The 272,267-nt window shown below is 39.9% G+C and overlaps 11 protein-coding genes across 16 annotated transcripts; 6 read left to right on the top strand and 5 right to left on the bottom strand.

Moving 5' to 3' along the window:
* Nucleotides 1-5,000: 5,000 nt before the first annotated feature.
* Nucleotides 5,001-25,330, bottom strand: dkk2 (dickkopf WNT signaling pathway inhibitor 2). Of its 2 annotated transcripts, XM_079811484.1 has the most exons (5): nt 25,252-25,328; nt 24,826-25,158; nt 12,536-12,686; nt 12,317-12,439; nt 5,005-6,521 (listed from the first exon to the last, which is right to left on the bottom strand). In XM_079811484.1, the coding sequence occupies exons 2-5, from the start codon at nt 25,021-25,023 to the stop codon at nt 6,271-6,273; spliced, it is 723 nt and encodes a 240-aa protein (XP_079667610.1). In that variant the 5' UTR covers nt 25,024-25,158; nt 25,252-25,328; the 3' UTR covers nt 5,005-6,270. The 2 variants fall into 2 exon arrangements, with proteins under 2 accessions (XP_079667609.1, XP_079667610.1); XM_079811483.1 differs by having other exon boundaries at nt 5,001-6,521; nt 24,826-25,330.
* A 46,857-nt stretch (nt 25,331-72,187) lies between these two features.
* On the bottom strand, nt 72,188-104,043 carry papss1 (3'-phosphoadenosine 5'-phosphosulfate synthase 1). The gene is made up of 12 exons (XM_079813587.1): nt 103,803-104,043; nt 96,732-96,846; nt 96,408-96,643; nt 95,541-95,679; nt 92,873-92,991; nt 91,671-91,784; nt 91,394-91,505; nt 89,630-89,835; nt 82,571-82,706; nt 82,027-82,295; nt 79,592-79,821; nt 72,188-73,844 (listed from the first exon to the last, which is right to left on the bottom strand). Exons 1-12 carry the CDS (start codon nt 103,860-103,862, stop codon nt 73,706-73,708), a joined length of 1,875 nt encoding a protein of 624 aa, XP_079669713.1. The 5' UTR covers nt 103,863-104,043; the 3' UTR covers nt 72,188-73,705.
* A 7,630-nt stretch (nt 104,044-111,673) lies between these two features.
* Nucleotides 111,674-130,338, top strand: pkd2 (polycystic kidney disease 2). 3 transcript variants are annotated; one of them, XR_013816202.1, is made up of 15 exons: nt 111,674-112,583; nt 113,101-113,214; nt 116,103-116,236; nt 116,317-116,567; nt 116,658-116,882; nt 118,458-118,686; nt 118,794-118,964; nt 119,048-119,229; nt 122,445-122,565; nt 123,739-123,959; nt 124,058-124,175; nt 126,390-126,553; nt 126,651-126,798; nt 127,767-128,645; nt 129,459-130,337. XR_013816202.1 is itself a non-coding variant. In XM_079812423.1 (14 exons), exons 1-14 carry the CDS (start codon nt 112,169-112,171, stop codon nt 127,992-127,994), a joined length of 2,721 nt encoding a protein of 906 aa, XP_079668549.1. In that variant the 5' UTR covers nt 111,674-112,168; the 3' UTR covers nt 127,995-130,338. The 3 variants fall into 3 exon arrangements, 2 of the variants coding, with proteins under 2 accessions (XP_079668549.1, XP_079668550.1); XM_079812423.1 differs by having other exon boundaries at nt 127,767-130,338; XM_079812424.1 differs by having other exon boundaries at nt 111,736-112,583; nt 126,393-126,553; nt 127,767-130,337.
* Nucleotides 130,339-132,655: 2,317 nt separating this feature from the next.
* abcg2d (ATP binding cassette subfamily G member 2 (JR blood group)) lies at nt 132,656-151,793 on the bottom strand. The gene is made up of 16 exons (XM_079812422.1): nt 151,720-151,793; nt 150,621-150,851; nt 148,232-148,291; nt 147,931-148,045; nt 147,633-147,785; nt 145,008-145,165; nt 144,209-144,360; nt 142,918-143,019; nt 142,427-142,677; nt 139,792-139,874; nt 137,991-138,080; nt 136,552-136,676; nt 135,555-135,709; nt 135,387-135,476; nt 135,211-135,296; nt 132,656-134,946 (listed from the first exon to the last, which is right to left on the bottom strand). Exons 2-16 carry the CDS (start codon nt 150,830-150,832, stop codon nt 134,799-134,801), a joined length of 1,980 nt encoding a protein of 659 aa, XP_079668548.1. The 5' UTR covers nt 150,833-150,851; nt 151,720-151,793; the 3' UTR covers nt 132,656-134,798.
* A 2,830-nt stretch (nt 151,794-154,623) lies between these two features.
* ppm1kb (protein phosphatase, Mg2+/Mn2+ dependent 1Kb) lies at nt 154,624-166,466 on the bottom strand. 2 transcript variants are annotated; one of them, XM_079813396.1, is made up of 7 exons: nt 166,317-166,466; nt 164,983-165,548; nt 164,682-164,782; nt 160,645-160,810; nt 160,412-160,556; nt 160,163-160,297; nt 154,624-156,272 (listed from the first exon to the last, which is right to left on the bottom strand). In XM_079813396.1, the coding sequence occupies exons 2-7, from the start codon at nt 165,420-165,422 to the stop codon at nt 156,141-156,143; spliced, it is 1,119 nt and encodes a 372-aa protein (XP_079669522.1). In that variant the 5' UTR covers nt 165,423-165,548; nt 166,317-166,466; the 3' UTR covers nt 154,624-156,140. The 2 variants fall into 2 exon arrangements, with proteins under 2 accessions (XP_079669522.1, XP_079669523.1); XM_079813397.1 differs by having other exon boundaries at nt 164,983-165,532; nt 166,317-166,463.
* Nucleotides 166,467-168,364: 1,898 nt separating this feature from the next.
* LOC307123274 (putative E3 ubiquitin-protein ligase HERC4) lies at nt 168,365-183,514 on the top strand. 2 transcript variants are annotated; one of them, XM_079811761.1, is made up of 24 exons: nt 168,365-168,600; nt 168,761-168,878; nt 168,961-169,037; nt 169,159-169,380; nt 169,508-169,599; nt 169,686-169,816; nt 169,945-170,072; nt 170,158-170,228; nt 170,316-170,422; nt 172,173-172,232; nt 172,325-172,430; nt 172,511-172,697; nt 172,778-172,941; nt 173,022-173,096; nt 173,194-173,289; nt 173,414-173,482; nt 177,546-177,680; nt 177,769-177,909; nt 177,992-178,158; nt 178,267-178,330; nt 178,422-178,480; nt 182,074-182,257; nt 182,339-182,438; nt 182,570-183,514. In XM_079811761.1, the coding sequence occupies exons 1-24, from the start codon at nt 168,393-168,395 to the stop codon at nt 182,782-182,784; spliced, it is 2,976 nt and encodes a 991-aa protein (XP_079667887.1). In that variant the 5' UTR covers nt 168,365-168,392; the 3' UTR covers nt 182,785-183,514. The 2 variants fall into 2 exon arrangements, with proteins under 2 accessions (XP_079667887.1, XP_079667888.1); XM_079811762.1 differs by having other exon boundaries at nt 168,398-168,600; nt 168,945-169,037.
* A 10,767-nt stretch (nt 183,515-194,281) lies between these two features.
* Nucleotides 194,282-211,792, top strand: LOC307123890 (putative E3 ubiquitin-protein ligase HERC4). Its single transcript, XM_079812687.1, has 24 exons — nt 194,282-194,903; nt 195,095-195,212; nt 195,295-195,371; nt 195,491-195,712; nt 195,845-195,936; nt 196,022-196,152; nt 196,281-196,408; nt 196,512-196,582; nt 196,670-196,776; nt 200,802-200,861; nt 200,954-201,059; nt 201,140-201,326; nt 201,407-201,570; nt 201,642-201,716; nt 201,797-201,892; nt 202,017-202,085; nt 202,472-202,606; nt 202,695-202,835; nt 202,918-203,084; nt 203,193-203,256; nt 203,342-203,400; nt 209,873-210,056; nt 210,138-210,237; nt 210,369-211,792. Exons 1-24 carry the CDS (start codon nt 194,696-194,698, stop codon nt 210,581-210,583), a joined length of 2,976 nt encoding a protein of 991 aa, XP_079668813.1. The 5' UTR covers nt 194,282-194,695; the 3' UTR covers nt 210,584-211,792.
* A 7,466-nt stretch (nt 211,793-219,258) lies between these two features.
* On the top strand, nt 219,259-245,152 carry LOC307123888 (putative E3 ubiquitin-protein ligase HERC3). Its single transcript, XM_079812685.1, has 39 exons — nt 219,259-219,290; nt 219,628-219,866; nt 220,047-220,167; nt 220,252-220,328; nt 220,451-220,672; nt 220,800-220,891; nt 220,988-221,118; nt 221,246-221,373; nt 221,480-221,550; nt 221,641-221,747; nt 224,449-224,508; nt 224,600-224,705; nt 224,786-224,972; nt 225,059-225,222; nt 225,303-225,377; nt 228,599-228,818; nt 228,994-229,120; nt 229,205-229,281; nt 229,404-229,625; nt 229,758-229,849; nt 229,948-230,078; nt 232,756-232,883; nt 232,978-233,048; nt 233,141-233,247; nt 234,934-234,993; nt 235,085-235,190; nt 235,270-235,456; nt 235,537-235,700; nt 235,781-235,855; nt 235,952-236,047; nt 236,163-236,231; nt 242,443-242,577; nt 242,666-242,806; nt 242,889-243,055; nt 243,166-243,229; nt 243,315-243,373; nt 243,607-243,790; nt 243,872-243,971; nt 244,100-245,152. The coding sequence occupies exons 2-39, from the start codon at nt 219,659-219,661 to the stop codon at nt 244,312-244,314; spliced, it is 4,746 nt and encodes a 1,581-aa protein (XP_079668811.1). The 5' UTR covers nt 219,259-219,290; nt 219,628-219,658; the 3' UTR covers nt 244,315-245,152.
* A 4,215-nt stretch (nt 245,153-249,367) lies between these two features.
* zp3c (zona pellucida glycoprotein 3c) lies at nt 249,368-253,066 on the top strand. The gene is made up of 9 exons (XM_079812043.1): nt 249,368-249,987; nt 250,063-250,172; nt 250,261-250,361; nt 250,957-251,131; nt 252,050-252,176; nt 252,262-252,350; nt 252,492-252,568; nt 252,654-252,746; nt 252,833-253,066. Exons 1-9 carry the CDS (start codon nt 249,481-249,483, stop codon nt 252,964-252,966), a joined length of 1,413 nt encoding a protein of 470 aa, XP_079668169.1. The 5' UTR covers nt 249,368-249,480; the 3' UTR covers nt 252,967-253,066.
* On the bottom strand, nt 251,542-255,543 carry LOC307123494 (inositol 1,4,5-trisphosphate receptor-interacting protein). The gene is made up of 2 exons (XM_079812042.1): nt 255,383-255,543; nt 251,542-255,135 (listed from the first exon to the last, which is right to left on the bottom strand). The coding sequence occupies exon 2, from the start codon at nt 255,132-255,134 to the stop codon at nt 253,176-253,178; it is 1,959 nt and encodes a 652-aa protein (XP_079668168.1). The 5' UTR covers nt 255,135; nt 255,383-255,543; the 3' UTR covers nt 251,542-253,175.
* Nucleotides 255,544-258,822: 3,279 nt separating this feature from the next.
* calhm1b (calcium homeostasis modulator 1b) lies at nt 258,823-264,052 on the top strand. Its single transcript, XM_079812519.1, has 3 exons — nt 258,823-258,915; nt 259,897-260,482; nt 262,517-264,052. Exons 2-3 carry the CDS (start codon nt 259,931-259,933, stop codon nt 263,189-263,191), a joined length of 1,227 nt encoding a protein of 408 aa, XP_079668645.1. The 5' UTR covers nt 258,823-258,915; nt 259,897-259,930; the 3' UTR covers nt 263,192-264,052.
* Nucleotides 264,053-272,267: the final 8,215 nt, after the last annotated feature.

Here is a 272,267-nt window from a genome sequence, read left to right as displayed (position 1 = left end):
GCCGACTGTTACAAACTTCTCGTTCTCTATTCTCTTCAGCTTTGGCCTTCAAAAAAAAGCTTTGGTCAGCATTATATTTCAACTAGGATTTGAGGTTCAATGACCATCAAGGGACTTTTCAGAGAATTTCTACCTTTTTATGAATCTGAACTAATAGATAGCTGCGGCAAAGAACAATGCTTACCTAAGAAACAAGTAATTATTTAGAATTCAAAACATATGTGAAACATATTACCAATGCCTGGACTGCATGACTTGGTTGACCATGAGCTGAAAAGCTAGTATTTCATAATTATTACAGGTTGTGCCTCTAGAATGTCCCAAAAAAAAAAAAATGGAGAAAATGATTTATTATGGGCTGCAACATCAGACGCTAGGTCCTTTAATGATCTGTAAAAATGAACCGCTCAGAATGATTTTCACTAGCCCTAGATCGCTATGACCAATTGTTTTTTATGACAACATTTGATCTGTTTAAAATAGAAAATGTAAATAAATAAAAAAATACGCATAAAAAATGTCGTTTTTTATGTGCTGCACTCTCAAGGTGTTTTAAGGAACGAATGTGGAAAGTCCCAGTTATTTCAACACTTCTAATGAAAGCAATCAAATCGCTCGGCTGGTGAAAGAAGTACAGCGTAATGTTTGTAGAGCTGCCACATGCAACTCTATTAGAGGTCTAGAGGCTGGCATTTCTTCCAGTTTTGCTTTTTATCATATCCTTTTTGCTCACAAAAATGAATTTTAGCAATGACCATGGATTTGTAGGCAAATTAAAGCTGCAAGCAGCGATGAAAGGGCCCTCGCACTCGGGGCCTCAGGAAAACAGCGAATAGTGGGCGGCATGCATTAAAGCGGATAAATATAGAAGAAAACATTTACATTTACATTTATGCATTTGGCAGACGCTTTTATCCAAAGCGAATTACATTGCATTCAAGGTACACATTTAACATTTGGTCAGTTCTTGTTTTCCCTGGGAATCGAACCCATGACCTTGGCGTTCCTGGCGCCACGCTCTAGTGTTTGAGCTACAGGAAAGAAAAATGGCAAAGTCACTTCAATGTGCCACACTTCCTGCTGCCAGCAGGTGGCGCTTTGACTATAACTGAATATTGTCATATTGATGTCTTCAGGCCAGGACTATTATCAGACATGTGAAGTTTGGGGCAGATCGGAAATTGTATGTCCCGAGTTACAACAACTTCCTGTTTCATGGCGAAACATCGAACTTTGTGAGGCCGCCACGGACACGCCCTTCAGGGAAAACTCAAGATCTTCGCAATGTAACATGGCAAAGGCCTTTAGATTAGACTGTCCAAATATGATTTAGATCTGATTAAATCTCTAGGCGTAGTTGATTAAAGTACAACGTCTGGAAATGATAAAATTTGCAACAATTTTGCAAAGAAAATTCTAAATATCTCACTTCCTGTTGGTTTTCAGATTATGTCTCTGTAGTCTTTTTTGTAGGTATTGGGCTGTTACATGTGTGTACCGAATTTCATACCTGTACGTGAAACGTAGCGGGAGGGGCACTTCATTAAAATTTTGTAGGTGGCGCTATCGAGCCATTTTGTCAAGTCAAAGTCTGAATCCCATAACAGATGTAAATTGTCACCACTTCTGACGCATGTGCAAAGTTCCCTGAGTTTTTGAGCGTGTTTAGGCCCTCAAAAATGTGTTTAATTTGGGAGAAGAAGAATAATAGGCTGAGAAATTCCAATAGGGTCCTCACACCATCGGTGCTCAAGCCCTAATAAAGGTGCTGCTGATTTTGAGGAGGAAAGACTGGAGAAAAAAAAAAAGAGTAAGATTTCTGGCTAAGATATATGACTGCATGAACAACAAACTCTCATTTAACCTTTATGTGAAATGAACCTTCATACATACAATAGCGTGATTCATGCCATAAGGTTTACTTTATGAAGCCTGTGATTTACAGTTCTGATGAAGTGCTAATAATTAACAAACCAAACAAACATGCATTTTTAGTTCATTTTGCTTTGCCCCCGAAGGACATTTTTATATTAAAGTCGGAGATGAACAACATCAAGTCATACAAGTCGAGCATTATATGGGCCGCTCCAGCTTTGCTAGTGGTTTGTCATGTTAACGGCCTTAGACATTTTATATTCTTTCGTCTCCTCGTAACCTGTCTGCCAGAAACACAAGACCCAGTCTTCACGTTTTATTGACATGTTAGACTTATGGCCGTTAAGCTAATCGTGAAACGGCCATTGGGAAGAAAGGGAACATGCATGTAAGGTGCTTATTTTCAACATAAAGAGCCTTAAGTGTATTAGCTAATAAATGTCATCACAGGTACCGTCACCGATATACAAAACGTAAAACCACTGAGACGTATTAATCACAGAACGCTGACAGCTTCGTAAATGGCTTATGAGAAGGTAACATACGGTTATTTGAAGACGTAGCTGTAAGCAATCTGACATTTACCTCATGATACTTAAAGGGTTAGTTCACCCAAAAATTTTCAGAACACAAATGAAGATCTTTTTGATGAACTTTGACACCTTTCTGTTCTTCCATAGACAGCTACGCAACTACCATTTTGATGGTTTAAAAAGCTCTTACAGAGATTGTAAAACAAATCCATATGAATTGAGCGGTTTAGTCCAAATTTTATGAAGAGTCTCGATCGCTTGATATGATGAACAGAATTTAAGCTTTTATTCATACACAGAAATAGGGGGTCAAAATTGTACCTTCAGGGGTACAACAGCTTGTCGCTGGGGCAGTACCCTTAAAGGGATAGTTCACCCAACAATGAAAATTAGCCCATGATTTATTCACCCTCAAGTCATCCTAGGTGTATATGACATTCTTCTTTCAGACGAATACAATCTGAGTTATATTACAAAAGTCCAGGCTAATCCAAGCATTAGAATTGGATTCATAGTTGCTCTGTTTTTGAAAACCATAAAAAGTGCATCTGTCCGTCAAACAACTGCTCCACGCGGCTCTGGGGTGTTAATAAAGGCCTTCTGAAGCGAATCGATGCGTTTGTGTAAGAAAAATTTCCATATTTAAAACTTTATCAAGTAAACTTTCGACCGACCGCCTTCCCTGTTCAATTTATGGAAAAATTGTTGAAAGTTCCTCTGCCGATCGAAAGACTAACGCGACCAGGTCCGCTCGTCATGACGTCACGTACGCATCTTGAGTTTCACTGTCAACATTCAACACTTTTCCACGGAAGGCGGTCGGCTGAAAGTTTACTTCATAAAGTTTTAAATACGGATGAGCCGCGTGGAGCACGTTCTTTGACGGACAGATGCACTTTTTATGGACTTCAAAAACAGAGCAACTATGAATCAAATTCTAAAGCTTGGATTAGCCTGGACTTTTGTAATATAACTCCGATTTTATTCGTCCGAAAGAAGAATGTCATATACACCTAGGATGACTTGAAGGTGAGTAAATAATGGGCTAATTTTAATTTTTGGGTGAACTATCCCTTTGTACCTTTTTTTACCACAAAAAGGTTCGTAGTAGTACCTTAAGGTACGTATTTGTACTCTGAAGGCCTTTGCACACTGAGTCCGAAATTTTCGCATGTGATTTTTGAAATTTGTCACGCACAGAGAGCTTGCACACGGAGTCCGATGCGTATTAATGAATTTGTTACGAAAAAAACCTGCAAAACAATACAAAATGGCATCTTCAAGTAGTGAGGATGATTTTGTTGTCCTCTCTCTTCTTAAAAAAAGAAAGAGGAAATATTGGGTCCATCCACTCCTGCGATCGCGTAGAGAGGAAGGAGAGTTCCACCTCCTTATTAAGGAGTTGCAGGATTATCCAGAACGATTCAAAGTTTACTTTAGAATGTCAGTGGCTATGTTTGATGCCTTGCTAGCGATACTGGAGCCACATATTAAAAAGAAGACCACCAATTTCCGTGAATCAATTGATCCTGAACAGAGACTGGCAGTATGTCTAAGGTATGGATCCGCACACACACACACACGGTTTACAGGGACTTGGTGTGCTATAATCCTAGCTGTGATATAATAATAATTGTAGTATTTTTGATACAATAATATTTGTATATATAGTTGTAGGTATTTGAGCACTGGCGATTCATTCACCACCATTGCCAGCAGTTTTAGGTTGGGCATCAGCACTGTAGATGGGAAAAACGGATGCGAAAAATGCAGAAAATCGAATCTGCTCTGAATTTTTTTTTGACGGACAAAAGTTTCGGAGGCTGCGTGATTGACATAATTGCGAAAATTTTGCATGCGAATTTCGGACTCGGTATGCAAAGGCCTTAAGGTACTAATATGCACCTTTTAGGAGTAAAAAAGGTACAAAGATGTCTTTTAAGGGTACTGCCCCAGTGACAAGCTGTTGTACCCCTGAAGGTACAATTTTGACACCCTTTTTGTTAACATTCATCAACTCACATTAGGAAACTCAAGCATGTTACCTTGACGTACAAGAACCAAGGAGGTTCATTCTTGTGTTACGCAGCACGTTTGGGCTTCAACTTCATTTTCGTGTATTACGCAATATGTTTTAGGTTCCGCTAGAAACAATGAGGTTCAAATCATTCTCAAGCACACTTTTGCTTTGACATGAGGGTGAGTAAATGACAGAATTTAAATTTCTGGGTGAACTATCCCTTAACAAAGTCTTTGCGAACACAATAATATAACATCAATTACCACAGTGTCAAGCAATGTCCCTCATTTGAGTCATTTCACTTGGCGGCCATCTTTGAAACGCCTCTTGTGCAGCTATCTCTTTGAATGGGGAAACATCAAATTGTCCATCTCCATTCTCTCTCAGTATACATAATATATATATGGGCCTAAAATGTTTGCAAGTCATACGTCTTTGCTGGTTCATAACAGTCTTATAAATTCAATTGTTTTTCTCACGTTTATCACCTCAGGCTGTACTAGAGAAAAGTCAGATATCATTCACATCAGAAGCCGTTCGATTCAGAGCTGAAAATATGAGAGCAGTCAAATGCTTGTAATACAAAATACATTCTTTAATCTGTTTAAATCACTGTAAATACACAATGAGACATAACAGCACTGTTACAACAGGAACAAAGTTAAGGACTAACCCAGGAAATCAGACATGAAACAAATACACAACATGAGCTCTGTGAAGAAACGTGTTTTGAAAATAATTTAATAGAAATAGTTCTGCGTGGGGATTTACATATCTGCGGTGTAAAAACAGAGCTTGAGGAAATGGTCTCACACCATGCTATGACAAACAGTAAGTTGAAAGTGTTTAATGTCTCTTTATGCTACTTTATTTCCCCATCTGTTCCTTTCTACCAATATATACATGATATACAACTGCTTCTTAAATACATTTTTGACAATTTTGCATTTTATTTACAATATAAGAGCTTATTATGTTTGTATTATTATTTGTTTTATTCTAGCTAAAAGGTGATGTGGGGTTTGACAGAACAAAAGTACGGACTATGATTCATGATGGATGCCATAATAATAAACTCATCTGCACATTCACTGAACAGCACTCAAACTGTAAACAACTTCCCTTGATAATCAGAACCAATTTAGTATTTCTGATAGAATAAAAAGGCTATCTATTGAGTAAATCTGAACTAATGATCATATTTCCCAGGCTAATGCATTACTAGTGTGTGGCTACCTTGAGAGCATGCTATTGTTCTTCTGTTTGGGTGTTATGTACACATTTCAGATCATTTTTTACACAGGCAAACTCAAAGTGCACATTCAGAAGGGCAGATGTCTGAAATTTAGAAAGAGTCAACTAAAAATGAAAATTGCTCTCCACACAGTTATTAGCAAACAAGAAACAAAGTCTGTGATAATGTAACCAAGTTAATATTTTAGTGGTTATGCTGTGGAAAAACTATCATATGTGCATGGAGTATTTAGTGACAAAACAAAATGAACCAAATCAGAGCATTGAAAATGATCCTAAATCGACAGCACAGTCATACGGAAATAATGCCAGCTCTTGCATCAAACGCATCAGTGATAAATATGGCTTGTAGATCAATAAACCTCCAGCAAATAATCTTGAAAAGAGGCACGGAGTGCTTCCTCCACGGCCGAGCGTCCACCGTATCGGCTCGTTCCCATCCCAGACCCGCCCTGTTCTGGCACACATTCATCTGTATCTCGCCCTTTCTCTCTTTATCACAGCTGAGTAAGTCTTGGGGAAAGGAGTCCTCCCCCAGAGGGACGCAGGGGCCCCAAGGTGCGGCTTGTTTTGCGGGGGCCTCCCGTCTCAGATCCTCTGGCACACGTGCAGCCTGGACCTGGAGAAGGAGGTGGCGTCTTTCCATACCTTGCAGGCAAGTCCTTTGGCGCAGTCACAGCGCTGGAAGATCTCCAGGCTGTGGGAGCCTTTCTTGCGCTGCTTGGTGCACACTTCGCCTTGCCGCAGCACAGGCTTGCAGATTTTCGTCCAGAAATGGCGAGCGCAGCAGTAGCCCTCCGAGCAGTCGGACGAGCGCAGGCAGGGGTCGCCCTCGTGACCTGCGGGTGAAGGGAGAAGTCAATTTCTGTAGCTTAAACAGAAGTGCAGAATGCTAAGTGTGATAACAGTGTCCGAAATCGAATACTTCCAGTACGCAAACAGAGTAGAATCTCTGAATACATAGTAACCGAAAAGTACCCGGATGACCTACTACTGCATTCGATGGACATTTTACTATCCCATGAGGCCCCGGGAGAGAATTTATGAATGGCAGTGAAGCGACTCAACTGACGCTGGTAGGTCACGTGACAGTAACAACATGGCGGGTGTAGTACGTCCAGATTACATTCACACTACCCATATTCTTACTATATAGAACACCCCTAGAATGATCCCTAAGGAATGCATGCAATGTAAATGGCTTTGGATAAATGTAACGCAATAAAATACAACCATAACTTAAGCCCGAATTATAGTTCGGCCGTCCGAAGCACATGGAAAATGAAGTGTACCCAAGCCTTTAGATGGAATCTATAGAACTTAAGGCTAGTTACTTAGTAAACCAATATTTCCTGGTTAAATGTTCCCTGTATTCAATGAAAAGTTGCTCTGGGAATACGTTTTTTTTCCCCTATTATTTTTTATATTTTTTTAATTACTGTTTATGGAGATGACTTTGCACGGGGAACAAATATTTATTTTGCATTTTAGAAATAATTTCATCATCATTTTCTCATTTACATGAAATTTTATTTGCATTTTTCTTTTTTAAGAGCCCCAACAATATGGAAATCTCATTATTGATTCACTCTCATGGTGTTCGTATGCTCTCTTTTTTTTTTTTACCCATGGAACAAAAAAATTATAATTTTTGAAGAATTATGCAGATGAGTTGCTTGAAAATTACTTTTAATTATTGGGTGAACTATTTCCCAAACTGACATGAGTTGATTAAAAGCTAATAATTAATTAAATCATACAATTAAAAAGTTATCAAAATAAAATAAAATATTTGAAAATGTTTACCTGCATGTGATGTGATCATTAGCTGATATCAGAGAACCATGATTATGTGAATGTTTAATTCAATTATTGAAATATTAACAAAAAAAACTCTAGGCGTATTTCAAGTAAATATTTTACAGTATGTCAAAGGGGTTCAGCCGACCGAAAAAAGAAAGGAACTTTTTTAATAGTTTCTATCAAACAAGTAAATAATGACAAAAATTGTATTTATGAGTTACTCCCAGAGCAACTGTGTATATGGAATATAATATTAGCCAGGACATGTTCGCTTTCAAAGTATCTAGTCCCTAACCAATCTCTAAAAATGCTATAATTTATTACATTATTACTGTTCTCCATTCATACTGTATTTTTTTTATTTTATTTACCTCGCAATTAGGGTTGGGTACTGTTCACATTTTTACCGGTACCTGAAATTCGGTACTGGTACCCAACGGTACCTTTTTTCGGTACTTTAGGGATGCATCAATAACTGTAAAGAAACTGACTTTCTATAAAAGTAATTTATAGAAGTGTTATTGACAGAGCTGCCTTGGTCTGCCATTGTCTGTGATGTTTGTTCACTGTAATATTTACCAGTAAATAGTACTAGCTACTTAATTAATTGAATTCATAAAAACGACCATATTATTTTTTTTTTCTTTTTAATTCAATTTCTATAAAAAGATTTCCCACAAATTCTGTGTTGTGTATTTTCTGGTAATCAAATAAATACATACACTCTAAAAAAAAAAAGGTTCTATATTGCACCAAAAATGGTTCTTGGCTCGTAATCATAGGGGAACCTTTTTTAGTGCTATATAGCACCAATTTTGGTGCTTCAGTGGTTCTTCAGCGGTTCTTCAGAGGTTCTTCAGTGGTTCTTCAGAGGTTCTTCAGCGGTTCTTTGACTAAGGTGCTATATAGCACCTCTGAAGAACCGCTGAAGAACCACTGAAGCACCAAAATTGGTGCTATATAGCACTAAAAAAGGTTCCCCTATGATTACGAGCCTTTTTTTTTAGAGTGTAAAACATTAATTTATCTTAATTGAATTCAACTTTTTTGACAAACAAAGCTGCACAACTGAGCTTTATACTGTTAAAATTAAAATATGAAAGAAAATTTTTGATTTATTACTTAAAATTTTTTTTTGATTGATTTATTATTTTTACATTAGTGTTAGTAGCCTATTATTATCTAAATTCTACTGTACAACTGATATATTTTGTCGTTAAACCAAACTTTTATTTTGACGGGTTGCCATGATTACCTTTGAGTTTCTGTGTATTTATGACATGACGGTAGTTTTTCTCAAATTAAACGGTAAAATGCTCATAAAGTAACTCTCAGTGGCTCTGGAGATGACGGACATGCGTTCATGTCACACGCGACCGACACACACGTGTGTGTGTGTGAGGTAAATAAACTGCGGGTCAGCGCCATTCGTTTCCACAGACACGCAGGACGTGCAGGATTCGTATTTAAATAGTCTTTTCGCTGTTTAATATTCACAGACAAGTCTATATCACCAGATGCGTTCTCAGGTACCGAAATTTGGTACCGATTGATTTAATGTGAATCGGTACTCGGTAGTACCGACGTAATTTGGTCGGTGCCCTTAAAAGTACTGAGTTCGGTACCCAACCCTACTCGCAATGTTTAATAAAAATGTCTACGTAAACCCCCCTCTTTCTTACAATCCTGCAAGCTTGCATTCAGAACTGCCTCCATCCAATGAACAACCTTTTTTTTATTTTTCTCGATAAACCTTTCACACATTACAGAAGAAAAGATCCGTTACATCGCAACTATAAGTACTATCCAAGCGGCAACCTCCCTCAGTTTCTCTTGAAGCCAATACGGAAGTGACTTAAACTGCAATTCATCGACTGGCCACTAGAGGCTCCAGAAGGGAGCAGAATCTCATTGAGCTCCATGTTAAAATGGCCAGATTTACAGCAGATTAAAACATGTTTACAGTCTGGTACAAATTGTGCTTTTGGTCTATATGGATAGTTTTGCCCTTCATGACAACTGTGAGGGGGGTGAATTTTTTTATAACTTTTTTATAAAACTTTAAAGTCCTGCATAATTAAGGGCGTGGCCACTTTGAGTGACAGGTGGATAGCCATTTATCTGCTGTCTGTTAGTCATCGCGTCACCTCAGCTCCTCTTTGCCCATTTTCTGTTATCCGGGAGTGACGCGCAATGACGCGTTGACAAGATGGCAACGGCCAGCTCGACCCTACTTTGCGCTTCAAACCGGCTCTTCAGAATCCTACACTCTAAAAAAAAAAAGGTTCTATATTGCACCAAAAATGGTTCTTGGCTCGTAATCACAGGGGAACCTTTTTTAGTGCTATATAGCACCAATTTTGGTGCTTCAGTGGTTCTTCAGCGGTTCTTCAGAGGTTCTTCAGCGGTTCTTCAGAGGTTCTTCACCGGTTCTTTGACTAAGGTGCTATATAGCACCTCTGAAGAACCGCTGAAGAACCACTGAAGCACCAAAATTGGTGCTATATAGCACTAAAAAAGGTTCCCCTATGATTACGAGCCTTTTTTTTTAGAGTGTATGGGTGACGTCACGGACACTACGTCCATATTTTTTTACAGTCTAAGATATTAACCCTCTCTCCGTCAATGGCAGAGCCAGTCCTTTCTATCGCCAATGCAAATATTCTCCACAACGTTCAAGTGAAATTTGAAAACAAGATAAAGTGCAACCAAATACGTCACTACTACTGATATAGATCTACTTACAAACAAATGCAAAGCAATTTTCCAATGGTTGTTCACTTGTCCAAAATTAGAAACAGAGCAGGTTAAAGTCGGCATGAAATGGAAGTTGCCATCGTCTTTATATTGTGACGTATATCCGAGTGAAATGGATTCTCAAACAAGAGAACTGTACTCCATTATACCAATTGCATTACGAGGCCTGTGTGTAGAAACATGTTGGGGACCCTTGAGCAAATCATTTCCTGATATATTAAGCAACTTGGCCCATTTGAAGAGAACTTGATATGCTTGTCTAATTGTCTGCTTTATTATATTTATTATACATGAATAAAATGAAGAGTCCATCAATTATCCTAAATGGCAGTTGCTACAATGTTTAGGGTGCCTCAAACGGCTCAGTCTAAATCTGGTGAGGTTTAATTTCTGTTTGAGAGCGTGACTGAGTCTGAGGCGAGAATACAGAGGTGTGGAAACAGCGTCGTGATCTTTTCGACACAGGCTTCCCGCTGTGGTTAAATCTTCAAGATATACGATCTGCGTGTGTAGTTGTGGGCCGCCGTCCCCCTCAACACATGCACGTAACCACATCCAGTGAATCAACTCATTGCAGACATTGTTCATAAGTGAGTATGAATATGAAACACTCTCAGTCTCAGATGGCCACAGACCGCCCACAGTCTGATGCATACTGCACACAAAACCAGACAGAAAAGCACATGCTCTCATCACATTGCTTGAAATGATGTCACTTCCTGAACGCAGGCTACACAAGTGAGTGGTTGTGAGGAAAAATGGATCACTGGGATGTTTTTCAGGTTAGGATATTCAGCGTTTACTCCAATAAATCGAAACACATTTCGGTAACGCTTTTCAGGTTCCATTTGCGAATATGAGTTAGCATGAGCTGACAATGAAAAATTATTCGAAAGCATTTATTGATCGTACTTAATGTTAATTTCATCATTTACTAATGAACCCTTTTCACATTTCCAAGGCCCTCAGGTATGGAAGTTGTCATAGTTGGGTAAACTTCTATAGTGGAATTTAGAAGTTTATATCATTTTTAAACGTCAAATATATATATTTTTTGAGTTCCCATTTGCTCCAATAGCAACCCAAAAAATGTTTTCTGTAATTTAATGGCAAGGTAATAAAACACAAAGTATAGTGTTTTAAATGTACATCATTTTAAAATAAAATAAAAAATGCTAGATTTATGTTATAATAAATAAATTAATAATAATGTGTTACATTTATATAGCGCTTTTCTAAGCATTCAAAGCGCTTTACATAGAAGGGGGAATATCCTCATCCCCCACCAATGGGCAGCATCCACTTGGATGATGTGACGGCAGCCATATTGCGCCAGAACGCCCACCACACACCAGCTGATTGGTGGAGAGGAGACAAAGTGATGAAGCCAATCGTATATATTATATATATATATATAATATATACGATTGGCTTCATCACTTTGTCTCCTCTCCACCAATCAGCTGGTGTGTGGTGGGCGTTCTGGCGCAATATGGCTGCCGTCACATCATCCAGGTGGATGCTATATATATATATGATTAGGAGGCCATGATGGACAGGGGCCAATATGCAAATTTGGCCAAGATGCCGGGGTTACACCCCTACTCTTTATCGAAGGACATCCTGGGATTTTTAATGACCACAGAGAGTCAGGACCTCGGTTTAACGTCTTATCCGAAGGTTTTTTATGGTTAAAAACTGTTGAAACGCACCATTATAGTCTATGAAAAATGGTCCATACTTTACAAAAATTAAAAGTTGTATCTATTAACATTATTCAATGAACTGAACTGACATGAACAGGTGTATTTAAAGATGAATAAATATTGTAACAAATGAATTGCTCATTGTTATAAAATTTTAGTTAATGCATTTACTAATGTTAACTAATGGGACCTTATTGTAAAGTGTTATCCATCCACATTTCTCAACAGCGTTTTGAGGGCTGACATTTTGTACATTTATTTTCTAGTTCATTATTGGTGGACGGCTGCAAACTGACTTTATCATATGCTGACTTTATCAGATCTTGGAAAAACATGCTTCTCCATTTGTGATATTGTCAATTCCTCACCTTTGAGAGAGATCTTGGCCTGAGGTTTGCCATTCTTCCTCCAGCCTTTGTCTTTGATTGAGAGCTTGTTGTGCTCCTCCATAGGTGATTTGTGCAAGCTCTCTGAGATGGGGATGCAGATATCTAAGGAATGACAGAAGAAATCCATTGTAAATTTCCCCAAGTTAGTATGAAGACACCGGGAAACAGTGCAGACTTTGTCTCAACACAGGAACGTACAGTTGCTGCAGCGGTTTCCAGGGCAGCACATGCCGTCTCTATGGCAGCGCTTCTTTCTCCTGCGGCAGGTGAGGCAGCGGGACGGGGCGTGTTGCGGGCTGTGGCAGTAAGTTCCCACCATGCACTCTTTATCGCTGCTGCATGGATACCCCTGAGAATGAGAAAGACAGATCAGGTCAGGTTCTCCACCAAACCCTGTTTTCAACACTCATTGGTATTAAAAAAAAACTTTTAAAGTATACCAGAATGAGCCATTATACAGTCCTTAGTAGGAATTAAGAATGACTGTTGTGTGTACAATCTGTCAATATGATGCTTCACTAACAGGTCACGAACAGGGCTTGACATGAACACCTGCCAAATGCGTGTGTATTTCAGCAGTGGTGTGTAACACAGTCACTCCTCCTAGCCACTTTGGCGGGTTGAATTTTATACATAATACATTTTTCAATTGTAGTCTTTTAAAGAGGCATGTGAAATAATAAAGTGCAATGTAGTTTGTCAAAAATATAGATTTTTCAATACATATCGATACTAAAATATCTGAAACACTTCCAAAACTAATTTTCCGCTTAATAGACACAGTTCCAGCTGTGCTTTCTTTCTCTCTCATCTCTCAGAGAAAGAGTTACACACAAACCCGCCTCCACTCACTCACTCCTTTCATTTGCTCCGGATGAATATCGTTGATGTTACAGGGCTTGAATTTTGGTGTGGGATTGCACGTATTGCGCATAATTTTACTCATTCCCGCAGATTTTGCGCTCACACTCACATAAAGCCGTCTCTCAGTACTAAATTGAGTTCTTTTTTACTGTTTATTGCGCTAAACAGTCAAATACACACAAACTGCCGGTCTTGGCGAGTATTCACATTATTTATGTATTCATACACATAAATAATACTCACTTGGCGAGTATTCACATAAACACAGTCAGTCAGTTATGTTTTAAGTGAACGTAAACAGTTGAGAAAGAAAATGCATGTGTAACAGACCAGTATAATAGATCCGTGCGTCGGATCTTAAAGTGACAGCAGCCTAATATACCTGCTGCCAAATTATGAGATCATATAAAAAATATCTATCTGGCAGTTTTTTCCCATGATACTATGTCAAATTGGGGCCAGTGAAAATGCTGAGTGGCTAGAAACTTTGGAAAACCACTAGCCACAGTACTCGGATACTTCCGCTGCAACTGACACTGGTAGGTCACATGACAGTGACAACATAGCATAGCATTGATGTAGAACATCCAAATTTCTTTCATACTAACCACACTGGCTGCATCCGAAATCGCATACTTCCCTACTATACAGTAGGCGAGATTCTGAAGTGTAATCACTTTACTATCCCATGAGGCCACGGGAGAGGATTTGTGAACGGCAGTGAAGCGACTCAACTGACGCTGGTAGGTCACATGATAATGACAATATGGCGAATGTAGTACAGATTACATTCATACTACCCACATTAATTTCATACTATATAGAACATACTTTTTTTTGCGGTCGGTTAGTAATCACTTATTCAAAATATGTAGTATGTAGGATTAGGAAACATCACGCCAATGGATCCTGTGATTGACCAATCAGAATCAAGTATTCCAGAGAACCGCATTATAAAAATACATTTAGTGGGTTTCATGAAGAAACTTTGTGCCTACAGCGATGATCCCTCAACATCAGCAGGTGGAATGAGTTTCCACAAACCTGAATTCATTTAGAAATATCTAACTTTTATATGCAGAATATGTAATGAACGCTCACAATAAAACAAACAACCAGAAAGCAGCACATAAACCATAACAGTACACTTACAAATTGTCTAAAATATGTTTTATATTAGCATACCTTTTAGTTATAATCAAGTTAGGCCAGGCTAAACTGGTTTAAAGTGCTCTAGCTGGTGCCCCAAACCCCTCCAAATTCAGTGAACCAGACCTCCTTAATATAAGGTTAAATTTCATTAATATAAGATAAAACGGATGAGACTGAGACCTTGACATATACAAATCACAAACTCCAGAAAGGAAACCAGCCAGTGAAGATTTGCTAAGGGAAACGCTTTACATCACCCGTAACAATCTTCAGTTTAGCGTCAAATGCGAAACATGTGGTCTGAGAAGGGGGGGGGGGGGGGGATATCTCAATATCTAATAACAAAAGAAATGATTCTGTTTTGTAGATTGACGGACCTCAGGGCAACCTTCCTTTCTTATGCAAGTAATAGAATTGGTAACATTGAAAACACATGAAGAAACCCGGCCGAACCGCCAACGATACATTCACGAGAGGAATAAGCAACGAATGAAGCCCATAAAATGTTTAAATACTAAAAAGTCACTGACCTCAAAATTCAGTATTCATTCACTGCATCATTAGAAAGTTATTGAGTAGGTTACATTAGCGCATGAATGGACTGTGTAAAACACCCCCTTATTCAGTTCAGTCAATGTGCTTAGATGTAAAACATTCTCAGTTTTCCGGCGAAATCATGTCACCTTGAAAATACAAAGTGGATGAGACAAGTTTTGCTTCCAAAGCTGCAAGACTCACCCGCATCTCATACCCTTTCCTCCACAGCATTGCATAAACCACCAGAGCCAATAGAGACACATAATCGTGTCTGCACATAATCTGGCAACGTCATCACATCAGGATTTTAATGACCCGGCCAACGCTTGGATACGACTCGTTGATCCTCATCCCTCATTGATTCCACAGTCTGTTTTTATTCCTCCCATACGTACATGTGTGAGATAAGTGGCGAGATGATAAGCCCAGAGACAGACGGCGATGAGGGATGCCCACTGGCCCCCGTGTCACCGCTCGCATGCTAGCAAAAAAGGCGGACTTTGAAGACTAAACGTGCCATGCCTTTGAAAATCATCTCCCTATCTGTATTCTCCCTCATGCTTGCAAAAGGGCATTTAAGGATTTATATCAGGTAATACCCAAACTATGTCACGTCTTATCTTGTAACCGATAAGCATGTAGTACTTTAGCAGGCAGATTTGTAAACTGGCTGAAAAATATTGGAATCTATTTTTTATTTTAAAAAACAGTATTTGTACAAGTGTTGTCAAATGGATTAATCAAAAAAAGGAAAAAAATGTTTGTATGTAAATATATATATATATATATATATATATATATATTACACACACACATATATAGACTGGAAAAAATATATGATCAAAAAACTGTATGATCAACAACTTTCAACTTTTTTATAAATTATACAAGATTCAACTCATTTTTTAAAGTCAGTTTAATGTAATTTAAGTTGAAGTGACTTAAACATCCATGTTGATTGTACTTAAAAATGTGATATATATACACACATTTTTTTGATATATATATAAATTGGATTTGATGTCATGTACATACATTTCATTCTAATTCTAAAAATTATCTTACATTTTATTTTCTTATATATATATATATATATATATATATATATATATATATATATATATATATATATATTAAATATATTCTATATATATATATATATATATATATATATATATATATATATATATCATATATATAATCATATATATAAATAAAATGTTCTACATTTTATTTTATATATACAGTATATACATACATACATACATACATACATATATACTGTAATATTAGCAGTTTACACTTAATAAATCCGAAAATAAAATATAAAAAATCATAAAAATGTTATACATTTGATTAACATAGTTTGTATAATTTTATATAACCTATAAATACACACATTTCATTTTAATTATATAAATTATTATACATTTTATTTTCTTACATTTACTTTAAAAAACAATATAAAATCCAAAATGCATTAAAAATGCAAAATGCCAGATATATTTCATTTTCATTTTACTGCAACAAATACAAATCTTGTCTCAGCTAGCGTTGAGCCTGAAGTAGATATTGTACACAACAGCTTACAAAAGAATCATCTTCAGTCTACAACTATAGGATATCAAGACTTCCTTTGAACCCGCATCTGAGTTCATATACACAACAGACTATGAGATCGTGAATAGGGTTTCCACACATAAAACCCATGTCTCACACATATGTTCCTCTAGGGCCCTGGGGCCCAGCTTAACTTGACCTTGCAAAAGCAAAGCTGACATCTGACACCATGAATGGTGTTAGTGAATTGAAAGGGTTTTCAAGAGTAAAATAAACTATGTCACTGAACAAACAAACCTTATCCACCCTCAAAGGGCATGGCCCTATGTGTATCAGATTGCACAGGAAAGCTGCGCTCTCCCACTGTTTGAAGCGCAAGTTGACGGCTAATCTCACCAGCACTCAAAACATATCTGTAGCAAACCCTTAAAGGCACTATTGACAAACACGGAGGCTATGGGAATATGAGTTAATAAACAGTCTAGACAAAAAAAAAAAGGTTACTTAATTATGTGATGGCTCATTTTTGTCAGACTTCACTTCCCCAACAAAGACTAGTGCAGGCGCAACAAAAAAGACTAACAAAAGTGTGTAATGTATCTATGTATCTTATCTTTGTTGTGCTGCCAGGGAATATAATGAGAATTGTAGTGTTGCTGGAAGAATGTCACTTCATAAACCAGCTAAATCTCTAAGAAAACTCACTTAAACTATCCTAAAGGCCTGTTCACACGGGACGATTTTCGTGCGCGATTATTGCCGACGTTTAACGCCTTATGACTAAACAAAGGGCACCAATGTGAGTGTGCACACCGACGCGCAAAACGGCAGGCGCAAAAGCGTCATTTAAAAAAAACGCCTTGGGTTCGTTCTTTGTTTTGACGCGGCGCGTTAAAAACTGTCCGACCAATGAGATCGGTGCTTTTGTTCACGTGCCTGGAGCTGCTGAAGTGACAGTAAAACACGACTTGGTGGCGCTCAAGCACAAAACAGTCTTGCCGAGCACATATTGATACGATGAAGAGGAAGTACGTAAAAGAAGATGAGCTGCTAATGCTGCTTGCCAGTTAGCAAAAAGTGTGTGAATGGTTTTGGCAAGCACGTAAATACTGTCTCTCTTCTTCTTCTGTGTGACAAGCGAGTGTCAAAAGTGGCGCAGCACCACCTTGTGTACTGGGAGCGCCATCGACTGAATTTGCACGTTCACTCTGCGCATCGCCAGTGAAAATCGCTTGGGTGTGAACACTCAAGACGCGCCGAACAACTTATCGAAAAATGCTGGCGATAAGCGGATGCAATATTCGTCCCGGTGTGTACAGGCCTTAAGACTGGTTTAAGTGTGTCTCCAAGCCTGGCCAAGCTGGTTTTTAGTTGGTCTAAGCTGGACTCAGGGGGCAGTGAGACTCGTTTATATTTCACGTCCATGAGGCTGCTTTTTAATGAGCATAGCTAACTGGATGCTAGCCGTTACATCCATGGAATTCTGGGAATGCTACAGAAATGCGACATCATGCCTTGGCAAATGAAACTGCGGTTCGGAAACCCATGGTCATTATACCTTCTAGGCTGTCTCGTTCCTCAAATGAAGTGAATTCCAGATGATTAGCCTGGTTAGCGCTAAACGGCCGCCACACCTTTGCCTGTTTTATTTCACCCTCTCAGCTCGTTAGCATCACTAAACAGTCACTTAACCTCAGAGGGAGCAGGAGAGGGCAACCCACCTCGCCTCTTTACAAGCCAGACCCAAACAATCCCCCACCCCGTCCTACTCGTTAACGGAACCTCAGCGTCAAATTAAATAAGAGGAAAAGTTAAAAGTCCCAAAGCTGCGGCACTGATGTGAAACAGCTCTTGTGTTCATGCGGAATCCTAGCCTCTTCCCCTCCAGTCGAGAGGTTAATGTGGTGAACAAGTTCAGCCAATCCCAATATCCCTCTTTTTGGGTTGCCCACAACTGGAAACCACCATTAACCCCCCTTGAACATTCACTCTAATCGTCTAAAGAGAGCGACTTTGGTTTGTGTACTGGTGATTTGTGGACAACATCAAGCTGACATGAGTTCATCAGACACATTTTAATTAAGTTGTTACAACTAATAAAACTCTGACATCATGGCTAGGGGCCAGCTTTACTTATAGCACTAAACGGCGAACCGAATTCTGCTCGTCTCCGTTAGGACGGATGTATGAAACTGGGTGGCCGTTTCTCTTGCCTGCCTAATTTGCAGCACTTGGGAGTACGCCAGTGTGGGAGATTTATTGGGAGCTTGTGTTATAATCTTCACCATATCCTCGAGCGTTAGAGAGTTAGAGGACTTGAGAGGAAACATTTCAGCAGCTGTGTAATGACATATAAAAATGTAAAGCATTCTTTAGACAGCTCGCCCAGATGGGAGACAAAAATGTAGGAAAAGTGACTACAAGGACATCATGGCAAATTCAATTCAGGCGCACTTCTGAGTGCCATCACCTTTAAAATCTTTAAAGATATTCAGTCACTAATATATTTGTGTCATTTGCATTATCGCTTTTAACTTAAGGGACCCCTGTGGTGAAAATCTAGTTTTAAGGTTGTTTATGTGTCCATGTGGTGTGTTTAATATGCTTTAAGACAAACCATGTGCAAATTCATGAGTCAACACCATTGCTGAGTATTTTCTCCTTAAAACTGCAGTGAACCAAAGAAAATCTCAAAAAACACGGTTTGAAACCGCTGGTGTTTCTGACGTCACAAACTGGGCTACCTTTTAACCAATCACGACAATGTGTGGATCTCTGAGCTGGTGTGAGTGAGTGGAGGCGGGGATAATTTGCATATTTATAGAACCGCCTACTGGTGTATAAAAACTAGTACTGGGGAAAAAGGAATCGTGATTAATCGCATTCAAAATAAAAGTTTGTGTTTACATAATATATGTGTGTGTTGTGTATTATTATGCATATATAAATACACACACATGCATGGATATATTTATGAAATATTTGCATGTATATACTGTATATATAATTTATATTATATATAAATATAATTGGTTTTATAAAAATATAATTTTTTTCTTAAATATATACATGCATGTGCGTGTATTTATATATACATAATAATTAGGCTTGCTGTGATAGTCGGTGTTGCCGGTGTTAAGGCGAAACACCGGTTACATCACTTGCCCACCGCAGCACTGCCGTCACAATCGTTTTGATTTATACACTAATACAAATCTTTTAGCTCCGTTAGAGCAGGGGTTTTCAAACTGGGGTCCGGGGACCCCCAGGGGTCCTCCAGAAGGTTCTATGGGGTCCCCAGAAAATTAATAATTTTCTAATGAACCCACAATTATAACAACCCGCCCCCGAATTGGCGCTATTTCTTAAACGAAAGTAAAATGAGCATGGCCGCACAGGCATTCATTTACGGCCGCACAGTGCACACGCATTTACGGCAGCACTGTCATTAAATCTCGGCCGCACAGTCATTCACTGTGTGTGTCCAGTCTGGCGCATTTTCAGTTCATGCCTAGCCTGACAAGCCAGACCCACATCAAGATGTTGGGTCTGGAAACTCACCATTGACAGGGCTCAATCCGAGGGGCGGGATAAACGGTTGTCTTTCAAATTCCCTCTGCGCGCAATTGGATAGCGCCATCCACCATGAGCACCACAACCAATCAGAGCGAAGAAAAAGGTGAAGCCGAGCTAACGTTAGTTGATAGACTTTCGCCGTATCCGGTAGGCAAAACTTCGAACATATCTTCTTTTCTTAAGAATTACTTCAGTGCCGTTCTTTGTTCTTTTCTCAAAGAAAAGCTTAACTCCAAGTCTTCCAGAGTCGCGGCCAAAACCGATTCAAAAGACAGCTGTTCGTCAGCTTTGTTTATGAGTAGCACGCAGAACCTCCGCAACTCTGCCGTGACGTGCCGTCATTATGTTAAGCCCGCCCACCGACTCTACACATGCTGTGATTTTTCATCTTCTACACTAAATGTGTCTCGGTATCAAAAAGCTTATCTCCCACACACTACTTTGGCAAATGTACGGAGCCCGTAAATGGACATGGTTAAGGAAAAAAATATGAGATGAAGGAAAAAATATTTGTCAATGCTTTTGCGTTCCCCCGAGAAACTTTGCGTTTCCCCTCGCAAAAACGCTTGCATTGCGCTGAGAAACATTGGGGAGAGAACGCAAAAATTATTATTATTTACTTTGTTATTTTTCCTCCCATCTCACCACCATGTCCCTTTAGGGGCTCCGTACAAATGCACACACATCAGGTCTCACTCTAGATGGCGCTATAATAAGCTAATTTATATTTTGTGAGGAAAATTCTGTTTTTTTTTTCTTTTGACACTGTGCAGAATGTACTGATCACATTCACATTTTCACGCCATTTAGAATTCTCTGGAAAAATTGTATCGTAACGAACTATGTAACTCTTCCCAGACTGTCAAGTCACATGTATCGTCTAGAAGCAAACAGCTGGCAAAATAGTTTTCATTTGTCTGGGCATTTTCCAAACAAAATTCACTCAAATGTTTGGGTGTGGCAGAGCCCAATGTCCAAAGTTCATGAAACTTTGACAACAGCTTGTTGAAGATGCAGGCCTAGTTGCTCAATTATTCCAAATGGAGAATTATAAAACACTACCAATTGATTGAGGAACTTGCAATTAGCATGCATCTTTGGTGCAATGTATCATAACATGCACCATATGCTAATATATTAATGCAACAATAAGAAAAATCAACAAAAATGGCCACCAATAACCAATGACATTGGCTGATCATCATGAAATGTTGTAACCGGACAAAAACAGGATGTCTATGCAAGGCTATTTAGAAGAAAGAAATCAAGAAAGTTGCAGCTGCATCCACATGACCTGTTTGTTCAAATCTGGTATTAATTTTAATACACTGTGACTCTAAAACGTTATATGCAAATGATAGGCCTACTCTGTGGTGTGACAAGCTTCCAGTATAACTGATGTAACCCTATGTTTACATCATTTACACAACAACAAGTTTCATCAACACGCAGAAAACAAATCTAAATCGGTTTTGTATACACCCAAATTCTTTGCTGGGGAAGCTGGTTTGGTTGGTTTTAGGGGAGATTTGTCAGTTGGTCTGGTACCTTAAACCACCTAAGACTATAGCAAAACAAGTCAGGCTGGCTTAAACAGTTTTATCTTTCATTAATTTAATCTCCTAAGCAGTTCTTTTAGCTTGATAGAGTCGCCCCTGGTATAGAACGTTGGGATCTGTCTTGCAACATCTGCAACTGGAAACGTCCAAATGAGACAACAGTCGCTCTGTTTGCAATCTACAAAGTTGTTAGCAATCTACATTTGGATAGGAAGTTAAATGTAGCATGACATTTAACTAATATTGGACTGTAGTGGTTTCCACATGTATGCTGGTCTGATCATCCAGACCACCTGCGTTTAAGGAGATGGTAATGTTGAGAGCAATTGGTCTGGCAGGAAACTTGCATACTGGAGATCTTCCCACTCCAAAGAGGATATGAGAGGGAGAAAAATCCCATCACCTCCTCTTTTACTTCCAATAAATTGTATCTGCTCTCAATTAAAACTACATCTGCATATTTACGGCTGGTCTGAGAGACATAACCAAAACCAAAACCCAATAGCAAAGAGGGGTTTCATCTGCAGTAATAGTGTGTGACTTACCCATGCTGAGAATTTATTTACATACAACAAGTCTTAAATAAATCTTGAGCTTGGTATGAATCCAGGATTTACTAGAAATATGAGTAAAGCTTTCAAAAGGGTACTGACCATTCAACTGAGCTATGATAAACCCTTTCTGATAACTGTAACTGTAAAATACGCACGCGATACTGTACACTTCTCTAAAAAACAAATTCAGTGAAATTTATGGTAAAAATAAAAAGGCAGTTGTTGCCAGAAATTTACCGTAAAAAATACGGTAGCAAAATTTTAGGTTATTTCAACTAAAATACAACAAATGTGAAGTGTCACGCTGGGAATTCTCTGAATGTCAATGTACGGTTTTACACTGTAAATTATACAATGGTTTGTTTTTTTCACTTCCAAAAACTGTAAATTTAACAGTATTTTACTGGTAAGATCTATTACAGTTATGTACCCTATATAGAAACTTGAATTAACAGGAATTTACAGTCACATTTTACTGTTAACACAAATGTTTGAGCCTTGAAACATTTATTAGCCTTTATGTGTAAAAATTGTACCTTCAGGGGTACAACAGCTTGTAGCTGGGACATCTTTGTACCTAATGTACTGTATTAATTTAACTGAATTTTCCGTATTTATTTTTTACAGGTGTTTTATCTGTATTTAGAAGTTTGAACTTCATTGCATTCTATGTTAGGGTTAATGGTTATGTCCTTAAAATTACTGGACAATGTCCAGGTAATGAGCTGCCAGTACTTTTTTTTTTTTTTTACAGTGTATATTACTAGTCCTACTATGAACATTTTACAGTAAAAATTTACAAAGACGTCCTTTTAAGGGTATACAGCCCCAGTGACAAGCTGTTGTACCCCTGAAGCAGTGGCGTAGGCAGAAAGTGGATGATGGGTGGGCCTCTAATAGTGTGGTGTAGGCTGCAAAAATTCACATTAGCCCTTAATTTGGAAGACAAATACAAAAATCTGATTGAAACATAGCAACACAGCTAAAAGTATTCCTCATATGTTGGACCTTTTATTGTCTATAGTCTTTTAATATAGTCAATGGTGACGTCATGATTGACATGTTTGACAGCTTCTCTGAGTGAAGTTGTCACTGAGACACCAACAGACCTTTTTCAGGACTTTCGGGAGGAGATTGGAGCTTAGCTTTAATTTCTACATTTCCATAACTGTTCATTTCACACCAACATAAGGAATTGCTCTGCATCAGCGAGAGTGTGGGCGGCCTTTTGATATCGCGGCTCTACTTCTTGCTCTCTACTATGCAGACTCCGGTCCCGAGGTCTACAGCGCAGACTCTGTCCCAAATCTGCAAGATGTCAGCGCCATATTCAGAGCCCGGAGGCTTCACTTTTCTTCAGCGGAAGAAAAAAGAAGTTGCGTCGTCCATATTTTTTTTACGGTTTATGGTGTTGCAGAAACTAAATACTTCACCTGTAAGCACTAAACTCTGTGCGATCAAGAGTGAGTGGCTGAAAAAGCGGCTGAAAAAAAAACTGAAAACAAAAACAAGGAGGAGAGAGATCCAACCCCAGTCCTGATATCACAATGTCTGAGTCCTGTATCGACGACCTGCCACTGCTAATACAGTACATGTGGCTTATGTACATTTCAGAAAACCACTTGCTCACAAATATTACAAGCAAATATTGCATAGCCATGCCACGGCGGGCCAGACTAAAACCCTACCCATAGCTTACCTTGTATGGCTGGCATCTATTCTAAACAAGTTGAATTGAAGATGTTGATAATATCATCATCTGTTAGTTACTTTCAAACGACAAAAGTGTTAAAGCATCATCTTTGTCAAGATGCGTTTCTTTCTTAAAAGTGTCATAAATGGCAGTTTATCCAGTTTTTATAACAAAAAGGGCGCTGCTAGTTGGAATCGAATCCGGATAATGGCGCAAAGAAGAAACATAACATTTACTGGTGACCTAACTGAAGAGATGAATTAGCATTCGTTTTATTAATATTAGAATAGAGTTATAATGCATGACAAAATATATCACATTTAAAATAATTATTGAAGAATTGTTAAACGTCAGAAAATAGTAGGCCTATTTAAAAATATATATATTTTGTAATGTAGGCTATTTCCCAGGATCTGACAGGATGGGCAAGCGGGCAAGCTGTCAATCTGGGTAGCTACGCTAGTAAGGTACAATTTATGCAGATTTTTTCTGTCGGTGCATAATATAGGCTATCGTGCCATTCTCTTGGCTCTTGATGGAAAGCAAAAGTTATTTAGGCTACAATTTGTCAAATTATTCAATTAAGAACGTAAAAAATAAAAGGTCAGGAAAGAAATTCTACAGTGCAGTGTGTAGCCTAAACAACACAAAAAATTTCACCAACCTCACAAATATACATTACAGATGTCGCTGTGGAGATATTCCGATTTCTGTGACTAATGAAAACGTTTTCACATATTTAGTAGACTAGACTGTTTTTCATATCACAAGATAATTACAAAAACTTGTTTGATATAATTAGGACAATCTGTTTGCGACTTCAGGAATTTGAGACAAAAGGTCTGTCCCTCAGAACTGACTGACAGAAATTCCTTTACAAATATCATCGAACAATTCGCACACAACTGACTTGTGAGAATGATTTCCGAAAGCAGTAATAATGCCTGAAGGGTTTTAGCTTGTCTAATGATCTACTGGGGGTGTCGGGTTTACCTGAGCGGGGATGTTGCTCTTCTTCGGGCTGCCGCTGTGTAAAGCGCCGGAGCGGTTAGTGGCGGAGATCTGGGGCTCCAGTGATTTGATGGAGTTCACCTGGGCTTCGCTCTCGGTCCCTTGAGTTTCTCCCATCCGAACTAGCGCGATGACCAGCGTCAACATCCAACAGCTCCGACTCCGCGTGACGTTCAGCATCCTTCCAGTCTTTCTTAACTCTGAATGAGAATGTGTTGGTTTCTTGAAGATGTTTCCTACAGCACTAGGGGCTTTGACCACCACACTTTGGCTTAAAAAAGCATAAACTCCATTCTACAGTGTCCATCAAACAATCTGTGAGTGGGGAAAAAAACGTTATAAAGATACTTAGGCTATAATGTGAAAGAACAAAGATGTGGAGAAACGTAAAGCATCAGGATGCTGTACCAAAAAAAAAATCAAAGTAAGTGGAAGCAGAGAGGCTAGGATTCCTGCTCGTGTGAGTGTTTGTGAAGCAGCCTGGCGTTTCATGATGTGGGATACCTTCTTTTTATAGGATGTGTTTCCTCCGCCCCCATTCTGTGTATTGACAAAAGATGAAACTGATCTGCGGTGCGCGCCCCTGTTCACACACACCACTGACTGAGACATCAGTCAGTTTTTGAAAACATATATTTTGTTCATATGTTATGCCATCTGTAGTGGACACCAGGACTTAAATAGCCTTGTAAAATAAAAATACATGAAATGACATAGGCAAAATCATTCACACACACTGACTGAGACATCAGGAAACCATCGGAGCACGTTTGCGTTGACTTATGGATGTTTAAAGACTATTTCATGGGATTTTCAAACAGCCAGTCTGCCGGTTATATTTGATGCATTATTTGCATTAGGTTATAAATAGTCTATCTATCTATGTTTAGAGCATAAGGAACAAATGGGGGGGATTTTTTTGTGAAAAAAAAAAAAGATTCATATGTTATGCTATGTCCTCTGTAGTGGACACCAGGACACCAGTTGCTTAAAAAAAAAAAAAAAAAAAAGACATGAAATGACACATAGGCAAAAACAATGGGATTTTTTTTCATGCTCCAATCAATTTTTAAGGTTCAGTATTTTTTTTAACCAAACTTTGTATAAAGATGATTCTCAACTATGTTATGAATAATATAACAGAATGAATTGATATACAATTTTTCATGCAATACACTGTAAAAAATGATAGAATCAATAAGTTATGTCAACATATGTTTTTAAGTTAATTTAACTCATTAAAATTAGCTAAGCAATTTCAACGTTTTAATTTACGTTATACAAGATTCAACTCAAAATTGTAAGTTAGTTTAATGTAATCTAAATTGAAATGATGTAGTTTTAAATTGCTTTAAAGGGATAGTTCACCCAAAAATGAAAATTCTGTCCTCATTTACTCACCCTCAAGTTGTTCCAAACCTGTATGAGTTTCTTTGTTCTGCTGAACACATAAGAAGATATGTTGAAGAATGTTTCATTTTTGGGTGAACCATCCCTTTAACTTAAAAATGTAACGCAGTAGCTGAACTAAAGTTTTAAAGTTTTTTCTTTTTTACAGTGTATGTGGGTAAAATGGTTGGGTCCCATTCAATACAATGTATCTAATTGGCATTTTAATGCATTCTTGTGGCGACATATAATGGAAAAAGAAGTGTAATGTGAATATCTATTTCTATTGATCGCTACTCACTTGTTGTGTTTCCAAAAATGCCTGATAAACATGATTTAAGACCTGGTGTTCTCTACATGTATGAAATCAATGCCCTGTTTTGTAACAGAAAGTCATATTTTAATTAGAAAACCCCATTACATTTTCCTGAGATGTTGATTTATGACAATTTGAAAATTAGTCGGATTTAATTACAAAATGTCATATTTCCATAAGAGTGCTAAATTTGAGCACTAAATTAAATGTCAGTCATTTTAAAAGACCAATGAGAAGTTGTTGTCACAGAAAAACCTCGAAACATTAAGTCTCTCTTCAAAGGACTTAAAACTGTCATGTATGGTGTCAGAGAAATTCACTCAATATAATGTCAACTACAGAGGACGAAAGTCTATTCCTGGGTCCCAGGAGGTATAACTAGTTCATTAATATATTTTGGGAACACTATGCAAAGACCGGTTAAGTCTGAATTACCCTGACTACACAATGGCTGCGTCCAAAACCTGGAAAATGCTGCCTTTGGAGGACACATTTCAAGGCAGGAAGGCATCAAAGCACGTCCGAATCTAATGTTAGCTTCACTTCCTGTCTCCTGAGATACATTCATCTGATGGATTTTCGAAGGCAGCATTTATGTATCCTTCGCTGCCTTTGATATCCCACAATCCTGTGCTTCCCATTCTATGACAGTCGAGCTGGGGAAAAAAGATGGCGTCCGAAAGTTGCTTTTGCTAGTCAGTTTGTGTGTGAATGTGTTTTTTTTACCAACATTTTCCACTTCTGATGTCATTTCTAGCGAGAAATGACTAATATAGTAATTAAATATTTGTTTAGTTCTCCCCACAGCTCTCTCTATTTTGCTGTAGATCATTAAACGGTTACACTGCCTTAGAAGTCTGTCCGAAATTAGTTTCGTGAGGTGCCTTCACGCACAAACGCTGCCTTACAAGCCATTGTCTGATAAGGCAGCGAGGCAACGAGTCAGCTGCCTAGGTTTTCGGACGCAGCCAAAATCTACCATCTGGCAATCCTTTGATAATAAACTGATGGGTGTTACGTGTAAGCAGGGATGAAGCAGAGTGAGAATCCAACTGCAGCATGAACAATTTAATAACAAACAACATAAACAGAAAATCCAAGAACACGAGTATCCACAACAACAGGAACACACATACAGGAGCAACGACCGTAACCCAACAACTGAAGCCCAGGGGTTTAAATACACAGAGGGCAAACAAACTTAACAAATTAACAAGACACACCTGGGGAGACTAATCAATATCAAATCAAAACACAGGGCACAGGACAGGACATAAAAAAAGTCCTCACAAGACAGGGACCAGTATAATTTGTGTCAACGAGAATAAGTGCATTTTAGCAATTTTTTTAAAATATATGAGAAAAGTCCACTGATTATTCCGTGACAGAGATATGTAATTCTGATATAACTGCAAATGAACTAAGTTAACAAAATGCAGAAAGCACTTTGCAGTCAATGTCAAGCATACAACTCTAAAATTCCGTATTTAAATATATCCATATTCTATAATATTTTTTGACTCCGCCCTGAAATTGCCTCACCGACGCGGCATCCTCAGTAAACCCGTCTCCGGCGTGATGATCTTTCGAATATTCCAATCTAATATGACCGAGCTCTGACCTGTAAAGGTCATGTAAAGGTATGCTGTTTGTTAATTGGCCAGAGGAGAACTGGCACACCGACTGAGCCTGGTTTCTCCAAAGGTTTATTTTTCTCCATTATGCCCTGATGGAATTTTGGTTCCTTGCCACTGTCGCCTTTGGCTTGGCTTGCTCAGTTGGGGACACTCAATTTTCAACTAAAATATCCAAATAAATCTAATTACTAAACCACATTAACTATATCAACTAAATTACTGATCTGCCCACATTGTCACTGTATGATAATTGAACTGAGCTGATGACATCGCCGTTTTCTCCAGAGCGGGTGTACAGCCGAATCAAATTCTGTTGTATTATTTTCCTGTTTAACACTGAAAAGCTGCTTTGAAACGATCTGCATTGTAAAAAGCGCTATATAAATAAAGTTGACTTGTCTTGACATTTCTATAGTTTTAATACAAAACAAAATGAAGTTTCGCATTTTTGCAAACTGCAAACACAATTATGTAACGTCAGTGCGAGTCATTGAATTCATTGCCAGTGACCAGATGGAATCTGTGAGTTTCTCAGCTGTTTAAAGCCAGGATTTTTAAGAACACATGTCTGCAAAGGACAAGAAACATATTTCTTAAAGTTTTGGATTACAAAAAAAAAATTCAGGGTGTTGATTTTAAACAGCTGATATGCAAATTGCACTTTAGATATTTACGCTTGAACCTTTAACCATGAGTCAGCTGATCTTGGAGGTATAAATTATATGAGACGGACGGAATAATAAATCAAATATGAAGGAGGAGCATGGAAGTAAGTGAACTGTAATATATGGTGTAATGCAGCCATGCTTTATGAAGATGAAATCATAGGGATGGTGTTTTTGGCAGTTAACATATATAGTGCAGAGAACAAAACCTCACTGGTTAAAATGTAGCCTGAGTGGAAAATATGGGACATGAAAGGAGGAACAGGTTAAGCAGTGGAAAAATAAATAAATGTCCCAATGAGGTTAACAGAGAGCTCTGGGTGGCGTTCTGAAATTCTGTCATCGCCACAGTGTTAATACGCCAACTGAGCTTTGATCGCATCGATGTAATGTTCTGTGAGCACGGACGACATCACAGTCCAAAGGCTTTATCGACTCAAGTCATCCTGTGTAGAACAAACAGAGACAAATTCACAGCAGAGACTGTTTTCATTCAATTTTATTCAAATTTGGTGGCTCAGAAGTTCAAATGTCAGGCACTAAATAGGCCTACAGGTGCTAACTTCTTCAGCTTGGTCATATCCCACATCGACTGGATTGATTCCAGTAGAAATAATGCCGCGAGAGGTATATTAGAGAAACATTAATCATCTGTTCTGTCAACGAAGTGCATCTTATCTCATCACTCTAATCACATGTCGAAATCTACTATGTCCTCTGCGTCAAAACTGCAGTCACGTCTGCTTATTTTATTCCTTATTTTGCTTAATATAAACACACTGTAGGTCAACATTTGCATAGCCCTAAGAAACTTAACAGACTTAAACAAAGACTCCATTGAAATTCTCAATTTGTTGATGTCCTTTGCAGTGTCCAAAACAGGCACAAATACACCTATATACGGAATAACACTCTACCTTTACTATTTCTGCAGTGTGTACTGTGAACAGTGAGTAAACACATAATGAGGTAATTTGACAACAATGATTTGACAACAAACAGTTGCATAAGCTTTGTAGTATTTTGCAGTATCCCTGATGGCACACATACATTGACGTCTATTGCGTGCTTTCATCTAGTAGATGTATTTTTAGAGCGCTTGCTCATCATGTTCTTAAAACTGTCATTGCAGCGTCATTGCCATAAGATTTTGCCAGCATGGTCTGAATATGATACAATTTGAATTTGGTAAAAATCACACAAACGGTCTAGGAGGAGTTTGAAAAAGTAGGTTATTAAAGAAAATCAAAATGATGGACAGGAAGTTTGGCAGACTATGGCAAAATTGGTATATGTTCTCGGCAAGACCCAAGGAATCTACAAAGACCAGTTTCATTACAATAGGCTACACTCTAAAAAAAAAAAGGTTCTATATTGCACCAAAAATGGTTCTTGGCTCGTAATCATAGGGGAACCTTTTTTAGTGCTATATAGCACCAATTTTGGTGCTTCAGTGGTTCTTCAGCGGTTCTTCAGAGGTTCTTCAGCGGTTCTTCAGAGGTTCTTCACCGGTTCTTTGACTAAGGTGCTATATAGCACCTCTGAAGAACCGCTGAAGAACCACTGAAGCACCAAAATTGGTGCTATATAGCACTAAAAAAGGTTCCCCTATGATTACGAGCCTTTTTTTTTTAGAGTGTAATATAGTCAAAAGTTATTAGCATTTTTGGAAATTTCATTATAACTTTTGACCACAAGGTGAGACTTTTTGAGTACCTTCGGGGCATGGTGCCGAAGACACATACCAAGTTTTGTAACGACTTACCAATGCGTTTGTTAAATATAGCATTTTATGACACAATTAAAAATGGCCGACGGCCAAAATGGCTGATATGGGAAAATTGGGTATCGTTCGACTCGACATGCTGCACCGAATCCAGAGAGACCAGTTTGTGTGATTTTTGGACAAACCGCTTAGAAGTTATAAGGAAATAAGTAAATGTTCCATATCTCCTGACAGCTAGGTGGCACTGTGCCAAAACTGTGCAGGTAGCCTCAGGCCATGGTTGTTATCCACAAGTTTCCTACGCCCCATGAAGCCTTGCGTCAAAAGTGGGAGCGTCTTCCGGTTCGAAGTAAACAAGCGAGACTTTATTCATTTCCATCGTAGTTTATGCGCACGTTTTCGTATCGGATAGAAAATGTATCCGACTCAAACGAGCAAATAGGTTTTGTATGCGCATTTATAGAATTCATACGCATTTTGGCGTTTCCATTCAGCATTTTGACTCATGCGCCCAAAATGCGCATAAAAATAGGTGGATGGAAAAATAGCTTATTGACATTCAACAGTTGACAGTCAAGCTATCCAGATTTGCTAACGATGTGGGAACACAACCTCCACAAACTTTCAAAAGGGTGAAACAACAGTACCTTTACCCTCCGCGGTAGTTGGTTGGGAGGATGACGTGAAGAAGTGGCCTCGGATCATGTACGGTATAATTTTTAGCTATTTTATAGATTCAGTAGCCTGTGATGGTAAGGCGATGAGCAATTTGAAAAGCTCAGAGGCGTATCAGTATCTGTCGGAAACGATGTAAAAGCGGACATTGAGCCGAGCCGAGCCTGAGCCTACACGTATCCCATCACAAGGCATGGGTGCAAGCATCGCTTTTATAGTCATGCAGCAGCTTTTGTGGAAGGCCATTAAAGTAAGGACAGTTAAGGACACGAAAATTGTATTGTGATATTATTAACTAACTAATAAATGTACTAAACTGAAATGTTTAGTGTGTGTCTTTCATGTTGCAAATGTTGCTTCACAGTTAACCCTTGTGGCACGATCTGATAAAAAAAAAAGAAGTAAAAATTATAATTTTGAAACCTTGCCAATGATCCGAAAAACACTTAGCCTCTTCACTAACTAGCACACAAAATACCATTGGTATACTACTTGTTGTACCCCACGTTCTTTTTTACAGTAGTGCCCCCCCCCCCCCCCATTTGTCAAAGGGTTTGACAAATCAACTTGAATTCCATTCATTTTTGAAGAAGATCTGGTTACATTTTTGTGAAAATCGGAGCAATTACCTAGGAGGTGTTAAAAAAAGTAGGTTTTTCAGAAAATTCGAAATTTTTATGACATAAAATGACATCATAGCGTGCAATCAAATGGTCTTGAGCCAAGGAATCAGAAGAAAAACTCAGAAATCAGAAGAATCAGAAAAAAAATCTGAAGAATTTTGTTTCTAGCCCTTACGGTTTTGGCAAAACTTTGGACAATTGGTGGCGCTAGAGGGATTGAGTTAGAGACTCCAAAGTTGCTGTGGTTAATGTTCAGACTGTCCTCTATTTGTGTGCCAAATTTCATAACTTTCCACAAGCGGTTCTATGGGCTGCCATAGACTCAAGTGCCTAAGAATAATAATAAGACTACTAACGATTACAATAGGTGCTTGGCCCCCAACTACAAATTTTATATATATTATATATATAAATATATATTATATATATATAAAAAACCCTGCTGATGCTGACAGTCTCCCTGATATAACTTAGGGTTAAGTGTCTTATTTAGGGTTTGTGAACGACCCCTTCTAGGGTTTGAACTTGCAGCATTTGGGTAACCCAGATCTTAAACCACTAAGCCAAACCACCCAAAATAAAACAGATATCCCATGCGGTCCTTCTCAGTGAGCGTATTCATGTACATTTTGAGCACAACCTCACAAGATGACAAATGAAACCTGAAATTCAGACCCACCGCAGTGCTGCCAGTATGTCTATACATAAAATGTGCGGCTTGTTTAAATGGAATTAAAATTGGAACAACAAAACAATTTGCTATGGCATACCCACTTCAACTGAAAATTGTTTCTAGGATTTTGAACCCTTTGTCCCAAACCATGTTGTTTCCCGAATTTATTTGTCGACAAATGATGAAAAACAGGTGTGCGGTTTCTTGTTTTATTTCTGTAAATTAATTACCCATAAAATTCTGATAGAAGTCATGGCTTTCTAGATAAGTGAATTGGCAAAAGATAAAACACTTCTTTTTCTTAGAGTAAAACAACAAGGAAAACTGAGGCCATGATTTGCATTCCATAAACAAACGACAAGCAGCAATGTATAATTCACATCTCAAACAGTCAAAGTTTCTCCTATTTTCCTAACAATTTTGAGATAATTATTTTGGGCCGAGATTTACAGTTGAGAAAATAACTCCGTTATATAGAGTTTTAGAGATGAGAACCAAAAATCAAATGGAAATAATAAAAACAAAGAGAAACACAGATCAAATCAGAGACAAACCTCTCAAACCTTCATCAGAAGACCTGGTCCAGAGAGCTTGTTCCTCAAGATCTGTAAATTCCAGGAAGTTTTGGTGGTGGAATGTAGTTTTTCTCATTGGAATGGAGGGTGTTGCCTCATCAGATAACCACTCCTACAGAGTCCCCTTTTTTCCGGAAGATGGATAGGGCCATTTCCCTAGATGTCACAGAACGGTCGGAGCATGAATGCAGCTTCTTGACTTCTTAATGACTCAAGATTTTTTTAATTGATAACAGTGAGCGCTCTTTAGTGAAGCGTTAACCACATGAAGGGAAGCTGCTGTTAAATTACAGCCTTAGAGGCATAGTCTCTGACTCAAACCCAAGCAGCCTGATCCGGGTTAATACGACTATGCCTCAGGCTTTGAAGATTCAGTAAGACGTAAGTCACCTTTAAGTGCCAGATATTGAGAAATATTCTATGAGTTATCCTAAAAGATCTTGAATCCATAAAGTGGGGTTTTCCTAGAGTTGCACACAGTTTGATTTCAGCGCTGCATATTTTAAGTGTTCTCAGGCATCAATGTGTCCTACATTTATATCTCATCCATATGGTCTTAGACTTTGAAAACAGCCCCTGAAGAAGCTATGATTTTTTTCCCCCCCATGTATGCTGTCATTCAAAGGTTTGGGGTTCGGTAAGATTTTTTATGTTTTTGAAAGAAGTCTTAAAATATTTCTTCTTATCAATGTTGAAAACAGTCAGGGTGTTTAGTATTTTTGGAAGCTGTGATACATTTCTTATTCAGGACTGTTTGATGAATAGAAAGTTCAAAAGAACAGCATTTATTTGAAATAGAAACCTTATAAAAGGCACTTTTGATCAATTGAATGCATCCTTGCTGAATAAAAGTATTAAAGCGTCGCTTTCCGATGAAAACCACGTATGTCCATTTTGCCGATTTTGAGATTTTTCGACGGATTGAATGTCCAGGTTCATTTCCGTATACAGTATGCGTCACATATCTAAATGGCCAATGAAAAGTTGTGAAATCATGTCATCTGATTTTCACGTATATCCATTTGGTGTCAAAGCTGTAAATCACCCCGCGTATCTCCCACCCTGTGGAAGCATATCGCCGGTCTCGTGAAGTTGTTTCATCAAAGCTCAGCACTGGATAGCCGAAAGTACGACATTGAAGCTCTCCACAGTTTAGTTCTAATCTAGTTCTTCACAGATTAGTTTGCTTGCTAGTATGTAAATAAACTCGGTCTCAATGATAAGATTCAGCCTTTTTTTTCTTAGTCAAACTGATCAAATTATAGCCTGTAATGCTACTGTCATGACTGTCACTAGAACATGCCTCACTCATACTGCTATCACCGCTTGCCAGAGGCTGAGAATGTCCAGCACGTATTCCTCTGTCAATATGAAATGCGACTTGGCCATTCTAATTAATGATCGGAAGAAAGCGCATCGACCACCGTTACTGTAAAATATGCACGTATGTCCATTTAAACTCAATTTTGGTCAAATGTGGATTATATCATTACACTGGCAAGAATATGGTTACATGTAAAGATGCCGTACCAAGTATGACAACGCTACATTCAACTGCTTTTGAAATACAGTGTTTTTTCACTTCCTGAAAAGTAAGCGTTTTGGACATACGTGAGTTTCATCGGGCAGCGACGAAAGGCACAATATATAAGATTTTTGGATTAAAATATCCATAAATCACTAGAACAATGTTATAAACTCACCTAAAGGATTATTAGGAACACTTGATCAATTTCTCATTAATGCAATTATCTAATCAACCAATCACATGGCAGTTGCTTCAATGCATTTAGGGGTGTGGTCCTGGTCAAGACAATCTCCTGAACTCCAAACTGAATGTCAGAATGGTAAAGAAAGGTGATTTAAGCAATTTTGAGCGTGGCATGGTTGTTGGTGCCAGACGGGCCGGTCTGAGTATTTCACAATCTGCTCAGTTACTGGGATTTTCACGCACAACCATTTCTAGGGTTTACAAAGAATGGTGTGAAAAGGGAAAAACATCCAGTATGCGGCAGTCCTGTGCGAAAATGCCTTGTTGATGCTAGAGGTCAGAGGAGAATGGGCCGACTGATTCAAGCTGATAGAAGAGCAACTTTGACTGAAATAACCACTCGTTACAACCGAGGTATGCAGCAAAGCATTTGTGAAGCCACAACCTTGAGGCGGATGGGCTACAACAGCAGAAGACCCCACCGGGTACCACTCATCTCCACTACAAATAGGAAAAAGAGGCTACAATTTGCACAAGCTCACCAAAATTGGACAGTTGAAGACTGGAAAAATGTTGCCTGGTCTGATGAGTCTCAATTTCTGTTGAGTCATTCAGATGGTAGGGTCAGAATTTGGCGTAAACAGAATGAGAACATGGATCCATCATGCCTTGTGACCACTGTGCAGGCTGGTGGTGGTGGTGTAATGGTGTGGGGGATGTTTTCTTGGCACACTTTAGGCCCCTTAGTGCCAATTGGGCATCGTTTAAATGCCACGGCCTACCTGAGCATTGTTTCTGACCATGTCCATCCCTTTATGACCCCCATGTACCCATCCTCTGATGGCTACTTCCAGCAGGATAATGCACCATGTCACAAAGCTGGAATCATTTCAAATTGGTTTCTTGAACATGACAATGAGTTCACTATACTAAAATGGCCCCCACAGTCACCAGATCTCAAACCAATAGAGCATTTTTGGGATGTGGTGGAACGGGAGCTTTGTGCCCTGGATGTGCATCCCACAAATCTCCATCAACTCAAGATGCTATCCTATCAATATGGGCCAACATTTCTAAAGAATGCTTTCAGCACCTTGTTGAATCAATGCCACGTAGAATTAAGGCAGTTCAGAAGGCGAAAGGGTACAGTATTAGTATGGTGTTCCTAATAATCCTTTAGGTGAGTGTATATTTTGTTGACTTGTGTAATTTATCACAAATGTTTAAATCCAGGGAAATAAGCTATTTTAACCAGGAGACAAGCAATTTTTTATAGTGTATTTAATTCAACTAGATAGAGCTAGAAATGTATCTTCATATTTACAGGTAAAGCTATTATATTATACTATCATATTACGGGTAGACAATTTTCTTTGTGTAACTGTCGTAAGTCGTTAGAACACCAGCCTCCCACACCGGAGACCACGGTTCGAATCCCGCTCGGAGCGGGTCAGCAGGACTGGTTGCATTTGGTGCCGTGACCCGGATGGGAGTGAGGTTTAGGGGGGTGAGTGTAACTGTCTTAGGCTGGTAAGAGCTGTGTGTGTTAAACATCACTCCCCATCACACTAGAGGCTGTGGTCTTTAGCCTCCTTGTTAGAGTGCCCGCCTCCCACGCTGGACACCACGGTTCGAATCCCGCTCGAAGCGGGTCAGTAGGACCGATTACATTTGAACCCCCCAACATCTTGTTTTGAGGTCCTTCAGAGTAGATGAAGCCTATAGGGGGGTCAGACTCCTCCAAAACCCCCCATAATTCACACCCTGTTTCAAATGATAAGCCCAACGATCTGTCCATCATGGACTGCGTGACTTCGTCACAAGGTTTTATTTTATTTTATTTTTTTCTATGACTAACCGACTAATACATTTTGGTCGACCAAGCCTCTTCTAGCCGAATAACGTTTGGTAGCCCTAGTTAGTAGTACCACATCTTGTATTATCTTTATGGCTGTATATCTAAAACATTCTACACAGGAAGTTGCAGCTTGGAGCCAGTTCATCTGCTTATATTTACGATGCACCATGACTAAATACTGTAGGCTCCAAACCGCTCTCATGATAAAATGTGATTTTACAAATATTCCACTAAATCAATCCAGTCAACCATAAAACAGCATAATGCTATCGTGTCGGTATGTTAATAGCACGCTGAAATGCAAGAGAACACTTGAGTGCAATTACTGTTGTATAATTATAGCAGTTTACACTCCTGATTGGGTTTGTCAGGAACAGGGTTTTGATTATAGGCAGACCGATTTTTAAATGTAGATCAGACACAAAGTCACTGTTGTGTGTGTTTTGTTATGCTAGTAAAGCTTTTCCACACTGTTTTTTTTTTGTTGTTGTTGGGGGGTGGGGGGGGGTCATTGAAAATCTGAGGAATGCATTTAAATATTAAAAAAAAAAAAAAAAAATCATTTTCATTCATGAAAATGAAAATGGCGAGTAACACCAAACCGGCATGACTTTTTTTTCTTCTGCAGAACATAAAATAAGATATTCTATTTAACTGTTTTTGTTCATACAATGAATGTACACTGTAAAATCGAATTAGTTAGACTTACTTAAAAGAGCTTGCAAACCGATTGCCTTAAAAATACAAGTAAAGTGAAATAGGAATAGTATGTTGTACTGACAAATGCTTGCTTAGTATCTTAGTGCACTTACACAAGAGTTCTGTTAACTAAAAAAATAACAGAGTAATTGATAATTTACTTTAGATAAAACCATTGTTGTGTTTGATGCTGAGTGTTGAAGTCTGTGTGTGACTCAAGCATGGTCAATTGCAAGATATTGTCACAAATATAAAGGAATTATATCAAAGTTTCCCAAGATGATTATTTAAGGTGATCCTTATTTGACATGAAACATAGTTGTTACATATCATTCATTACAATACTTTCCTTCCTTTGAAATGAAATAACTAATTTCTTGTTGCATCACTGAATCAATAAGAAGAGAATTACAATGATATAAATGAAGCTCCAAGTGCCCAACTAAAGGGAACACTAATCACCATAATGGCGAGTTCAGACAAAAACATTTTAGGAAAATCAACATCAATTTATGGAGTCAGCTAATGTTATGTCCTCTTAAATTTTTCAGTTGTATTGACAATTTAATATTTAAGATGACTTTGGGAAATCAGTGAATGCAAACAGAGAAAGATAACTGGAGAAGTGGAGGAAATGAGTGAAAAGACTTAAGAACTGGCCCGCCTCAAAAACTTTTTTGATAACAAACCAATCAATTAATTTTAACTTGGGTTTTCTGAGTAAAAAAGGCATAGTATATGAATAGTACAGATTACTAGATTTATACAATTAAGTTAAGACATTAAGTAAAGTTAACTTAAACGTGTTAGTTAGAATCACCGTTGGATTTTACAAGACAGATTTACTAACAGCTTGCTCCAGCGCAAACCCTCTTTTGCTGTTAAAAAACTGCTGTCAGGAAAGAGACACAGTGAAAAACAAGTGCTGAGAAGACGTGGATATGGTTATTTTTGCAGCTGCCCTTATTGCATATAGCCTAGAAATCTAGACGCACCCTAGCGGCAGCAAATGTAATTTGCAGCCAGGGTCGTCTAGCAACTCTACGTTGGCGTGCGAGCTGGAAAAACCAAACTCTGGTCAGGCCAATCACATCGTGTATAGAGTCGGAGGGCGGGCTTAACATAATGACGGCAGAGTTGCTGCAGTTCCGCATGCTATTCTTAAACAAAGAAGCTGGCGAACAGCGGTCTTTCGAATCGGCTTTGGCCGCGACTCTGGAAGACTTGGAGTTAAGCTTTTCTTTGAGAAAAGAACAAAGAACGGCACTGAAGTCATTCTTAAGAAAGGAAGATTTGTTCTGAGTTTTGCAGACCGGATACGGCGAAAGTTTAATCTATCAACTAGCTCCGCTTCACCTTCTTCGTTGCTCTGGTTGGTTGTAGCGCTATCCTATTGCATGCTGCGGAAATTTGAAAGACAACCGTTTATCCGCCCCTCGGATTGAGCCAATGAGTTCCCAGGTGAGTTCCCATATTCAATATCTTGATGTGGGTCTGGCTTGAAGTGAAGTGACGTGTGGCCAAGTATAGTGACCCATACTTGGAATTTGTGCTCTGCATTTAACCCATCCAAGTGCACACACACACACCATGAACACAAACCCAGAGCAGTGGGCAGCCATATTGCTGCGGCGCCCGGGGAGCAGTTCAAGGTTCAAGGCTCAAGGGTCTCACCTCAGTCGTGTTATTGAGGGTGGAGGAGAGCGCTGGTTATTCACTTCCCCCACCGACAATTCCTATCGGACCTGAGACTCGAACCCGCAACCTTCGGGTTACAAATCCGACTCTCAAACCATTAGGCCACGACTGCACCTTGTCAGGCTATATTGCATATGCATTTGAAGGAGTTTCCCTTTCAGACGCAAAATTTATGGGAGGAGAGTATTTTGCAAGGTGATTTAAGGTTTGCGCTCGTCAATTAACTGGTATTTGCGTCTAATTTGCTCATTTGCGCTAGTCTTGATAGATTGCGTTGGTCATTATGGAAATGATCCGTCGGTGTTCTTTAATTTGCGCGTCATCAGTAGATCACGCGCAGAACTTTCCCATCTGCGCTTTTTTGGAATTGCGCGCTCACGCTAATTTTCCCTGTTTAGTAAATCTGACCCTTGGTGAAATACAATTTTTTGGTGAACACTTATTTGTAACTGAAAGCATAGTCAAATATTCAATAAATGAACAAGCAAGAGGCATGTGATTTGTAGAACTTCAGAAAATCAGGCATTCCGAGTTCTGCGGGAGCACATTCCATGTGAGCTTGGTTATCGCATGTTAATTATCAAAAAAAGTTCAGTACAGTATTTAAAGAAAAACTACTGACATTACAAACCAGCGGTCCACTTTTCTTTTTTAAGGGACAGAATTGCTTTATTCTGTAAAATCATTGCGCCTGTGACTTTTGTTACAGACTTCCTCTGAATTCATCAGTGTTCCTTCACATTAATCTGGCCACAGATCAGTATCTAGGTGCTCCTTTGTACTTGGCTTCCAAGCATTTGCAGTGACATCATTTTATGTGATCACTCACTGTCAAAGCTCGCAAGCTGCAGGGGATTGAATAACTGCCACACAATGGCTCATTGTCCCTAAACATGAGATGTAGAAATTGCAGAAGCAGCAGGCACCCTGTGTACTGACTTCCAGTGTCCATTTCTGCCAATGCTTATTTCGTGCTCAGCTGGCACGATAAGATGGCATGAAGCACTGCATGATTAAGTTATTTTAAAGATAACCTGTGAGATTTCTTGAGAATTTGAGCTGTGTTTGAAAATATAGCGAGCAATCATAGCACGCTCCCGAAGTCAAGACTGTTTCAAAGGGTAGGCATAAATAGATACCTTAAAAGATAACTAGTTCTGGCCCGATTCTGAGACAGCATTACAGGTATCCATCACTAAGGTCCGTTGCAATTAAAGAAATCCCAACATGCACTACAATCATCATCCAAGATGGCGAATGGCCTTAACCGTTAGACAGAAATGTTAACTGTAAATATATTAGTAAATATACTACCGTTCAAAATGTTCAAAAGATTTTTTTTATAAAGAACCCACCAAGGCTGCAAAATACAGTAAAATCAGTAATATTGTGAGATATTATTACAACAGACTTAACAGTCGGGTTCTAGAAGTTTATTTTCTTGATTTTTTTATGGAAGATTTATTTGTTGCGATTTTTGCCTTTATTATGACAGGATAGTATAGAGTGGACAGGAAGCGAGGTGGGAGAGAGAGGAGTAGGACGGGATCGGGAAAGGGCCACGAGCCGGGACTCAAACTTGGGTACAACGGCGCTATATGTCGCTGCCCACGAGGCTATCGGCGCTGACATTTTCACGATTTTTAATGATAACTCATAAACTTTCATAGACAGACCTAACGTGAGCTACGAAATTGTTAATCAACGGTATTTGCTTCTGTTGAAGCGGTCAGCCCGCATTATTTAATAACTTATTTTTTTAAATAATTGTGGAAAAACTACATTACCCATGATGCTGTACATCCAATTCCACCAATCAAAGAGTTGCAACAAGTAAAACTTTCCAAGGAGCTCTTTAGCTCCGCCCACTCCCATGAAGCACTGCAATTGACCGTTGACAAAGACCCGCCCCCTTTAGTTACTGTTGCTATGTCCGACAAGCGATCTCACAACACACACGTTCTCACGTAGAGAAAATACATCGTGGAGCAAAGAGGACACTGACAACACGCAGACAAACCGGACAGAGAAAGTTACTTTTGATATGAAACAGTCTCAACTTTGAAATAGGCATTTTTTAGAGAAATTTAAACAATAAATACCGTTTTGTGTCTCTTTAATGTGTCGTGATCACTGTAGCGCCTCAGTTTAAGCTGCTCGTGAATCAATCATCTCTTCCTTCTAGTTAATTGATAGCCATGAAATAAACATGAATGAACACTAAAAGAAATGTCGTTTCAACCGAGGAAAGACGTCAGTACACACCGTTTTTCAAGTTCAAGTCCACCGACGTTAATCTACTAACTCTCCTGACTACTTTGTCGAACAAAATGCATTTTAAAATATAATAACATAGAAAACAATTACTTTTGCATTTTAAAACTAAAGTTGAATTTTCAGCAGCCACCAGTCTTCAGGTTTCATTCATTGTTTTTGTTTTTTTTGTCGATGTTGAAAACAGTTGTGCCACTTATTTTTTTTATTTAAACTGTGATACTTTTTTTCAGGATTCTTTGATGAATAGAAAGTTCAAAAGTACAGCATTTATTTCAAATAGATTCTTCATGACTTTGTTTCAGAATCTGGCAAAGGAAATCATCAGGGAAGAATAAATCAGATTACATTCAAAAATCCATTTACATATAATGTTGGTTCAAGAGTGTTGCCCTTAAAGGACAGCTGCCTATCTAGGGAGGCTCGCATGTTGTGAAACAGAGTTACTATGTTGGCTGCGATTTTGCCTAGGGTGACATTTTCTACTGAATACTAACTGCTGCAGGAAAGCGCTAGTTTTGGTCAGATGACAACTTTCAGAGGTGTTGACACACTGCTGAGGCGACAATTGATTCCAGAAGAGCTTCTGGGTGTAAAAGGAAGAATTGTGGGTAACATTTAAAAGAAAAATGTGCATACTTTGCCGTACCGCAAGCATCTAAAATGAAGGATAGCTCAACTGCCATGACAGCTACTTCTGTTCTGACCCGCTTTTCACCACTGGCCATCGACGAATGTTTGCAGCGAATAGTTTGGGTTTAAACAAGCATGGAGATGTTCCAAGCGGAATTAAGAATGTATTATCAAAATCCATCATTCTTGTTCTTGGACACTAACTATACCAGTTCTGGACAGCAAGAGTGATGAGCAAGCGTACCATTACTAAAATACTCAAACCACCATTTAATAAACACTGGAACATAAATACACACTGTCTAATGAAGTTTGGCTTCTCAACAGGGAAGACTGCAGTCTGACCCCCAGGCTGGGTTTGAGTACGAGCTAAAAAGTTAATTTGCACATTCACATTAGCCACACACTAAATTGGAACACATATTCATACATTCAGATTCAGAATGACAAATGATAAAACCATAAACTGAGATATTTTAAACTGCATGTGATGGCGCATAGCATATTGTAACCATATGCTGGACTAAATGTTGCAATAGCTTTTAACACTCTGGGAGAAACAGTGGAGATAAGAGGAATTGATGTTTTTGTAAATTTCCTTTCTTTTAAACATTCTGGTTGCGATTAGGCTAGATTAGTCTCCTTTTTCTTCAAAAGAATAAGGGGGCAATTTCTAAGAACTGTAAGCAGTTCCAACAATCAACTTACAATCAAAGTACAATCAACTTGTCTTTTTAAGTCATTTCAACTTAAATTACATTAAACGGACTAAAAATTGTTTAACTGAAAAGGCATAACTTATTTTGATGAGTTAAAGCAATGTAAAAACATAAGCTGTCATAACTTATTGATCACATCATTTTGACAGTGTACCCGGAGGCTGTTTTATCTTCCAAAAAAGGGGCAAAAAAAACACAATATAAGCCAGTGATTCTCAACCAGGCGCCCCCAAGAAGTCTAAATTTAGTTATATTAACAATCTTAATTAACATCAAAAATACATGTGTACAATATCAAACTTAAAGGTCCTGTTCTTCGTGATCCCATTTTTCAAACTTTAGTTAGTGTGTAATGTTGCTGTTAGAGCATTTATAATACCTGTAAAATTATAAAGCTCAAAGTTCAATGCCAAGCGAGATATTTTATTTAACAGAAGTTCCCTTTCAAAGCCTACAGCGAACGGCTGGTTAGGACTACATCCTGGTATTTCCTGCTTTAATTACGTCAGTAGAACAGTATGTTGACTAACCTCCGCCCACAAGAACACGCAAAAAAGGGGGCGTGGTCTTGTTGCTCCCGCGTGGAGAAGAGGAAGTGTTGCGTTCGGTTGCGTTCGTATAGTTTGTTTGTTGGCATGTCGTCGAGACGCTGTTATTTTCATCCCGGAGTCAAGTCACCTTTGTTTGGCTTTCCCAGGGACGCTGTACTTAGAGATCATTGAGTGCATGCATCCCTGTTATGGTGAGAGGCGTGACCTTTCCGGCAACGTTCGCTAAGCTGCTGTCGAATCACAACTCGGGAACCGCTGGCACAATCAGAACTCGTTACGTATTTCTGAAGGAGGGACTTCATAGAACAGGGAAATCTTTCAAGCCGTTTTGAGGACAGTGAAAACAGCAGTATACAGATAAGTAAATTGTGTGAAAAATACTGTTTTTTTACACGCGAAACATGAACACATGTTATATTGCACACTGTAAACACAATCAAAGCTTCAAAAAAACACGAAAAACGGGACCTTTAAATTTTTTTTGTTCAATTATTTATATTACAATAGAACTACATATAGGCTATCTATTGAAGCTTTTCCACCATGGAATAAAAAAATAATAATGCTAATTGCAACTTTGTGTCTCGCAATTCTGAGAGTTGAAGTCAGAATTCCCAGCCAGACGTAGTCATACTCAGATTCTAGTCAGAATATGAGTCTGATACTGCTCCATTGGGCTGTGATTATGGGGGCTTGTTTCAACGAACCAGAAAAGAAAATGCCTCTGCCCTCAATTGGATAGACGTACAACCAATCAGAGCAACGGAGCGACGCATAGTTGTCAATGGAGCTCAACTGCACACACGCTGGAAGAAGTAGAAGAAGAAGATGAGTGTAAACAATCTTTGACGGTGTTGAAAAAAACGAATTTAAGGATACGCGGAGTACTAACCAACACAACCATAATTTGTTTTGAGAGAAATAGTAAAGGTGAATGCATATGCGAACAAGTTCTCCGTTTAGGATTAGAACGAGTTCAACCCAAGCGTTCTTTGGTGCTGTTACTGTTGATCATCGTATAAAGCCCGCCCTGACAATTTGATTGGTCCGAACAGCTCTGGTTCGAGCATAGTTGCTCCACAACGGATCAAGTCCAGACCGAACTTCCCAAACTCAAATGTTGTGGGCGGGGCTAAGTTCAGCTGGCATCCAGGCTACAGAATTCCAAGATGTAAACTCGCAATTTGGACTTTTTTCTTGGAATTGTACGTTTATATTATAACTCACAATTCATAACTCAAGATAAAAAGTTGCATTAACCCTTTTATTTTTATTCTATGGTGGAAACCAGCTTCCATATGACCTTATAGGAGTGCCTTTGAGTATTGTCTTGGACAAGGGCGAACCATCGTTCTAAACACTGCAATATATTCCAAACAGACCAAAATCTTAATGGTTATTCACTGAAAATCATGCTATCCTATAGTTGGTGTGCATTGCAATCATTCACCAGACATGGTATCCATGCCATTACAACTAGCGCAACATGAATAGTGATGTCAATATTTTCAGTGATTGCTTTTTTTTCTTTCTTCTTTTGACAGAATTTGAATTTGCTAAACAGTCACAAGGGTTGCAACATGAGGTCAAGTACCGTAAATGACAAAATATCTATTTTTGGATGAACTCCCTTTAAAACAGTCTATTCAGTCCTCATATATGTTAAGAAAGTGAGAGTCAAACCCACCAGCTGGGCCTTTGTGTGTATATTAGCTCTAGATGTTTTAGGCCTTTCAGCTCAACCAAGAAAGTCACTTTGGCCTTCTCTCACTTAACAGGCAACTTAAAAGGGATTTGAAAAGAAAGGAAACAGACAAGATCAAATGTAATTTGTCTGAATAGTGAGGAAACACTTCTTTATTTTCCGTTCAAAAGGCGTCATAGAACTCTGTAATACCTTAAGCAAACCCAAAGTACATTGAAAGTCTATTCAACAGCCACTTCCTCAAGGCATTGAAAGAAAACCTATACTGGCACGAGTCCAGAGCCCATTCTATTATGAGTTTTAGATGGAGTAAAATGATATTTCACTGACTAATCGCACGTTTATCCAAATGTAGATTTGAGTCAAAACCTTTTTATAAACTTACCTGTGACTGTGAATTATCTTAAAGCTTCCGCTAGGAAAAAAAAGAGTTAATTACAGTGTATAAAACAATTTGCCGACAGCACTTTATTTCACAGTCCTGTTCCCCATGTACACACTATGTACTTATTATAGTTATTACAATAATTGGCTAATAACTAGGTACTAAACCTGAACCTACCCCTAAGCCTAACCTTAACCCATGTAGTTACTTTATATTACCCAGTACTAAGTACACATAAGTGCTGTTTAATAAAGTGCACGCTACAAATCGATTACATAAGATGGTGTCAGTTGCGTTTGCATGAAAGAGCGTGCGTCCGCGATCTCACAAGAGAGACATAAAAATAAAGCTATTTCAGTTATTCAAATGAGCGAACTGATTGACAGAGAATTATCTCACGGCTAGATGCAGCGATTGACTAATCAGAAACATCGGTTTTTAGACCACATGTACTATAATAGTGATTACTCCATAGTACAAAACTCTTTACAATACGGGTGCACTAATATGCAGTAATTCATGCTTAACTAGTGCACAGATAATCATTAATGTATTAATGTTCATGTATGACTCATGAAGAACTAAACCATTCATTATTGATTAATGCATTAGCAACTAATAAAGAGTTTGATTAATAGATTAAGTCATATATGAAATGCTGTTAATTAAATGTGTCATGTATTAAATCCTTATCAACATATAGTATTAACTAATAGTGTAAATTAATGTGTTAACCCTTAAATGCATGAATGTTTCACCAATCATTAGGCTATTACATATTCTGGTCTTTAGTGACCCGTATATATTTATAACACGGATGGATCTCTACCTGTTGAGATAATATAAAACTCTCCTGATATTAGAGTAACAATTACAGAAGAAAAAAATAAAGCATATTTTGTTGCCTTTTTGGAGCTTGTAAGGGTTCAGTTTGAGCAGATGTTTTATACCATCATCACTGTCCTCGTCTGAGCTCATTTCCCAGTACATTCAGCATCTGGCTCATATTAGCAATCTCAAACATCTTCTCAAAACTATCATTTTCAACATCTTCAAAATCAATATTTTGATCGGTGACAGCATCTTCACCAGATCCACCATCAAGTGACAGTGACAGTGATATTTGACTGCGTTCAGTTCTTGCTCTGCAGTAAATCTCGGAGCCATTTCAGGTTTTGCTGATGATTCTTCCTATTCTTTTGTTTTCTGCCTGCAGTAACTATGAGTGAAACGTCACTTCATCATTGTGTAACAGACATTGACACCTTGTGGAATAAAGGTGATTTGCACTTATTCAGCCATCAAAGATTCAATTATTGTTGTGCAGAAAAAAATATACTTACACTGTTACACTCCTCGGGTCATTAGCAACCCTATACAATTTTTACACCAAAAAAAAAGTCAATGGGAAAACAGGCATTCTTTTATAGTTTTATTTTTTTTATTCTTGTTATATTGTTTATAATTTATTGAATGAAATGAACGAGGAGGAGGGTAGTGAATGGATCCCGGGTCACTAAAGACCCAGGGTATGTGTTTAAGGGTTAACCACCACAATGAGTCGGAACCATGCATTTCAACTTCCAGTTGTCTGCTTTAATGAATCATTAGCAAATGATTATTTCAAGAATAATTTGTGCAATAGTATATTGCTTATTTGAAAGAATTAAAAGAGTAGTTTCATGTCTATACTTTTCTTTAACTGGTTGAGCTAGAAAGTAATTAGAAAAAGTAATCTAATACTTTTTAGAGCGAGTAATTAGTACAGTAATCTAATTACACTGTTTAAGATGTAAATAGTAGCTAGTACTTAATTACTTTTTTAGAGTAACTTACCCAAACTATATGTCATTATGGTTATGGGTATTGACTGAAGTTTGAGGTCTGTGGGAGAGTTGAACGATGAATGTAATGTCAGAGAAAGTGTTTGTAGGATGGGGAATTTCGGAACTACTGACAGCTGTTACACCGTGTGTACACCGGACATGATCGTTATCACATTGTGCCGCAATAGCTGTCTACACTGGTTGCGAAAGACCATTGCAAATCCATTTGTCCTTCATGTCAGAAGTAGCGCAAGCACTTGGAGTACGCCTCGAAATAGAATGGGGCATCAGTTAACTGTCGGAGATTTGATGCATTGTGTAACGTTGCACCACATCCAGTGTGGACTGTCACTGATTATAACGGGATCTACTGTCTTTAGTCCTGTTGCATGATGCTCACGGTGTTACAAAACAGCAGTTCTCAGTGCCTTTGAATCCTAGACCCCAAGCTTCAACCAGACATATATGCCTGTGCCATCAACGAGTCCTGGTTGTGTCAAAACCAAAATGACATATTACTTAACAATGAGTTAAAAGTCATTACATAATGCGTTTTGGTTGATCAGATCACAAGTAGATGAGGGAGACACATACCCGTTTACACATGGTCTTTTAATCCATCTTTTTTTCAACCACTTCTGTCCTGATTTCTTCGAAGGGAAGGGTCTATGGGCGGATAAATGTATCTTTTGATCTAATGGACAAAATAAGCTTGAGCAATTTACATATGAAGTGCCCGGAGACGATGGAAAAACACACAGAGTGCAAGCTGCTCTCGTTTATGCTCTGAGCTGCAAAAGACTATTGTGAGTGTGTGTTAGAAATCAGGACTGGTGAGTGAACATTCTGCTTGGTACAAACTTGGGTCTTCAGGCGACAACGTTTAAATTCTGGCTAGCCGGCTTCTCATAATGTTCATGCATAAGGTCATTGGGCGGAGAGTGGGCGTTCTTTTCTAACACATCTGACCACATGAGCGTTTACACTACGAAAGCAAAACTGGTCGAATGCGTTTTCGACTACTAAGCTCGTCTTAGTGCACATATAGACCCTGTTTACACCTGTATTTAGTGTCTTCCACTGTGACCCGATCGGGTGAAATACCGGGTGAAAACAGGGCCAATGATATCTTTGCAAATCATTAGCTAATGATTAATTAAAGCAGACAACTGGAAGTTGAAATGCATGGCTTTGACCCGTTGTGGTAATTAACACATTCATTTACACTTAATCTATTAATCAGATAGTCGAGTTATTAGTTGCTGATGATGAATTAAAGAATGGATTATTTCTTCACGACTTACACATTAACGCAAGATTATCTGTGCACTAGTTAAAGCGAGAATGTTACTAAATACAGAGTGCTCAAATTTTCATCAAAATAAGTATTTATGAGTGCAATACTATGATATACACCTTATATAGGTCAACCGTGTTTCACATCATTGCTACATCGTGTATCGTATCCTTTTTCACATACCTTGACTACCTGAAGATTTGTTGGGATGGTCCTTGAAAGTGTATCAGGAAAAACTAGATCCCACTTGATTACCCCTAATTCACTGGCATGACAACAAAATGGAAGTTTTAAAGGAGTCAAAAAAATCATGTAGAAATCTGTTGTCTCTAAGCTTCGCAAATTAAATCCATGTGCATGGAGAATGCCCACTGTCATTCTGACAAGCATTAGCAATACGTGTGCGTTTATACAGTATATATACTTTTAATATGTTCCATCTGCTCTTCCATCTTGCCTGATTTTCACACCAAAGAATGATTAGGTGTAAATGAGCAGAGGTGGAATCCAGACTCCCCCAAATACACACAAGGGGATAGTGTCAGTAATACCACAGCAATTTCTCACATAAATAACCCACTCCAACAGTAACGGAGTGCTTACAAAAGGCAGGACGCCAATGTCCCCTTATAATAAGTGTGATTCAGTGGGACAGAGTGTTTACATCACAGATGTTACACTTCATGGAGGTCCGAAAGACCATTTAATTGTGTTGTCCCACTTTCCCAAAATCATGACGCAAATAAAACGTTGATTTGGATGCATTTGGCAGAGAACCATATAGTCGTGATACACAACCACATTTGTTACCTTGATTCGGGATGTAGATGCTTTGAAAACGTCTCTGGGGAGCCATTGAGGGCTGATGCATCACGCATGCTGGATGTGTTTCTGTTCATATTCATACTGCCGAGAGGTCTTGGCCACTTAGCTGGAATTTTGTCTTCAGAAAGTAAATAAATGGACATTCCGATCTACAGGCATAGAAAAAACATCTGTCATTTAGTTGAACACACTTCCCAGTAAAATTCCCTTCCTCTGTGTCTTCAGGCATGTCTCGGAGGGCCAAATGAAACTCGCGTGAAACTTCAAATGCAACATTTGATCTAAATGTATGTTGATAAACCGTCACCCTACGGTGAATGCACTTGTGTGTTATTCTTTATTACATTGAATAAAAACGCTCATGCTGCAACACTTCACAATCAATTAAGCACAAACCCGACCACAGTAAAGCATTACGCAAATGTGTCTTAAACTTCTGTTTATGAACAGATCACCAAGCAGAACAGCCATGGGTCTCTGTAAAGGTTTGTGTTGGAGCTATCTAAAGTCACGTAGTTGTACAAAATAATATAATATGACAACTTAATTCAACGGAAAACCAGTTGCAGAATTTCGCCATGTTTCATGGCAGACTCCATGCAGAAGCTAGTTGATGCATACAACTATGAATTAAGAATATTATTAAGTTTATAAAAACATTGGACCAAATATATTAGACTTATGTATAACTGAACAGGCTCAAAATATATACAAACATAGAGCGTTTTCTCCTATTTCATACCAATCCAAGATCCAAGTTATACCATTTTTATTTCTCGTAAAGAATTTAAGAAACATCTGAGATATAAGTGATACTTTAAGGGGATAAATTCTGTCATCATTTGCCCACCTTCATGTTGTTTGAAACCTGTATGGCTTTCTTTCTTCTGTGGAACACAAAAGATGATATTTTGAATAAAAACAGTCGATGATGGGGTCCAAAATAACATTGTATGGATTTAAAAAAACATTTTTCTTTTGAGAGAGTCATACAAATTTCCTTGAGCAAAGCAAAAATGCTTTTATTACTTAGTATTTTTGTCTTGTTTCCATTCTAAATATCAAAAAAAATATTTTCTGGGGGAGGGGGGTTGGGGAACACTTTATAAAGTGTTTTTGTTTAAAACAAGCAAAAGTATCTGCCAATGGGGTAAAAGAATAAGAAAAATAATCTGGTTTCTGTTTGGGACAGAAACAAGAAACCAGATTATTTTTCTTAGCCCCTTGGGATATAATTTAGCTTGTTTTAAGCAAAAACTCACTTCATTTTGATTTGATTTTCCAGCAAATAAGAAAAAATATCTTATGTCATTTTACTTATCTAGTATATGCATCTTGATTTAAGAATATTTAGATATTCAGACAGGAAACAAGACAAAAATACTAAACAAGAAAAGCATTTTTTTTGTAGTAAGTATGAAACTTTCTTCTTCAAAAAGCTGGAAAGACAAGAGTTGAGTTTATAATAACACTCACTGTAAAAAATTTCAGGTCTCCAATTTAAAAATGTCTAGTGACTGATCACATCTAATTTTTTTAGTTGGCTAAATTGAATTTCTGTGAATTAAATTGTAAAAATTTAGATCTAACCAGTCACTAGAAAATTTTTAATTGGAGAGGCCTGACATTTTTTACAGTGCTGTAAACTTAAAAAAGTAAGTGTTTGTGCTGCCTTAAATTTTTAAGTTTAGTCAACTTAAAAAGTGAAGTTGTACTAAGTGACAACTTGGATATTTGAGTTGACTAAACTTACATTTTAAGGCAGCACACATTTTATTTTATTTTTTAAATAATAAAATTACACGCTTAAAAACCTGCTGAGACAACTAATGTTATACTGTATATATTTATCCAAACGCATAAGCATTTTTGTATGCTATATCAAATAATATGCACAATAAACTCGAGCCATCCAGGCCATATTATTGAGGACTGAAGTCTGAATACATCTCTTCCCTCGGCCAGTCAGGATGTGGCCGAGAGAAATTAAAATGTCAGGGGGCGACACAAGGAAGGGGAAAGAAATGGTTTTTGACTGTCCTCCAAGAGCGTGATTATCACGAAGTGAGATTCCAAAGCTAAATATGTCTTTGTCTTTTCCGCAGTCATTGCTAATTAAATCTGTCCGATGTAAAGCGAGTTTGCATTCCACTAAACTCTGAAAACTGGCTCAGGATTAAACTACTAGGGCAGCAACAAAACTGCTTGGGGATCCATTGTGCCTGATTTATAGAGATGTGTGTTTTGTTGGAATTTCTGGACAATGGAAATGGAAACATGCAATACTACTTATAACTCATAAAAGGCTATAAAAAAACTAGTTAAAAAAAAAAGCCCAAATTTGGCTTTGGCTCTGAGGATAGAGGAATTGCAGTGAACTATAAAAATCAGGATATCAGGAGTGGAGCTATAGGCCAGTCTAGCTCCTGCTGGAGCTCCCTGGGGAACTCATGGATTACCTGAACTTCAGGGTGGGCTGCTGTCTACCAAACACAGATCAAATGGAGTCTCTGGTAATTCCTGAAGGACTAAAAAGACAAGAAATCAATTGCAAGGCTAAAAAAAAACACATACAAACGCTACTGCGCCATTGTTAGGGTGCACAGTACAGTTCAAAAAATCTGAGACCACCAGTGAAAGTCTATCAGTTTTGCTTTTAGTATTAATTTAATACAAAATGTTTCATTAGAGATTTTCATAATCAGCATATTTTAGGCTTTTTTCCCCCAAAGCGGTCTCAAACTCTGTATAGGGAGTACATATTATAGCGTTATTGAGAATATAAACCGGTAATTAGCCATAGAGAAAATATTAAAATAGCAGGAAAAGGACTGAAAATGGAAATTGCGTACATTTTTTTAATTAAAACATTATGGCCTGGTTTCACATACAGGGCTCAGATTAAACCAGGATTAGGCCTTAGATCAATTAAGACATTTAAGTAGCTTTTATAAACATGCCTTAAAAAAAAACATAACCTTTTGTCTTGAGACAAAACAATGGCACTGGCATATTTTAAGATATTCCAGTGCACGTTGTGTTCAGTTAAAACAGCTTAAACATGCATAGTCTGGGACTAGTTTAAGCCTTGTCTGTGAAACCGGGGGAAAAGACAAAATATGGAAGTAGTCAAATAAATAGCCAGAATTAACATAATAATAATCTATATAAAATATATATTTATATATAAATTATATTTTCAGTGCTGGATATTAACTTGTTACACGTTATCTGGATTGCATAATCAGATTCTAAAAATGAAGTACTTGTAATTAGATTATATTACATTGTAAAATAGCCGTAATTAGACTACGGTTCCCGTTCACCTGTTGTCTTAATGAACTCATTAGCTCTTTTGTTTGCTCTGAGCATTTAAGCCCTCAGGTTGAGTTAGTTCCCTGTCCGGTATCGTTTGTAGAAGTGTAGTTAATGTTCTCATTTCTGATTAATAGACTCTTTATCTCTCACTTATGCGTGTGTGAATATGAATTCTTATTTTTCATGTTTTAATTTTTCTTTCTAAAAAGAGCACATCACTAATATACATTCAGAAAGTCTTCTAGTTTTGTAAATTGCACACACAGACCAGCCACAGGTGGTTATACATGAAAAGTTTGGATTTGCAAAAATAATATCACTTTTAAGGAGTGTTTTCTCAACATTGCATATCGAATTAACTCAATATATTAAATATTATTTGATTTATCCCTCAGTGAGTCTTTTAACCATGTATTGCTATGTCAATGGAAGGTTTTCTTTCAAACACATGTTTATTATAGTCTTATGATGATTTAATAATTAACTTTTCATTAAACTCACAAAACCCCTGCAGTTTCATCACGAACCCCAGTCTGTGAACAGATGTAATGTAATATTTAATGCACTTCATGTTGTCAATAAAGAAGGGAATATATTTTCTTTGTATGGGATATGTTTCTTTGTTTTATAATCAAATATAATCCTATTCAATTCAATATGATAAACAAGTTAGGTTAAAAGTAATCTAAAATTAGTCAGATATTATTACCCAAAATGTGTAATGTAATGAATTATGTATAACTACAATTTTTGTAATATCGGTCAAAAATGTTTTGAAAAATGAAAAATGTCTATTTATAATGTTTTTAGAAAGAAGTCTCTTATGCTCATCAAGCCTGCATTTATTTGATCAGAAATACAGACAAAAACTGTAATATTGTGAAATATTATTAGAATTTAAAATAATGTTTTTCTATTTTAATATACTTTAAATTATAATTTATTTTTGAGATGCAAAGCTGGATTTTCAGCATCATTACTCCAGTCGTCAGTGTCAAATAATCCTTCAGAAATCATTCTAATATGATGATTTGATCCTCAGTTATTATCAATGTTGGAAATATGGATGAATAAAAAGTTAAAAAGAACAGCATTTACTCAAAATAGACATTTTTTCTAACAATATAAATGTTTACTATCACTTTTTATCAATTTAACACATCCTTGCTCAATAAAAGTATGTCTTTCAAAAAAAAAAAGAAAGAAAAAAAAAACGTTATGGACCCGAAACTTTTAAACAGTAGTGTATATTGTTACAAAATACTATATATATATATATATATATATATATATATATATATATATATATTTATCAAGAGAATGTGCATGTGCATAGTATTAAGTATGAAAGTTTTGTCTTAAATATTTTTGTCAACAAAGAACAAAGTTTTAACCTGTATATTTATTTAAAATGCCCATTGAAAAAAAAAATTGGGTACAAAAAGCTCCATTGTTTGCTCCTTACAATACTTGAGCTGTAGGGAGGGGTCAAATGTGCGGTTTTTGGAGTTTAATGAAATCACCCTTGTTTTCCGTCCCGATCGCTCCTGTTTTTCCGGAATCCATAAATGAACAATTCCCTCTCATTCACCTCTCAGGTTTAATTCATGTGTTTATTTTTGTTTCGGGACCTGAGGATGAAAGCCTGACTGCGGGAGGGCGGGCCTGCTTCAATTTCCACTGATTCATTTACGTATCCGCCTTCATTCACAGACTTAAAGAGTGTTGCACAATACCAGCCAACTGTATTGTTGATGAAAACCATAAAGGAGGCATTTAATTGGGCTATTTATCCTCTACTTAAGTCCTGCACTGTACCCAGTCTGTTTGGGATTGTGTTCACACATACACACTCACACACACGGCCTTCTCCTGTTGCACCGGCTGTCTCCTGCGGAAAGTGCGGGGCCAAATAATTACAGCTGCTCATGATCAAAGCTAGAACAATGTCCAAGACAAATACAATCGCGGCATCGAATAGCACCACAGCAGATGATATATGGGAAATCAAGATTGCCAACCAGGTGCTCAGCCAACAAGCCCTGCCTGAAACAGAGCCACTATGTATTACTAATAAAAACACATGGCTAAATGCCAAGCAGATGTAACTACACACTCATGTTTCCTTATTTATCAGTTATTAATTATGCGAACAAATCTCAAGTAATGCCCTAAATGTGAGAGTTTGTTCATGCAGGGCTTTGGGAAACCATATAAACAAACACAGCGTGTTGTCAAGATGAGCACATTGCTAACGGATATGTTTATGACATCATAAAGCTCCCGCTCTATTTGCATGCTGTCAGGATAGTATCTTCAATTTGAATACAAATGCCAGTTTGGTCATATATCATCAGATTGTGTTTATTTATGGCCCAATACCGTGAGAGAGCACATAAACCAAAACAAAAGGCTAAACCTCACAGGGCATGAAACTGACAACACATAGCAGCACTGTATTATAAAGTAGCATGCATATTTAGATATTTGTTCACATTAGTAGACAGTAAGCCATGTAGCTGATATATGCTTTCTTATAAACAATTTTTTATTATATAGAGAGTATATGTTTTTTCTTATTTAGGTCAAAATACCTAGTGCAGTTGAAGAGACAACTACAAGTCAGTCATTCAAAGATTGATTTCTCTAAAAAGAAGACATTGTTTCTCTGTGACGCTATCAAAACATTGCTCTGTTTGTTGAACATCTCAACAAGCACGACTCACAAACACTGGTTCAACTGATGGCATACATTTGGGGCAAGACTACGACGTTTGTTTCTCCAAGCAATGGCAAAGCGAGACCTGTCTGAAAACAGTGAGTCTCATTCCCTAAAAACACTCACATTGTAAGTGTACAGTATAAAGATTACAAATATGATATGCGTTAAATACATTTGACAAAGTTAATCACCAGATCCTCCTGCCAACCCTCAGGGCATCTCAGGAACCACATTTAGACAACTCACCCCTCCACAACACACTGAAGGACCTACCTGAGAGGTAAGACTGGAACCATTGTCAAGTCTTACCTCTCAGGTAGGTCCTTCAGGGTCTAGGACGCAACATCTAGCTACTGGGGTGCCTCAGGGCTCAGTGCTTGGACCACTTCTCTTCTATGTGTCGTCACTAGGATCTGTCATTCAGAAACATGCATTTTCCCATTACTGCTATGATGATGACACACAACTCTACCTCTCATTCCAGCCTGATGATAGATACTCGCATCTAGGCCTGCCTATCAGACATTTCTTGCTGGATGAAGAACCACCACCTTCAACTCAACCTTGCGAAGACAGAACTGCTTGTGGTCTCAGCCAACCCAACACTCCATCACACTAGGTTCGTCAACCATAACTCCATCCAGGACAGCCAAACACATTGGAGTTGTGATTTATGATTGGTTCAACTTCACAGACCACATAGCTAGAATTGCTCAGTCCTGCAGATTTGCCTTATACAACATTAGAAGGACCAGGCCCTTCCTTTCGGAGTATGCTACACAACTCCTTGCTCTTTTTCTACCCAGACTGGACTATTGTAATGGTCTCTTGGCAGACCTTCCCGCATGCAATGTCAAACCTCTGCAGCAAGAGTGGTCTTTAACATGCTGAAAAGAGCACACGTCACACCTCTCCTTACAAAATTGCACTGGTTGCATTGCCGCTTGCATCCAATTCAAGGCACCGATGTTCGCCTACAGAACAACCACAGGCTCTGCACCAATTTACCTAAACTCACTAGACCTATGTGCCCTCCAGAAGCTTGCGTTCTGCAAGTGAACGGCGCCGTGTGGTGCCAACCCAAAGAGACACAAAATCACTTTCACTGACCTTTACCTTGACTGTTCCAAGCTGGTGAAATTACCTGCCTAACTAAACCAGAGCTTCTGAGTCTTTAGCCATTTTCAAGAAACGGCTGAAGATGTATCTTTTTCGCCAACACTTGACCCATTGATTCATCAATACTAACACTTACTATTCTAACAATTACTGAAAAAAAAAAAAAAAAAAACTTGCTATGTGTACTGTGCTAGACTAACTGGGACTATTCACAGCACATTCATATTGTTGCCCTATTGTTGGTTTGATTGCTTCTATTGCTCTCCTCATTTGTAAGTCGCTTTGGATAAAAGCATCTGCTAATTGATTTTTGGATTAAAATATAACAACGTTATATATATTTGTTGACTTACGTACATACAATATCCTGTTTCCAAGAATGTTTAAATCCAGAGAAATAAGCAATTTTAACCAGGACATGGACCGTGTCCGTGCGTCACCTATCAATGCCATCAAACCCGCGTTACCCTCAATTTCCGGGTTTTATTTTGTAGAAACCATGGAAACACCAAAGCGGCTTTAATATATGAGCAACTGTTTGGATACATTCATTAACAGAAAACGAATCATTGTTAAATAGCTCAACACAGTTAGTCTTATTGTTTAACTCTTGTTTTCTTGATTTACCATGTGTACCATGTTTTTACCATGCCCAATATCGATCTCGCTTGCAGAGTGCAACAAGTGTCTTATAGTAGCCTAGGGTGGCCATACGTCCGGAATTTAAGCCCCCTGTCCGGCGCAGCCTCAAGCCAGACACTCATTTGTCCTCCTTTTTGGAGTTGCACTGAATTGGCCTGAAAAAGCCCAGCTCTAGAATCTTTATTGGGACGCAGCAGCATAGCGTCTAATGCCGTAAGATCTCTGGTCAAACAAATGATTGGCTGAAAGCGGTGTCAAATAAATATCTGATATATCATTGGTTAAAAGCGCAAACAAGCCTGTTCTGGCTATGTCATATCATAACGTTAACATGCCGAAACGTTAGACCTCATTCAATCCGGAATGGACAAAAGAGCACAAATTTATATCAAAAAGCAGTAGAGACACTGTGACGCTGTGAAATGTTATGTTTTCTGGCACTGTGCCAGATTATTTGTTTATTTATGCATTTCTTTTATTTCCAGAAGTCCAGAAATGTTATGTTTTCAGGCACTGTGCACTTTGCAAGACAGGTTCCTCTCAGTGGTCAGTTTTTGAATCACAATATATTGAATAAATACAAATACTGTGAACAAACACTTTTTGGCCTCTTCGGTTACACATAGCAGGTCTACAACAAGATATTTCGTAGATCAAATTTGTCTGGCAATGAATAGAGTAGGCTATTTCAGAATCACTGTGTTATGATACCATCAATATGATAGACAAAATTGTATTGTAGTTGCGAGTACACCAGAGTCCTATGCAATAATTCTTGCCTCACTAAATGCCGCAAAGTGTCCTCCTTTTTGGTGTTATGGAAATGGCCACCCTATAGTAGCCACCGAGCGAACACACAGAGTAGCATTACAACATAACTTTCAACACACTCAGATGTATCTAATATGATAAAACAGCGCTGCGTTACCCCACATACGCATTTGCAGAAGAGATCGTCTGAGGCATAATCACTGATCTACACTCACCTAAAGGATTATTAGGAACACCTGTTCAATTTCTCATTAATGCAATTATCTAATCAACCAATCACATGGCAGTTGCTTCAATGCATTTAGGGGTGTGGTCCTGGTCAAGAAAATCTCCTGAACTCAAAACTGAATGTCAGAATGGAAAAGAAAGGTTATTTAAGCAATTTTGAGCGTGGCATGGTTGTTGGTGCCAGACGGGCCGGTCTGAGTATTTCACAATCTGCTCAGTTACTGGGATTTTCACGCACAACCATTTCTAGGGTTTACAAAGAATGGTGTGAAAAGGGAAAAACATCCAGTATGCGGCAGTCCTGTGGGCGAAAATGCCTTGTTGATGCTAGAGGTCAGAGGAGAATGGGCCGACTGATTCAAGCTGATAGAAGAGCAACTTTGACTGAAATAACCACTCGTTACAACCGAGGTATGCAGCAAAGCATTTGTGAAGCCACAACACGCACAACCTTGAGGCGGATGGGCTACAACAGCAGAAGACCCCACCGGGTACCACTCATCTCCACTACAAATAGGAAAAAGAGGCTACAATTTGCACGAGCTCACCAAAATTGGACAGCTGAAGACTGGAAAAATGTTGCCTGGTCTGATGAGTCTCGATTTCTGTTGAGACATTCAGATGGTAGAGTCAGAATTTGGCGTAAACAGAATGAGAACATGGATCCATCATGCCTTGTTACCACTGTGCAGGCTGCTGGTGGTGGTGTAATGGTGTGGGGGATGTTTTCTTGGCACACTTTAGGCCCCTTAGTGCCAATTGGGCATCGTTTAAATGCCACGGCCTACCTGAGCATTGTTTCTGACCATGTCCATCCACATGGCCCCCACAGTCACCAGGTCTCAACCCAATAGAGCATCTTTGGGATGTGGTGGAACGGGAGCTTCGTGCCCTGGATGTGCATCCCACAAATCTCCATCAACTGCAAGATGCTATCCTATCAATATGGGCCAACATTTCTAAAGAATGCTTTCAGCACCTTGTTGAATCAATGCCACGTAGAATTAAGGCAGTTCTGAAGGCGAAAGGGGGTCAAACACAGTATTAGTATGGTGTTCCTAATAATCCTTTAGGTGAGTGTATATAGAGAACTGGATTGCTCATGACGTCATAAAAAGTGAAGCCGCCGCACCGCCATATCAGTATTCCCTAGTAAGCTCACGCGTTTTATTGAATCAAAAGGAAATTATAAGATTTTACTGAGAAAACATTGCCTAAGGAGACACCGTTTTTATATCTGAAGTCTCCTTGTACATTCCTACAACACAAACATCCAAAGCATGTAAATGGTTATTCGCTTAAAGTCAGGAATTTCCCCTGCGGATTAAAAAGTTACAGACACTTCAGCTTATGTATTACAAATGTCAAAGCGTGCATTTTTAAATCGGAATAAAGATGTATGCCTTGTAACCCAAAAACTGCATTGTACTGTTGTGTTTATGTATTTATGTTGTGCTGTTGTACATTCATACAGTAGGCTAACTGCAAATGTTTCAACAATGATTTGTTAACAGCATGCATTTTGAAGCAGTTAATATTTCCCACTCATAATTACGACTTTGTGGTGTGGTTCTTGTCGGTTCAAATCTTTAATATGATCTTGATTTGACATGACTTGAAAGCATTAAAAAAAGCATATGCTTGAAATGAGCAAAATGGCCAATGAGCTAAATTCGTATTTCATTAACATTTTGAATAATAGTATATAAAATAGTATAACATTCCTCAATATAAACGACCCAAGCTACCAAATGGCCCTTTATCTATGATTAAATACATTAATGAAGGCAACACTTGCTAAATATTAAGTGTGACTTGAATGTACTCAATTTATACCACTAAATCGTTAAACTGTTGCCAAATTAGCTAGCAACCATCACTAGAAACTAGCCTGCATTTTTGACACTATATGCGTTTACTTTGAAAGGCACCCCCTCAAGGGTGGTCTGAAACTAGTGACGAACAAATAAACCGAAGGATTAGCACTTGTTTCTCATCTCGCAGATAATATCTCAGTCTCCTGATTGAGGAAGAACAGATAAAAGGAGCACAATGTAGCATCAGGACTCATTCAGATGGCACTGACGCAAGAGGCAGCTCCATAGAAGCCATTACATTTGAATACAGTAGCGTATCAGTGAACGCCAATGACTTATTAATGCACCTTTATGAGCTGTAAAACATACAGCGGATGATAGCATCAACATTACCTTCGTCATCAACTTATTGTGGACAAAAGACATTAAGAAGTGCTGACAGCTTTCAATCAGCCGGACAGATTCACTGCAACTTCCCTGTCGCAAATAACGTGACCGGGTGAAGTGAATTACCTGAGAAAGACACAGGCAGGCAGGCAGGCAGGCAGGCAGGCAGGCAGGCAGGCAGGCAGGCAGGCAGGCAGGCAGGCAGGCAGGCAGGCAGGCAGGCAGGCAGGCAGGCAGGCAGGCAGGCAGGCAGGCAGGCAGGCAGGCAGGCAGGCAGGCAGGCAGGCAGGCAGGCAGGCAGGCAGGCAGGCAGGCAGGCAGGCAGGCAGGCAGGCAGGCAGGCAGGCAGGCAGGCAGGCAGGCAGGCAGGCAGGCAGGCAGGCAGGCAGGCAGGCAGGCAGGCAGGCAGGCAGGCAGGCAGGCAGGCAGGCAGGCAGGCAGGCAGGCAGGCAGGCAGGCAGGCAGGCAGGCAGGCAGGCAGGCAGGCAGGCAGGCAGGCAGGCAGGCAGGCAGGCAGGCAGGCAGGCAGGCAGGCAGGCAGGCAGGCAGGCAGGCAGGCAGGCAGGCAGGCAGGCAGGCAGGCAGGCAGGCAGGCAGGCAGGCAGGCAGGCAGGCAGGCAGGCAGGCAGGCAGGCAGGCAGGCAGGCAGGCAGGCAGGCAGGCAGGCAGGCAGGCAGGCAGGCAGGCAGGCAGGCAGGCAGGCAGGCAGGCAGGCAGGCAGGCAGGCAGGCAGGCAGGCAGGCAGGCAGGCAGGCAGGCAGGCAGGCAGGCAGGCAGGCAGGCAGGCAGGCAGGCAGGCAGGCAGGCAGGCAGGCAGGCAGGCAGGCAGGCAGGCAGGCAGGCAGGCAGGCAGGCAGGCAGGCAGGCAGGCAGGCAGGCAGGCAGGCAGGCAGGCAGGCAGGCAGGCAGGCAGGCAGGCAGGCAGGCAGGCAGGCAGGCAGGCAGGCAGGCAGGCAGGCAGGCAGGCAGGCAGGCAGGCAGGCAGGCAGGCAGGCAGGCAGGCAGGCAGGCAGGCAGGCAGGCAGGCAGGCAGGCAGGCAGGCAGGCAGGCAGGCAGGCAGGCAGGCAGGCAGGCAGGCAGGCAGGCAGGCAGGCAGGCAGGCAGGCAGGCAGGCAGGCAGGCAGGCAGGCAGGCAGGCAGGCAGGCAGGCAGGCAGGCAGGCAGGCAGGCAGGCAGGCAGGCAGGCAGGCAGGCAGGCAGGCAGGCAGGCAGGCAGGCAGGCAGGCAGGCAGGCAGGCAGGCAGGCAGGCAGGCAGGCAGGCAGGCAGGCAGGCAGGCAGGCAGGCAGGCAGGCAGGCAGGCAGGCAGGCAGGCAGGCAGGCAGGCAGGCAGGCAGGCAGGCAGGCAGGCAGGCAGGCAGGCAGGCAGGCAGGCAGGCAGGCAGGCAGGCAGGCAGGCAGGCAGGCAGGCAGGCAGGCAGGCAGGCAGGCAGGCAGGCAGGCAGGCAGGCAGGCAGGCAGGCAGGCAGGCAGGCAGGCAGGCAGGCAGGCAGGCAGGCAGGCAGGCAGGCAGGCAGGCAGGCAGGCAGGCAGGCAGGCAGGCAGGCAGGCAGGCAGGCAGGCAGGCAGGCAGGCAGGCAGGCAGGCAGGCAGGCAGGCAGGCAGGCAGGCAGGCAGGCAGGCAGGCAGGCAGGCAGGCAGGCAGGCAGGCAGGCAGGCAGGCAGGCAGGCAGGCAGGCAGGCAGGCAGGCAGGCAGGCAGGCAGGCAGGCAGGCAGGCAGGCAGGCAGGCAGGCAGGCAGGCAGGCAGGCAGGCAGGCAGGCAGGCAGGCAGGCAGGCAGGCAGGCAGGCAGGCAGGCAGGCAGGCAGGCAGGCAGGCAGGCAGGCAGGCAGGCAGGCAGGCAGGCAGGCAGGCAGGCAGGCAGGCAGGCAGGCAGGCAGGCAGGCAGGCAGGCAGGCAGGCAGGCAGGCAGGCAGGCAGGCAGGCAGGCAGGCAGGCAGGCAGGCAGGCAGGCAGGCAGGCAGGCAGGCAGGCAGGCAGGCAGGCAGGCAGGCAGGCAGGCAGGCAGGCAGGCAGGCAGGCAGGCAGGCAGGCAGGCAGGCAGGCAGGCAGGCAGGCAGGCAGGCAGGCAGGCAGGCAGGCAGGCAGGCAGGCAGGCAGGCAGGCAGGCAGGCAGGCAGGCAGGCAGGCAGGCAGGCAGGCAGGCAGGCAGGCAGGCAGGCAGGCAGGCAGGCAGGCAGGCAGGCAGGCAGGCAGGCAGGCAGGCAGGCAGGCAGGCAGGCAGGCAGGCAGGCAGGCAGGCAGGCAGGCAGGCAGGCAGGCAGGCAGGCAGGCAGGCAGGCAGGCAGGCAGGCAGGCAGGCAGGCAGGCAGGCAGGCAGGCAGGCAGGCAGGCAGGCAGGCAGGCAGGCAGGCAGGCAGGCAGGCAGGCAGGCAGGCAGGCAGGCAGGCAGGCAGGCAGGCAGGCAGGCAGGCAGGCAGGCAGGCAGGCAGGCAGGCAGGCAGGCAGGCAGGCAGGCAGGCAGGCAGGCAGGCAGGCAGGCAGGCAGGCAGGCAGGCAGGCAGGCAGGCAGGCAGGCAGGCAGGCAGGCAGGCAGGCAGGCAGGCAGGCAGGCAGGCAGGCAGGCAGGCAGGCAGGCAGGCAGGCAGGCAGGCAGGCAGGCAGGCAGGCAGGCAGGCAGGCAGGCAGGCAGGCAGGCAGGCAGGCAGGCAGGCAGGCAGGCAGGCAGGCAGGCAGGCAGGCAGGCAGGCAGGCAGGCAGGCAGGCAGGCAGGCAGGCAGGCAGGCAGGCAGGCAGGCAGGCAGGCAGGCAGGCAGGCAGGCAGGCAGGCAGGCAGGCAGGCAGGCAGGCAGGCAGGCAGGCAGGCAGGCAGGCAGGCAGGCAGGCAGGCAGGCAGGCAGGCAGGCAGGCAGGCAGGCAGGCAGGCAGGCAGGCAGGCAGGCAGGCAGGCAGGCAGGCAGGCAGGCAGGCAGGCAGGCAGGCAGGCAGGCAGGCAGGCAGGCAGGCAGGCAGGCAGGCAGGCAGGCAGGCAGGCAGGCAGGCACGCACGCACGCACGCACGCACGCACGCACGCACGCACGCACGCACGCACGCACGCACGCACGCACGCACGCACGCACGCACGCACGCACGCACGCACGCACGCACGCACGCACGCACGCACGCACGCACGCACGCACGCACGCACGCACGCACGCACGCAATTTGAAGTGATGTGTCACAGTTTATGCAAATAAGTAGGTAACTTACAGAGTTGGATACTGTTGCATTTGGGGGGCCTAATAGTGACCAATATTATGAGACAATGAGAAGCAAATTATCTCATTGGCAAAATAGGCTACAAAACTGAAAATAAACTGAAGGAAATTAACACTTTTATTCAGCATGGACATATTAAATTGATCAGAATTAACAGTAAAGACATTTGAAATGTTACAAAAGATTTATATTTCATATAAGATTTATATAAATACTGTTCTTTTGAATTTTTTATTCATTCACAATTAGTATTGTGTGTAATGCATTACTATAAATTACTTTTCCTTTTAAAAGTAAAGTAAGGGATTATTCATTATTAATTAATTTAATTACAGTTACTTCTGATGTAATTGCATTTAATACTGTGTAGAACAATTCTATATAAAACAATAAAAATAAAAATGTAACATCTAATGATAAAATGTATGTTTTTAAATGTAACCTTCTCCCTTTCATCACATCTTATAAAATCTGACAAAACATAAATATTAGGACAGACGAAAATGATAAACCATTCTAAATCTTTGTGATTTTGCTCAAAAGTGAAGTTGCTCTTAAATCTTTTTGAACAAACCCAATGTGTTTCTGTGGAAATGTATAGTTTAAAGTAAACAAAGGGGGTACCTCAAGGATCTGTTTTAGCTCCTCTTTTATTTTCGATCTTTATCAATGATTTAGGTCATGGAATAAATGTAGCTAAAATACATTTGTGTGCTGATGACGCTATTTATACAGCGGCATATTCTTTAAAAATCAAGCCTTACAGCATCTACAGAGTGCATATCAAGTAGCCCAGCATTCATTGTTACAGTTGAAATTGGTTTTAAATTAAACAAAGGGACAACATTTTTTTTTAAATCATGCTTGTCCCAAGATAACGGATGTGGGAATTTTGACTTTAGAAAAAATTCATTAAAAATGTATAGGTATATGGTTTGACAAAAGATTCGCTTTTAACGTACACATTGATTGTTGAAGAAGCTTAGCCCAAAAGTGGGGTTCTTTAATCGCTTTAAAAAAATTCCCTTATGGGGCTAGAAAGAAAATAGTAGAGAGTACCTTTTTATCTATAATTGATTATGTTGATCTTTTTTATATGCATTCAGCTGCATCTCTACTTAGGAAATTATACTCAGTCATCACAAAGCATAAAGCTGCATGATAAACAGAGTCACGTACAGCACGCATCACTGCATTTGGTCATCTCTGCATCATAGGAAAAAAATTGCATATGCATATATTTGTCGCAAAGGCACTTTTAGGTAAATATATTCCTAATCTTTTAACCTTTTACACAAATAGTTATTGCACTAGATCTATATCTCAAATTCACCCAAATCCCAAACTCGGAATTTGGTAAACTTGCTTTTTCTTTTCATTCTTTTAAAACAGCAGTGATTGCGCATCGGTGGCCGCCATGTTGAATGTAAACAAACCCCGCCAATTGTGCGCCAGGTGGATAAGCCAGTTTGTGATTGGTCCCCGCAGATTTGTAACGGAAGCAGAATTGTATATGAGGTACTGTTATCTTGTGATTGTCTTTAGCCCTATTCGGACGGTAATTGTTTCTCATGTGGACATTCGTAAAAATACATTTGCATGCCACCTCAGTGATAAAACTTGTGCATTCGGATGCCGATTTATTCACAGTGGAGGAGCGAGTTGTGTGATCATACGAACCTGGGAACATGCTGCTCACGTGGTCAATAACATAATTGTATGCTGAAAATAAAATGTCATAAACTTGGTATAATAAGAATAAATGCATATTTAATTTAATATAGGAAAATAATATCCTAATTACTATTTACTTATTTAAATCTGTTTAAAAATAGGAAGATATATAGATGCGCATTATAGTTAAAGTAGTTTTCTGTCTTGTATTGTATCTCAAAATGAGCCAAAATAAGTTAATACAGCCTCTTATTTACATGAGGTAAACCTAATGCTGCTCGGTTATTTTAACATGCTATACAAGTAATAACAGCCCATTTCAAATGTTTACGTGCTTTTCTTCTTTTTATTTTTTGAGCGGTGATGAAATATATTGCTCTTGTAAATACTTGCCAGCATTTCAGTAATAAAGGCTAGATCTTTAAAATGCATGTCAATGATGAAAATACCTTACGACCCCACGAGAAACAATTACCATCCGAATAGGGCTTATGTGAGACTTTCTGTGCTGCCGTCTCGACCAGGGCTCTCTCTGGAAGAAGACATTGTAATATCTCAATGGGATTTTCCTGGTTAAGTAAAGGATGAATAAAAATGTATAATTTGTGTGATGGATCATGACACTGAAAATATCAGTACAAATACTTAAAAAGAATACACAACTCACCAGAGTCTGTGTGGCCGTGTTGAATTTGTGGCAGGTGAAGTATGAAAGATTTCACTAATATATGACAGTATTGAGGTAGCGACACAGCTGTGAAACCTTAAAAAAAAAAAAGAGAGAAATATTTTTTTTAAATGAACCTCTTCTTTATGTCAGGACATGGCTGTAACGTTTATTTAACAGATTAAAAAAAACCTTCAGTTATATATTCATATGTCCTTTAAACATACATTATGCATCACATGGTGTGTGAACCGCCTTTAGGCGTGCCGTCTGATACTGAGACGGCCGAGTTAGAATCTTTTGGTAATGACTAAGATCACTTTCGCTTACCCAGGTAGGTGGCATGAGGCTGGAGCGTTGCCATAGTTTGAAGACACTCAAGACGGTGAACGAGGACAAGATGAAGAGCGCGAGAGGGTTGACTGTCATGTCCTCCTCCTCATGCCTCACGGGACTTGAATCACCATCATGTCATGAAACAGATGCGTCTCTTTGATGTGAACATGCCAGGCTGTAGTATTTGATGTATGATACCCCTCTATCATGTGATCTCTTTATAGCAGAACCCTTACATCTGAGGTAATGCCCTAAATGTCAGATTTTAATATCTGTAGATATTCCAAACCGGATGAAAGCAGATTAAAAGGAAAAGGACGCAGTCACTGAAAATCATGAATGTTTGTGACTGACGGCTCAAGTATCAGACGTCGCCGGAAAAGACATGTGGAAGGAAGCAAATATTTATACAAGCCTTGAAAAATCACATGGGAACGTCAGCGTTCTCATTTCATCACAATTGTAAAATACAGGTGAAGACTTTTAACGAACAGCTGTTGTTCTAGAACCTGCAATACGTGTCTGGTAAAGCTCAGAGAACCGTGTTTGGGTCCCTCACCACTTCATTGTTCTTCTTTAGGAGGCCGATTTTGTCATGGACGGCTTTGAATGGAAGTAAAAGCAGATGCGGGGGAAATGGAAGGGAAAATGTGGCTGGGCTTCATGTAACAGTTTAATCTACCGGTACAGCCGATGATGTCACATGATGGAGTGGTGACACTAATTAGTCATGGAGGATGTGCAGTAATGCATGCGAGTTATCGGGCACTTTCCACAAATGGGTACAAAACAGGACTTGGAAGTCTTCAAGTTTCAGGCTAAATTTCGGTTAGTTTAAAACAAAGATTCAGGCAAAAGGGGCGCATAATCTTCAAAAAGATGTTCGACCACATCGGGAGGTCAAAGTAGATGTTGAGTTTTGTGAGCGGTCACTCTGGCATTCATTTTATACGAGACCAAACATTTAAATCTTGTTTCCAAAATCTTTTACATACACTACTGTGCAAAAGTCTTAGGCACGGTAGTATTTTCAACCCCAAATTCCAAAAAATACAATTAATATTTAATGCTTTTGTCCAATTACATTGAAGGTATAATTATTTTTAATCAGTGAAAATAAAAAAATAATACAATAAAAACTAAATTAATATTTAACGCTTTTGTCCAGTTACATTGAAGGTATCATTTTTCCCTCAGTGCATTCCTTAGGAATTGAACCCATTACCATGGCATTGCTAGCAACAAACTATACTATATATTGTATCAAATAAATACAATTAAATAAAATAAAAAAAATTACAGTGTTGAATGCGCCTGACAACTGCAGAGAAAACGGAATGATTGTCTTCTTGCCATGTAGAAAGAGTCCAAATGATGTTACTTCCTGGGTGTCACAATTTTATAAAATGTTCAATTTCTTAAGGGGGAAAATTTTATGCTGCAATTTTAATTTATTTATAATAATTAGTCATAATTAGCCAATTTTATTTTTATTTTTGTTCTCTGTAACACTATTTTGCAGTGTCCTTCACTGAAGAATAAAAAAGTGTGTTGGATTTACATGATTTAATTGTGTACATCGGTCCCACATGAATCAATTAAGTTAAACAAACATTATTTGTTCATGTAAGTTCAACATCATGGGATGAATACATTAAGTGACCCAATTAAGTAGTCTCAAAGTGAGTTTTTTATTGCTCCCTGACATGATGCAGACATTCAATTTCATATATTTAAATTTTACACAACTGAATGATAATACTGCACTAGCTAGTTGACAAACTTTTAGCTAGCAATAGCGCACATTAGCAACTTAAATGCTAAGCATGAAAAGCTCCTTCAGCGAAACCGGTATGACATTAGTTGTATTAGTCCACAGCCTAAGCAAAAGTCCACTCATCTCAACAATGGTAACCCACTGTAATTTAAATTGTTCTAATAATTACAACATAATTGATTATTAAACACAATCAAGCCTCTCTCATCTTGCTCAAAAATACATAAAATAACACTTTTACATATAAAATAACAACATTTACTCACTCTTGATTCAGCCATATGCAAAGCATGCTGGGATCTAACCAGTTTCAGTTAATGCAACACAAATCATTCATGTAATCTCAACACAAACGGACTTAGTAAACTTCAATTTGACTTATATTTAAGTGGATTGAACTCAATCAAATTAAGTTAGGACAAAATGTATAGCAATTGTGTTGCTTTAGCTCATTTTAATTAAGCAATTTGGACACGCAGTAAAAATCTTTTTTTTTTTCAGTGTTTGTTTCATATATGTTGCATGTACTTAATGCATGTATTAACAGCAAATTATGCATAATTATATGCAACTAAAGGCCTTTGCACACTGAGTCCGAAATTTTCGCATGCGTTTTTTCGTATTCGTGATCCGAAAAATTCGTCACCTTGCACACTGAGTCCGATGCGTATTAATGAATGCGTTATGAAAAAAAACGCAAAACAACAAAAAATGCCGTCTTCCACCTTCTTATCAAGGAGCTGCGGGATTACCCAGACCGATTCAAAGTTGAATGTCAGTGGCTCCGTTTGATGCTTTGCTAGCGATACTGGAGCCACATATTAAAAAGAAGACCACCAATTTCCAACCCTGAACAGAGACTGGCAGTATGTCTAGGATCCGCGCAGACACAGACACAGACACAGACACAGACACAGACACAGACACAGACACAGACACAGACACAGACACAGACACAGACACAGACACACAGACACAGACACACAGACACACACACACACACACACACACACACACACACACACACACACACACACACACACACACACACACACACACACACACACACACACACACACACACACACACACACACACACACACACACACACACACACACACACACACACACACACACACACACACACACACACACACACACACACACACACACACACACACACACACACACACGGTTTACAGGGAGTTGGTGTGCTATAATTATAGCTGTGATATTGTAGTATTTTTGATACAATAATATTTGTATTTATAATTGTACGTTTCTGAGCACTGGCGATTCATTCACCAGCATTGCCAGCAGTTTAAGGTTGGGCATCAGCTGTAGATGGAAAAACGGATGCGAAAAACGCGGAAAATCGAACCTGTTCCGATTTTTTTTTGACGGACGAAAGTTTCGGAGGCAGTGTGCAAGCGTAATTGACATAACGTGAGGTCGAATTTATTTTTTGACGTGCGAAAATTTCGCATGCGAATTTCGGACTCAGTGTGCAAAGGCCTTAACCTCAAACAAACACTAATTCTACCATAACTCTATAGTAAGTACATGTAGTTCATTAATATTACTCAGTACTCAAATTACACTGTAACTATGACATCTTAAAATGAAGCGTAATATCAAATTTATGACGTTTTATTATTTAAATTGTCTGATAGTCACGAAGGTCAAAACATACGAGCTGGAAAAAGTCAAAAATCAACATTTTACAGTAAAGTACCCTATTTGTGGAAAGGTATCAGGTATGTGAGCTAGTCATACCCATTCAAAGACATGAACTGTCTCAGCAACACGGTCCAAGAGTCTGGAGTCTGTATACTTGGAAATAAACTATAATGTATATTTATTTGTCAGAAGTACACATGGATGTCCTGACAAAGACATCTGTCAAAAACAACAACAACAAACAATTGTACCACAATAATTCTTTCCCTGTCACCTTTCAAAACAACTTCACTAACTCATCTTCATGTGTTAAGGGTATTGTAATGATTTCCACATGACTTGATGCGTTTACCTTTACGGTGGTTTGCATTTTCAGCACTGGAGGGGAGGTCAAAAGGGCCGGGGCTTTTACTGCAGAGCGGCAAAGACAAGAACCAGGTGCTACTGAGAGCTGCTTCCCTGTCTGTCAGTATTAATAAAGCCTGTGTTAAAAGACACTGCTGAAGGAGAAAAAACATTTACAAACATCATTTATGTTACGAGATTGATTGAACGGTATAGAACAGAGATAAATCGGGGACCCTTGTAGTGAATTAGTTCTGGCACATTTATTCAAGAAGATATAAGGCTCATCTTGTAACTCGCCTGAAATAATTCAAATCAAGAATATCGGTAAACCGACGAAGAGGGGAAAAGTAACTTTATACCCGAGGACACGTTCATGATCATATTGAAGTGCTATTCAGTCATGTTGAAAGCCCCACTCCATGCAGTTCAGAGATTGAACAAGATCTGGCCGACGACATGCAGAGAAAAACATGACGGCTGGCACATTTGGACATTTCATCTCTGAGCTGGAATCAAAGGAGAGGGCAGGATATTCCTGAAAGAGTCTGGATTAACCCTAGGTGTCCCACTTTCACAGGGGCACGACTGCATCTGGAGGCCAGCTGGGCTTTTTTTTGTATTTTCTGATACATTTCAACTGCGGGAACTGGGGGAAAAGTACATTATGATCAGGAATCTTTTCATGTCTTTGTCTATGTCTACACTAATCCGGATAGATTTGAAATTGCATCTTTTTCTCTTCCATTCACACTGAGATGGCGTTTTTGTCCTGTGAAAACGGAGCTTTTGAAGATGCTCTACAAAATGGAAAAAATTGAAATTTGCGTTGTAATGTTGACTTTGAAAACGGAGGTATTCGAAAACGATAGACGCATGTTTAGTCATGTGACACACACTGTACCAATAGATATCCATATTTATACTAGTATGTGCCTGCTATTCACTTTCAATGCCTCGACAAGCTTCAAGCGATGAACAAACTGGTGTGATGTAATTTCAAACAAAATCAGGCCAAAACAATATTTATTTGGAGTTTATTTCAAGAGTTTCAGCGAACTTTCCGGAAAAGTTCTGTGCTGGTAAACACATTTGTACTATCATTGGTCCTTAATAGGTAGGTGTGGCTCTGGGGCTCCGCCTTTTTGACGTGGAAATCGTCTTTCAATATAATTTCTTGGTTTCTTTGTTAATTTCTTCAGTTTAGTCTGGCGAGGTCATCATTAACAGACTGGAGAGCCACTTTCTTGTAGGAAAATGAAGTGTAATTATAATCGAAAGCGACACGGTAACTGTATTTTGAAGTTTAAAGAGCCCCTTATGCTATTTTAAAATGTAGTCCTAATTGAGTTTTGGAGGTCTCCAACAACAGGTTTACATGCATCAAAGGTCAAAAAACAGTTTAATGGTCTCATAATATACATTGCACATCACCACAATGTTCAATGATTCTCAAACGACTCGACGGATGAATCAATCTCTCTAAATCCCTCCTTTCTAGGAGCTACTCTGCTCTGATTGGTCAGATGGCCCAGTCTGTTGTGATTGGTCTACCGCGTACAGCGTGTATTTCGGAAACAAACGCCCATTACAATACCTGAACTCCAGCTCCGTCCGGAGGCTTCCTAATGCTCAGCGATTAATGTACACACACTGTAATAACTGTAAGGAAAATCAGTTACACCTCAGGTGTGCATTATTTTTCAATAATTCAACAGCCCGGAGTCAATTATACTACGTTTACCACACCTCAAAACCTTGTTCAGATTATGTTATGTATTTCAATCCATTTTCGGCTGTAGGACATTTGAAATAACTAAAATCATTTGGCGAAGTGATATGGAACTGTAATATTTCCCTGAAAATAACTGCACACCTTAAAATGTCCGTCAACCAATCAGATTCAAGCAATCAACAGCCTCGTAGTATAATATTATTATAACTTTAATGCGTCTGGTCTCTGTATCATCTCAGTGAGCTTTTATTATTTATTACTCATGCGCAGTAAAGATTTATTCAAGCGTCTTACGAAATTTCAGCGTGGATGAGAAACGTTTGGAAAACGCTTGAAGCGCTAGTGTGGATAGAGAGCATTTTGAAACAAAAACAACATTGTAAAATGTATTTGGATTAATGTAGCGTTTGATGTGCATTTTGTGTGAGAGTGCATACTTTTAATTAATAAGACTTAAATCGCAATTAAGTTGATGTTTGTGGGTTTTTTTGGTGGAATGCTTTATTAAGAACACTGAGTAAAGAAGGACAATGCTGTTAACAAATAAACAGGACAACTATGAATTGTAAAGTAAAGAATATGATCATTTCTATTCTAATACAATAAACAGACCAAAAAAAAAAATCTAAATAAATACTACAAAAAAAAATGCACTAAAAACAAAGCTAAATCATTTTGTTTAACAAAACACTACATTCAAACATAGAATTATCAAAACACCATGGTTAGAAATGATACAGACTAAACAAATTCTATTCAAGTTATGCCAGTAACTTCAAAAGGACAAACCTCACAGACTTAAATGTGAATTTTATGTTTGGCTGATTTGCAAGAGAGAATTTTTTTTTAACAGATTTCAGAACAAAATGCTGCCATGAAAACTATACTGTTAAAACCACAAATATTTTCAGACCATTGAATAAATAACAGTTTTTTTTCCAACTGATATCATCTAAAAACAACGCCTGAAAGAGGGACAGGGCACAACCAACCGTATACGTCACATCCAGGCACACATTTTGGCTTAAAGGATCGTTCATTGCTCAATACTTTTAGCTCATTTGACAGCATATGTAGCATAATGTTGATTAGCACAAAATATTTTCATTTTGTTTTACATTAGTTTGCATTAGCATACTTGTACTGTGAATTGCCACATTTCTAGTTAGATAAAAATCCGATATATTTCCTTTGTTTTGATATTTCTCTATGCAAAAAGTATTTTTTTACACTAGAACATATCCTGCAAAACGTATTCGCTTTGCAACCTCTATTTCCTTCTATTATGCTGTTTAACAAAACATGAGGAAACGATTTTCAGCTGTACTTGATAGTATGCCATAAATGCTGTTGATAGAGCTTAATGTGCATTAAAGCCAGAACAATGCTGTAAATGTAACTGTTTCAATAAAAGCTTATGATCTTTAAGGCAAGTAGGGCAATTTTCAAATTGCACGTCTTTCATCCAATTGTAACACCGATTATGAATTCTAGGGAGTACAAGAATATAGATGGCATAATTTACTAATAAAACAGTTTCTATGTTTACAGAATTGTATATTTAAAATGTACCTTTCACAAGCCAACTCGCATCCTTTTTTTGGTAGCACTTTATTTTACAGTCCCCATGTACATACCATGATGTACTTATTATAGTAATTACAATAACTATGTACTAACCCTAAACTTAACCCACGTAGTTACCTTTATTACGTTCTTAGGTAAGTACATTGTAAGTACATGCACTGTAAAATAAAGTGCAACCCTTTTTGTTATAAACTGAACATATAAAAATGCTGCCATAAGACTCAGAACCATGAAACCGACAGTGACTTAATGAGGAACAAAATCCAAAAGAGTTCAAGAAGTCCTTTGGGTGGTCCCAATGTTTGTGTTTTGTGTTTTTACAAACCATGATCACCTCCTCTCCCTCCTTTTCCCTCTTTCACTGTAACAGAATTGCTTCCGCCTCTCTCGGCGCAGCTCAGGCCTTCTCCAAAGACTGGTAGTATTCCTTGAGAACATTCCAGGCTTTGGGTGCCATGAAGCCTTCCGGAGGGTTCTGGCCCTCGCGAGCCATCCTCCTCATGCGGGTTCCTGAGATGAAGTCATAGTCCTGGTGTCTGGGTAAAACGAGACGGCGGAGGGAATTTTAAGATGTGCACAGGAAAAGGGACAGTGTGGTACCCAATGTGATAAGAAAATGAAAAAGAAACATAATCTCGGGGTTTACGTCAGAGATAATAACTAGGTGTTGTACACTGCTCCTTTGTTCGGGACATTTCGCTCTGGAGGGAACGATGCATTATACTCTGAAAAGAGCTCTATGATAAAATATGTTCTCTCAAGTGGCTCTACAAGCCACATAATTCCTTTCAACGGTGCAAAGACGACGAGGTAAACAGGCTGACTTTACTTCTAGACGAAAATAAATTAGCAAGAAGCAGAAATCTAAACTTCAGACCAATGTCATTAAATCCAAACTCTCGGCTACACGCTTTCATTTAAACAAATGCTTCGAAAATAAACAGTGTGCAAAATGTCTGATAAATAGAGCTAATTAGACTCCAACAGCACGGATAAAACTCCAACGCTAGTCTAAATACAATCCTCAACGGCTCCTACGGATAGGGTTTATTTGTTACGGATTAGTTGTTCTTCAATTAAGACGCAGATCTTATGAAAACAAATTCACACAGCGCAATGAATTTATAAACATACACTGTTGCACTGCGCTTTCCCTGTCGTAATCCCGTTCATTAAACGAACGCTGTCATTCAGAGCGGCTTTTCGGTCTAGACAAGCAAAGCATTTTATATGGGCTTTTAATATGGAACGCTGAATAGTGGATTTGAACAAACCCCTGACCTGAAAACCCCTGAAAAAAGTATCACAGTTTCCACAAAAATATTAAAAGCAGCACAACCGTTTTAATCATAAAAGCAATTTAATCATAAGATTACTATTGTTTTCCATTAATAAGTGCAGTTACTAATAATATTACTTGTTTATTTCTTGGAAATGCACATTTGACAGTCAAGCAATTGAGTTGAGATGCAGATAAAATTCTTTTAACATCATCCTAATTTTTATAGGGAAAAATTGTTATATTCTACTCTTATTAAATGTACCATTAATCTTCTATAGTATCATACTGAACTGACCGACAGATTCAGTGATTATAAATGGAAAGCTCTTTACTTGCTTTCTGTGTAATTCTTTTCTTTACAATTCTGTGGAAGTTTTTGTTTTTCATGAAACTTCTCGCCTTTTACTTCATACTTTAGTACAAAAAGTGGCAGATTTTTTGGCGCCATTCCACTGCATGGTGCAGTTCGGTGCGGCTCACTTTTTGGTGCTTTTCCACTGCATGGTAGAGTTCGGTACGGCTCACTTTTTGGTGCTTTTCCACTGCATGGTACAGTTTGGTGCGGCTCGGTACGGTTCGCTTAAATAGTACCACCTCGGTTGAGGTTCCAAGCCTGCCGTAAACACTGCAGATCACGGATTGTTCAGAGACGCTTTCGATTAGACTAGGTAAACCCAGCCCGATCTGCCAGCGATTTTATTTCGCCCTGCAGCTCAGGCTGGAAACGTGAACATTTTTCTATCCTGCTTCCGTTACAAATCTGCGGGGACCAATCACAAACCGGCTTATCCACCTGGCGAGCTAATGGAGGGTTTAACACGATGACGGATAGAGAAGCGACGGATCGTTGGTCTGATCGGTTGATGGACCATCCAATTGACCTATCGGTAAGCCCCGCCCCGCCCCTCAAATGCAGATGAGCCAATGACAGTTGAGTATCAGTTGCGCTGGGACCGGATCTCGGACATCTTTAGGTTTCAGCGCCATAGAGATGCATTGGAAAATCCGAAGCTCTCAGCGGTTTGATGGTGTTTATGCTACAAAAATGGCAAAACGATGTGCCTGGGGTACTGCAACACTGATTCCAGGTCTCCTGAGAGGATTTTCTGGTGGTCACACTCTCATTAAGTTACGATTAAATTAGTGATTCCCTGCTAACAAACAAACCGAAATAACTAACTGTTCTCACATCATGTAATGTTAACAGTGTAGGTCAAAAACACATAAACGAAGGTCTGCATTTCAGTACCTCTCCATATTAAACTGGTTAAATGTACATTAATTTAATCTTACCCTGATGTACATGAACAGTGTTGATGTCCAGTGTAGCGATCGTGATGACCGTAACATGAGGCTTCTCCCGTTTGCATTGTGATCTGTAAATCCTAGCTTCCAAATTAATCTCCCACATTTATTTTAAAATCTTTTATATATTGAAGTCCCACTTGGATGCTCCTTGACGAGAGGTGGTCCTTCTGTGCCACAGAATTTTTGTATACATTTTTTATATTTCTGTGAGTTTAGATATGTTTAAGGTCTACATTATCTGTCTTACTAAGGAGGACTCCTATTTTGATGAGTATTATAGTCTACGGGTAGTGAAAGGGAGAACTCCCACTTGCAGTTTCTCTGAGTTGTTTTCGGATACAAAGTTTACAGTTTATTAGCACCCCTGAAAAAGGCATACGATACGGTCTGTAAGTTATATGTTTGTTTACTGTCAGTAGTTTTATGAGTGTTTTTGTATAATTTGCTGTGTATGTTAATGATAATGCAACGGAGAGAGAGAGTTTGTGAATGAGACGTTAATGCACACTTCTGCTTAGTTTGTTCAACTCTTACGGTGATTTTTTTTGTTGAGTGAAAAACGACGTAATAAACTTCATAAACCATCAGTAAAGTTTGGCCATCATTCAGACGGGGTCCGCTACATTCTGTGTCCAAAAACAACTTGGGATAAGGTTTTCACACTGACAGCTGTCATTGTAAGACTGTTAGCAACTCCGTTTGTTTGTCCGAATTAGCAACAGTAACTAAGGGGGGAGGGGCTTACCGATAGGTCAATTGCGTACAGAGTCATTTGAACTATGCCCGTTGATCACGCCTCTTGTGCAGTAGAAAATACAGAGCAGACTCCCCAGACTAATGTTCAATCTAAAAAGACTGAGCTTGGTCTGGTGATAGCCAGACAAACCGTCACTACCATTACATGCTTTTGTGACAGTGATATTGCGATTGAGACCCTAAACACATTGCAAAATACAAGATTAGTTTACCCTTGTGCGCCGTCGGGCAAATCAAGTGATGTCGTTATCTGCGCTTTGTTGTACGAGTGCCTAATCTCTTGTTTTTAGCAGTATTTTGTTTTGCTGCTATCAGCCTCCTTTGAAACAATCTTATTCATCTTGTAGAGGCGGCACAATTACAACTATCATTCTATAATCCCACCCACTTTAAAGCGGTGCTAACTGCAGTGGAAAACCAAACCGAGCCGTGCCGAACCGCGTCGTACCAAGAGCCACTATGCAGCGGAGAAGCGCTATTTGACTAAAATTGTTTTCTTGATTTTAATAAATCTTGATCTAAATAAAACGTGTGAAAAAAATAAAAGCGTTTGTTTGCCATGTCTTGGTTTTCTTACATCTTCAAACTTTTCGTTTTACAAATGGGGACAAACAAATAAATGTCTTTGGTCATCACAGTAAAAATAACATTTAAACTGGATATTTAGAGCTTTGACGGGCTGAAAAAAAAGTGTAAAGCACATGAAAGTCCTTGAAATTTCACTCTCAAACAGTTTGTACAAATCCTAAAATGAATAATGTAAAAACATTCGACTATTTCTGCCACAATACCATGGTTACAGTAAGCGTTACTACATTAAAGCCATGGTGAATGTTGGTGATTTGAGGACTAACTTTTTTTTAATGTTTCTCCTGGTTTCCACATCAGCGCTGTTTGATCTGATATAAACGCTTTCTCAGGATCTCCCAGTGCTGTGTAGTTGGGGTGTCGCGTGATCGAGATCCTGTTCTGAGCTTGCGTTGTGCTGTTGGTCCCAGCTGATAAGCGCTCCATGCTCAGTTCAAACGAGAGGCACGGTTTCGTTCCACTTTCGCTTTGTTTGCCGTTTGATGCTTCTCATATGCAACAGAAATGCCAGCTCTAATCAGTTTGGCAATGTAATAGTTGTACGAGTGCAACCTTTAAAGAAATGTAGTCGCACTGGCGGGAAAAAAGGTCACAAAATGTGACCATTTGGTCGCAGTCTGGAGTGAAGGAGCATGAAGAATTTACACCTCTGAGTCCATTGAAACTATTTAGGATGTGCTTGAGGAAACTTCACAGAGTGCTTGACTCTTGCATTGTCAATACAAGATCTTGAGCAAAAATTGATGCATGTCGTGATGGAAATATCATCACAACATTCATCACACAATCGATTCTTCGTGCTGCCTCCCAACCATTCTTTCACACCTGAAGCACCCTAGTGACCAATTAGCAACACCCTAGGAACCACTAAAACTCCATAGCAACTGCCTAGCAATGCCCAAGCAAGCATCCAGAACACCTTAGCAATCACCCAATGGTAAGATGCAAATATAATGCATCCTACAACTAGATGGACCCACAACTGATGGTTTATGGAATATTATCACCATTCCACCTGGTAGTCACTTCAATGGGGTTAAGGGGTGGAACACATAAACCCTGACTCCATAGAGAACCGTTAATATGCATTTAAATGAGAAACAGCTTGGACTGATTTGAGCCATTTTAGAGGAGGACTTTAAGGGGGATGGCTGGCAATTAGGCTCAGCATCCATATTCGTCTCGAATTTGGCCAGGCCCAACACCCTGCTCAAGGAGCAGACGGAACGCCATAAATTTACTAAGGCGCCAAGCGGGGCTCTTTGAAACTCAGACGGAGTGCGAGTCTGCCACCCCAACCCCCTCCAAAACGATTGCTGGGGTTGCTGGGATGGAGGAGGGAAGTGATGCCAGTAACCTCCAGCCCCACTGTCACCATGACACTTGACTTAACACATCAAGGTAAGCAACGATCTCAATACTTACTCATAATGAGGATAGTTATAAATGAACATGACTTTTCCTTGCGTGAATCACAAAAGATCATGTTTAACAGAATATCCCAACTGCACTTTTTTTCCATACACTGAATAATGAATATTACAAATGTTAATATTCTTTTATTATCTAGTATTCCAGTTGGATATTCAGTAACATTTGTATGGAATATTTTCATAGTTTATGGAGTTTGACAGATGAAAGGTCTATTTAAAGATCTATCTTTTTTTGTTGCTATTGTTCTTATGTTGAAAAAAAAGCCACATATGGTTTTGGAATGACCTGAGGGTTAGTAATTGATACGTTTTTTTTTTTTTTGGTAAGCTATCCCTTTAAACTCTGTGTGGGATGCGCATTTGCATAAAGATCATTCAACATTTAAAGTCCCCAGTTCTTCCAGTCAGTTTTACTGCATGTTGACATGCATGGTCTTCATCAGGGACGACTGAAATGCCTGTTAACTCGATAGCGGTGGGCGCTATTAATTGCAAGACGAGACGCCGCGAAAATGCATGATTTTCGTTAGTCATCTTCTGCAACATTTGCACAGCGCCAGAGGAATAATGGCAGATATCCACTTCTAAATGACTTCAAAGAATGGAGCAAAGCCATAGAATTTGGTAAAAGCACACAACAACAAAACATTTCCTGTTATTCTTGGCAACACCGTTAGGAATCGAGGAAGCCTGACATGGAGGGAAGTTTAACTCAAGATATGCAGTAATAGACTGTTTGAACATGTACATGAAGAAAACTTGTGTTTTCAGTTTAACGCCACTGTCAGTATGCCCAAGTCTCGAATTTGATCAAATTTGACCCTTAAAGACATTTGTCTTGCTCATTTTGTGTAGTTACTTTGCATTTACAAAAAAGGAAGACAAATTAAAAGGGGGAAAAAAGATATAAACTTACTTTTTGGGATCATAAAAATCCATGGCCTTCTTGACTTTATTGTAGGCTGCCACTTTGAAAGGCACAATTTCCAGCGATATGAGTCCAGGGGCCATGGTGAGAACTTTGGCTCCGTGGGAGGGCTCATAGAGGTCTTTACCTGTGTCTGGATGAGGCATTCCTGCGGGGTCACGACCCACTATGTAAAAGTTGGCCCCGGCCACCATTCGGGCCCTGCAGTGCCACTGGACCTGTTGGAAAAAGTTCACATTTATTCTATTTTCACTTTGAAACTAATCAATTAAGAGTGTTAGTTCAACCAAATCACATTCTTCCTACTGTGGAACACAAAATAAGTGGGAATGTTTGGAAAAAAACAGTGTGAACAATGAAAGTGAATGAGGACTGGGGTTGCAGATATCCAAAAAGACAAAACAAACACCATAAAATATAATGAAAGTACTCCATACAACTTGTACACCATTTTCTAAGTCTTCTGAAACCATACAGTATATTTGTTTGAGATTAAATTTAAACTAGAAAATCTTAAAATCTCCCCCTCTGTCGTTCACATATGTGAACATTTGAATATGGCAAATCAGGTTGGATGTCAATTGTTTCTTGCATGTCTTCTACCCAAATGCATGCGAATGAGATTTGAGAGCGCCCACAACAGGAAGATTTTCAGCGTCTAGTTTCAATTTTGGTCTTTTACTCAGACAAAACTGCTGTATGTTTTTAGAAAACTTGGAATATAATGCACAAGTCAAGTCAAACAGCTACACAAAAAAAGACTTTGTTAATGAAAGAAAAAAAGATTTGGAACAACACGAGTAAACAATGACAGATTTCATTTTTTGATGAGTAATCATCTGCTTAAATTTTGGAGTACAATAATAATGTAACCCAAATGGAAATGTTGTTCTATGGCACAGCGATAGGGACAATTGAATAATCTGTCAAAACATAATTTTGAGATAAATGAAAACATCTCTTAGTACGGACACATGATTAGAATTGGCCTACACCACCTAAGCTAATTCTTTTCTATGGAGTCAGCATGTCCCCTACTTCCTCCTCATAACTCAACGAGGCGAACGACTGCTTCCTGTGGGCTGCTTTAGTCTTACAGACTCTGTCTGCTCCCAATAAAATTTTTAATGTCCCCGGCCACATGATTAAAGAACAACAGACTTCAAAATAGCCATGGAACACTACACCAGCAACCATTTTTGTCAGAAGAAAGCTCCCAGTTTGTCTTTGTTATGTGTGTGTGTGTGTGTGTGTGTGTGTGTGTGTGTGTGTGTGTGTGTGTGTGTGTGTGTGTGTGTGTGTGTGTGTGTGTGTGTGTGTGTGTGTGTGTGTGTGTGTGTGTGTGTGTGTGTGTGTGTACGTATAGATCACAGAGGGACTGTCCTCTAAACACTTTGGTTCTTTTTAGAGCCACTTCAGAACATCAATTCAAATAAATTCCTACTGGAAAGTCCAGAGACGCCTGATGCCGACAAGATGAGACTGTCCCTGTTGTCTTCAGCCTCCAGCCCAGGTTAGGTGGAACGGATCAGCAATCCAGTGTACGCCTGGCGATTTAACAAGGAATGTGCCCTGCGCAAGTTTCCTCACCACTAACTTTCCATACAACAGTTCATTGGCCTCATTTTAATTATCGTTCTTAGCACAAAGAACATTTGATAGAGCTTCTTTCTCTAAAACACTGCATATGTCAAGCAATTCCGAAAATGTTTCCGAGTATGGGATCTCCATCACCATCTGCCAGAGGAAAGACCATCAGGAACATCACCAATGAACTTCCAACCTCATCTGCACAATGTTGTTGGACAAACTGCCACAATTGCACTCTCTTTCTTTCTTTGTGAGGCTTTAGGAACATAAAAATACCTCCAGATTCTGAAAGCGTGCAAGAACATATCATCTTAAAATCTCAGCATGGTGCTTTGGGGTAAGAAAGTGGTCTAATATAGCTAAACCCAACTAACGTTTAAACTCTGGTCCAAATTGTAGTATATTCTGGCCACAAAATGCCCCCTAACACTAAACAGTTTGAAATTGGCAACCACAGTTGGTTGGTTCTGAAACTCTTGTGTTCATTTCCAAGATTTGATGTCATGAAAATGTATCCGAGTATGGGATACATACATACATACATACATACATACATACATATTGAGCAAGATCTCAAAGGCTAAAAAAGCTAAATTAAATCTTAAAATGAGTAGCTACCAACTGCAGGAAAAATGGTATTGGGGGATTACAGTATGTAGTAATATATATATATACACTGAGCATAAAATCTTTGATAGATGACTAGATGATCAAGAGTCTCCATTTAAAGCAAGAAAACTGAAAACATTATAATGACCAGCTGACCGTACATTGTTGTTTTAAATGGTAAGCCTCAGGGGTCTGTTCTAGGTCCTTTTTCATTCCACACTAACCTCTGTGGGGCCGGCGTACATCATCGGTGAGGGGAAAATAGCCACTATGGTGGATTTGGGATCAAGCAGCCCCTCCTCCAGCACAGCTGCATGCTGTTTCATGCGCCAGGACAGTGGTACGTCATCATCTTTGGTCCAGCCTCCCAGCGGGTGTAGCAGAAGCACGGGTCGACGGTAGCCACGTTCAATTAGACGCCGCTGTGTGTCCTGCATGAGCAGCGCGTGGCCATTATGCACCGGGTTCCGCAGTTGGAAGGCAAAGACAGCATCTAAAAATGAGAGAAGAGTTTTTAAGAGTCAAGTCTCTTAATATTGCAGCAAAGTTAATAGACATGGCAATGCAAGACTATGACAATACAATTAAACTCCATAAAGACCATAAAAGTTTATTCATAATAATGTTTGCATTAAAACTAATTTAATAGTTAAAAAAAAAGAATGTGTTTGATTGCCTGCTACAGTTTAAGGGCAAGGCAACTCTCAACACCCAACTGTCTAGTCAAAATTAGCTCAAAAGAAGCAATTCCTGAGTGTTGTTTCATACCTGCGTTCATCTCTTTAAACTTCTGCTTGAGTTCGGTTGGTGTGAGCCTGTAACTATCAAGCCCGTCGTTCCAGTAGATCCGATCCAGTACCTGGAGATCACCTCCGACCAGCCAATCTCCACTCTCCATCACCATCTGCCAGAGGAAAGACCATCAGGAACAGCACCAATGAACTTCCAACCTCATCTGCACAATGTTGCTGCCACAATTGCACTCTCTTTCTTTCTTTGTTAGGCTTGAGGAACATAAAAATACCTCAAGATTCTGAAAGCATGCAAGAACACATCATCTTAAAATCTCAGCATGGTGCTTTGGGGTAAGAAAATGGTCTAATATAGCGAAACCCAACTAACGTTTAAACTCTGGTCCAAATTGTAGCATATTCTGGCCACAAAATGCCCACTAACACTAAACGGTTTGAAATTGGCAACCACAGTTGGTTGGTTGGTTCTGAAACTCTTGTATTCATTTCAAAGATTTGATGTCATGAACCTTGCAACTGTTGTGAAACCCAGCAGCCATATCACCCTGTAGCCCAAGACTGGTTTCCCACTGAAGCTAAGCAGGGCTGAGCCTGGTCAGTACCTGGATGGGAGACCAATTGGTAAAACTAGGTAGCTGCTGGTAGAGGTGTTAGTGAGGCCTGCAAGGGGTGCTCCCCCTGTGGTTTGTGTGGGTCCTAACGCCCCAGTATAGTGATGGGGACACTATACTGTCAGAGAGCACGTCCTTCGGATGAGACGTTAAACCAAGGTCCTGACTCTCTGTGGGTATTAAAAATCCCAGGATGTCCTTTGATAAAGAGTAGGGGTGTAACCCCGGCATCATGGCCAAATTTGCCCATTGGCCCCTGTCCATCATATGGCAGCCTCCTACTCATCGCCATACATATATACGATTGGCTTCATCACTCTGTCTCCTCTCCACCAATCAGCTGGTGTGTGGTGGGCGTTCTGGCGCAATATGGCTGCCGTCACATCATCCATTGGTGGTGGTTGAGGAGATTCCCCCATTCCATGTAAAGCGCTTTGAGTGCCTAGAAAAGCGCTATATAAATGTACCTAACTAGGTCTTCTTTAAAAATGCTAATTGTCACAACCTGGAAACTTAAGTAGTAAATATACGACTTTGTTTCCATGCACAAGTTTGACAATCTTAGTTAGAAAGCTCTAAAAGCAAGAGATCATTCCCAAATTTGGGACTCAACAGCCCCTGGTTGATTAGCTTGAATTTTCTAAGCATTAATATCTAAAAATAGGACTACCATACAAAATCAGAAAAGAACTCTTGGCTGCTTTTACTAATATTTTACCTTCAGGAGGTCTTCGCTGGCATTGGTTGAGCCCCTATCTTGGCCAGAGTTAAAAAGCTGTAAAGTATGCTGAGGATATCACAGCTTGCAGCAGATTCGGGCCGCTAGGATGGAGAATACCATTTCACAACCACACACACTTTCATCTATTGATTTGACTTGACAGCAGCACTGGTGGCTCGATAACTTTATGTGCAAGTATGTGATCGTATTAAGCAAACTTGGAGAGGCCTGAAAGCGGTGAATGTTAATAAAATGCTTCATAAGCTGCATTGCGTTTGCATTTGAAGACTGAATGCATGTGCGGCTGTCATTTTCTGGCCGCAGTATAGCAACAGTAGCAGCCGTTTATTTAATTTATGCTGTAGAGGCTGGCGATGGAAAAACTCAGTGAGCGATCTGTTGGCACTGCATCACATCTATACAGTAAATCAACTCTATTAGCCGTCGTGGAAAATAATTGAGCACTGGTTGAGCACTGCACTCCTTTCAATGAGGGGAAAAAACATAGATAATGCAATTAAGTTAATGCTCTCAAGTCTGGTTAACATCCCCCCCATACCAAATCTCCCAATATGGACTCAGCTGTCAGACTGACAGCCGAAATAAACAGGAAAAGAGTATTTACCACACATAATGGAGGCCGGTTTTACAGCCCCGCTGATTGACGTGCTTCAGCAGACGGAGTTTAACATACAAACCAGACATAGTGAAGTAATGAGATGAACTATTCTGTGAAATTACGATAACATATTCCACATTCATGAGACCAAATTTTCCCATTTTGGGCACTTTGGTACAATTAATACATTAATCAAACAGAAGTTCAGACGCATTTGTTTGAGGGTTTTTGTTTCTTTAGCTTAAGTGATATTAATGATCATGTAAAATGAAAACAGGCATGATGGTAGTTGTAGCTCGAACTTCTGAAAGGAACTGAAATTCGCAAGCCATTTTCTAGGGAAGCAATAATATTCAAATTGATATGATAATGATATATTTAAATTATATGCTATAAAAAAGTAAAATAAAGCATGCTAGAAATAAAATGCTATGCATTACAACATCAAAGTATCAAAAATTAGAAATTCATTTTGAGATTTGCTGAAGATTTAACAGTGTTATTAAATGATTATCTTTTAAAAAAATTATTAAATATTAAAATGTAAAAATAAAGCATGCATAATATCAGTCAATATTACAATCATTTTATCACAAATTTTAAAGTTAAAAAACTGTAAAGGTAATTTTAAAAACAGCATATTTCAAGAATTTTTCTATTTTAATATACTTTAAAATATAATTTATGCCTGTGATCAAAGCTGAAATTTCATCAGCCATAATTCCAATCTTCAGTGTCCCATGATCCTCAAGAAATCATTCTGATATGATTATTTATTATCAATTTTGGAAACAGATATGCTGCTTAATATATTTGTTTGATAACCTATTATACTTTTTCAGGATTTATTGATGAATAAAAAGTTAAAAATAACTGCATTTATTTAAAATATAAATCTTTTGTAACAACATACACCATCGTTCAAAAATTAATACTTTTATTCAGCATGGATGCGTTAAATTGATAGTAAATATTTATATTGTTACAAAAGATTTCCATTTTAAATAAATGCTGTACTTTTTAACGTTTTATTCATCAATGAATCCTAAAAAAAGTATTATGCAGCACAACTGTTTCCAAAATTGATAAATCAGCATATTGGAATGATTCCTGAAGGATCATGTGACACTAAAGAAGTAATGATGGTGAAAATGCAGCTTTGCATCACAGAAATAAATTACATTTGAGTATATTTTAAGCATTTTAAAATAGAAAACCATTATTTCAAATTGTAAATATTTCACAATATGACAGTTTTTTCTGTATTTTCGATCAAATAAATGATTTTAAAAACAGTAATGTTTCTAAACTTTTGACCGGTACAGAATTTATTTTGTTTGATTGTTTATTGACTGTGACAAGTCTAAACTTCATTAAGAGAATGCCATTGAGCGAAGAATACTGTAAATAAAAAGAAAGTGGATTGCTACAAACTTCACTGTGTGCAATTTCTTTCTTTGGTCTGGGGATGGGTTTATTTGTGACCGTAGGCAAGCAGACAGATGGGGCCATTCCAGAGTCCGAAAAGCTCTCTGTTGGCGCCCATTAGTGCGAGCTGGAGCAGAGCGGAGCCATTAAAGTCCACCTAAGCCCACAATCCCTACTTACAGATGGAAACAATTGTTCAGTATTTACTCTGCGAGATTTGTAAGAGGAAGGTGAGGGGAAAGGAGGGGAGGAGAGCGCCACTTGCCTAAACACTGTTGGGATAGAACGCAGGGTGAGAAATCCAACTAAAACACATGTGTGAAATTAAGGAGGTCAAGGAATAAAGAGATTAATAAAGCAAGGACTGAACAAAGATGAGAGAGAGAGAGTGAGACCCTGTCTCCACAGACCTAGTGAGAGGGCATCACGGCTCTGTCTTCAGTCAGAGTGCCGTCCAAGGAAAGCCTGGCAATGCGACCGCACAGGGGCCTATAAAAGCACCAGGTCAGCTTTTTCTCGCTAGATATAAAATGACTTTACCTTCAAAAACGGGACTTCAGTAGAAAATCTTTATTTGAAAGAAAATGCTCCTGGAAAACTCACTGCCATCAGGCTACAGCGGTCCCTAAATATTGAGTCCCTTCTTAAAATGTCCTTTTTTCACTCATTTTAGTCACTACTTTGGTCCCGAGCTATAATTTCTCTAGAGCAACAGTTTGAGGTGAGTTTCTGATCAAATTTAGGTTCTGAACCCAATTATATTTGCTCTTGAACATGAACAAAGAGCAATGAAGCAACAGACAGCCTTGCACAATTCTGCGCTTGTACCATCGGACAATGTGTTCCCATAAAGGGTCCCAGTGCCAGACAGGTGAAAAGTGATGCGCTAATGGATCATGCTGCTGAATCACTGTGATTCTGTTTTCATATTAACATGTATGTAGTCTAAACAGTGCTCTCATTCACGGCAGGCTTATAATCGGGACTTTCCAGGTGGTTCGTGAGTCAGAAAAGAAAGAAGGGGAGGGAGCTGACAACAAAAATTAGATACAGGGCAATGTTAATCATTTCCAACTGCTTACATAAGATGATAGAAATATTTTAAAATCAACAACTTTATCCTAAACCAGCATCAAGTCTGTGGTTAAGTTTACATTTGTGTGGTGGCACACAGAAAAGCCCCGCCCAGTGAAATCTCATTGGTCCAAAATCCAGCACCAGATAGTTTGAATTAACCCGAAATCGCGCTTAAACCGATTTGGCTTTGTGCGATTATGAAATCATAAAGGCTGCGATTTTTTTTACGCGCATCTTGTCAGTGAAGCGTGGCTCTGTGATCAGTAGTAAATGCTGCTCCATCTGAAAGCACAGAGTTTGAGTCACACCAATCAGGCATAACATTATGACTAGGTGAAGTGAATAACACTGATTATCTCCTCATCACGGCACCGTTAGTGGGTGGGATATGTTAGGCAGCAAGTGAACATTTTGTCCTCAGAGTTGATGTGTTAGAAGCAGGAAAAATGGGCAAGAGTAAGGATTTGAGTGAGTTTAACAAGGGCCAAATTGTAATGGTTAGAGCATCTCCAAAACTGCAGCTCTTGTGGGGTGTTCCTGGTCTGCAGTGGTCAGTCTCTATCAAAAGTGCTCCAAGGAAGGAACAGTGGTGAACCAGCGACAGGGTCATGGGCGGCCAAGGCTCATTGATGCCCGTGGGGAGCGAAGGCTGGCCCGTGTGGTCCAATCAAACAGACGAGCTACTGTAGCTCAAATTGCACAAGAAGTTAATGCTGGTTCTGATAGAAAGGTGTCAGAATACACAGAGCATCGCAGTTTGTTGCGTATGGGGCTGCATAGCCGCAGATCAGTCAGGGTGCCCATGCTGACCCCTGTCCACCGTCGAAAGCACCAACAGTGCCACTTGATCATCAGAACTGGACTACGGAGCAATGGAAGAAGTTGCTCGGCTGATGAATCACGTTTTCTTTTACATCACGTGGATGGCCGGGTGCGTGTGCGTCGCTTCCCTGGGGAACACATGACACCAGGATGCACTATGGGAAGAAGGCAAGCCGGCGGAGGCAGTGATGCTTTGGGAAATGTTCTGCTGGGAAACCTTGGGTCCTGCCATGTGGATGTTACTTTGACACGTACCACCTACCTAAGCATTGTTGCAGACCATGTACACCCTTTCATGGAAACAGTATTCCCTGGTGGCTGTGGCTCTTTCAGCAGATAATGTGCCGCCAAAAAGCAAAAATGGTTCAGGAATGGTTTGAGGAGCACAACAACGAGTTTGAGGTGTTGACTTGACCTCCAAATTCCCCAGATCTCAATCCAATCGAGCATCTGTGGGATGTGCTGAACAAACAAATCTGATCCATGGAGGCCCCACCTCGCAACTTACAGGACTTAAAGGATCTGCTGCTAACATCTTGGTGCCAGATACCACAGCACACCTTCAGGGGTCTAGTGGAGTCCATGCCTCGACAGGTCAGGGCTGTTTTAGCAGCAAAAGGGGGACCAACATAATATTATCATAATTAAATGCCTGATCGGTGTATAACAAGTATTTGAAAAAGCAACAGGCGTTGAACATCTTTCCAAACATGAAAAGCATTAATGAACCTCTTGTATAACAAAAGACAACATTTAATAACATGTTTTTACTCCAAACTAAGTTCATAACGACAGCTGAGCAGCCTTCTGTGAGATGGTGTGGCTTCTTACACAGAATAAGGCACACAACATATTTCATAGTATCCTACACCGTAAAAAAGGCTGTCGATTAGCATTGAAGTATAAATATACTTTATCATCATGAAAATACCTGAGAAGGCTTGAAGAACTCCGATAAACCATATATTGGCGTAGTCGTGTGTTTATTAGTCATGTTTAATCAAAGCGTTACAATCTTTTGTTTATTCAGCAAAAGCGATAGTATACCCATAAACAAAAGATTGAAACGCTTTGATTAAACATGACTAATAAACACACGACTACGCCAATATCACAGAGCTGTGCTTCACTGACAAGCTGCGCATTAAAAATTGCAGCCTTTGCCAAATCGTATGCGGTTCCATTTTGATGAATTGTGCAGTTTGTATAAATGCATTCACACCACGTCGGAATTAGCATTATGTGACCCCTAATGCACTCACATCCTTGTAGAACTTAAAATAACTTGTAACTACTCGCATAACTACTTTTGTAATTTGTAACCTTACTTGTAAACTTCTGTAAACTGTAAAGTGTTAATAATTCCTATAACTGCCTATTGTTAATGTATTAATAATAAAATATCAAGTTGAAAACATAAAATGCAGTTTAAAGTTGCTAGCAGAGTTAGAATAACCATCTAATGTCCCGCTAAATAAACTATGAATGTATTAATAAGGCAGTTGCAAAATGTGTTATACTGTGGTTGTCTGTTGATTACCCAAAGTTACACAGATTCATTTTGCCTGTTGCCATAGAAATCCATAATTCAGAGGATGTGAACAGCTCTGATTTAGTAATTACAGTAGTTACGACAGTGTGAACAAAGAATAAATTAAAATCCATCAAATATGCTCTAATTGGCTGTTACTGTGTTACTAACAATCATCTGCGTTCTTGTTGCCAGCCACACGCTGTCTATTTAGGACACTGTGTTCATGATCTACTCAACATGCAGGTTCATATTTGACCCCTGACCTTGATGTACGGATGATCCTTGCAGGTGGTGCCCCACTGCCGGGCACAACGCTCTTCCTTGCGGTGCTCGTAGAACTCTGGGTTCCGCAGGATCGCGACTCTCCGGCCACCGTAGGCCAGCGCGAATGCGGTGCTGCAGTCCAGACGCTCCTTGTCGGAGCTTGAGACGGGGAGGACCACCGGCACAGACAGGTTAATAACTCCACCTACGAACAGAGGTCAGATGCACAGCACATACATCAAACAACCTGAGACTTTGAGAAATTGACAGCTTTGAAAGGGCTAAAGGGGAATAGTTAAGGATCTATGGGGCGAGATAAGAGAAAGAACCCTGAATGTCAAAGTGGTCAGTTTTCTAAGAAAGTAAGAGGTCCTACACCTTGATTAAAGCAATATGAGCGGGAAGCTTTTAAAATCCATTTTCAGAATAAAACACACACACACACACACACACACACACATCATAGCAGAAACAGCTGTTTTCCATAAGCCCTGCGAGTGTCCCATTTCAGCTCAATCCAAATTAAACTAGTATCAGGCAGCAAGATGCACAAATCTGTCCGTTATATTCATAAAGACGCCAGTCTGGTCCAGAAAGAGTCCAATTGGGCATATTATAAGGATCAAAACAATAACACAAGGTGTGATGTACAGTAATCAAGTCTAATGAGGCTGATGATGTAATGCATGAACAACTTACGACTTTCTCTTGCCGTATTTCTGTCACATCCAAAGTCAAACGTCTACTAGGCCCACTTTTTATCTTAATAGGCGTGTGTGAGTGTGAATGCATACCATGAAGACAAATTTGAATCCTAGGCAAGACAACACACGGTGGAGCATTACTAGGCCGTAAAACTAAATTGACACTTTTTGGAAAGTCAAGCTCGATGTGGGAAATTGCTGTAATTACCCAGTTCTATAAATGTGAGGACCACATTATGGCTTAAAAAGCCATTCACACATTTGTCATTCTCGTAATCAAAAAGATGCCGACTTTTTTATTTCGGAAGATCGTGTTTCTAAAAAGCCCAAACATCCTTGAAAGCATATGGTCAGCATAACCCAAGCCTCCATTAAAATTATAGTAACTCTTTTATTTCGACCACTAATTGTCACTTAAAATCCACTTGCAGAGCCTTCAGATTCCCTCACTTTTGTGATAGGTCACCCATTCCAGTAGCCTGCCTTGAATCAGAAACACTGAATTTGTTATTATTTGCCATTATTAGATTATCAGTAGTTTCTTGTTCACCTGATGAAACACAAAAATGAAAATTCTGTCATTTACTCACTTTCATGCTGTACCAAATCCATACGTTTCCTGAGAAGTTTCTGTCTCTTCACAGAAAGTCCAGGTAACGAAAACGTAAAACATCCATTGTATGCATTGTAAAAGTATATTGTAAAGATTAACCAACGTCTTAAGGGTTGGGAATGCCATGAGAGTGAGTAAATTACATTTCTGGGTGAACTTTAAGGGCCTGAACAGGTACCCAAGAGTTTTGTTTTTCATAAATGTGCAAAAATGTGTTTCCATTCTGTCATCATGAGTTTATTACAAAAAAAAAAAGTGGGGGGAAAAAAAATGAAGGAGATGATTTCTAAAATCACTTCTGAACATAACAGTGACCAGTAGAAAAACGTAGTGGTAGTCTAATGTCGCCATCTGGTGTTGCGTTCAGAAAACACAGCATGTGAAAGAAATCCAAGCCTGAAAGTATGCCATGAGAAGACGGTGCTGGTGTTAAATTATGCGTTTACCATCGAGCAGACAGTTGAAGTGAAGACACTGTAGGAACTCTCTCTCCCTCATGAAGCCGTTCAGAGGAGTGGCCCAGCCCTCGGCCAGCACCTGAACCCACTGCATGTCCACCTAACAGACAACAGACTTTAGGTTTTACACTGGACTATTTGTTTTTCGATTGTTTAACACCGATATAGATCAGACAATGTTTCAAGTTCATACGGTCTGCTAGCAGCCAATAGTCAAAATGGATTTGCAGACCATCTGAAGAAGACATTCGAGGGATGAAGATACCTTGGTGATCTCCACTGCTGGAAGAGTCTCTGCATCAGCCTTGGCCAAGTCCAGCTTGTTCTCAGGCACGTAGAGCTCTTTGACCTCATAGGACGCGTCCACAGGCACTATGTCCTACAGAAGGTGAAGACATTATCAAAGAGACATCACTGTCATTTATATCCAAGTATGACGAAAGCATCTGGATAAGATGTTAAGCCAAGTCGCTACATTTTCCGTGTTAAAAAGCAACCGTGGCCTTAAATCATGAAATACGGAAATACGTTTATTGGGCAATCATCTAATGTGATATAGACTCTATTGTGACGTCAAACTCTATTTCAGTTTGTAGCCGTTTTCGGGAATATGATGTTTAAATGTGTACAGGCATCAGGATAATCCTGTTTACATGATTGTTGTGCATTTATACGATGATCTACACATGCATGTTTTCTATTCCCACTGTTTTTTCCTGGGAGATTCAAGGTGCTGCCATTGGTTATACACCATGTCGGGCAATAATTTATAATAATATGATACTGTTTTTGTTTTTTTTAATAATCGGTCTAATTGTCATTCCAGAAATTAGTACATTTATTCAGCAAGGACACATTACATTGATCAAAACTGACAGTAAAGCAAAAGTTTCTATTCATTAAAGAATCCTGGTTTCCACAAAATATTTTTGTATATACACAACTTTTTTCAACACTGATAATAATAATAAATGTTTCTTGAGCAGCAAATCATCATATTAGAGTGATTTCTGAAGGATCATGTGACACTGAAGACTGGAGAAATGATGCTGAAAGCAGCTTTGCCATCATATGAATAAATTACTTTTTTATTTTTAAAACTAAGAAAAAATTAGAACTTAAAATGAAGAAATATCTTAATATCATAATTAATATCTTCTTTCAGTGGATTTTGTGAATAAGGCGTTTACATGCAACAGACTTCCAAATAAAACAGGCATATTCCAGGGTAGCAAAAACTGAAATTAGGCAATCGGACTGTGGCAGATACATGACTTTATGCTAATCCTAATAATGCCATATTCCGATTGATATCAGAAAATAGATGTGCATGTAAATGCACTCATTGATGTGAGACAAACTTCTGCTTGCAATAATCAGTCTGTAAACAAGACATTTAGATTACAAATTCTCAAATAGAGCTTCAAATAGATTTCACTTTAACGTGAATGAATGGAGTGAACTTACCCTCTCCTGCAGGAGGTCCAGGAGCTGCTGGATGCACTCGTTCACACTGCAAGAATCGGTCTTTAGTACCAGTTCAGGGGCCTCTGGCTTCTCATACTCAGAGTCTATTCCTGTGAACCCTGAGGACAACAGGAGTAACCCATTATATTAAAACCCAATCCATTCATCAGCAGAAACAGACATGCTTGGGATGCACTTCGTTCATGCAGTTATTCATTTAATGGGACTGAAAACAGTGAAGTCCTTAGTAACGTTTGGAATGATTTAGCATTTTTCCTCCACCGTATAAAGCAGCTCAAATGTGCTGTGCATGTATCAGTTAATATGCACAAGAATAAGACACTTCCTGTGATAAACATCAATCACTCATCAAGAGATGTTAGCAACTTTAGCACAGTTAGAGTCACAGTGTTACAGTCAAGTGTCTCTTGTTCATTTTCTTCCAAAAACCTGTTTTCTAGCCTGGGTGTGAGCGTGATATATGTGTGTGATATGTTGGTGTGTGTGGAAACCAAGAGGGTTGTGATGAATCACCACTGGTTTGCTCAAAATGTTTTGTGCAACCTCTCAAAACCCTTCAAATCACTATCAAAGGCACACAGTGCTGATTTCACATTGTGTCTCCAAAGATGAAGTGTTACACACACCAAAAAAAGCCACAAATGACTTTGTCATTCTAGAAAAGAAAAAAAACCCTGCAAAAACGCTTTTCATGTGGTTTTCTTCTAAGACAAAACATTTGGTCCTCCTTCAGTGCCTCAGAACATCCCAGGGCCTTGTCTTGTCTAACTCAATCATTTCACATGCAGTATTTCTGCACAAACAGGTTGCAAAATCTTTGCAAAATTGGATGATTTGAGTTTGTTGACGTTTAGGTTTAAAACTTTTGGACTGATTGCCCTACTGACTTCTGACCACTGTGATTACATATGAGCCATAACTTGCAATGAATCTACACTCCAGTGCACAAAAATGGCTAAACACTAAGTTTTTAATTGTCTTAGCCACAACTTATTGATTAGGACATTAGCAAAATGTAAGCAAATGCACTACTTAAAGGGATAGTTCACCCAAAAATGAAAATTAGCCCATAATTTACTCACCCCCAAGTCATCCGAGGTGTATATGACATTCTTCTTTCAGATGAATAAAATCTGAGTTATATAACAGAAGTCCAGGCTAATCCAAGCATTAGAATTGGATTCATAGTTGCTCTGTTTTTGAAGTCTATAAAAAGGGCATCTGTCCGTCAAACAACTGCTCCACGCGGCTCTGGGGTGTTAATAAAGGCCTTCTGAAGCGAATCGATGCGTTTGTGTAAGAAAAATATCCATATTTAAAACTTGATGCACTTTTTATGGACTTCAAAAACAGAGCAACTATTAATCCAATTCTAATGCTTGGATTAGCCTGGACTTGTGTAATATAACTCAGATTGTGTTCGAAGAATATCATATACACCTAGGATGACTTGGGGGTGAGTAAATTATGGGCTAATTTTCAGTTTTGGGTGAACTATCCCTTTAAAAAGCCATTGCGGTCTCAGAAAAACATTGAAGACAGTAGGGATGTCACAAGTACCGGTACTTCGGTACCAAGTCGGTTCTGAAATTATAAAAATGTGACGATACCAGCATTTCTGTAGTACCGACTCCCGAGCATATTCGGTACTCGCAGCTGCGTTCAGTCGCTTCCGTGTCTATCTAAGCGCAGGACTTCAGAATGTAGCCGAATATATATACTAGTGTCAGTGAATATTAAACTGCAAAATACTATTTAAATATTACTCCTGCATGTTCTGCGTCTGTGTGAAGTGACGGTCTGTCGGGCGCACACACACACACACACACGTGTGTGACACTCCCTCGCTGTCTTTGTAGTTTCTGCTGTGTGTCACTACATGAGGACACGAATGCATAAACCGTCACTTCATGACAATTTCTCCTTTCATTTGAGAAAACGGTCATATCATGAACACAGACAAAGGTGTTCATCCCGACAACCCGTCAAAATAAAAGTTTGGTTTAAAAAAAAAAAATGTAATTGGCAATTATTAGGCTACTAGTGTAGCCTACAGTAGATTTAGCTACATCTCTGTGTAATAATAATTCATCTCTACTAATAATAATAATTATGCCTAGATGGTTGATTATTTTTCACCTGATCTTTTTTTATAAACAATGTTTACTTTTAAACAGCATACAGCCTTTAAATGTTTATGTATTATTTACTTATAATGATTATCATCATAAATAATAAACTTAATACATTTCATTTTTTAATAGTTAAATAAAAAAATTCTAAAACATTTAGCTGTGGTACCGAAATTGGTACAGAGTACCGTAAAATTTGTATGGTATTGGTAAGGACTACTGGAAATTTGTATCACGAGTCCATAGAGTCAGCTAACATTGGCCAATGAATGTGCATCTGTCTGTCTGTCTGTCTGTCTGTCTGTCTATCGGAATTTTGGTACCATGACATCCCTAAAAGACAGAATAAGTTTCGGGCTGAATATGGGAAATTGTGTGTGGATGAAACAGAATGTGAAGTTTGAATCTGAATAGTAGGCTAACCATTGGATTTCATGTGATTTCCTGCAGACTACAAAACAACTCAAATGCTTTGAGTTGGATATACCAACAAAAAAAAAAATAGTGTGTCTTACCTCTGATTTCTCCAGCTCTAGCCCTCTTATAGAGCCCCTTCACATCTCTCTGCTCACACACATCCAGAGGAGCGTCTACAAACACCTCAAAGAACGGAAGGCCAGCAGCTTCATGGATCTTCCTTGCATTCAGGCGGTCCTGAGGCCCAAAAGAATTAATCACATTTTTTTAACCCTAACATTTCTCATTTCTAAGGCCTCTAAATGACCAAAATGATCAAAACATTAAGTATAAATCTAAAAACATCTCATTCAGGTCATAATACATGTGACTTTTTGCTGTGAATTCTTTAATGATTTTATAGAGTAAACGTAAGAATAACTTTTATATCAAGAAGAACTTCACTGGACTAAAGCAACTTAGGTTTACTTGATCGTTCATACATAATTTTTTTGAAAAATTGTGTAAAATTACAATTTTGTAAAATAGGATTTTGAGGATTTGCACATCTCTCAATAATTTTTGTATTGCATTGCATTATACATTTCACCACCTACAATTAAAACTAAGAATGTAAATATCACGTTACTGATATACACTGGAAGATATCGAGTGACAACAGATATTTATATGCATTTTATGTTTTCTGCTATAAAAATCTAATTGATTTACATTACAAGCTATGTAAACAACATTTGGACCAAATTGTATAATTTTAGGCTTCTGAATAAAATGTGTCTTTTTTCCTACTCAAGTGTAAGCTCCATATATCCCTATATCAAATTATGTGGGTCATAAAAGCCTGATGTATCAAATATGACAAAAACATAAAAATAAAAAATAAACGGATTTTTCTATGATTTCATATGTCATGCTTTACAGGGTCAGGAAGTCTTATACACACACAGCTCCACATGTTTCCTCACCCTGCCGTATGGGGAAATGAAGCTGGCGATACACACGAGCCCCGCGTCAGCAAACAGTTTTGCCACTTCCGCGATACGGCGAATGTTCTCCTCGCGGTCTTCAGGGCTGAAGCCCAGATTCTTATTGAGGCCCTGCCTGATGTTATCTCCATCCATAGTGTAGCAGGGGATGCCATGACACACCAGATACTCCTCCAGAGCCATGCTGACCGTCGTTTTACCTGCACCAGACAAACCTGAGGATGCAGAACAGAGAGGTCTTCATATTTACTGAACATTTACTGGCATAACCATGAAGATATATTCACATCATCCATGTTTTACCTGTAAGCCACACCGTGCATCCTCGAAATCCTCCTCTAGTGCCGACTACTTGTCCGCGCTTGTTTCTGCTCACATGATGGGCTTGATACGTTACATTGGTGGCTCTTTGCATTCCCTGTACAAATTGCAGATTCAGATTCACATTATCTGTCTCATATTTAACAAAGGCCTCCCGTTTTATTGACTTAAGTGAAACACTTGAAGAAAGACATTGGCTGTATCAGATGCTAATTTCATGGTATGTTGATTTATACCATAGTACTGGACCACTTAACATTAGTTGTACTGTATTCTTTATTCATTGTGTCATTATTTATTTCTGCAGTGTTGTTCATTGTATATTATGAATTAACTTGTCTCTTGCTGTTATGTTAATATATAATATAATATATAATACAATGAATATAATATAATATAGTGTTGGGTAAGTTATCTTCAATAGTGTATTTAGATTACTGTACTAATTTTCTCTTTCTAACAAGTTTTGAATTACTTATTACTTACTATAAATAATTCCATATTAACCTCGACCAGTTGAACAACACAAGGATAGACATGAAACTGCTCTTTTAATTTTTTCAAATAAATAATATAAAATTGCATAAATTATTCTTGAACTGACCAAAGTATTTAAAGGGAGATGGTTACATTAAAAACATACATTTTAACATTAGACGTCGAATTTTGATGTTAAATCCACTATTGTTTTATATAGAACAACTATGTTCTAATCTATACAGTATTTAATCCATCAGAAGTAACTGTAATTTAATTGCAGAAAAATTTAAATATACTGTACATTTATTATATAAACTCATTCTATAAACACAAACTTTTATGTTAGATGATCAATTTTACAGCACACACACAGACAGACACATATATAAGTGCTGGTCAATCGTTTAATCAGGATTAATCGCATCCAAAATAAAAGTTTGTGTTTAAATAATGTGTGTGTACTGTATGATTATTATGTATATATAAATAAATACACATTCCGTCATGTATATATTTAAGAAATATTTGCATGTATATACTGTATACGTACGTACGTATGTATATATATATAATATAATATATATATATATATATATATATATATATATATATATATATATATATATATATATATATATATATATATATATATATATATATATATATATATATATATATATATATATATATATATATATATATATATATATATATATATATATATATATATATATATATATATATATATATATATATATATATATATATATATATATATATATATATATATATATATGTATAGGGAGTGCAGAATTATTAGGCACGTTGATTTTCTGATCATATTTTTTTTCCAGGCACATTTGACCAATTCCAAACCACAGTAATCCTAATAACTACTATTGATTTAGTATTTAATAATGTATAAGTGATATATAATTGTTCATGAAGGCTGGAAATGAAAATCACCTTATATTCAGGTGTGCAGAATTTTCTTTTACAGATAAACTGAGCCAAAAAAGAGATTTAACTCAGACTGAAAAGTCAAAAAGTATTAAATGCCCATGAGAAGGATGCAATACTAATGCTATACTAGACATTGCAGTTAAGGCATGACCATTGGACAGTGAAATGCTCGTTGGGTCAGCAGGATCTGACAAAAACAGGTGGTGAAGAAAAGACACCTGTTAACTGCAAAAGAATTAAGGTGAAGAATTAAGGGTGAAACCATCAGGAACCCTTTAGTCTCCAGCGCCACCATTCTCCAGAGCTGCAACCTACCTGGAGTCTCCAGAAGTGCAAGGTGTCAGGATCTCAGAGACTTCAGTTAGGTAAAGAATCCTAAAAAATGACCCTCACTAGATAAGAATAACAAGCTGAAGTGTTGTAAAATACATGAAGAAGGTTTTTTTATAGGCTTTATGGACAGATAGGTTGAGAGTGACTCTTGAAGGACCAGCACCACATCCTCTAGTACCACTGTTTGAAGAATTCATCTTCCAGAATCTGGCAGTACGTTTTGGGAGTTCATTTTTAGTCCATCTCTGGTGCTGGTCCTTCAAGAGTCACTCTCAACCTATCTGTCCATAAAGCCTATAAAAAAACATTCTTCATGTATTTTACAACACTTCAGCTTGTGATTCTTATCTAGTGGGGGTCATTTTTTAGGATTCTTTACCTAACTGAAGTCTCTGAGATCCTGACACCTTGCACTTCTGGAGACTCCAGGTAGGTTGCAGCTCTGGAAAATGGTGGCGCTGGAGACTAAAGGGTTCCTGATGGTTTCACCCTTAATTCTTCACCTTAATTCTTAATTCTTTTGCAGTTAACAGGTGTCTTTTCTTCACCACATGTTTTTGTCTGACCCTGCTGACCCAACGAGCATTTCACTGTCCAATGGTCATGCCTTAACTGCAATGTCTAGTATTGCATTAGTATTGCATCCTTCTCATGGGCATTTAATACTTTTTGACTTTTCAGTCTGAGTTAAATCTCTTTTTTGGCTCAATTTATCTGTAAAAGAAAACATGCCTAATAATTCTGCACACCTGAATATAAGGTGTTTTTCATTTCCAGCCTTCATGAACAATTATATATCACTTATACATTATTAAATACTAAATCAATAGTAGTTATTAGGATTACTGTGGTTTGGAATTGGTCAAATGTGCCTGGAAAAAAAATATGATCAGAAAATCAACGTGCCTAATAATTCTGCACTCCCTGTATGTATGTATGTATGTATGTATGTATGTATGTATGTATGTATGTATGTGTATATATAATATATATATATATATATATATACACAATTTTTCTTAAATATATACATGCATGTGTATGTATTTATATATACAAAATAATTATACACAGTACATATATTATGTTAACACAAACTTATATTTTGGATGCGATTTATCGCGATTAATTGATTGCCTGTTTCAATAAGGAGGTTCAACCAACTCTGAGTTTAAACTTGAACTCTGAGTTGACTTACCCTGAGATTGGAAACTCTGAGTTTTGGGTTTCAGAACAGCAGTAGGGATGCACGATATATCGGCAACATATCGTTATCGGCCAATAAATGATTATTTTCGATTATATCGATTAACGGCTTTCAAATATAAAGAATTATCGGTTCTATATTATAACCAAAATGTTCATATCGGTACATGGAGTTAGTTCAATCGACTCTGAGTCAAGTGCGTGCACCACGACTATGAAAAGCCCTGATCAATGGAGCTCGGAAATTAAGTTTCAGCATGGCAACAACACTCGACAAAAGACGTCTGCATACTTCCGGGTCAATACACAAGTTTAATTCTTAATTAGTTTCATTTTCATGGTATCCCACAGGCAAAAAAAGAACGCGGCAGCAGCTAAAACATGAAAGTATAAAAACATAATTCAATCAGGTAAAGCTTCAAGCATAAAATGTTCATGGGTGTAGGTTTCAGGACTTTACAAACATTTGACATATTAAATAAATATCAGTCAAATATTCAGTGTCTATTTCAATGTGCAGCAGCTTTTCCCACATAGTCTAATGCTCTTTTTCACATAATTAAATGTTCTCTAATCCACCATTACATTTCTGAATTAGGGTAATGAAATGAACATTTGATGTCTTAGGCCAGCCAACAGCAAGAAGGCAGAGGCTCGCAAAACACCAGCACCACTGACAGACGAAGAGGAGATGGAGGAAGAATATTAACATCATACAGGAAAAAAATACCTTTTTTTTTTTTTTACAGCTGTGGTGGTGGTTTATATATATATATACTACCCTTCCCTCTGGCATCCTTCCATACAGTAATCTGTTTTCGGAAAGTGTGATGATGGGAATGTACGTGTCATCAATGCGTCCAACCACTGGAAATCCTATAGGAATCTCTAATTATTAGGTTACTTCTAGAGGTTTATCAAGTAAGATCCTGTATGAAAAGGACATGCCATTTGACACTTTGACCGTGTCCTCATGATGAATTATGAGCGATGAATGAAAGTACCTGCACTGCAAAGAATGCTTTTCTTACGTAGTACTTTTGTCAAGTGGCAGATCATTTTACTTACTTTAAATAAAATGTGCTTACTTTAGATTTGTACTTGAAATAAGACACAAACACTCAGTAAGAAAAGAATTTGCGCAGCGTGAATGAACGAATAAAGTATTATAACACCACTGACGCTTTAAAAGGGGGAGGAGACCGAAAGAAACCCTGGGTTTACCAAAGAAAACCTGCTCCGGACCAGGGGCCCGTTCTTCGTACGTTGCTTATTACATCTGAGATGATTTGACAGATCCCAGATCTTTTAATCGTGATAACTGATCTCTGGCTAATTTGGTTCTTCAAACGAATTTGCGGATTGGATTAAAATATCTGGATTAAATGATCTAAGATCACTGCGCGTTCTTGTGTTCCCTGAAGAGGGCAGATGCATCGATACTCGAAACCATGATCAGCAATGCAGCGATTGGCTGGCGTCAAGACAGCAACGTAATGACATCATATAATTAAAAAAGCCACCTGGCAAAAAATTTGACAAATTATACAATAAAAACCCCACGAATTTCTGGACCTTTATAAGGAAACAGCCAAACCACCAAATCAACATAAAAGTTATTATAGATAAATGATAAATGTTTTTTGTTTTTTTAACATGATTACCAATTATTTATATTCACGATTTTATACAGTATTTGTACACCCTTTACATTTTTATTTCAATGTTGTAATTTAATTTTTAATTCAATTTGGAGCAGATTTGTAACATGACAGTATTAAAGTTTCTTAAGGGTCAAGATCAAATTATCTGCATCTCTTGCGCTGCATCAAGCCACTCCTATAATATCCGTGATCACTTAATGCACGGCTCAGATTAACTGTACAACATGTGTGTAAACCTCCAATAAAATTATAAAGTAATTATTCCATCACAAATAAAATCGCTCAATCAAGTGGCTGTGTCTATATTATTATATACAACATTATAATATTATATACACATTCTCATACAATATAACATTTTTATATTATTATTATTATTATTAAAAATTATTATTATTGCCCCTGGTTCAGTAATGAACTCTTGTAATAAAGTAGCAGTGGCCGGGACAGATTTTAAGTATCACCTCAGATGCAATCTAATCCTGTTTACATGAAATAAGCCTGCTCATGAGCTATGACAGCAAGTCCAGGGGCCTGTTCTTCGTACCTCGCTTAATACATCTAAGATGATTTGACAGATCCCAGATCTTTTAATCGTGATAACTGATCTCGGGCTAATTTGGTTCTTCAAACGAATTTGCGGATTGGATTAAAATATCTGGATTAAATGATCTAAGATCACTGCGCGTTCTTTTTTTCCCTGAAGAGGGCAGATGCATCGATACTCGAAACCACGATCAGCAATGCAGCGATTGGCTGGCGTCAAGACAGCAACGTAATGACATCATATAATTAAAAAAGCCACCTGGCAAAAATTTGACAAATTACACACAAAAAAACCACGAATTTCTGAACCTTTTATAAGGAAACAGCCAAACCACCAAACCAACATAAAAGTTATAATAGATAAATGATAAATGTTTTTTTTTTAACACGATTACCAATTATTTATATTCACGATTTTATACAGTATTTGTATACCCTTTACATTTTTATTTCAATGTTGTAATTACATTTTTAATTCAATTTGAAGCAGATTTGTAATGTGACAGTATTTAAGTTTCTTATGGGTCAAGATCAAATTATCCTCTCTTGCGCTGCATCAAGCCACTCCCATAATTTCCGTGATCACTTAATGCATGGCTCAGATTAACTGTACAACATGTGTGTAAACCAATAAAAACAAAATTATATAAAGTAATTATTCCATCACAAATAAATCGCTCAATCAAGTGGCTGTCAATAGTATTATACACAACATTATACATTCTCATATACATATACAATATAACATTTTAATATTATTATTTAAAATTATTATTATTGCCCCTGGTTCAGTAATGCACTCTTGTAATAAAGTAGCAGTGGCTGGGACAGATTTTAAGTATCACCTCAAGATGCAATCTAATCCTGTTTACATGAAATAAGCCTGCTCATGAGCAGGTTTAAGCTTATGGACCTGTTACTATGACAGCAAGTCCAGGATGAGCTTCGAAGAACCAAACAATCCGAGATCATGTCAAATCGTCAACAATCAAATCCAGCTAACTGAGTTAGCGACCTACGAAGAACGGGCCCCAGGATGAGCTTCGAAGAACCAAACAATCCGAGATCATGCCAAATCGTCAACAATCAAATCCAGCTAACTGAGTTAGCGACGTACGAAGAACGGGCCCCAGGTTAGGTTTACAGAGTAAGTTATCCTGGTAACTGACTCGGAGTATAAGTTACCTCTCTTTCAGAAACGGGCTTGACTTTAACCTGCTTTCTCGGGTTTGACATACCTCCCATTCTGAAACAAACCCAGAGCAAACCCCAGCATTTATACACACACAGTATAAATACACACACACACTAAATCATGTATAGTGTTATGGTACCATGCATTTAAGGCTTGTTTTAACTAATGATCGATGGTATTTATTAATATTCCACAATATTGCACATGCCTATGATGCAAAAAATGCACAAAAATAAAAAAAACACTATAAATATATAACGTGGCACTGAATGATTCCCATATCTATGTAACATGGTATTTATTTACATGATACTCCAAAGACTACCATGGTAACATGTCCAAGAAGCCATGTTAGTATTATAATACATGCACAAAAAGTGATGATAACCGTGCGTTTGATGCCAGAAATGCTGTAGAAGCTCACAAGGTTACGACAGACAATATACACAAATAAAATGATCATATGCATCCTTTTTATGCACTTATCACAGCCGAGGAGCTCCATTACGAGCACGATTCATGTGGATTTTGTTTATATTGTGAATTAAAACAGTGTGGATCGGGTTCATCATAATCAAAACACCATATTCATAGCATGAGATGTGGTACAGTAACTGTAGTATAGTAGCAATGCAAGATATTCCTCAGTTCACAGCCGCTACTCACCCAGCTCTCAGGGGCGTTACTCAGTTTCTGCTTCTTACTCGAGTTCCCGGATGTCTCCATTCTGAGCTGCTGAATTCACACTTGATAAACAAATAAATAGTGTGATATATATTTATTCGCAGAAGTTGCGTTAGTGAAATGCCGGGTCCACTGTGCGTATTGAACTCCAATAGGAAGCGTAGAGGTTTACAGGCTGCGGCACAGGAAGTGATCGAGCTCCGACAAGTCCCGCCTCTAACACGTCAAGACTCCACCCATTAACCAATCTGATTGGTCGGAATGGCATCAAAGCCGATTGTGATTAGACAGTTAAGAAGTCGTTCATATAGCCGTGGCAACGAAAGCAAACAAGTATCAAGTCAAGGGCGGGACTTGCAGGAGAAAAATATTACGCGGCCAATCATGTTCTGTTTTATATTTTGCTAGTGAAAGTCTCTTTAGGCTACATAATAGGTGTGGGCCCCATTGACCCAATTTCATATATGAATGAACAAATATCTTGTTATGCTAATACTATATAAAAATATATGAATTCAAAACAAGTAACGTTTTAGGTTAAATGGATAGTTCACCCAAAAAAAATATTTCTGTCATCATTTACTCACCCTCAAGTTGTTCCAAACCTGTTTTAATTTCTTTCTTCTGCTGAACACAAAAGAAGATATTTTGAAGAATATGGGAAACCAAACAGTTGATGTGCCCTTTTACTTCCATAGTATAGGGTAAAAAATACTATGGAAGTCAACTGTTATTTTTTCTTTTGTGTTCAGAAGAAAGAAATTCATACAGGTTTGGAACAACTTTTTAGGTGAACAACCCTTTTAATATCTGAAAACTATCCCTTGAAAGTTTATCTGAACATGAGGACAATTTTAGATGTCATATTTTCACAATTTAATCAAACCTTTTTTATTAGAGACATGCTGCAAGTTGGTACAATACAACTATATATACCAAAATAAAGATTAGACAACAAAATGATAATTTGTGTACACTCACTGCACAATCACCACCACATCGATGCCATAGCACAGAATTTACCAGATGAATTAAATGAAGCCCATGTTGAGCATGCTGTAAAGAGGCTGTTGCCTATAGACAGTGGTGGAGGAAGTACAGAATCTCAGTATAAGTAAAAGTACAAAGACCCAGAGATATATTTACTTTAGTAAAAGTAGAAGTACCACAATGACGACCCTACTTAAGTAAAACGTACCTGATTTTAAATGTGTACTTTAAGTATTAAAAGTAAAAGTACTTGCATAAAAAATTATTCTCTTAAATGTCTATATTCTAATAAAAATAGAATAAAAAAAAGCAGTATGGGCTGTGGCATTTTAACTAAGTTAGTTTTGGGTTAATGTAATTGTGCTTACCATCTGTGGCCCAGTTTACATTCTGACTTACAATTCTGGTTATCAGGGTGATCTGCAGAGTTAAATATCATTATTCTGAAGCAATATTCTCACTATAGTGTTCAGTGAACAGCTTTGATATATTTAAATCTGCATATTTATTATATTTTTACCTTTTATATTTGGCATTTTTCCCCTAATCTTATTAAATATAGGAAATGCTTCAGCTTTCCTTTTATATTCTTAAATTTTATCAATACATTCAATTAGAATAAGACAATATAGGGCTGTTAACAATCAAATTAAATAATTTACACTGAATAATTCAATTTAATTAAATTATGTTATGAGATTGTTTTAAATATTTTTTTGAATACAAATAAGAAATGTTGGAAAGAATGTTTTAACATTAATCTAAACTGCCAGTAGGTGGCGGCAGGTAGCCTATTAATTATTGAATCATTGAGTCGATTCGTTCAAACGGCTGATTCGTTCAAGAATGAGGCATGCTGCGTCCCAATTCGCCTACTTATACTACGTCCTAAAAGTATGTACTCTTTTTGTGAAGAAAAAGTACATACTTTTGAGTGTGTAGCAGAAGAGTATGCAAGCTTTGGGACATACTACTTCGTCATCTTTAACGGACTCTGTTACGTGCGTCCCGTCACCGTTTAAAATGTCAATCATCGTCACAGTTCAAATCCCCCACTTTAAATTTAATTTCCTACCGTATCGGAGAGAAATGTAGTCGCTCGTTGATCTGCCTTTCGTGGGTCTTTAGACTCCTCTCATGTGTTTGCAAAGTTAATGGCCAAACGTATCATTACAAAAGTTCTCAATGCTGCTGCAGGTGAAATATAATGTGGATAATATTGAATAAATATCTTTTCGTCCGGTTAAATACTGATAATTGCTCACTCAAACCACTTTATCTAATCCTCTCCACTTAACCGTCAGACTCGCGTAACCGTCATGTTTGTAGTTTTTTAAACACTTTTTATCCGCGTTTGTAGTTCTAATCGAATCCTCGTCCATCTCGCAATGGGTTGTGGGCAATATCAGCCGTTAGAGTGCGCATCGATCTGCACTTCGGATTCTGACCGGAAATAGTAAACCATCCGGGAATCTTTGGAATACTTTTTTCAACATACTAAGATTTGGGACATACTAATTCTTTTTTCGAATACTATTTAGTACGGATAGTATGCGAATTGGGACGCAGCAGCAGTCGTTTATGAACAGGTCATTGAATCTTTGATTCAACCGATTCATTCAAAACACTGAATCATTCAGTAACGCTCTGTTGCTGCTTTGTTTGGAACTATTTTCGCTGCTGAAATAGAACAAAAACAGTCAATATATTGCATCTTAAATGTAAGTGACTTTTTATTAATTAATTGTTTATGGAACTGTCAGTGTCATATGAAATCAGTATTCAGGAAAACAGCACTCTTGGTCGTTTGATGTTTTTAACTGTATTATATGTTTTAAATATAAAAACTCCACATCAGTTACTGCAGTGTGTACGAGTTTCTCTGTGAGCGGCGCTGATTTGTTTCCATTTTTCCTCATGAGGCTGCGTGAGCATCAACAGCACAACCTTACAACCGTCAGTTTATTACAAGAGGACAAGCGTTAATGTCGAGCCCTGAAACTGATCAGAAAATGTAACGAAACGTTGTAGAAATGTAGTAGAGTAGAAAGTATAATAATTGCTGTAAAATGTCACGAAGTATAAGTAAAAAGTATGCACTATTGATTCTACTTAAGTAAAGTACAGATAGGCCTATACGTGAAAATTGTACTTAAGTAAAGTAACGAAGTATTTGTACTTTGTTACATTCCACTACTGCCTATAGACATAAAAATGTAATTGATTGGAGAAGAACATCAATCTAGTTCTCTGCCCTGCACCCTAAACACAGTGAGAAGAAACTGAACTTCCCCTTGGCTTCTGAACGGCTGACACTCTCAGAGAAGATCTGAGTAAGTTGTACAAAGAGGAGCTTCCACTGCCAGTCACCTGAATGGCCATCGCAGGCCTGACCACTATTGGCTTAACTGATCCTGATCCTTCAATATCTTGTTTTCCGCCATTAATGTAATCATGAAGTACTTTGGGGAAACTTCTCAAAGGCCATTGCAGTTTCCCACACACTACCCTAGGTTGAGCATTAACAGAACCGTTCATTCCTCCTCTATACGGTCCGGAGACCTGCCTATTCCCTTGAGGATTGGGAAGTATGGGGAGATTCCTCATGGGTAGATACAGCTTCACAGGCCTAACATAAACCCAGCACAACTGGTTTTTGGATGGTTTTTTGGGGGTTGGGACTGGTGTATCCACGTATGGCACTTTATTCGTTGTGGTTGCAGCAGGGGCGGGAAAAGGAGAGGCTGCCTCATATTCCACACAGTCACTGTCCCGCTCCTCATCCTTCGGTGTAACTTCATAACCTTCTAGAAGAACAACATCCCCACCTGAACGCTTCTGAAGCTCTGATCAATAGAGGACACACAGGACGTTCACAGTCAAACCAGTGGAGATAATATAGGACACTTTTTGCATATTATAAAAACAGAATTTAGTATAATATTCGGAGTGGGATTAACCCGGCTAACAGGGAACGTTCTCAGAACGTTTTGCCAACGTTCTCTCAAAGATATATGAACAAACCTTCTTTCGTTAACGTTTACAGAAAGTTCCGTCAAAGTTATCTTGTCTTTAATTATGTTCTCAAAATGTTAGCCCAAAAAACATTATTTATACAGGATCGTTCATGGAACGGTTTATGGTTTAGTTGGATGTTCATCATTTTTAAAATGTTATTACTTATTTCAGAATGTTTAGAGAATGTTCAAAATAATGTTAAAATGGATAAAAACGTATGCAGAAGTCATAACCAAGAAAAACTGGATGTTTTGACCGTTCAGAGAACATTCAGAAATGACGCTTTCATGTAAAACATTGATCATGTTTGTTAATATACTTACTGCGCAGATCTTTGCTGCAAATGGTATTTCCACCTATAAAAAGGCACACATGAATTTTAGTCCTTCAGAACAGAACATTAAATAATTTTGTCATTTAGGTTCAGCTTCAGAATAAAGACTAAAGGTGGTAATTCATCAAAATTAAGCATATTAAATGCTTGAATGTGGAAATCATAAAACAATAGTTTTCAGAAACATACCTTCTGTATTATATGGCTGAGAGGTGAGAACCAGTGCAGCAAGACTGAGAGCAATGTTAATATCCATGGCTGCAAATGAAGAACAGATCCTGTCAACATGACTTTTATTTATTGGAAACCAGCCCTTGTGGATCCCCACAAATTGTGAAATCACCTGAGGCAATGACTAAATGACTTCATTAGAGCAAGCTTGTCTGAACATCTTCTGAGGCTTCATTTGTATGTGGCTGGAGTGTTCGCTGTTCTAACAGGTGTTGGGAGTCGATTCAACCACTGAGGAACAAAGATCAATAAGTTGGTGATCTGGAGAAGCAAGGATGCTTTTATGTGAAGACACTTGAGGGGAACCAAATGTTTCTACACAAACACCCAGGGTGGGCTTGAAATCTAACAGCAACTGAAAGACAATGGAGATACTAAGGTGTGAAAATGACACAATGTTGATCCAGATGAAAAACATTTGCTTCCAACCCTCTCTGATCATTATCAGTGAGATGCATTTGGACTTGTCTGAGGCTGCAGATGACTCACTGAATATCCCTTATGGCAGAATGACATAGACTTGTTGTGGTACATCAAATACCACACAAACAATATAGACTTAATTGCATAGTGAACGAATGAATAGCAGATCATTTGATTATTTATTAAATATAAAGGTATTTAATGGATAGTTCACCCGAAAATTACAATTAGCTCATGATTTATTCACCCTCAAGTCACCCTAGTCATAATGGCAGAGAACGGTTATTTCTGTTTTGAAGTCCATAAAAGGGCATCTATCCATTAAAATAACTGCTCCACACGGCTCGGGAGTTTAACAAAGACCTTCTGAAGTTGTAAAACTTTACAAACTGTAATCTATAACTTCCGCTAACTGTACGTACGTTCACTAGAGACTGGTGTTCCAGCATATGATATGACGTAGGACACTCCGGTGAGCTATGCTAAGAGAAATAAGTTTTGTTTTGCTCTATCCTCTGCACTTCCGTGTTCGTCCGTCATACGCTGGAGCACCAGCCAGTCTCTCATGAACAGTTAGCGGAACTTAGACATTACAGTTTGTAAAGTTTTAAATATGGATATTTTTCTTACGCAAACGCATGGCTTCGCTTCAGAAGGCCTTTATTAACCCCCCGGAGCCGTGTGGAGCACTTTTATAATGGATAGATGCACTTTTATGGACTTCAAAAAAGAAACAGGCATTCACTGCCATTATAAAACTTAGAAGAGCCTGGACATTTTTAATATAACTCTTATTTTATTCGTCTGAAAGAAGAATGCTATATGTTATATATGACTTGAGGGAGAGTAAAATCATGGGCTAATTTTCATTTTTGGGTGACTTATCCCAACAATAGCTATGTTTCCATCCAAAACTTAAATTGAAATACTGCATAAAACATTTGCGAATAAAGCAGAGTGTTCATCCGGTGAGATGAAGAGAACAAAATCATCACTTCCTGATAAACTGGAGCTAAATATCCGAAATATAAAAGAAAAATTGAAGCTGCTGCAGAAGGAGCAGCCACTTTATACAATAAATGACTTGCGCCTCAGAGCACGCAGACGAAATGGAATAAACGTGGTCAGGTTAACTTGCTCTCTGAGGTGGATTCCTGTTGTTTGGGAACGCAGTCGTGTAGGACAGTTCTGGGAGGTAATAATACCAAAACCACTTTGACGACAGACTTTGCTCAAGCATTTCAGAAACCCCAAAACAACATTTCATATGCTGTGTAGAAAGATCAGCCCGCTGGTTTGGTCCAGTTACAAATTTGAAAAAATGAGTACAAATTTGTACCTTTTAAGGTACAAGATGTAGCTCTAAGTCAGGGGCAAGTTCGGTCCTAGAGAGCTGCTGTCCTGCAAAGATTAGCTCCAACCCTACTAAGCCACCACAGTTTAAAACTCATGGCTCCCAGCATGCATTGCAGCATTAAGTGTGTCACCATTGTTGAGATTCATCTGCTGATTCTTGATATCTGTGTGCGTCTAAACTTTTCCCCCCTAGAATGAATGTAAAAATCGGAATTCAGAATGTCTGATCTGTGGCAAGAAAGTATTGTTGGTGAATGCTATTTATTAATATTTTTAGTCAGTGATGAGTTAATTGACAATTTTACGTTAACACTGTAAAAAAAAACACCAACTCACATTAAAAGCCAAGAGTCAAACTGCCCAACTAAATGAAACACTGATCACCATAATGGTGACCAAACATGTTCAATAAAACATCAACATCTAAACCTCTGTTAATAGTCAATAAGAGCTTCTATAGATGTCTTTCGGGGTTGGAGACAGCGACTCGCTAGGACTGAACTTGCCTACCCCTGCTCTAAGTAGAGGAAAACAATGGTGTAATTGTACCCTTAGGACCAATTGTGTACCTTTAAGGGTACAGTTATCCGTTTTGTTCCCCAAGGAACAAAACTATACCTCCACTTTACCTTTTTTTCCTGAGTGTATGCCGTCCCATCGCAAAGTCACATTACTTTTTTGATGCGCATCAAGAAAAATGGATCCGACTCAGCTGAGTGCATACTTTAAAAAAAAATGTATGCACATCTTGCCGTTTCCATCCAACGTTTTTTAATGTGATATGCCAAAATGCGCATAAAAATATGTGGATGGAAACATACCTTATATGACTTCCGCTTCAGATAAACCCGGAAATGTGAATAGGTCGGTCAATGATGGCAGAATTTTCATTTTTGGGTGAACTGTCCCTTTAAAGGTCCTTTATAGGTCAGTATTGAATAGTGTGTATGGCTACATGATATAGCTAGAAGCAGGGTTTCCCCTTATTCTCATTAGTGTATGCTTTACAGTGAAAATGCTAGGGCACTGCTTTGGTAGTCATTTAAAACTGAATTATTGTGGTAATTTACTAATATATATATATATAGGCCTATACAGTAGGCAGTAGCCCATTTCATACATGTAGGGGTCGTAAAGTGTTTTGATTTAATCTTTTGATTGGTTCTTCAAACTGTAACTCTCCCTTCCACATCCAATCCTGGAGGGGGGCGGCATCTTGTTGCCTGGCAACTTAATCCCTTTATACGCAAACAACAACAACCAAGTGTGAAAATCAGACTGTGTAAATTCGAGGAGTTTTAAACCAATTTAAACACAAGCAGTTACTTTTTTAGACTGAATGATATATAGACCTTTTTTTTATTTAGCCACTTTACAAATTCATTGCAGCTTATTTGTAATTGTAAACCAATTCCATTTTTTTAATAAAATAAATGTATTAAACGAACGTTGATTTTGTGAGAGTCAGTGAACGTGAGGGGGGCAGAAAGGGAGGAGCTGCACTAAATAAGGGAAATGTTGAAGTTTCCAGAGGTTGATGTCAGTGTGTAACTGGATTCCTCTAGTCTGGGAACAACTGGGAACAAAGATGGCTGAGTGTGGACTGGAAAACTGCTTTTCCCCACAATCACAAAAGCAGGACTGAAGCCACTCACAATGTTTTCAGGGTGAAACACATGCAAGTATAAACTTTAGTAAACTATTTTTGTTTAACGCGTCTGTTCTTTCAGACAAAAAGCGTTTTTTGTTGTTGTTTTAAGTTTTTCAGCCGAATTTTCTTACGTATTTCTGTTGCATAATAGTGAATTTAGAGCTTTTAAAAAGCATAAACATTAACTCTTCGATAACTTTGACTTGGTGGAAATTAAATCCGGGAATTTCTGAATCCGCGTTTTCAGTTCACTTTGCGCTTTTCATAAGCAGCTTCGCAATCATCCAGAGCGAATGAAATGAAGACGTTTGTTTATATTCGGTAAACGTTACTGTAAATGGCACAATGAGCTCCAGTCGCGTCCGTCCTCAAGCACCGCAGACCCAGGCGGCATCTGCTGCGGCTGCTCCCGCAACGTCTCCGCGTCATGAAGGGATCGAGATGGAAAAAATGCATCATGAAGAAGTGGGCCTCGGAGTGCCCGATGAGACCCCCTCTCCACCCACCTCCAGCTCCAGACAGGCATGGAGCCGGGATAACCCAGGCTTCGAGCCGGAGGAGGGGATGATGGAAGCGGACTGGCCTCCGGCGAGCCCGGGTCGGAGGTCTGTGTCCACGGCGTCCAGCAGCAGCAGCGGTAGCAGTGTCGGACCCGGGAGCTTCTCTGGCATCAGTGCGCGGATCAACAGAGGACTGTACCCAACTCCACCAGCGCAAGAGCACCGCAGCTGTGGGAAGAGGATACTGGAGAAAATGAGAGGTGAAACTTTTGCTTATAGGCTTATAAGTTATGTATGTCTCACTATACTGAAAATATAATACAACTTCTAGCTTTACAAGTTCATAACTAGGCCAAGATAAAGTCTTAAGACAGTCAAATCTAAATATAACAACACTGAAGACTGGAGTAATGATGCTGAAAATTCAGCTTTGCATCACAGGAATAAATTACATTTTAAAATATATTTAAATAGAAAACAGTTATTTTAAATTGTTATTATTTCACAATATTACTGTTCTTACTGTATTGTTGATGGAGCATTGGTGAGCAGAAGAGACTGAAAAAAAAGAATAGAAAAGAAAAAACATTCAAATATCTTACACTTTTAGAAATACTACAATTCAAAAAGTACCTCATTATAAGTCGAGGGTAAAACTCATTAAAAAAGAAATAGCTAAAAACTGAAAATAATTGAGAGGGAAATTAAGTGAGAAATCCCTATTTAGCGTGGTAAATGTGTTTTTATGCTGTGAAGGATAATTGTTCTCTATTTCAGTGCTGTGGGATACTCGTCTTTTGGGTGAGAGCAACAGTAACAGAGAGATGTACCTGAAAACCGTCCTACGAGAAATGATCACCTACATCCTCTTTCTGGTCACCCTCTGCATATGTAGGTTGAATACTGGAAAGTTTCATGCTTAAATATGTTAATACATACCATGTTACATTAATGTTTTTAATGCTTTTACATTCCTTCCATGCTAGAGTAACAGGCCTTGGGAATATTTCTCAGATGAAGAGTGAGTTCAATCGAGTATAAAATTGAATGATACTTAAAAAGTATATTGACTTATTTATTTTGAACGGTACAAAATTAATGGCCATTCAGCATAGAGATTCTGATGTCATAATGGAAAAAATCTCAAATTGTCTGTTTCCCTGGTCCGCTCCAGCTCTGGCAGTCTTTCTTTCTGGAATAACAGGCACTTTAATTCCTCAAAACGACCACAGCAGCAATTCCCTTTTAGCCTTTTGACTATTTACGGTCAGCTCAAATGCATTTACATTAATGCATTTTATCCAAATGACTTATTGCATGTACGGTATAGTTCATTTATTCCTTGGGAATTGAACCCATGACCTTGACTAGGTCCATAGTTTACAGTTTGAGCTACAGGAAGTGCATCCATAGCAAACGTGCACTACATATTATAAAGTGAACAAACTGAAATTTAGGTGTTAAAGGTAAAGTATGTAGTTTCTACGACACTAGTGGTGCCTACTAGCCTGGCGTGGCCATACTCAATTCTAGTCAGAATTTGAGTCTGGTACCGCTCCATTGAGCTTTGATTATGGGGCGTGTTTCAACCGAGCCAGGAAAGACCTCAATTGGATAGACCCACAACCAATCAGAGCAACGGAGCGACGCGTAACGTTAGTTGTCAAATGTCAACAGAACTCAACTGCACTGTGTTACCAAGTCCGTGTTTTTCTCCATGTCCGCGGGTTGAAGCGACCCCAATTATGTGATTATATAAACCCAGGAATGCGAATTTTAGCAGGCAACCTTGCCAAAATAACATATTTTGCCAACCAAACGCCATTTTTTTCCGGAGAACCCCCCGGAAAGTTATTGTTTTGGGCTATAGTTTTGAGTAGCAATTGTGCGCGACATTGCAAAAACACTTGGAAACCCTGTCTGCACGCACGCTGGATTAAGTAACGTTACAAGAAAAAGATGTGTAAACGATCTTTGCCAGTAATAAAATAATTTAAGGATACACAGAGTACTTACCAACACGATCATCGTTTCTGAGAGAACTAGTGAAGGTGAACGCATATACGAACAAGTTCTCCGTTTAGGATAAGAGCAAATTCAACCCAAGAGCCTTCGATGACGTAGATGATTACGTTACTGTTGATCATCTGTCCACATCGTCTAAAGCCCGTCCTGATGATTTCATTGGTCCGAACAGTTTCTGTTCGGGCATAATTACTCCTCTATGGAGCGAGCCCAGACCAAATTGCCCAAGCAAAAAAATTTGTGGGCGGGGCTAAATTCGGCTGGCATCCAGGCTAGGTGCCTACCGGAATTGCAAAAATAAAGCATATTTTCAAATAACCTTGCAAACTCTCTTTTGACGCATGCACCTCCGCCAACTCAAACATCACAAATACAGCTCATACGGGCGCTTGTGAAGACATGCCTCAACTGGTAAATAGCCTTTCAATAAAAGGCCCAACATATTAGAAATACTTTTAGCTGTGTTGCTGTTTTTCAAGAGTAATCAATTGAGTAGGCCAAAACTCTGTCTAGAGCAAATTACAATGAATTCATTTCAAGTGTTCGTTTTTTAAATAAGTTTAGTTTTAGTTAGTTATTTGATGCTATAAAAACGGGGGTGTGACGTAATGATTGACAGCTGAGATTGAAGGCTTCTCTGAGTGAAGAATTACATTCTAATAAGGGCTTTTTAAACTGCACTTAACCCCGGGTTATTATCGTTCTAAACACCGCTTTTAACCCCGGGTAAAGGAATGTTTTACACTTATAATTTAGAAGCAGGGTTAATTTTTTACCTGGAGTTATGAAACCTGATCCAGAGCAGGGTTAGTACCATTTTTTAAGTGTTAACCCCGCATTGCGGTGCGAAACTTGTACAGTGTGAAACAATGCGGTGTTAGAATGTTACAGCTAGACGCTTAGCAACAGACAACCAATCGCATACTCATATTTGCGTGCATTGGACAGTCAAGTAAACACTTTGCATTGGATATAGCGTTTGAAAGGAAAAATGGCAAATGCTGACAGAAAACGCACAAATTTGAGTGCAGAAGAGACCATTTCATTCTTACCTTTATAGTCCGAAATGTCGATTCAGTATAAACTTGGCAATCCGAAGATGCGCAATGCTAAAGCTTGTATGTAAACTGGTTGTGTGCTGCACTCATCCAATCGATGACAATGACGCTGCAAATATGCAAATAAGAACGTTAACCCAGGGTTTAGGAATGTACAATGTGAAACGTCAGTTTATGAATACCCAGGATTAATTGTTAACCCCGGGTTAATTATGAGCAGTGTGAAACGTGAAGCAAGATAACCCAGGATTCAGTTTACCCAGGGTTTAGAATGACCCAGGGTTAACTATTTCAAGTGTGAAAAGCCCTATAGTAGTCAATGAACAATAGACTGGGTTAAGAGAACGTATTTTAACATAAAAAATCGTACATACTTCACCTTTAAACTTAATCTTTAAAACTGAAGGAACATCGTGAAGAAAAAAAATTAGATGGAAGGAAACATTATTTGTCAATGCCCCCGAGAAACTTTGCTTTTTCTCACAAAGAACACAAAAGTTTCACGAGCAAACGCAAAGTTTCTTACGAGAACGCAAACGTTTTTGCCAGGGAACGCAAAGTTTCTCTGGGGAACGCAAAACATTTGCGAGAGAACGCGAAAGCATTTTTCCTCCCATCTCATATTTTTTTCCACTACCATGTCCCTTTACAGGCTCCGTATTAAACACATTATCGATGTCTTCAAATTTATTTTAGTAACCTACGGAATGGTGAGCACCAACATGTACTTCTACACCAAAGTCATGTCCCAACTTTTCGTGGATACACCGGTGACAAGTGGAGAACCAACGAACTTCAAGACTCTTTCTACCATGGAAGACTTCTGGAAAGTAATTATTCCACTGACTTTAATGCTCTTGCAGATTAGTTCCAACTGCATCACAGACCTTAATGAAAACATTACCTGTAGTTCACAGAAGGCCCTTTTCTTAATGGCATGTACTGGGAGCTCTGGTACAACAACAAGAGCCTCCCAGAAAACCAGAGTCTGATCTACTACGAGAACCTCATCTTGGGCGTCCCACGTCTCCGGCAACTCAAAGTGCGCAATGAGTCCTGTTCTGTCCACGAAGACCTGCGGGATGAGGTTTACGACTGCTACAATGTCTATTCTCCTGCCAATGAGGACAAGGCTCCATTCGGACCGAAGAATGGCACAGCGTATGTAGAAATACACGGATAGCTTATTTTGGATATGTTTTTTGAAAATAATGGTTGACCAGCAGGTTTATCATGCTGTTTATCTGTCAGGTGGAAGTACTCGGAGGAGAACAGTCTGGGTGAGAGCAGCTACTGGGGACAGGTGTCGACTTATGGCGGTGGAGGTTACTACCAGGACCTTTCACGCACTCGAGAGAAGTCGGCCAATCAGCTCCAAGAGTTAAAAAACAACCTCTGGTTGAACCGTGGCACTAGAGCAGTGTTCCTGGACTTCTCCATCTACAATGGCAACGTTAACCTGTTTTGTATTGTCAGGTAAATTTTTTTGTTAACTTTTTATACTTGTACATTTTTAAAGGAACACATTTGGGACCTTATCTTATTCACCGTATCCCGCAGAGTTAGATAAGTCCATACATACCATTCTCATCTCCGTGCGTGCCATAACTCTGTCTGACGCACCCACCGCTAGCCTAGCTTAGCACAAAGACTGGAGGTAAATGGCTCCAGCTAGCCTATTGCTCAATAAGTGACAAAATAACGCCAGCATATTACTGACATTACACAGAGTCTGAAAATAGGCTAACTTCCATCAACATAACCAACGAGACAATCTGCTTGCACAGAGAGCGCTGGGGACTATTTTCGATGTGTAATATCATTGCGCCGCTGCACCCATTGGACGGCATCAAAGTTAGTTGTGATAATCACAACTTTTCATATTCCGTCGGTCTTAGTACACGATGTAACTATACACATCACAACATGTAAATAGTAAAATGTTGGCGTTATTTTGTCTCTTATTGAGCAGTAGGCTAGCTGGAGCTATTTACCTCCAGTCTTTGTGCTAGGCTAGGCTAGCGGTGGGTGCGTCAGACAGAGTTATGGCACGCACGGAAATGAGAATGGTATGTATGGACTTATCTAACTCTGGGGGATGCGGTGAATAAGATAAAGTCCCAAAAAGTCGGAGTGTTTGCTTTAAAAGAAATTTAAGAAAGTTTGAAAATCATCTACTGACTTATTTGCATACCAAATTGTGCATACCTGATTGGTCTTCTTGCTTGCGTTTACTTAACTTAAATATATCAAATTTAAATTACATTTAAATAAAAAAAAAACTCAATATAAAATAGTTGCATATATATTAACTAAATATAGCAAATATATTTTATTTAATAAAATGTAGCATAGCTTTAGCATTCTTGCTCTACGTTTAACATGCAGACTCCACTTAAACTCTCAAGCTTTTATTTTAAACTTTTTTGTTATTTTTTAGAAAGAAATTTAAGATAAAAGTTTGCAAATCATCCATTGACTTATTTCAGATTAAAAGTTCAGTGTTCATAATGGTGTAATTTGCATGCCGAATTGTGATTGGTCTTCTTGCTTGCATTTACTTAACTTTAATATATACAATATAAATGACTTTAAATAAAAGAAAACTCAATTTAAATAGAAATTTAAAATTAAAGTTTTAAAATCAATCCTCGAGTTTTTTAAGATTAAAAGTTCAGCGTTCGTGATGGTGTAATTTGCATTCTGAACTGTGATTGGTCTTCTGTCTTGGTTTTTTTGTAAACATATATAATTTAAATGACTTGAATAATGAATTCATACAACTTCCCTCGTTTTTGTGAAATTGTGGCCAAGTTGAACTACTTTGTTCTCTCGTTTTAATTTAGTTAAATCCTAACCAACAAATTAATAAATCGCCGCAACGAATTAGAACAACCTGGGAGCAAATTCTAAATTCGTGGCCACTATTTCTAATTTTTTCACATGTCATGTGATGCATATTAAAGCATAGCTTTGGCATCCTTGCTCTACTTTTTTGACTCAATATACCACCTTGTCTCAAAGATCTGTTTATTTGCTGCTTTACTATAGGTTGCTAGTAGAGTTTCCAGCCACAGGGGGCGCCGTATCCTCCTGGCAGTTCCAGACTGTGCGTCTTCTCCGGTACGTGTCCAGCTGGGACTACTTTGTGGGCATGTGTGAAGTGGCCTTCTGCCTCTTTGTGCTGTATTACCTGGTGGAAGAAGTTCTAGAGATCCGCCTGCATCGCTTGCGCTACTTCAAGAGCCTGTGGAACTGCTTGGATGTTCTCATCGTTACAGTAGGCCACATATTTTAGACGCTGCATATGTATAGTTTACTCTAGCCCGTGTATTTTTATGCTTTTGAGTATGACACTTTGGTTCATCTTCTCCATCACCATCGCAGCTCAGTGTTCCAGCCATCATTATGAACATCTGCAGAACATCAGCGGTCAGTCACAGACTTCACTTCCTGCTGGAGAACCACAGCACATACCCCAACTTTGAGCCGCTCGCTCGCCTTCAGGTTCACTTTAACAACCTGGCTGCCATCATTGTCTTCCTCTCATGGGTGAAGGTGAGGTGTCATCTCAACATTTGTCATGCCACTGTGATATTTTGTTGTTTCCTCAAAATACAACCATCTTGATTCTCCCACAGCTTTTTAAGTTTATTAATTTCAACAAGACCATGAATCAGCTGTCCACCACCATGTCACGCTGCGCCAAGGACCTGATGGGCTTTGCTATCATGTTTTTCATCGTGTTCCTGGCCTACGCGCAGCTGGCATATTTAGTTTTTGGAACTCAAGTCAACGACTTCAGCACCTTTCAGGCCTGCATGTGAGTTTTGGATGCATCTAAATAACCAAGAATATACAATAATATATTATTATATCAACAATATGCAATAATTCACAAAAACATGTCGGCTTTTTAGAAAGATTTCATACTCATTTACAACCCCAAATCAGAAAAAGTTGGGACAGTATGGAAAACGCAAAAAAAAGAAAAAAAGAAGTGATTTCTAAATTTACTTTGACTTGTATTTCATTGCAGACAATATGAACACAAAATATTTCATGTTTTGTCTGGTCAACTTCATGTCATTTGTAAATATGCATCCTGTCATTCAGACCTGCAACACATTTCAAAAAAAGTTGGGACAGTAAAGCATTTACCACTTTGTAATGTTGCCATTCCTTTTCACAACACTTAAAAGACGTTTAGGGACTGAAGACACCAAGTGATGAAGGGTTTCAGGTGTAATTTTGTCCCATTCTTCCTGCAAACAAGTCTTAAGGTGGGCAACAGTACGGGGTCTTCGTTGTCACATTTTGCGCTTCAAAATGCGCCACACATTCTCTATTGGAGACAGGTCGGGACTGCAGGCAGGCCAGTCAAGTACCCGTACCCTCTTCCTCCGCAGCCAGGACTTTGTAATGTGTGCAGAATGTGGTTTTGCATTGTCTTGTTGAAATATGCATAGAAGTCCCTGGAAAAGATGTCTTCTTGAAGGCAGCATATTATGCTCCAAAATCTCTATGTACTTTTCAGCATTAATGGTGCCTTCACAGAAGTGCAAGTTACCTTTGCCAAGGGCACTGACACAACCCCATACCATGACAGACCCTGGCTTTTGGACTTGTTGCTGGTAACAGTCTGGATGATCCTTTTCTTCTTTGGTCCGGAGCACACGGCGTCCATTCCTCCCAAAAAATACCTCAAATACTGATTCATCTGACCACAGTACACGTTTCCACTGTGTAATGGTCCATCCCAGATGCCTCTGAGCCCAGAGAAGTCGACGGCGCTTCTGGACACTGTTAACATAGGGCTTCCTTTTGGCACAGTACAGTTTTAACTGGGATTTGTGGATGTAACGACGTATTGTGGTACTTGACAAAGGTTTGCCAAAGTAGTCCTGAGCCCATGTGGTGATATCGCTTATAGATGAATGACGATTCTTGATGCAGTGCCGCCTGAGGGATCGGAGATCACGGTTGTTCAGCTTATGCTTGCGCCCTTGTCCTTTACGCACTGAAATTCCTCCAGATTCCTTGAATCTTCTAATAATGTTATGCACTGTTGAATGTGAAATATGTTTTTAAAGAGCACCTATCATGGAATTTTGAAATGTACCTTTCATATAGTGTGTAACATAGATCTAAGTGAACAAAAACATCCTGCAAAGTTTGAAATATGACAGTGCACCGTATATATAGTTATTTTCTTTCAAAAGTAAGAGTCGACTCTGAGTCATTTTTAAGAATCGTTAGAAGACCGAAGCTTTTTCTCTGACTAGATGACGTCAACTTGTTAAGTTATTTGAATATGATACGCCCACTTATTGCGCTCCAAGACGCCAGTGAAAACTAGAAAACATCATGGCGACGAGACGCTGTGTTCTGAAGTGCGACTCAAAAGCAAACTTTTTTCATCTGCCCAAGGATGAGCATTTGAAGACTAAGTGGCTTGAAGACAAACCATACATCGTCGCGATTGTGTGTTTATTAGTCTTCAAATGTCTCTATTTGCATGTTTCGCGATCTCAGGAAGCTTTTATTATGGACTTTTATTATGGCACATGGTATCTTCTTCGTCTGTCTGTACATGGACTACATGTGCACAGAGCGCCCTCCGGCTGCCAGTATGAATTGAAAACAACACATAAGAGACATCTGCGCATTTTGAGGAAGTATTGAATAAAAAATACTCCTCTGTTTAGAAATTTGACACAGACATATGCGAATCTATCAATATGTCTCCTCATCTGCACACTTTTGAACTAAAAGCCCTGAGGGATGATGATTTGTCGCGAGTCCCCGTGAGGAGAATAGAGGAGTTTTTTTATGAATGAGATCAGCTGAGGCTCATATTACAATCAAACGGTACCGACACGGTTTTCATATTCATAACTCCTGACACATAGTAACAAATTACTGTCACTATAAGACTTTGATGGGCGTTCCGTTTCCGAAAATATCTGCACAGACTATACCAATCACAACTGACTGGGTCATCGGACCAATCACCGCAGATTAGCGTCACGTAAAGGCGGGGTTTTGAAAAGTGAATCACTAAAGGAATCATTTGAGAATCGCTGTCAAAACAGGTAAAAATAAATGCATATTATAAGAAAACTAAAGTCTTTTTTGTCATTGCATGCATGCAAAACTGTTGTTGGGGACTTCTAAAACAATATTTGGAACATTTTAAAACCATAATAGGTGCTCTTTAAACATTTCAATAATTTTCTCACGTATTTGTTGGCAAACTGGCGATCCTCGGCTCATCTTTGCTCCTAAAGGATTAGACCTTTCTTGGATTCTGCTTTTGTACCAAATCATAATTACAATCACCTGTTGACATCACCTGTTTCAAATCACATCATTATTTAACCATTTTACCTCATTACTAGCCCTAAATTGCTCCTGTCCCAACTTTTTTTGAAATGTGTTGCAGGTCGGAATCACAGGAAAGGATGCATATTTACAAATGACATGAAGTTGACCAGACAAAACATGAAATATTTTGTGTTCATATTGTCTGCAATGAAATACAAGTCAAAGTAAATTTAGAAATCACTTTTTTTTTTGTTTTTTTTTTTTTTGTTTTCCATACTGTCCCAACTTTTTCTGATTTGGGGTTGTAGCTAAAGTCGGCATGAAATGAAAAGCTCACGTTCATATGCCTTCATTGTTGAGTGCCACACCAACATCTTAACATCCAATCAACAAGTGATGCATAGAACCAAGTCTCCACCCCACATTTTTTCTTTTTCGATAATCCATTACAAACAGATGCATATCACAATACAGAAGAAAAGTTGTTTTATTATGACCATAAATATTCATGACATAACGTTTTTTTTTCATGTAACAAATTAGGTACTTTTCTGTATTTGTTTATATATATATATATATATATATATATATATATATAAACTAATATTAATTTAATAATACATCTATTTATTTAGTTTTAATACCCTTTTCTATATATATATATTGTGATACATGAATATTGTTAATGTTGGTGGTTTCTGTTGCTCACAGTTTCACGCAGTTCCGGATCATTCTGGGTGATTTTGACTTCTCAGAAATCGAGGAGGCCGACAGAGTGTTGGGACCCATTTACTTCACCACCTTCGTGTTCTTCATCTTCATGATTTTGCTGGTAAACATAGCAAGAGGAACATGACATTAAATATACCTTAAATTAAAAATCCAAATCATCTCGTCTTGAGGTCCTTTCCCAGTCCAATTTCCCTCTCTCGGCTGATAAACACCTTTGTACTACCATTGGTCCGTGGCGATTAGCTAATAGATGGAATGAGACACTGACACAGTTTTACATGTTTAATATGATAAAGCTGCTTGATTTTAAGCAATTTATTGTATAAAGCGCTATATAAATAAATGTGACGTGCTGAATTGCAGAGCTCATGCAAACATATATATTATATATATTAATATATTAATGCTGTTTTCTCAATTTTGTTGTGTGTTTATTTTGTTATTGAGAGGAAAGCGTGCAGCACATATTAACATATTCATCGTTGGGTGTTCACTTACAGTATATCGCTGGACACATATTTCAAACTTCATTTACGCCTAAGCGAAGAACCGAAAAAAACTTTTTCCGCAAGTATGGGGGATCCCGACGCCGCCCACACCAGCTGAGAGCAACATTTAGATATGTAAATATGTGCTAGGTGCTTTCTTCTCAATAAAAAAAACACAACAAAAATGACCACAGTGAGAAAACAGAAGTTAAGAAAGCATCTGATTATAGTTCTGCAATTCAAAAAGTAAAGTCACGTATATAGCACTTTATACAATAGATTGCTTTAAACCGAACCGCTTTACAGTATTAAACAAGAAAATACAGTGTCAGTGTTGCTTTCAATTAGAATTACACTTCAATTTCTTCAATAAGCAGCTCTCCAGGGTGTTCATGTTTTCATTTGTGGATTTCCATGTCAAAGAAGACAGAGCCCACCTATTACGTAATCGCCACGGACCAATGGTTGTTCGAAGGTGTTCACCAGCCAGAGCAAACTTTTCCGTAAACTTTGCTTTGGCAAGCTGTTTCGAACTCCTGAAACGAACTCCAAACAAACTTGGCCTGATTTTGTGGGAAATTTCATCACGCCAGTTCGTTCTTCGATTTCGTATAACGAGGCCATTTTATTTGCTCTTGCTTTCCCTGGAATCCAATCCCATGACCTTTAAGTTGCAAGCGTCATCCTCTACTGTTTGACCTAAAAAAAATAGCTTGAGCTTGAAAAGTCAATAAATCAAACAAAAATAAATGCTTATGTTTGACTGGGCATCTTGCTTTGTGTAGAATATGTTCTTAGCCATCATCAATGACACCTACTCGGAGGTGAAAGCTGACATGGCCCATCAGAGGTCAGAGATGGAGATCACAGACCTTATCAAGAAGGGCTACAACAGGGCAATGGTAAAACTCAAGCTGAAGAAGACTTCCATCAATGACGTCCCAGACAGCTTACACCAGGCTGGCGGCAAACTCAGCTTTGACGAGCTCCGGCAAGACCTCAGAGGGTGAGAAACGTTTATCTCCACTCTATTATACAAATGAAACCCCTCGCAAGGTAGACACAACTGTCAATGTGAATTGTTCTATGTGTGTCTGTACTCAGAAAGGGCCATTCAGATGCTGAGATTGAAGCCATTTTTGCCAAGTATGACCTTGACGGAGATCAGGAACTGACCGAACACGAGCACCAGCAGATGAGAGATGACCTGGAGAAAGAAAGAGTGAGTGAAAAGAGTTTTGTAACATGTCACTTCATTTAAGGGTGTGTTCACTCTTTGTTTGGTGGGATTAAAACGAACCCTGCGTTTGCTCTGTTAGTGCGGTTCATTTGAACAAGTGAACGCTACCATCCGAACCCTACAATATTTTTAGCGTTCTCGGTCCGCTTCCAATCGAACTCTGGTGCAGTTCGAATGATGTTCGAATATGAACACAACACAGACCAAAGACCAAAAACGGGACATGATGTCACAAGATGTGACAAGCATACCTGTTTGTTCTCGTCATAGTCGTGATGTTGCCCATCACAGTTCGGTAAAGGCGTCAGAACGCGTCTCCTCGCAGCAGATCTTCGTTTGTGTGTGTGACGGAGGGATTCCTGCCGCTGTTTTGACTCCTTTACACATTTTATAAGCGCTTCACGAGTTCTCAGCTGGTCAGAATACCATCATATGTAGCTACGCACTTACAGCGAGCGCATTTATCCCAGCACACAGCATTGTTTTGGATGTTCGTAAGTTCTGTCGCGAAATAAAATCAGGAAAATCAGGTGGTGAACATATCCCTATGACTTCAGGTTCGGTAGCTTTAGGTTCAGAGTTAAAATGCCAATGTGAACGCTAAGCGGACCATGACTAAAGGCCTGTACACACCGGGAAAAATATTGTGCACGCTTATCGCCATGTGTTTTCCGTGACGTTTTTCGGCGCGTCTTGAGTGTTCACACCCCAAGCGATTTTCACTGGCGATGCGCCGAGTGAACGTGCAAATTCAGTAGATATTGCTCCCGGTATTGCGCCACTTTACACTTCTGACACTCGCTTGTCACACAGAAGAAGAAGAGAGACAGTATTTACGTGCTTGCCAAAACCATAGACATTATGTCTATGGCCAAAACCATTCACACACTTTTTGCTAACTGGCAAGCAGCATTAGCAGCTCATCTTCTTTTACTTACTACTTCTTCGTCGTATCAATGTGTGCTCGGCAAGACCGTTTTGCGCTTGAGCGCCACCAAGTCGTGTTTTACTGTCACTTCAGCAGCTCCAGGCACGTGAACAAAAGCGCCGATCTCATTGGTCGGCCAGTTTTTAACTCGCCGCGTCAAAATAAAACAAACGAACCCGAGGCGTTTTTTTTTTTAAATGACGCTTTTGCGCCTGCCGTTTTGTGCGTTGGTGTGCACACTCACATTGGTGCCCTTTGTTTAGTCACGAGGCGTTAAATGCCGGCGATAAACGCGAGCAAAAATCGTCCCGGTGTGAACAGGCCTTATGGGTGCTTTCACACTAGCAGTTTGGGTGCGCACCCGGGTTCGATTGACGTCAGAGTTCGGTTCGTTTGGATGATGTGAACGCGGTCTTCCGACCTCGGGTGCGCACCTGCAAACCGCCCCGAGTCTGTTTAAAAAGGTGGTCTGGGGTTCGGTTCATGTGACCTCCGGTACGGTTCGCTGCTGATGTGAACGCAATCGTACTAAATCGCGGAAGTGAACCGTTTTTAATGACGTATGATTTGATAAAAATGTGTGTTTGTGTGCATTTCACTCATTTTCCTGGCGAGCGTGACTGACGTACTGTAAGCAGAGAGCTGTAGATCTTATTTCTGCTCACCTTCAGCGTTCTTTAGAGCGTTTGCGGTACAGTCGCGGCAGATAGACGCAAGTGCCATTTCGTACTGAATTTTTAGAAACAAAACCAACGGTTCAAAAACAAAAATATAAAAGAGAGGTGAGCAAAGCTATGCATTTCACCGCCTTCACGCTCGCTGTTGTTACTAAGCAACCGGGTAAACAGCTGCTGCTTTGATGACGCAAACGCACCCCGGTTCCCAAATAATATGAACACAGTCCAGCGGGGGCAGGGGGAGCTAGGGAGCAATCAAACTCGGGTTCAGTCCAGGCAATCAAACCAAGTGTGAAAGCACCCTAAACGTTTTTTTTGGGGGGGGGGGGGGGTCTGTACCAAATGAACCGACCTACAATTGTGAACACCCTAAATCGACTAAAGAAACAATTACATTTATGCATTTGGTAGTTGCATTCATCTTATTAGTTCATGCATTCCCTGGGAATCAAACACATGACCTTGGCGATGCTAGTGCAATGCTCTATTGTTTGAGAGTTTTTGAGAGCACTATTAAAACATTTCAAATAAAGAACTAAATCATTAAATGACACTGGAGCAGATGTTTAGTATCTCTTGAACACTCGCCAGGAGGACTTGGATCTGGAACACAGTTCGCTGCCCAGGCCAGTGAGTGGGCGGAGCTTCTCTCGTAGCCAAGACGACTCCGAGGAGGACGACGACGAGGACAGCGGACACAGCTCTCGTCGCCGTGGCAGCAGCTCAGGAGGCGTGTCATACGAGGAGTTCCAAGTGTAAACAGCACCTGTCACCGGTATTACGTTTTCACAATTTATCCAATGTTTGACCTCTAATTTAAAGAAGTATTTTGTGCTTGATGTGGCCCATCAGGCTTGTGCGTCGAGTGGACCGCATGGAGCACTCGATCGGCAGCATTGTGTCAAAGATTGACGCCGTTATCGTGAAGTTAGAGGCCATGGAGAGAGCCAAGATGAAGAGGAGAGATGTGCTTGGACGGATCCTGGATGGAGTCATGGAGGTGATGATACAATGTTTTAAAACCTTTCAAAAAAGTTTGCACATTAGCATTATGAGAACATCAACATTGCTATAGCATGGTGATAAAATGTTCCAATGATTTTGCTGTCTGAATAATGCATATATTTAATGAGTTAATAAACTTACATTTTTTAATTTAATATTTATTAATAATATATAGATTTATACAAGTTTGGATTCATTATGATATTGGAATGTGTTTGAAAGAAGTAAAACAATGAGAACAGTGTGAAATATTACAATTTATGAAACCTGTTCAGGGTCACATGATCCTTCAGAAATAATTCTAAAATGCTGATATGCCTCTCAAATATTATTGTTGCTCAGTTATTAATAATGCTTCTTATTATTTTCAATGTTGAAAGCAGATTTTGCTGCTTATTTTTTGTGGAAATCGTGATAATTTTTTTTCAGGATTATTTCATTTTTTGAAATATAAATCTTTTTGAAATATAAGTCTTTACCGTCACTTTTGATCCATTTAATGCTAATTATAAGAATTAATTTCTTGGAATTGAGAAAATTCAGCTCTACCATCACAGGAATAAATTACATTTTAAAATATATTAAAACAGAAAACGGGTAACTATAGTTCACAATATTACAGTTTTTACTGTGCTTTTGATCAAATAAATGCATGAAAAAAAATCTAATAATTAAAAAAAAATGTATTACAAATATTTAGAACTATTTCCTATGCATTTAAACATCATTTAGTACTAAATACTCAAAACATTATATAAAATATGTATGTGTGAACGGGACTTTCGCTTTTAGACAAATTATTTGTTGCTGGAAACTTGTCAGGACATGGAGACAACTTTTGCATCAGGGAGTGTGCTTACTTTTTAGGACAGTAGGATTCGAGTGCCAGCCTTTGTCATTTTTAATGTTTAACTATGCAAATTATTTTAGTGTACATTCAGACATATAAACTTGTGCTCTCAGGACGAAAGAATGGGCCGAGACCCAGAGCAGCACCGAGAGCAAATGGACCGGCTGGTGAGGGATGAACTGGAGCGCTGGGAGTCTGATGACACAATGTCACAGGTGAGCCACCATCATGGCACTCCCATCCTCCCATCTGCTCAGCTCCGCCCACGCAGTTCCCGCTCACCCTCCTCGCTGTCCAATGAGGGCCCGGATGGTGCGGCCGGTGCTGCCGCCCACGTTTGAAGGGTTTTGGTTGTAAAAACGTTACTACAGATCACGAATTCCGTTGTTCCACAATTTGGTGCAGTGCACTGGGCAAAATCTACTTAAAAGTATTAAAGCCACAGCTGTTAAATAGTCCTGCACAAAGCTATTTATTTGTGTTTCTTTATATTAAAGTTAATTGGGGCTTTACAGTGCTTTATAATGCAAAAAAATTATACATTTGAAGTTCTAAAACATACATTTTTGTGGATATTCTAATAAAGCAAATTAGATTTTAAGGTCAGTCAGTGGCAGCTTAGCTTTAGTTTACTCGTATTAACGTGTATTAATCAGGTATTTGGAATTTGAAGTGCATTTTGCTTTCCCGTATTTTCAAACAGGCAATCCAAGCTATAATTATTCTGTTTCTACTGATGCAATCATTTCATCAAGCTCCGAATTTACAGTAAAACGTTTAAAAAAAAAAAAAACATTTTCATAACATTAGAAACGAAGAAAAGAAAAGAAGAAAGTAGCAAGTATCAAACAATCATAATACAATAGGCACACTATTCAAAATGAATATTACTGGATCACGTTCAAGACACCCGTGTTAACTTCATACAGTCACTAAAAACACCTGGAGTCATTGAAGAAATGGCTCAGAAAAGTATAGCATAAGAATATTTGGTCACACTTTAAATTAGGGTCCAATTCTCACTGTTAACTATGACTTTTGCCTCAATAAACTCCTAATTACTGCTTATTAATAGTTAGTAACGTAGTTAAGTTAAGGTATTGGGTAGGAGTAAGGGATGTAGAAATGTCATGCAGAATTGGGCATTGATATGTGCTTTATAAATACTAATAAACAGACAATATCTTCATAGTTAAAGGGTTAGTTCACCCAAAAAGGAAAATTGTGTCATTAATTCCTCACCCTCATGTCGTTCCAAACCCGTAAGACCTTCGTTCATCTTCAGAACACAACTGAAGATATTTTTGATGAAATCTGAGAGCTCTCTGACCCCTCCATTGACTTCAACTTTCAAGGCCCAGAAAGGTAGTAAAGACATCATTAAAATAGTCCATGTGACTACAGTGGTTCAACCTTAATGTTATGAAGCGACAAGAATACTTTTTGTGCGCAAAAAAACAAACAAAAACACAGCACACAAACTATATGTATATAGCCGATTTCTTTTTTCTCAGTTACAAAACCGAACGAGACCCGAACCTGTACATTAAACATTAGACCGAACCCGACCCGAAACCCACACATTTTTCGGGACCCGTCTGGCTCTGGTGGGGTAGGAGACCTTTATTGTAAATACAATACAGCGCTTTCAAAGGCCAATGGTAACGTGGAAGTCTATGGAGAGAGCCCTCTCGGATTTCATCAAAAATACCTTCATTTGTGTTCCGAGGATGAGTTCGGAATGACATGAAGGTGAGGAATTACTGACTGAATGTTCATTTTTGGGTGAACCCTTTAACAGTGAGAATTGGACCCTAAAGGCAAGTGTTCTTGTATATTGTATATCACATTTTTTTGTACTGTATCCTGCTATGATTGAATGTGCTGCTTACAAAGAAATACAGTATTTACGCTTTCACTAACCTACAGTATTTAAGTCCAGTTTCAACAGTAGTGAAGAAGCCAGTTGGAAAGCTTACAGTGATGAATGGAATGAAGGAAATAATGTTCGGCAAGGACCAATATCACTCTATATATAATCCAGCAGGAGAAATGTGTGAAAATAGCTATTCATAAACATAATATGCCTTATAAAGCATCTCTGACATGAAAAGTAAACGTTCACATTTTCCAAACAATGAAGGTGGTCACACATTGCTTTATATATATCAACTTTGGTGCAATTTCACTCAAGTTTATGGTTTGCTTTACATATTTTATCATTCTCGTGTTGATTTAATACAAATGTGGCATGTTTTGTTAATCATTTATTTTGAATAATTACGATTCTTAAATCATTTTGATACTTTTTGTAATTTGAAACAAACTTCAATTTGGAGTGCATCTGATTTCATGGGAAACCCATGTGTGTTTGTCTTAAGGTAGGATTTACAAAGCTTATCACAAAGGCAAAGTATATAGTTTCTGCGCAACTAGCTGTTTTCAAACAGGTTGTATACAGCCAAATGTGTTATGTTAGGCCAAGGGCCGCTCAAACTATTCACTGTTTGGTGTCGCTAGAGAAGCAGAAATTACACACTTCTCCTTTAAGCCTAATAAAAATGTCAAAACAATTTTTTCAATTTGTGCAATGACATCTGTAACTATGGTACTCTCAGATATGTACATACGCATTATTTACAGTTTAATACAACAGTCATTTGAAATAAAATCCATTGAAAGTCATCATGTGCTCATTATTTGGTCTCAAAGCACGTGTAGCTTGATCCCAGTCATAATGCCCTGGAACAGAGCGACTGTAAAACCTGTACAATAAAGGGATATTGTGTAGTTATCGACCATAGAGTTTGCAAGCTTTCGTCTGTGGTTTTGGCGGAGCTTCAGTAATCTCACTGATGTCTGCTGGCTGTGGATTAGACCACATTAAGACCAATTACATGGATTATGAAGGAGCGAGCGGTACCAGGCCTGCGCACAACCCTAGTCCTGTCCGCAACACTGGAGTTCAAATTATTCATTATTCGAAGGAATGGGGGAAGATTATGAAAGAGATTAGTTTAAGGTGTCTGTGTTAGTGTAATTATACATTTAAGTACTGAGTAGTATCAGTTAACTACGTGTGCTTACTGTAGGGCTAGGATTAGGTTTGTTGTAGGGTTAGTTGCATGTAAGTATGCATCATTTATAGTTATTAGTAACTACATGTAACGTATTGTAACGTCAAAGATTCTTAAAGGGATAGTTCACCCAAAAATGAAAATTAGCCCATAATTTACTCAACCCCGAGTCATCCTAGGTGTATATGACATTCTTCTTTCAGACGAATAAAATCGGAGGCCTTCCGAAGCGAATCGATGCGTTTATGTAAGAAAAATATCCATATTTAAAACTTTATAAAGTAAAGTTTTAGCCGAATTAGTCGATTCGCTTCAGAAGGTCTTTATTAACACCCCAGAGCCGCGTGGAGCATGTTATTTGATGGACAGATGCACTTTTTATGGACTAATTTTCAATTTTGGGTGAACTATCCCTTTAAGATCTCTTATACTATAATATAATAATATTAAAGGATTAGTTCACTAACACCAGAGTTATATTAATAAATATCCTGACGCTTCCAAGCTTTATAATGGCAGTGACAGGTCCATTGAGTTTGAAGCTCAAAAAAAGTGCATCCATCCATTATAAACTCCACACGGCTCCAGGGGTTAATACAGACCTTCTCAAGCAAAGCCATTTACCCCATTTACACTGCACTTTATAAAGTAAAATATCTAGCTTCCGCCTGACCACCTTCCATATTAAACTTACGAAAAAAGCATAACTGACGTGACGTATGACGTCGGACATAGTCTAAGCGTTTTGAAGTGCGAGAGGCGTTGCACTTTCTACGCGAGTTGAATACAGAGGGCTGTCCGCCGGAAGCTAGATATTTTACTTTATAAAGATTTAAATATGGATATTTTTCTTACACATCAGAAGGCTTTTATTAAAGGGTTAGTTCACCCAAAAGTCAAAATAATGTCATTTATTCCTCACCCTCATGCCGTTCCACACCCGTAAGCACAAATGAAGATATTTTTGTTGAAATTTGAAGGCTCAGTGAGGCCTGCATAGGCATCAATGACATTTACACTCTCATGATCCATTAATGTACTAAAAACATATTTAAATGAGTACAGTGGTTCAATATTAATATTATAAAGCCACAAGAATATTTTTCGACCCCCCCCCCCCCCCCCCCCCAAAAAAAAACTAAATAACGACTTATATAGTGATAACCGATTTCAAAACACTGGTTCATGAAGATTCAGAGTGGAAACGAATCAGTGAGTCGATTCAGTGGTCCAAATCATGATTCGACTCACTGATTCATTTCCACTCCGAAGCTTCATGAAGCAGTGTTTTGAAATCGGTTATCACTATATAAATCGTTATTTAGTTTTTTTTGGGGCACGAAAAATATTCTCGTGGCTTTATAATATTAATATTGAACCACTGTACTCACATGGACTGATTTAAATATGTTTTTAGTACATTAATGGATCTTGAGAGTGTAAATTACATTGATGCCTAAGCATCACTGAGCCTTCATATTTCAACACAAATATCTTCATTTGTGTTCTGAAGATGAACCGATGAGGTCTTACGGGTGTGGAACAGCATGAGGGCGAGAAATAAATGACATTATTTTCAATTTTGGGTGAACTAACCCTTTAACCCCTGGAGCCGTGTGGAGTACTGGTATAATGGATGGATGCACTTTTTTGAGCTTCAAACTCAATGGACCATTATAAAGCCTGGAAGTGTCAGGATATTTCTTAATATAACTCTGATTGTGTTCGTCAGAAAGAAGAAAGTCACGAGTAAATCATGGGGTCATTTTCATTTTAAAGTGAACCAATCCTCCAAGATTTATTACAGCCCATTTTACTTCTCTAAAGGCCCGTTCACACCAACCAGGTTATAAAAATCATTAAATATAAAAGAATATCTGAGTTCACACCACAACTATAACAATAATGGCACAGAGAAACAATATCGTTGGAAATGGAATCATGTTCTTTTTTCCCAGCTAATGAACTATAAAAACACTGACGGACAATCAGAATCCATCTTGCTTGAGCATTTAACCCTTAAATGCATGAATGTTTCGGCAATCATTATTACACATTCGGATCTATATCTAACACGGATGGATCTCTACCTGTTGTGATAATATAAAACACTTACAGAAGAATAAAATAAAGCATATTTTGTTGTTTTTGGAGCTTGGGGTTCAGTTTGAGCAGATGTTTTATACCATCATCACTGTCCTGGTCAGAGCTCATTTCCCAGTACATTCAGCATCTGGCTCATATCCGCCATCTCAAAACTATAATTTTCAACATCTTCAAAATCAATATTTTGAACGCCGACAGCTTCACCAGATCCACCATCAAGTGACAGTGATATTTGACTGCGTTCAGTTCTTGCTCTGCAGTAAATCACTGAGCCATTTCAGGTTTTGCTGATTCTTCCTATTCTGTTGTTTTCTGCCTGCAGTAACTATGAGTGAAACGTCACTTCATCATTGTGTATCAGACATTGCCACCTTGTGGAATAAAGGTGAATTAATTCAAAGATTCAATTATTGTTGTGCAGAAAAAATATACTTACACTGTTACACACCTCGGGTCATTACAGACCCTATACGACTTTTACAACAACAACAAAAATCAATGGGAAAATAGGCACTTTTTTCTTGTTATATTGTTTATAATGAATTGATTGACGAACTCAAGGTATTGGTGTTGGTGTGGACGCTAATATAGTTATCATTCTTGGTGTGAACGCCAAAAAAAGAGAAAGTAAGAAAGAAAACGCAGATACATGTTCAGTGTTTCCCCTAGAATTTTTTCCAGCAGCGGTGCTGTTACGTGCCGGAGGTTGTTACCAAGCCGCTCGTCGGGGGGGTCCGGGGGCATGCAATAAACCATGACTTCTGGCAAGTTTTGTGGATAGAAATAGACATTTTGAACATTAAAATCCAAATTAAGCTTTTCATTAGTTTAAAAGGTGACTATCTTATAGCCTATTTTACTTCAATAACCTGCAGGGACGTGCAGAAAGTTCCTAAGGGGCAAGGGCTCAAATGTAAGAAAGGGGCAATATGTAAAAAACCCAACAAAAAACCCCATAGTGTTTGGATACTATTTTATGTTTTTGCAAAAAGTCTCATGCTTATCAAGCCTGCATTTATTTAATCAAAAATACCAGAAAAAACAGTAGCCTAATATTGGGAAATATTATTACATGATGGTTTTTTTTATTAATCAAATATATTGTTGTTTTGATTCACATTATGGCTCAATCGTCACCAAGTTTATTAGATGCTGCCCCTTTAAGACGCAGATCTAAAATCATTCTCCCTTTTACGCCCATTTAAGCTAAACTGTGTTTAAGTGAATACTCTCCAAGCCTGTCATTTTGACATATAGGCTATTTTGTTGTGTATTTGATGGTTTAGTCGCGCACACGAAGCATATGTGCAATTCGGTCCGTTTCGCAGCGTGCGTACACACACACACACACACGCCTGCCTTGAACTTGGAAACAGCGTCTATTGCGCGGATTATTGTGCTTTTCATTTAATCAAACACGTTCTGCAATTTAGCCAAAGTGGAGAGTGCATTTGCCAACAATCACGGATTGTGCTGAATCTGACGTTAAATGCACGTTTGAGGAGAAATGACAGCGCGCGCTGTGAAGGGAAGGAAGTTGTGCTAGACGATGCGCGAGCATAGTTTATAATAGTTTTACCTCATATCTTCTTTTTTTAATCCTTGGAAGCGAAAAAAAAGATTAATATCACAGCCCTGTGATATTGTGAAAGTGTAAGCAGACTACATTTTTGTTTAGTTCTCTGGCCATCGTCAATCTCTTTCTCCTTTACAGTGTGTAAGTGAATGTCGTGATATTACTGATCATGTGAAGATTTTGCAGTGGCGCTGAAAATTGTAGGGGAAACACTGATGTTGATCAGACTGGAAAAATAATGTGCATTATAATTGTTCATTGTAAGACCAGTCATGTGTATTTGGAACGTAAATAGGGCCAGTTTTGGAATTAAATCAGCAGTGAAAGCACAGCTTCCTTTTTAATCTGTGATTCATAAAGCTAAAATCCAACACAAATCGGAACCTTTATGAAAACTTATGAATGAATCTGAGCTTGATGTAAGCGATGATGAGAAAGACCAAAGTCATGACTGTAAGCGCTACGTGGTTCTGCCATAAACCCCAGGAGGAGTAATCGATTCCTTGGAACGCCAGATGCTGTTCTCCTGTGCACCTGTAACATATAATGTACCAAAATATGAAGTACAACAAATACAAAGCTGTATTTTCAGCATCATTACTCCAGTCTTTACTATCACATGATCCTTCAGAAATCACTCTGATAAATAAGTATCTAATTTAGAGACCTACTTGCTAGCATTTAACAACATTGTTTTATAGAAGAAAAACTGTCACAAAATACACAATTCTACGCTTTTAAAACCAAGTTTATGTGGAGATTAGCAGTCCACATCTATCAACATATATTTGTACATACATGAGGATGTCTGGGGCAGGGCTGCTCATCACAGCAGAGACGTTTCCGCAAAAACTCAGCCCCACAAACTCATTTATCTCCAGAGCCTGTTCAAATCATTAGACCAACCATCATAAGCATGTTAGCTCAACAGAAAGTCGTTTGGTGGCTCAGAAGTAGGAAGTGAAAGTTGATACCTCAAGCCCATAGCGAGGGATGCTGAGATACTTCAACCAGGACAGCCAGTCCATGACGCTCTTCAGGTTAACCAGCAGACCAGAGAAGATCTGGACACACATTCAGCTCAAGTTAAAAGAACAGGCCTTCTCTGCAGTAAAAACACTTGTTCTGCGGTATGTACTTGCCATCATGAAGATGAAGCTGATGGTCATGAAGATGTTGGCCACTGCCACCACTGATTGGTCAGCTGAGATGGCCATGGCCATGGCCGCCGCCGTACAAGCCACCAGAATCACTGTCAGCATGAAGATGAAGAACGCTGACGCTGTGGGCTTTAGCCCTGCAAAACAAAGACATTTGGAAAATGTTAAAGGGGTGGTTGATTGCCCCTTTTTACAAGATGTAAAATAAGTCTCTGATGTCCCCAGAGTGTGTGTGTGAAGTTTTAGCTCAAAATACCCCACAGATCCTTTCTTATAGCATGTTAAAATTGTCACTTTTTGAGAGTGTCCCTTTAAATGCAAATGAGCTGCTGCTCATGGGGCGGAGCTTCAAGAACTCCAGTTAGCAGCTCTGATAACCGCATGCAGACAGGCAATGAAACTGTTTAGCCTTTTATGTTCAAACCGGAGTTGGACAATGATGGAGAGACTCAAAAAGAAGTGGCAACATGTAGAATGAGACGGGACGTTTTTGAATGGTTAGTTGATGAATTTATGTAGCTGATGTGGAGTTAACTATCTTCAAGTCATTGATTAGCATATTCTGTCATGAGAATCTCACCCCCTTTGTTGTGTGTTCCCGGGGGTGGGGTTTATGTAAATTTCAGGGTTAGTGATGCCACTAATGTCACTACACTGACGAAGCTTGTGTAGTCCCTACCAGCCGTTTGTTGTAGTCCTTAAAAAGCAATTTCTTTCAAAGAAAATATCTCCCTTTGCTTTGAACTTTGAGCGTTGTAACTATGCAGATGTTGTTTATGCTCAAACAGCAACATTACACACTAACTGAAGTTTAAAAAATCAAATCATACTCAACCACCCCTTTAAAACATTTGACGTGATATGATTTGTCCTAATTTGTAGGCTAAATGTAGATAGTGTGGGTTACAGAAAACATATGGATGTTCAAGTGAGCCATCATGTGCTGTCTCTTTAAGGTTTAATCGTGTGTGATGTTTACCGATCATGAAGTAAACAACACAGGTGAAGAGTATGGTAGGGATCGTGCGCTGAGTGATGATGTCAGACAGGATCTTGGACAGGAAGTAGACAGACACTCTGTAGTATCCACTTGTGTATTCATGACTGCAAAAAGAGGAAAAAACTGCTACTTTACAGAGCCGAGGAGGCACAGTCGGCATATATACCACAAAAAGGTCAGTTTATACAGAATGGAGCACAGAGTACAAAAATAATGTTTTTATAAAAAATAAATATAGAAACATAAAAATATACTTAAAATATTCATTTTTGATTATATATTTTTAAATTAAATATATAACATTTTTTAAATTATAATTTAATTAACATAAAATAAATAAATTACAATTCATTGTAATAAATAAATTAAATTATATTATTTTAATTATAATAAAATAAATTACATTTATAATATAAAAATGATATATTTTTTGTTTTTTAATTATATTATTTTAATAATTATAAAGTAAATAAATTACAATTATAATATAAAATAATTTATATATAAACATGAAATTATGTGTTAAATCTTAAATATACTTAAAATATAAATTTTTAATTATATATTTTTCATTTTTTAAATTATATTATTGTAAGTATATAAAATAAATAAATAGTAATATAAATAATAAATATAGAAACATGGAATCATGTATGAAAATGAAATCTTAAAAAAATATACTCCAAATATACATTTTTAATGATATATTTTTTTAATTATATTATTTGAATAATCATAAAGTAAATACATTACAATTATAATATAAAATAATTAATAATAAATATTGAAACATGAAAGCATGTGTTAAATCCTAAAAATATACTTATTTTATATATATATATATATATATATATATATATATATATATATATATATATATATATATATATATATATATATATATATATATATATATATATATATATATATATATATATATATATATATATATATATATATATACACACACACACTTTTTCTTATACATTTAGAATGTTTTAAATTATATTATTTTAATTATAATAAAATCTATTACAATTATAATATAAAATAATAATAAATATAGAAAAAAATCTTTATTATATTATTTTAATTATAATAAAATAAAATAAATTAATTAAAATTATAATTAAAAATAATAATTAACAAAAACACTGGACTGCATCAGAACTGCATTTTGATATGAGGGACTGGGTTTTCTGCCGCACTGAATCTTTACACAGAATTTAGAGGCCTTATAGGGATGTGCTCAAAAACAGAAATAACATCACTCCACAAACACTACTTTTCAGTTACTCATTATGTATGTGCGGCTGACAGCTTGCATCATACAGTACACAAGCATTTGATACTCAATACTAGCAAAGAAAATATTTATGAGTCTTTTCTGAAGGGCAAACATGTGTTGAAGTACATACATAAACAGTTTGCGCTCCGTGATGAAGAGCTCGGCAGCGGAGAGTGTGCTGAAACACTGATTCGTTGTGATGAAGAACAAGACACCAAACCTGGAAAGAAAATCGTGACATTTGCATGGAAGTAATATAAACAACACAAAGTGAGCACATGCATTTTACTCGGTGGTCATCTGCATAAAAATTGGCTGATTTTTTTTTTGGACTCATTTTGATTGACACAATGTTTTTTGTATGTTTGACTCAAAACCAGAGCGGTGTAATTTGCATATAACTAATTTCTTATCAAGTTAATATTTGTTTGTGATGCTAAATTAGTTGGTTTCAATATCACATTCAATATTCAACAAATTATGTCTATGCATTACTTCTAATTAATTTTATGTAAAATAGCCAAGTAATTTCCTTATCACTTTTGTGTAAAATGTCCCTGTAAAGTCGAAATTAAATGTGTTCTGAGTTTGTCACACCACAGACAAATTTGTTATTAACCACCCAGCCACTTGTACTGTGTATAATTATAATGTATATACAAGTACACACACATGCATGTATATATTTAAGTTTTTTTTTATATTTTTATAAAAAACTATATTTATATATAAGATAAATTATATATACATGCAAATATTTCTTAAATATATACATGCATTTGTGTATATATACATAATAATCATACACAGTACACACACATATATTATATAAACACAAACTTTTATTTTGGATGCGATACATTTTTCCCCCAGCACTAATATACAGAGGTGTCAAAAGTATTCACATTCATTACTCAAGTAGAAGTATAGATACTAGGGTTTAAAAAGACTTCTGTAGAAGTTGAAGTATCAACTCAAGCTTTTTACTCCAGTAAAAGTACTGGTTTCAAAACTACTTAAAGTATAAAAGTAAAAGTAATGTAAGGGAAAAAATGCCATTAAGGACAAAAGCTTAGGCCACGCCACAGGGGCCTATAATAGTGCGCTACCCCACCTCCTCAAAAAACTTTTTTCTAAAGGCCATAATGACTATAATGTTATATTAAAATGTTAATGTTGAAAAATTTGTTGAAAAAACTACCCGTTTCAGCCGCATATTGAAAATGAACACAGTGAAAATAACATTTTCTTAGCGACAGATGATATTTAAGCCATGTATATATGAATGGCCGTGTAAATAGTAATTACATGCAATTTATACTTTATTTTGACAGATACATATTCCCACCTCAGTACAGTTGTACATTAACAGGATGCAATAATTATTACAGAGTGTAAATTATTATATTTATTAAAATTATTAAATGGATGCCGCCTTGATGGGACAATAAAAGCCCTCCCTACACCTACCCCTAACCCTATCCCCAATACAGAGCAGAGGGCTAAAATCAGGGTAGGAAAAATGCCTTTTATTTCTAAATTATGACCATTTTTTATGTAAAAAGCATTCTAACATTGCACCTCAGGAAACATCATAAAACAATAAAACAACGCAGTTTATGACCCCTTTAATTTTGATTTAAAGTAAATGCCTTTACGATGTGATATGTGACGGGGAAAGGGAGAAGAGCGAGCTCGGCAAAAGGCGGATTCGAACCGCGTCGATCGGGTCAAAACCTAGATCCCTAAGCCTTACACTTTACTGACTACTACATCACAAAAACATTACAATATACACGTGTTTTTTTTATCTTATTTGGCCAGGCATTGTTAGGTGAAGCTAGAGCGAATAGCCCTTGCCAACAAGGTGCACTATTTGCACTTTATTAAAATAAAGTTACTTGATGCCCCGCAGGAGAAGAGTTACTCACCTGTTTTGTATGCCACTCTGGTCATCTTTGACTCCATAGAAGATGGCACCAACTATGGCAGCCATGAGGGTCGTGACTGCCAACTGCAAAAAATAATGTTCATAATTCAAGCAGTGTACTCTAAAACTGGCATACATTACTTCAATAACAAATAAACATGCTTTCATTAAGATATTATTTTGAATGTAACTGGAGAAATATGTCAACAAAAGAAGATTAGGAAATAGCTAGCGGCAAATCAAATGGACCACAAATTGCTTTTGAATTAAACCACCTAGCAACCACCCAAAACATCCTAGCAACCATTTAGCACCAACCACCCAGAATATAGCAAGCGCAAGGTGCTAAACACCGCTCAGAACATCTTAGCATAATTTACTCAATAAAGGTAATCGGCAGAAAGAGTGAGAGCGAGTGAGTTTGACAATAATCTTTTGACAGTTTATGAGTGTCTGCAGTGTGAAGGTCGTTCCCAAGGTAAAAGGCTACGCAAATACTGCAGAGCTGGACAAGAAACCACCCTTCACCCCTTGAGGCGCCAGCACTGAACTTAACTCCAGTCAGGTGATGGTCTGGAAGACACTATTCTGTTATACTGGTGAAACATTTATCCACACTGCGTGGCCAGAGATGATATCACTTCAGATCTATGAGGAGGGCGAGACCAGAGTCACAACAGTCACCAAATCCGCTAAGCTCTGACCTCGAGAAATTAGCCGAAAGCCTCTAGGAGCAACCAGCTGTTAATAATGTCTAAATCGAGGGCTCCTCTGATGGCATTTGGTGGTTAATGAGCATCTAAAGTCTCCATAAAGTGTCTTTTGAGGAAAACCTGAATCTAAACTGTTAGGGCAACACATCTTTGTTTAGCGTAATCGAACCCTACAAACTAAGCCGAACGCTTGGATCTCATGAAAACATGCCCAGGTTACATCAAAGAAATTACATGTTTTGCATAAAAACATTAAGAAGATTTCGCATTGTGACATTTTTTATAATTAAATTCTCATGCATTCAGCCATAAAAATTGCAATAATTCAATTCTTGTTACTAATTATATATATATATATAATTACAGTAACAAAAATCTAATAAATATTGCAGTTGAAAATTATGATAATTTAAAAATTTAAATCTTTGAATACATGATAATTATATATATATATATATATATAATATATATATATTATATATAATATATATATTTATTAGGGATGCCACAATTCTCAATATAATATTGAACCGTTCGGTACGGCCTTCACGGTTCAATAAGTAAAGTTTTAAGTTTAAGTAAGGTTTTTCAATTCTTTTGAATTTGAGTATTGCAATTAAAAAATAGTCTTTTTTCTCTTTAACCTCTTGCTGTTCCTGTCGCTTAAGAATAGAATAGCAAAAAACTGATGTGACAAGCCATCAGAACCGAACCGAAAACCGTGGTTAAAAACCGAGGTATGTATTGAACCGTGGTCTAACTGTATTGTTGCATCCCTAATATATATATATATATATATATATATTACATTATTTATAATTATATTTTTTTATTTAAATGACTCTTTTGTATTCTTTTAAAAAAAATATGTTAAAAAAATGTATTCTATTCTTTGGTTTTGGGGTCATACATTTAATGTCATTGTAAATAAAAAAAATGTCATTTGAATTTCAATAATAATAATTATATATATATATATATATATATATATATATATTATTTTACCAAATAATTAATATTTTTACTTTGTATTTATAGAATTTCTCATTTTATTTTTAGGGTTTTGGGATCATACATTTAAAGGGGACATAACACACTCAGTTTCTGCCAATCTCATGTTAATCTTGAGTACCTATAGAATATTATTGCATCCTTCATATCTCCCAAGAGTCTTTAGTTATCATATTTATAAAAGACAGATACGCTGTCTCAATTCTTTCCGAAAAAAAAACTTGTGAAGGCGTGCAGTGGGCAGAGCTAAATAGTCACTCAAGCACACAGACCTATGACGCACGCGCGCACACACACACACACACACACACACACGTTTTCGACTCATGACCGGGAACAAACAAACACACTTGCAGAACTTGTTGCTGCTCCGGAAAAACAAACTGCATCCCCTGTTTCCTTAACGCTGGGTTATTTGGGAAGCTGAACAAGGTCATCTTTACCTCACAACCATAAACACACTTCTTTAGTGACATTGTTGATTTCGTGGTCAAAATGACTGCGACGTCAATGGCTTCCGTAACCCAAACAGAGCTCGTTGATGGGTGCGCTCTTGCTCTCACTCTGGTTGATGTGTGCGCGCGCTCTTCTGGAAGAAATGCCCATTCAAAGAATTCCGCCCTTTATGACGTAATACATGGCCATACTCGAAAAAAACTTTCCAAAACTTGAGTATATTTGGCACAAAAATACTCCGTCATACGTCCACCTCTTTTTTTTAAATTTCGTCCATGTTTAGAATGAGAATCAGCTCTTTAACAGTGTAAATAAGTCAGAATGCATGAAATAGTAATATAATATATTACTCCCCCCATAATATTATTATTAGGTAACAAAAATGTAAATAGTTTAGAATACTACAATAGACATATTTCATAGACAGACATGCAGTCCATAAGATCACTGTGGTACCTGCGCGACTGAAGTCTGTGGGTTCAGCATTAGATTCCAGAAGGTTCTCCATAACACCCAGTGGAGCTGGTGGAAGAAAGAGCTGTTGTAGGTGATGGCGTGACATTTGGTTCTGATATTGTTGTCTTTGGCCCGGATGATGCGTTCCAGCTCTGCTTTGATGACCCGTGCATAACTACAGTTTCTGTACTTGTCCACCAGCTCATCCTCGATACACTGCTGGCTGACGGCAGCCGCTTCAAACTCGAAACCTGTCAATGATATCACACATAGTGTATAATGCAAGTTGATTTAAGTGGTCACAATGCACCACTGATACAAAACTTCTCTTTAATTGTTTATAGCCAAGTTCTATGGTTATTAACTTGAAAGAAATAAGAAAAAAAATTGCCATTTTTGGCACATTTTACATTATATATCTGACGAGGAAATCACTCAACAAGCGAATCGGACTCCTGCAACTCCACTTAAATAGAAGTGTAACTAAGTACCTCCATTATTCTGAATCTTTGTCACATTGACAGGTGCGGAGCTGCCATTAATGACGTCCAGGAAGAAATCAGCTGGGTTATTATGAGCTTCACAAGGATATCCTAAGATATCATTGAAAAAACAAACACCATTAAGTTTCATTCAAGAAGATGTTAGTATTTAAAGAATTGTGCTCCTGCAGAATAGTCACATCTTAGAAGAAAGTGACACCTTAAAGTTCAGCTCTTTCAACTCTAGTTTTTAAAGCAGCACTAGGTAACTTTTCAACCTTCATAATATATTTTCAAGTCTCTTGTGATGATACATCGACTTACAATAGGTTGAATGACACGTCTGCCATAGCCTGACGGGGTCTGTATCGTTTTTAATTGTACTTTTAAACTTCGAGTTTCGGGTAGTAACCCGAGAACAAAAAGAACTACAAAATTCGACTGCTTTACGGCATATACGTCACTTCCACCCCCACTTCCTTTAATTCGGACGTGCGAACCCAACTATCGTTTGTTTGCCGAATGTTATAGTCATGGCCGAAGCAGCACAGAAAAATAAGAAAGCAAAGGTTTTGTCGGAGGAAAGCAAAAAGAGGAAACGAGAAAGTGATGGGATTAAAGGCAGGACGAGGATCAACATTGGGCCAGCGTTTGCTCGTTGGCGTGAGCTGGAGGAGGAGGGGCTACATTCTTGCAAGTAAATACCTAAGACGTACAAAATCATATTTTAGGATACCTAACATGTCTGTGATATTTGTTTATTTGTCATGCCTCAAGCTATAATGTAAATCGATTTTTCAAATTTGCAGATTCATCTATGGTAGCTTGATATTATAATATTGACGATATATGGTTATTACCTACCACTCAAATATTGAATTGAAGTATCATAGATTCTGTAAAACGGGAACCAATAGACTAGGCTACTTTAACGACGCTGGCTTGTAAACGTGAGCATCGCGATCATTTGGCGTTTGAAAAAAAATAAAACCCATGAAATTATATTCATATGACATGCTGAAACATATGCCACTGTACCTGGGATGAAGACATTTCACACGCGACGCAAGCAGAACACCTGCATGTGAACTCCTCCTGCAGTGTTCAGGGCTATCATGGTTGTCATGTCGATAAATGCACGTGCGATAAATCCCCTTATGTAGAATGACAGTTTACGACAGTAGTAGAGGACAATACTGTTTCCCAACTGTAGGGGGACCCCGAGAGCAAAACCTACCTAGTGCTGCTTTAAAGCATATTTATAAACTTTTTAGGTTTTCATATCAGTAATTTATGCTACCAATGTTGGCAAAGTAGTCTAGAGCCTCTTGAGCGGGTCCGTGATAGACTTGTTTGCCATTGGCCAGCAGGCTGAGGCTGTCGAAGAGCTGGTAGATGGAGTACCGCGGCTGATGAATGGAGATGATGATGGTGCGTCCCTGATCGGCCATTCTGAAAACAAACAGACCCAGTGTTGAGATGATAAAACAACATCACTGAGATCATATCTGCACTACCGGGGTCAGTACGATTTTTTTTCTAAAGAAATTGGTACTTTTATTCAGCAAAGACGCATTCAATTGATCAAAAGTGACGGTAACGACTTGAATAATCTTACAAAAGATTTCTATTTCAAATACATATATAAAAAGTTATTTTGAACTTCCTATGCATCAAAGAAATCGCATTAAATGTTTCACGGTTTCCACAAAAATATGAAGGAGCACAACTGTTTTCAACATTGAAAATTATAAATATTTCTTGAGCCACAAACAAGCATATTAGAATGATTTCTGAAGGATCATGTGACACTGAAGACTGGAGTAATGATGCTGAAAATTCAGCTTTGACATCACAGGAATAAATAACATCTTATAATATATCCGAATAGAAAAGTTATTTTAAATTATAATATTTCACAGTTTTTTACAGTATTTTTCATCAAATAAATGTCTTATAAAATCAGACTGACCCCAAACTTTTGAAAGGTAGTGTGTGATAACTGAAAGCACATATACTTTTTATTTTTTACTTTTTATCCCCTTCTGATTTAAGTAGTCTATGAGATGACAATGGATGGATGTTTTGAATATACTGGCCTCTTCAAAAGCAGAAGCACAGAATGAGCTGTACTGGCATCCAAACCGGTGGTGGGCTCATCCAGAAAGAGCACAGAGGGGTCTATGATCAGCTCCATCCCAATGCTGGTCCTCTTCCTCTCCCCACCCGAGATACCACGGATAAGCTGCGTGCCCACCTATACAGACAAACGTGCACGCTTACGGTCTATATCTTTTGTAAAGACTACATGGAATATTACATCAAAAATTACTTATTTTGTAACACTACAGGATCATTTAAAGAGGACCTATTATGCTTTTTCTACATTTTTTTATTTCTTCAGAGTGTAATGTTGCTGTTTGAGCATGAAAAAGGTCTGCAAAGTTACAAAGCACAAAGTGACTCCGACCGGAGTTATTCTCTATATCAGTGCACTCTGTTTCTGAACTCCCTGAAACGCCTCCATTGTAGTCATGTAGAGTTTTCTTCCGGGAAAGAACATGTCACAATATTCCTCATTTCAATAATTCCTGCCCAAGGCATACACAAAACAAAAAGGGCAAGGCCTGGTTGTGTAGCATTAGTGGTGTGTTAAAGGGATAGTTCACCCAAAAACAAAAATGTGATGTTTTTCTGCTTACCCCTAAGGCATCCAAGATGTAGGTGTCTTCGTTTCTTCAGTAGAACACAAATGAAGATTTTTAACTCCAACCGTTGCTGTGTGTCACTCATATGATGCTTGTCGATGGGGTCTAATTCTATTAGAGTAAAAAAAACATGGACAGACAACTTCAAATTAAACCCTGCGGCTCGTGACGACACATTGATGTCTTAAGACACGAAACGATCGGTTTCTGAGACAAAACGGAGCGGTTTCAAGCCAGCGTCATTATAGTAGCCTAGTCTATTGGTTACCGTTTTACAGAATCTATGATACTTCATATCACCTCATATCAGATGAACCCTTCAGCTCTGCAGACTGCCATCACTTCCCGTGTGTGAGGTCAAAATTCCGGCCGGGTCATAGATTTATACATAGATATCTCATTAGTGCCTGCGTAGATCATGGCGTGGATCGCTCGAATGAGGTATCTATGTATACATATCTATGACCCGGCCGGAATTTTGACCTCACACACGAGAAGTGATGGCAGTCTGGAGAGCTGAAGCGTTCGTCTGATATGAGGTGATATATTTGCATAAATACCGCTCGGTTTCTCTCAGAAACCGATCGTTTCGTGTCTTAAGACATCAATGTGTCGTCACGAGCCGCGGGGTTTCATTTGAAGTTGTCTGTCCATGTTTTTTTTACTCTAATAGAATTCGACCCCATTGACAAGCATTGTATGAGTGACACACAGCAAAGGTTGGAGTTAAAAATCTTCATTTGTGTTCTACTGAAGAAACGAAGACACCTACATCTTGGATGCCTTAGGGGTAAGCAGAAAAACATCACATTTTCGTTTTTGGGTGAACTATCCCTTTAAAACTCCCCGTTATGGTAAGGGGCGTGACATTTCCCAAACGCTTGAAGCGGTTGACCAATCACAACACACTGATTCAGCCGACAAATCAGAGCACATTGTGCTTTTCAGAAGGAGGGGCTTCATAAGCCGAAGAACAAAAAAACGATTTGTCCCAGGAACTTTTTTCCCCCCAGACATGTTGCTGTCTGCGTTTCCATCAGGGTCTAAAGTACCGTGAATATTAGGCCAATTAGTCAGGTAAATTAGGACTGCACGCAATTTTCCAGTTCCCGCTGGATTTCGTCCTCCGCATATAAGCTTAATAAAGCCTGAACATCATCGCCGTATTTTTAAAACTCCTTTGTTGATTCGAAAAGCAAACAACTCTTACTGCACGCACCGCAACATATTTTTAAAAATGGTGGTTGAAATAGAATGCTGCGTGGAGTCAACCAAGTCAACCTTTTACGTCCTGGCGGATGAAAATACATTAAAACACATTCATATAAAGTAATTTGTAATCATAACTTAGTATAATAATAATAATAATTCATATTAATCATCATCTCGGATAAGTTCTTACATTTACGTTTTGCAAAAGCACTCAATACAGCCACTGTCATGCAAACGCGGATGTTTACAGATTAAATAAACTTACATTGACATAACATAAACTTACACAAGTCCACGGTTCACCCGTGCACATTTTCGCCAGATGTATGTATGTGTGTGTGAGCGTGTACGCGCGTGCCGATTTGTTGGTGTGTAATGTGTGTGAGAGCGTTTGTGTGCACGTGTGTTTTAAATGCAATTACAAAGCAATTGATTGGTTTTGTTTACCTCTGAAACATTTTTGTTGTGGTAAAAATAGCTACGGGTAGAGCCAGTTGTATTGCCGAGTGCAACCATTCTACGTCATCAACCTAGAACGCAAACGAAATGGCGCCGCCCATTGTTCAAATATATAATGGATTTTTTAAATAATGTGGATCTTTCATGGGTTTTCAACTACATATTTCAGTAAGACACATCATTTATGTTATATTAAGCCATTCAAGTCTCAACACCATGGGATCCCTTTAATGTTTATGAAGGAAGTAACAGCTTTCTGGTAGTCTTTGGTTATTTGTATCTACTTAAATAAATGAGTAAACTTGATACACCTAATTTATGCCTGGACAAGAAATGCTATTTCACCTTTGCATCTGCGACTTTGTTGAGGCCCAGCTCTGAGATGAGGTGGTTGACTCTTGCCTCCTTCTCCCTTGCGCTGACTTGGGAGGACAAACGCAGCGCAGCCGAGAAACGGAGGTTCTCTCTCACTGTTAGAGTGCCCATCACAATATCATCCTTAACACAAACATTGTGTATAATATATTGCTCGGGAATTCAATGCTGAATATACCTAAGCATTTACGCATAAACAGTCTTTAAGATGGCATACGAAGCACTAATTTTCTTCTCATATAGTGCTCATATCATGCATGCATTGTACCTGGACAACATAACCAGAAAGACATTTGAAATTAGGCGGCTGTAGGGCTCCATTGATGAGCACTTCTCCCGAAAGACCTGCAGGATCCTTCCTGGCTGCAAGTACATCCAAAAACCTGAGAGATCGAGAGAAAAACAATGATAATATGTTGCATTAACATTTATCTGATTCCGCATTACCGGAGGAAGCTGTCAGGAAAGATAGTCCAAAAGCTTGTTAAACAAACATAATCTCCCCTTCAATCTGGAATCCACTTTGGCACTGATATCTTAAGATGTGAATTTGTTAAATATGTACTCACGAAGATTTGCCACTTCCCGTAGGACCCAAAATAGCATTTAAACCAGGTCTCATGATCCCACTGAAAAGGGAGATAAAAATGAGATTATGTTCATGTCACTTGCTGTGGAATTCATCGTGCCCGGTGGAAAAAATGAGACACACTTATTGCACAGATGTTACTGTGCTAGTCTGCTCATCTAAGCAATCCATCGAATTGTCATTACAAAAGATCTGAAATTATCAAGAGGTTATCAAACTATAAGACGGTTAAAAGTAGGTCATCTAGGTGATGCCGCCCGAGACCCGCAGTTCAACTAGGCCTTTTATTAGGTCAAGATCACACTTGACTGCATTTAACCCTGGTGGATTTGCAAGCCAAGAGATCAAGAGATTAGACTCACAAACCCATTCATAATATCATATAATTGACACTAACACTATAGAGAGAATGTCCAAAGAAACTATGCGCTCGGTTCTGGGAAATGTCAAGCTCACTTAGCGCCTTTAGGAGAAGCATTCTGGTTTTCTGCTATCCATTGTTCTGGTGAACACATGTAATGCAGCACAAGTAAAGGGTTTTATACAGCCTCGTGCCATGCATAGGAGAACCTACTGAAGTTCCCCCGAAGCCAGAGAAAAAGCCTTTTAAAGTTCATGCGATACCACAAGAGAATTTTTGTATGTTTCATGATGACATAGGATAATTTTTTACATTCCTGTGAATTTGTTGAGATTCATATGATGCCACCGAACAAACTTTTTTTCAAACTTTTTGATGCCAAGGACCCCGAAATATGATGATCACATTGTGAATCAAATATATATGGCACCAAAAATGGTTCTTGGCTCGTAATCATAGGGGAACCTTTTTAAGTGCTATATAGCACCAAATTTGGTGCTTCAGTGGTTCTTCACCGGTTCTTTGACTAAGGTGCTATATAGCACCGCTACCATATACAGAACATGTTAAGATATGGTTCTATCTAGCACCAAAAGTGGTTCCTCTATGATTACTACGAAGATCCATTTTTGGTGCCATATAGAACCTTTTTTTTAGAGTGTATATATATATATATATATATATATAGGAAATATTTGATTTCTTATGGTTATAAACTAGGCTGCCAAAAAATAGTCACAATACATCAGATACTACTACTACTAATACCTTAATTTATCTTTGGCAACAATACATTCTGAAATACATTTTGCAAATCTATTTTTCTCTCTCAATTTTTCCAAAGACACCCAAGCACTCCAGATTGAAAACTCCTGTCAAAGCATTTTACGATTCCTATGTTATCATAGAAGATGTTCAAGTTCTTATGATGTTATAGGAGAACCTTTTAAAATTCCTATATTATTATTATATATTTATTTTTATTATTTTTTACATTCCTATCATATAAGATGTTTAAGTTCTTGTGATGTCTAGGACAGGGGTTTTCAAACTTTATGACGACAAGGACCCCCAAATATGATGAACCTTTATGAGGGACCCCCTTCCTAAAATCCATCTATTTTTATGTATGAAAAAACATTTAAACTGTTAGATAAATAGTAAGTGTGACATTATAAATACAACATATTGTTTTCCCAACTTAAATTGGCTATACTTAATGTTGGATGAACCTGAAGAAGAACATTTTCAATTAAAAATTATTTGTATAAGCAACTTTCACAATGAATGTATATAAGCAGCTCACGTACTGCGTTAATAATACTGCCTTACAACCCCAGTGAGCAAGATGAAGGGGACTATAGTGAGAAAAACTAAGCAAACATATACAATCCTGGAAAGTATGTATACGGCAAGAAAGGAGAGAAACATTTAGAAATGAAACCGTTTAGACTTTATCAATTTTTGCTTTGTCTTTTTATTCTCTGAGATTTTTTTATTCTCTGAGAAAACCCCTGGTCATAGGAGAACCTTTTAAAATTCCTATATTATTATTATTTTTTTTAATTCCTATATTATCATATAAGATGTTTAAGTTCTTATGCTGTCATAGGAGAACCTTTTAAAATTCCTATATTATTATTATTTTTTTTTAATTCCTAAATTATCATATAAGATGTTTAAGTTTTTATGCTGTCATAGGAGAACCTTTTAAAATTCCTATATTATTATCATTTTATTTATTTTTAATTCCTATATTATCATAGAAGACGTTTTCTCATAGAGAACCTTTTAAATGTCCTATGATGCAATAACAAGGATTAATAATTCTTCAATAGAATTAATGATGATCTGATAAGCTTATAAGACCATCATTATTTTGGAAGCTTAACTGAAAAAGATGTTGCCAAAACCCAATGGAGAATGATCTTTTACCAGATTAAAGAGACTAAATGAGCCCTGAACCATATTATTTTGCTCTCTCGCTCTGTGCATGAGATTGACTCACTTGAGATCTACCAGAATCTCTTTCTGGACTGTTGTCCTGTTACAGATGGGTCCGCTCCTCTGATCTACTCTATACCGGATGCTGTGGAAGCTGACAGTGGCTCCGTGTTGCTTTTTCATGGGCTCCATGGCGATGACCTTTGACAAAGACATCCCATTCCTGCCCGTCTCTTCAGTGATTTGATCATGCTCAAAGACAGCATTGTCAGTCATCTTCTGACAGGTTTTCTCCCTAAAAAGGCAAAAACAATGAATAAGAGAAGAAGTGTACTTGGCTTGTATCAGGACTTACACCTTCGTAACAGAATTTAGTGACTTTAAGAGTCACTGTTATGTTCAGAATAGGGCTGTCAAAAGATTAATCGCGATTAATCGCATCCAAAATAAAAGTTTGTGTTTACATAATATATGTGTGTGTACTCTGTTAATTATTATTTATATAAAAATACACACACATTCATGTATATATTTAAGAAATATTTGCATGTATATACATTTATATAATCTATAATATATATAAATATAAATGTTTTATATATAAAAATAATATTTTTTTCTTAAATATATACATGCTTGTGTGTGTTTTTATATATAAATAATAATTAATAGAGTACACACACATATATTATGTAAACACAAACTTTTATTTTGGATGCGATTAATCACGATTAATCTTTTGACAGCCCTAGTTCAGAATAATAATGCTTAAATGTTCAATAGGTTTTTTTGTGGCCTAGACTTTAAGGTATGTCTAAACAGAATCTTTCAGAAATAAAACTCTTTTTAGAAGGTGTAGCTTTAATTTGTTTATATTCCAATGTGTCATGTATGAAATGTATATGGCTATATCATTTATATGAATATGTGATTTTGTCTGTACCTTGTCTTTTTATTAAATTAGCCCTTATTAACACATACAAATCTGATTAATACAATGTGGCTGTAACACTTTATCAGCATGTTTTTCACTTATCAGTAACAGATTATAGAGAGAACAGCATATACACACAAACAGGTTATAGTGTTGCATAAACATTGCACAACCCTCAATCTACAGTATTAATTTAACATCAGTGAAAGCATTAGAGAAAGATGCTTACCCTCCTCGCGCTGCTGCAGTGACCGCTGGATGTCTGCGAGGGTTTAAGCTCTCCTCATCAGATGGGGAAAATCCAAATCTGACTTGAGGCGGTGAAGCAGAGATCTTATATAGATGGAGCAGAGGGTGGGATTCGGGCACAGGCATCATCAGGGTTTAAACCTCCACTGAACATTTTCTTACATTTACTGGGACACAGTAATATAACATGTTAAATCGTTCACATTGCAGCAGGACATTTATTCAAACTTAAGTTAACGGGCCTGCTAAAATATATGCTTTTAGTATTAAGTTAAGTAGAAACTGCAAACATGAGTAAATAAAGGCATTGGGACAATTTTAAGCAAAAAGGTTGAAAACCCATAAATACTACCATGGGTTGTAATTATGGGTTTAAATTCCTTATAATATAATTTAATTACAACTTTTGACCACAAGGCGGTGCTGCCCTGAAACCTTTTGAGTACCTTCAGGGCATGATGCCGAAGACACATACCTTTGAGTTTCGTAATGATATGCCAATGCGTTTGTAAAATATAGCAATATTGCAAAACCATTGGATCTATTTCGTCATGTTTTTCAAGGTACACCAATGTCATAATGGACTATGATAGCAACTGACACAAAGACACTGCATGTCAATTTTGAACAGTCCGGTAGTTAGAGCCAATTTCATGTTTTGTTCAATTATAGCGCCAGCAAGTGGATTAGTCCCACCGCTTCTTGTGTGTGGCCTCGGAATGCCCCCATACATAAGCGTGTCAAATTTCGTAAAAATATCTCATTTCGTTTAGAAGTTATAGACATTTATATTTATGAGCACACATAAAATGAAAAAAACAGATCCAAAGCACGGCAACGGAAAAACGATTTGTTGCTCAAAATGGGTGCTCAACAAGAAAAACCATAAAAGACATTTGATCTCATTGGTTTAGACATCCCGCTATGATTCAGATTTTCCTACGGTGGTTCCGTCTTGATCGGACTAACGGAAACCTAGCATGTTTGATATTGTTGAACTCGGCAAAGATTGAGGAATCTAAGGAGATGAAAATTCATCCCTGAAATCCAAAGTTATAAGCATTTGAATATTTGATTTTACCACTTGGTGGCGCTGGCTCAAAACTTCTCAGGCTCCTTCAGGGCATCGTGCTGATGACCCATACCGAGCTTTGTAACTTCACAAAACACATTTTATTACAAAATTCTAAATGACCGATATGAGAAAATTGGATATCATTTCGACTCGGCATGCCGACCCGAATCTAACAAGACCACTTTGGGCAAACCGTTCAGAAGTTAGAAGCAAACATTGCCATTTTTCTTAGGTCGAAACACAGCATGTAGCCTCAGGTCATGCTTGTGATGACATGTACCAAGTTTGGTCTGAATTAGGGCTGGGCAAAAAAAATCGTTTTTTTGATTAATCGTTTTTTAAAATGTGGTCGATTCAAAATCGGTTCTCAAGGCCAAGAATCAATTTTTTTCCCCCGGGACTTTCGACTTTTTCCAGTCGATCCTGCCCGGTATCGCATATATGCTTGTCGTTAAGATAACAGAGATAGTGACGAAATATAATGCATCATCCGGGGCATGAATCAAAGCTCAGATGCCCCTGGAGGAAAAAGCCTCCATGAAAACGGACAGAGTCTGAATGACGGTCGGCTAAATCGCAAGAAATGCTTGTCCTTTACTGAAAATTGCTGAACATCATCCAATATACTTTTTATGTTTTAGAATAAGTGTATCAAAATTGTACTGTATTTAACATAATTGTATGCATTTGAAATATAGAGATAGGTTCTGTTTTAATGTAGGCCTACCCAAGTGTACCTAAAATAAAAAGAATTTAATATACAGTTTTGTGGCTCTTAATTTCTTTTTAATTACCCACTTTTAAACTCATGTTCACTGTTCTTTTTTATAAATATAGTAGGCTATGTGAATTAAATCTATATTCATTGAGTTGAATCGAAATTGAATCGAGAATCGAAAATCGAATCGAAATCGAATCAATTTGAGAGCTTGCGAATCGAAACATCTGAATCGATACCCAGCCCTAGTATTTAACATAATTGTATGCATTTGAAATATAGAGTTGGGTTCTGTTTTAATGTACACAAGTGTACCTAAAATAAAAAGAGTTTAATATACAGGTTTGTGGCTCTTAATTTCTTTTTAATTACCCACTTGTAAACTTGTTCACTGTTCTTTTTTATAAATATAGTATTTGTATTAAATCTATATTCATTGAGTTGAATCAAGAATCGAAATTAAATCGAGAATCGAAAATCGAATCGGAACATCTGAATCGATACCCAGCCCTAGTCCGAATACGATAAAGCGTTGCCGAGATACAGCCTGGCTTAAATCTTTTTATCAAGATTTAAATCTTTTTATCAAGATTTAAATCTTTTATTTTTTTGTATTCAACAAAAAAACCTTTTTGTTGGCATGATGATCTGGTCCAATTTTCATGAAAATCGGACAAACCGTCTAGGAGGAGTTTGAAAAAGTAGGTTTTTCAGAAAATGTTCAAGAATTTTATTTCTAGCTTATGCTTCAAAAGTTATTAGCATAAACGTGAGTGCAAATTTGGACAGTTGGTGGCGCTAGAGGGATTGAATTAGAGACTCCAAATTTGCTATAGTGACATTTCAGACCGTCCTATATCCGTGTGCCAAATTGCATAACTTTTTCCAATACGGTTCTATGGGCTGCCCTAGACTCAAGAGTGGAAGAAGAACGCCAACGGATGCAATAGTTGCCTACGCATCTTTGAGGCTTGGCCCCTAATAATTGTGGCGCCTAACACCATGAGAAAGACAACGTTTATCAACACCCTATTAGATTTGACAGCAGACGCATCTGTATTTAAACACAGGTAAATACAAATGTCGAAGGAGATGTTTCTGGTGAAACTTTATTCACAGCTGCATTGTATTTTACAATAAACTGCATTTCAATAATAGCAAAGTTAGGTCCATATATAGAGCAGGAAACACTTGTAGTTGTTTTACAGATTGTTCTAGGCAAGATCCATGCACAGTTGTGTTAACACTGAATGTAATACATTCTAACAGAAGCATAATAACTGAAGAACAGTTCATATGAAAAGAAACAAGACACCTATCATACTAGATGCGCTTTTGGACCTTAAAGAGGGAGACATAATGTCTAAAATGAGAGGAAATGCTCAATGAGAATGACAATGCAGAAATCGATACACAAAGATGCAACACTAGAATATGGAGCCTGAACCGAGATGCCGACTTGTTGAGGTCACGTGTGTATGGCTATACTAATAAAACTCACTGGACATCAGAGATCATGAGCGAAGCCTTTTTCATTAAAAAGCTGGAGGGTTTAAAGTTACAGCAGAATGTCTGCAATTACAGCGATCACGTCCGAGGATGAATGAATGAATGAATGAATGTTCACTTCTCTCCCTTTAACTAGGAGACTTTAGAAGAAAAGATGCATTTAAATATAACATCTATACAACCACATATATCATAGTTAACTGTCCATTATATACATTATATAAATAAAATAAAACAAACATCTGCACTTTGATCTATGCATTAGTGGGAAACCCGCTAAACTGTACAATCAGAACAAAAAGATGTGTCTGGTAACACTAAAAACAAGCACAAGTCACAGTTTAAAACTTTAGTTATGAACCTAAAGTGGAGTTCCTTACCAGAATAAACGTACTCAAGCGTCTAAAATATGGAGAAGGCACAGAAAAATCATCGATTTGTTCACACAATGGTCCTCAAGTTAGGTTGCGGATTCCCTTTGGTAGTAATATTTCTTAGTGTGGCTTTAAAATTGCTGGTTGTTAACCGTATGAATGAATATTCACACATAATAGGAGACGAATTATAGAAACATGTGCTTGCACAAGGAGTTTATCCTTCAGTAGTCTAACTCTATGAATATGGGCTTATGAGTGTGCACAGCCATCAGACAAAGACGGTAGACCACTGAAATGTGCTTCCGCTCTACACTACGAAGACGCGAGTCATGAGGGTTACTAACACAATGGAACCTCCCACAATCTGAAAGTGCTTAACATCCGTGTGAAAATAAAACATGATGGGTGTTGATTCCATTATGGCAAGGTAACCAAATGACTGTAAGCACCACAAGGCAGGAGCTAGAAGTGAGAAAGAACCACTATCAGGAGAACTTCGACACCGTCTTAGACATGAATTCAATGCTTCTCTAGGCTAAAAAGCTTAGCATCATTCTGATGAGAGGAAATGCCACATTAAATGCGGGTTCTGGCTTTAATGGTCTTTTTTGAGGTGATCCTCACATGGTGGATAAAAGAGAATATTGCACAATGGTCAGTTCAGATTAGTGAGTCGCTTGTGTGTGTCACGTATACCATCAATGTCTCGTGTTATTTTTTGCTTAGGCCCAGCGGCCACTGGAGACGAAACTGCGACTGAAGGAGAAGCTCACGTCAGAGCTTTTGTGTTTGCCCCAGGCACCGAACGGCACCACGATGATGGTGCTGTTGTCTTCAGATCCATACTGAAGAGCCTGAGAGGGACAGAAGAGGAAAAGAAACAATTAAGTTTATGCATGTTTAAACCTGCTGCATTCACAATAGAGACGGGAATAAATGAGTAGTTTTATATCATGGTAACAGTACACATCATGATATAGTTGCTCTTGCTGGGTGTTCAAAAAAGTTGTATACATTAGGGATGTGCTCGGATGTGACAGCGATGATCGATCATGAAAACAATGATCGCCGTGACTTTTTTTCTGATTGGTTATTGTGGCATTTTGCATGTTACCTGAGGTCTGATTGGTCAGTGTTAGGACAGCATGCTGTCCAGACTAGCGAAACAGGTGTTTTTCTTCACCAGCTGTTTTTGTCTGACCCTGCTGACCCTATGAGCATTTCACTGTCCAATTGTCATGCCTTAACTGCAATTTCTAGTATTGCATTAGTATCGCATCCTTCTCATGGGCATTTAATATTTTTTGACTTTTCAGTCTGAGTTAAATCTCTTTTTGGTTTCATTTTATCTGTAAAAGAAAACGTGCCTAATAATTCTGCACACCTCATCCTTTATGAACAATTATATATCACTTATAAATGATTAAATACAAAATTAATAGTAGTTATTAAGATTAATCTGGTTTGGAATTGGTAAAATGTGCCTCAAAAACAAATATGATCAGAAAACCAACGTGCCTAATAGTTCTGCACACAGTGCATATATAATAGGGGTGTAACGATACACCAGTGCCACGGTTCGGTTCACATCACGGTTTTGGAGCCATGGTTCGGTTCGCTTTGCTGTGGGTCAGGGTTCATGGCAGGGCACCAGCAATAATAACACTAGATTCACTTTTAACCTAATAATAACAACAACAACAATTTAACTTATTAACTTTATCTGTATTAACTTGAAAGGAAACGTGAAGCCAATGTATAGAGCAATTAGCAAACCTGAGTAAACTAAAATGAAATAAATGCCTCCACTGTAGAAAAAAACAAGCAAATTTATTCTACAAAAATGTGACCACACACAAGTAATGTCCCACTTTAGCCTACTTAAACACATAAATTGTATGAATATGACTAATACTGTTGATGAATAAATAGGCCTATAAGTTAAAGCTATTAAATAGCAGTTTTTGTAACACAATAAAGTACCCACCACACTAATTTGGCGGCACTGAGCTTGAGCGATCACCCAAGTCACGTGAAATGCACTTAAGTTAGTGTATATTTAGTAAATAATATTATTATAATAATATTTAGTAAAAAAAATACAGCTCTTGTTAGTTGTTAAAAGTGTACTTATTACTATTTAATCAAATATCAAGGAAGTAAAAAATAATGTGGCATAAGGTGAAATGAGAGCTGGGCTGGGGCACGTTCGGTTCGAACCGTGGGTGGTGTATCGCGGTTTGAATATCGTTACACCCCTAATATATAACATTACAAAGATACATGTTATAACATTACAATGAGAACACTATTGTAATAGAGTGTTGTAAATTATCTGTGCTTCAGTTGCCTGTGTTTCACCGTTGTTTCGGTGGGAGTTACACTTTTAGACAAGCACTTCGAGTTCACATATGCAGTTGCATCCTTTTCCGCACACTGTAAATCCTAACGCTCAATGATGAATAATGAATTGTTTTGAGTAGAGCCAACTCAAATTAGTTAAATCAAATGAAGCTTTATGAGTATTTAGAACTTTCTTTTTCTTTTGAGCTCTTAAAACAGACACATTTTAAGTAATCTGAATTGTTTCATTGTTTTGAGTTTTATGAACTTGTTTCTTTTCATTTAGATTAACTTAGAATTTAACAGAACCTGGGCACAACTAAATATTTTTCTCTTAAGGCCTGTTCACACCGGGACGATTAAATCGCACACGTTTATCGCCAATGTTTAAAGCCTTGTAACTAACCCATGTGAGTGTGCACACCTCTGTTTTTAAGGTTTCGTTTTTTTTTGGTTTAATGCGCCGCATTAAAAACGGACTGACCAATGCGATTGCCGCTTTTGTTCACGTGCCTGGAACTGCTGAACTGGTGATCTGAGATATCCATATTCTAGTATGGCCCTGTCCCAAATGGCACACTTCATGTGCACTTTCAGTCTTGTGGCCGCTGCGTGCGTGTGTCCGTTAAGTTCACGAGACCGCAGGGTGTCCCATTTCTCATTTTTAGGTCTCAGAAGGGTGCTCGGAAGCGCCCCCTTTGAGGTCGATATGCGCCCTCGATGCGCACTTCTGCCGAGCCCACACTGGTGTGGGTTATGCAGCCGACTTCTTCCCGGCAGTCAAAGAGGCATTACGTCGTGAAAGTGCTGACTCGGAGGAAGACCGTGAGGGTTTAGGTTGCCATTTGGGACATGTGAGTGGTTTTGGCATGTAAAATAGCTCTCTTCTTCTTCTGTGTGACAAGCGAGTGTCAGAAGAAAGTTGCGCAGCACCACCTTGTGTACCACCTTGTGTACCTTGTATTTCTGTTTTTCAATAAGAGCCATCTATTGTCAGGAAGTGAATTTGCATGTTCACTCCGCGCATCGCCAACAAAAATCGCTTGGGTATGAACACAAAGATGCATCGAAAAACGCTGGCGATTGCACAGGCCTTTATTCTGTGGATTTTGCCCATTTTCCTCCACTTGTTACTCTATTTTTCTGCAGCCAGTATGCGGGCGCAGCTGCAAGGGACGTAACTGTGACGTCTGCTCCAAATGGGTCTATACTTCCTCTCATTAGATTTTGTCTTTTTTTACTTGGAACGTTGATACAAACCAAAAGACAAAAGGCATCATCTCAAAATCTGTGGTAAAAATCAAACAACTTATGATATATGTATGTGTTACGTACGCTGTGCTACGTAGTCTGTTTTGTTATATATTTGTATCTGTTGTGTGTTACGTACGCAGTGCTACGTAGTCTGTGTTGAAATATATATCACGCTGTGTATGTGTGAATGCGTTTGTACCAGCTGTCTGTTTCAGGGATGGAACGTGAGTGCAGGAACCGCCTGTCAGTCAACGGACGTCAGAAGCTGAGGCGGTTTATCAATGGCGCAAACTTCAATGGGAGACACGCTTTGACTCTGGGGAGAGTACACACTCAGTGACGACGGTCTCTCGTTCGAGAGTCCAGTCTGAGAGGCTGATCTATATCTGGGGCTCACTGCTGTTACAACTTAGCAGTTAGATCAGTTCTCTGTTTGTTCGTGCTTGTGTGTTCCTGTGTGTTATGCTTGAGGTTCGATTATCCTGTCTGAGTGACCGCTGTTCTCTGACGCTCCATTCTCAAGTTATCATCTAGCGCTGTGTAAACGGGTAAGAGAGGTTGTGAGACAGGTAAGCAGGTCGCGACCTACATTTACCACACGTAGTTCATTCATGTATTAGCCACACCAGGTTTAGCAGTGGTGCTATTCTTGTACGTTTTGTTTGGGTTAGTTAGGTAGTTTAGTTATGGCGTTTTCGGACGCTGAAGATGTTTCTTTCTACATCTTTTGTTGTTAGTTAGTTTATTTTCCTTAATCTTCAGTTAGATGAGTTTTGTTACGTTTTGTTCTTTGATTTAAGCACCACTCGTTTGCTCCTTCCTCTCTCCCAGTTTGTTTGTTGACTTTTTGCTTTATCCTGCTTAATTGTATATTTTGTAAATATTCTTTATTTGCACTACTATATTACTTTTCACTTTATTGTCAAACAAATTAAATCTTTTTCAATTGAAGTCATTGGTCTTGGGTCATCCTTTTGCAGTCTTCCCTATACTGTCTGAAACGCACACCCGCTCATCCTGTGTTATGTCTGATAATATACTAGACAATTTAACATCTAATTAACGAGGGACGTAACAGTATGCCATAAACAGCTGCGTGTAATAACTAGAACATCTACATATACTAATGGTGGATTACTTGACTCACCTGCTCAGATATGCGTTGCGCGGCCTCTTTAGGGTCGTTACATTGGTTAATGACGTCACAGATCTCCTGACTGTTCATGATGAAGTTGATGCCATCAGTAGTGAGTGCCAGGAAGGCATCATGGACGTGATGCAACTGACAAGACAAGGTAAATCCATACAACTTCATTTGGGATGTAATTCAGTATTTATATTATTTTTTTTTAATGTTTTATATAATGTTAAATGTATGTGTACGAAAGGCTCTCACTGAAACTCTCTTAGTCTCTGGTTTTGCGATGACACCTGACGTTTTGAGGTCGAAATCTCCAATGCTGCGTGTCATGGCCAGTCTGCCGTTGACGTGAGGCTGACCCAAACTATTCCATGTAATGAAACCTCCAGTATTACGTATCCTTCAGAAACAAAAACATGACGATCAAAAGAAGTGCTCTCACAGCGCCTGCTTGAAGAAGTTAGTGCTCCCAGGCAAACTGACTGTACCTCTCTTTTTCATCCTTCCTCTCAGGCGTGTGATCCACAGTGAGTTTGAGGGCCTTGCCTTTGCGGCACAGCATGGCACGGCTGTCCCCCACACTGCCCACCACCAGCTCGATCCCATCTCTCAGCAGAGCCACCGTGGCTGTGGTCCCTGCACTCAACAGAGAGGCTGTAACACACCAGAGAGCGAGGCAGAGTGGTTAGTTTGTGATGCGTTTAAGGTCACCGATACAGTATAATACGCAATACTGAATTTTTGTACAATATATAATCACACACAGAAATTAAACAGCTATTATTCTTAGTCCTGTTCTATTTTGCACATAATTTTAGTGTACTATACAACACAATACTGTGCATATTTATTAGATACTGTACGTACGCAGTCTGATAAAAACGTAAACTGAGATTGCAAAAGAGATGGTCAAGGTGGTAAAGGCAAGCAGGTACTTGTAGCATTGTGTCTTTTTCACTAGCTAAGGCACATAGGACACATAATTGATTAGGCAAAACGTCATGCTTAGCCTACAAAAAGCCTCTTTTATAGCGTGAAAGCAAACATTACTTTGTTCTCCCACATTAAATATCCTGTGCTTTTTTTTCTACAACATCAAATCAAACTAGCGTTATCCATACACAGAAAACAAGCTCTGAGCACAACGACTAACCAATCATTTTCCAGCAACCAACACATGTGAAGAAGGCAGAGCACAGTAAAAGGAGAGACAAGAGAGAAAGACAGAAAGGAAAAGAGAAAGAGAGAAAGGTCAGGAACCTTCCAGAAGTCCACGCAAGGACCCGCTGGAGCAATCTAGCCCTCCGGCCTCCATAAAGGTAGCGCAGAGCTGCAGCTCTTATAGGGGGTAAGCTGGGTCCGCGGCTGTTGTAGATATAACACGCACACACAAAGGGCAAGATTGGACATGTCACGCAGCAGGCCACACTAGTGGGCCGCACACTACATGAATAAGATGGACCTGGCATAATCGTACTTATTCTAACATTTAATATCCTTATCAACACATGAATCTAACAAAGGCTATTATAAAGAAAAATAACATCCATCTTTTTTTTTTTAAATATACGTTAATATTATATACTGGGGGTGGGAATCAAATATAACATTTGATACTATTTCAGTTAAAAAAGTCTTCTGATGCATCTTGATTTTTCAGCAAATGCATTAGGTGCAAATCTTTATCAAGTTTAGGTGGCTTGTGGGTAGGGATGGGATGATTACCGCCTTAATAGTCTTAATTATTTGCATAATTTGTATCATTTTATTATAATTTGTAATACACTGATTCTTGAGATAAGGGACAAAACATGTTTTAAAAACTGGTATTTTTGTAGACAAAGGTCTCAGATAATGAACTATGTAAGGGAACAGGCTTATTTCTAAAAAACAAAACAAAAATTATTTACATGTATTCACTACATAACTTAATTTGTGTCAACTCTGTCAGACACACTTAAAAGCATGCTAATTTAATTGAATCTATCCAAAAACAGTGTAAAGTCTTCAGTTGTGTAATACTGGTGTTCAGTAAAGAAGCGAAGTCATAAAATACATTCTCTGTTTTGATTTTTTCACACGATTATGAACAACCTGGTTTCTAAATTTCTTAATTCTCCTCCCTCCTTTTAATATTAAACGTATATCACCAATGTTCTTAGGTAATTAAGACATAATATCATTGTATAGTTCCATTGATGTTTTAACATTTTTACACAATACATTGAAAAAAGAATAAGACATTTCTTTAAATTAACAAAAACCTTCACCTGACGGTAGAAAATACTGACAGAGTTGACAAATACTGACGGTGTTGACAAAAGCCAAATATACAGTATATGTAAATATAATCATAAAAACAGCATTAGAAGAATTCCCCATATGCAAAAAAAACATATTAAATCACATTATACAGTTTTTTTGAGAGCACTTGTCAACCATAGTTCATAAAACCTGACGGAGTTGACGTCTGACGGAATTGACAAAATTGAATGTTTTTCCACCTTAACCACGTGTTGTACAGTGGAGCAATTTTCTCAGTTGTAGCTGCCTTAATAAACATATCAAAATGGCAAGATTTATTCCACAACTATTTACAGAAACTATTATACTGCGATGACGGAGTTGACATGTTAAAGGGTAACTTCAGTGATTTAGCTCTAGGCTTTGTATCAGTAGAAACCCGGTAGTATATTCAAATTATGGTACTTTCCCCCCTCATATCCCCCTGAGACGAGAGAATTATGCATTTTATTTCTGGAAAAAATCCTCTGATGACACAAATATCGTCATTTTGTGTCATCGCAGGATTTTTTTGGCCAGAGGCTAAAACTACAGCCAGTAGATGGAGCTGTTCCGCATGTTATCAACCCGCCCATAGGGGAGAGATCTCACGCACAGAATGTAAGACACAGACGGCCGCACGGACAATCATAATAACGGAGCGCGGTGCAGAGTAAAGTGAGTGTTTCAACTTTTCAATGAATTCCAGTGATAGTTTTCCTATAGCTCAAACAGTAGAGCATGGCGCTAGCAACGCCAAGGTCATGGGTTCAATTCCCAGGGAAAGCAAGAATTGACAAAATGTAAAATGTGTACCTTGAATGCAATGTAAGTCGCTTTGGATAAAAGTGTCTGCCAAATGCATAAATGTAAATGTAAATGTAGTTTAGCTTCCATATGCGATCTGAAAACATGCCAGACTGGCGCTTAACGTTACCTCAGCTCTGCTCTTCGTGATGAATGAAATCTGACACTGCTGCGTTTGTCCTGTGACTTTCGTTCGGCTCACTCACACTTTATTGAAAAGACACGTTCAGTTTTTAATTGTAGTGTTTATTCTCTAACTGAACAAAATGATTGTATTACTATGAAGATCAAAACGACGGTGTACGGAGTGGCCTCGTTGGGCAGAGAAGCAAGTGCATTCTGGGAGTTGTTGTCTTTCATCCACATGAGACAAAAATACATTTTCTCTCTTTTCTCAGTCTAGAAGGCACCAAATTCAAAAATAATTTCACATTTCTACTGCATAAATGACCCAGTTTAAATACAAAGCTTAATGCTAAATTACTAAAGTAACCCTTTAAAGCCGTGACCGCAGAGACTTCAATATTGTTTGTTTAAAATATAAAAAAATATTTTGTGTCCTACTGTGAGATCCACAATAAGCAGGACATAGTAAGTTAAAGCTGCCTATGACACTGCCTGATTTATTCAGAATTTATTCAGAGTTGACGCAAAGTGAGGACTTTTAAGGCTATTTTTAATGGAAAATATAGACCAATATTAACTTTTTGTTTTGTTTGATATCTTAAAGATCTCCGCCTTTTAATGTAACTGTATTTTTTTAATTTGCTGCATTTTTAAACGCTTTGTTTGGCAGTTTTACAGGTTAAATTACATGTGTTTCCAAGTATAGTGAGTGATTTTAAAATAATACTAAAGAAATTATTTAAAAGTATAAGCAACGAATGTCCTAAGTATACAAATGTCCTTTAGATGTAACTTTTTAAGTATTTTTAGTGTTGATATTCTTACTTTTTAACATAAAAAGGGATTTTGTGTTTGGGACATGTTTTGTCCCTTATCTCAAGAATCAGTTTGTCCTGCATAGTATTTTTCAGTAACAAAATTAATAACTATTTGGAGAAAGAATAATGCATCTAGGAATCAAATTTTCTCCCCCACCCCTAGTATATACAAATGCTATCTTTATGTAGGGATGGACGCATTTTACAGAGCCAAAGAGAAGTCTGTGAACTATCACGAGAAGATTATACAGGCCTTCACTGCTCTGTATTAGGGGTCATTGTTCATGTTATAAAACAAAAATATGCATTTAGTCTACATTGTCATGTTCTGCTCACAAACATCAATTTGGCTCTGTTACATGTACAGCTGATGCGTCAAAGCAATACTTATGAACTAAGACTCTAAAACTGAGCTGAGAGATTACATAGTATTTTGTTCACGTAACATGCATGCTTTCAAAAAAAGAATAAATCAGTGAAATAGGACCTACCATCTGCACTGAAGTGAAGATGCCTTGCTAACGCTTTGTCCACCTCAAGAAATGCCTTGGTTAAAACTAACTCCAAGTTATTCTCCTCCTCTGCAATGTCTCTGAAACGAAAATCACCAAATGCAATATTAACAGTTGGACATGTCCCGATTCCAAAGCCCATCTCCTGAAGGAATTCAGAGTACTAGTTTTACTTTCATGTGTTTCTTGTAGCCGGAACACTTTGCATATTCATGACAAAACTGGTGAAAAGGAATATAAAAACATAAATACTAACAGTCATTAAACGACTGATCCTTACTTAATATACTTCTCCATGTGCTTGTGGCAGAAATCAGCAGCTTCTGCACCCCCGTGCCCATCAAAAAGCGCAAAGTACATTATGTTGTCCGTCATCTGCGATAGTTGAAAGCGGTCTTCATTCTCCTTCCGCTGACCAATCAGCGAGGCGCAGCCCACCTTGGTCAGGCTAACTTTGGGAATGAGTTTACCATAGCGAATACTTGACGGAAGCATGATGGGCTCATCGATGCGGTTGTCCCAGATCCCGAAGGAGTCCCACGTAGTCGGAAGGCCACTGCTATCTGGATCAAAGCGAGAGTTACTGCACCGAGGAGATGATGGAGTGTGTATGGCACGTCTCGGGTCTTCCTGATGGGCGCTGGTCAGGCCGAGGGCAGCCCTGCAGCAAACACGGGACCCGCTGAGCGTGGCATATCGCATGAAAAGAGCCACTGACATACTCCGTGGCTGGACACCGTACTTATGGAATAAGTGGGGACGAGTCTAAAAACAAATGGATTTGCTTCAAAATTCAGTGCAGAAAGTCTGTCTTGACCAGGATATTCAGTCTTGACCAGGAGTTCACTGAAAAACAAGGAGGAAATAAACAAATTAATGACTTGTTATTCCCTATGAGCACACTAGCACGTACCTTTCAGCTGTGTCTCAAAACTTAGCAAGATGCCAACTGATTTCCAAAAAAAAGCTATTTAGGTAGGCAGCTCAATGGGTTTTGAGACACAGCCTTTGTTTGAAAACTAAATAGCATGTTTACAGCCCCTCCCACTAAAGTCATTCAATAAAACATTGTATAATACACGCCCAAAAATGCTGCCTAGGTAGTCAGGTCATTAGGTAATAACAAAGACAGCCTTTGTTTAAACACTAAACAGTGTGTTTACTGCCTGTCCCAATGGAGTCATTCAATAACAACATTATACGCAAATGTGCCCCACCCCCTATATTTAATTCACACAATATTAAATAGATTATATACACATAACCTACGAAGACCACATGAATATAATCATCCAAAAGAGGAATAACTCAAATAAAGACGCATGGCCAACAAGTTAAAAGCGAAGAGTGTAAATAAACATGACGCAACACTCCGCTTAACTTACATAACAGCACGTTAGCAATGACTTCCATCCGCTCGTTATAGACGTTTAAAACATAACTAATAACGCAAAATGTGAGAAAATGATCTAAATTAGACCAGAAGGGGTCAAAAAACATTAATAACATCAAGCAAAATGGAGATGAATATCGAGCTTTGCCTTTTGGCGCTCGAGCTGCTAGCAAAAACTGATTCCGTAACAACAAAACGAGCTTTTTTTATTTGCTACTTACCTTCAAACTATATGATAACAACGAAATTCAATTTTGTTTTTGTTTATCCTAACGAGTTAATATAATTATGTAATATTATACAATCGGTCATTTCTTCTCAGAGTCGTTTCGTCTCAACTGCAACGACCGCCTCTGAAGGAAAATACCTGTGAACCAATCAGATCCCTCCGTTCAGTTGATTGGCCAGACGTCTGTGATTGACATGGATCTAAACCAATTATTTACAAGGAGAAACAGTAGTTTGGTTCTCTAAATCCGTATTCATGTCAGCAAATGAGCGAACTCTTTCGTTATAAAATGATTTATACCGCAAATATGTTTATCTCAACTTGATCGAAAACAGACCAAGCGTGTATGTGTGTTAAAATGCATATCTATCGATATGCTGATCTTGATGTACTAGGGATGTCGTACATATGGCAAGCCGATTTAACATTTAATCCTTAAAGGTGCAGTGTGTAGTTTTTATGAGGATCTATTATCTAGATAAAATCTATTATATCTCTTATCTATTATCTCATCCGGGAGAAGTGTCCGTACAAGCAATTTGCTCTTAATGAAGACATACAGGGACATTTGTGTGTAGGCTATTTGGCACAGAAATACTCTTAGTTTTAGTTTTTGGAAATGTTGGCCATGTATAGCATGAGAATCCAACTCTTAAACAGTTTAAATAAGTCAGAATGCATGAAATAGCATTAGATATCACAGTTCAGTACAGGTATCAGAACCACGTCTCCTCACATCAGATTTGTGTTTGTGTGTGTGTGTGAGTGTGTGTGAGACGGAGGGATTCCTTCCGCTGTTTTGACTCCTTTACACATTTTATAAGCTCTTCATGAGTTCTCAGCTGGTACCCAGCAGAATACCATCATATGCAGGCTATGCACTCACAACGTGCGTATTTATCCCAGCACACAGCATTGTTTTGGATGTTGAATATTGGTTCCTCAAAATAAGCAATAGGCCTATGTCATAACAGCAGACCAATCAGGTTGTGAAAGTATCCCTGGCTTAAGGTTCGGTGATAAAAATGCCAATCTGAACGCAAAGCGGACCAGGACTATATGTTTTGTTTTTTGGTCCGGACCAAACGAACCAAGCAAACCAAACTACAAGTGTGAACGCACCCTTGACCCTTGACTCCATGTCCATGTGCTCTTTCTACATAACTGCATATTCTGATAATTTGTTCAACAACCTCCAACACGTTGCATCTTAATTCTTTCTCCTCTCTTCTCCTTTAGTTTTCTGTGTCATCTCTCTTTGATATATTGTGGGTTAATTAATATTCATATTATTTGCATACTGAAATAGTAGCCTACTAGAATCTATTACGGTAAGGATATCTTTGATTAAAATGTTACTAAGTAGGCCTAACTCAAAAATAAGCACTAATATAATTATATACTAGACAATATTGTAATATGTGTATCTAATAAATAAGAACGAATAAGTTCTAATGAATAACTATAGTGTCTTTAAAAAGGTACTAGTACCTAAAGAATAAGCACTAGTAGCTAATGAATAAGTAGGCCTAATAGCATTCAATGAATAGATATTAGTATCTAAAAAATAAGTAGCATGGAAATACTAGTTCGTTTTAAGGATTAAATGTTAATACAGCTTGCCGTACATCATGTCGTACAGATCGTCATCATTCACTTTCGTTACATGAAAAACCGATGAAAGTGAATGTTGACTTCTGTTACTTTTTAGTCCACGACATTTTGCCAAACACTCCCTTTGTGCCTCAGTGGAAGAAATAAAGTTATAGGCTACTGGTCTCGAACAACACGAGAGGAAAATAGCTAGAATATAAAATTTTGTTTGAAATATCACTTTAAGTTTTTGTCTCGTTTTCCAATTATCTTCCCTCATTCCTCAAGTATATGTTTCCTTTGTTGTATGCTAATTGCTCAATCTATTGAATGCCCCAAATTTATGATTTCCAATGATGTCATTTAGGGGGAAATCGAACAGGTTTCGTTTAGGCTGAAACCAGAGTTTGCTTTCAGTTTAATATGAGTGTGTGTGTGTTTGTGTGTGTGTGTTCTTCAGTCAGCTGGAGTCAACATGTTGTGCTACTGGGGAGCGCAGGTCAGAGAGGGCTTCGGTCTCTTACAGCCTGACAAAGTCAAACATGGCAATTGTGGAATACGATCCATGTGTCCGAAATCAGCAGTTCAGGACATGTCAGCTGGAAGGAGTTTTATTGGATTTATCCGGGATGGGAAAGTCTCGGTCCTGAGATTGCGTAGTGAAGACTGTGAGGGAAAACTAGGTATGATAGCCGACAATAAATTACACAATTTTTTAGCCTACTAATAAATGTAAGATAAATATCATATATTATGCTAATTATGAAAACTTGTTTGATGTTTGTTTTTATGTTTACAATATGAACAGAAGTTGGATTGATGATAATATTGTATTTACTCCAGAGAAAATACAGCTAAATGACAGAATCACATCGATTGTTTGTGGAGGAGATGGTGCGGTTCTTCTTGCTGATGAAGGAAGAGTTCTCATTATGGACAAATACAAATCTACTGTGTGCAGGTATGATTTATTTGGCATAACAATATGAATTACCATAAGTGATAATAACAAATCTATATCTGACAGATTGTCTTGTCTGCAGTCCTCCCAAAGGTCTGGAAAACAGGCAGGTGGCTCAGATCGCATGTGGAGACCAGCATTCAATGGCACTGACCAATGGTATTCATGAGCATTTCATCTAACATCAGATGTTTTGTTTAATCTTTTGACATCTTATGATTGACATGATTTAATTGGCATTTGATTTGAGTGTAAATATGCAGAGCTGTTGGTGTTTCAGATGGTCAGTTGTTCGTATGGGGTGAGAACTCTCACGGTCAGCTGGGCTTGAAGAAAGATCATCCCAGCTCTCTCTCAGCTCAACGTGTGGAGAATCTGTGTGGGATCCCACTGGCTCAGATCAGCGCTGGAGGAGACCACAGCTTTGTGGTGTCTCTCTCTGGAGTCGTGTTCGGATGGGGAAAGAACTCGAGTGGACAGCTGGGCCTCGGAGACACTACAGGTCTGAATATTTCATCATGTAACCAAATCACTAATGATAAAAGCACATATAAATGTACTACATTTGTGCAATACTGTGTCAAATCTAAAGCATTGGAAGTGATGAATGTACTGTTTTTCCACCACAGACAGACACGTCCCAACGGTTGTAAATAGTCTGAACCGAAAGAAAACCGTGTCCATCTCATGTGGAGGGGAACACACTGCCACGCTATCAAAGGTAGTATTTTGTAATATTTTATATATCCATATTATAATACCATATTTAGCATACAACAAACTGGACAGAAAATGTCTATGTTTCAGGGTGGCACAGTATTCACATTTGGATCAGGAGGTTCTGGTCAGCTTGGGCACAGCTCATTTGAAGACGAGCATCATCCGCGGGTGGTTGCTGAACTGTGGGGATCTAAAGTGTCACAGGTCACATGTGGGAGGTAAACTAGACCTTTCATAAGCTATCAGTGTTTCAGTGCAGATTTATTTCTAATTCCTCACATGGTTAACATGTCTGATGTACGAGTTCTGCTCAGTAATTTGGCTTTTGATCCTTTCTTTCACAAAGACGTCACACACTTGTGTCAGTCGCATCGTCAAAGCTGATCTACTCCTTTGGATGTGGGATGCAAGGGCAGCTGGGAAATGGAAAAATGATCAAGCAGTCTGTGCCTTTTCCTGTGGATCTGTCAAATGGTAGATACAATTTTTTTTGTTATGAATATTTTTCTCATTTTCTCATGTGGCACAAAACTATAAACTAAATGTTTGTTGCACACAGAATGTGATCATGAATATACGTTTGAAAAACTCATTGCTGGGCAGAATCATTCCTTTGCCTTGTTTTTCAAAGTAAGACGGACAATTTTCATTCAGAAATAATTTAACATACAAATGATTGCTGCACTGTGATAACTTTTTTTTTGTTGTATTTTGTAGGAGGTTGAAAGTAAGCCAAAATCCAATTGCAGAGAGGTTTTGACATTAAATGACACAATAATTGACCGATGGGTGTCTGGAAGGGATTCATGGGCAACAATAAAGAAGTGAGTGTTTGCCTTAGTTTCCGTTCAAATTATTTTTTATGATACCGCTATAAATCCAGAGCTTTTGTGTAGCCTACAAAATGTCCTCTTAAAATGTCCATGCCCATGTCGCTCTTAAAATATTCTGAAAATGCACGTGGAGCTGTGTCATGACCTTAATGAATTTGTCTTATTTTTAAAAAATACTATTAAATAGCAGAAATATCAGATAGTATTTATTTTATATAATGTTTACACAATTTAGTATCTGAATCTGAATCTTAATTATGCATGATTCTTACTATTTAAGTAGAGGTTGTGACCTAATAATGTAATTGAGCAATTTTATATATTAGTGCATACAGGTAAGTACAGGTAAATATGATAAAAGATGGCTGTAAAAATAAATCTGCTTTGTTTATGGGGCAAACTCACATTATGAAATAAATGTTTTTCTCCAAAATACGTTGACCGCCCTTCTTTTGCCAAGATAACAGCTCTGAGTCTTCTATAGTGCCTGATGAGTTTGGAGAACATTCCTCCATACAGAATCTCTCCAGATCCATGTTGGTGCTTCTTCTCTTCAGTTCAGCCCACTCGTTTTCTATAGGGTCCAGGTCAGGACACTGGGATGGTCATGGCAGAAGCTTCATTTTGTGCTCAGTGACACATTTTTGTGTTGATTTGATGTTTGTTTTGGATCATTAATCAAAATCCACCACAGCCCATTATAAGATTTCTAGTAGAAGTGGTCAGGTTTTGATTTTTTTATCTGTTGGTATTAGAACCCATGATTCCATGTCTCTGAACAAGATGTCCAGGACCTCCAGCAAAACATAGGCCCACAATTTTTAAGATCCCGCGGTATATTTAACCATGGACATGGGGGACTTTTTATCCCTGTGTTCACCAAACCCATCTGGTGAGTTTGCTGCCAAAAGCTCTTTTTTTAGCTTCATCTGACCACAGAACCAGGTCCCTTTTAAAGTTCCAGTCGTATTTGACAACTGAATATGCTGGAGTTTGTTTTTAGATGAACAAGGAGGATTTTTCTTGAAACCCTCCCAAACAACATGTGGGGTTGTTTTTTTTTTTTTGTCTTTCTGACCCCAAGACTCAACTAATCTCTGCAGTTCTCCATCTGTGATCCTTGGAGAGTCTTTGTCCACTCAAACTCTCCTCCTCAACCTGCATTAGGACGATATAGACACGTCGTAACATCTTTAGTTGATTGGAACTTCTTAATTATCGCTCTGATGGTGGAAATGGGTATTTTTCAATGTTTTAGCTATTTTCGTACAGCCACTCTCTATTTTCTGAAGCTCAACAATCATTTGCTGCACATCAGAACTATATTCTGTGGTTTGACTCATTGTGATGGATGATTAATGGAATTTGGCCTTTGTGTTTCCTCATTGTTATACACCTGTGGAACAGGAACTCATAGCAATTTCGTCTTCTTAGTCACCCTGGAGCTAAGAATGTCAATATTAATTGGAATATACTTCACAGTTATTTTACTTATTAAAAATTCTAGGGGTGCTATACCTGTGGCCAACGTGTTTTGGAGAAAAACATCTATTTCACAATGTGATTTTTTTCCCCCCACTTTCAATTGTTTTACTTCAATGAAAGGTTAGAATTTAGCAAATGTTTTGAATGAAAGATCAATAAACAATGCAGATTTACTTTTACAGACATCTCTGATCATATTTACCAGGGCTGTACTGTGTACAGTAAATGGACAAAAGTATTGTTTTGTTATTTACAGGGAAATAAACACTGTATTCTCCTCTGCCGCCTCTCTGAATGGAAGTTTTCTCAAAACAAGGTAAAATTAGGTAGTCTTATCTAGTCATTTCTCCTTTTTGTGCCTAAAATGACTCCTTCCATCACAGATTTTATGTAACGTTCTGTCTTTAGTTGTGATGAACATTATCAGACGTCTGAGGAGCATTGTGGGTTGGATTTTGATCTGGTTAAAACATCCTTTGCAAAGTTATTGGAGGATAAACGGTTAATATCAGAGGTAATGATGAATCTGTTTACAAAAAAAATGTCATTACATTTTAAATTGCATGAGTGAGATGCAGTTCATTTGGCCCTCAGGTGGTGAAAGTGGTACACTATACTCTGCTGCCGTCTCTGAAGCCAAATCCAGCTGGTGTGGAAGCTCTGAGACTTTACCTTCTCCTCCCTGAGCTCATCGGAGGACTCCAGAAACAAAGAACTGAACTCACTGGAGCGATGGCCTCCAGAATCCTTCAGTTGAATCCAGCCGCTCGTACAATGTTGGGTAAAGCTGGAGGACCATTACAACCTTTGTGTTTTTGGCCTTGTTGTACTCCTCTAAGTATTTGTATGATCTTTTTTCAGAGATGTACTGGTCCAAACTGCCAAGTGATTGGCTCAGAGGCTTGGTGAAGTTATTTCACAAAGAATCTGCTGAGCTGATTGGCCAGATTTCTTGCGGTGAAACTGGCCATGACTTAACTATACACCTGCAGAACTTTTTGCACATCCTTCAGATGCTCTATAAGGTGCCTTTTTTAAACATTTGATTTGAAATTTAACCTTATCATTGTATAATATTTGTTTATACTTTGTCTCTATTGTGAAGGTCTGTTGCACTACCCACAATGACATCACAAACAGTGGCTTCATCATTCACGAGGTTAAAGATCTCCTAGATACGGTGAGAACCAAAGCAATAGTGAATTCTGTTTTCACAAAGATATTTTTGGACAAAAACCATAATACCAGAAATTTCTCTTCTTTCTGTACTTCAATAGCTGCAAGTCACAGTGGCAGAACTGAGTGGGATGCTTATGAGCTTTTGTTCCGCTGAAGATTTAAATGATGTAGTGAAATTGAAAGAATACTACTTTGTGAGTATTGAAGGCTTCTGACATGATAAATATGAATATTTCAATGAGATTTGCATGACATTTTTAATGTTCTCTGTTCAATAACTTACAAATCTTACAGTAGTTCTGTGGATCTTTCTTTCAGGAAATTGTACAAATATTGGTCAAGTTCCCTTTTGCAGCTGACAACGTATCTAAACGGAAAATGTTTTGTGTAAGTCAGAGATGGATGTACTCAGTCATACAAATAACATACAGTACACATGCCAAATAACTTACATAATTTTTAAGAAACAGTTACCCTCAAAACCTGTATGACTTTCTTATGTGGGGCACAAAATGCATATTCTACAAAATACACTAGAAAAAAAGAAGAAAAGGTTCTATATAGGGAGAAATCTCTTAATTGATTGCATAATACCCTCATGTTTAACAGCATGGTAAATAATTATTTTCATGATTTATCACAACTTTTTATCTTTTGTCAAATTATCTTAGATAATTAATGTGGTTCAGAAAACATAATGTTGAGTTCCTATTTATTAAACCAATCTCCTTCATTGTATTAACTCAAATTTTTAATTTCAATGAAATCAATATTTTTATGGCAAGTAGTAAAATCTACATATCCCTCCCAACAAACGTATTGTTTAGCATAAAACATGTTGAAGATTTGCAGACAGGCAGTCGATTCATTAAATCAGTGTTTCCCAACCTTTTTTCGGTCATGGCACCATTTGAAAATGTTCTCCATTTTGTGGCACCCCCTCGCATACGTTACGCTAGGGGTGTAACGGTACATATTGCTCACGGTTCGGTTTGTATCACGGTTTTAAGGGGGTCGCACACCGGACGCAAAGCTCAGCGCCGTGCCACGTCTTTAAAATTCGAACACATTGTTTTCAATGAGTGTACACACACCGGCGGCGACATTCGGCGCCTGTCCGCGGCGACTCAGGAAGTTGTTCAAAATCCTGCGCCATTTCAAGGTTTTATATTAAATTTATATTATATTTCCCTCAAATCTTCAATGTACATACTGATTTCACCCTGTGCTACAAGAACTCACCCATCGTGCAGCTCTTCTGTCAAAAGTCGATTCAAAATTGAGCTCGCGCGTAGAGCATGTGCGTGTCCGGTGTGAGATACCTGAGACGCGCCGCGGGCGCAGCACGGCGCTGAGCTTCACGTCCGGTGTGCGACCCCCTTCAGGTTCACGGTTTCGGTTCAGTATTTGCTATGTTCAGGGAAAAAAGGACTACTGTCAAATAAAAATAAAGAAAATAATAAGAACAAATAATTTAAATACAAGCAGCAGCACAAATAAATACTATTGAGCAAAGATAGGCCTACTAATAAAATAAACTATGCTTTTCAGGTTTTTCAGGAACGTCTAACATTAGTTTTCAGGTACAGAAATGTATCAAATGTAAAATAACATTGCATATTTGAGTGTATAAATTAAAGATTAATCCTATTAAACTTACAAAAGCTATTCAATCAAGAGCAGTGAGTGAAGTCCTTGTCTTTTGTTGTTTGAGATTAAACAGACAGCAGTAAAGGCCCCTTTAAGACCTAATGCACGGATATGCGTCGACTTTCTCGACTATATTAAGTTTACTTAAGGCATATACAGACTATGTCTGCTAGAATACTCATCAAGATGGACATGTTGACATACTTTTTGTGTGAGTTTGTCCGTTCAAGAGCAAGACTTGAAAGAGAACTCAATATTTGCGCGCTGTGAGACGTGTGCGCGCTTTCGGATGAGTGCACAGAGACACATTTTCTCACAGCGCGTGCGACTTCTCATTCGCGTCTTCTGGCACTGCACCCGGGTGATGACGGCGAAAATGACTGGTCATATTCGAACATACGGCAGCACTCGCATGCATTGAACAAAGTTTACAAAGAGAGAATTATTTGAAAAATTTGAAAAAATATATACAGTGAGGAAAATAAGTATTTGAACACCCTGCTATTTTGCAAGTTCTCCCACTTAGAAATCATGGAGGGGTCTGAAATTGTCATCGTAGGTGCATGTCCACTGTGAGAGACATAATAAATTAAAAAAAATTCAGAAATCACAATGTATGATTTTTTAACTATTTATTTGTATGATACAGCTGCAAATAAGTATTTGAACACCTGTCTATCAGCTAGAATTCTGACCCTCAAAGACCTGTTAGTCTGCCTTTAAAATGTCCAACTCCACTCCATTTATTATCCTAAATTAGATGCACCTGTTTGAGGTCGTTAGCTGCATAAAGACACCTGTCCACCCCATACAATCAGTAAGCACTAACATGGCCAAGACCAAAGAGCTGCCCAAAGACACTAGAGACAAAATTGTACACCTCCACAAAGCTGGAAAGGGCTAACTAAAAAACTAAAAAAAGGTCCACTGTTGGAGCAATCATTAGAAAATGGAAGAAGCTAAACATGACTGTCAATCTCCCTCGGACTGGGGCTCCATGCAAGATCTCACCTCGTGGGGTCTCAATGACCCTAAGAAAGGTGAGAAATCAGCCCAGAACTACACGGGAGGAGCTGGTCAATGACCTGAAAAGAGCTGGGACCACCGTTTCCAAGGTTACTGTTGGTAATACACTATGACGTCATGGTTTGAAATCATGCATGGCACAGAAGGTCCAGGCCCGTCTTAAGTTTGCCAATGACCATTTGGATGATCCAGAGGAGTCATGGGAGAAAGTCATGTGGTCAGATGAGACCAAAATATAACTTTTTGGTCATAATTCCACTAAACGTGTTTGGAGGAAGAAGAATGATGAGTACCATCCCAAGAACACCATCCCTACCGTGAAGCATGGGGGTGGTAGCATCATGCTTTGGGGGTGTTTTTCTGCACATGGGACAGGGCGACTGCACTGTATTAAGGAGAGGATGACCGGGGCCATGTATTGCGAGATTTTAGGGAACAACCTCCTTCCCTCAGTTAGAGCATTGAAGATGGGTCGAGGCTGGGTCTTCCAACATGACAATGACCCGAAGCACACAGCTAGGATAACCAAGGAGTGGCTCTGTAAGAAGCATATCAAGGTTCTGGCATGGCCTAGCCAGTCTCCAGACCTAAACCCAATAGAGAATCTTTGGAGGGAGATCAAACTCTGTGTTTCTCAGCGACAGGCCAGAAACCTGACTGATCTAGAGAAGATCTGTGTGGAGGAGTGGGCCAAAATCCCTCCTGCAGTGTGTGCAAACCTGGTGAAAAACTACAGGAAACGTTTGACCTCTGTAATTGCAAACAAAGGCTACTGTACCAAATATTAACATTGATTTTCTCAGGTGTTCAAATACTTATTTGCAGCTGTATCATACAAATAAATAGTAAAAAAAGTGATTTCTGGATATCTTTTTTTAGATTATGTCTCTCACAGTGGACATGCACCTACGATGACAATTTCAGACCCCTCCATGATTCCTAAGTGGAGGAACTTGCAAAATAGCAGGGTGTTCAAAAACGTATTTTCCTCACTGTATATATATATATATATATATATATATATATATATATATATATATATATATATATATATATATATATATATATATATATATATATATATATATATATATATTTGAAGGACTTTTACACGGCACCCCGGTTGGGAAACACTGTATTAAATGATAAGCACTGAGTAAGGCGCTCACAAAAGCGGCTTATTCGTTGTAGTGATGCCTCTTCTCCATTGACATCCATTAAAAAAACAGCCTCTGGTCTCCTTTCCTGCGTACTGGCAGGCACAGCGTTAGCATTAGCCATTACGTTTTTTTTGGCTAATGGTTGCAGGTTTGTCATCTAGTGGCTTTGGTGCTTCTCATTTCTTATTTGTGCATACTCGTTTCCTTTCCTTGCCGTTTTATCTCCCCGACAGCCTCTGTAGTCCCATTTAGCCACTTGTTAGCAAACGCCTTTTTCAAGACACGTAACAGCTTAAAAAAAGTTGGGTAATACTGATGTATTTTATGTCATAGAATAAAACGTGAAAGTGTCTTTAGCTTTCAGCCATTCAAAAAACTCATTTACTTCAGGACGAGCAAACCGGAAGTGCTAAAATGCTAACTCGCTTCTGTGTTTTGGCCTACAAAGTGATGTCATACATACACCACTCTATTACATATTCAAGTCAATGGGTATCAAAACAGTTTGGTTACCAGCATTTTTCAGAATACTTGTGTTCTACAGAAGAAAGTCATAAAGGTTTGGAATGACACAAGGGTGAGTAAATGAGCTAACATAATTTTACTCTTCTTAGTTCTCGCAGATGAAGTGCATAGAGAGCTATACTCCCAACGAGTTGCACATAAACAGGGAATCACTGTTGACAGACACTGTTGACATACTAAAGAAGCTCAGGAAAAGCACCCGCTCATTTTTTCATGGATTAAAGGTAAAAGAATTACAGAACTAAAACAGTGTTGAAATGTCTGATATTGCATTTTACCTTTACAATTATTATGAAAATGTCTCCTGTACAGGTGGTGTTCATCGGGGAGAATGGAATAGATATGAGGGGCTTATCGGCAGAGTTCTTCTCCCTTCTTTCCAAGTCTCTTCTCAATTGGGAGAAAAGAGTGCTGAAGGTCCATGAGAATTCATTGGTTTGGTTCAATCCTGATGTAAGCTCGACACCAAACATTCCTTATCCCTTCTTATGTGGCCTTCCCCATATACATCGATAAGATGCTTGTGTCTTTTCAGCACACCAAAGGTAATAAGGATTTCTACTATCTTGGCATTATCTGTGGAATGGCGCTGTACAACAATCATCACATTAGCATTGACTTCCCACTGGCCTTGTTCAAGAAACTCCTCCAGCTGAGTCCCTCTCTGAATGATCTGGAGGAACTGTCCCCTGTGGAGGCCAGGTAAACACTTACAGACTACTAACCATTAGATTTGATACACTGTATGTTTCACAGTGCTTTTACAGAGCAGGTCATGTTTTTAATTGTATTTTTAAAATCCCACATTAGAAGTTTGAAAAACCTTCTTAAGGAGGATGAGGACGTCGTGGATATGCTCTTTTTGGATTTCACAGTAATGCAGTTTGTATTGGTTCACTTGTATAAAAGTGTACACATTAGCTTACATTAAAAAAATGCTTACATTAGCCATTTACATCTTTCAGGTCAACGGGCAAGAGCTCGTTCCAAATGGAGGTCAAATTCAAGTGACCAAAGTTAATAGGTAGTGTCTCTATCTATCTATCTATCTATCTATCTATCTATCTATCTATCTATCTATCTATCTATCTATCTATCTATCTTACAGTTTTTTTTCATTGGATTGGCTCATTTCTTGAAACAGAAATTACATTCTCAAAATTGTAAGATAATTTGGTCTTACAGTTCAGCACAACACTATAGCTCACTTGCAAAAGCTAATATCTCTCACAAAACTGTTCACTCATGCTTCAGAACTAAATTCCTTTCCCATATAAATAGTCAGTGCCACGAAAATGGCAAAGATCCTTCTCAATTGCTTTTGCTCATTTCTTTTGAAACAAACCGGACGTTCTATTTTTGCCAAAATAACGTGGATGGTTCGGCACAACACCATGGTTCACCTGCAAAAGCTCATACCTCTCCCAAAACAGTTCACTCATGTGTCAAAACTAAATTTCCTTCTCATTTAAACAGTCAGTGCCCCCAAAATGCTTCGTCCCTTTGGCATTGTGTAAGCACTGCAAGTCAAAATGTTTAGATGCTTTGTCACTATGGCAGAGGACCATTGAAATATCCCTCATGTCCACCTCTCAGTCCTAGCCCAGTCCTTCATTTTTGTCTAGCTAAAAGAATACAATTGTGTATAAAACTGAAAAAAAGAAATAGGATTTTAGGGTAAGAATAGCCTCCAAGGTTTGACATCACACTTTGCACTCATACTGCCAAGGAAATTGTAACCATTATCATTCACACACATAAAGTAACTTCCATACATCAGAGTAAAAAGAAAATGTATACAGCATAATATACTTGTCACAATTCGTCCTGTGTGAGTGCCCATGAGAACCACCTGAGGGCACTCCACTCCAGACTGTCACTCCATCAAGGACTACATCACCCATAATCCTTTGCCCGGACTCTTCAACACCCATTGATTACATCCACCTGCACCCCATTTCCTAGTTAGCTCACCCTATATAAGCCTGTTCATTCTGTCAGTCATTGCCAAGACTTGTTTGTTGTATTACTGCATTTCTGAGCGTTTTCCCTGGTTTCTTGTCTTGGTTTTGGATTTCTTGCCTGTTCCGTGGATTACCCGTTTGCCTGTCTCTCTTGCCTTGTTTGCCTTATTGGACTGATTACATGTTTTGACCCCTTGCCTGTTTGTTGACTACGAGTGTGGATTACCCTTACAAATAAAGCTGCATTTGAATTCTCAACCTCTGTCTCGGAGCAGTACGTTACAATACTGTAATATAAACACACAAACAAAAAAACAGTGAAAATTACTGTCCTCACCCTCCTGGCCATCCACACGCTGCTGTTCTCAATCTTACCTTAATGATATAATCTGGGTTTGATTTTTTTCAGAGATATTGTTAGAGTAAAGTATATGAATATATTGACCAAACATATCTGACCAAGACACATCTGTCCAGCCTCTCTCAATGTCAACCCATGGGTACTCAGTAGAATCGCATCTGATAAATTTGGTCCCCGTCTTCTTTGGCCACATCCTACTCCAGGTCTACCTCTTCCTACCCCCCTCTTCCCCTTCCCCTCTCTTCCCCTCTCTACCCCTCTCTACCCCCTTCCCCTCTCTTCCCCATTCCCCTCTCTTCCCTCTTCCCCTCTCTACCCCTCTCTACCCCCTTCCCCTCTCTACCCCTCTCTACCCCCTTACCCTCTCTACCCCCTTCCCCTCTCTTCCCCCTTGTCCTCTCTTCCCCTCTCTTCCCCCTTCCCCTCTCTACCCCCTTCCCCTCTCTTCCCCTCTCTTCCCCCTTCCCCTCTCTACCCCTTCCCCTCTCTACCCCTCTCTACCCCCTTCCCCTCTCTACCCCTCTCTACCCCCTTCCCCTCTCTTCCCCTCTCTTCCCCCTTCCCCTCTCTACCCCTCTCTACCCCCTTACCCTCTCTACCCCCTTCCCCTCTCTTCCCCCTTGTCCTCTCTTCCCCTCTCTTCCCCCTTCCCCTCTCTACCCCTCTCTACCCCCTTCCCCTCTCTACCCCTCTCTACCCCCTTCCCCTCTCTTCCCTTCTCTTCCCCCTTCCCCTCTCTTCCCCTCTCTACCCCTCTCTACCCCCTTCCCCTCTCTTCCCCTCTCTACCCCTCTCCACCCCCTTCCCCTCTCTACCCCCTTCCCCTCTCTTCCCCTCTCTTCCCCCTTCCCCTCTCTACCCTCTTCCCCTCTCTACCCCCTTCCCCTCTCTTCCCCTCTCTTCCCCCTTCCCCTCTCTACCCCCTACCCCTCTCTTCCCCCTTCCCCTCTCTACCCCTCTCTACCCCCTTCCCCTCTCTACCCCCTACCCCTCTCTTCCCCCTTCCCCTCTCTACCCCATTCCCCTCTCTTCCCCTCTCTACCCCCTTCCCCTCTCTTCCCCCTCTACCCCCTTCCCCTCTCTTCCCCTCTCTACCCCCTTCCCCTCTCTACCCCTCTTCCCCCTTCCCCTCTCTTCCCCCTTCCCCTCTCTTCCCCCTTCCCCTCTCTACCCCCTTCCCCTCTCTACCCCTCTCTTCCCCCTTCCCCTTCCCCTCTCTACCCCTCTCTACCCCCTTCCCCTCTCTTCCCCTCTCTTCCCCTCTCTTCCCCCTTCCCCTCTCTACCCCTCTCTTCCCCCTTCCCCTCTCTACCCCTCTCTACCCCCTTCCCCTCTCTACCCCTCTTCCCCCTTCCCCTCTCTTCCCCTATCTTCCCCTCTCTTCCCCCTTCCCCTCTCTACCCCTCTCTACCCTCTTCCCCTCTCTACCCCTTCCCCTCTCTTCCCCCCCCTTCCCCTCTCTTCCCCCCCCTTCCCCTCTCTACCCCTCTCTACCTCTCTACCCCTCCTCCTCTCTACTCCTCTCTACCCCTTTCCCACCCCTCTCTTCCCTTCTCTACCCCTCTTCCTCCTCGGGCTCCCCCTCTCATCCTCACTCTTCCTCTTCCTCGAGCAGGCAGTTGCATTTACTTGGCCAGGTGCCTCCATGTTCAGAAATTGTACTGGTCCTGCATGGTCAAGCTCTTTACATATATGTTTGGCAGCATTCACAGTCATGGACAGCACCTGTCAGGTAACTAAACATACTGTTTGATTGGTCATCTGAGATGTGTGAAAGTCCTCCTTCATTAGTCAAGTTCTAGTTTCACCTGACTGTCAATTGCTGTAATAAATTTATCAAATGTTCCAAGGGATTCATATATGGTATTCATGGTAAGATGTTCTTGACTAATTTTGACAAGTGAACAGACTATTGTGCATGTGATGACTTATACAATCAAATGACGCTGATACGTTTTGGAGCAAACGACCATTAGACTGAGAATCAAACAATCAGTTTAGATCAACAAGATCTATTCACTTGGAATTTGTGCTAAATGTAGGATACCTGTACTTAATCATTTGCAAAGATTTACTGAGACATTGAGACATGTACTTAGATATTTAAAATTTGATGAAATTAATGAGAAATGCTATTTTGTTGTGAACAATTGCCAAGTGGTTTGGAGATTTGTCCATGTTGTTTTGAGAATGTAATTTCTGTTTCAAGAAATGAGCCAAACCAATGGAGAAAAACTGTAACTCTTCAAAAACGTTTTAAACCTTCAGTCAAGCTTGTCTTGTTTTTTACAGACAGAAGTATGTGGATTTGTATGTCGACTTTGTTTTCAACAAGTCTGTGGAGAATCAGTTCAAGTATTTTTCAAGAGGTTTCTCTGAGGGCTGCCCACTCGATATCTGGACCATGTTTCACCCTGAAGAACTCCAGGAGCTTCTCCACGGCTCCCCTAAATATGACTGGCAGGAGCTTCTGCAGGTAAATGTATTTGCAAAACGTGCAAATTTGTAACAAGCATTTAACAATTAGTATTTAAGACTTGTCCCGCTTCATCTTCAGTCTGCCTCCTATGAAAGCTGTTCTGCCTCTGATGAGCTTATCAAGAACTTCTGGACAGTTTTCTTTGAATTCTCTGACGAGAACAAGAAGAGATTTCTGAGTAAGCTTTAACTTGAACATATTAATTTCTTTTTTCATTTTTATTTTTTGATGCATCTACGACATCATTTTGACATTTAAGAAATGATATTTTTATTGCCTCACATTCTCGCTCTACCTATTTTTCTTCAGGGTTCTTGTATGGAACGGACTGTGTGCCTGCGGGAGGTCTCTCAAAGCGCTTTCTGAAGATTCACCAGTCAGGCGGCCCTGATCCAGATCACTGTTTGCCAGAAGCCCAGACCTGTTTTGGCAGATTAATTCTTCCCCAATACAGCAATATCAACACACTTCGCAACAAGCTAGAACATGCGATTTCCTTTTGTGAGGTTTTTGGACGAGAGTGAACATCTCTCGAGGTTCCCATCTCCAAAATATATGAAACTAAGTGTATGTTGATAAACCCTGTAGTAGACAGACATCTGTTTTTAAAATGTTACAGGAACTTTGTGATTCTTTCCCTGAGCTTCTTTCAGTCACAAATTCGAAATATAGATGCAACACAGCTCAGTTTAGAATAAAAACTGTAAATAATTGTAAATGTCAGAGCAATAGATTTTCAATTTTTTAGCATTTTAAAATGACCTTTCATTGGATGACCTTTCCCTCTTCATGCTTTACAGTTGGTAGAACTGAACTGGTCATTATATAATCGCATTATATATATTTTTATTCGCTTTGGTACTATTTTCACAAGTAAGGTGTAAATTTTCAAAACTCTTCCAAAGAAAAAAAATCCATACTGATCACACTTGTAACACAGCTAGTCATTCTTTTAAAACCTGATCTCATGCTTTCATTCAGTTGCACATATTTTCAGTCCACATAATCATTGTTTCAAACACAAGATTATTGTAATATGTAATGAGAACATTTAGTTTAATCACCGAAACACAACAGTGTGATCCTCTGTCAGTTTAGTACTTTTAATAATCAGTTCATTCAACCGCAAACAATGCAATATACATGTTTCAAACCACCCTCGTTGCTGAAATCTACAGTAACACAGGCTATGTTTGTCATAGTATCTATTCAGTGTGTTATCAAAAGGTGTAATAAAGTTATGACACAGCCATGAGGTTCTGGGCTATATAACTGAGTTTGCTATATATCACAGTTATGTCATATACATAACTATGTTTTCAGTGGTGTATAAAAACCTTACATAATGTAACATATGTTTTATTACCTTAGAATGAGCTTCATAACACGGGTCCCCTTACAGTGAAATTGCATTTTGCACCGTCATGTTTTACGGTAGCCCTAAATGGACAAATTTCTATACAGAGTGCTAGTCACTCTCTGCTCTCGCTGACGATTACATTTTTGTCCTGTGTCGGCCACCGTAGCTTCTCTATGTGCTTCGAAAGGGAGGGGTGAGCGGTGGGTGATTACAATACACAACCTCACCGCTAGATGCCGCTAAAATGTACACACTGCACCTTCAAAGGGTAAATAACACACAGTTTCTGCCAATCTCATGTTAATCTTGAGTACATATAGAATAGTATTGCATCCTTCATATCTCCAAAGAGTCTTTAGATTTATCATATTTATAAAAGACAGGTCCACTGTAATGGTTCTTTGATTTTGTGGTCTAAAAACAAAATGACTGTGCTGTCGACGGCTGTCGTAACCGAATGAAGCTTGTTGATGGGCATGCTCTTTCTCTCGCGCGGGTTGACGTGCGCACGCGCTCATCCGGGAGAAGTGTCCGTACAAGCAATTTCCTCTTAATGAAGTCATACAGGGACATTATTTAAAAAAAAAACAATTCTCAAACTTGTTCGAATCCTGAAGGAGTGTAGGCTATTTGGCACAGAAATACTACGTCATACGTCCAACTAATTTTTGGAAATGTTGGCCATGTTTAGCATGAGAATCCAACTCTTAAACAGTGTAAATAAATCAGAAGGCATGAAACAGCATTAGATATCACAGTTCAGTACAGGTATCAGAACCACGTCTCCTCGCATCAGATCTTCGTTTGTGTTTGTGTGTGTGTGTGTGTGTGTGTGTGTGTGTGTGTGTGTGTGTGTGTGACGGAGGGATTCCTTCTGCTGTTTTGACTCCTTTACACATTTTATAAGCTCTTCATGAGTTCCCAGGTGGTCAGAATACCATATTATGCAGGCTATGCACTCACAACGTGCATATTTATCCCAGCACACAGGATGTTGAATATTGGTTCCCTTTCATTCAGTCAATACGACGTAACGTTAGTGACTAACGAATGGGGGTTTCGCTTAGAAGCCTATCAACTTCGAGTTTAGAGAAAACGCCCAATGGCGTGCCAATGCCATGGGGCATGCGGAATTTGCATACGTAACTCCGCCTCACCGCGTGAGTATATAAGGAAGTACGTGGCAATATCGCATTATGTTCTGCTTTCGGAGCCAAGAGAACCTACCTCTTCACTCCTACAGCCTTCTGAGACTCTGTCAGCTTCTTCGAGACGAGCAGCTTTCCAGTCGGTGTTGGTGTAACGGCGCGTTCCAGTGATCGCATACTTCCTGCCTGCTGATCTGCGCAGTGGTCCGTTTGACAGCTGGTGTGTGTTTCCCTGGGCGCTTCGGCATCGACTGCGAGGCTTTCCTCTCACAAAAAGAGCTTGCGCGTGGCACGTCTTTTTCAAGACGGCTCGCCCGTGCACTTCCGGGTGCGATCGATTTTCCGCTGCTGTCTATGGACGCATTCACTGCTCGAGCGTGTTTGGGCTTCAGCACGTTCGGGCAGTGTTTGCGGATGTGTCACGTTTCCATTGCGGGGGTGTGACCATCGCGATGTCGCGGTCGAGACTCAATGATCTCCGTGAGGAGAGAGAGTCCCCTCTGCCACACCCCAATCTACCGTCCCCGAGTGAGATGGTACTTTGGCTGGTGGCCAGGGTGACCTGAGGGCGGTGCTGTGGTATTAAGAACCCCGACGTTCATTCCTCGGGCCACGCCCCCCTCTTATACATCGCTCCCGCGAGTGTTGGATTGAATCTACGGCCCGTCTCTGACGCCCCGTTCGTTCAGTTCACGCTCCGGATAGCAGTGAGATGTCGATCGCCGCATCCCAAGGTGGGCTGGAGTCCTTTGGGGATGACTATTAGGTTGTGCTCCGCCTCCGGGTATGTCAGCACTGCCTGATCTGACCTAAAGTTGACAGCCATGTTATCCCGGGCAGTCGCGAGTCTCGCGCTGGTGTGGAACTCCGCCCAGTCGCGGGTGCTCGTGGTTGCGCGATTGGTTTTTGGGGGCGGCACCCGACAGCTGTTGGGCCCCGCCCCCAATGCCTTTCGCTCCCGAGGTGCATGAGGAGATCACGCGGTCCCGGAAGTCCCCGTGCTTCCCGCGACCGTTTGGTGGCCTCCTCCGCCTTCTCTGCCCTTGATGGGGCCGCGGCCTAGGGTACACTGGGGCCCCCTCCCCCCCACTGTTGAACTCTCTGTTGCGCACTACGGTGTCCACAGAGGGCTTTGACGTGGCGTGGTGTGGCTGTCCTAAGCACCCTCCCAAAGCCTGTGGGCTCGTCTACTTCGGTGGCATGGTCCCGCAGAGCTGTGGGCAGGCCGCCGCCCCTTTGCACATGCACAAGGGTGGAGCCGACCCAGGGCTCTTCATTGAGCTGCGTGCCGCAACTGACCCCGCCCCCGGGCGGTGAAGGTGGCCACACGCTCCCTGGGTCAGGCGATGTCCACAGCTGTGGTCCGGGAGAACACCTGGCCTTACCTGGTGATGTGGAGGACGTTGAGCGGGCCCGCCTCCTCAACTCACCCATATCCCAGACTGGCCTCTTCGGCGGCGCGGCTGAGAACTGCGCCCAACAGTTCTCGGCCGCCCCAAAGCAGACTGAGGCTGTAACACGTACTGCCCCGGCGGCCAGCTGCTACACCAGCCGCCGGCTCAGTCGCCTCAGTCCGCTCGCCGCCGAGGGCGCCCTCCCTCTTCCCGCCCTCCCTCTTCCCGCCCGGCCCCAGCAGCAGCCTTCACCTGGGCCGCGCCGTGGAGGTGGTTGAGGATGTCGCCCAGTCCGCTCCCCAGACTGGTTAAACGCCAGGCTGGAGGTGGACAACTCAGAGATGGGTTCCAGTTCTTCCCAGGGGATGGTAGCAGGGCATCTCCTTCCCCCGGTGGAGGGCCGGGGGAAAATCCTTCCGCTGCTGGCCCCCGGGCTAGCAGCGCTTGGGAAGAACTCATGTTCCTGTCTCTGAGGACCCAGAGACCGGTGATGACAGTGCGCGCCACCCTCGGGTCTCGCCACTCGCATCCCTCTCTGTCGCCAGCCCCCTGGCAGAGCAGACCCCAGTGGAACGTGCGTCCTTCCCTGGTCTCCTCTGTCAGGATGCAGCCGTTAACCGTGCCCCAACCCCGGGACGCCCAACAGCCTCCCCTGTCCGGGCCGGTAACGCTGCCTCGCTGCCCCACCCTGGGTACGTCTGCCGTCCGTATGACCCCGTTGGTGCAGTCTCTGGAAGCATGGCTTCAGCTTCCGGGGCTGTCCCGCTGGGTTGTGCGGACCGTCAGGCTCGGCTACGCGATTCAGTTCGCGCAGGCTCCTCCCCGTTACAGGGGAGTCCGCTATACCGTGACCGGGGCCCATGCCCCCGTCATGCGTGCGGAGATTGCCACCCTACTGGCGAAGGGTGCGATCGAGCCTGTCCCTCCGGCCGAAATGAAGTCGGGGTTCTACAGCCCCTACTTCATTTTACCCAAGAAAACCGGTGGGTTACGACCAATCCTGGACCTTCGCATCTTGAACCGATCCTTCACCGGCTTCCGTTCAAGATGTTGACTGCGAAACGCCTTTTGAATGCGTTCGTCCTCACGATTGGTTTGCAGCGATCGACCTGAAGGACGCCTACTTCCATGTCTCCATCCTTCCTCGACACAGACCGTTCCTACGGTTTGCTTTCGAGGGGCGGGCATATCAGTACGCGGTTCTCCCATTCGGGCTATCTCTGTCCCCTCGCGTCTTCACAAAGATTGCAGAGGCAGCCCTTGCGCCCCTTCGGCAGCACGGGGTCCGCATCCTGAACTACCTCGACGACTGGCTCATACTGGGCCACGCTCGAGAGCAGATTTGCGGACACAGAGATCTGGTTCTCCACCACTTAGCCCGTCTGGGCCTTCGGGTCAACTGGGAAAAGAGCAAACTTTGCCCCGTGCAGAGGATCTCTTTTCTCGGTATGGAGATCGACTCGGTCGCCATGTGCGCGCAGCTTACGAGCGAGCGCGCGCAGTCTCTGCTGGCTTGCCTCCGTCAAATCGAGAGCAAGAGTGCTGTTCCACTGAAACTATTTCAGAGGCTCCTGGGGCATCCGCGGTAACGCCGCTCGGATTGCTTCATATGAGACCGCTTCAGCACTGGCTTCGCGATCGAGTCCCGAGATGGGTATGGCTGTCTGGCACGCCCCGGATCCAAGTGACTCGGGCCTGCTTACAGACGCTTACCCCGTGGTCGAACCTCAGTTTTCTACGGGCCGGTGTGCCCTTAGAACGAGTTTCCAGGCATGTTGTCGTATCGACGGATGCCTCTGCCACGGGCTGGGGTGCCATGTGCAATGGACAAGCAGCCGCGGGCTCCTGGACAGGACCCCAGCGCCTCCTGCATGTCAATTGCCTCGAGTTGCTGGCAGTACGGTTCGCTGGCAGTACTCTTTTCTGTTCTTTTCCCTGACCGAGGGCACGCTCGGCACGGATGCACTGGCGCACAGCTGGCCGCGGGGCCTACGCAAATATGCGTTCCCCCCAGTGAGCCTACTCGCACAGCTCCTGTGCAAGATCAGGGAGGACAAGGAGCAGGTCCTTTTGGTCGCCCCGTACCGGCACGGCCGGACCTGGTTCCCCGAACTCATACTCCTTGCGACAGCCCCTCCCTGGCCTATTCCTCTGAGACCGGACCTCCTTACTCAGAGACGGGGCACCCTATGGCACCCGCGTCCCGACCTCTGGAACCTCCACGTGTGGCTCCTAGACGGGACGCGGCAGGTTTGAGTGGCCTGCCACCTACGGTGGTCGCCACCATCACTTCCGCTAGGGCAGAGTCCACTCGGCATGCCTATGCGTTGAAGTGGAACCTCTTCGTCACCTGGTGCTCTTCCCGCCAGAAGACCCCTGGAAATGCCCGATCGGGTCCGTGCTTGAGTTTCTCCAAGAGGGGTTGGAGCGTGGGCTGTCTCCCTCCACCCTCAAAATTTATGTGGCCGCTATATCTGCCCGCCACGATCTCTTGGAGAACAAAAAGGTAAGTCAGCACGACCTGATCATCAGGTTCCCGAGGGGGTCGAGGAGACTGAATCCTCCTTGCTCTCCTCTCGTACCCTCTTGGGATCTCTCAGTAGTTTTAAGTGCTCTGCAGAGGCCTCCCGCTGACCGCGTTGGCCTCTCTTAAGAGGGTCGGGGACCTGCAGGCTTTTTCGGTTGACGAAGCGTGCCTGGAATTCGGGCCGGCTAACTCTCACGTGATCCTGAGACCCCGGTCTGGATATGTGCCCAAGGTTCCTACCACTCCCTTCAGAGATCAGGTAGTGAACCTGCAAGCGCTGCCTTGGAGGAGGCAGACCCAGCCTTGGCATTACTCTGTCCAGTACGCGCCCTCCGCGCCTACGTAGACATGACGCAGTGTTTCAGGACCTCAGACCAGCTCTTTGTCTGTTATGGTGGAGAGCGGAAGGGAAGTGCTCTCTCAAAGCAAAGGTTGTCTCACTGGATAGTGGACACCATTGTTTTGGCATACCAGCAGCAAGGTCGACCATGTCCCCTTGGTGTGAGGGCACACTCCACTCGGAGTGTGGCCTCCTCTTGGGCTCTAGCGCATGGCGCCTCGCTGACAGACATCTGCAGAGCTGCAGGCTGGGCGACACTCAACTCATTCGGGTGTCTTCGCTTGCTCGCCACTCCACTCCACGGACTGGATACGTGCGATATTTCCTCAGGTGAGCTCCCCCGAGAGCCCTGAGCTCCTTCAGCACTGCTTACGCCGATACCTGTGTGTCTGCCCTCTAGCGAGCCCAGACCCTCGTCTCCGGCCAGGTGCCCCGTGTGCATGGTTCCCCTCCGGCGACCCCCACACGAGTATTTCACCGTAAGTCTCCTCAGTGAGCGGGTTTCTTCCCTTGGCGTGTCCCCGCCAACCCTAGGGTTAAAAATCCACCTTCGGCTGGTACCCTAGAGATCTCCATATGCAGCCCCTAGCCGGCTCATATATGTCTCTTAAGTCCTCCCCACGGGTAGGCATCCTTGGCATTCCCTCACTGTGATATGCTTCCCAGTGTACCTTGGTAATTCTGTGATAACTGGGAGTCCTTCGTCCGTACTAGTCTTACGACAGGGTACTCACACTTACACAGGGCACTGGAAGACAGCTGAGTGGCGGGATTATATTGGGACCCCCCATTCGTTAGTCACTAACGTTACGTCGTAGTGACTGAACGAAAGGGAACGTCTCGGTTACGGATGTAACCCTCGTTCCCTGAGGAGGGAACGGAGACGTAACGTCCCGTTGCCACATCAGCTGTGCTACCTGGAACGCAGGAGTTCAGTCTTGGCTCCTCAAGCAGGTAACATAATGCGATATTGCCACGTACTTCCTTATATACTCACGCGGTGAGGCGGAGTTACGTATGCAAATTCCGCATGCCCCATGGCATTGGCACGCCATTGGGCGTTTTCTCTAAACTCGAAGTTGATAGGCTTCTAAGCGAAACCCCCATTCGTTAGTCACTAACGTTACGTCTCCGTTCCCTCCTCAGGGAACGAGGGTTACATCCGTAACCGAGACGTTCCGTCTCCGTTCCCTCCTCAGGGAACGAGGGTTACATCCGTAACCGAGATGTTCCGTCTCAAAATAAGCAATAGGCCAACATCATAAAAGCAGACCAATCAGGTTGTGAAAGTATCCCTATGCCTTAAGGTTTGGAATTTTTTAGTTTGGTGATAAAAATGCCAATCTGAGCGCTAAGCGGACCAGGACTATATGTTTTGTTTTGTTTTTTGGTCTGGACCAAACGAACCAGGCGCACCCTTAAATATGTCCTAAGACTCCATGTCCATGTGCTCTTTCTACATAACTGCATATTCTGCGAATTTGTTCAACAACCTCCAACACGTTGCATCTTACAGTTTTTTCTGAATGCTTAAGCGCTAATCGTGACTCTTGTAGCACAATTTCTAAAACTATTAATACGTATAGCAAAACCACTCACTGAGTTTGCAAAACTAAAAGCACAAACACTGCTTTGCACTAAGTTGGCAATTTTGTAACACACACTTTGCAAAACTGTAGGCACAATTCACTGCACAACACTCTTTTTGCAGAACTTTAAACACAACTCACTGCTTACACTCAATTACCAAATTTCCAACACACTCCTAGCAAAATTATACACATGTATGGCTATCATTAACACTATTTTGCCAACTGTCTGGCACACTTTCACATATGAAAACTGTTTTAGATAATTAGTTCACTTTGCAATCAGCCTAAGCACTGTAAATAAGCCACAGGTAAGCTGTCTGTGTGGAGTACAATGGAAGGAGCAGTAAGAGTGAGAAGAGTGAGAATCAGAGGAGGCCGAGGAGGCCGAGGGAGAGGACGTGGAGGTGAAGAAAGAGGAGGAAGAGGACGCGGAGGTGAAGAAGTAGGAGGAAGAGGACGTGGAGGTGAAGAAGTAGGAGGAAGAGGAGGAAGAGGACGTGGAGGTGAAGAAAGAGGAGGAAGAGGACGCGGAGGTGAAGAAGTAGAAGGAATAGGAGGAGAAAGAGGACGTGGAGTTGAAGAAGCGAGAGGGTTAGAGGAAGAGGACAAGGAGGAGCAAGAAGAGGACGAGGAGGGGAAAGAGGAAGGGTAAGAAGGGTGAGAAATAGAATAACTGATGACATCAGAGCTACAATAGTGGACCATGTCATCAACCATGGGATGACCCTGAGGGAAGCTGGCCAACGGGTTCAGCCTAATTTGAGCCGCTACACTGTGGCAAGCATCATTAGGACATTTTGAAATGAGAATCGGTAAGTACTTTGTAGCACTGCCATACTCTAATGAGAAACACAACTGTACCATACATGCAAAAATACTGAAATTGTTACTTTACAGAATTGCTAGACGTCCAGATGTTGGGGGCAAAGGAAGAATGTTCACTCCAGAGTAAGAGACCCATATAGTGAACATGGTGATTGCCAATAATGCAATAAGACTGCGCGAAATACAGCAGCGCATAATTGATAATGACACCATCTTTCAAAATATACACAGTGTAAGCATTTCTGCACTAAGTCGTGTACTTGCACGCCACAGAATAAGAATGAAGCAAATTTACAGAGTTCCTTTCGAGAGAAACACAGAACGTGTAAAGCAACTGCGATATGACTATGTGCAGGTAAGCTATAGTGTCATTGGTTCTGAATTTGGAAGTGCATACTGTAGTGCTGTGCATGGGCCTGATGTGTTGCATTTGTTTTGTCTTGTCCAGAGAGTGATGGAACTAGAAGCAGATGCCATGGGACATGAGCTACTTTTTGAAGATGAGGCCGGTTTTAACCTCAGTAAAACCCGGAGACGTGGCAGGAACATTATTGGACATCATCAATGTCCCAGGACAACGTGGTGGTAACATAACCATGTGTGCAGCTATAAGCCAAAATGGTGTTGTTCACCATCATGCAACCATAGGCCCATACAACACTGCACACATTATTGCATTCCTGGACACCTTACATGACATGCTCACTGTTCAGATACCAGAGCATACCCGATATGTCATCATATGGGACAATGTTACAGTTTTTTCCAATTGCTAACACACAATTTTTCAAACTAGTCTGGTTTTATCAAAATACTTAACACAATTCACAAAACCACACACCCAAACTGCAAAATACCTCTTATATCCTGCAAAATGAAGCACTGCAACCGAAACTACACATAGCATTATCAAAATCAAACTTTTGCACGAAATGGCACACACTTCATTCATATTACCAGATTTTTGTCTAACCAACTACACACTGTTGGGCATAATGAAAAGCACCCTCATCTTTAGTATGCTTTGCCATAATACAAAAAATTTTATCAAATTGTTCACATGCATATTTGCAGATACACACACATGCTGTTGAAACATTTTATTTTTTTTATTTTTCACTACGGTAAACAAGTCAGTGCAACATATGCACAACAGATATATTTGCATGGGACTGAACAAAAATATTCTCACAAAAAACAGTAAACTGAAAAAAAAATTCAGAAAAAATATATTACTGTAAAAAAAAAAAGGTGCTCACCTGTGGTCTTTTTATAGTGCTTACATCCTGATTGAAGTGTTAACAATTAACCATTCAGGTGTTTGGCCAGGTGGCACATGTATTGGCCAATTAGCTCATGTAGTGTCATTTTGAATGCCGGTGTTTTGAAATGGCAAACATGTGACTTTATGTCAGATTGTTGTGTCTTATGCAAAGAACCGTGTTCAGTGCATTTAAAAAGTGCCATTTTGAATTGCAAAATGTGTGTAAAGCAGAAAATGTGTTTAGACTTTTGAAGACTCGAGAAGAGGTTTTGCTCTCTGTGTGTCAGTTTAAATAATAGTGCTGTCCATGTAATTTTAGTGTGTTAGCAATTGGAAAAAACTGTAGTTTCCATAGGGCTGCTTTGGTCCGCAACTGGTTTACAGACCACCCATTCTTCATGGCACTCAACCTCCCTCCATACTCTCCATTCTTAAATCCCATCGAGGAGTTCTTCTCTACCTGGTGCTGGAAAGTGTACGACCGCCATCCTCATCAACAGGTAGCCCTTTTACAGGCAATGGAGGAGGCATGTGGAGATATTGACCGGGCATCATGTCAGGCCTGGATACGGCATTTAAGGAGATATTTTCCCCGGTGCCTTGGACTGGAGGATATCGCATGTGATGTGGATGAAATTTTGTGGCCGGACCCAGAAAGACGATATGATGTAGGCTGATTGTTTTTTTTGTGAAATTACTTTTTTGTGTTCTGACTTTGTCTTGGTTTTGATGAGTGTGAATAAACACCAATACTTGAAGTTTGGATCCTTGTACGTTTACATGACACTATGACAAAAGTATGACCTCAAATTGACATCTGTACACAGAGAAAGCAAAAGCCAGATGTGTTTTGTATTCATACCATCAGTGTGTAGTTGGCACATTGTGTGCTTAGTAGATGATGGCTTGTGTTTACTGTTTGATACGAAAACACAATTTTTACCAAGGTGTGAAGAGTTAATCTAGCTGTGTTCGCTTTTGCAAGAGAACTACAATGTTTTGATAATTGGGTGAAAGGTTTTCTTATTTGTGTGTAGAGTTTTGCAAAAATAGCCAATAGTTACAAAAAATGTGCTAAAGCAATCAGAAAAAACTGTAATTTTTTCTCCGTTGTTGGTTAATTAATATTCATATTATTTGCATACTGATTATTTAAATAGTACTATAATCTATTACGGTAAGGATATCTTTGATTTAAAATGTTACTAAGTAAATAAAAAATAAGCACTAATTCTATAATTATATACTAGACAATATTGGAATAAGTGTATCTAATAGAACGAATAAGTTCTAATGAATAAGTATAGTATCTTTAAAAAGGTACTAGTACCTAAAGAATAAGCACTAGTAGCTAATGAATAAGAACTAGCATTTAATGGAATAGATAATAGTATCTAAAAAATAAGTACTTGCAGTCCCGCTGCTGGCCGTTTTGATGCCCTAAGCACAATCACTTTATGAGCATTTTCTTGTGGTGCCCCCCTGAGCACTTGGTGCCCTACGTGCAGTGCGTGATGTGTACTAGTATCATGGAAATAGATACTAGTTCGTTTTAAGGATTAAATGTTAATACAGCTTGCCGTACATCATGTCGTACAGATCGTCATCATTCACTTTCGTTGCAAGAAAAAACGATGAAAGTGTTGACTTTTGTGACTTTTTAGTCCACGACATTTTGCAAAACACCTCCTTTTTTTGCCTCAGTGGAAGAAATACTGGTCTCGAACAACAACATTTTTTTGTTTGAAATATTATCACTTTAAGTTTTTGTTTCGTTTTCCAATTAACTTCCCTCATTCCTCAACTATATGTTTCCTTTGTTGTACGCTAGCTCTCTATAACGCCCCAAACGTATGATTTCCTGCGATGTCATTTAGGGGGAAATCGAACAGGTTTCGTTTAGGCTGAAACCAGAGTTTGCTTTCAGTTTAATATGAGTGTGTGTGTGTTTGTGTGTGTGTGTTCTTCAGTCAGTTGGAGTCAACATGTTGTGCTACTGGGGAGCGCAGGTCAGAGAGGGCTTCGGTCTCTTACAGCCTGACAAAGTCAAACATGGCAATTGTGGAATACGATCCATGTGTCCGAAATCAGCAGTTCAGGACATGTCAGCTGGAAGGAGTTTTATTGGATTTATCCGGGATGGGAAGGTCTCTGTCGTGAGATTGCGTAGTCAAGACTGTGATGGAAAACTAGGTATGATAGCCGACAATAAATTACACTATAAAAAAAAAATATATATATATCATTAGGCTACATAATAGCCTAAATGTAAGATAAATATCATAGGCTATATTAGGCTAATTATGAAAACTTGTTTGATCTTTGTTTTTATGTTTACAATATGAACAGAAGTTGGATTGATGATAATATTGTATTTACTCCAGAGAAAATACAGCTAAATGACAGAATCAGATCGATTGTCTGTGGAGGAGAGGGTGCGGTTCTTCTTGCTGATGAAGGAAGAGTTCTCATTATGGACAAATACAAATCTACTGTGTGCAGGTATGATTTATTTGGCATAACAATATAAATTACCATAAGTGATAATAACAAATCTATATCTGAAAGATTGTCTTCTCTGCAGGTCTCTCAAAGGTCTGGAAAACAGGCAGGTGACTCAGATCGCATGTGGAGACCAGCATTCAATGGCACTGACCAATGGTATTCATGAGCATTTCATCTAACATCGGATGTTTTGTTTTAATCTTTTGACATATTAACCTGATTCGATTGGCATTTGATTTGAGTGTAGATATGCAGGACTGTTGTTGGTGTTTCAGATGGTCAGTTGTTCGTATGGGGTGAGAACTCTCACGGTCAGCTGGGCTTGAGGAAAGATCATCCCGGCTCTCTGTCAGCTCAACGCGTGGAGAGTCTGTGTGGGATCCCACTGGCTCAGATCAGCGCTGGAGGAGACCACAGCTTTGTGTTGTCTCTCTCTGGAGTCGTGTTCGGATGGGGAAAGAACTCGAGTGGACAGCTGGGCCTCGGAGACACTACAGGTCTGAATATTTCATCATGTACAAAATAAATCAGTGACAGTATAAAAGCACATATAAATGTACTACATTTGTGCAACACTGTGTCAAATCTAAAGCATTGGAAGTGATGAATGTACTGTTTTTCCACCACAGACAGACACGTCCCAACGGTTGTAAATAGTCTGAACCGAAAGAAAACTGTGTCCATCTCATGTGGAGGGGAACACACTGCCACGCTATCAAAGGTAGTATTTTGAATACTTTATATATCCATATTATAATACCATATTTAGCATACAACAAACTGGACAGAAAATGTCTATGTTTCAGGGTGGCACAGTATTCACATTTGGATCAGGAGGTTCTGGTCAGCTTGGGCACAGCTCATTTGAAGACGAGCATCATCCGCGGGTGGTTGCTGAACTGTGGGGATCTAAAGTGTCACAGGTCACATGTGGGAGGTAAACTAGACCTTTCATAAGCTATCAGTGTTTCAGTGCAGATTTATTTCTAATTCCTCACATGGTTAACATGTCTGATGTACGAGTTCTGCTCAGTAATTTGGCTTTTGATCCTTTCTTTCACAAAGACGTCACACACTTGTATCAGTCGCATCGTCGAAGCTGATCTACTCCTTTGGATGTGGGATGCACGGGCAGCTGGGAAATGGAAAAATGATCAAGCAGTCTGTGCCTTTTCCTGTGGATCTGTCAAATGGTAGATACAATTTTTCTTTTTGCAGGTTTTTTTGTTATTAAATTTTTTCTCATTTTCTCATTATGTTGCCCAAAACTATAAACTAAATGTTTGTTGCACACAGAATGTGATCATGAATGTACTTTTGAAAAACTCATTGCTGGGGAGAATCATTCCTTTGCCTTGTTTTTCAAAGTAAGACGGACAATTTTCATTCAGAAATAATTTAACATACAAATGATTGCTGCACTGTGATAACTTTTTTTTTGTTGTATTTTGTAGGAGGTTAAAAGTAAGCCAAAATCCAATTCCAGAGGGGTTTTGACATTAAATGACACAATGATTGACCGATGGGTGTCTGGAAGTGATTCATGGGCAACAATAAAGAAGTGAGTGTTTGCCTTAGTTTCCGTTCAAATTATTTTTCATGATACCGCTATAAATCCAGAGCTTTTGTGTAGCCTACAAAATGTCCTCTTAAAATGTCCATGCCCATGTCGCTCTTAAAATATTCTGAAAATGCACGTGGAGCTGTGTCATGACCTTAATGAATTTATCTTCTTTTTAAAAAATACTATTAAATAGCAGAAATATCAGATAGTATTTATTTTATATAATGTTTACACAATTTAGTATCTGAATCTTAATCTTAATTATGCATGATTCTTACTATTTAAGTAGAGGTTGTGACCTAATAATGTATTTGAGCAATTTTATATATTAGAGTAGTGCATACAGGTAAGTACAGGTAAATATGATAAAAGATGGCTGTAAAAATAAATCTGCATTGTTTATCCTTTTGATCTTTCATTCAAAGAATTCGCAAAAATCTAACCTGTCATTGAAGTAAAAGAATTGAAAGTGGGGGCAAACTCACATTATGAAATAAATGTTTTCTCCAAAATACGTTGACCGCCCTTCTTTTGCCAAGATAACAGCTCTGAGTCTTCTATAGTGCCTGATGAGTTTGGAGAACATTCCTCCATACAGAATCTCTCCAGATCCATGTTGGTGCTTCTTCTCTTCAGTTCAGCCCACTCGTTTTCTATAGGGTCCAGGTCAGGACACTGGGATGGTCATGGCAGAAGCTTCATTTTGTGCTCAGTGACACATTTTTGTGTTGATTTGATGTTTGTTTTGGATCATTGTCCTGATGGAAGATCCACCACATCCCATTATATGATTTCTAGTAGAAGTGGTCAGGTTTTGATTTTTTTATCTGTTGGTATTAGAACCCATGATTCCATGTATCTGAACAAGATGTCCAGGACCTCCAGCAAAACATAGGCCCACAATTTTTAAGATCCCGCTGTATATTTAACCGTGGACATCCCTGTGTTCACCAAACCCATCTGGTGAGTTTGCTGCCAAAAAGCTCTTTTTTTTAGCTTCATCTGACCACAGAACCAGGTCCCTTTTAAAGTTCCAGTCGTGTCTGACAACTGAATATGCTGGAGTTTATTTTTAGATGAACGAGGAGGATTTTTCTTGAAACCCTCCCAAACAACATGTGGGGTTGTTTTTTTTGTTTGTTTTTTTGTCTTTCTGACCCCAAGACTCAACTACCCAGCCAACATTGCCATGTGGGCCCCATGTGGGTTTTTGATGGGCTGTCACTTGGGCCCTACATTGGCAACCCAAGTGGGGCCCATAGAATTTTGTCCATCGGCTCCACATGGGCCCCATGTGTGTTAGCCCATAGGGGCACATGATGGGTCCATAGTGGGCGCTAAGTGGGGCCCATTTGTGTATTCATTATAGGGGCCAATATGGGTCCTAATAAATGGGGCCAAAGTGGGCCACATACAGAACCCTTATGGGGCCCAATTGGTTGATATCACTGGGCCCACAAATGGCCCCTCTATGGGTTTTTTTTGTGGGACCCGAGTGGGTGAGATCTGGGCCCCATTTATATGTCTTTTTATTCCTGTAAGTGAAATTAATGTGCTGATTTGCAAAATAAACTATCAAACCCTGCCAACTTTAAGTTAATCTATGTTTTACTAAACCTGTACCGGACCGTAATAATTTAAATTACATGAAAAAATTTCTACTGTGAAAAAAATGACTTTCAACTCAGAATTTGCAAATCACCTTTTTATTGATCATAAGAAAAAAAAACAAGAAAATAAAAAAAAAGTTAAGTCACACAGGACATGAGCATTGAAAATTCTTCAGTCCATCACTCCTGGGATTGGGCAGACCCATCAGTTTCATATCTAAAGAACAGTAATGAAAGAAAAGACAGAAAAGGCAATTTGTCAGGACTTCTGAAATGGAGGACCCAGATGCAGAGTGAACAAAGATAATTTATTGACAGGACAGTTCAACAAGGCACAAGAGGGTAGTGGATGAGTGAGTCCAAACAGCAGGGCCAACGGGGAACAATGACATGACGGATGAGTGTGACTGCTGGAACCAGCTCCAAGATACAGCAGGTTGAAGAACCTCTGAGGACTGACCAGACCAGGTAGATGGTAATGGAGAAGACAGGGCAGGACACAGTGAAGCAGGGATCCGTACTTGCTGCTCACACACTCAGAACCAGTCCAGTTACCAGGCAGAGGGAACCAGCAGGCAGGGAATCCCAGGGAGGCGGCAGGAATTAACACAAGACAACACTCAAGACAACGAAAGAAAACCAATCAAATAAAAACTGACGAAACTATAACACTAGAAACAAACGATAAACTAAATATAACTGGAGCTAGAAAAAGGGGAAAACAAAAGAGAAACCAAAATAAAGCCTGGATAAAACTAGAGCAAAATAAAGATAGAACCTTGACTAAAAATTCAGGATCAAAGGGAAAAAACTGAAAATAAATAAACTCAAAGCCAAAAATATAGGAGACACTAAATCTCTAACTGACTTGGCAAGATGAACGAGCAAACACTGAATACGTACAACAAACCAAGGAGGGAAAGGAACTCAATATAAAAGGGAAAAGCACATGAGGATCAGGTGAGCACAATTAGTGAAATGAGGACTAGACAAGGACTAAACAAGGGGGCGTGGTAACCGGAAACAAAGAGGTGGGACAAGAGGAACACAAGGCAGACACAAACAAAGACAGACAGAGCCATGTGCTTAGACACAACACAAACATAGAAACATTAAACAAGGACAACACAGACAAGGCTGCCAGGGCAGAACCCTGACACAATTAGTTTAAAATACTATCAAAACATTAACAAGAACACTCTCTTAAAAAGCATACATGATTATGATAAAGCCATGCCTGCACGAGGCAAGTGATTTTAGATTATTTAAAAAAATTATTTTAATGAAGTGTGTGTGTGTGTGTGTGTGTGTGTGTATGTATATGTATATGTATATGTGTATATATATATATATATATATATATATATATATATATATATATATATATATATATATATATATATATATATATATATATATATATATATATATATATATATATATATATATAAAATAGGGTTAGGCTGTTACCCATAATTGTATAAAAAACAAAACCAACTGCAAACAATAAAACTTTACAATTCTAAATATAGCCCAAATGTGGCCCACATGGGACCCTCAAATAAACAATAATGGGCAACCTAACTGGGCCCCACAACTTTATCCAAGATGGGGCCCACATTCAGCCCATCAAAGTGCCCACTCTGAGCCCATGCCCAGATGACGCCCATATAGCCCAGATAAAAACCACGTGGGGCCCACATGGACATGTTGGCTGGGTAATCTCTGCAGTTCTTCATCTGTGATCCTTGGAGAGTCTTTGTCCACTCAAACTCTCCTCCTCAACATGCATTAGGAAAATATAGACACGTGTTCTCTTCCAGGCAGATTCGTAACATCTTTAGTTGATTGGAACTTCTTAATTATCGCTCTGATGGTGGAAATGGGTATTTTTCAATGTTTTAGCTATTTTCGTACAGCCACTCTCTATTTTTTGAAGCTCAACAATCATTTGCTGCACATCAGAACTATATTCTGTGGTTTGACTCATTGTGATGGATGATTAAGGGAATTTGGCCTTTGTGTTTCCTCATTGTTATACACCTGTGGAACAGGAACTCATAGCAATTTCGTCTTCTTAGTCACCCTGGTGTGCTAAAAATGTCAATATTAATTGGAATATACTTCACAGTTATTTTACTTATTAAAAATTCTAGGGGTGCTGTGGCCAACATGTTTTGGAGAAAAACATCTATTTCACAATGTGACACCCCCCCCCTCCCCCCCCCCACACACACACACACTTTCAATTGTTTTACTTCAACGAAAGGTTAGAATTTTGCAAATGTTTTGAATGAAAGATCAAAAGGATAAACAATGCAGATTTACTTTTACAGACATCTCTGATCATATTTACCAGGGCTGTACTGTGTACAGTAAATGGACAAAAAAGTATTATTTTGTTATTTACAGGGAAATAAACACTGTGTTCTCCTCTGCCGCCTCTCTGAATGGAAGTTTTCTCATAACAAGGTAAAATTAGGTAGTCTTATCTAGTCATTTCTCCTTTTTGTGCCTAAAATGACTCCTTCCATCACAGATTTTATGTAACTTTCTGTCTTTAGTTGTGATGAACATTATCAGACGTCTGAGGAGCATTGTGGGTTGGATTTTGATCTGGTTAAAACATCCTTTGCAAAGTTATTAGAGGATAAACGGTTAATATCAGAGGTAATGATGAATCTGTTTACAAAAAAAAAGTCATTACATTTTAAATTGCATGAGTGAGATGGAGTTCATTTGGCCCTCAGGTGGTGAAAGTGGTACACTATACTCTGCTGCCGTCTCTGAAGCCAAATCCAGCTGGTGTGGAAGCTCTGAGACTTTACCTTCTCCTCCCTGAGCTCATCGGAGGACTCCAGAAACAAAGAACTGAACTCACTGGAGCGATGGCCTCCAGAATCCTTCAGTTGAATCCAGCCGCTCGTACAATGTTGGGTAAAGCTGGAGGACCATTACAACCTTTGTGTTTTTGGCCTTGTTGTACTCCTCTAAGTATTTGTATGATATGTTCTCAGAGATGTACTGGTCCAAACTCCCCAGTGATTGGCTAAGAGGCTTGGTGAAGTTATTTCACAAAGAATCTGCTCAGCTGATTGGCCAGATTTCTTGCGGTGAAACTGGCCATGACTTAACTAGACGCCTGCAGAACTTTTTGCAGATCCTTCAGATGCTCTATAAGGTGCCTTTTTTAAACATTTGATTTGAAATTTAACCTGATCATTGTATGATTGTTGTTTATACTTTGTAAAGGTCTGTTGCACTACCCACAATGACATCACAAACAGTGGTTTCATCATTCACGAGGTTAATGATCTCCTAGATACGGTGAGAACCAAAGAAATAATGAATTCTGTATTCAAAAGATATTTTTGCCTGAAATTTCTCTTCTTTCTGTACATCAATAGCTGCAAGTCACCTTGGTAGACATGGTTAAGATGCTTTTGAGCTTTTGTCTCACTGACGATTACCATGACATGGCGAAATTGAAAGATTACTACTTTGTGAGTATTGAAGGCTTCTGACATGATAAATATGAATATTTCAAAGAGATTTGCATTACATTTTTAATGTTCTGTGTTCAATAACTTACAAATCTTACAGTCCTTTTGTGGATCTTTCTTTCAGGAAATTATACAAATATTGGTCAAGTTCCCTTTTGCAGCTGACACCGTATCTAAACGGAAAATGTTTCGTGTAAGTCAGAGATGGATGTACTCAGTCATACATATGCCATATATACAGTACATATGCCAAATAACTTAAATAATTTTTAAGCAACAGTTACCCTCAAACCTGTATGACTTTCTTATGTGGGGCACAAAATGCATATTCTACAAAATACACTAGAAAAAAAAAGTTTCACAAATCTCTAGAGTTCTATAAAGAAAAGGTTCTATATAGGGAGAAATATCTTAATTGATTGCATAAAACCCTCATGTTTAACAGAACGATAAATAATTATTTTCATGATTTATCACAACTTTTTATCTTTTGTACTTGTGTTCTACAGAAGAAAGTCATAAAGGTTTGGAATGACACAAGGGTGAATAAATGAGCTAACATAATTTTACTCTTCTTAGTTCTCGCAGATGAAGTGCATAGAGAGCCATACTGCCAACGAGTTGCGCATAAACAGGGAATCACTGTTGAGAGACACTGCTGACAGACTAAAGTATCTCAGAAAAAAAAAACGCTCATTTTTTCACAGATTAAAGGTAAAAGAATTACAGAACTAAAACAGATTTGAAATGTCTGATATTGCATTTTACCTTTACTATTATTATGAAAATGTCTCCTGTACAGGTGGTGTTCATCGGGGAGAAGGGAATAGATATGAGGGGCTTATCGGCAGAGTTCTTCTCCCTCCTTTCCAAGTCTCTTCTCAATTGGGAGAAAAGAGTTCTGGAGGTCCATGAGAATTCATTGGTTTGGTTCAATCCTGATGTAAGCTCGACACCAAACATTCCTTATCCCTTCTTATGTGGCCTTCCCCATATATATCGATAAGATGCTTGTGTCTTTTCAGCACACGATACGTAATAAGGATTTCTACTATCTTGGCATTATCTGTGGAATGGCGCTGTACAACAATCATCACATTAGCATTGACTTCCCACTGGCCTTGTTCAAGAAACTCCTCCAGCTGAGTCCCACTCTGAATGATCTGGAGGAACTGTCCCCTGTAGAGGCCAGGTAAACACTTACAGACTACTAACCATTAGATTTGATACACTGTATGTTTCACAGTGCTTTTACAGAACATGTCAATTTTTTGATTTTATTTTTAAAATCCCACATTAGAAGTTTGAAAAACCTTCTTGAGGAGGATGAGGACGTCGTGGATATACTCTTTTTGGATTTCACAGTAATGCAGTTTGTATTGGTTCACTTGTATAAAGGTGTATTGAGCTGTTGTTTAAATGCTTACATTATTCATTTACATCTTTCAGGTCAAAGGGCAAGAGCTCGTTCCAAATGGAGGTCAAATTCAAGTGACCAAAGTTAATAGGTAGTGTACTACTTGTTGTTATATCTTACTGATATTCTGCTGTAAGAATACACGTGAGGCGAGAGTGAGCTTGAAAACAAACTGGCCGTCTTTATTGTTCCTCAATAGCGCGCCAACATCAAGTGCCGTTTTTACCATACCAAAATTCTGTCACACAAAAAGGGAGGTATGGAAACACAGAAAGGACAATTAGCATTTCGTAAATACACAACATATTCTTTCCTCCTAAATTTGAAACAGTAAAGAAAATGAACATTACTTTACATTTGTCTTTTTCGTTCTTTTTTTTCTTCTTTAAACTAACTAGGGAAAGAGGGTAGACTACCTCGATTCCCAGACAGGACCCTGGGGATTATTCTGCCCCAATGTTGTGGGTTTGTCACTAGCTAGAGTGTCAGTCTATTTGGAGGTCTGCGTTCTCTCTGAGGATACGGCCGGTCCCTCTGTACGCTCACAGTCAGTCTTTTTAACAGGAGTTTGGTTTGACAAGGACACTGGCTGAGTTGTAGGAAAAGTGTCTTTCACCTGACTTAGCAAAGTCTCAGTCAGTGCATTCCCAAAGGTTGGTTCAGAAGAATGTTCAGGCAGCTGGTGGTAATCTGGAGACATTTCTGAATAAGGAACCGTCGTCACCTGTTCTTCTGAGCTTTCACCAGAATTTGCAGCTAGTAACTGATCTACATGCCTTTTCCAGATGAGGTGAGCGTCGACGAGTTCAACAGTGTAAGACACTGGGCCAGTTTGTGCAATCACCACTGCTGGTAGCCATTTGACACCTTTTCCATAGTTAAGAGCTAGCACTTTGTCTCCAGGTCTGAAACAACGATGTTTTGCTTTTAAACGTTGTTCTATCTGAATGTTTTGTTGTACTTGAACAATTTGTTTTGTTTTCTGGGATTTCAACAAATCCAGACGAGTGCGAAGCTGTCTTTTGAGCATCGCGGTGGCAGGCGACACTTTGGTGGTAGCCTGGGGGGTGTTTCTGTAAGAGAGTAGAAAAGTGTTGATGCGTTGATTTAGTGATCCTTTCCCCTGAGTGGACTTAAGAGCGTGCTTCAACGTCTGGACAAACCTCTCAGCAAGACCGTTAGTCGACGGGTGATAAGGTGCTGACCGAATGTGTTGAATCCCATTAGCCTTCATAAAAGCCTCAAACTCCTCTGAGACCAGCTGAGGTCCATTGTCGCATTGTCACAAGTTGCTGAGGGAGGCCAAAACGACCAAAAATTTAACGAAGTTCTTCCACCGTTTTCACTGATGAAGTGCTTTTCATTATCTCAACCTCTGGCCATTTGCTGTGGGCATCCATAAGAACTAAGAACATATGGTCTTCCAATGGCCCTGCAAAATCAACATGAACTCTCACCCATGGTTCCTCAGGCCAGTGCCAGGGGTGTAACGGGCTGGTTGAGGGGTATTTCTCAGCTTTTAACATGCACTGCACGATTTGGCCACACCTGGCCACCAAAGGTAGCTACGGCCTATTTCCTTCATCCGAACTACTCCACAGTGTCCAGAATGAAGCTCCTCAAGTACTCGTTGTCTCAAGGGTGGTGGAATAATGACCCTTGAGCCCCATAGTAGACAACCAGATTCAACTGTTAGCTCATTTCTCCTGCTCACATAAGGCCTTAAGAGCGGTGACATTTCTCCCACTTCCCCTCTGAGCACGAGATCCAAAACCTTGGACATCACTGGGTCAGTACGTGTGTGCTTTTTTACCTGAGCTGCTGTTACAGGGGAATTGTCCACCTCTTTGAAATAGAAGATTTCCGCCTTTACTGGTTGTGGATGAGTAGTGGGCAATGGCAGTCGGGAAAGCCCATCGGCATTGGCATGATATTCTGATCGTCTGTATTTGATATCATACTGATGTGCAGAAAGGAGAAGGGCCCAATGCTGCATTCTTGCAGCTGCAAGTGAAGGAATGTCTGAATGTGGGCCAAAGATGGAGGTGAGAGGTCTGTGATCTGTTAGGAGTGTAAATCGCCCTCCAAACAAGAGCTGATGAAATTTCTTCACCCCGAACACAATGGCAAGTGCCTCACGCTCAATTTGGGCATAGTTGCCTTCAGCCTTGCTCAAAGTTCGTGATGCAAAAGCGATGGGTTTTTCCTCACCTGACGGCATGATGTGTGACACCACCGCCACCCACGCCATACGGCGACGCGTCACATGCCAGCTGCACTGGCAGAGCGGGGTTAAAATGGGTGAGTGCTTCAGACTGCGCTAAAGCCATTTTCACATCAGTGAACGATTCCTCACATTGTTTAGTCCATTCCCACTTTTTGAATTTGTTCAGTAGTTCGTGTAGTGGTTTTAGCCTGTTAGCTAGATTTGGCACAAACTTTGCATAATAAGCCAACAGCCCCAAAAAAGACAGAAGCTGACTAACGTTTTGCGGAGCTGGTGCTTCCACTATTGCCTTCACTTTTGAGGGTGCCTTATGAAGCCCCGAACCATCAATTACGTGGCCCAAATACTCAACGGAAAGGCAGAAAAACTCACACTTGTCCTTCCTGACCTTCAGTCCGAAACTCTGCAGTCTTTGCAAGGTGGCTTTCAAATTACCTCAAACGTTCTTGCTCATCCTTTCCGGTAATCAGCAAATCATCAAGGTAGCACTGCACCCCGGTCAGCCCAATGATAATCTGGTCCATTGCTCTTTGAAATAGTGCCGGCGCAGAGGTAATCCCAAATGGAAATCTCTGAAATTGATACATTCCCTTATGCGTCACAATGGTAAGAAGATTTTGTGTGCTCGGGTCCACGTGCATCTGTAAGTATGCCTGGCACAAATCTATTTTACTGAACCGTTGGCCCCCAGCAAGACCAGAAAACAGATCCTCAATAAGTGGCAGCGGATACTGCTCTGCGGTCAGAACTGGATTTACGGTTACCTTAAAATCTCAGCATAATCGAAGGGACCCATCCTTCTTCATGACCGGCACGATAGGTGTAGCCCATTCACTGGTGTCTCTTCAGTTCGGCTTCCACCTTGGGTTTAAGTGCATATGCTACAGGTCTGGCTTTCAAACATTTTGGCTGACTGCCTGGCTTCACTGTCAATTTCGCTACAATGTCCTTCATACTTCCAAGTTCATCACTGAACACATCTGCATATTTATTTAGAATTCCTTGCAGGTTTGTGTTATTATTTATCAGATGGACCTCTTGCCAATTCAGCTTAATCTTCTCTAGCCAAGCCCTTCCTAGCAAGGCTGGGTGATTGCTATCAATAAAGTACAGTGGTAGTTTCCTTTTTTGCATATTGAGTTCAACTGTCACCTCAATTACCCCTTTAACAGGAACTATCTCACCGGTGTATGTCTTTAGTGTGATGTTGGATGGCTGAGGGATGCGATGAGGCAGCATTTCCTTTAATGTCGTCTCTGACACCAATGACACTGCAGCTCCTGTGTCTACCTGCATGCTTACTGGTTTTCCATCCAGAAACGGAGTCAACCAGTAGCCTCGTCCTTTTCCTGAAACAGATAAAACACATAGAGCGTCCTCGTCCTCTGTACCCGAATCACTCTGTGTTGTCTGAGTGTTTTCCATTTGGTTCACAAACTTTTGTTTGAATTTTTGATGACTTTTCATTTTAAGTCCAGCGTGACCTTTTTTGCCACAATTTCTACAGTTCATGTCCTTGCACCAACAGTCTCCTGGCTGATGTCCCCCTCTTCCGCATCGATAACATGGTTTATCTGAGTTTGACTTGTTTTTGTCTGCATAAACCTTGTGCACTTGGGTCGATGCACTTAGTTGTTGTGCCTCTTTTGCGGCCATTTCCATAGATGTGCTGATTTCTTTGGCCTTTTGTAACGTTAAATTACTTTCAGTTAGTAGTCGTTTTTGTATAGCCTCACTTAGAAGACCACAGACAAGCCTGTCACGTATGGTGTCACTCAGTGACTGGCCAAACTCACAATATTCAACACAGCCACAAATTGAGAGATGGATTTGCCATCTTGCTGATTTCTTTTGTGAAATCTGAATCTTTCAGCGATAATCAATGGTTTCGGTGAATAGTGGTCTTTAAGTAAACCCACTATTTCCTGATCGGATTTGTCACCCGGTCTGTTTGGCTGTGTTAAACTCCGCAGCAGATTAAATGTTTTCACACCCATGACACTCAGAAAAGTTGGCGCTGTGGCTGCGTCTTTGATCTCATTTGCCAGCACAAAGTAGTCAAAACGTTCAGTATAGGCACTCCACTGTTCCACAGATTCATCAAATGATCCAATGTTACCGATTAATCCAGCCATTTTGTTTACTCACTCCTTTTAATGTTTCTTTGATCGTCAGCCTTGCGATTCCTCTCCCCCTCTTAATCCGCGTTCGTCAATCTGCTTCTTTCCTGTCTTTCACTCTATTCCCTTCCAGCGAAGACAACTCGTTCAGCTCCGATCGTCGCGGTTCTGTGCAGGGTCGCCGTGCATTCACGTTTCTCTCTCGTGGAAGATAGCATGGTCGAGACGGGGAATTTGCGGCGCGAACATCTGTCATACGAAAACAACAACTCCGTGTGGTACGAAACGTCCTCGTCGCCAGTTATGTTATATCTTACTGATATTCTGCTGTAAGAATACATGTGAGTCGAGAGTGAGCTTGAAAACAAACTGGCCGTCTTTATTGTTCCTCAATAGCGCGCCAACATCAAGTGCCGTTTTTACCATAGGCTACCAAAATCCCGTAACACAAAAAGGGAGGTATGGAAACAGAAAGGACAATTAGCATTTCGTAAATACACAACACTTGTATCTATCTATCTATCTATCTATCTATCTATCTATCTATCTATCTATCTATCTATCTATCTATCTATCTATCTATCTATCTATCTATCTATCTATCTATCAGTGATGCGCGGGTCAATGTATAAACAACCCGCACCCGACCGACGTTTTCAACTAACCCGCCCGCAACTCGGACCGCAAAAAAAAAAGAAGAAAATATTGTACCCGACCCGCTTCCTGACCCGCATTTTTTAAAAGTAGTAAATGCTCATCGTAGCTCATTGGGCCATTGAGAAAATGTTTCAGGCCCTGACGTGGTGTGCTCAGAGGTGCAGCAGCGAGAGCAGGAAGTTCTTGCGGCGGCCCATCATTTTCCATTTCAGCTCCAGATGCATATTATTGATGAACGCGATGTTTATGTTTCGACCCGGCTTGAAGAATTCATCAGCCCACATTTGGAAAACATTTGGAAAAGTGTGAAAGCCCTTAGGAGCGCAAACTGTTATTTTTCTGAATGCTGTATGATATACATGGATTTCTCGGCGACGTCATCACTGCTTGCGCACGCACCCGAGAGGCAGAAAGAAGAAACCTCTCGTGTTGTAGGTTAGTAGCGGCGTGTCTGTAAGTCAAAATGCCAAGGAGTTGCTGCGTGGTTAATTGTACCAACAGAGCCAGTGCTGGGTGCCTGATGTTTAACATACCTAGGGGGAAGCATGCGTTTACCAAAAAATTATTACCTAACATGATCATTCATACATGTATCACAGCAACACTGCAAAATTAAAGACAAACAGATCCAACTAAAATCACGTTTTATTGAGTCAGCAGTTATATACAAACAATAAGGAAAGCTTCAATGTTGTTGCAGTAGCGGACCAGCGATCTGTCTTTCTGCCTCCAGGATGCGCACGCACCCTGTAATGTTTGTAAACAGGAAACCCGTGTATAGCCTAGTGTTATGTAATACAGGCTTGATTTATTCATTTATTTCGTTTAATTTTCTTAACAATTAAGATGCTGCATGTGTTTATCCAGTCTAATCGAAGTGTGCGTCTCTCCCCCGACTTTCCCAACAAAAATCCCGCCCCCTCTCAGAAAATACATAAAACTGACTTTAAATGCGTTTAAAAGTAGCCTATTAAAATGGTACAATGGCATTGCTCAGTTCAACGTTTTGGGAAATCGGGCATTTTGTCCCGCGTCAGCATTTATTCAAAAGTTAATAACGCTCAACATTCAAAAGGTAAATAAGGATTTATTGACGATCCGACCGACCGTGACCCGAATATCATTAAAAATATTTTTGGATGACTCGTAACCGCGGGTAACCGCGGGTGGCCGCGGGCACCCGCTCATTTTGGATCAACCCGCGCATCACTGCTATCTATCTATCTATCTATCTATCTATCTATCTATCTATCTATCTATCTATCTATCTATCTATCTATCTATCTATCTATCTATCTGTCTGTCTGTCTGTCTGTCTGTCTGTCTGTCTGTCTGTCTGTCTGTCTGTCTGTCTGTCTGTCTGTCTGTCTGTCTGTCTGCCTGCCTGCCTGCCTGCCTGCCTGCCTGCCTGCCTGCCTGCCTGTCTGTCTGTCTGTCTGTCTGTCTGTCTATCTATCTATCTATCTATCTATCTATCTATCTATCTATCTATCTATCTATCTATCTATCTATCTATCTATCTATCTATCTATCTAGCAAGCTTGTCTTGTTTTTTACAGACAGAAGTATGTGGATTTGTATGTCGACTTTGTTTTCAACAAGTCTGTGGAGAATCAGTTCAAGTATTTTTCAAGAGGTTTCTCTAAGGGCTGCCCACTTGATATCTGGACCATGTTTCACCCTGAAGAACTCCAGGAGCTTCTCCACGGCTCTCCTAAATATGACTGGCAGGAGCTTCTGCAGGTAAACGTATTTGCAAAACTTGCAAATTTGTAACAAGCATTTAACAATTAGTATTTAAGACTTGTCCCGCTTCATCTTCAGTCTGCCTCCTATGAAAGCTGTTCTGCCTCTGATGAGCTTATCAAGAACTTCTGGACGGTTTTCTTTGAGTTCTCTGAAGAGAACAAGAAGAGATTTCTGAGTAAGCTTTAACTTGAACATATTAATTTCTTTTTTCTTTTTTCTTTTTTGATGCATCTACGACTTCATATGGACATTTAAGAAATGTTATTTTTATTGCCTCACATCCTCGCTCTACCTATTTTTCTTCAGGGTTCTTGTATGGAACGGACTGTGTGCCTGCTGGAGGTCTCTCAAAGCGCTCTCTGAAGATTTGTCAGTCAGGCGGTCCTGATCCAGATCACCGTTTTCCAGAAGCCCAGACCTGCTTTGGCAGATTAATTCTTCCCCAATACAGCAGTATCAACACACTTCGCAACAAGCTAGTACATGCAATCAGCTTTTGTGAGGTTTTTGGACGAGAGTGAACATCTCTCGAGGTTCCCATCTCCAAAATATATGAAACTAAGTGTATGTTGATAAAACCTGTAGTAGACAGACATCTGTTTTTAAAATGTTACAGGAACTTTGTGATTCTTTCCCCAAGCTTCTTTCAGTCACAAATTCGAAATATAGATGCAACACAGCTCAGTTTATAATAAAAAATTTAAATAATGTAAATAATTGTAAATGTCAGAGCAATAGATATTCTATTTACCTTTCATTGGATGACCTTTCACTCTTTATGCTTTACAGTTGGTAGAATAACTGAACTGGTCATTTTATTATCGCATTATATATATTTTTATTCGCTTTGGTACTATTTTCACAAGTAAGGTGTACATTTTCAAAACTCTGCCAAAGAAAAAAAATCCAAACTGATCACACTTGTAACACAGCTAGTCATTCTTTTAAAACCTGATCTCATGCTTTCATTCAGTTGCACATATTTTCAGTCCACATAATCATTGTTTCAAACACAAGATTATTGTAATATGTAATGAGAACATTTAGTTTAATCACCGAAACACAACAGTGTGATCCTCTGTCAGTTTAGTACTTTTAACAATCGGTTCATTCAACCGCAAACAATGCAATATACATGTTCCAAATCACCCTCGTTGCTGAAATCTACAGTAACACAGGCTATGTTTGTAATAGTATCTATTCAGTGTGTTATCAAAAGGTGTAATACAGTTATGACACAGCCATGAGGTTCTGGGCTATATAACTGAGTTTGCTATATATCACAGTTATGTCATATACATAACTATGTTTTCAGTGGTGTATAAAAACCTTACATAATGTTTTATTACCTTGGAATGAGCTTCATAACACGGGTCCTCTTACAGTGAAATTGCATTTTGCACCGTCATGTTTTACGGTAGCCCTAAATGGACAAATTTCTATACAGAGTGCTAGTCACTCTCTGCTCTCGCTGACGATTACATTTTTGTCCTGTGTCGGCCACGGTAGCTTCTCTATGTGCTTCGAAAGGGAGGGGTGAGCGGTGGGTGATTACAATACACAACCTCACCGCTAGATGCCGCTAAAATGTACACACTGCACCTTCAAAGGGTAAATAACACACAGTTTCTGCCAATCTCATGTTAATCTTGAGTACCTATATAATTGCATCCTTCATATCTCCGAAGAGTCTTTAGTTTTATCATATCTATAAAAAACATATACACTGTACCGATTCTTTGATTTTGTGGTCTAAAAACAAAATGACAGTGCTGTCGACGGCTGTCGTAACCGAATGAAGCTTGTTGATGGGCATGCTCTTTCTCTCGCGCGGGTTGACGTGCGCACGCGCTCATCCGGGAGAAGTGTCCGTACAAGCAATTTCCTCTTAATGAAGTCGTACAGGGACATTATTTTAAAAAAAAAACAATTCTCAAACTTGTTCGAATCCTGAAGGAGTGTAGGCTATTTGGCACAGAAATACTCTTTTAGTTTTAGTTTTTGGAAATGTTGGCCATGTATAGCATGAGAATCCAACTCTTAAACAGTTTAAATAAGTCAGAATGCATGAAACAGCATTAGATATCACAGTTCAGTACAGGTATCAGAACCACGTCTCCTCGCATCAGATCTTTGTTTGTGTTTGTGTGTGTGTGTGTGTGTGTGTTGTGTGTGACGGAGGGATTCCTTCCGCTGTTTTGACTCCTTTACACATTTTATAAGCTCTTCATGAGCTCTCAGCTGGTCAGAATACCATCATATGCAGGCTATGCACACACAACGTGCGTATTTATCCCAGCATACAGCATTGTTTTGGATGTTGAATATTGGTTCCGTCTCAAAATAAGCAATAGGCCTACGTCATAAAAGCAGAACAATCAGGTTGTGAAAGTATCCCAATGCCTTAAGGTTCGGTATGTTTTGGTTTGGTGATGAAGGCAATCTGAACGCTAAGCGGACCAGGACTATATGGTTTTTTTTGTTTTTTGGTGCGGACCAAACGAACCAAGCGAACCGAACTACAAGTGTGAACGCACCCTTAGATACGTCCTAAGACTCCATGTCCATGTGCTCTTTCTACATAACTGCATATTCTGTGAATTTGTTCAACAACCTCCAACTTGTTGCATCTTAATTCTTTCTCCTCTCTTCTCCTTTTGTTTCCTGTGTCATCTCTCTTTGATATGATGTTGGTTAATTAGTATTCATATTATTTGCATTGGTGTCACTAGGCCCTTTTTAGGGGGGCTAGAGCCCCCCCAAACTTCTACCCAGCCCCCCTAAAAATGTGTGATTAACCTTTATAACATATGAAACTGGTTGGAGGCTTCGGTTTTGTCCCGTCTTTTAATCAGCGTGTTTTTCAATCCGCAGCGGCGTCGAGCAGAGCGCATGTCAGAAGTAGAGCTGTGTGCGTTGCTCTATAAGCGTCATTGGTCTGTCACTGCTCGTCAATGTCAAAATATTTGAGAAAACCAATCAAATCAGAGTAGGCGGGTTTTAGCTCACACAGAAGCTCCTGTGGCTGAGCGCAAATTTTAGCAGCACGACTCGACGTCAAGTGCAAGATATGTAGCTAAACTAAACATTTCATATTTGACAGCTGCTTCTTTAAGTCAGAATTGTTAAAAAAATGACAAAAATATTCAGGCAAATTAATAAACATTTGTCTAATTTCGCCATTTTGAATTGAAATAGGCCTACTATTAACAAAGCCGTTTTCTTCAGATTAGGCATAAGAATGTGTGCATATTGTAAATTAATATAATTCCATTTGTAGCATTCAGTAAATAAAAAAGCTCAGCTTTTTTCAAGCCTGTATTGGGCATAAGATTTGTAATGAATGTGTGCATATTGTGAATTCATTTAATACATTTAGTTACCTAGCTTCCTGGTAGCCTTCAGTAAATTAACGTGTCTACGAAAATGATTCATAAAACATATAAATATCAGTTAAACATATGTTTACTGTCTTTACTGACGAAAATGGAATAACATCCGTCATATCTGCCCACTAACATAGTTTGCAAGTTATTGTCATCTAATTTTTTGGCATTCGAAACATTTTAAAATGCACATATGTCGATCATGGAAATCAAAATTTTCTCAGGGGAGCAAGCCCCCTAGCCCCCCTACCTCACATTTGGAATCTCAGTGATTATAAACCTGCCTACATTGTATGATTAAGGGATGTACAATATGGTCATGCAGAATAAGGCATTAATATTTGCTTTATAAGTAATAATAAACAGCCAATATCCTAATATTCATACTAATAAGCTACTAGTGAGAATTGGACCCTAAACTAGTGTTACCATTTTTTTCCCATACCCTCACTGGGGGCTGAGCCCCCTAAAATGAAAATTCTAGAATCGCCCTTGATTATTTGCATACTGATTATTTAAATAGCACTAGAATCTATTACGGTATAAATATATTTGATTTAAAATGTTACTAAGTATCTAAAAAATAAGCACTAATTCTATAATTATATACTAGACAATATTGGAGGTGTATCGGTAGCACTTTAGAATAATGGTCATTAGTTAACATTAGTTAATGTATTAACTAACATGAACTAACCATGAGCAGTACATTTGTTACTGTATTTGTTCATCTTTGTTAACGTTAGTTAATATAAATCCAGCTGTTCATGGTTTGTTCATGTTAGTTCACAGTGCATTAACTAATGTTAACAAGATTTTAATAATGCATTAGTAAATGTTGAAATTAACATTAACAAAGATTAATAAACGCTTTATAAGTGCAGTTCATTATTAGTTAATGTTAACTAATGTAGTTAACTAATGTTAACTAATGACTATTATTCTAAAGTGTTACCAGTGTCTAATAAATAAGAACTAGTATCTAATGAATAACTACCTACTAGTATCTTTAAAAAGTTAGTACCTAAAGAATAATAATCACTAGTAGCCTATCTAAAGAATAGTCACAGCTAATGAATAATTACTAGTACTTAATGTAATATATACTAATATCTAAAAAAAGAAGTAGGCCTACTAGTAGCATGAGCCGCGTTTCCACCGCAGGAACTTTCCCCCGGAACTAGGAACTTTGGGGGGGAACTCGGTGTGTTTCGACCGCAGGAACCAGGGTCTAAATGAAGTTCCGGGTAAATATTTCCCCCTCCAAAAGGCCCTGCTTGCGAGGTGGTACTTTTCAAAAGTTCGCGAACTTTTGGGGGTGGGACTTGGGCGCTGAACATGCTGATTGGTTGAGCTCTCGCAGCATTTTTTTTTTCCACCGCCATATTTAGTCTTTTGCGAGGTGGGTTCCGTGGGTTCTGCGTTCAGTAAATATGTTCTTTGCAGCAATGGAGTTGACCGATGGACCGACAACGAGTTTCAGGCTTTATTGAGCATATATGCGGAGGAGGACATCCAGCGGGAACTGGAAACGGCGACCCGTAATGAAAAGGTATACCTGAAGATATGGACTCGGTTCCAGTCACACTGGAAAACAGTGCAGAGAGAAGTTGAAGAAATTAAGACAAGATTACAAGAAATTAAAGGATCATAACAACCGGAGCGGTTCCGACCGGCGTATCAACAAGTGGTATGACCGCCTGGACGCGTTGTTGGGACAGACCGTCCTTTTCTGGTGCAGCGGTAACGAAAGACTCGGCTAGTGCGTTGTTGGAAACCATCCAGGAATCCGAGTGGGTTGAAGGTAAATATCTCATCTTGGTATCATCTATTAAACTCGTTGCAGTGTTTAAACACGTTGCAGTAACTTTTTTTTTTTTTCAGCGTTTCCCCCGCGGTCACCAGTACGTTAGCCCGCGTCCCGTGTCTCCTGCCGAAACACACACGCCGAGGTATAAAGCTGACAAAAATGTGTATATATTTAAAAACTGATGTGTAATCCTTAATGGTTTTGAGTAGTTTTGTTGTTTTTAATTGTAAACTTAAATTGCCCATGATAAAAATTGCACACTGGGCATTGTTCAAGCTGGGCAAACAATTGTTCATTATTTGTAGTGAAAACACTTTAAATAATTAATTGATGGTTTCTATTGTTTCATGGTTGCCTTGTGTATTAATTTCCATGTGTTTCTGTGCAATTTTTCTACTTAGAGAAAAGGAAAAGGGACTGTGACTTTCTTGATGCACTGAGGGACATGGAGGATGCTAACCGGGCCGTCCTGCAGCATGGACAAGAACAGCAAGACCAATATATTCAGCTGTTACTGGAGAGCCAGGCCGAGGAGAGATGAGGAGGCAAGAGTTGGCATTCCACCAGTCAGAAGCGGAAGAAAGCAGAGGGACTTTCAGACCGGGTTTCTGTCTGTTCTTGGACAGTTTGTCCAGTCGTTCAAGAAGTAGCCACAATGACCAGCCGCTTGAATGAAGCATTTGCACTACCACATTTGTACTTTATATATTGTACGTGTTGGCGCAGCTCTTGGACAGGTTACTGAAAAATACACTTTTTTTATATTGTTGTTTTCACATTTTATATTTTCATTTTATTGTTCTAGTAATTTATTTGTCTTTGCACACTTTTATTTTAATTTTGTAAGAACTAATCTGTCTAAAATAAAGTCAAATGTGTAAAATGTCACTGTGTCTTTAATTTCCACATTCTAACTATATAACCACTTTCTAATTGTATTCATATAGTGTAGGAAGCTAATAAAAGGGCTGCTGCTCGCAAGTCTTTCTGAATATGCACATAAACATATCTAGAAAACCCAAATATTATATTTTTAAATGTATAACTATGTGAATGTAGTATAATAACTTATAACCACAACTTAAGTGAAGCCATAAGTGTGGTCCTGCTTCATTTCAAATTTCAGGAAGAAGTCTCTAAAATTATGCATTTATTGAAGCATATTGTAATACTAGTCATGTGATTATTTTTTTTTGTGAATGTTAAGAGATGTTATTGTGATAAAAAATAAAATACTTGCAGTCTAGTACCTAATCTTTCAACCGCTTAATTCAGTCTATTGTTTTCATTGAATTAACTTTTCACTCATCTGTCATGAATGACTGAAACCTCATTATCCTTTTATAGAAAATATTTTGTTTTGGAATTGAGCTATTACAACACATTCAGATTTTGGATTGCCCATCATCCCATTTTGCATTAAAATGGTCAAACCAGGTGAAAGTGCACGTTTAAATAAGCAGTGTTTGCATCTCCTCCACTTGTTATTGTTGCAGACAGTATCGCGCAAAAGTGATTACTGTCCGTCGGTGACTAGTGATGTGTCGTTCATTTTGAACGAATCTTTAATATGACTCGGGACTACCGAGTTGTCTCAGAGTGTGATTCGTTCATTTTGTGTTGACCGCGCATGCACATTACGCTGAATCTGTACTGGAAAGAACAAAAATGATTAGTTCATCTTTCGAGTCTCGAGTTTAGAGTTCGGGTTTGAGTCTTTCGTTCTTCCTGTCAATCCCATAGAGTCTATGCTGTCAGTAGCGGAAACAGAAAAGATTCGTTCTTTCGAGTTCGGGTTTGACGTTTGAGTCGTTCTTTTGACACGTGACTTTGTCACTGTATTGAACACTAGTTCACAACCTTTTTACTAACAAGCACGTAGTTATTATTTTATTTTATTTTTATTTTTTTATATATAATTCTCAGTTAATATCAGACATATACAAATATGGGAAATATATTGACTATTCACATTTACATTTAGTCATTTAGCAGACGCTTTTATCCAAAGCGACTTACAAATGAGAGCAATAGAAGCAACTACAACAGTCAGAGGCTACAGTATGCAAGTGCTGTAACAAGTCTCAGTTAATCTAACACAGAACACACAGGATTTTTTTTTTTTTTATTTTTTTTTTTAAATAAATTAGACAGACAGAAAAATTAATAGAATGTTAAGTGCTATTCTTGATTGGTCAGGTGCTGCTGGAAGAGATGCGTCTTTAGATGTTTTTTGAAAATGGCTACAGACTCGGCTGCTCGAATTGAGATAGGCAGGTCATTCCACCAGGTGGGGGCAGTCCAGGAAAAGGTCCGTGACAGTGATTTCATGCCTCTCTGGTATGGCACCACAAGGCGTCGTTCACTGTTAGAACGCAAACTCCTGGAGGGTGTGTATGTCTGAACAAGCGAGTTAAGGTAAATTGGTGCAGAGCCAGTGGTTGCTTTGAAGGCAAGCACCAGTGCCTTGAATTTGATGCGAGCGGCTATTGGTAGCCAGTGGAGTCTGATGAAGAGAGGCGTGACGTGCGCTCTCCTCGGCTCGTTAAAGATCACCCTCGCCGCTACATTCTGGATCAGTTGCAAGGGTTTGATAGTGCATGCCGGAAGGCCTGCTAGAAGAGCATTACAGTAGTCCAGTCTGGAGAGAACAAGAGCTTGGACCAAGAGTTGTGTGGTCTGCTCAGATAGGAAGGCTCTAATCTTCCTAATGTTGTATAATGCAAATCTGCAGGACCGGGTTGTTGCAGTAATGTGGTCAGTGAATTTTAGCTGATCTATCTATCTATCTATATATATGTATATGTGTGTGTGTGTGTGTGTGTGTGTGTGTGTGTGTGTGTTTGCGCTATATGATTCAAAATGAGTAATAGTCTAATTGACTTGAATTTGTGATGTTAGACTTGAATAGTCAATATATTTCCCATATTTGTTTATGTCTGATATTAACTGAGAATATGACAGGAAGAACGAAAGACTCAAACCCGAACTCGAGACTCGAAAGAACAAATCTTTTCTGTTTCCGCTACTGACAGCATAGACTCTATGGGACTGACAGGAAGAACGAAAGACTCAAACCCGAACTCGAAAGAACGAATCTTTTCTGTTTCCGCTACTGACAGCATAGACTCTATGGGACTGACAGGAAGAACGAAAGACTCAAACCCGAACTCGAAAGAACGAATCTTTTCTGTTTCCGCTACTGACAGCATAGACTCTATGGGATTGACAGGAAGAACGAAAGACTCAAACCCGAACTCGAGACTCGAAAGATGAACTAATCATTCTGTTCCCGGACCTGTGTCACATGGCCCGGTCCAGCCCCATCAGAGTCAGACACAGACGAGTCGACAACTAACGTCTCGAGGAGTTCGAAGACTCGAGAGGCGGAGAACAAATGTGATAAATATGAAGTTGCAAAAGAAAGAATGTCTCGGATCAGGAGGTGAGGTGAACTAACAGAGTTAGACTGCAATAGCCTGACCCAACAACTAATCAATTAATTAAACGTTTCAGTTTCTTATCATTTGGCTTTGGTTGCAGTACCCTATAGTTTATTTTAATTTAGTTTTACAAATGTAATCAACATTTTCACAAGTACTAGATGGGTTGGGCTATTTAACATGTCATTTTAATTATATTTTTCTGAAATGAACGAAATGACTCGAAATGACTTGAAAAAAGATTTGTTCATTTTACTGAACGAGACTCAAAGATCCGAGTCAGTAAAATGATCCGAACTTCCCACTACTATCGGTGACTGGGAGGAGCAGTCGCACGCATTATCATGTCACCGGTCTAATTTGCCTAATCTCCCCGGTACTTTAGACCGCGGTGGAAACGCAGATTGTAGCAGGTCTGGGGGAGAAAATGTTCCTGGGAAAAAAGTTCCTGGTACAAATAGTTCCGGGTAATTTCGGTGGAAACGCGGCTCTGGAAATAGATATTAGTTCGTTTTAAGGATTAAATGTTAAGACGGCTTGCCATAGGCTTGCCGTACGTCATACAGAATCGTCATCATTCATGAATTGTGTGAGTTTTTAATCCACTACATTTTGCCAAACATCACATTTTGTGCCTCAGTGGAAGAAATAAAGTTATACTGGTATCGAACAACACGAGAGGAAATTAGAATAAATGTTTTGTTTGAAATAGGCCACTTTAAGTTTTGGTTTCGTTTTCCAATTAACTTCCTTCATCATTCCTCAACTATATGTTTCCTTTGTTGTATGCTAATTGCTCTCTATTGAACGCCCCAAACGTATGATTTCCAAACAGTTTCCTTTAGTGGGAAATCGGACAGGTTTCGTTTAGGCTGAAACCAGAGTTTGCTTTCAGTTTAATATGAGTGTGTGTGTGTGTTCTCCAGTCAGCTGGAGTCTGACGTTTCGTCCGTCAACATGTTGTGCTACTGGGGAGCGCAGGTCAGAGAGGGCTTCGGTCTCTTACAGCCTGACAAAGTCAAACATGGCAATTGTGGAATACGATCCATGTGTCCGAAATCAGCAGTTCAGGACATGTCAGCTGGAAGGAGTTTTATTGGATTTATCCGGGATGGGAAAGTCTCGGTCCTGAGATTGCGTAGTGAAGACTGTGATGGAAAACTAGGTATGATAGCCGACAATAAATTACACTATTTTTTATTTTTGTTGTTAAAATTGTCATTGCATAGCCTAATTTAAGATAAATATATCGTATATTCGACTAATTATGAAAACGTTTGATTTTATGTTTACAATATGATTCTGAACAGAAGTTGAACTTATGAAAATATTTGATTTACTCCAGAGCAACTTCAGCTAAAGAATGACAGAATCAGATCGATTGTTTGTGGAGGAGAGGGTGCGGTTCTTCTTGCTGATGAAGGAAGAGTTCTCATTATGGACAAATACAAATCTACTGTGTGCAGGTATGATTTTGTTGGCATAACAATATGAATTACCATAAGTGATAATAACAAATATGTATCTGACAGATTGTCTTGTCTCTGCAGGTCTCTCAAAGGTCTGGAAAACAGGCAGGTGGCTCAGATCGCATGTGGAGACCAGCATTCAATGGCACTGACCAATGGTATTCATGAGCATTTCATCTAACATCGGATGTTTTGTTTTAATCTTTTGACATCTTATGATTGACAAGATTTAATTGGCATTTGATTTGAGTGTAGATATGCAGAGCTGTTGGTGTTTCAGATGGTCAGTTGTTCGTATGGGGTGAGAACTCTCACGGTCAGCTGGGCTTGAGGAAAGATCATCCCGGCTCTGTGTCAGCTCAACGTGTGGAGAATCTGTGTGGGATCCCACTGGCTCAGATCAGCGCTGGAGGAGACCACAGCTTTGTGTTGTCTCTCTCTGGAGTCGTGTTCGGATGGGGAAAGAACTCGAGTGGACAGCTGGGCCTCGGAGACACTACAGGTCTGAATATTTCATCATGTAACCAAATCACTAATGATAAAAGCACATATAAATGTACTACATTTGTGCAATACTGTGTCAAATCTAAAGCATTGGAAGTGATGAATGTACTGTTTTTCCACCACAGACAGACACGTCCCAACGGTTGTAAATAGTCTGAACCGAAAGAAAACCGTGTCCATCTCATGTGGAGGGGAACACACTGCCACTCTATCAAAGGTAGTATTTTGTAATATTTTATATATCCATATTATAATACCATATTTAGCAATCAACAAGCTTGATAGAAAATGTAATGAATAGTCTATGTTTCAGGGTGGCACAGTATTCACATTTGGATCAGGAGGTTCTGGTCAGCTTGGGCACAGCTCATTTGAAGACGAGCATCATCCGCGGGTGGTTGCTGAACTGTGGGGATCTAAAGTGTCACAGGTCACATGTGGGAGGTAAACTAGACTTTTCATAAGCTATCAGTGTTTAGAGCAAATTTATTTCTAATTCCTCACATGGTTAACATGTCTGATGTACGAGTTCTGCTCAGTAATTTGGCTTTTGATCCTTTCGTTCACAAAGACGTCACACACTTGTGTCAGTCGCATCGTCAAAGCTGATCTACTCCTTTGGATGTGGGATGCAAGGGCAGCTGGGAAATGGAGAAATGATCAAGCAGTCTGTGCCTTTTCCTGTGGATCTGTCAAATGGTAGATACAAATGTTATTTTTGCAGTAGGTTTTTTTGTTATGAATATTTTTCTCATTTTCTCATTATGTTGCACAAAACTATAAACTAAATGTTTGTTGCACACAGAATGTGATCATGAATATACGTTTGAAAAACTCATTGCTGGGGAGAATCATTCCTTTGCCTTGTTTTTCAAAGTAAGACGGACAGTTTTCATTCATAGTTTAACATATAAACGATTGCTGCAATGTGATAACTTATATTTCATTTTCTTTGGTATTTTGAAGGAGGTTGAAAGTAAGCCAACATCCAATTGCAGAGGGGTTTTGACATTAAATGACAGAATGATTGACCGATGGGTGTCTGGAAGTGATTCATGGGCAACAATAAAGAAGTGAGTGTTTTATATATTAGCAATTTTATATATTAGAGTAGTGCATACAGTTAAGTAAAGGTAAATGTGATAAAAGATGGCTGTAAAAATAAATCTGCATTGTTTATACTTTTGATCTTTCATTCAAAGAATTCGCAAAAATCTAACCTGTCATTGAAGTAAAATAATTGAAAGTGAGGGCAAACTCACATTATGAAATAAATGTTTTTCTCCAAAATACGTTGGCCGCCCTTCTTTTGCCAAGATAACAGCTCTGAGTCTTCTATAGTGCCTGATGAGTTTGGTCAGGACACTGGGATGGTCATGACAGAAGCTTCATTTTGTGCTCAGTGACACAATTTTGTGCTGATTTTGATGGGGTTTTTTTTGATGGAAGATCCACCACAGCCCATTATAAGATTACTAGCAGAGGCCGTCAGGTTTAGATTTTTTTTAATCAGTTGGTAATTGCTAGAATGCTAGACGTTTCATTTGACCATAGAAGTTCCAGTCGTGTCTGACAACTGAATATGCTGGAGTTTTTGGATGAGTGAGGACAATTTTTCTTGAAACCCTCCCAAACAACATGTGGTGATGAAGGGGTTGTTTGTTTTGTTTTTTGTCTTTCTGACCCCAAGACTCAACTAATCTCTGCAGTTCTCCATCTGTGATCCTTGGAGAACAGCACTCAAACTCTCCTCCTCACCGTGCATTAGGACGATATAGATGCGTCGTAACATCTTTAGTTGATTGGAACTACTTAATTATTGTCCTAATGGTGGAAATGGGGATTTTCAATGTTTTAGCTATTTTCGTACAGCCACTCTCTATTTTTTGAAGCTCAACAATGTTTTGCTGCACATCAGAACTATATTCTGTGGTTTGACTCATTGTGATGAATGATTAAGGGAATTTGGCCTTTGTGTTTCCTCATTTTTATACACCTGTGGAACAGGAACTCATAGGAATTTCATCTTCCTAGTCTCCCTGGTGTGCTAAAAATGTCAATATTAATTGGAATATACTTCAGTTATTTTACTTATACAATATGTTTCTGTGAATAACCATCGTTCATCAGCTCTTAATTTATTCACAGGCGTACCACAAGGATCTATACTTGGCCCGCTTTTGTTTAGTCTATATATTAATAATCTGCCATCAGTTTGCCCTGATATTAATACACTAATGTATGCGGATGACACTGTCATTTATGTGCATGCCAAAACAAAACATCTGGCTGCTGCCAAACTGACCATAGCTATGGATCAGATCACCAATTGGCTAAATCGTTCGTGTCTCCAATTAAATGTAGATAAAACTGTGGGAATGTTCTTCACAAAGAGGCAATGTAACCTTGTGTCAAATATAACAATTTCGGGTCAAAACATTAGTATCGTGCCACAATTTAAGTATTTGGGCGTAATTATTGACTCTAATCTTTCTTTTAAAGCACATATTAAGAAAGTGTGCAATAGGGTCAAGTTTATCTTAGCTAATTTTAGATATATTAGAAATGCACTTACTTTTAATGCTGCCAAATTATTTATGGATGCCATGATTATGTCACATCTAACATATTGTCTGACAAGCTGGGGACAAATTAACAAATTATCACTAAAACCATTAGCAATTCTTTATAAAAAAACTCTTAAAGTCTTGGACCAGAAGCCTAACAGTTCACACCATTGTATAATTCTTAATAACCACAAACTGCTAAGCTGGGAAGATGTAATCAAATATAAAAACATCTGTCTGGTCTATAAAATCTTCCATAATACTGCTCCTGCTCCCTTAAATTCACTCATAATCCAACGCAATAATAGCAGTCAGAGCACCAGAAGCACTACACGAGGGGACCTTCTTATCCCATTCAGGAAAAGCACATTTGGTCAATTATCATTTTCTGTCACAGCAATACGAAACTGGAACTCATTGCCCATTAAAATAAAAGAAATACATACGTATTCCTCCTTTACTACACACCTTAAAAACTGGCTGTCCGACAATTATAACTGCACACATTAATCTGACAGATGGGATGTGTTTGTGATGTGACATGGTCATGTTGCTGCCATTAGACTTTTGTTGCCTGCCTCAATGTTAGGTCTTGTGTCTCAATGTGGCTTTTGTATGATTATTTTGTACGCAAATTTGAACTGTTTTAATGCATGAACTGCTTTTATGTCTTTGCAATTGGTGCTTGTTTGTTTGTGCTTGTATTGTTTGTTTCTCTTTGCAACTGGTGCTTGTTTGTTTGTGCTTGCCTCAAGTGTGTGTGTGTCACACATTTGTACATCTTACACCATCTTGCTTAGCCCTGTTGTAAATATAATTGTAATTTATTTTACTTGATGTATGCCTATTAACAACTGGCCGGGGACTACAGCTGGAAATTAGCCGTAGAGGCTAAAGCTGCTCTTTTTATAAAAAAGGGACTGTCCACGTCATTATAAACTAATAAACTAAACTAAACTAAACTACTTATTAAAAATTTAGGGGTGCTAATACCTGTGGCCAACGTGTTTTGGAGAAAAACATCTATTTCACAATGTGGTCCCCACGTTTTACTTCAATGAAAGGTTAGAATTTTGCAAATGTTTTGAATGAAAGATCAAAAGGATAAACAACGCAGATTTATTTTTACAGCAATCTCTGATCATATTTACCAGGGCTGTACTGTGTACAGTAAATGGACAAAAAAGTATTGTTTTGTTTTTTACAGGGAAATAAACACTGTGTTCTCCTCTGCCGCCTCTCTGAATGGAAGTTTTCTCAAAACAAGGTAAAATTAGGTAGTCTTATCTAGTCTTTTCTCCTTTTTGTGCCTAAAATGACTCCTTCCATCACAATTATATGTAACGTTCTGTCTTTAGTTGTGATGAACATTATCATACGTCTGAGGAGCATTGTGGGTTGGATTTTGATCTGGTTAAAACATCCTTTGCAAAGTTATTAGAGGATAAACGGTTAATATCAGAGGTAATGATGAATCTGTTTACAAAAAAAATGTCATTACATTTTAAATTGCATGAGTGAGATGGAGTTCATTTGGCCCTCAGGTGGTGAAAGTGGTACACTATACTCTGCTGCCGTCTCTGAAGCCAAATCCAGCTGGTGTGGAAGCTCTGAGACTTTACCTTCTCCTCCCTGAGCTCATCGGAGGACTCCAGAAACAAAGAACTGAACTCACTGGAGCGATGGCCTCCAGAATCCTTCAGTTGAATCCAGCCGCTCGTACAATGTTGGGTAAAGCTGGAGGACCATTACAACCTTTGTGTTTTTGTTGTAGGCCTTGTTGTACTCCTCTAAGTATTTGTATGATATATTCTCAGAGATGTACTGGTCCAAACTGCCCAGTGATTGGCTCAGAGGCTTGGTGAAGTTATTTCACAAAGAATCTGCTCAGCTGATTGGCCAGATTTCTTGCGGTGAAACTGGCCATGACTTAACTATACACCTGCAGAACTTTTTGCAGATCCTTCAGATGCTCTATAAGGTGCTTTTTTTAAACATTTGATTTAAAATTTAATCTTATCATTGGATAATAGTTGTTTATACTTTTTCTCTATTGTGAAGGTTTGTTGCACTACCCACAATGACATCACAAACAGTGGCTTCATCATTCACGAGGTTAATGCTCTCCTAGATATGGTGAGAACTAAAGCAATAGTGTTGTTATTCCCTATGAACATACTATGCGACATGTAGCTGGTACCTTTCAGCTGTGTCTCAAAACTTAGCAAGATGCCAACTGATTTCCAAAAAAAAGCTATTTAGGTAGGCAGCTCAATGGGTTTTGAGACATAGCCTTTGTTTGAAAACTAAATAGCATGTTTACAGCCCCTCCCACTAAAGTCATTCAATAAAATATTGTATAATACACGCCCAAAAATGCTGCCTAGGTAGTCAGGTCATTAGGTAATAACAAAGACGGCCTTTGTTTAAACACTAAACAGTGTGTTTACTGCCTGTCCCAATGGAGTCATTCAATAACAACATTATACGCAAATGTGCCCCACCCCCTATTTAATTCACACAATATTTAATAGATTATATACACATAACCTGTGAAGACAACATGAATACAATCATTTTAAAGAGGAATATATCAAAATAAAGACACATGGCCAACAATGAAGAGTGTAAACAAACATGACGCAACACTCCGCTTAACTTACATAACAGCACGTTAGCAATGCCTTCAATCCGCTCGTTATAGACGTTTAAAACATAACTAATAACGCAAAATGTGATTAACTGATCTAAATTAGACCAGAAGGGGCTTATTGATTAAAACATTACTCACAACAAGCAAAATGGAGATGAATCATCGAGCTTTGCCTTTTGGCGCTCGAGCTGCTAGCAAAAACAGATTCTGTTACAACAAAACAAGCTTTTTTATGTTTTATTTGCTACTTACCTTCAAACTGTATGATAACAATGACATTTGAAAATCAAATTTGTTTTTGTTTATCCCAACGATTTAATATATGTAATAAACAATCGGTCATTCCTTCTCAGAGTCGTTTCGGCTCAACTGCAAAGACTGACTCTGAAGGAAAAAGTAAAATGCATATGTATCTATCAATATGTTAGTCTTGATGTACTAGGGATGTCGTACATATGGCAAGCCGTGTTAACATTTAATCCTTAAAGGTGCAGTGTGTAGTTTTTATCTTTCTGATCTATTGACAGAAATGCAATATACATAACTATGTTTTCAGTGGTGTATAAGAACTACATAATGTACCGTTATGTTTTATTACCTTAGAATGAGCCATATCAATTTTCGTACACAGCATGTTCCCTTACAGTGAAATCGCCATTTTGCACCGTCATGTTTTACGGTAGCCCCAAACGGACCAGCATCTATACAGAGCGCTAATCACTCTCTGCTCTCGCTGACGACGACATTTTTGTCCTGTATCGGCCACTGCAGCTTCTCTATGTGCTTCGAAAGGGAGGGGTGAGCGGTGGGTGATTACAATTCACAACCTCACGCTAGATGCGGCTAAAATGTACACACTGCACCTTCAAAGGGTAAATAACACAGTTTCTGCCAATCTCATGTTAATCTTGAGTAGGCTACCTATAGAATAGTACTGCATCCTTCATATCTCCGAAGAGTCTTTAGTTTTATCATTACCCCCCCCCCCCCCCCCCCAAAACTAACTAGTATCTATTTTCATGCTACTTATTTTTTAGGGTGCGTTCACACTTGGCATGTTTGGTTAGATTAAACCGAACCCTGGTGGAATCCTGCTTTGTTAGTGCGGTTCATTTGAACGAGTGAATGCTGTCATCAGAACCGTGGTACACACCAAACAAGCGGACTGAAAGTGCTGAAAAGATGGGTCTCGGTCCACTTCCAAACAAACTCTGATACTGTTCGAATGAAATATGAACGCAACACGGACCAAAGACATGTAAACGAACCAAAACAGGACATTGAGACCCTAAAAATGAAGGAATGCTCATGCATATCGGTAGTCGCGATGTTGGCCATCACAGTTCAGTACAGGTATCAGAACCACGTCTCCTCGTATCAGATCTTAGTTTGTGTTTGTGTGTCTGTGTGTGTGTGTGTGTGTGTGACGGAGGGATTCCTTCCGCTGTTTTGACTCCTTTACACATTTTATAAGCTCTTCATGAGTTCTCAGCTGGTACCCAGCAGAATACCATCATATGCAGGCTATGCACACACAACGTGCGTATTTATCCCAGCATACAGCATTGTTTTGGATGTTGAATATTGGTTCCGTCTCAAAATAAGCAATAGGCCTACATCATAAAAGTAGACCAATCAGGTTGTGAAAGTATCCCTATGCCTTAAGGTTCAGTATCTTTTGGTTCGGTGATAAAAGGCAATCTGAACGCTAAGCAGACCAGGACTATATGTTTTATTTTGTTTTTTGGTCCGGACCAAACGAACCAAGCGAACCGAACTACAAGTGTGAACGCACCCTTAGATACGTCCTAAGACTCCATGTCCATGTGCTCTTTCTACATAACTGCATATTCGGCGAATTTGTTCAACAACCTCCAACACGTTGCATCTTAATTCTTTCTCCTCTCTTCTCCTTTTGTTTCCTGTGTCATCTCTCTTTGATATGTTGTTGGTTAATTAATATTCATATTATTTGCATACTGATTATTTAAATAGTACTGGAATCTATTACGGTAAGGATATCTTTGATTTAAAATGTTACTAAGTAACTCAAAAATAAGCACTAATTCTATAATTATATACTAGACAATATTGGAATAAGTGTATCTAATAAATAAGAACGAATAAGTTCTAATGAATAACCATAGTGTCTTTAAAAAGGTACTAGTACCAAAAGAATAAGCACTAGTAGCTAATGAATAAGTACTAGCATTCAATTGAATAGATATTAGTATCTAAAAAATAAGTACAAGTAGCATGGAAATGGATACTAGTTCGTTTTAAGGATTAAATGTTAATGCGGCTTGCCGTACATCATGTCGTACAGATCGTCATCATTCACTTTTGTTGCATGAAAAAACGATGAAAGTGAATGTTGACTTTTGTGACTTTTTAGTCCACTACATTTTGCCAAACACCTCCCTTTGTGCCTCAGTGGAAGAAATAAAGTTATACTGGTCTCAAACAACACGAGAGGAAAATAGCTAGAAAATCTAATTTTGTTTGAAATATCTTTTTAAGTTTTTCTTTCGTTTTCCAATTAACTTCCCTCATCATTCCTCAACTATATGTTTCCTTTGTTGTACGCTAATTGCTCTCTATTGAACGCACCAAACGTATGATTTCCTATGATGTCATTTTGGGGGAAATCGAACAGGTTTCGTTTTCTTTCAGTTTAATATGAGTGTGTGTGTGTGTTCTTCAGTCAGCTGGAGTCAACATGTTGTGCTACTGGGGAGCGCAGGTCAGAGAGGGCTTCGGTCTCTTACAGCCTGATAAAGTCAAACATGGCAATAGTGGAATACGATCCATGTGTCCCATATCAGTTCAGGACATGTCAGCTGGAAGGAGTTTTCTTGGATTTATCCAGGATGGGAAGGCCTCAGTACTGAGATTGCGTAGTGAAGACTGTGAGGGAAAACTAGGTATGATAGCCTACAATAAATGACACTATTTAAAAAAAAAAAAATCATTACATAATAGTCTACTAATAAATGTAAGATAAATATTATATATTAGGCTAATTATTAAAACATGTTTGTTTTTATGTTTACAATATAAACAGAAGATGGATTGATGATAATATTGTATTTACTCCAGAGAAAATAAAGCTAAATAATAACAGAATCAGATTAATATCGATTGTCTGTGGAGGAGATGGTGCGGTTCTTCTTGCTGATGAAGGAAGAGTTCTCATTATGGACAAATACAAATCTACTGTGTGCAGGTATGATTTATTTGGCATAACAATATAAATTACCATAAGTGATAATAACAAATCTATATCTGACAGATTGTCTTGTCTCTGCAGGTCTCTCAAAGGTCTGGAAAACAGGCAGGTGGCTCAGATCACATGTGGAGACCAGCATTCAATGGCACTGACCAAGGGTATTCATGAGCATTTCATCTAACATCGGATGTTTTGTTTTAATATTTTGACATCTTATGATTGACAAGATTTGATTGGCATTTGATTTGAGTGTAGATATGCAGAGCTGTTGGTGTTTCAGATGGTCAGTTGTTCGTATGGGGTAAGAACTCTCACGGTCAGCTGGGCTTGAGGAAAGATCATCCCGGCTCTCTCTCAGCTCAACGTGTGGAGAATCTGTGTGGGATCCCACTGGCTCAGATCAGCGCTGGAGGAGACCACAGCTTTGTGGTGTCTCTCTCTGGAGTCGTGTTCGGATGGGGAAAGAACTCGAGTGGACAGCTGGGCCTCGGAGACACTACAGGTCTGAATATTTCATCATGTACAAAATAAATCAGTAATAGTTTAAAAGCACATATAAATGTACTATATTTGTGCAATACTGTGTCAAATCTAAAGCATTGGAAGTGATGAATTTACTGTTTTTCCACCACAGACAGACACGTCCCAACGGTTGTAAATAGTCTGAACCGAAAGAAAACCGTGTCCATCTCATGTGGAGGGGAACACACTGCCACTCTATCAAAGGTAGTATTTTGTAATATTTTATATATTCATGTTTTTTATATTAGGAAAGAGGATTCAACAAATTGGACTGAACATGTTATGAATGGTTTATGTTTCAGGGTGGCACAGTATTCACATTTGGATCAGGAGGTTCTGGTCAGCTTGGGCACAACTCATTTAAAGACGAGCATCTTCCGCGGGTGGTTGCTGAACTGTGGGGATCTAAAGTGTCACAGGTCACATGTGGGAGGTAATGTCACGTCCAAACAAGAAGAAACTGATGCGAGGATCTAGACAGAGACAGGAAAATAACAAAAACACCACATGTGCTACACGAGACAGGACAGGCATGTGACATTACCCCCTCCTTAAGGAGCAGCTACTAGACGCTCCACTTGGGACAGACCAGGGAGGGACAGACCAGGGAGGGACAGACCAAGGAGAGACAGACCAAGGAGGGACAGACCAAGGAGGGACAGGAGGGACAGACCAAGGAGGGACGTGAGGGACAGACCAGGGAAGGACAGGGGAAACAAAAAGTTCAGTTGGCCAGGGCGGCCCGCAGAGTTCAGGCGGCCAGGGCGGCATGGCGAGTTCAGGCGGCCACGGCGGCACGCTGAGATCAGGCGGCCAGGGCGGCACGCAGAGATCAGGCGGCCAGGGCGGCACGCCGAGTTCAGGCGGCCAGGGCGGCACGGCGAGTTCAGGCGGCCAGGGAGGCACGCAGAGATCAGGCGGCCAGGGCGGCACGCCGAGTTCAGGCGGCCAGGGCGGCACGCAGAGATCAGGCGGCCAGGGAGGCACGCCGAGTTCAGGCGGCCAGGGAGGCACGCATAGTTCATGTGGCCAGGGCGGCACGCAGAGTTCAGGCGGCCAGGGCGGCACGCCGAGTTCAGGCGGCCAGGGCGGCACGCAGAGTTCAGGCGGCCAGGGCGGCACGCAGAGTTCAGGCGGCCAGGGCGGCACGCAGAGATCAGGCGGCCAGGGTGGCAGGCAGAGATCAGGCGGCCAGGAAGGCAGGCAGAGATCAGGCGGCCAGGGTGGCAGGCAGAGATCAGGCGGCCAGGAAGGCAGGCAGAGATCAGGCGGCCAGGGTGGCACGCCGAGTTCAGGCGGCCAGGGAGGCACGCATAGTTCATGCGGCCAGGGCGGCACGCAGAGTTCAGGCGGCCAGGGCGGCACGCCGAGTTCAGGCAGCCAGGGCGGCACGCAGAGTTCAGGCGGCCAGGGCGGCACGCAGAGTTCAAGCGGCCGGGGCGGCACGCAGAGTTCAGCCGGCCAGGGCGGCACGGCGAGTTCAGGCGGCCAGGGCGGCACGCAGATTTCAGGCGGCCAGGGCGGCACGCAGAGTTCAGGCGGCCAGGGCGGCACGCAGAGATCAGGCGGCCAGGGCGGCACGCATAGTTCATGCGGCCAGGGCGGCACGCCGAGTTCAGGCGGCCAGGGCGGCACGCAGAGTTCAGGCGGCCAGGGCGGCACGCAGAGTTCAGGCGGCCAGGGAGGCACGGCGAGTTCAGGCGGCCAGGGAGGCACAGCGAGTTCAGGCGGCCAGGGCGGCACGCATAGTTCATGCGGCCAGGGCGGCACGCAGAGATCAGGCGGCCAGGGAGGCACGCAGAGTTCAGGCGGCCAGGGCAGCACGGCGAGTTCAGGCGGCCAGGGAGGCACAGCGAGTTCAGGCGGCCAGGGCGGCACGCATAGTTCATGCGGCCAGGGCGGCACGCAGAGATCAGGCGGCCAGGGAGTCACGGCGAGTTCAGGCGGCCAGGGCGGCACGCAGAGTTCAGGCGGCCAGGGCGGCACGCAGAGATCAGGCGGCCAGGGCGGCACGCAGAGTTCAAGCGGCCGGGGCGGCACGCAGAGTTCAGCCGGCCAGGGCGGCACGGCGAGTTCAGGCGGCCAGGGCGGCACGCAGATTTCAGGCGGCCAGGGCGGCACGCAGAGTTCAGGCGGCCAGGGGCGGCACGCAGAGTTCAGGCGGCCAGGGCGGCACGCAGAGTTCAGGCGGCCAGGGCGGCACGGCGAGTTCAGGCGGCCAGGGCGGCACGCATAGTTCATGCGGCCAGGGCGGCACGCAGAGATCAGGCGGCCAGGGAGGCACGCAGAGTTCAGGTGGCCAGGGAGGCACGGCGAGTTCAGGCGGCCAGGCCGGCACGCATAGTTCATGCGGCCAGGGCGGCACGCAGAGATCAGGCGGCCAGGGCGGCACGCAGAGTTCAGGCGGCCAGGGCGGCACGCAGAGTTCAGGCGGCCAGGCCGGCACGCATAGTTCATGCGGCCAGGGCGGCACGCAGAGATCAGGCGGCCAGGGCGGCACGCAGAGTTCAGGCGGCCAGGGCGGCACGCATAGTTCAGGCGGCCAGGCCGGCACGCATAGTTCATGCGGCCAGGGCGGCACGCAGAGATCAGGCGGCCAGGGCGGCACGCAGAGATCAGGCGGCCAGGGCGGCACGCAGAGTTCATGCGGCCAGGGCGGCACGCAGAGTTCAGGTGGCCAGGGCGGCACGCAGAGTTCATGCGGCCAGGGCGGCACGCAGAGTTCAGGCGGCCAGGGCGGCACGCAGAGTTCAGGCGGCCAGGGCAAACAGGAACCAGTAAGCAAACGATGTAGATGTAGACATAACAACGATCCGACAAAGACTGAACACAAAGGAACTTATAAAGGGGACAATACAAGCAGGGAATGAGGGAACACAGGTGGGGCAAATGAAACCAATAACGAGATAACAAGGGGGGGGGGGATCTAGACAGAGACAGGAAAATAACAAAAACACCACATGTGCTACACGAGACAGGACAGGTAAACTAGACCTTAAAAAGCTATCAGTGTTTCAGAGCAGATTTATTTCTAATTCCTCACATGGTTAACCTGTCTGATGTACGAGTTCTGCTCAGTAATTTGGCTTTTGATCCTTTCGTTCACAAAGACGTCACACACTTGTATCAGTCGCATCGTCAAAGCTGATCTACTCCTTTGGATGTGGGATGCAAGGGCAGCTGGGAAATGGAAAAATTATCAAGCAGTCTGTGCCTTTTCCTGTGGATCTGTCAAATGGTAGATACAAATTTTATTTTTGCAGTAGGTTTTTTTGTTATTAATATTTTTCTCATTTTCTCAAAACTATAAACTAAATGTTTGTTGCACACAGAATGTGATCATGAATATACGTTTGAAAAACTCATTGCTGGGGAGAATCATTCCTTTGCCTTGTTTTTCAAAGTAAGACGGACAATTTTCATTCAGAAATTATTTAACATATAAATGATTGCTGCAATGTGATAACTTATATTTTATATTTTTGTATTTTGTAGGAGGTTGAAAGTAAGCCAAAATCCAATTGCAGAGGGGTTTTGACATTAAATGACAGAATGATTGACCGATGGGTGTCTGGAAGTGATTCATGGGCAACAATAAAGAAGTGAGTGTTTGCCTTAGTTTCCGTTCAAATGATTTGTCATGATACCGCTATAAATCCAGAGCTTTTGTGTATCCTACAAAATGTCCTCTTAAAATGACCATGTCCATGTCGCTCTTGAAATATTCTGAAAATGCACGTGGAGCTGTGTCATGACCTTAATGAATTTGTCTTCTTTTTAAAAAATACTATTAAATAGCAGAAATATCAGATAGTATTTATTTTATATAATGTATAATGTCTAATAATGTAATTGAGCAATTTTATATATTAGAGTAGTGCATACAGTTAAGTACAGGTAAATATGATAAAAGATGGCTGTAAAAATAAATCTGCATTGTTTATCCTTTTGATTTTTCATTCAAAGAATTCACAAAAATCTAACCTGTCATTGAAGTAAAATAATTGAAAGTGGGGGCAAACTCCCATTATGAAATAAATGTTTTTCTCCAAAATACGTTGGCCGCCCTTCTTTTGCCAAGATAACAGCTCTGAGTCTTCTATAGTGCCTGATGAGTTTGGAGAACACCTGAGAAGAGATCAGAGACCATTGCTCCATACAGAATCTCTCTAGATCCTTCAGATTCCCAGATCCATGTTGGTGTTTCTTCTCTTCAGTTCAGCCCACTCATTTTCTATAGGGTTCAGGTCAGGACACTGTGTCAGGGAAAAACTGGGGTGAGGACTCATTTGCAGGGAAAGGGAATTTATTAGAATAAAACAAACATAATAGCAAAACAAAACCCACGAGGGGGAAAACTTACAATCAAGAATAACAAAAACAACAACTTGAAAACATACCATAACGGGATCACAGGGAACGGGAGACATAAGACAAACATTCTGACAGCAGACTGCAAACACAAAGGGAGTTATAAAGGGAAATAAATCAGGAGGGAACAGGTGGGAGAAATCAAACAATAATCAGATAACAAGGGGGAGGGATCAGACAACGACACAAGCACATATGGCCCAAAGTAACAAAACACCACATGTGCTACACGAGACAGGACAGGCATGTGACATTACCCCCTCCTTAAGGAGCGGCTAGGGACGGGAGGGACAGACAGGGAAGGAACTGGAGGGACAGACCAGGGAGGGACAGACTAGGGAGGAACGGGAGCGACAGACCAGTACGGCCCACAGAGTTCAGGCGGCCAGGGCGGCGTGGGCAGAGCAGGACGCAGGGGCGGCGCGGGCAGAGCGTACAGCCACTTTCTATTTTTTGAAGCTCAACAATCATTTGCTGCACATCAGAACTATATTCTGTGGATTAAGGGAATTTGGCCTTTATGTTTCCTCATTTTTATACACCTGTGGAACAGGAACTTATAGCAATTTCGTCTTCCTAGTCTCCCTGGTGTGCTAAAAATGTCAATATTAATTGGAATATACTTCACAGTTATTTTACTTATAAAAAATTCTAGGGGTGCTAATACCTGTGGCCAACGTGTTTTTGAGAAAAACATCTATTTCACAATGTGACCCCCCCCCCCCCCCCCCACACACACACACACACACTTTCAATTGTTTTACTTCAATGAAAGGTTAGAATTTTGCAAATGTTTTGAATGAAAGATCAAAAGGATAAACAACGCAGATTTACTTTTACAGCAATCTCTGATCATATTTACCAGGGCTGTACTGTGTACAGTAAATGGACAAAAAGTATTGTTTTTTTATTTACAGGGAAATAAACACTGTGTTCTCCTCTGCCGCCTCTCTGAATGGAAGTTTTCTCAAAACAAGGTAAAATTAGGAAGTCTTATCTAGTCTTTTCTCCTTTTTGTGCCTGAAATGACTCCTTCCATCACAATTATATGTAACGTTCTGTCTTTAGTTGTGATGAACATTATCAGACGTCTGAGGAGCATTGTGGGTTGGATTTTGATCTGGTTAAAATATCCTTTGCAAAGTTATTAGAGGATAAACGGTTAATATCAGAGGTAATGATGAATCTGTTTACAAAAAAATGTCATTACATTTTAAATTGCATGAGTGAGATGGAGTTCATTTGGCCCTCAGGTGGTGAAAGTGGTACACTATACTCTGCTGCCGTCTCTGAAGCCAAATCCAGCTGGTGTGGAAGCTCTGAGACTTTACCTTCTCCTCCCTGAGCTCATCGGAGGACTCCAGAAACAAAGAACTGAACTCACTGGAGCGATGGCCTCCAGAATCCTTCAGTTGAATCCAGCCGCTCGTACAATGTTGGGTAAAGCTGGAGGGCCATTACAGCCTTTGTGTTTTTGGCCTTGTTGTACTCCTCTAAGTATTTGTATGATATGTTCTCAGAGATGTACTGGTCCAAACTGCCCAGTGATTGGCTCAGAGGCTTGGTGAAGTTATTTAACAAAGAATCTGCTCAGCTGATTGGCCAGATTTCTTGCGGTGAAACTGGCCATTACTTAACTATACACCTGCAGAACTTTTTGCAGATCCTTCAGATGCTCTATAAGGTGCCTTTTTTAAACATTTGATTTAAAATTTAATCTTATCATTGGATAATAGTTGTTTATACTTTGTCTCTATTGTGAAGGTCTGTTGCACTACCCACAATGACATCACAAACAGTGGCTTCATCATTCACGAGGTTAATGCTCTCCTAGATACGGTGAGAACCAAAGCAATAGTGAATTCTGTTTCACAAAGATATTTTTGGACAAAAACCATAATACCAGAAATTTCTCTTCTTTCTGTACATCAATAGCTGCAAGTCACAGTGGCAGAACTGAGTGAGATGCGTATGAGCTTTTGTTCCGATGAAGATTTAAAAGACTTGGAGAAATTGAGAGAATACTACTTTGTGAGTATTGAAGGCTTCTGACATGATAAATATGAATATTTCAATGAGATTTGCATGACATTTTTAATGTTCTCTGTTCAATAACAATAACTAGTTTTGTGGATCTTTCTTTCAGGAAATTATACAAATATTGGTCAAGTTCCCTTTTGCAGCTGACACCGTATCTAAACGGAAAATGTTTCGTGTAAGTCAGAGATGGATGTACTCAGTCATACATATGCCATATATACAGTACATATGCCAAATAACTTAATTTTAAGCAACAGTTACCCTCAAACCTGTATGACTTTCTTATGTGGGGCACAAAATGCATATTCTACAAAATACACTAGAAAAAAAGGTTCTATATAGGGAGAAATCTCTTAATTGATTGCATAATACCCTCATGTCAGCATGGTAAATAATTATTTTCATGATTTATCACAACTTTTTATCTTTTGTCAAATTATCTTAGATAATTAATGTGGTTCAGAAAACATAATGTTGAGTTCCTATTTATTAAACCAATCTCCTTCATTGTATTAACTCAAATTTTTAATTTCAAAGTATTAAAATCTACATATCCCTCCCAACAAACATATTGTTTAGCATAAAACATGTTGAAGATTTGCAGACAGGCTGTCGGGACTGTGGATTAAAGGAGGACTCAAAGTGCAGTGAACAAGGAAGTGGTTTATTCGGGGAATAAACAGTGTGAACAATCAAACAAAGTGAGGAGGTGACAGTCTACGGAACTGTTTGGTGGCTCCCACTGTATCTGCGCACTCTACAGCAGACACACAGGCTGGAGAGACCACCGAGAGAACGGGGGACAGATAGACCCAGCAGAAGACGAGACCGAGCCCAGCAAGGGAATACGGCTTGCTGAAAAACTCCTCGTCTACGGGTCCTGGGCACAAAACCAAACAGGTAAGACACAGAGCAGAAATGCAGAGCAGACACGTAACATTCACGCGACATGAAGTGATCAACTGACAACAGAGGTAGACACAGCTGGGCATATAAAGGGTAAAGGGAACGAGCGACAGGTGCGGGAGATCAGCCCGTGATCAAACTGATAATCCAATCACGAGCTGCAGAAAAATGACAGGACAGGACAAACAACAGGAAGAGCCGATGTCACACCCTGAACCTGTGACAGAACCCCCCCCCCTCAGGGACGCCTCCTGGCGTCCCCAGAGGACTCACCCTGACGCCGATGGAATTGGTCAATAAGAGCGCGGTCCAGCACGTCCCGAGCCGGAATCCAGCATCTCTCCTCTGGACCATAACCCTCCCAGTCTACCAGATATTGATGACCTCTGCCCCTCCGCCTCACATCCAGGAGTCGCCGTACCGTGTAGGCAGGCAACCCCTCGATGAGTCTGGGGGGCGGCCGGGCAGAGGTCTGGGGCTGAAGTGGGGAGCGAATAACGGGCTTGACCTTGGAAACATGAAACACCGGGTGAATTCTCTTAAATTGGGGGGGTAATTTGAGTCGAACCGTAACTGGGTTAAGCACCTTAGTTATAATGTACGGTCCAATGAATTTGGGTCCCAGTTTACGTGCGGGTAGTTTGAGGGGAATGTCCTGGGCTGACAATCAAACCTTTTGACCACACACGTAAAGTGGGGGCTTAGAACGGTGACGGTCCGCCGACACCTTGTTCCTTTCGCCAGTCCGGGAAAGGGCTTCTCTGGCGAGCCTCCACGTACGAAGGCACCTCTGAATAAACGAATGCGCGGATGGAACAATGGCGTCGGCCTCTTGGGAGGGAAATAATGGGGGCTGGTAGCCTAAACAGCACTGGAAGGGTGATAACCCCGTAGACGAGACCGGGAGTGAGTTATGGGCGTACTCGACCATGGTTAACCTGGAACTCCCAAGTCGACGGCTCTGCCGACGCCACACAGCGCAGGACTCTCTCTAAGTCCTGGTTTGCTCGCTCCGCCTGACCGTTCGTCTGCGGGTGATAACCGGAGGATAGGCTCGCCGTCGCCCCCAGCTGTCGACAGAACTCTGTCCAAAATTTAGACACAAATTGGGGACCCCTGTCAGAAACCACGTCAACCGGGAGGCCATTAATGCGAAAAACGTGGTCTAAGACAATGGCCGCTGTCTCCCTCGCTGAAGGTAGTTTGGGGAGGGAAATAAAATGAACCGCCTTCGAGAACCTGTCCACCACCGTAAGCACCACGGTATTGCCACTGGATGGGGGTAGACCCGTGACAAAGTCCATGGCTATGTGTGACCAGGGTCTCGAAGGGATTGACAACGGTCGGAGTAGCCCTGCCGAGGGTCGATTAGAGCCCTTACCCACCGCACACGCCGGACAAGCAGATACGAACTCCAGAGTATCCTGCGCCAGCGAAGGCCACCAGAACCGCTGCCTGATCAACGCACCTGTTCGAGCCGCTCCCGGGTGGCAAGCTAGACCGGATGAGTGACCCCACTGAAGAACGGCAGTTCGGACCGACTCCGGCACGAACAGCAGACCCACTGGGCACCCCGCAGGAATAGTGACGTCGCGTAATGCCTCACGGACCCTGGACTCCACTCCCCAAGTAACCGCCGCGACCACCTGGCTGGGGGCCACGATGGTCACCGGGGAAGTGGGACTAGCCTCAACCTCAAAAATCCGTGAGAGCGCATCGGGCTTACCGTTCTTACTTCCGGGGCGATATGAGATGTTAAAATCAAACCGGCCGAAGAATAGTGCCCAGCGAGCCTGCCGAGAATTTAGCCTCTTCGCGGACCTAATATATTCTAAATTCTTGTGATCGGTCCAAACTAAGAATGGAGACCCCGCGCCCTCTAACCAGTGACGCCACTCCTCCAATGCCAACTTTACAGCCAGTAACTCCCTATTCCCAATGTCGTAATTCCGTTCCGAAGGAGTGAGACGATGAGAAAAGAACGCGCACGGGTGTATTCTGTCGTCCGAAGGTGACCTCTGAGACAAAATCGCTCCCACTCCCACCTCTGATGCATCCACCTCCACAATGAATTGACGAGACGGGTCTGGGTTGGTAAGAATGCGAGCCGAAACGAAGCGACTCTTAAGTTTCTCAAACGCCTCCTGAGCCTGCGTTGAACAAAAGAAACGAATTCGTGTGGAGGTGAGATTCGTCAGTGGTAGGGCGACCTGGCTAAAGTTCCGAATGAATCGGCGGTAAAAATTGGCGAACCCCAGAAATCGCTGGACCGCCTTACGACTATCTGGGGTAGGACAATCAGCAACCGCTTTTACCTTCCCAGGATCCATTCGGATGCCCTCGGGCGACAGAACGAAACCCAGGAACGGAACCGACCGTGCGTGAAACTCGCACTTCTCCACCTTAGCGAACAAACGATTCTCAAGTAGTCACTGTAACACCCGCCTGACATGCTGGACATGGTCGCGCTCGTTCTGGGAGAAGATCAGGATGTCGTCGAGGTAAACAAATACAAACCGGTCGACCATGTCTCTGAGCACGTCGTTGACGAGTGCCTGGAAGACCGCTGGGGAGTTTGAGAGTCCAAAGGGCATGACCAAATATTCAAAGTGACCTGTTGGGGTATTAAAAGCAGTCTTCCATTCGTCCCCCTGCCTAATCCGAACCAGGTGGTAAGCATTGCGTAGGTCCAACTTCGTAAAGATGGTTGCTCCCTGCAAGAGTTCGAATGCTGAGGACATCAACGGCAAAGGGTGGCTATTCTTTACCGTGATGTCATTCAGCCCTCGATAATCTATGCAGGGACGCAAAGAACCATCTTTCTTCCCCACGAAGAAGAACCCCGCCCCGGCCGGAGAGGAAGAAGGACGTATAATACCGGCCAAGAGAGAATCGCTGATGTATCTCTCCATGGCCTCCCTCTCAGGACCGGAGAGCGAATAAAGACGCCCCTTAGGTGGAGAAGTGCCAGGTAATAACTCAATCGCACAGTCGTACGGGCGGTGCGGAGGGAGAGATAAAGCTCGGGACTTACTGAACACCGCTCTTAAGTCATGGTAAGCCTCTGGTACATCCGCCAGGCTGACCGGTTCCTCCTGTAACGCAGAAACAGACATTAAGGGGGAAGAAGCAGACACCAAACACTGAGACGAACAGAATGGGCTCCACGCCAATATAGAACTTTGAGCCCAGTCAATGTGAGGGTTATGCTTAGTCAACCATGTGTGCCCCAAAACCACTGGAGCAGAGGGAGAATTAATTAATAGGAAGCGAATCTCCTCCGAATGATTCCCAGAGATGGTGAGGCCAACAAGTCTTGTGGAGTGAGTAATTCTTGTGAGGGGTGTGCCACAAAGTGTTCTGGCCGAAATCGGCTCAGCCAAACGAGAGCTAGAAATGTCCAAGTGCTCAGCCAGTCTAATATCCATGAAATCACCCTCTGCCCCAGAATCAATTAAAGCTGACACCCGATGAGCCGCTCCCCCGAACTGCAGTAAAGCCGGGAGTGTGGAACGACCACCAGATGGCAGTAGCGTGTTCGTAACGCTCACCGTGCGTCGTCCTCTGAAGGATGCGCGTCGCCCCTTTAAGGGACAAACCGCCGCCATGTGCCCTGCCTCTCCGCAGTAGAGGCACAAGTTGTTGGTGAGGCGATGCTGTCGTTCAGCGACAGTCAGATGAGTTCTCCCGATCTGCATGGGTTCCTCATCAAATGGGCCGAACTGCTGTGATGTAGCCCTCCCCGTGCTCTGTGAGGGAGCCCCGCCCCTCGATGCTGGGAACGAAGGGAAATCCGGTTATCCACCCGGATAGCGAGGTCCACCAGACCGTCAAGGGAAGGGGGTAACTCCAGTGAGTAAATCTCATCTTTTATGTGCTCAGCTAAGCCATGGAGAAAATGGTCCCACTGAGCCTTTGCGTTCCAACCACAGGATGCCGCGAGGGTACGGAACTCAATCGAGTATTCTGACACGGACCGGGCACCCTGCTGTAATAGCGACAATGCACGTGCCGCCTCGGTGCCCAGTGCCGAACGGTCAAACACCTTGCGCAGCTCCGCTGAGAAGTCCTCGAATGTACCGCAGCATTCATGCTCATTGTCCCACATAGCCGTTCCCCACTCTCTCGCAAGCCCAGTCAGGTGCATGATCACGAAGGCCACCTTAGACCTCTCTGTCGTGAAGCAGGACGGCTGAAGTGAAAAAGTTAGCGAGCATTGTGAAAGGAACGAACGACATGAGTTGGGCTCACCGGAATAGGGAGCTGGAGGATTCAGACGAGGTTCAGACTGGCGGCTGTTCACTCTCTCAGTGTCAGGTTGACTCGGTGTGGGAACCACGGCAGGATGTGGCATTAACTGTTCCAGTCACTGGGTAATTTCGGCTAGCTGGCCTGACATCTCCGTCAGGGCATGATGAGAAGCGGACAACTCCTCCTGCTGCCTTCCAAGCAAAATGCCCTGTTGAGCAATAGCATGTCGCAACTCTAGTTCGCCCGCTGAGTCCATCTTGGTCAGTTGATTCTGTCGGGACTGTGGATTAAAGGAGGACTCAAAGTGCAGTGAACAAGGAAGTGATTTATTCGGGGAATAAACAGTGTGAACAATCAAACAAAGTGAGGAGGTGACAGTCTACGGAACTGTTTGGTGGCTCCCACTGTATCTGCGCACTCTACAGCAGACACACAGGCTGGAGAGACCACCGAGAGAACGGGGGACAGATAGACCCAGCAGAAGACGAGACTGAGCCCAGCAAGGGAATACGGCTTGCTGAAAAACTCCTCGTCTACGGGTCCTGGGCACAAAACCAAACAGGTAAGACACAGAGCAGAAATGCAGAGCAGACACGTAACATTCACGCGACATGAAGTGATCAACTGACAACAGAGGTAGACACAGCTGGGCATATAAAGGGTAAAGGGAACGAGCGACAGGTGCGGGAGATCAGCCCGTGATCAAACTGATAATCCAATCACGAGCTGCAGAAAAATGACAGGACAGGACAAACAACAGGAAGACCCGATGTCACACCCTGAACCTGACACAGGCAGTCGATTCATTAAATGATAAGCACTGAGTAAGGCGCTCACAAAAGCAGCTTATTCGTTATAGTGATGCCTCTTCTCCATTGACATCCATTAAAAAACAGCCTCTGGTCTCCTTTCCTGCGTACTGGCAGGCACAGCGTTAGCATTAGCCATTACGTTTGTTTGGCTAATGGTTGCAGGTTTGTCATCTAGTGGCTTTGGTGCTTCTCATTTCTTATTTGTGCATACTCGTTTCCTTTCCTTGCCGTTTTATCTCCCCGACAGCCTCTGTAGTCCCATTTAGCCACTTGAGCCTGCTTGATTTGTCCCCTTTATAAGTTCCAGTTTGGTTACCAGCATTTTTCAGAATACTTGTGTTCTACAGAAGAAAGTCATAAAGGTTTGGAATGACACATGGGTGAGTAAATGAGCTAACATAATTTTACTCTTCTTAGTTCTCGCAGATGAGGTGTATAGAGAGCTATACTGCCAACGAGTTGCGCATAAACAGGGAATCACTGTTGAGAGACACTGTTGACAGACTAGAGAATCTCAGGGGGAAAAAACGCTCATTTTTTCACAGATTAAAGGTAAAAGAATTACAGAACTAAAACAGAGTTGAAATGTCTGATATTGCATTTTACCTTTACAATTATTATGAAAATGTCTCCTGTACAGGTGGTGTTCATCGGGGAGAAGGGAATAGATATGAGGGGCTTATCGGCAGAGTTCTTCTCCCTCCTTTCCAAGTCTCTTCTCAATTGGGAGAAAAGAGTGCTGAAGGTCCATGAGAATTCATTGGTTTGGTTCAATCCTGATGTAAGCTCGACACCAAACATTCCTTATCCCTTCTTATGTGGCCTTCCCCATATATATCGATAAGATGCTTGTGTCTTTTCAGCACACCAAAGGTAATAAGGATTTCTACTATCTTGGCATTATCTGTGGAATGGCGCTGTACAACAATCATCACATTAGCATTGACTTCCCACTGGCCTTGTTCAAGAAACTCCTCCAGCTGAGTCCCTCTCTGAATGATCTGGAGGAACTGTCCCCTGTGGAGGCCAGGTAAACACTTACAGACTACTAACCATTAGAGATTTGATAGACTTTATGTTTCACAGTGCTTTTACAAAGCAGGTCATGTTTTTAATTGTATTTTTAAAATCCCACATTAGAAGTTTGAAAAACCTTCTTAAGGAGGATGAGGACGTCGTGGATATACTCTTTTTGGATTTCACAGTAATGCAGTTTGTATTGGTTCACTTGTATAAAGGTGTATTCAGCTGTTGTTTAAATGCTTACATTATCCATTTACATCTTTCAGGTCAAAGGGCAAGAGCTCGTTCCAAATGGAGGTCAAATTCAAGTGACCAAAGTAAATAGGTAGTGTACTACTTGTGCCTATCTATCTATCTATCTATCTATCTATCTATCTATCTATCTATCTATCTATCTATCTATCTATCTATCTATCTATCTATCTATCTATCTGTCTGTCTGTCTGTCTGTCTGTCTGTCTGTCTGTCTGTCTGTCTGTCTGTCTGTCTGTCTGTCTGTCTGTCTGTCTGTCTATCCATCTATCTAGCTTAACTCTTTGCTTGTCTTGTTTTTTACAGACAGAAGTATGTGGATTTGTATGTCGACTTTGTTTTCAACAAGTCTGTGGAGAATCAGTTCAAGTATTTTTTAGAAGGTTTCTCTGAGGGCTGCCCACTCGATATCTGGACCATGTTTCACCCTGAAGAACTCCAGGAGCTTCTCCACGGCTCCCCTAAATATGACTGGCAGGAGCTTCTGCAGGTAAATGCATTTGCAAATCTTGCAAATTTGTAACAAGCATTTAACAATTAGTATTTAAGACTTGTCCCGCTTCATCTTCAGTCTGCCTCCTATGAAAGCTGTTCTGCCTCTGATGAGCTTATCAAGAACTTCTGGACGGTTTTCTTTGAGTTCTCTGAAGAGAACAAGAAGAGATTTCTGAGTAAGCTTTAACTTGAACATATGAATTATTATTTATTTTTCTTTTTGATGCATCTACGACATCATATGGACATTTAAGAAATGATATTTTTATTGCCTCACATCCTCGCTCTACCTATTTTTCTTCAGGGTTCTTGTATGGAACGGACTGTGTGCCTGCTGGAGGTCTCTCAAAGCGCTCTCTGAAGATTTGTCAGTCAGGCGGTCCTGATCCAGATCACTGTTTGCCAGAAGCCCAGACCTGCTTTGGCAGATTAATTCTTCCCCAATACAGCAGTATCAACACACTTCGCAACAAGCTAGTACATGCAATCAGCTTTTGTGAGGTTTTTGGACGAGAGTGAACATCTCTCGAGGTTCCCAAATCCAAAATATATTATGAAACTAAGTGTATGTTGATAAAACTTGTAGACAGACATCTGTTTTTAAAATGTTACAGGAACTTTGTGATTCTTTCCCCAAGCTTCTTTCAGTCACAAATTCCAAATAAAGATGCAACACAGCTCTGTTTAGAATAAAAACAGTAAATAATTGTAAATATACAACGTCAGAGCAATAGATATTCTACTTGTTAGCATTTTAAAATGATCTTTCATTGGATGACCTTTCACTGTTTATGCTTTATAGTTGGTAGAATAACTGAACTAAGGCATTTTGTATTATATAATATGATGCATTAATGCATGTATTCTGGTATGTCACCTCACAGGCTTATTGTATGTCCTGTTATTTTGATGGTTCTTCAAACATATTTAAATGCTTAAAATAAGACATGCTGTAGTAAATACTATTTCAATATATTTATGTTATTACAGTTTACCTGAATCACTTTGGCTCAATTCTCGAATTACTTTTCTCTCAAAACAATATGTTCAGATCTCTGAACAATTAGCTTTTTGTTCACACCAGATTTGAATTACTCATTGATTTAAGCAAACTGCATATTTTGGCACGTGTGCAAAATAGTAACTAATTTCTACCAAATAAATAATAATAAAAAACAACAACATTTCTTTCTGTGCTACAGTACTGAATTTCCCCAGTAAATTTTCCCCAGTGTTGAAATCTGTATCTAAAAAGCTTAGTGTGATACACACAACAACATTCAGACAAAACTGAGATTCTTGTATAGTTTAAAGCAGTCATTGTCAACAAAAAAGAGAAAACATGACATTTGTTTACAACAAATATGGTAACACTTTAGTATGGGAACACCTATTCACTATTAACTACGAATTTTGCCTCAATAAACTCCTAATTTACTGCTTATTAAGAGTTTAGGGTTTTGTAGCATTTAATTTTAGGTATTGAGTAGGATTAAGGGATGTAGAATAAGGTCATACAGAATAAGGCATTAATATGTGCTTTATAAGTACTAATAAACAGCCGATATCCTAGTAATATGCATGCTAATAAGCAACTTGAACCCTAATTGAAGAATTGAACCCTAAAATAAAGTGTTACCACAAATATTTGGTGAAAGAAACCCATCTAAACATTTTGACCAGTGTGGCTCAAAAACACACTTTTTATTTTGTTGGCATTGGCCAATTTACTGACACAATAACTAGCATAAAATAAATGTTTTGGATGAGTTACTTCATTTTGCTGACATGATGCAATAAATGCGGATGTTGCAGCAAACAGTTGTGACATTTCCACTTAAAGTTTGAATGTTAAAGGGATAGATATTTTAAAGAATGTCGGTAACCAGTTGACGGCACCCATTGACTTCTATAGTATTTTTTTTCCTCTATGGAAGTCAATGGGTGCCGTCAACCGTTTTTCTCAATCGCTTTGGCACATTTTTCCGTACCAGTGTTAACATTCTCTAAACTGGAAGTTCAATTGTCAAAGCATGTCTGGAACATCAGAACTCTTATTGCATGTCTTCAAAATGTAGTTACTCACCCAAAACTTTTAATTCATGCTTCAAAAGTTATTGTGTCAGTAAATTGGCCAATGCCACCAAAATAAAAAGTATTTTTGTCATCGTGTGAGCCACACTGGTCAAAATGTTTAGATGTTTTTTTTCACCATGGAAATATTTGTCATATACACATGTAACAAATATTAGTTGTGTCTAGCTGAATGCTCATGTGGATCAAACTGAGCTTTTTACTGTAAATACAGATTCAGACACAATTACAAAATTGACTGGGAAAAGAATTTTTGAAGAAATGTGTTAAGCTTAAAATGCACTGTTTGTTCATTTTTACACACTCTATTATGTCTTTCTCTAACACATACATACTGTATCTTCCTATTGCTCTTCCATGACACAAAAAATTCAGTTTACATGCCACACATTTCTACAAAAACAAATGTACTGTATACATACAAATGAGTATAAGTACAAATACACCGATCAGGCATAACATTATGACGACCTTCCTAATATTGTGTTGGTCCCGCTTTTGCTGCCAAACCCGTCAAGGCATGGACTCCACTAGACCCCTGAAGATGTGTTGTGGTATCTGGCACCAAGATGTTAGCAGCAGATCCTTTAAGTCCTGTAAGTTGCGAGGTGAGGCCTCCATGGATCGGACTTGTTTGTTCAGCACATCCCACAGATGCGCGATTGGATTGAGATCTGGGGAATTTGGAGGCTAAGTCAACACCTCGAACTCATGCATCAATGAGCCTTGGCCGCCCATGACCCTGTCGCCGGTTCACCACTCACTGTTCCTTCCTTGGAGCACTTTTGAGAGATACTGACCACTGCAGACCGGGAACACCCCACAAGAGTTGCAGTTTTGGAGATGCTCTGACCCAGTCATCTAGCCATCACAATTTGGCCCTTGTTAAACTCACTCAAATCCTTACGCTTGCCCATTTTTCCTGCTTCTAACACATCAACTTTGAGGACACAGTGTTCACTTGCTGCCTAATATATCCCACCCACTAACAGCTGTGATGAAGAGATAATCAGTGTTATTCACTTCACCTGTCATAATGTTATGCCTGATCGTTGTGTACAAATGAGTACTGATGTAGCTGCTGCTGTTCAGGGTTGTGATATATATATATATATATATATACAGGGAGTGCAGAATTATTAGGCACATTGATTTTCTGATCATATTTATTTTCCAGGCACATTTGACCAATTCCAAACCACAGTAATCCTAATAACTACTATTGATTTAGTATTTAATAATGTATAAGTGATATATAATTGTTCATGAAGGCTGGAAATGAAAATCACCTTATATTCAGGTGTGCAGAATTATTAGGCATGTTTTCTTTTACAGATAAATTGAGCCAAAAAAGAGATTTAACTCAGACTGAAAAGTCAAAAAGTATTAAATGCCCATGAGAAGGATGCAATACTAATGCAATACTAGACATTGCAGTTAAGGCATGACCATTGGACAGTGAAATGCTCGTTGGGTCAGCAGGATCTGACAAAAACAGGTGGTGAAGAAAAGACACCTGTTAACTGCAAAAGAATTAAGAATTAAGGTGAAGAATTAAGGGTGAAACCATCAGGAACCCTTTAGTCTCCAGCGCCACCATTTTCCAGAGCTGCAACCTACCTGGAGTCTCCAGAAGTGCAAGGTGTCAGGATCTCAGAGACTTCAGTTAGGTAAAGAATCCTAAAAAATGACCCCCACTAGATAAGAATCACAAGCTGAAGTGTTGTAAAATACATGAAGAATGTTTTTTTATAGGCTTTATGGACAGATAGGTTGAGAGTGACTCTTGAAGGACCAGCACCACATCCTCTAGTACCACTGTTTGAAGAATTCATCTTCCAGAATCTGGCAGTACGTTTTGGGAGTTCATTTTTAGTCCATCTCTGCAAAACGGACGGACTAAAGGATGGACTAAAATGAACTCCCAAAACGTACTGCCAGATTCTGGAAGATGAATTCTTCAAACAGTGGTACTAGAGGATGTGGTGCTGGTCCTTCAAGAGTCACTCTCAACCTATCTGTCCATAAAGCCTATAAAAAAACCTTCTTCATGTATTTTACAACACTTCAGCTTGTGATTCTTATCTGGGGGTCATTTTTTAGGATTCTTTACCTAACTGAAGTCTCTGAGATCCTGACACCTTGCACTTCTGGAGACTCCAGGTAGGTTGCAGCTCTGGAAAATGGTGGCGCTGGAGACTAAAGGGTTCCTGATGGTTTCACCCTTAATTCTTCATCTTAATTCTTAATTATTTTGCGGTTAATAGGTGTCTTTTCTTCACCACCTGTTTTTGTCTGACCCTGCTGACCCAACGAGCATTTCACTGTCCAATGGTCATGCCTTAACTGCAATGTCTAGTATTGCATTAGTATTGCATCCTTCTCATGGGCATTTAATACTTTTTGACTTTTCAGTCTGAGTTAAATCTCTTTTTTGGCTCAATTTATCTGTAAAAGAAAACATGCCTAATAATTCTGCACACCTGAATATAAGGTGATTTTCATTTCCAGCCTTCATGAACAATTATATATCACTTATACATTATTAAATACTAAATCAATAGTAGTTATTAGGATTACTGTGGTTTGGAATTGGTCAAATGTGCCTGGAAAAAAAATATGATCAGAAAATCAACGTGCCTAATAATTCTGCACTCCCTGTATATATATATATATATGTTTGTGTGTGTGTTGCAATTTAACAAACATTCCATGTCATAAATATTTGTGGAATATAACATGTCTGACAGATTTTGATCACTAAATGGAGCATTTTGCATGTGATGACTCACACGAAAGAATGTTTATAAGTTGAGAAGAGTTTGATTTGGTCATTATGCAAATTGTAGACAATTGTACCAACTCTTTTGCATACGTGCCAAAACACATGCAATTTGCTTAAATCAATAAGAAATTCTAATCTGATGTGAACAACTAATTGTCAGAGATCTAAACTAATTGTTTTGAGAGAGAAAAAAAAGGCTCATTCGAGAATAGGAAAAACTAAAATATTGTATTTTGTGTTCAACAAAAGAAAGACATTTATACAGGTTTGATCGTGTTTCTGTTTGGGACAGAAACAAGACTTCAAACCGAAACAAGATTATTTTTCTTATTCTGAAAAATATATATATTTTCCAGAAAACAATCTTTTTTTTTTACTTATCTAGTAAATGCACCTTGAAGAATTGTTGATATTTAGACTGGAAATAAGACAAAAATACGTTTTTTGCAGTGTTTAGCCTAACACATGAAACAAAAAGGGGCAGCAGAACAAGAAAAAAAAGTCTGTAAGTGAATCATTTTGTTTAATACGGAGCCAACGTGAGCCTCAATTCGAACTTAATCATTTTTTTCCCCATCACAACTCTTTTATAAGCAGGTGTTTTGTGTTTTCTGACTCTTGCAATTCGTTTGCTAATTTGCAATACCAGCTTTATCCAGTAGACGTCAAACTCGACCTGTTTTTGATGGAGCTCCTTCAGGTTCGAGCCAATTACCAGCAGGTGTTTCTTGTCACACTGATACTATAAATGTCTTGAGATGGATGGATAGCCTCAGAAAAAGAATTAAGCACTTGAACAAAAGAAGATGTGGCTGTATTGTCTACTGGTTGTTTTTCTCAGCTCTAGTCATTTCGTATACCCTCGTGAATATGATGACACTGCCGTGGAGGAGGACTCGGACTCGATGGACAATTTCAAACCAGGCGCATCTGAAGACGGTGAAGATGTTATGCCAGGAGTCTCGAGAACAGATCGTCAGCCACTACCGTCCTCGGTACGCATATCAGCATCAATGCTCCACAAAGAACTCTTCACCCCAGCAAAGGGCAGTGGGCCGGTGCCTCCCCTTGTCAAGAAAATACTTCTGCCCGAACCCCTGGCTTCTACCAAATATAACTTCGAGTTCACTGGGCCGAAGGTTGTGGAGGTGATGTGTTTCCTGGATCGGATGCACGTGAGGGTGCTCAGACGTTTTTTTACTAACCCCAACGCACGGAAGATCCTGAAGCTGGGAACGTGTTCCGTCAACAAATTAACGAAAACTCACTTTCATTTAATGTATTTCTTGAAAGAATGTGGCATACAAAAAGAGGTGGGTGACTGTACTTTTCTTTCCTTCATCGCTTTAATGGCACTTTTGGTGACGTGATATGTCGTTTTATTTCAGGAGGATGCCGATCGTGTGCTCTACTCGAACACCCTAATCTATCAACCCGATACCGGGATGATTGTGAGGGAACTGCCGTTTACTGTGGATATTCGATGTAGCTACGCAAAGTAAGAGCGGGGTTTGACTCCTGCGTGCTACCCCCTTTTTTTATAAGCGTTAAACGTAATTGAGTTTTGTTTCTAAATTCAATTTAAGGTTCCATCGCTCATATACGGTAGGATTCTTACCCCAAATAGCAGGTGGAACCTTGTTCAAGGGCCTAACTCAAAACGCGCCCACACTTGCTGCAATGGATGGTAGGCTATGTTGTACATCTTCTGTTTGTTTCCTTGTATTTGTGTATTAGAAAATTGTGATGTTATGTACCTGTAAATTCCTTTACAATTCTAGCTGAATTTAAAATTTGTACGCATGAGGCAGTTAAAAATAACTTGCTTGCGTTTTCTGTGAGGTAATTTTACAACTGTCATTGACAACTCTCCATATGGATGCTTGTTTCCAACACAGAACAAAACATTTAAAAAGAGAACTATGACTTTCCTCACAATTGAGTTTACGCTTTGCAATTCTCTTTTCTCAATTGCGATCTAAACTCGCAGTTGTGTTTTAAAGTCTACCGTGTCAATTATTAGTCAGAATTTAGTCTTTTTTTTTTATTCTGTGGTGGAACAACCTTCCGTATCCTAAAACAGCTCATACAAATGCATTTGTATATTAATTTGAGTTTATAATGAGCTTCACATTTTTGCTACATTCACTTCTCACAGCATGTTTGAGACTGGATATATATAAACAATTTATTTATTTTTTTTAAATCCTTATTCTGTTGATTTGAGGTTAGTTTTACTGAGCTGGTAATATTACTTGTGTAAACTAATTGTTTGATTTCAGAGTCTTGGACATTGCTTCCAGCTGACCAGAGCTTTGTCCTTGGCAAACCCGTATGCTTTGAAGCTAAAGGTGCCAGCAGCAGCCCAGGAAAACGGCTGTACCTGAACAGTTGTTTTGTCACTTCCTCTCAAAGCCCTATGTCGGAGGATAAATATTCTTTGGTTGAGAATTATGGGTAAGTGATCTACACATGCTAGTTTATGAAACCCAGTAGCCTATATTTGTTTTTTTTTCCGTCTGCTAAATGCCGTTAGGGTAAGGTTGACACTGTTTATATTTACTATGCTCCTATCATAGGGCTGAACGGTTCTGGATGTAATTGACAGTTGCTGCAATCTTTTTAAACATTTAATTTTTACTGTTATATATATAATTGGTTTGAATGACTTCACTTTGTGAATCATTCAGGAGATTTTCAAAAACTGATTCAACCAGTAATGAAACAACGACAAATACATTTTAAGTAACTTGTTGTCACCTAGTGTTGCAATTGATACAATCTGTAACGCTTTGCAGAGAGACCGGATGGCTGGACCGAATGGTTGCAGTGCAAGCAAAACTCCTGTAGGCAGGCTCTCTGACGTTTCACATGGGGTTTATTATCAGCGTCATTCACACATGGGGGAGTTTGCAACACTTCACTCACTGACAGCGTTACTAAACAGAAAAATAAACGATATAGAGCAACAAAAATATAAGGCATACATGCAGTTCACAGCTTGTGCTCCATCTATGGACTGCCCACTCAGCGAGTGTGTAAAAAGTGCCTTCCACCTTTAAAGGAGCAGTACCGAATTGTACTAGTTAAAAATTGTTATTTTAAGAGTTGTTACTTTCATTTTTAATGCTACCATTGACCGTTTTTATCGGAGCTATACATTTGTCACGGATGAACAGAAATAATACTGTTGTGAAGCTGTTTCATACCTATGACACAAGAGACTTTTAAGGGTTTAAGAGACTTCAGCGAGTATGTCATTTAGGAATAAGATCACGGTGTTTGAATTGAGGTCCTCTTTTAATTAATCTTGCAGCTCTATTGTTTTACTTGGCTATGTTGTGAGTAAATTTCCATCCAACTATTTCTGTATAGATGCCTGGTGGACAGTAAGAACAGTCCTCTGACAAAGTTCTACACAAGTCCCAACAAGATGACTGTTAGACTTTGTGTGGCAGCTTTTCTGTTTAAAAACATGATTTCCTGGCCACTGTCCAAAAAGGTATAAAATGTTTTATTGGTTCATGTTTTATACATTTGTTCTCTTTAATGAAAAAAAAAAAAAAACATCCTCTATCCCTTGGTAGACTATGTATATACATTGTGAGTTGGGCTTTGGACCAGAGACTCCTACACTTGGTGCCAAGTCATGCACGTATAACGCACAAACCATGAGGTGAGTTTACAAGCACAAATTTATTCCCAATTTCTGCTCCAATGATGGGATCTCCCTGGCATATCCTGTTATTGAACCCTTTTGGTTAAGACTTTTAAATGTATCCATGAATGTGTAAGTGTAGCTGTTTGTGTGCTTTAGGTGGACTGAGCTGTATGGTGATCCCTCTGTCTGTAACTGCTGTGCCTCTCAATGTCCTGCTTCTCCAAGGGAGTCTGGTCAGTATGAATGAATCGGTTCCTAAATTAAGTTTGACTTGCTCAAATTGCTTTCTTGCTGACCAAGGTTACCCGTTTCTAACAGGTAAGGAGATGCTCACCAGTGAGTCCTGGGACTTGATGATTGGAAAAGAAACCTCACCAGCTAAGCGTAGGCCTGAGTTCCCTGTAGTTGACCGTGAGTCTGGTCAGTATGAATAGATTTGGTTCCCAAATTAAGTTTGACTTGCTCAAATTGCTTTCTTGTTTACCTGTTTCTAACAGGTAAGACGATCACTGGTGAGTCCTGGGACTCGACGATTGGAAAGGAAACACCTTTTTCACCAGATAAGCGTCTGCCTATGTTCCCTGTAGATGACCGTGACTTTGAGTTGTTCTGGGAATCAGATGATCACTAGGATGAAGTCTTTCAGATGGCAGATGTTTTAAGTTGGATCATTGGCTGATGCTGTTAGTCCATGTGGTTATGTCAAGTTAATGTGATTAAACTGGATTTACTAATTGCGTTTTACTTTTGTTTTTTTTTTTTCACCTTAAGAGTAAATATTTGAATGCATAATGAAATTGTACAAAATAAAAATGGGTTTTCAGCACATACACTCTCAAACTAAAGAACATTTCTTACTGATCCATATTCATATACCAACACTGGCATGTTTCTAATCATCTCCTGTAAGTGTCTGTTGGATTTTAAGTACAACTCACTGTTCAATAATGGCAGAAACAAGTTAATGGGCTTTCCTGTGCTAAATTCTCTGGGAAATCCAATTTCTGTAGGAATCAAAGGGTTCCCGACCAGAGCGTGGTCAAACACTTTAGCTTTGAGTTTCTGTTGGAGGAAAGCCAGCAGCTCATTTAGCCTCTCAACCATCTGCTCAGGGCCCCAAGATGAGGGGTTGTTGAGAAGACAATGCAGCAGTGCATTCTTCAAGTGGTAGCTTGTTAGTCCACATGGTCCAGTCAGGCCAGTTTGGTGTTTGTGTAGGAAGGAAAGGATCTGTAGACAACGAATATGGCACGCATTTTCTGGAAGCGTTTTGGTTACATGCTTAAGGAGGGCATTTTCATAGTGTGTAAAACATATCGGCCAATGGATATCGGAAGATATGGCAGAAAGATGGGAGATCAGATGCACCTTTGAGTCTTTAAACCTGACCACGGGAGTGAGGCTGAACAGAATGACTTGTCCTGACCTGAACCGAACTTTGAGACTTTCAGGATTTTCCCTATTCTGAAATGTTAGCGCAAACTCATATTTGTGGCTGATCTCTATCCATGCTTTCCTAATGGCTGTTTTAAACCATTTCACAACCTGCGTTTTGGCGAGATATGAGCTGTTCTCTTGGCATAGAAGGTCATTAATGTAACTTTCAGTCACATGATCATCTTTTTTGTTATCTGGATGTAGAAGGCACAGCATGTCGTCATCTTGGTTGGAATTGCTGCAAGGGCATGAGGTTGAACTGGCACCGCCTTTGACCATCTTGACTTTGCAACAGTACTGGATGGTTGAAGAACCTCTACTTTCTTTCAAAAGCTCAAACTCAAAGCTATACGGCTTTGGTGGGATGATGGGTACGTGAATGTCGCACATGGCGTTCTTTCCTGAAGCCCATTGCTCGTATAAGCTGCCAACGCCAACGAAGTCCGCAATCTCCATGTCTGAACCTGCAGTGCTCCTATTTCTCACAGTTTCCAGAAGGTCATTCACGAAACCCTCTACAAACTCACACGTTTGCCAACTGTAACTGGGTGGAACCAGGACACACTGTTTATGGAAGCTAGTTAAAGTCTTGTTATCAATATTAGAGGCTCCGGAGAGGTTCAGGCATCGCAGCGTCTTCCTTTGGAGTTTGGAGCCCTTCTTCAGGAACTTTTTCAAAACACGAAACAATGAAATCAAGGAGAGCATCTTCCACAGGTACCAGCTGAAGGTGTCCTCTTGATCACTAGATTGTTTCCCTTGAGTTGTCGTCAACTTTTGGCTTGAAGTTGGTATTTTTTGGTCGACGAGTAAACCCTGATCAACTTGATGTTCACGATGGGTGTGAATCCGGCCGTTTTGTGGCTTTTCCGGCTGTGTCGCATCCCCCTGTGATGCGTTCTGGTCCACAGTAGACCCTGACTGGTCCACATTGACTTCATGTGTTAGGCTTGCCTTTGGCATATGCAATGACCATTTGTCTTTGTCAATATCCATTATTTCCTGGTCATCTGGTGCAAATGCCTTTTGGCGGAAGTCATTTTGCTCTCCCACTGGGGACATTTGTTCCTCGTGCAGCACTGTGGTCTTGACACTTGGCGTAATTTGTTGAACATCTGACGTGTCCCCCTCTCGTGTTGGCACCCTGTGATGACTCTGTGGCACTTCCTGATTTGAATGTAGCAGTTCCATGGCAACAGCTTGCTCCTGTTGTTCTAGCTTTGCCCCCTCCTCCAGAAGAACATGCTCATGGTCTTGCATGCTCACCGTGATCCTGTCATCTTGGTCATGAACGACATTGTGATCTTTTGAGAGCAGCAGACTGACAACAACGACGAACACCTTTAGAAACGTCTCCTCCATCCTGTGAATGAAAAAAAGTGACTTCCTCGTCACAAAGCTGTATTTTCTCTATTAAAGTATTTGAAATTCCATAAGCTATATCAAAATAGACAATGAAGAATAAAGTAACTATTGAGTAGCGAGATGCTTAATAATATATTGCTGCTCTATAGTTCCGGTCACACTTGTGTATGTCATTCTCAAATATTATTTCATTTACATTATCCTTATTGCTTTGTGCACATCTTTAATATATTTAAATAACTTACCTCTCAATATCCCACAGAAAACGGTCTCGATGTCTCCGTGTAAAGCTGAAGAGAGAAATTGGCTGAAAATGTTTTTGCAAGGCTCTGTTCGGTTTTTTGCTTCTCACACAGGATGTACACTGTCAGAGTTTGAGTTTGACAACACACTTCCTGAATACTATGCTGTCGTACAACCCCTTCCTCTTTTATATATATACACCAGTGACATACCTCAACATGCAAAGATATATGCAAGTTTCAATTGCTCTGTATCAACCAAAATATGTAGTGTGAATCACTCAGTCATTGAAATAAAACATTGTTGCTTAGTAAATGATAGATAAACAGGGCTGTTGAATTCCAGAACTTAGAAGAGACTCCAATTCAAATTGTTTTTGGAATCAATGGTTGGATCCAATCATCAAAGGTGAACAAATTTTTCTTGAAATAAAAAGGTAGATCTCATAATAAAGAATGCAATACATACTATAATTTTCACCACCGTGATTGGTAGAACGAATCACAAGATACATTGTCTTTAATGTGCTTGACCAGTGTGATCTCATGCGAATACTTGCATATTTTTCCTTAAAATTATAGTTCTACTGCACGTACATTTATTTACGTTTTTATACACACCGAAATGTATACTATAGACATATTGACAGCATTAAAATGTAAAATATTTATGTATTAACAACTTTACCGATGTTCTAGTTTGTACGTATTCCTATTTATGAATATTAAAATCGTGGCATTAATGTTTTTACTCTATTGTATTCAATTGTCATATCAATGACATGTTTTCAGTCGCATTTATTAAATGCAGGTTACTCATAGGCTATACTTAATAAGAAATAACAACATTTTGCTCTGTTCGTGACTTCTTCTGCAAACTCGTTTCAGAGGATTACATAATGTTAAACAAGACTACACCTTAAAATTAATAACAGTTCTTTAATCGTTTAACCATTTTTAAATATTTTGTTTGTTTGCCGTGACACAAAAGGCGTTTTCTCCTATAGCCTACAAGTAGGGGTTCTCAACCCTGGTCCTCGAGGCCCACTGTCCTACAGAGTTTAGCTCCAACATTGATCAAGCTCACCTGCCTGTAGCTTTCTAGTAATCCTGAAGAGCTTAATTAGCTGGCTCAGGTGTGTTCGATTATAGGGTTGGAGCTAAACTCTGCAGGACAGTGGGCCTCGAGGACCAGGGTTGAGAATGCCTGGCCTACAGCGACTGCCAATAGAACCATAAAATACACCAAAACACAACATACATTCACAAAAGACGTACGTTTTATTTGCTCGCTGTAATACAATACGTTTACTAGGAACAGATCCAAATTCAGGCCTTTATCCAGCGATCTTCATCTCCATTCTCAGCCGTAAACAATGTCAAATCCCGCGCTCGTTATGATGAATTCAAATAAAAAAAATTGCACCCTCAAGAAGTAGTACAACATTTTACGGCAGTGATATCAAACGCTCATTGGCTCTTGCCTGCTTCGTCACAGATTGCGACATGCCGTGTTTCAGTCGATGTACATTTGAAATTGGGAAGTGCTTGCCTTCACGGAGTAAAGCCGGATTAAAATGTTCATGGATTAATAATTTAAAGACTAATTTAATTTAAAGATTATGATTTGACTTTTTAAACTTTAGTTAGAGAGTAATGTTGCTGTTTGAGAATAAACAACATCTGCATAGTTACAACGCTCGAAGTTCAAAGCAAAGGGAGATATTTTCTTTTAAAGAAATTGCTTTTTAAGGACTACAACAAACGGCTGTCAGGGACTACACAAGCTTCCTCCCCTAACCCTGAAATTTAAATAAACCCCACCAACAACACAACAAAGAGACAACAACACAACAAGTGAGATTATCATGACAGAATATGCTTGTCAATGACTTGAAGATAGTTAACTCCACATACATAAATTCATCAACATAACCATTCAGAAACGCCCTGTTTCATTCTACATATTGGCACTTCTTCTTGAGTCTCTTCATCATTGACTCCAGTTTGAACATAAAAGGCTAAACAGTTTCATTGCCTGTCTGCATGCGGTTATCAGAGCTGCTAACTGGAGTTCTTGAAGCTCCGCCAGGTCAAAAACTGCACGTTTTTGCTCACCCTCAAAAAGTGACAATTTTAACTATGCCATAAGAAAGGATCTGTGGGGTATTTTGAGCTAAAACTTCACACACACACACACACACACACACACACACACACACACACACACACACACACACACACACACACACACACACACACACACACACACACACACACACACACACACACACACACACACACACACACACACACAACACACACAACACACACAACACACACACACACACACACACACACACACACACACACACACACACACACTCTGGGGACATCATAGACTTATTTTGCATCTTGTAAAAAGGGGCAATCAACCACCCCTTTAAATTCTGCTCTGTACCTCATACAAAACAATAATATACCGCCAGAGAGGATTAGTGGCTCAAAATATCTTTGAAATGCTAGATTGTTACTAAAATTGTCATTTCCCTACATATCTTTAAAGAATGTCGGTAACCAGACAGTTTGACGGTAGCCATTGTCTTGGAAGTCAATGGCAAAAGTCAACTGGTTTATTATCAACATTCTTTAAAATATCTTCTTTTGTGTACAACACAAGGAAGAAACTCATACTGCAGGTTTGGAACAACTTGGCTGAGTAAATGATGTAAATGATGACAAAAAATGTCATTTTTTGGTGAACTATCCCTTTAAGAAACGAGTCAGGTTGATCAATATAATAATTATGATCCTTTAGCTATCATCCTTTTAAAAACGTGGTTTAAATTAGTGATGCGCTGTTTTTGAACAAATCTTTTGAGTAAAAAAAACAAGAGTTTTGAGTCACCAACATGGTATCATAACATGGTAGCACAGGTATAATGATGCTACCAACACAGTATGAAGTAGTGAACAAATATGAGTCTTTTTGGTGTACAGATTCAAGTCACTGAGGTGAATCTGGGATGTGTCGTAGATTAGGTAATGAACATGGCCTTTGTTATGTCAGGGCAGGCCCTTCAATAGAGATGATTACTAGTGGAATTGAATCCAACCAAGGAGAAGAATCGATTCCAAAGCTCAGGAATGCATTTTATAAGCAGACAGATGCATACTATATGGTATTTACTGCCACATAGCAAGTGTAGTTTAAACTTCTTAAGTTTTGATTTAATTCATTAATAACACAGCAGCGTTCGTCAAACTTCAAAAGTTTTCCAGCAAATGCACTGTAACCCAAAGTCCCACAAAAGATTCGATTTGAATAGGGTGAGGCAATACCTTTGCATGACTCCGAGCCACACGGCCTGTTACCATGGTATCACCAGGTATGTAAATACATGTAATCTGCTATGTGTACTTCAAGTAACACAAAGACTTTTGCACACTGAAACGGAAATCATTCCGTTTAGATGGGCAAACATACGGATCAATCACATTGAACTGGGAACCGGTTGCATCACGTGGGGAATAAGGTGTGTATGTCGTTTTGCGTGTGACAGAGAGACAGTACGAGGACGGAAGCTTATAACACAAATCCTTTGCTTTGACAGGTGAATTATAATTGTTTTCAGTTGAGTTCACAGAGACGGATTAATATTTGGCTGAGTTCTGTAAGTAGACTGAGCTGGATATCTCTGACTGACTGTAATCCATGTTTTTCTACGTGTGTTTTTCTGTAGGCTACAATGCTATATTTAATACTGTTTTTAATCATTTAGTAAGCAAATGTAACACTTGGTCTTATGTACAGTTCTTCAGTGCAAATATTTAGGCCTGAATTTAAGATTTATGTTTGAATGGGATAAAAAAGTCCATTCATTTGGATTGCAGTTTTTAAATACACAATAATCAGGTTATGTCATCAATAAATCCAATTTCTTACTCGTATACATTTACGTGTCACGGCAAGCCATATTTTAGCCATGTTCATACTTTTTAACTGAATAAATTTCATTGTTTTCACAATTAACAGATTTATGCTGATTCTAAGCTATTTGATTAGTATGATTAGGCCCTATTTAAATAAAATCAGATAGATGCAAATTATTATATTAATAAACTATGCCATATCATTTGAAAGTGCAGATATCTTACCGTTTCATTTATAGCCTTTGATGACTGACAAATATGCATCGCATAAAGAGTTTGTGTATGTTAAAACTCTGTGATCCAAATGGATGGAAATGTAATATGCATATCAAATACATCTTAAATTTAGGCCTAAATATTTTTTGACAAAATTTTTTTAGTAGTTGTCCTTTTCATAATTCTATGAATTCCAAATGGATATTATACATATTTTCCCCATTAAACATCCACTTATGGAAGTAAAATAGGTTTTAAATGCATTTCATGTTGACTTTAAGGGTTCAATTTTATATATATAAAAGCTTTTATGAAAGACATTCTGCATGTGAAATATCAATGTTGATCTAAATTGTCTTCTCTCGCAGGTTAATATCGGGATAGACCAACCAACATATCAATATGGATAAGTTCCGTATGATGGCCCAGATCCTCCAGTCCAACCAAGAGTCTTTTATGAACGGCATTTGTGGCATCATGGCCCTGGCTAGCGCTCAGCTCTACACGTCTTTTGAATTCAACTGCCCCTGTATCCCTGAATATAACTACTCCTATGGGATCAGTATGCTGGTTATTCCACCGATATGGTTCTTCTTTTTGGGTTTTATACTGAACAACAATGTCTCAATGCTGGCGGAGGAGTGGAATCGGCCAATGGGACAGCGGAGGAAGGACTTTACGGTCATGCGCTACATGTGTGTGTCCATATCCCAGCGATCGCTCATCGCGCCAGCGGTTTGGATCTCAGTGACTCTAATGGATGGTAAAAGTTTCCTGTGTGCTTACAGTATGGACCTGGATATGGCAGAGTTTGGCAAAAATGTAAGTGCATATGGACTGTCTCAAGAGGAACTCTTACGAATGCTGGCCAAAATTCCATGTAAGCACATATATGATGGCCAAAAAATTCTATCGAGAGAGGCCGCCTCCAGATACATACGCTGCATATCACAGGTACTGTATGCTGATCTGCTTATTGCAGTATTTGCCACTGTATGCTTGTGTTTATTTATTCAAAGTAGTAGTAAGAGTCCATTAAAAATGGTATTTTCCATGTTTCAATGCTGTCTGAACTCAGAAAAGTACTTAGAAGTAGCCCTCGTTTCGTCTACAGTCCTCGTTTCCGCCAAAATTACCCAGAACAATTTGTCCAAGGAACTCTTTTCCCCCCAGACCTGCTGCTGTCTGCGTTTCCATCGGAGTATGAGGTCTCTATTGAACAAAAGTGGGTGTTTCTAAATTTGTGGGCGTTTTCAAACTGATGGGTGTTTATAAATCACGCAAGGAAAATGATCTCCTTCACCCGACCCCACCCCTAAACCCTACCCACACTGTGATATGGGCAAATCAGGTAACGATTAGTCGATTAGTCCGGTGACGTAGGACTGCGCGCGACTTTCCAGAGCCCACTGGATTTCGTCCTCCGCAAATAAACTTAATAAAGCCTGAACCTCGTCGTCGGCCCATCGGCCGTATTCTTTAAACTCCATTGTTGATTTGAATAGCAAACAACTCTTACTGCACGCACCGCAACAGACTTTTAGGTTGAAATAAAATGCTGCGTGAGCTCAACCAATCGGCATGTTCAGCGACCAAGTCCCACCCCCGAAAGTTCCTGAACTTTAAAAAAGTACTACCTCACGAGCAGGGCTGTTTTGAGGGGGAAATCTTTACCCGGAACTTTATTTAGACCCTGGTTCCTGCGGTCGAAACACACAGAGTACCACCCTAAATTCACTAGTTCCTGGGGAAAGTTCCCACGGTGGAAACACAGACGAGTACCGGTGAAGATTAGTCCAGTGACGTAGGACTGAACGCCACTGTCCAGTTCCTGCTTTCGTCCTCTAAATATAAGCTTAATAAAGCCTGAACCTCCTCGTCGGTCCATCAGTCAGATTTTTTAAAACTCCATTTTTGATTCGAATAGCAATCAAAATGCTGCGTGAGCTCAACCAATCAGCATGTTCAGCGCCCAAGTCCGATCCCCGGAAGTTCATGAACTTTGAAAAAGTACTACCTCACGAGCAGGGACTTTCTGAGGGGGATTTTTTAGACCTTGATCCCAGCGGTCGAAACCACCAAGTACAACCCCAAAGTCCCTATTTCCTGAGGAAAGTTCCTGCAGTGGAAACACGGCTTACGTGTGAACAAAGTCATAATCATACTACTCATAATCCAAAGGAGAGCACCTTGGGTCAAAAAACTATGACCTTAAAACAGGTCATAAAAAAACCTATAAACTTTACCTAATATATAATATTAAAAAAGATTCAATATGATCTAAAACTAAAGATACTGGGGGGAAATTTTTTTTATAAAACTGTAATAATATCACAATGATGAGACCGTGATCAGATTATGTTTTTACCATAGAAACGATGGAAAATACCATGGAATATGTAGATACATTTATCACTGTACCAACCTGAAAATATTGCAATACTCCAAAATAATAATAATAATAATATATATATCATTGTGGGCAAACAGAGCAAACTAATGCTGCCTTCACATGCTATCGGAAATGTCCTACTTTTCACTTCTGAAGTCTAGATTAAGAGCTCATCGCATTCAAATTTTGACCTGAGAGGGCGTTCATGTCCAAGGAAACTAGTATTTACGATAATTCTGATAGCAAGTGAAGGCAGCATAAGGCTCCTGAAAATGTGGACGCTAAATTTAGCACTCTGTACCAGCATAAAACTAGTCTTAGACAAATGTACTAAAATTGGAGTGCTTAATGCCATTGTACAATATACCCCAAGTTTCACAGGCAAGGCCTAGTCCCAGACAAAAATGCATGTTTGAGCTATTTTAACTAAAACAACTTGCACTGATGTATCTTAAAAAATGTCAGTGCCATCGTTTTGTCATTGTTTGTCTTAATCTAAGCCCTGTCTGTGAAACCAGGCCAAAATATCATACGTTAAGATGAAAACACTAATGTTACTAATTCATATTTGTTTGTCTATATTCTAAATGTTCCAGGCTTTTGGATGGTTGTTCTTGTTGATCATCACGATCATTGCATTTTTGATCAGAGCCATCCGGCCCTGCTACACCCAGGCCGCCTTCCTCAAAACCAAATACTGGTCTCACTACGTCGACACGGAGCGCAAGATGTTTGATGAGACTTGCACAGAACATGCCAAAAGTTTCGCCAAGGTTTGCATCAAGCAGTACTTTGAGGGTATTAGCGGGGAGATTCAGAGCTCCGATGATCACTGCGGAGGTGATAGTGATGATGATGATGACGATAAACCCAAAAGCGAAGAAGACAAACTGTTGGGGGTTCGTCGCCAGGACACCATGAACAAGGTGCTGTGGGACTGGCACACATGCAAACCTGCCCTGAGTCTAAGAAAGTGTGAACATGCTAGCACTATACAAAAAGGAGATTGTAGCATGAATGCTGACAATAATCAAGATGGACATGCCTGTGATAACACCGACCTTAGTGCGGGACAAAAAGGCTTTAAAAGCGGTTATGTGAATGCTGGCCTTGATGCTGGCCAAAGCGATTCAGGCAGGGGATATGATAATGCTAGCTTTAGTGTGGACCAAAATGGTTTTACAAAAAGACATAGCAAAGCAAGCACGAGCCAAAATGGATTCACGAATGGTGGCGTTCCTTCTTCATGCAGTGCTGAAAAGAAAGCATAGGCAGTGTATTATAGTAAGGAGTCTGAGATATATCTTTGTCAGGCCTGACTAGAAATCCTGCTATATTGCTTTATATATTGTCTTAACAATTAAAATACATTGACTATTGTATTTTCTATTACATATTACTTATCACATTATCAAACCAAAGCTATAAATGGTCTAGTTTAGTGCCACCTTTTAGAGTGCAAAATATATCTGTCAGTAAAAGTCTTGACTTCATGTGACAAATAAAACTCAGCACAAGATTTTGAATAGAACGCTGTTTCACTTTGTGCCACCAGAGGCCACTATACAGCACATCTCACCACAGCGACCTTTTACATTCTGTAACCCTTTTCACACCAAGAACTAAGGTCCTGTCCCAAATGTTACATTTGTTATTTTCATATTCTATTTTTCAATTTGCGGTTGATGTACACTTTTGCAGAGCCCAGCAGATTTCTACTCAACAGTCAAAGCAGTGTTACATCACAAATGTGCGGATTTGTAGAAAGACCGCAAGTGTTTAGGGTGCCATTTGGGACAGGGCCTAAGGCGCTCTTAACACACATTTAATTCCATATATACATACATACCTAAACAAAACAATCTCTAAATTTGAACAAATGTGTAATCATTTGTACTAATACAACAACTAAAAAGTACTGCACAAAAAATAGGCTACTAACAAATCTACATTTGTAAAAATAAAAGGCATGTTAAAACATAAAAAAAGCCATTTAAATATGATCATGATCAAGGACTTGAAGGAACCTCTGTTAATATTTATTTATTTAGTAATATTTTGAACTAGCTTTTATTTGTATTTATTTCTCATTTTAATTTTAATAAAGGTTTAATAAAGTTTTTAGAAATGTTGTTTTTGTCATTTTTTATTCTTTTATTTTATTTGTTTTTCAGTTTTAATTTTTACTCACTTTATTTATTTGTCAGAAATATATATTTGTTTTTTAAGTGTACATTTTTCAATTTATATTTTTATTTTACTTTAGTTCAATTACCGAAAAAAATATTTTTAATAGTTAACAATAACAACTCTGGAAGTGTTTTCAGACCTATAGATAATTTGCTTTGTTCCGAAACAGGGACTTAATTTGTTACAATATTGCATTTTCTTCTTGATTTGGTTCGCTTTCACAAAGGAACATTTCCATGTCCAAAACTCTTGAGGGGTGTTCCCGGTCTGCAGTGGTGACTCTGAAATTGCGGGACCGTGGTGTAGTCCGTTTATAGCCTAGCTTTAGCTTTTTAATACTGGTGACTGCGTTAAGGCTTCAAATTCATAAAAGTTGTGTTCATCTGTGATAATTATCTTGATGGACAAAATGTGCAAGTATCATACATTTTTGTTGATTACAGAGCTTGTTTTTAGCAATAATCCAAAAGCCTATGGGAAAATCCTGTTGGGTTTTTCTCGAGGGAACCAGCGTGATGCTAACTGCTGGTTGGCCTACAAAGTGACGTCATACCTGCACCACTCCATCACTCTAAAAAATAGACTGTAGAAAAGCGAAGCCACCAAAGTCTCAATATGGCGCTGACATCTTGCACCGATTGGGGACCCGAGTCTGAGCAGAATTGGAGCCATGGCATCAAGGCCCCGCCCACACTCCCACAGAATCGGTTAGTACAGTTTACTGCAGAACAACTTATTATGTCGTGTGAAATAAACAGTTATGGAAATGTAGAAATAAAAGTTGAAGCAAGCACGCAGCCATCTTTAAAGTTTTGTCTTAGAACTTCCGTTTTTACGGTAGCTCTGTATATTTCTATGGCATCGCTGTCTAAGAGTAATTAGCTGGTGAAGTGGATTTACTTATTGGAAAGTTAACGATTGTTATCATGAGCATTGTAATGTTTAAAGCAGATATCTTAACAATTGTCAGTAGACCGGGAAGATTTTAAAACAAGCAGTTCATTCATAAATACGTAAGATCGCTGTAGAAATACAAACCGGAAGACAAAAGACGAGTGCAGCGGTGAAAAGGGGTGGGGCTACATAAGGTCTATTGCATCAAATAACAAACTAAACCCAAACATATTTAAAAAAACGAACACTTGAATTTACATCAGCGTGATTAAAAACTACCTAATATGTTTGCGAGATTTGGGCCATAAGCAGGCCATAGCAATGCCACATGTCAGCCAAGAGCAAAGAAATAAACCTATCTGAGCCACAAAATCTGTGTATATTAAATCATCTCCTTAATAAGCCTGTTAACAAGCAAAATCACTGAAGGAAAGAAGAGAATAGAAAAAGAGACGAGCAGAAACACAAGAACTACAACTGACTTCCAGCCACAGCTGAAATCAACTGAAGATAAAAGAAGACATTAATGGGGTGGTAAAACACATTCTTTCGAAGGCTTGATTGTGTTTGTGAGGTGCACTGTAACATGTGTTCATGCTTTGTTTTTTTTTAAAAATGCATTATTTTTCATATATTTGACCTTTATTCTACACTGCTCTGTCCCTCCTTGTAAAACGGTCTGATGGTTTCCGGGTTGTATGAAGCCAGTCCCTCAAAAATACGCAATGGGCTCAGATTGGTTAGCTGGCCCAGTGTATTGTGATTCGCTAACCGCCTAGTGCACGTTTGTCGGAAATGTCACGCCCCTTACCTTTACCAGCAGACTGTGCTCTGGGCAGTATTAGAAACAATGGCGTCAATAAAACCATACCAATTTGAGCCCGAATCGGACCCAGAAAATCTTAGTGAAGATGATCGAGCAGAACCTGTTCAAGAACGGCTGTTAAACGACGTTTCAGAATGGTTTGTTTTTTGTTGTTGTTGTATAGCCTACTACAGTCCTCAAAGGGATTTTTTTGAGTAAAGACTGCAGATATATAGTGATCGCTACTGAATGGCACCGTTACTTTTGTATTTTTAGAACGATTATAGCCAAATATCTGTCACAAGAACTATTAACCCAAAACGAACACTAAACATTGGCTTTACTATAGTAGACAAATCTAACACAGAACCATGTTTAGCATTTACATTACATTACATTTATGCATTTAGCAGACGCTTTTATCCAAAGCGACTTACAACTTGGGGGAACAATAAGCGATTGGTCGTGAAGAGTCGAGTGAGCGCAACAAGTGCCTGAAATACTTGGTCCGTGTACATTTCTCTGTGTAGCACAGGTTAGAGTAGGGAGGGAAAGAGGAGGAAAAGAGGAAAGGAAAGTTTTTTTTTTTTTTTTTTAGGAGGTTAAGTGCTCACGGAAGAGATGAGTTTTTAGTTGACTTTTGAATGTTGTCAATGAATCCGCATTTCGGATGGCGGTGGGCAGATCGTTCCACCAGCTGGGAACGTTGAATGAAAATGTTCTGGAGAGGGATTTTTTGCCTCTCTGTGATGGTACCACAAGCCTTCGCTCCTTAGCTGAACGAAGGCTTCTGGTGGGGGTGTGGCGACGTAGAATCGAGTCAAAGTATGCAGGAGCTGAGCGCGTGGTGGCTCTGTAGGCAAGCGTCAGCGACTTAAACTTGATGCGAGCAGCGAGTGGTAGCCAGTGCAGAGAGATGAAGAGTGGTGTGACGTGGGTCCTTTTGGGCTCGTTGAAGACCAGACGTGCCGCTGCATTCTGGATCATTCGAAGTGTTTGGATCGCACAAGAGGGGAGTCCAGCCAGAAGCGCATTGCAGTAGTCAAGTCTAGAAATAACCAGGGCCTGGACAAGAAGCTGTGTTGCGTGTTCTGTTAGGAACGGTCTGATCTTCCTGATGTTGTAGAGCGCAAACCTGCAAGAGCGAGCTGTCTTAGCAATGTGATCTCTGAAGGACAACTGGTCATCAAATGTAACTCCAAGATTTCTGACTGATTTTGAAGGGGAGATCAGGGATGCACCTAGCTGGATGGTGAAGTCATGTTGCATAGTGGGACTGGCGGGAAAGATGAGGAACTCAGTCTTTGCCAGGTTGAGCTGTAGGTGATTTTTACTCATCCATGCAGAGATGTCAGCCAGACAGCCGGAGATTCGTGCAGCTACTGTGGGGTCGTCTGGTTGGAATGAAAGGTAGAGCTGAGTGTCATCCGCATAGCAGTGATATGAGAAGCCATGTGCCTGTATGATGGGACCTAATGAAGTAGTGTAAATGGAGTTTAGCATGCCTGTAGATAAACAATACATAAAAGCTCTAATCAAAGAATAATTTACACTAATGCCAAGTTCGCTGTTGAGATTTAAAAAAAAGTTTGTAACGTTAGGTGTTCGTCGGATAACGTTAAGTATGAATGAGCCAAACAGCGTTGTAATTTGTTTACTTCCTTGCTACAACGTACAATCCGAACTATTACAGGAAAACACATCGACGAAAAATAAATCATACTTACAGGTTGTGGCCCGTAAACAACTTCTGTTTTTAAATCCATCTTTCAGGACAAGCCGTTGTGCGAATCCTGCATTGAACTCGCGAAGATTATGGAAGGTTTCCTCCGTGAAATGTGCAGCACAGAGAGCGAGATAACCATTGATCCCTAACTCCTCCTCCATCCCTAGGAAGGCTGAACAAAGTGGACGTGCAATCCGGATGAAAATAACAGCGTTTTCGTCTGCATTGCGGCAACAACACTCCAGCCTACTAACCAGATTTGCTGTTCACAGACCACAGCACAGCAGATAGACGGCATGTTGCAATTCAGTCCTACAAATGGCCCGCGCCACTGTGTGACGTCACATGAAATCTAAGAATACCACAACAACTCTTCTCCACAGCAATAAAAAAATGGCCTCGCCCCCCTTATTCTCAGAGGAGGGGTTTATGTAAATATTGGGGCTGGTGATGTCAGCAACCCTGGAGGAATGTCTGTAGTCCCTACCGGCCGTTTGCTGTAGTCCTTAGAAATTGATTTCTTTAAAAAGCAAATATCTCCCTTTGCTTTAAACTTTGAACGTTGTAACTTTGCAGATGTTGTTTATGCTCAAACAGCAACATTACACACTAGCTAAAGTTAGAAAAGGGAAATCGTGTTTTACCACCCCTTTAAATCTGGCAAACTGACTTGTGGCCCAGATCTGGCAAACAGAAGCGGCCTACACAAGGGCCATCATTCCACATGTGCCAGATGAGGGTCAGATCAACATTCCACATGTGCCAGATGTGGGCCAGGTCATCATTCTACATGTGCCAGATGAGGGCCAGATCAACATTCCACATGTGCCAGATGAGGGCCAGATCAACATTCCACATGTGCCAGATGAGGGCCAGATCAACATTCCACATGTGCCAGATGTGGGCCAGATCATCATTCCACACAAGGCAAGGCAAGGCAAGGCAAGTTTATTTGTATAGCACATTTCATACACAGTGGCAATTCAAAGTGCTTTACACAGAAATGAAGTTAAAATAGTCAAAAGTGAAAAAAAATAAAAATATATATAGTGTAACAGTTATAATAGGAATTAAAAGGAAATCAAAATAAAGATGAAATCCCCTATCTGGGGTGGAAGAAAATGGAGAGTCAGGTTTACTTTAAAAATATTTGTCAGGTAACTGTGCGTTTAGACAGTACCCTTCCAGACATATCTTCTTGGCCTAACTTGAGGGCGTTCGCTAGATGTTTTACCCGCCAGAGCAGATCTAAACGGGTCTTCCTCGCACCGGAGGGAGTACTCAAAAAATATTTGTCAGGTAACTGTGCATTTAAACATTACCCTTGCAGACAAATCTTCCTGGACAGGAACACCAGGGCTATCTCTACTTTGTTCGACCGTCAGAGCGGATCTACACGGTCCTTCCTCTTACCACCAAGGCTATACAGATCTATCCGTCAGAGCAGATCTAAACGGATCGTCCTCGCACTGGAGGGATTTCAATTTATCGCTCCCCCGTCTCTCAACCTCTTCCACCCAGACAGCTCTAACAAAATAAAAAATAATAAAAAAATAAAAAGTATAATTAAAAACTAGAAATAAAACAGGGTTAAATTGAAACACATAATTAAAGTGCAAGCAGTTCGGACAAAGCACAGAGCTCATTGAGTAAATGTATAAGATAAGGTGCAATCAGTCAGACGTACAGTGGCATAGCTCATTCAGTAAATGCACAGCTGAACAGATGTGTTTTGAGTCTGGATTTGAAAGTGGCTACTGTTGGAGCACATCTGATCTGTTCAGGAAGCTGGTTCCAGCTATGGCTGGCATAATAGCTAAAAGCAGACTCTCCTTGCTTTGAGTGAACCCTTGGTATTTCTAATTGACTTGATCCTGATGATCTGAGTGATCTGTTGGGTTTGTATTTAATCAGCATATCTGCAATGTATTGAGGTCCTAGGTCATTGAGTGATTTATATACAATTAATAGCACTTTAAAATCGATCCTAAATGTAACTGGAAGCCAGTGTAAAGACCTGAGGACTGGTGTGATATGGTCATATTTTCTGGTTCTGCTCAGGATCCTGGCAGCAGCGTTCTGTATGAGCTGCAGCTGTCTAATGGTCTTTTTGGGAAGGCCAGTGAGAAGACCAATAGTCCACCCTGCTAGTGATAAAAGCATGAACGAGTTTCTCTAAGTCTTGCCTGGAAATAAAGCTTCTAATTCTTGCAGTATTTTTCAGATGATAGTAAGCTGATTTAGTTATTGCTTTGACATGGCTACTGAAACTCAGGTCTGACTCCAAAATCACACCAAGATTCCTGACTTGATTTTTTGGTTTTAGACCTTTAGCCTCAAGATATGCGTTCACCTTGAGAATTTCATCTTTGTTTCCTAATGTAATGATTTCAGTTTTGTCTTTGTTTAACTGAAGAAAGTTTTGGCACATCCAACTGTTAACTTCATCAATGCATTTACATAGAGAGTCAATGGGGCTGTAGTCATTAGGTGATAGGGCTAAGTAGATCTGGGTGTCGTCAGTATAGCTGTGGTAAGCCATTTTGTTATTTTTCATTATTTGGCTCAGTGGCAGCATGTACAGGTTGAATAGGAGTGGTGCAAGAATTGACCCTTGTGGGACTCCGCATGTCATGGATGTCCACTCAGACTTATGGTCACCTATACTCACATAATAACCTCTCCCTTCTAAGTATGACCTGAACCATTTGAGGACCATTCCAGAAAACCCAACCCAATTTTCTAGCCTGTCAAGAAGTAAGTTGTGGTCAACAGTGTCGAATGCAGCACTGAGGTCGAGTAGTACCAGAATTGATGTTTTGCCTGTATCTGTATTGAGGCGAATATCATTTATAATCTTTATGAGCGCTGTCTCTGTGCTGTGATGCGGTCGGAAACCAGATCAACATTCCACATGTGCCAGATGTGGGCCAGATCATCATTCCACACAGCATGAGGGCCAGATCAACATTCCACATGTGCCAGATGTGGGCCAGATCATCATTCCACATGTGCCAGATCAACATTCCACATGTGCCAGATGTGGGCCAGATCATCATTCCACATGTGCCAGATCATCATTCCACATGTGCCAGATCATGTGCCAGATCATCATTCCACATGTGCCAGATCATCATTCCACATGTGCCAGATCATGTGCCAGATCATCATTCCACATGTGCCAGATCATGTGCCAGATCAACATTCCACATGTGCCAGATGTGGGCCAGATCATCATTCCACATGTGCCAGATCATCATTCCACATGTGCCAGATCATGTGCCAGATCATCATTCCACATGTGCCAGATCATGTGCCAGATCATCATTCCACATGTGCCAGATCATGTGCCAGATCATCATTCCACGTGCCAGATCATGTGCCAGATCATCATTCCACATGTGCCAGATCATCATTCCACATGTGCCAGATCATGTGCCAGATCATCATTCCACATGTGCCAGATCATGTGCCAGATCATCATTCCACATGTGCCAGATCATCATTCCACATGTGCCAGATCATGTGCCAGATCATCATTCCACATGTGCCAGATCATCATTCCACATGTGCCAGATCATGTGCCAGATCAACATTCCACATGTGCCAGATCATCATTCCACATGTGCCAGATCATCATTCCACATGTGCCAGATCATGTGCCAGATCAACATTCCACATGTGCCAGATCATCATTCCACATGTGCCAGATCATCATTCCACATGTGCCAGATCATGTGCCAGATCAACATTCCACATGTGCCAGATCTGGCACATTCCACATGTGCCAGATCATGTGCCAGATCAACATTCCACATGTGCCAGATGTGGGCCAGATCATCATTCCACATGTGCCAGATCATCATTCCACATGTGCCAGATCATGTGCCAGATCATCATTCCACATGTGCCAGATCAACATTCCACATGTGCCAGATCAACATTCCACATGTGCCAGATGTGGGCCAGATCATCATTCCACACAGCATGAGGGCCAGATCAACATTCCACATGTGCCAGATGTGGGTCAGATCATCATTCCACACAGCATGAGGGCCAGATCAACATTCCACATGTGCCAGATCATGTGCCAGATCATCATTCCACATGTGCCAGATCATCATTCCACATGTGCCAGATGTGGGTCAGATCATCATTCCACACAGCATGAGGGCCAGATCTACAATCCACATCTGCCAGATGTGGGCCAGATTATCATTCCACATGTGCCGGATGTGGGCTGGATCTGGGCTGACATAATGTTGCTATCTGGGTTTTTATGTCACATATTTCCTGTTATCAATTATGACACAGCTTGATTTGTTGGTCCGTTGGGTCGGATTGCTTTCTCACCTAAACCGAGCCACCCGAGTTGGTTTTCAATCAGGCCAAGACCACCTCGTTCAGGCGATCTCAATGGTGCGGATCTGCGGAAAACGCACCAGGTGTCAAAACAAATGCTCCAAACGAGCCAGGTGTGAAAAAGCCCTTAAGGTGAAATGTATCCTGTGATTTGTTAAGGCTGAAATACGCTACACAACTGCCAGTCTGCAGATTTGAGTTGGTAGAAAATCGTGTAGTGCATGATGGTCACAGACTCCATTTTTTTAGCTTCAAAGTTTGATTCCATCCATTTGGAAGATATCAAACATGCTTGCTATTTTGAGCCGATTTTAGAACACATAGCCTATTGTTCTCATTTCGTCTCCTAGTAACAAGGCAAGCGTTTCTG

The sequence above is a fragment of the Gobio gobio genome, assembly GCF_949357685.1.
Source record: "Gobio gobio genome assembly, chromosome: 3".
NCBI classification, from domain to species: Eukaryota; Metazoa; Chordata; class Actinopteri; order Cypriniformes; family Gobionidae; genus Gobio; species Gobio gobio.
The sequence above is the reverse complement of the archived record's forward strand: the minus strand, read 5'-3'. Positions and strand labels throughout refer to the sequence as shown.

Bases quoted from the DNA above. Each gene is read 5' to 3' on its own strand.
- LOC307123494 (XM_079812042.1), bottom strand. From the start codon at position 255,134: ATGGAGGAGACGTTTCTAAAGGTGTTCGTCGTTGTTGTCAGTCTGCTG.
- zp3c (XM_079812043.1), top strand. From the start codon at position 249,481: ATGTGGCTGTATTGTCTACTGGTTGTTTTTCTCAGCTCTAGTCATTTC. The intron at 250,173-250,260 runs GTAAGAGCGGGG...ATTCAATTTAAG, and splicing joins ATTCGATGTAGCTACGCAAA to GTTCCATCGCTCATATACGG. The intron at 252,747-252,832 runs GTGAGTCTGGTC...TGTTTCTAACAG, and splicing joins TGAGTTCCCTGTAGTTGACC to GTAAGACGATCACTGGTGAG.
- LOC307123888 (XM_079812685.1), top strand. From the start codon at position 219,659: ATGTTGTGCTACTGGGGAGCGCAGGTCAGAGAGGGCTTCGGTCTCTTA. The intron at 229,121-229,204 runs GTATGATTTATT...TTGTCTCTGCAG, and splicing joins TACAAATCTACTGTGTGCAG to GTCTCTCAAAGGTCTGGAAA. The intron at 242,578-242,665 runs GTAAAAGAATTA...TCTCCTGTACAG, and splicing joins CATTTTTTCACAGATTAAAG to GTGGTGTTCATCGGGGAGAA.
- LOC307123274 (XM_079811761.1), top strand. From the start codon at position 168,393: ATGTTGTGCTACTGGGGAGCGCAGGTCAGAGAGGGCTTCGGTCTCTTA. The intron at 172,233-172,324 runs GTAAAATTAGGT...TTCTGTCTTTAG, and splicing joins GGAAGTTTTCTCAAAACAAG to TTGTGATGAACATTATCAGA. The intron at 172,942-173,021 runs GTGCCTTTTTTA...TCTATTGTGAAG, and splicing joins TCCTTCAGATGCTCTATAAG to GTCTGTTGCACTACCCACAA.
- pkd2 (XM_079812423.1), top strand. From the start codon at position 112,169: ATGAGCTCCAGTCGCGTCCGTCCTCAAGCACCGCAGACCCAGGCGGCA. The intron at 116,883-118,457 runs GTAAATTTTTTT...GCTTTACTATAG, and splicing joins AACCTGTTTTGTATTGTCAG to GTTGCTAGTAGAGTTTCCAG. The intron at 126,554-126,650 runs GTAAACAGCACC...GTGGCCCATCAG, and splicing joins TCATACGAGGAGTTCCAAGT to GCTTGTGCGTCGAGTGGACC.
- calhm1b (XM_079812519.1), top strand. From the start codon at position 259,931: ATGGATAAGTTCCGTATGATGGCCCAGATCCTCCAGTCCAACCAAGAG. The intron at 260,483-262,516 runs GTACTGTATGCT...TAAATGTTCCAG, and splicing joins ACATACGCTGCATATCACAG to GCTTTTGGATGGTTGTTCTT.
- ppm1kb (XM_079813396.1), bottom strand. From the start codon at position 165,422: ATGTCAGTGGCTCTTTTCATGCGATATGCCACGCTCAGCGGGTCCCGT. The intron at 164,783-164,982 runs GTAAGGATCAGT...TTTTCGTTTCAG, and splicing joins CACATGGAGAAGTATATTAA to AGACATTGCAGAGGAGGAGA. The intron at 160,811-164,681 runs GTAGGTCCTATT...GGTGTGTTACAG, and splicing joins TCTTCACTTCAGTGCAGATG to CCTCTCTGTTGAGTGCAGGG.
- abcg2d (XM_079812422.1), bottom strand. From the start codon at position 150,832: ATGACTGACAATGCTGTCTTTGAGCATGATCAAATCACTGAAGAGACG. The intron at 143,020-144,208 runs GTAGCATAAATT...ATGATATCTTAG, and splicing joins AGACTACTTTGCCAACATTG to GATATCCTTGTGAAGCTCAT. The intron at 138,081-139,791 runs GTGAGTAACTCT...TTTTCTTTCCAG, and splicing joins CAGAGTGGCATACAAAACAG to GTTTGGTGTCTTGTTCTTCA.
- LOC307123890 (XM_079812687.1), top strand. From the start codon at position 194,696: ATGTTGTGCTACTGGGGAGCGCAGGTCAGAGAGGGCTTCGGTCTCTTA. The intron at 202,607-202,694 runs GTAAAAGAATTA...TCTCCTGTACAG, and splicing joins CATTTTTTCACAGATTAAAG to GTGGTGTTCATCGGGGAGAA. The intron at 203,257-203,341 runs GTAATGCAGTTT...TACATCTTTCAG, and splicing joins TACTCTTTTTGGATTTCACA to GTCAAAGGGCAAGAGCTCGT.
- dkk2 (XM_079811483.1), bottom strand. From the start codon at position 25,023: ATGCTGAACGTCACGCGGAGTCGGAGCTGTTGGATGTTGACGCTGGTC. The intron at 12,687-24,825 runs GTAAACCCGACA...TCTCATTCTCAG, and splicing joins AGAGCAACATCCCCGCTCAG to GGGTATCCATGCAGCAGCGA. The intron at 6,522-12,316 runs GTGAGGAATTGA...CTTCACCCGCAG, and splicing joins GGCCAAGATCTCTCTCAAAG to GTCACGAGGGCGACCCCTGC.
- papss1 (XM_079813587.1), bottom strand. From the start codon at position 103,862: ATGGAGACATCCGGGAACTCGAGTAAGAAGCAGAAACTGAGTAACGCC. The intron at 92,992-95,540 runs GTAAGACACACT...TGTTGTCCTCAG, and splicing joins TAGAGCTGGAGAAATCAGAG to GGTTCACAGGAATAGACTCT. The intron at 91,785-92,872 runs GTAAGTTCACTC...CACCTTCTGTAG, and splicing joins TGGACCTCCTGCAGGAGAGG to GACATAGTGCCTGTGGACGC.